At 43.4% G+C, this 288,358-nt stretch overlaps 1 protein-coding gene and 2 long non-coding RNA genes across 5 annotated transcripts; 1 reads left to right on the forward strand and 2 right to left on the reverse strand.

Moving 5' to 3' along the window:
* Nucleotides 1-38,329: 38,329 nt before the first annotated feature.
* tsnare1 (T-SNARE Domain Containing 1) lies at nucleotides 38,330-163,251 on the reverse strand. 2 transcript variants are annotated; one of them, XM_056434464.1, is made up of 9 exons: nucleotides 163,151-163,251; nucleotides 161,031-161,121; nucleotides 160,844-160,918; nucleotides 160,639-160,695; nucleotides 154,354-154,509; nucleotides 114,964-115,036; nucleotides 104,927-105,009; nucleotides 81,584-81,693; nucleotides 38,330-39,129 (listed from the first exon to the last, which is right to left on the reverse strand). In XM_056434464.1, exons 2-8 carry the CDS (start codon nucleotides 161,112-161,114, stop codon nucleotides 81,598-81,600), a joined length of 624 nt encoding a protein of 207 aa, XP_056290439.1. In that variant the 5' UTR covers nucleotides 161,115-161,121; nucleotides 163,151-163,251; the 3' UTR covers nucleotides 38,330-39,129; nucleotides 81,584-81,597. The 2 variants fall into 2 exon arrangements, with proteins under 2 accessions (XP_056290439.1, XP_056290437.1); XM_056434462.1 differs by lacking the exon at nucleotides 163,151-163,251 and adding an exon at nucleotides 161,541-161,835.
* Nucleotides 146,136-146,364, forward strand: LOC130206468 (uncharacterized). Its single transcript, XR_008834109.1, has 2 exons — nucleotides 146,136-146,198; nucleotides 146,322-146,364. It is a non-coding gene; the product is annotated as an uncharacterized LOC130206468 (long non-coding RNA).
* Nucleotides 163,252-177,138: 13,887 nt separating the features above from the next.
* LOC130206466 (uncharacterized) lies at nucleotides 177,139-226,980 on the reverse strand. 2 transcript variants are annotated; one of them, XR_008834106.1, is made up of 3 exons: nucleotides 226,930-226,980; nucleotides 196,203-196,324; nucleotides 177,139-177,226 (listed from the first exon to the last, which is right to left on the reverse strand). It is a non-coding gene; the product is annotated as an uncharacterized LOC130206466 (long non-coding RNA). The 2 variants fall into 2 exon arrangements; XR_008834107.1 differs by lacking the exon at nucleotides 226,930-226,980 and adding an exon at nucleotides 198,887-198,993.
* Between the last annotated feature and the right edge of the window lie 61,378 nt (nucleotides 226,981-288,358).

The following is a 288,358-nucleotide window of genomic DNA, read 5'->3' on the forward strand; positions in this document are numbered from 1 at the left end:
TCTATGTGAGGATTGTGGATCTTCAGCCAAGAAACCCCAAAATAATCGGGTGCTGAGTCGACTCAAAATATGAAATTGCATGGTCTCGGTATGGTCCTTATTTATAGTAATCCGTATGGGCTCAGTGCAATGGGTAACTGTGAACAACAAGCGGCCGTCTAAGGCACTGGCACTAACAGGATGAGATAGCGGGACAGTTTTATTTTAGCTGTTTGACTAGGCCCCAGTCTATAAGGCTTTCGTCAGCCCCTGAGTCTATTAACACACCCTGGTCAATGGTCTGATTGTTAATACAAATGTCTACCTGAGTAACAGGTCGAGGAGGGAAGTCTGCGGAAACTTGCTCACCAGCGCCCTCCTTTTGACTGGTGAGCACGATCTTTTCCGGGCATGAAGCGAGTTGATGACCCGGCTGGCCGCAGTAGAAACAGCAACCCTCCCGTGACGGCGCTGCCTCTCCTCCAGAGAAAGCCTGGTTCTTCCAAGCTGCATGGGTTCACGAGTCATTCGGAAGTGTAGTCCTCTGATGGTCCGGTAACATGAGCTGGAAATCCTCCGCTGGCGGCGCGACCCTCCGAGGCGAATTCTGGAAGCTGGGAATAACATCTCGGTTGCGTCGCGCTCCCTCTCTCTTTCGAAGGCGGTTATCGATCCGGATGGCCACAGCGATGAGGATTCCAGATCCCGGGTGTCTCCAGTGGAGCCAGCTGGTCCTTTATCGGTTCGAAAGTCCTGTCATGAAGGCGTCACGAAGAGCGGAACATTCCATCCGCTGTCCGCTGCTGCTGTACGAAACTCGATGGCATAATCAACCACCTGACGGTTGAGCTGGCGTATTTGAAACAGTCTTCTGCTGGCCTCCGTAGCAGGCGATGAGTGGTCAAAATGCGCCTCATAGTCTCTATGAAATCGGCCAATGAGTAACATAGTTCGGTGTCTCTAGACCATTCTGCAGTAGCCCAGGCTGCAGCTCTTCCCGTTAAATGAGACACAATAAACGCCACTTTACCATGCTCAGATAAGAAGGCTGCTGGGTTGTGTTGAAAATGCAGATCACACTGTACCAGAAAGGCTCTGCAATTCGAAGAGTCTCCGGAAAATCTCTCCGGAAGAGCCAGCCGTAGCGGGGAGGAAACAGCCTGACGTGGGTCGTCAGCTGGAGTATTGACAGGCAAATTCTCAGCTGTGGATGACGTCACGGAGGAGCAGTCTGTTGATGAGTGAAAAATTATTCATTTGGGCAACCAGTTGTTGCATCTGTGTAGATAATTCTTCCTGAACCCCGGCCTGGCGTCCTCTCAGCTTTTGTATTTCCCGGCTGACTTTGTCCAGTTTTTCCTCGTGATGAAAAATCATCACGCCCTGTACCGACAGAGCGGCGTGAAGCGTTCTTGGGTCGGCTGGGTCCATAATGTGGTCAGTTCGTTCTGTTACGAGCTCAGACACTTAGGAAGTAGGACCCAATTGCACGACCCGGGAGACAGAGATAAAGTATTTGTAAGTACTTTATTTTTCGGTTCTGCAGTGAACAAAATGAAAGCGCTCACGTAGTGAGGGATCAAAAACTTTTCAAGAGCACAACATAACCCGACCTGATCATGGCAAAAGACCAGACGAACTGACAAGGAACACTGGGAGACAGGGGAATTTAAGCACATGGTAACAAGACACAGGTGGGACCAATCAGGGGCGGGGCTGACACTGATGAGCATAGGAGACAGGTGTGATGACAGGTGAAAACAATCAGGAAGCCTGGAATGAGAGAAAGCGAACATAAATGACATGAACCTCTCTAGCATATCTGTCGGTGCACAACAAAATCAACTGAAATATTGCAAGCCTTTTATTCTGATTTATTGCTGATGTCGGAGCATGTGGATCAGAGTTGCATTTCAATGTCGGCCATAAAACCAAAGTGTTACGTTTCAATCAGTTCAGGCTGAAGGCCTCTTGCAGCACACATGCATTCATATCAGCATACAAGGCCATTAAACAATTTTGCAATAGATAGAAGTAATTGAAGCCTAAACCTTGTGAACATCCTGAATCAAACAGCAAAATGTGCAGCTCTTCGTTAAATTCACTTATAATGTGACTAGTACCTTTTTTAATGTACCTTGTAATGCCATCAATCATTTCATTCAACCACACTTCCCAATCACACACACACACAACGTCACCGCTTTCAGGGATTCACTGAGGCAAACAGCACATGTTATCTGATATAAACGCCTACATTTGAGTTGTGGAGTATACTGTATCTTGCCACCCTTTTTAATCCGACAGAAATATGTATGATGCACTGCATAGATTATTGCAAACAGTATCAGTGATGCAGTCATCTTCAACTTTTGTTATTTCATTTTTTACATTTAACCTTTATTTAGAGTATTTAGAAGCTCTTTTCCAAGGACAACGTTGCCCAGACCGGCAGCAGCACAGACATCACATAGTTACAAAAACAAAACATTGACATCTTAAAGAATCTGTCAACTAAATCTTAATTTGGGGGATTTTAACACATTTAAGAAATTAAAAACATTCATCACATCAGCTCTTTCTGCATCAAATTCTGTGCTGAGGGCGGCACATATCCGTTTGATGAGGATGCTAAGGGAGTTGAACAAGAATGTTCTCATAAATATGTACATAAATCAAAGGTGTACCAATGACACCCGATGAGTAAACAGGTGGCCAGAGCAGCCCCGTCCTACATGACAGTATAACTCAGGTGAGTCAGGGATTTACAATTGTATCCGCCCACCGAAATTCAACACGGGCTTAAAAGAAAGTGATTTTTCATTAATTTTAAAAAACAAACCCATCTTTTAGGCCTGAGCTTTAAAATTGCATACCCAAACAAAGTGGATCTCTGCAACCACAAGGACTATTTTAATAACGTTGGTCTTATTATAACAGTAGATATCAGAATATATTTTACTGGTTAAGGAAGAACACACAGCACAAATCAAAAAGTTTCAGGTTCGTCTGAAAACATATTTTGGAATTATGCAGCAGCCTTTGTGCTATTTGCGAGTCTCTCTGCAATAAAGTAAAGCAGAATTTCTTTTTTTGTATTTAGTACAGAGAATTCAGGACCGATTTTGTTAATTTTCATCTATAACATTTTTATTTGACTTTGGTTGTTGGATTGTGTCTTTGGAGTATGTAGAAATGAATGACTTATTCTTGTACACCGGAGTTTGCTGTTTAATTTGATAGATGGCATCATTATATTTCTTCTTGACTCATGAACGTGACCACATGGACGATTGGTTTAGACGTTTAAATCGTCAGGCAGAAAAATGTAGTCATGAAATAAACTGCATTCAATCCAGACTATATGGGGCCATCTAAACAAAATGAAATAACATCTGTATGAAGTCCATGTACCATGGGCATTTCAGTACACATCTCCATGTATGTCCTCACTGTAACCTACTGTTCATATTTAAGAACAAATTCTCCATAAAGTAATGCCACTGCCACACATTCATTCACAAGTTACCAAAATAAATCCCCTGCCAAAACTTTCATTGTGAAATACTTCCATGACGTTTATTCAGTCTTGCTGTTGTTTTACATTATGATGATCAGCATTGGATCTTTATAGTGTATCTCCTTTTCTTTTAGCATATCATCACTGAGCTCATTTTCCTGATAAGCATCATCACACTCCGAGCTCAGTCATTTCATCAGTTCATAGGCCCACAGGGCACGCCGCTCAGTCAGGAAAAACAAAGAGACGCAGAATCAAACCATTTTCATCTATAATCTCTTCGGTTGAGACGGATCGGTGTAAGAGCAAGAGCAGGTTCTCTCTTCTGTGGGGCCAGCTGCCCAGAAACAGGGTCAGATTACACCCGATTGTTGTGATAGCATTCTAATTTCCGATAAAGTGTAAATCCCTGAACTAACATGGCTTTCCTTGTAAAAGGAAAAGTCTGCTGAACGCAGCGGTAACTTTGTGCGACGGCGTGGAGGAGATGGAGAGAAACGAAGCCAGCTGCTGCAACTTCCCCTCCCGGCAGGGCAACAAAGAGAACCTACAATCCTGCATTAAGCTAATTAAGTCGCGCTAGCATTTTTATTGTTATGGAAATTAATTCATTAGGCAAGAGATCTATTGCCATGCCTTTTTACATACGTGTCCGTCAAATAAATTGTGCATCTTTACGTCGTGCAAAAGGTCAGAATGCTTAACGGAGAATTGCATTTGCTAATTTGGTCTCTCCATTGTTTTTGAGATTGTTAGCGATGCTGGTGTTGTCTCTTCTCGTCGACCGGAGAATATTGATGAAATGATGATGAAGAAGAAAAGTTCGAGCGACTCGGCACTTGAAAGAATACAAAGTTTATTCTACAAGATACAGGTCAAAAACAGACGCCTAGAATGACTGGAGACTTTCAGGAGCCGAATTGAGAAAATCTAAGGATATGACATTCTGCGACAGGTTCTATACGAGAGAAGGAAGAGGTGTTTATGTTAAAATCTATAGGCCGGCCACCTCATTTGGGAGGGCTTCGAGTGGGCTTCCAGCCCCCACCCCACATGATCACATTCCACACAAAAGGCCCCTCACCACAGAAACCTTGTGAACCTCAGGGCTCAACTCTTCCTTCGACCTACAGATTTTGATACCTGACATCTTGTGCAATGGAAAATACACGACACTAGCTCTATGGATGGCAACACAGGCTGGTCAGGTGATCCACTACCATGGACTCTCAATAACTATTTTAATTGATTTCCTTGACGTTTGGGTAATTCATAGTGCCCAGATAACAAAGCGTACGGTCTTTGGACATGTTTTGACTTTTCTTTTAATGCCGTCGCAAGGTTGATGTTTTTGGGGGGAATTGTGGACTGATTGCGGTGTAGTTTGGTACAGACATGTAAGGTACTCAGAGGATGATTCACAATGACCTTATTGATTCTGAACCTTTTATCTCGATCCAGAAAAATGTGAAAAATATATCCTAGGCAGTGGAACATCTCAGCATCTAGTAGGTGGATTGAATTTAGGTTCCTTATGCTTATGACTTTTGTAATCCTCCAGGATCCACTGAGCAGCTATCTCCTCTTCTCTCTCTACACATGAATTTACATCTCTCCATCGCACATTACTAACTATTGTAAATCCCTCTGAGGCAAATTCTGAATTTGTGATATTGGTCTGTATAAAATAAACTGAATTGAATCCGTTGACTTTAACCATCAGCAGGTTAAAATGTGTGTTTCAGAGATAAATGTCCTGAGCACAGTTGGTGGATAGAGTTATCAATAGAGTTTCATGATCCCCAGACTTTTCATTTCATGGTTCAGGTCAACGTTTTAATTTGTCCTACATTCATTTTATAATGAGCATTATTAACAATAATTAATTCCACAGTAGGGAAATTCTTCTCTGCACTTGACCCATCCTTAGTTATTAAGGAGCAGTGAGCTGAAGCGCCCGGGAGCGCCTGGTGGGTTCGGTGTCTTGCTCAAGAGCAAGGGTCAAACCGGCTACCTTGCGAATTACGGGATGACCACTCATCCCCATGAGCCACAGTCGCCCAAATAAGATTATAGCTTCACAGCACCGTTGGCGTGTCTTCAGACTTTACACGAGTTCCAGTAGCTTCACTGTAAGCCTGCATTCCCTCTCAAGGCACAACACATTACTTCCTAAACATCATTCAATGCGTTTACCTCAATAATCACCTTGGGTTAAGTAACTGGGTTCTTTCATGGTTCCTACCTTTTTGACATATTTTTTATGAGTTCTCCGTTTCTTCCACAAAATGAACCCGAGGTGTAGCGAAAGGGTTGATCTGCAACATTTAAGTTATTGCCCCTCCACTAGCAAAGACCACACCACGACCACGCTGTTCTATAAAGGTTTTTGTCCAATGTGACAATTTGAATATGACAAAGGGGATGAACTTGTGGGCGGACCAATCTTCTCAAAAACAAAGACTCCTAATGAGAAAGGTATGCATGAAACAGAGGGAAAGTGCAGCTGGTATGTGGCGTGATCTTCAGAGAGAATCTTGTCGTGTTGGGCAAATATCCATATCTGAGCTTTAATTGCATGATGGCTGAATAATGAGATCAACCTTTTGAGCAAAATTAATGGATATGGACTTCTTTGACCATTTTGGCTTCTAATGAACGGCAGTAATGATGACGGGGGTACTGTTTATAGAGTGCAGGTGAAGAAGAGAGGGGCCCTGAATCGTTTGTGGTTTGTTGAACAGTACATTTATAATATTCATTTTTCTTAAGGACCCTAAATGAGTGTCTTTTTTGCGCCTCCATGTTCCTTCCAACTGAACTATCCAGTAGTTTCAATTAAAAAAACTTTTTTTCAAAAGTAAACTTGATGATGGCAATAGGGGACAATTGAGGAGATACATCTGGAGGCCTCATCTTGATTTTAAAAAATTCAATTTTAAATAACTGCAATGCCATCTATGAATGCCACTAGCACAACACTAATCATCGTTATATAATAATTATGTTAATATTATTTATATTGTATTTAGAAAACTACTATGCAAATAAAGTTGATATTACAATGCATCACTTCAGCTTATTCGGCTGCTAAATTCAATTAAGTTCGGTCTCTTCGGCTGTGAGAGACAATAAATGTCGTTGCTCTGTGATGCACTGAAGTGATTGGTATGCATGCAGGGTTACACACTTCCTCATAAGCTACTCCTCAGACATTTCCTCAGACAAAGATTCATAAAAGGAGTTCCACAAACAGCTGCGTTCATCCTCAGTGTTGGAACAACATGAAAGTGTGCAGAGAAATCAGGGTTTGAGTCCCAAGGGATGAAAAAATGTGTAAAACACTGTAAGCCTATTTTCTGTCCCCACCTGTTCTCTGTAAACACTGATTCAATACAGCCGAGCCGGCACGTTTATTATTATTATTTGTCCTGTTTCGGGGATTTTAGTGATTTGATCACGGTGTGGCATCACAAGGGGACAGGTAGTGGAGGGACGCTATCTTCCCACTCAGTTACAGCTGCCACACCACAAAATGGCCACTCTGGCTAAAACTACATCTCCCAGACTCACCACTCACCCAGCTGCAGGTGCTTATGGCATCTAATTGAGGCAGGGCTGGGAAGCTTGATGACAGGGGAGGGAAGGAGCTGGACAAGCCACGTGTGAAAGGTCAGCCAGGACGAAGACAAGACCCCAGCCGAATACAAACAGGAGGACTTTGTAACATGGGCCTTGATACGATACGTTTATTGTTTCAGGAACCTTTTTCTCCCCCGGGATGCTTTTTGTTGGATAATGGACTTTTTTAATTTGTTTGAATGAATAAACATTCCCCATCATTTTTATACCTTTAAATGTTGCCTGTTTTTACTCCTCCATTGCACTGCCCCACCCTGGCCGGCGCTCGGGACAGCCCGTGACGTGACCACGGATTCATAATGCTCCCGTCAATACTGTAATCATCCCGGTTATAAGTCAGTTGCTTAGTCAACAATGCTGCAGGTGGGTCATAAACGAATACTAATTACGCAACAGTGTCAGCCGCAGAGGAGTACTGGAGAACCTGCATTACTCGACGCCTGAGAACATTCTGGTCGAATTTTGACAAAGAGGGTCAGAGTTTAAGAAATTTGGTTTTAGCAATTGCAGAGAATTGATCTGATTTGTCAAAAAAGGCCACACCCAGTGCACTCACACCTGATGGGGATTCCATCATATCCCACCACAGGCGTAAGGACAAACAGTCGCGTCAGGCCTTCAGTCAAGGCCAGTTCCAGACATGAGTACCGCTCCGTCTGCCCCAACAATGCCAATTATGTGTTTAAGAAATATTTATTTAGTACTCACATTAACGTCACACCGACTAAATGTTTCGCTAATATCCAGTTGGCGGGTTTAATAATAGAGACGCAGTGAGAGAGTCGTCCAACCTTTCGGAACACCGAGTGATATTTGCTTAAATACCAGAGCAGACCTTTGACCTTTAAGTTTTGACTTGTTTCACAGATGATGGAACCATTTTTTTAATGTCAGGTTTAAATACATGATGCAATTATTGCTGACCACAAGATCAAATGTCAAACAGACTTTATAGAGGACTGATGTGTTGACCACTGTAAAGAATGTTGGCGTTATTTTTGATCGGGACCTTTGACTTCCACGTGAAGCAAATCTCAAGGACTCATCTACGTAACATTTTAAAAAATTCAGGCACATCCTCTTTTAAAGCGATGCAGAAAAAGTGGTTCAAGTGTTTGTTACTTCGAGACTAGATACCTGCAAGTCCTTATTATCAGGCTGCTGTAATAAGTCTCTCAAGTCTGAAGCTGGTCCTGGGTCCTGACCCCTTGCCCCTGCATCCAGCCCCTGGCCTCCTTCCCAATGGCCCTGGACACATTGGGCCTGCCTCCATGGCCCTGCCCCCTGACATGGCCCTCCTGATGTTTGATGTTTGTTCCATGCAGTTCTGCAATAGCTGGCCCTCAGAGTTTGCTCCAATCCTACGGTCAGGGCTCGTATTAAACACATTGTGTACTATTGGGATCACATTTGATATGTATGATGTGTAGATATGTCTTACTGACCATGACAATGCCACATGGCCTATAGGTGGTGCTGTAGCAGCATCATCCAACTGTGAAGGAAGGGATCTCTGTCTGTGTGTGCATGTATGAGATTTCCCTTCACATATCTCAAATGTCCATCCAATCAACTTCACCGCAGACCGTGGTACACTCTGCAACACTTGTTGCAATTGAGCATTAAACTAGTAATAACTAATAAGACAATATTAGGCCAGGACATTCAGAAAATCTGCTGGTCTACTGTATGTGAAGACACAATCCCACTGAAAGCCACACCATGCAACTAAGTTTGAACTAGTAGTCTGGCAGCCTGGTGCTAATGGCTAATTGGTTTACTCTGAGCTTTGGGTCAGAGTAATTGACCTCACACCCAAGTCGCTCTCACAAAGCAGTGGTTTCTGGCTTCATTACTTCTTTCTTTGAAGCACAAAGAGGACAAATTCCATGACCCCTTGAGGAATTGGCTGCTTGATTCATACAAATTGACGTTTGGCTCGCCGTCTTGTTTCGTGGCCCTCACTGGCTCGCAGCGCTTTGATCATTTTTCAAAGCAATAGGCTGCACGGAGACAAGGGTGAAAGCTTTTACACAGTCTCTGGGATTCGGTAAAGGGGGAACGCTCCGAGAACACCCAGAGGAGACGGTGGCAGTCAAAGGCCTGTGACTACCTGTTCGGTGCGACAATATTGCACTCATCAAAGGACAGATGCTAGCTATAGTGCAGGGAGCATGAATATCTGACCAGACATTCTGTGTGATAGATGGTATGTATTATGGCAGTGGAGTTGTATTCATACATGTAATAACTCACACTTCTTTCTGTTTCACATAGATTCACAACACTAACCTTGTATACTTCCAAAGCCACCATTCACCTGCAAAGCACAGCATCAGAACCCACTTGTTATCTGTCATTCAATTCTGGACTCGACCCAGCTTAAGATGTGCTTTTCTGATGGCTTCAGAGTTTATACATTAAGACCATTTGTGACCAGCAGCAGACCGGCATGTAGTTTTGGTTCAGAAACATTTTTCAACGTATCTGTGGTGTGCAGAGACAATACCAACGTTTTATTCGAGCAAATGTTTTGCTTTTGGAGTCTTGCTAGTCATTGTGACCGTTGCCACGTCATGAAGTTGTTGGAGGACAATGGTTTTTACAAAACATTATAAAAAGAATATGCGAAAATATGTCTGAAAATTGCAGTGCATATATATATAGCTGGGAAGATTGTCCCGTGACCGTAGCGCTGCCGACAGAATGTGCATCGGTTAGGAATGAAGAAAACATGGCCAAGAGTTTTAAAATGTTGAGGCTGGGAAATTAATGTCGGACACAAAAGAACAAAAAAATAAAAGGTAAGAAAGGGAAAAGGAAGACCAAAGATAGGAGCTCTTCCATTGTGGTTTTACTAGTCAGGGGTTAAACCTTGAGTTGTCATGAAACGCAGCAGTCATGGAAAAAGAGTTGTTGACGAACATATTTCATCATGTGGTAATTAGCACACTGTTCCACTATGATGCATAACTTCAATAACTTGGAAATGCAAAGCAAGCTTTCTTATTCTGAGATCACACTTTCCCCCAATCAAACCTATTGGCTTTAAAAAGGAATAATAGCTGACAACCTTCCTTCCAGTTCCTTACAATACATCTTTTCAAAAACCTGCTGTGACTAACACTGCTGACACTTTACATGCCTGTCAGCCAATCAGAGAGAGACGTTTTCTACAGCATTATGTTCGAAAATCACTTTGACTTCTCTTTAGAGTGGAACTTAATGTAACCCAGCGCCCTCAAATGCATCCAAGGGGGAAATGGGCGCTATCGTCGAATCAGTGTTTGCTTTATCCCTTCGGGGTTTTTATAAGAGTGTGAAAATGTTGATGACAAATCCACTTTCTTTTGTGTGGAGGTAAGAAAGGCCTGCTCTTTGCAATCGCACCGCTGCAGTTAGTGTGGGGTGGGGGGTGGCCTGGGAAGAGGTGCTCGCCTCAAGGATTTACAGTTTAAGAAAAGACAGCCTGCTTCAAAAGCGAAGCAGTGCCATTGTCAGAGTAAATTCATTTCATGAATAAGCGCTTGACTGCTTACGGTGACCGCCTCGTCCTCATCCTGCGTGCCCTGGCTCCCCTCCAAACAGACCCAAATGACAGAATGTCATCCCTGCTTTCCAACAGGCGTAGACCGGGAGGATGTGGGGCGGCTCATATGCCACAACCAAAAGCTGTGCCGACGGTTGTTCAAAAACAAAATGTAACAGAGAAAAGTACGGCGCAGGTTCGGGTTCGCCTCCTCTCGGTGGGACACATTTTGACGTTGGCTCGGTACATCCGTGGATGGGAGATTTGTCCAGGTGAATATCGTCACTGTTGTTAAAAAAAAAAAAAGGCATGCAGCAGAAAACAAAGCGCAACAGCTCAGTTAATGCCAGTATTCTGCCTAATACCTCCCGACTATGTATTCACTGGACAGAGAATGAACCGTGAGAGAACCACCAATGGGCCAAGTGTCTATAATGAAGTAGTGGAAAGTAACATTTACTTTAACTTTGTCCATTTCAGAGGTAAAGATGGCATATATTAATCAGCCGTTCAGTTACTTTGCAGATATGGGCTTTACATACAAAATATGTCCTGATAGATCCACTAGAGGGCACTAGCACGAGTTTCGGAGCCCCTGTTAAACCCCTCCCCGACGACTTAAAACAGGCCATCACTCTGAAGTTATATCAATAACCCTCTCACACACAAATATCCCCTGCTGCCATGATCGGTTAATATTTCGTTCAGTTTTTATTCCAAATGTTGTCATTTCTCCATTAAATATCATCAGTCTCCGTCAATATAAATCCTTCATGCCACAGTAGACATTGCTACGTGTACACACTATACATACTCATATATCCATTCAGTATTTATAAAGAAAGCCGTCCCTCTAACGACACATTTGCCGATGAACACAGACATGTGTGATTCCGATGGACCTCTTAGATCTCGCCCAATGAAGATCTGACACTCTTCATGCTTCAGTGCCATTTGCGATTCATGCCCTCGACAGGTTAAACCCATCTCAATCCGGTTTTCACTTTGGGCCGTAAAATAGTCATTAGTAATTTATGCTACTTAAACTTTAAAAGAAACAATTTAATTCAACTCATATTTTCTCATTTCCTTTAATGTATTTGTTCTGTCTATATACGTTTGCAATGTTTGTATTGGATATCTGTCACGTTTCTATTTGATCATGCCCTGTACAATGTGTGCATGCTTCATGCCGGGGCTTCCACTGCTTTGAGGAAACGGGATGCGAGTGTACCTACTCCCTCTATTTTCTAGTTTAATGTAGAACGCTCTCATTAGGTCATGGACTTTGGTGACATCACACATCTCTCAGCACATCGCTAAGAAACAGAAACCTCAACTAGATATTTAAATAGCCAGAATATTTTTTTTAAATAATAATTTTAAGATATCTGAGCTATGTTGTAAAATTGTTTTAACCCTCCTATTACCTTTGGGGTCAATTTGACCCCATTTAATGTTTAACGTCTCTAAAAGAATGATTAACATTATTTGTTTTGGTTCCTATTTCATGACTTTTCCTAATTTATTTGGGACAATGGGGAAAACATAAAATTCACATGATGATTTATTTTCAATGTCCTGTACACAACTCAATTTGACCCCAGGCTGTTATTTACTGTGTAAAACATATAAGGAATATCAACTTTTTTATTTATTTAAAGGTCTATTTAGGTAGTCAACAAACAAACAAAAAGTACCTGACACTTAAACTTGGGAAACAATATTAATTTTTTGGAGGTTTTAATTGCTGTGGTCAAAAAGGGTAAAAGATGTTCGTAAATTTGAAGGTAACAGGAGGGTTAAAGAATCAGGTTCCATTCCAAAAACATACAGACACCTATGACGTAGTGTTAGTTTTTATGGGAGGGTGTGTCAAGATACACTCATTACATGCAAAAAAACATCAGTCCTCACAGGAAAGTAGGCAACATATCTACTGAGTTATGTTTCAGAAAAGATGGTGGTTGCGGTTAACTTGACGACCAACTCATCGACTTACCAGCAACTCGTATTAATTTCCCAGAACAATGATATTGACTTATGTGAGACATTATTTAAATGGTTATTTGGGAGTTTTTCCTGATCCAATGTGAGGTTTTGGGACAGGGATGTCTATGTGTACAGATTGTAAAGCACTCCAAGACTAATTTGTAATTTGTGAAATTGGGCGATACAAATAAACTGAATTGAATTGAATTAACTTTCACACGGGACATGAATGGCGGTTCTCTGGGTGAAAGTCCTGCGTTTGTTTGAACCATCCTAATCTGACTGTCGCTCTTTTTATTAAGCGAGTTGCTCTGAGCATTCGCTTAATGATGATAATGAATCTCTGAAAGTCTGCTGCATCTCAAACAGGGCGCCGGGGAAAGATCAAGCTGCCATATTTAAAGAGATGGGCGTGTGAACTGGTTGGAAATCACCAATATGATTATCACAAACTCGGCATCAGTGTTTGACTTTTATAATACAACATCTGACAATGCCAAGTTTTACAATGATAGAGATCGCTAACAACCAGAATAGAGAATTAAGTTGATTTCACACATGATGATTATTTTACCCCGAATCATACCTGTTTAAAAAGCAACATTCAACGACTCTAAATCGTTTTTACCACCAAGGAACACTGGAAAAACTGACGTATGTATACTTTGAGCAAAGCTGCATTAGTGACCATGATTAGCCTCGCCATTGTCCAAACATATTAAACAGAGTAATTTCTCCCAGACTGTCCCTATAGAGGCCAAGTGGCACGGCGTGATGATGAAAACAGATGTGGCGAAGGCTGAGTGGGATGCCGTGTAATACGGTTTAGGGCTTGGTCTAACCAGGAGTGACGAGTCATGCTGCTTCACTCTGAACTGTGTACCACTATTACTGCTCTACCACGGACACACAACACATCTCGCCCTTAGTCCCTCCGCTGTGCTGCTAATGTGCGTACAGTTATATTGGGATATACATTTAAATGAACAAGCCGTAGCATGTTTGAATATAAATCAAAAAAGATTTACTCAGGCTGCAATTATCTAAAACTCATATTGTAATAATCTTTACGCGTAGAAATGCTTGTGAAAGGAATGCAGCAGGAGTGAGTAATTACGTTTTACGGAAATGAATGATGAGATAGAAAGATGTGAAAAGATGAACAAGCACACAAGCCACCCCAGTGTAAACGTGAGGGTGTAATCACTAGTGATTAGTAAATGTCAAGTTCAAGTTTAATGGACAAAGAGAAACATCTCCCTGACTCTTTATTCATTATTTCATTGTGTTCCTTTTTAATTAATGTTTGTTCTATTTAAACGGTTTGGATATTTTGAACCAACACTTCAGGCCCACGAACTTTGCAACTTTGTTTTGTCCATTCAGATTAACAAATCATGTCGTTTTTAAACTTAATATGGCCAACACACCCAGCAAACACTGTCCAGAATGAACATTATCAGGCGATTGCATGGGCGTAATTACCGGTTATTACAACCATTCCAATCCTTAGGCGGCCCAAGCTTCAATGAACACAGAGAAAGTGAAACTTAACCTTGGTAATTCAAACAATAGATCTTCAGGTTTTGGAGAATTTCACGGTTGGGTTCAAATAAGTACCTGAACAAAAGTTTGGTAACATAAGCCAACACTTGCTTTTGGTTTCACACAAACGGTAGTCTTCTGGGTGAAAGTCATGACCCACCCATCCAACCCAACCTCGACTCTTTCTTGACTTTGACAATCTTCAGACCACGGTAACCTGACGTCCTCCTTTGGTCCTGTCGTAATTACAACGGCCACTAGAAGTCAGGTTCTTGTATTCATATCAATAAATACTCTCGGGAATAGATGAATTTAGGAAAAGGAATAGGAAGACCCTCGTGACCCTATAAGGCTGGTACAGATGCATGTCTTTAGTTCAATATGCACTCTCCTTTTAGCTTTGGTTTGGTCTCTACCAACTATTGTAGCAAGAGTGGAACTGCCGAGTCCCGGGATGAACATAAAATAACAATGCAGAGTCTTTCACATACAAGTTGTCATTAAATCCATTGTTAATATGACAAAAAGCAGTTTTATGTCACGAAGGAGGACTTTATAAATAAATGAAAACATCCTGGTTGACTGGGATTTGTGTTTCATGGCTCAGGACTTGATTGTTTAACTTATTTCTCACGACTTAATACTTTAGTGATATTCGCCTGCAATGGTTAGTGACCTGATATTAAATTTGACTAATAACTGAAAAGTTTAACCTGGATTATTAAATTCAGTTTGGCATTGAGGCCTAATGGCTTAATTTTTCGAATAACTCCAGAGTCTCAACTCTTGTTTCTTCTGACTTGAGAAATACTCTGGGATTTTCTCTTTTAAAAGACTTGAAATTGTATTCGTAGCTGTTCAACTGACTCCAGAATTCTTCCACTTGTCTCTTACAATTTGAGAGCTAACACATACATGATCCTTGGATGGTTCTAAAGCTCAGAGGTTAACTAAATCTTGTGTTTAATCACTAAAGACACTCCCACTCATTTCTAGTAAGTCAAGACACTCTGATTTCACCTCAACATGTTGACCTGGACTTTTAAGATTCAAGAAATGATTTCGACATGAAGCTTGACTCTGACTCTGATCGCTTAAGAATCAGACTCATACTTCTTCGTAATGAGTCGAGACTTATCTTGGACTATTTTCTTTGTAATGTGTTCAATGACTCACGACTTGACCACTTGTTTTTAATGACTGAACACCTCAATAAAACTCTGTTGCCTCAATACGTGTCTTGGATTTGTCTTGACGCCTCAATGACTAAACACCTAACTCGGATGCGTCTCAACCCATGATGCGGCTTTGTCGAAACACCCCATTTATAAATATATGCATCTTTTTCCCATGACCCCTAAATTAGCAGTTTAACTCAACCTCAGTAATGTAGTGAGCGAATCACATTGGAACTCTTTTTCTAAAGAGCTTTCAAATATTTAGACACATATCTGAGCTCTGTCTAAGTGTTAAGAATGTCAGAGGCTGACAAAGAGCAGCTACGTCACAATTATCATTTGACATGTCCTGGTAACCAGCAATTAGGCGTGTCACGGCTTCTTCTTCCTGGTGTGGCTCTCCAAGACAGCAATTCAAAGCTAATCAAGTGCGATGGCCTCTCATTCGTCACACCGTCCTCCCGCTGCTACCCATGCTCTTATTTAGCAGCAAAGGGAGGCACTACCCAGCAGCACTTCATGCATCCTGGGAGAAGCCAGAGCATCAATGGACAGGGTGACAACATGACGGAGTGTCGGGGCTCTAAAATGTGTCTATTGCCAGTTAGATAATGGGTTATTTTGGGCATCGAGATGAATCTTCCACATCATTAAGTTGTGTGATGGGGGTTTCTGCAGAGTGGCTAGCAGGGGGGAGGCACCGAAGCTGAAATGAGGAATGTGACGAGAGCCCAAGCTGTGACATTTCTGTATGGAGTGCAAAATGGGACCCCTGAAAAAATAAATCTTTTTTTGTATAGGTATGCTGGTAGCTGTTAGGGTTATTCTGTTACAAATGCAGCGCTATGGGATTACATTAGTGTTTGACACTGTTTTCATGTCCTCGAAGGGAGGGGTAGGAAGAACGTTTGACTCCCTGCCTTTTAATTAATTAACATCTCCAAGGTCACCCATTGCGTTCTAATTTGATTTCATAGCACTAAACTATACATAGATAATGCAGCCAAAAAACAGAATATCAAAACATACATCCACCACACACCAGGGCGCTCCATTTAAAAGGCTCCATGTGGTTCACAGTTCTTTACTACAGGGGGATCCCTTTATTTAGCAGTCGGAAGCATCTGGCTAAAACACAACAATTTGTAAACTCATGCCTAATTGATAAAAAAAAGTATGTAAAGAAATGATTCATGTTTTCATTTACTCCTAAATGAGATTGATCATGTAATATTATCCAGACATGCACACTCAGCAGTGGTTCTCAAATTGGCTTACGTGTGCCCCTGGGAGTACACAAAGGCACTCCATGGAGTCTGTGAGATTTTAAAAAAAATATTTAAAATTAGTATCCCTAAAAAATGTATTTAATTACATTCATAAACATGATTGTATATATTCTAAATCACACACTAATGGCACAGCTATATTACATATGTTTTTCAACCAAAAATACTTTGTGCTGGTTATTTCACAGGGGTTGCATCACTGAAAAAAGGTTGAGAGCTACTGCTTGAAAAGGCCACTAGATGCAAAACTAAAATCAGGTTGGGGTTCCATTGTTCTCTGCAAGAAAAATTGAGTGATTTTGAGATGCAAATGAAGCCTTCTGGAGCATTTGAGAATATTCACAGGGCGACTGTGGGCCAGTGGTTTGCAGGTCGATGTGTCCTTGAGCAAGACACTTAATGACACACAAAGTCAATGCAAAGAGATGAAAAATTGCAGCTGGGTAAAGTTTTGTGAATGACGCAATGCAAACATGTGGAATTACATAATTCCCGTAATTTTAAATATTCTCCATGGAGCTCTAAACCGTATATATTCTTCCTGATTTAAATCAGATTTTTTTGTATCCCTGCTTGAAGTAAGGAACCATTTAATCACCTGCTAAACTGTGTCAACATAAATGTCAACATTCTGAAATGATTAAGATCCATAAGACCATAGCTCTAAATTTCGACTGCTTTATGATTACAATTGGGATTATACTTTATCTGATGTGCTGCTGAATGTCCATAAACCTCGTATATATTCCAGTTGCTGATCGTTTAAACATTTATACACATGCCCAGCAGCTAAATACTGGATCCCATTGATATTATATAATGATTGGAAATTTACTTAAATTCTTAATGAGACTTTTTAGTCCTCTGATCACTCAAAGCTTTACTCTTGTCAACATCGACATTCACCCATAATCAATTGAGTTAATTTTGTATATCACAAAATCACAAATTTGCCTCACATTGGCGAATCAGGAGGCAGACCCACCAGCCATGAGGAATCGCGGAAGAGGCCATACCAATGAGGCCAGGCCTTTTAAGGCAGGAGGCACAGAGAAGGTCGGGCCATTAGGAAGGAGGCAGGGCCATTAGGGAGGAGGCCAGGTCTAGGCCAGTGGCTGGATGCAGGAGGCAGGGGCGAGGACCCAGGACCAACTTCAGACACAGCCACGTCCAATGGACCCTATGAAACGTGATGTTACAAAGACTTGGGGCAGGAAATAGAGTTAGTAATGTGTAATGTAGAGATGTAAATTCATCCTTAAGGAGTGAGAAAAGAGGAGATCGGAGCTCACTGTATCCTAAGACGTCCCCCAGCAGCCTATAAACCTATAATAGCATATCTAGGGGCTGGACCAGGTGAACCTGATTCAGCCCTAACTATAAGCGCTATGGAGGTGCCAATTAAAAGCAAAACATTCTTAAGCAGCCTCGTCGAGGTGGGGTCTAAGAGACAGGTAGACGGTTCAGAAGTAGAAACCGATGAAGACAATTAGTCAAGGTTGATGGGAGAAAAGCCATCCCAATATACATCAGGGTATAAAAACGTTTTCAAGGCCACTCCACTTGAAAACAGATCGGCACTGGTTGAGGGCAAGAGATCATCAATCTTGCTTCTAATAGTTAGAATATGTTCATTGAAGAAGTCACTGAGGTATCTTGGAATACACGGCTCCATAGAGGTGTGACTCCGTCAGCCTGGCTACAGTGCTAAAGAGAAACATGGGGTTGTTCTTATTTTTCTCTATTCCTGATGAGTAATAGGCTGCTCTGGCTTCATGGAGAGCCTTCTTATATGTTCATACACTGATGGCCGAGGCTTGTCTAAGTTAATGCCCATGCACACACCAATAGCACAGCCTTTGGGAGACATTTAGGGTTCAATATTTTGCTCAAAGACGCTTTGACATGCCGAATGGATGAGCCCAGGAACCAACTGCTGATTATCTGATGAGAGGATGACTCGCTCTACCTCTGAGCCACAGGCGCCGATGATCTGAAATATGCCATACTTAACATCTCCATTAACATGCGAGCAGAGCCTTTACTCCGGCAGCGCTGCATCCGACAGAGCTCAGGAGTGCAGCCTGGCTAATCAAACACCTGACACGCCAAATCTCATCCCAACACAGAGGGGGCCGCCTCCTTATTGACGATCCCCTGAGCGCTGACGGCATTGATCGCCCGTGTGAAGTGTCTCCATGCTGTTGACGGGGATGTGTGTGAGTTACGCTGACAAGATGCCTCTTGTCGTCGACATCTGGATAAATGCCTCTCAGAGCTCCTCAACCCCTCTCAGACTGCATTCCCTTGCTCCCCTCAGCCCAGACTCAGCATCCTAAAGAGCATCAAAATGTCACATATCCAAACACACAAACACAGATTTATGGGCTCAACAATCATAGCTGACTAGAAGCTGTTGAGCCAAATGACCATGTACTACCTTGAGCGTTATGAGAGCGGGCAACATGTCTTCTTTTAATGCTGCAGCAATGTCATACATGTGTGTTTGTGGGTGCTTAAATGCACCCATTAACAAGGTTTTAATAAACATATTAAAATGGTGACTGCAGAGCTTGAAAGTTGTTGGCATAACCAGAGGTGGGCCGGAACGCAAAAATAATGTTCTAATTAAAGGGAGTTACGAGAGAATGATTGACTGAGCCACGAGACAGTTTTGCCGTGGGTCAGGTTTGATATACTTGTTTCTTTGCAGATTCAGAATAAAACTAACAACTAATATTACCATATTAATAAAAGCTTTTTTGGCCTCAAGTAGAAATTTCACAAGATACCCAGCGGTATGTGCAGTATTATATAACATATTTATGAATTTAAATAAGCTCTTACTTTTTAACAGCTGAAAGAATAAGGTGATGATGCATGAATTCAATATAATACATGAATATAATTGATATAAAATATAACGGTTGGACGTTTATACTTTGGTAGCCAGTGTTAGTGGACAACAAACAATTTGATGTTAAAATACTTAACAGATGTGTTACGATCTCAGACACTTAGGAAGTAGGACCCAATTGCACGACCCGGGAGACAGAGATAAAGTATTTGTAAGTACTTTATTTTTTTTTCGGTTCTGAACAAACAAAAAGCGAAGCCTCCGTGAGATCAATCAAACACTTCAAGCACCAACATAACCTGATCATGGCAAAAGGGCAGAGACAGGACACCACACAGACTGACAGAGACAGAATTAAGCACAACAAGACACACAAGACACAGGTGGGACAATCAGCGGAGGCTGCTGACTGATGCATAGGGTGTGATGGTGTGATGACAGAGAACAACACAAGGAAGAAGAGAGAAAGAACATACAACATAAATGTCATGAACCTCTCTAGCTCTGTCGGTGCACAACAGTACCCCCCCCTACTCCTCCAGCTCTGATGATAGCCCAGCCAGATTCAAGTCTGGATGGAAGAGTCTTGTCTCTGTCTGATGCAGAAGCAAGTATCTTCTCCCTTCCAGACCCCCCTTCAGCCACCGGGGGTTTACGGACCCTCCCTACCCTACGGAGGTCCTACGGACCTTGTGGCGTCACCCCTTCAAAGGTGGGGAAGTGGAGGGGCGTGGAGCAGAAACACATGCGTCACACACTCTCTTGGTTTTTTCTTTTGAAATGTTGGGTGTCAAGGGAGGTCAGTTGGAGCAACTGGAAGCGTGTTGAGTTGACTGGGTTGGACACTACGGACCTGGAAACGGACCCACAAAGGTCGCCAGTTTTTCTTTGTGAGGTGGGTGGGCCAGGTTTGGTTGTAGAGAACCTTTTTGCTGCCCTGCTGCGGAGGGAGCGATACAGCCTTCCGCCGAGCTGAACTTCCGAGAAGGAGAAGAAGCACTGGCAGAGACTGCGCCAACGCAGCCCTAGCTCGTCTGATGATGGCATGACCTCTTTACCGTTGTCCTGGACACCAGGGAAAGTGGAGGCTGAAAACACAATGACAATGGAATGTGAGAGTGATGGCCGTGGGAGAGAAGGGTGTTGCAACCTCGGGGGTATGATGTGGGGTCCTCAGGTCCATGTGTGGTGGTCACAGCAGGTGGTCTTCGGCGTAGTCTCTTTCTTACCGTCTCCATTTGGCTGATCCATTTGACTGAGGCGATATCCTGACTGAGGTGATATCCTGATGACAGGCTGGCGGTGGCACCTATGAAATGGCGAAATTGTTCTCATTATGGACCCTCCTAATGTCATTCCAGGAAATCCGGAAACAATGTCATTAGATTCATCATGACCCTCTGGGTGACTTTGGCAGAGGAAGCTTGGTCAATGGATGGATAAGGGCGCCATCACAATCGATCAAAGTGAGCCATCTGAAAAGTAGTCTTGCTCTGGGATGAGGAAATCCTGTAAAATCATCATCGGAGAAGGGGTGTCCTGGGTGACGGGGAATGCGAAAGCTGGAGCAAGCCCATAACTCTTGATACAGTATTATTTACCGCACAGACGAGGAAGCCATTACACATCGGCCATTTTCTTCACAAGAGACATAGCCCCAATTGTTGGTTGTTTCTTCCGTTTGTTTGGCGTTGCCCCTCCCGGAAAAGCATACGTGAGAAGTGAGAGAGGACAGAGAGCGAGTGTGAGGAGCCGGAACAAACAGCAGATTGTGACAGGACACTCCGGCATTGGATTGGGCAACATTGCTAAGGCTTCTGAAAACTCCACTTGGAAGGATAGTCCGAGATCCGGTTAAGTGGAAGGTGGGAAGCTCTATGGCACTGGAAGTTGGTGGGTAGCATACGTACATGATTCAAAACATCGGGTTTTGATTCTAGAAACCGGGGAAATTTTGAGAGCTGTGAAGAAACCAAAAAAAAAGGGAAGTGTGAATCTCTGGTTGTTTCTAGTCTCTCCCTTTCTTGCTTATCCAGACAGATTCTTAACTGATTTTCTGCAAACGTGATTGCTGTCCTCTGCAGTGATGTCTCCATTCCTCGAGGGCTCCCAATCATTCTTTTCACCTCGACCATCCGCAACTCCGCTTCAACTTGCATGACAGTGTCTTCAGGTATGCATTCGGATGCATCTTGTTGTCTTCTGCCAGACGTTGAGACAGATACTCCTCATCACTCATTGGAAGAAGCATCTCGCTGGGAAGATCTGGGGTGATCTGAGAAGTTTGAAAAAAGATCCGGCCTGGGGGTCCACTTGAGAGAACCTTAGGAGAAGACTATGTATCCTAAGAAAGACACCTCTTGTGGAACTCGCACTTCTCTCTTTATAGATCCAGTAGTTTCTGCAAAACTTGCGGACATGGTTAACATTGAGATTTAGGGCGTGGAAAAGAATATCTTGGCCGCTTGAAGCAAGTTCAAAAGCAGACATAGTGAGTGGCAGAGGATTCACCGTCTTGTCCGTAATGTCATTTAGTGGAAAAGGTCATCAAGGTCTCAGAGACCCCGTCTTTCTTCCCCACAAAAGGTCCCGGTCGGCTGGAGGACTTGATAGACTTGATATCCTGGAGGAGATGTATTCATCCATTGCTGTTCTCTCAGGTCTAGAAAGTGGTCAAAGTTCACCCCTCAGGGGGGCTCCCGTGGTAAGAGATCAATGGACAGGTCAAATCTCGGGAGGGAGGCGCTGGGCAAGAATTGTAAACGCTGCTGGAGGCGAACAAGAGGCCGGATAGAAGGTAGGAGAGTGGAAGAGGATAGTAAGGTCTATCTATTCTCTGTAGTCTAATGAATCTGTTGCGGTTTTACATGGAATGAGGAAACCCTCACCCCTAGATCCCCCCCCCTGATCTTTTCTTTTCCCTGTGTCTTCAGATTGGGGATGTTAAATCTTCAGCCACAAAAACCCAAAAATAGTCGGTTGCTGAGTCGACTCAAAAATAGTCAAGGTCGGTCCTTATTTATGTATGTGAATTGGTTGAATTGCATTAACGGTACAATCTAAAATTTGCGGCACCTAAGGCACTGGCACTAACAGGACTTTTTCTGTTTGACTAGGCCCCAGTCTATAAGGCTTTCGTCAGCCCCCTGTCTCTACACACACCCGGTAACAGGTCGAGGAGGAAAGTTCGGAAAAACTTGCTCACCAGCGCCTTTTTTTGACTGGTGAGCACTTTTTTTCCGGGCATTGAGCGAGTTGATGACGCTGGCCTGGCCAGAAACAACAACCTCCCGTGAGCGGGCGCTCTCCTCCCTCAGAAAGGATGGTCCGGTAACATGAGCTGGAAAACCTCCGCCTGGGGCGCGACCCGAGGCCGAATTCTCTGGGCTGAACAACATCATTCGGCCGACGCCCTTCTCTCTCTTCGGTTATCCAATCATCGATCCGATCAGATGCGATGGGGATTGATCCCGGGTGTCCAGTGTGGCCAGCTGGGTCCTTTTTATCTTCCCGAGTCCTGTCATGAAGGCGTCACGAAGGCGGACATTCCATCCCCGCTGTCCGCTGCTGCTGAACGAGCTTCGATGGCATAATCCACCACCTGGAGGTTGAGCTGACGTGTTGGTTGAAAATGCAGATCACTGTACCAGAAAAGGCTCTGCATGAAGAGTCTCCGGAAAATCTCTCCCGGAAGAGCCAGCCGTAACGGGAGGAAACAGCCTGACCTGGGGTCGCTATGATGACATTGACAGGCAAAGCTGTGACTGTACGCAGGAGAGCAGTCTGTTGATGATTTCCGGCTGACTTTGTCAGTTTTCCTCGTGATGAAAAATCGTCACCCTGTACCCCGACAGAGGCGGAAGCGCGTTCTTGGGTTCGTCTGGGTCCCATAATGGTCAGTTTTATTCTTACGATAGATGTTTACTTCAACCCGATTACAAGCATTATAAAAACCATATATGGTTAATATTTGCCCTTTACTTTTGTTAGATAACATTTATGAATTAATATATGTTTTATAAAAATGCAAAAAAAATGAAAATCCATTATAATCAATCAGAATCAGAATTTTATTTATTGCCAAGTAGGTTTTCACCTACCTGGAATTTGTTCTGGTGTATAGGTGCATACAGTGAACATAAAACATACAAACATAAAAACACAATAAGTACTACTAAAAATACAAAAAGCAGGGCAGGAGTGCAAAAAGTGCATGTGCAATGATTAGTGTGCAAAGTAGTGTGTGCATAACACAGGCTTGAGGTGTGGGGGAGGGGTAAGTGACCACGTCAGGTGGGGGTCCGGGCCTTGTTCATGAGGCCAACCGCAGCCGGGAAGAAGCTGGTTTTGTGGCGTGAGGTTTTGGTCCTGATGGACCGCAGCCTCCTGCCGGAGGGAAGGACCTCAAAGAGTATGTGACCCGGGTGGGAGGGGTCGGCCACAATCTGACCCGCCCGCCTCAGGGTCCTAGAGGCGAACAGGTCCTGTAGAGATGGCAGACTGCAGCCAATCACCTTCTCGGCAGAACGGATGACACGCTGCAGTCTGCCTTTGTCACTGGCAGTGGCAGCAGCGTACCAGATGGTGATGCAGGAGGAGAGGATGGACTCAATGATGCAGGTGTAGAAGTGCACCATTATTGTCTTTGGCAGGTTGAACTTCTTCAGCTGCCGCAGAAAGTACATCCTCTGTTGAGCTCTTTTGGTGAGGGAGCTGATGTTCAGCTCCCACTTGAGGTCCTGGGAGATGATGGTGCCCAGGAAGCGGAAGGACTCTGCAGTGTCGACTGGGGAGTCACTCAGGGTGATGGGGGTGGGTGGGGCTGGGTTCCTTCTGAAGTCTACGACCATATCCACTGTCTTCAGAGCATTTAGCTCCAGGTTGTTCTGCCCACACCAGGTCACCAGATGACCAATCTCCCACCTGGAAGCGGATTCGTCCCCCCCAGAGATGAGCCCAATGAGGGTGGTGTCGTCCGCGAACTTCAGGAGCTTGACGGACTGCTATGAGTGATGCTCCTGGTAACACGTTTTCCCATCTATGTGGAGTGTACTCATGAGGACCACATTCTTGCCTTTCTTTGGTAGAATTGACGGGCCTGTTCTGTGTAGTTAGCAGTTGGGGAAGGAGCTCTGACTGCTTTTTCCGTATCGTTCCCATCATGGTAGGTAAGGCCCTCTGAGCAGAGCATCTTTTGACCATCTTGATCAGTTGTGATGAAGAACCACACGGGGGAAAGTTATCTTTGTGTCCCGACTCCAATTAGCACCGGGGATGGAGTATGAGTAAATAAAGATTGGTTCCCGCAAGACAGAGAGTAAAATGTGCGGGAATGTGAGAGCAGACCGGTGTCGGTGCTTGAATTTATCAACAATGTTGAAATGACAGGAGCATCAAAACAAAACACACTTTGCTATTTTTTCATCAAAGGAAAAATTATACAATTATTTTTTTCAGACTCATTGGACTTGGCTCATTTTCTTTAAAGAAAATCTATCAGAACACATTTCAATGACCACACACTGTACACCTCCTGCTAGACATGTATAATATATACAGGATATTCGTGTGTGTGTGTGTGTGTGTGGTCCGAACTGGTCTACTCAACTCAACAGTTGTAGCATCAAACCATCAAAGGTAGGCGTTGGGCTCCAGACAGGAGAATACGTTAATATATTAACCTTTAACCTGTCAATTTAAACAAACGCTACCGGACCGGTTGGAAGGTGAACCTGGCTAGCCTGCTAATTCCTCTGCTACTAAAGGCTCACGTTTCATAAAAACAAACAAACCAAAATACATGTTTATGTGTTTACCGTCTTCTCGGTTTTAAATACAACTGGAAAAATCAAAAGACAAACTCTGGAATAGACTCCATACGGTCTTCAGCCAACTGTCCATGAACAAAAAGAGAAACTCAAATAGAGTCCTTAAATTCAATGAATAAGGTAACTAAATACAATGTAGGCTCCAGAGAACAACTAATTAAGTGTGGGAGTCAGATGTGTGTGTGAATGGGTTGCAAAGGGCTTGTAGGTCTGTTCAATCCGACTGAGCTTAATTCCATGAGTGTTTTAGGACTTGATCACACCAGACGCGACTCTCAAAAAATGCATCTCTAGCAAAACCATTGTTTTCCTATGGTACTACCATTGTTTTCCTCTGGCGCGTTTTTGCCAAGGCGTTTTTGAAGCGACTGCGCTTTTGCAAGTCGCGTCTGGTGTGATGGAGCCTTTAGGATAGTTCCGAAAAATCCAGTTCAGTGTATGGTGGGTGTGTTTCTTTGGGGAATTCAGAAGGCAAGCCTGGAGGGTAGGGTTTGTAGGGACTTATCTTGAGGATCCAATGTAGGGAAGGAGATCCACTTTGGCATCGAAGCAGGGTCCGGTCTTTACTTTCCAAGTTGCTCCTCAAAAGCCCGCTACCTGGATCCATACCCCTCCCTCAGGGTATCCATGACGTGGTCCAACTCAGCCGAGTTGCTCCCCGTTTTGTTTTTTTCACTCCCAACTATTTCAAGCTTTTTCAAAAAGGTGTAAAGAGACCGAATCCTACATGTACTTCTGTTCCTTCTCCTTCAGCCACTCTCGCTCCTCTTTCTGAATCTCCATGCTGGTTTTGTTACTTGATTGTTTTCCCCCCACCACACCATGTGACAGTCTTTAAAAAAAACAAACACTTTTAAACACCCCACATTCCCATCACTCGTCTTTGCAAATTCTCCGATTCATAATTTTAGCATTTCACCAGGCTACTGCAGAATCATTAGCCACCACTTGTGTCTGGACTCTATTGGGATAATTGTCATGCTGCTGTTGCTGGGCAGACGCCCCTCGATTACAAATTTTCCTGTAGAGTCTTAAGTGCCAAAGACATTATCGGTCATGACATTTTTTTGGGTTTTCAGTTTTCTTTGTTAAGGTTTCTCTCCTGCTAAAAAGCATTTCATACTTAAATTGCAGATATAATTCTAGCCTCTATTTTGATGACCAAATAAAACCTTTCAGCCATTTTTCTTTAAACTCTGGTTCATTTCAAACTTTTTCTTTCATGCTTTTATTTGTTCTCTTAATTACTGGAGTGCCCGGTAGCCATGATTCCTTCAATCACATTCCATTGGTCCAAAACGCTGCAGCAGGGATTATCACCAGAACTAGCTTGAGGTGCGTTCACACCAAAAGCGAAACAATTTTTTCGCGCAACCGAATCCCATGAAAAGTCAACGTACAGACGCGTGTGGCTGCGTAAGATGCAACATTTTCCCGGGCGGCGTTTCGGGCGTTTCGGGCGACGCGTTTACAGCGGCGGGTTATCAGCGGCACTATTTTTGGCCCGAGTTTAAATATTTCAACTTTGAGGCGGTCATCTCGCAACTCGGGCCAATCGGCTCTTGTGTTCCGCTCTCGTAGCGCTGGAAGCGGAAGTCTTTCAGACGTAACAATAACTTCATCGGTGAAAGTGACCGAGCTGAGTGAGCCTACAGGTGATGTCATGAACCCAAACACGAGGGCGTTAGTGTGTGGGACGTCCACGACAAATATAAAGCAGAACTAGTGGTTAGTTATTCTGGTGGATGAAGGAAATGATAACGATCTTTACGGAGACGAGACACGGAGATAAGCCCCGCCCCTCGCGGAGCGTCTCGACGCTTATGGCGAGAACACGGCGAATGGTCGAGCGAGTAAACTCATGCGTTTTGGGCGACGCGAAAAATCGCTTCACTTTTGGTGTGAACGCACCTTTAGAGTTTCTCAGCTGTATAAACCAAAATGGCGATGACCAATGGCCATACTTCAGAATTTTAGACCATTAACAAATGGATGAAGTCACCATGCCACCTGGCACATCTTTATAAAGTCTATGACTGCAACATTGCTGTTCCGGATTCGATCTGGTTTGGTACCTGGTGATTGTGCGCTGTGAAATCTAGACAAAAACACTCCTGCACATCTCATGCTTTAGTGTGCAGCACTGGCTTCAAGCCCATCCTGCAATTTGGGACCCAAGCGAAAATCTGTAATAGTATTATTAGAATTAATTAAATAGACATTTCACCCCAAATTGCTCCCAACGTTTGTAACTTCAATGTATATGTGGTGTAAATGGTTGGTCAGTCCTGATAGCACCTTGCATTGTAGCCCCTGCCATCAGTGTATGAATGTGTACAAGTGCTCTTAATGGTCAGAAGACTAAAAAAAGGCGCTATACAAATTCAAGACCATTTACCATACAGGTCATCCAGTGTATATTCATTTATCACACCATTGCCAGCAATATTTCATACATAATTCCTATAAGTCAGCTAATTTCTCATATATTGCGTAAAGCTAATTGCCTCATATCCATCATATTCAATTAAGTATTACTTATTCATGTTGTGGAATATTCAGCAATCAGGTGTGTATGAGAGCTATGCTGATTAGCAGGTATCAGCTGTCATGAGCTCAGCCGTCGTCAACCACTCATCCAGCCCAGATCTTGATCGTTCTCTTCACCTCTTCCAGTGTTTAGAATTTCCTATTTCACTCAGGGCTTCATCGTCCCCTTTAAATATTTCCAATATATTATATCGATATTTCCAATTTATATTTGACTTGCGCACACATCAATTAAAAAATGTGTTCACTCACAGTGAAAACAGATGAGATACATCTGTGGCACAGCACTAGAGCCACACAGAGGGTCTGATAGAAATAGAACCACAAAGCAGATGGAAATAATTCCAAATGAGGACCAGCACAGAGGGTAATTCCCCCCTTTTAAAGAAAGGAGAGCCCTCTAAGTATGACATGGAACTGGAAGCGTCCATCTTTGATGTTGTGAGTAACAGTCATCTTTGTTCGGCACTAATTCCATTCCCTTTTTGAAAGTCTGACCCCGGCGCTCGGTAACTGCGAGCTCTTTCGTAATGATGTAGCTTTGTGTGGAGCAACCTGATGGAGGAAAAGGGGACAGCCTATTAATGCTGACCGCTGGACCACGGAGACCTTTTGATGTGCTGTCGCCAACTATCTGCACAGCTTTGTCTTGCCAGCAGTTTCTCTGGAAAGATATCCCTCTCATTTGTAAAGCAGATAAATGTGCAATGATAAGGGTGGAATGAAGTGACGATCCATCATGTGTTTGAAGATGTCGACGGCCCTCTGATTGTTGTAATTTCATTCTTAAATTGGACTTTAGATGGAACTGTTTTCTTTTCTTGTCGCTGATCATGCTGTGTACTCACTTTTTATTCTCATCTCAAACTAATAGACAATGGATAATTTCCCTCACAGAGCAGTATCGTTTTTTGTTAGAAAAGGATTAATTTTGTTTGCCGCCAAGTGCATTTGCAAAATGTTGAATGCTGTTTTGTGTAGTCTCAATGACTGAAAACCAATCAACTCAAGGGAATTGTGAAATAACCGCCTGCTACAAAATGAATAATTTTATAAATAACAAGTAGTGGGTCACAAACTATTTGGATTAAAAGCAAAGCATTTGTTGAAAGCAAATTGAAGAAATTAAAAAGGCATGACTTATATTGGGACAATGTAGACTTCAAGGTTTTTAATTAGTTTCGCTTTCAAGACATCCAGCATTTTTCCAAAATGAGAAATGTTAATTAGCCAGTTAGCAACACCTGTTAAAATCTACCTGTCAAAGGTCACCAGCCAGAAATGAGAAGGCTGTTTGTGTCTTCCTATGAAAATACATGTTGCATTATTTCAAGTAATAATTCTGCAAATGGTCGGTGCTAGATTGGAAAGTTTGACAGTTGAAGCAACATTACTGAATGATGCCGTGAGTTCCCCGTCATATTAGTTGTTTTCATTCTGTTTGCTGATTATTGAACTCTCATGTCGTTTCAGACCCGACTGTTCACACCTGATCATCATTCATTCCCTTCACCTGTTTCTCACGCCCATCTCACCTGCAGCCCATCCCTTCGTTTGTGTGTCAGTATTTAGTTTCCCTCACTTGCTCTTGTCCTCTGCCAGATTGTCTTGTGTTTTCGTGCCAAGTTCTCCAGCGTTATTAGTGTATATTCCTGACCTGCCTGCTCTGACCTCTGATTCTCTGCCCCCCCCCCCCCCCGTTTTGGACTAGTTTGCTTCTTGGACTGATCTCCCAGTTTTGACCCAGCCTGTTTTCAACTAAAGACATTCAACTTTTGTTACTCCTGTCTGAGTTGTGCTTTTGGGTTCCAGTTTGTTGCTCCTTGACAGTCATTGCTTCATTTCAGGCGCTTAATATAAAAAACAAGACCAAAGAAATAATACTGAACTTCAGGAAGAATCCTCCCCCTCTACAGCCTCATCTTCAAAGGGACTGAGGTGGAGGGCTGACGGATACAGATTCCTGGGAATGCAGGTGACATCTGACCTGAGCTGGACTCTTAACACCACAGCCATCGTGAAAAAGGCCCAGAAAAGGCTTTATTTCATCAGGCTGCTCAGGAAAGCTTGTGTTGTATTTTATCGTCGACCGGAGGTGGTGTGAAGAAATTGATGAAGAATCTGTACTTTGCAAGAATATTCAGTTTATTCTTAAAGGTGAATGTCAAAAACAGGCGCCCGGGACGTCTGGAGAACTTCAGGTGGCGAATTGAGAAGTCTGCCAATAATGCATTTTACCATAATCTTTATACAAAACAAACGAGGGAGGGGTTCATTATTCCCGGACTTTGTGGTCCAATCACATGCAGGCATAATTACCTCATTCTGGGACTGATCTACGAGGTTCAACACAGAGACGTGGACCCCCTAAGTTCAAACCTGAATCGAGGCCTGTTCCATATGTTCTTATCTACACCCATGGACGCGGAGCTCCGAAGACTAGGCACGTCACATAGAGGGTAGTGGACTTCGGAGGGCTTCACCTAAATCGAGGCACGTCACCCAGATTCTCGAACCTTGAGCTCTGACTTGCATGTTTTAGATAATCTGACACAAAGTAGATGAATTTACACGACACTGGTCTGAGTCGTCGCCCTCTCACCCAGGCCTACAGAGGACTGATAGAGAGCATCCTCACCGCAGGCATCACTGTGTTGTATGGGAACACCACACGGGCAGAGAGGAAGGCTCTGCAAAGAGTCATAAGGACTGCGGAGAGGATCATCGTGGACTCCATGTATGTGCAGCGCTGTCGGAAAAGAGCAGAGGGAATCATTGGAGACTCCCTTCCTCCAGCTCCCTCTCTGCTCGGACACAAACACTGCACATACAACCTGAGACGCAGCAGAGCGGACAGCATCGTCACCCACAGGACGCGCTTCTTCAACAGCTTCTTCCCTGCCACAGTCAGACTGATGGCAAAACAGAACTATTGAGAAATGTGCACTCTGTAGGGGGCTCCGAGACGACTTCATTGAAAGAGCGACGGATATAAACCGTAAACGAATGAAAATAATGTAGAAAGCATTTTGGAAATATGCCATTTATGTTTGTTGCATGTATTCATTTGAGAGTTAGTCTACTCCTCCATTTTTAAAGTCCCGTGTCCCGTATCTCTGACCAATAACAGAGGACTTTCACCGAGCAGACCACTGTTAATGTCACATCTGAAACCAAATATAAACACTGATTTATTTAAATTGACATCTGATATAAATCACGAAACAAACATTTATTTACAATTACGATGTTTTACACAACCTAACCAAGTAGCTTTGTTGCATTTTTGTTTCGTTACCCGCAGGTTTAAAACTGAACGGGACATAGTTGTGGTTCAGCCTCTATTACATGCAACCTAATTAAAAGGTCTCCAAGTTGGTCCCCTGCAATTTTAGATAATTGATTATTTTTATTCTATGTCTTTATTGTATATTCTGTCTCAGTCTTAATGCGATTTATTCTAATTAGGTCTTACTGTGTATGACAAATGTCCCCCTTATTGGGTAGTAAAGTTGATATGAATCTCTTCAGTTGTCTGGTTATTACTATACTTGTTTACAACAGTGTAATCTATAACTATGATACCAATTATCATTCATGGTATCATTTGTCAACCCTTTCATTGACCACTCATTTGAACCTTAACTGTAGTATCTGAGACAGCAGCAGTTGGATTATGATGGAACTTGGAAAGATGATAGATGTTACTGTTCAAGAGTGCATCTATTGTCCAGCAATAGTTCAAAAATAAAGTTATATACAATATTTATATGAATATTAAATGTCTTCGTGGTATATTCTCTGCTAACTTTACATTTGCGTGTGCGTGGCTCAGTGAAGCATCCCAGAAATCCAGCTTCTGTTTGTCCATATGAGGATGTAGGGCGACTCCATTGTGCTCTCATACAGTAATATGTTTTAGCCGTGTAGCCCATTAGGGAGCCTTTAATTTCTCACTGCAGAGCTCAGTCTGATCCACGGAGCCCCTAGGAGCTATAAAATGTTGATTTATTTCCCTCTCCAACAGCTCTGCACATGGAGCCCAGAGAGGAGCTAATGATGAACTACTGCAGCTATTTAAACCACTGTTTGAACACTGGTTTAAATATGGAAAGGGAAGAAAATACCGTCACTTTTTTCCACTGTGATGCCGGCCTTGTCCCAGAAACACTGACTTGCACATTCAAGTCTTATCATGGAGCAAAAAGAGAGTCTGCACACAAAGAGAGAAGTTTTCTGTTGCAGAAACCATTCATTAAAACTAATGATTATGAGTAAAACATGTGAGAAAGAACATCCTAAAGTTTATCAGTTTAAGAAAGAGAAGGAGGGTTTTAGCTTTACAAATAGGTGCAGTTTACTTGGATGTTCATATTAACATGAAGAATTGTCTTAATTGCATCATACCCTAAATTGTTAGAGAACCGCTGTTTGGTATATACTCACAAGACACCACTTTCATTTAGTGCAATGTGGACAAAAGCGTCTTGCTGCCGGTCTGAACTCAACAGCGCGACCTGAATTAAGATTCATGAGGTTTGTAAAAGGGGGAACACACCATCTTCACGACTGAATAATGCTGCTTTGCTGAAGAGAAAAAAATGCCGCACAAGATGAGGCGTGTGGTGGATAAAGTGTTTTGAAATGTGTGCTGCCACAACAGGAAAGTATGTTATACTTGTGCATAGTTTTATAATTGGCTTAAATTACAACTGCAAAGATCACTTAGAGGGCACACACATCTCTCTCCCAATTCAATTCAGTTTATTTGTATAGCTCATTTTCACAAATTACACATTAGTCTCAGAGTGCTTTGCAATCTGTACACATAGACATCCCTGACCCAGAACCTCCCATCGGATCAGTAAAAACTCACTAAAACTAAGAAAAGAGATCACATTACTCCTGTATTAGCTGCTCTGCACTGGCCTCCTGCAAAATCAAGAATCACTTTGAGAATTCTTCTCTTAAACTACAAAGCCTTGATTGGTGATGCTCCATCATATCTTAAGGAGCTTGTCGTACCATATTGCCCCACTAGAGAGCTGCGCTCACTAAATGCGGGACTACTTGTAGTTCCTAGAGTCTTAAAAAGTAGGATGGGAGCCAGAGCCTTTAGTTCTCAAGCTCCTCTTTTATGGAACCAGCTTTCACCTTCAGTCCGGGAGGCAGACACAGTCACCTCATTAAAGAGTAGACTTAAGACCTTCCTCTTTGACAGAGCTTATAGTTAGGGCTGAATCAGGTTCACCTGGTCCAGCCCCTAGAGATGCTGCTATAGGCTGCTGGGGGACGTTTAGAATACACTGAGCACCTCTCTCCTCTTCTCTCTCTACTTATGGATGAATTTTCATCTCTCTATTGCACATTACTAACTCTGCTTCCTCCCCGGAGTCCTTTTGACTTCACGTCTCATAGGGTCCATTGGACCCGGCTGGGTCTGATGCCATGGCCCTGTTGAGACTCCGCCTACTCTTCCTCTCTACCTCCATCTGCCTGATGGATCGTGGAGGTCTCGATCATGGAATATGCCTACTACCAACTATTCATACACTCTGTCATATTTATTGATTGTGTTGTTACTGTGTTTTAATTTGTGTATAATGATTCCTTCTGTACACATGGCACCACTGAGACAAGTTAAAAGAACGCCAGACATAGATAGACAGAGCAACCTTGTGGTGTTCCAGTATTAACCGGTAGAAAGGAGTAGAGCAAGGGCCGGTATGCTCGGACCAAATAACGATTAGAGTGACGAGGGGGGAGGGGGTACGTCAGCAAGAATATCCACATTCCTCAAAGTATGATTTTCCCTGTGAAAGGTTTTTGTCTATTTCTTGGGTGTTTTTCCTGATCCGATGTGAGGTCAAAGGTCAGGGATGTTGTTTGTGTTCTGATTGTAAAGCCCTCTGAGGCCAATTTGTGATGTTAAACTGAATTGAATATGCAATAAGTTCTCCAGTAGTGAAGACAAGTTTACATGATATGGGGCATAAAAACAGGCCCAAAAGGCTGCAACGCTCTTTCTAGGAAGGGTCAATAGAAGATCTGGCATTGGTCAATGGGCAGGTATTTATGCTATGTGGCTAACTGGGGATGAGTAACAGCTGCGCCGTCAATGGTGGAACCACAAAGTCATCATAACCTGCTCTGGACCAGGCACGGTGTGCAGCATAAGTTTCCATGAACGTGACCTCATTTACCACAAATCCCGCTGACTCTGAAATGCCGTGGAAAGCTCTGGAAAAAGTAAGATAGTGGAATTGTAATTAGATATGAGCTCTCGGTGATGGTTTTCCACAAAGGAGTCAGAAAATGGGTTATGAAACTGTGTGGATATAATTTACAAACTGACCTTTCTACGGCAACATAGAGACGAGCCCTTTCTCACATTCTACCTCTGGCTTGTTCTCCTGAAATAAACCTTCGTTAGCATTCCAGACATTGAGCAGAGGCGATAACCGCTCCTGCCATTGAAATTCCCCTCAGCCCACATTTCCTGGGAGGTTTATCCCCTTGTTCGTGTTGTATTTACAGAGGCACTAAACCACTGTGAGCAATCAAGACGACGGTTAAGTCTGTCCAACAACCTGCAAGTAATTCACTCGAGTTTCAGGACCCTCAAGTTCAGGAAAACTCAACGTTGATTGCTTTTTTTCAAACGTTTGAAAAGCTTTGGGAACTGCTATTTTTCTTATTATTATAAAAAAACACAGTTAGTGGATTGAGAAATGCAGCACACTATAAGTTCATGAAAACACTTTTCTCTGGCCTTTCTCTAGAATAACAAGAGAATGAATTTGCCATTTTATTTCTACATTATGCTTGAGACAAAAGGGCTCCCCCCTTTTTGTTTCATGTCTTTGTTTCCTCTCTTTGTCGATCAAAAAAAAACTCTATTAAAAATGAAAAAGCTCCAGGCGCCGGTGAGTCGGTATGTTTTGAGGAAAATATTACTGATTGAAGTTCGCTTGCACTTTTCAGTCTCTAATAATTCTGAAAAACGTCAGCGATATACGGACCAATCTCGGAGAAAAGCTCACATTCACAGCACCACTGGAGGAAATGTGAAAGATGATGGGTTTGCGGGATTTGACCCCCGCGGCTGCACGGCATGACATCACACTTATCTCTGTCGAGCCTTGGGAAACAACATACAGCCCGGAGAAACCAACACACAACCCATAATCACCCCTCTGACGGATCAAATTAAGCCTATTACTATCTCGGAACGAGAACCCCCTGCTAGAAATATGAAGCAATGAGAAAAACTGTCCGCTGCTGATTAACTCGTGCTGCAGGCCAAAAAACCTGAAACGTGTGAGTCACGTGTTCCCAGCTTTTGGCCAGTGTGAATTTCTGTGTGTGCATTTCTGTGGGCGTGTGTCGAATGGGGCTTCTCCACGGCCAGGAAGGTTCTCGTTGTATTTTGACTGCACTCCCGAGGGGAGTCCCTCAACCTAAAATTGCAGCTGTGGCAGGTGGTATTTAATCCCAGTTCCATGGTTTAGATACAGTACTATGCTGTTGCATTACAACCTGGAATTATAATTGCTTTTTTGTGTGTGTTTTTAATGTAATGGACAAAAACATAATTGAAGTGAATTCAAAATGTAAATAACTGAAATTTCAAAAGGATTTACAATAAATTAAGACTCACAAATGCACACAGAGCGAACCACGAATGCATTCCAATGCACACGTAAATAAACTACGATTTATATAAATGTAAAATAAAAATCACAAATATATTTCTGCATTTCTACGTGAATTTGGATGTATTTGTTTGTCGATCGTACTTTTTGAGACTTCCCTGCCGTGGCTCGATTTGCAAATGTGTTCTTTTCAAGCGAGAGCCTCTTTCTCTTCCTCGCCTCCTTCCATTGGGTGGGACTACAAGTCCGGGGAGGAAAGGATCAGATGATGTACAAACAGGGGGAAAGGCCCAGAGTCTCTGTGTGCTTTTTCGATAATGCATGCTTCCTCGAATTCTCTCCGCCCGCACCTGACCCCCCCCCCCCCCCCCCCCACTGCCATCATGGAGGATCTTTCAATCCATCAAATGCACCTCGAGGAGAGAGGAGGCTGCGGGAACTGTCTATCGATTGGTCCCCGACACATAAAAGAGGCATTAAACACAGCTGGAATAATCTCAAACCATTTTGGGACTTTATAATTGTAACAGTTTCTTTTTTGTATTCTTAAATTGTAGTTCTTTCAGCTGATGCCTCATGAGGCTCTGGTCCAATCCTATTCCTCCGTGACATTAATCTATATATGTCTTTTAATATTGAATGAAGGAAAATACTTCAGCTGCTAAAATCCTGACGTGAGGTTTACAAGTGCAAACAGCTGCCGACTTCAAATTATTATCAATGAGTAACATTCATATCTTTATTTCCTGTCATGTATATAGACGGGACTGTGTTTGTGTCTTTTCTATAAATAATCTATCGATAGATTTTAATTGTATGCATGCATATATAAAATGAAAGACATACGGACATTCTTGTGATATTATGCCACGTTAAAATCTAATGTATAAGCTGTTGTCATTGGCAGATATAAAATACAGAGATATAACAAACAGTTGATTCATCTGTGACATGTGTCATATTTAATTGAAGTAACAGCTCTGAGGCAACGATGTCCTCATCCGTCGAACGCCTGCTGCCTCGGCTCCTGTCTCCTCGGTGTGTCTTCCTCGCCTCCTTTGCTCGCACCTCTCGTGGCCGGGACCGAGACGTGAGGAGAGGAGGCGAGGAAAGGAACCCAGGACACGTGTTGGCATATTGAAAAGCAGAGTGCTTCTGAGAAGGAGGAAGCGACCGAGCTGTCGGTTCAACTTGTTTCATGTTGTCAACCATCTCCACTGGTATCAGGATCTGGCAGTAGAACAAAAAAAACCCATGGCTGACCACTCGCAGTTCTTTGTTGTGTCCACCTAGTGTCTTAAGAACCACTGTTACATTTTGAGTAGGCACTGGTCTGGTACGCTGCAGCTGGCCAGCAGCCCTACTCTCAACCTACGGTTTTAGACGTTACCTTCCGATCTCTTCTTAGCGAAAACATCAGCATAACGTTGTCCAGCTAAAAAAAAAAATTCCAGCAAATGTATTGAAAATAGCTTACTGTGGCAGCTGTGGAGGTGTGGTTCGGGGAACGGTGTCTGATTGGCTTCAGTGGCTGGCTGATCAGCCAGCAGCCGATTTCTATATGGCTAAAAGGGCTGCCAATCTCATTTGGAACGCTGTAGAAGGCTCCCATAGGCTGTACGAATTAATAAGGAGGTGTCTTAGACTGAAATTGGACTTTATTGATGATGATTTGAGGGCACAAAAGCATTATGTGTTTGTTACCCAGAGCAACAGGACTTGTGAGATAATAGAAAAACATCCCAGAGCTCACTGCACAATTCAGGTTTGAAAATATTGATCTCCTCCTAACTCCAGTTTTGATGGCCACATCAGCTCAATATTGCATCTTCTCATGAATGTTTGGCCCAAATTATTGGCCTCCTTGATTCAAACCACATCAGGGGCCTGCACTCGCTGCTCCAGGGCTTGCCATGTGGAGAGAAAAAAAAGAAGAAGCAATGAAAGAGGGTTTGTGCTTTTGAATTTAAGGCTTCTGAAGAAGGTTAACACTCCCAGAACATGAAGGAGAAAATGCCCACACAAAACTTCAAGAGGCTGTAAAACAGGGACCAAACATGAAAAGGGCGACATAGAAGTGAACATTTTGAGTCAAAGGACCGTCGGCGGCAAAATTCACCCAGCGTGTGACTCTGGGAGCTTAAAACAGCGCATCGGGAGAAACTGTTTTTGAAGCTTCTCAGGCGTGAACGGGAGACCTATAGGTGTCTTTCTCAAAAACTATTACCTCCACTACTCCACCCTCTCCCTACCCACCTCCACTCGTGTGCGTTCCTATGGAGGCTCCCGAGCCAATTGGAAGAGAGTTACGTAACCCTCCAACAGCAGTTGCACATGGATGCCGACTCACTCAAAACAGTGTTTTGTGTTCATCATGCATACAAATGTTAGTTCTGTGTCGTGTTTTGTTTTGGCTGTATACGGCATAATTCTTGGGAATTATTCTGTATTTTAAGACTGTGAACCTTTGCACATCCCATTACATATAGCACAATTCTGCCAAGCTCTTTCCTATTAAACTGTGAATATTGTTAAAATAGAGGGATAATTTTTTAATGTTATTGTTTCTATTTTCATATCAACATATATATACAGTATATTTGTGTGTCTACATATATATGTGTGTTTGTATATATGTATATATGTGTGTATATATATATATATATATTGCTAGCATTGCTCTTTGATGGAGCCGTAAACACTGAAACATCAATATTTCTACAATTCTATTTAGTGTTGGCAAAACACAAACACGGGCAGAACAGTCTGTTTGTTGTAGAACTTTATTTGGGAAGATGTATTCGGTCAAACAATATTTACTAATATCAACAAACGCTACAGTATAGTCCTGAATAAATGACACTACGATAAATAAGAAGTCTGTTCTAAAAATTTTTTAAAGCATAAAATAATCGGAGCTCACAGCTGGCTCATCAAGTCCGATCTCACAGAAATACGTGAACATGATTAGGTGGCATGGAATGTGTAAAAAGGGACTTTCAACCAGTGCGTTGAGTTATTGTAAAGTTACATGTATGTTCATATTATACCCCTCATAACCTTTAGATGTGGAGCCCAAAGCAAACCTTTTTTTGAACACATGACGCCACCACTTAATGCTCATTGAAGAGTTCCTGTATATTTTAGTTTCTGTGAGATGACGTTGGCCTCGTCGCACCTTGAATCTCCTGTTTCACCTTCATCTGCTCTTCTGATGAAAGTTATATACAACAGCAACCCTCAGCAGGACACACAGCCGAGACATGAAACAGCCCAGCTCGCGAATTCCTGAATTCACATGTTTGACTTTAACTCTTTGAGTCACAGACCAAAAAAAAACAAAAAAGCACAATGATGATTACATCTGACTCTGGCTCACTGGTAACAATCTGTAACCTGAGAAAGGCCTCCGTCTCCGGCCTGATGCACACGTAAACAGAGGCAGGGATGATGGACTAGACATGTTGTTGCAGCAAAGATCCCTCCTACTGGAAAACCAGCTGCTCAGGTCAGGGATCGGACTGGGCAGAGAGCGCCACGGCAACACGGTAATGACAGCGGCTACCTGTAAAACACAAGCAAAGCAGACAACGGCCATCAATCACCCAGCAGACACCTTGCGCCTCCACACTTTGCAGTCCATCAGGACGATGCTGAGCTCCGAAAAGAGCAGCTGCCCCGGGCGCGTTATTCCCTTTTCATTTGTGAATTATAAATTGGTAGGAAAACCAATTTGTTCTTTTTATTCCAAAAGTGTCATAAGGTTGCAGGAAGTAAGTTATGATTGGTGGTCAACGGCGGAGTTTTAATTAAGTCCAGGCCAGAGTTCAGTGCTGGATATGGAAGAGGTTCATTAATCACCGACGAGTAGACTAGGCCGGAGCATGAAAGGCCTAAGCGCATCACTTTTATATCTGAATTACAATTAATAGTCGGCCGACAGGAAAACACGCAAGTGAATAGAGCCCTGCCAAGAAAAAGGGATGATGAGGATCATGTCGGCGATGGATCTAAATCTGATACATCTCAAAACAATTCAGGGGCTTTCAAATATGTGTATTCCTTCATATGTCATCAACAATCCTATGTACAACAAGTATAACCATCTACTTCATGCTCAATACACAGCACAAACTAGCTGAGGGGCTGGTATTTGCATTGTACTGCAGGCTAGAGCTGGATCTCCAATATTACACTATTATATGTCTATGAGGTACGTCTGCAAGCGCACACACACAAAGGGATGAGGAGACGAGACGCTGGGCACAGACTGAGCACTTGTGAAGTCATCGTGACACGGATTGTATGAAATAAAAGGGACTGGAGGAGCACAGACTCCTCCGCCGGTTAAAATGCATCCTAAATAGACAAACAAGACTTCGATAAGAGTAACTTAAATGGGAAAGTAGAAAGATGGAATCTGTCCTCGAGGCCTGTGTTCGACCGCCGCAAAAACAACTAGCTAACGCACGGTCTAAACACCAATGTGCTGCGTGGCCTTATGACCCATAGTTCATTCAAACTTCTAAAACAAGCAGCGATGTATGCAGGCGATCTGCTCAAAGTCCTCGTTTCAGACATTTCATTGAATTCTGCAACAAAACAAACAAAGGCTTGTCTGCCCATGAAGCAGCTAGTCGGCAACCTCCGAGGCGGAGGTGACAAGCCGATGACGGAAGGCGTCTCCGGGCGAGTAGCGACCGGCGTTCGGCGATGCGCTCAGCTGTGTTATGCTCCCCTATTGAGTGAGGATTCAGCAGTATGAAACCTGTAAGTGTGACAAACGGCAACCTCGACAGGCCCTTGAGCATTGAAATTGTCATAAAAAGCAATATTTTTGTTAACCGCAATAAACACCCAAAAATACAGGAATTGGCCTAGGCTTTGTCTGCCTAGTTTGTGCTTGAGTGTCCCATTATGTGGCATGACAGTGAATCTAAAGGTTGTTACAGGAAACGGTAAACATCATTTTGTATCTTCAAACTGCCAAATGGAGCTCTATGAAGTTAGGTGATATATTCAAAATGAAGGTATCATGTTGTGGCGTTATTAAGGATGCCAGTCAGAGTCTACGTCTGAAAATCAGTTAATGTCAAATAAAATAAATACAATGATGCTGCAATAAGCAAACATCACAATATTGATGTTCAATGCATTTGGATGTCCATCTATACCAGGTCAGGAACCTTTTTGACTGGGAGAGCCATAAAAGCCAAATATTTCCAAATATATTTCATTGAGAGCCATATAGTATTTTTAACGTATAATTTTAATGCGACTTCTGGTGCTGCATGATGCTACGGGGGGGGGGGGGGGGAGCCGAGAAGTGTTAACGCAACACGTAGAGACAGAAGTGACATGCTGCTGGTTAGATACGATCAATAACAGACGGCTGTTTAGTTTAATAAAAGAACAAAGACGTCTTTAAGAAAAGGGACTTTAAATTACTTCTGTTGTAATCGGGAAAATTACAGGGTGGCGGGTGGAGATTTTTTTTTTCTCAACTCAAAATTGTCTGGGAGCCATATGCCGTCACTGGAAGAGCCATATATGGCTCGCGAGCCATAGGTTCCCGACCCCTGATCTATACGATAGTACAGATCAATTCAATTCAGTTTATTTTGTATAGCCCAATATCCCAAATTTTCCTCAGAGGGCTTTACAATCTGTACACATACAACATCCCTGTCCCAGGACCTCACATCGGATCAGGAAAAACTCCAAGGAAATAGAAAAAAACTTTCTTGGGGAAAAAAGGGAAAAACCTTCAGGAGAGCAACAGAGGAGGATCCCTCTCCAGGATGGACAGAAGCAATAGATGTCATGTGTCCAGAGTGAACAGAGTTACATAAACACATTCAATGAGTATGATGGATTGTATGAACACTTCGTAGTAGACATGGACCACGATCCAGACCTCCTCAGATTGTTTGAAAGGTTGTAATTGGATGAGATCATGAGCTCAGTGGTAGATCAGGGTCGTGCTTCAATCAGAGGATCGGCAGTTCGATCCCTGGCTTTGCTCGTCCACGTCGATGTGTCCTTGGGCAAGACACGAACACTTCATTTTTGACTTGATAGCATTTACTACACATATTTGTTTCAAAATCTTACCATTCATTACCAAGAGAGAACTTATAACAAATTATGACCACATAAAATACACGGAGACCTTGAGGAACACCGTAGTAGAAGAACCCTCAATGTGACCTGATATTCATGACTTGACATTTGGAGATTTCTGTGAGAATTCCTTGGAACGCCGTACATAATGACCACAGCATGAGGAAATATTCAAATAGATCACAAACTGCTTGGTTTCTAAAAAGTACCTTCTACTATCATGTAACAGGCGTATCTGTAAATCACATTTATATTCACACATTATGAGGTGAGGGGTCAGGGAGCCATTTCAATATCATCATGGTAGTTTTTTCTTCGCTAAAAATGTACCCTAAATTAAAAGCGTCATTTAGCCCCCTTTTCCGACAAGCTAGCTATACATGGTTGATACCAGTTGACTCCTTGGTTCTATTAGTTTTATGTTGGATCAACGTTCTTCTAGCCATCTAGCTGAGAAGCAAAGAAACTGGTCCAAAAGACATGTCTGCCGGGTCCACCAGCGGGATGGATGATGGATGATAACGTAGCGACAAAGGCCATCACTGAACAGATACGGCCGACTGTATCATCCAATCAGCTTTTGACTTTGTGTCATACTTTTTAGACATTTCTTCAATCAGTCACTGCCTAATAATTATTAAATGAGCCGACTGCAGCACCGTCTCATCTTTTATACCTCTCCTGCTGAGGGCTGCAACTGACTGACCATACACACACACACACACACACACACAAGCTCTAGAGAGAATTATAAAGAGAGAGATAGCAGGGGAGGTGCAGCGTAATCAAGACACTCAGACACAAGAAAACCTTTGATTTCTTTTCATATATTTTGTTTTGCTTCATGTAGCGGCGATTTCCATTTTTATTACATATTATATAGAATACTCAGTGGCAATACAAGCAAAGAAGATCAAATTGAATGGCACTAAGTGAAGAAATAAGATAAACGTCTGTCTCTGAAAGTTTTCTGATGCACTCAAAGGGCTCCCCAACCATTTTGTGATCAAGAAAATATTCAAAATGTATCAGACGGAGCAGAACCGGAGTTCAAATTGTAGCTCACTTTGCATATTTCTACAAAAAAAGGAAGAAAAAATGTCAAGAAACAAGTTTGAGTATGCTACTGCCTTAAGAACCCCCCCCCCCCCCCCACCCCATCTCCCGTCAGATCGAGATCACTTGAGTGACGCAGGAAAGTCGGCCACAAGGAGAACGGAGCGAGATGGAGAGAATAGGGAGAGAGGGCCGTAGGTAGGGAGGGGGGGGAGAGTGATGAGAGGACGATGAAGCTTGACAGGTGGATGAACATGACTACACTGCAGAGCCCGACCGCGAAGAGGCCCGAGGCGTCCGTCAGATCGCCGATTCAGTGCCCATCTGCGCAATGTTCCGATCCCGACCGACTGGAAGGACGCCAGTTTAGGAGGAGAGCGAGGTGGACGGAGCCGATTCATGTCGGGGGAAGAGCTGTGTGTGTGTGTGTCTCTGTGTGTGTGTGTGTATAGATACATAAGAGAGAGAGAGGTAGAGATTTAAAGATAGCTCTTTGTAAAGATCAGAGGCCGGGAGCGACTGTGTGTTCTTGGCTCAACAGACACTGAGCGCCTTTGCCACATCAAAGCGCTGCCGGCCACCGCAGAGGACCCCCCCCCCCCCTCCCTTTTTTGCTTCCGGGCGACGCACACAGACACAGCCACACATTTGTATGACTTCATTCATTCGTCAGCCCCTTTAATCCTGCTGTCAACCTTCACCACAACGTGCTCTTTGTCTTGACCTTTACGGCAGCCTTGAATACTAAACCTGCATGGTATATTCAACTTTACCTGAATGGATTTTAAGGGTTCATGTTTGTCAGTCGTGATACTCGACACAGTAGCTGCTGGTGTTGTTCAGTTTTCACATCAATTCTATTCGGCGCGTCTTCCACGGTGTTGAAAGTTGCATGCGTCGAGGCTGCAAAGAGACAACATAATCGTCCCCCCTTCCGTCCTGAAGAAAAATAGCCGAGCATAACTGCACGCGTGTGAAGGTATGAATGTGCCGTACACTTCAGGGTCCCAGTTTGGCGGTGTCAAAACATGGCCACCCTGGCTAGACTTGAAGAAACCCGAGCAGTCGCGCACGCGTTAGCTGGCAACTTTTGGCTTATTTGAACTGCACCGTACATATACCTCTAACTTTAGACCCCCGGTTACTTTGGTATCTTTCCAATGACGATGGGTCAGGGCTGTAACGTTTACTCCCTCGACCGTTCACCGTGTTCTCGCCATGAGCGTCGAGACCCTCCGTGAGGGGCGGGGCTTAACTCCGTGTCTCGTCTCCGTAAAGACCGTTATCATTTCCTTCATCCACCAGAATAACAAACCACTAGTTCTGCTTCATACTTGTTGTGGACGTCCCACACACTAACGCCCTCGTGTTTGGGTTCATGACATCACCCGTAGGCTCACTCAGCTCGGTCACTTTCACCGCTGAAGTTACTGTTACGTCTGAAAGACTTCCGCTTCCAGCACTACGAGAGCGGAACTCAAGAGCCGATTGGCCCGAGTTGCGAGATGACCGCCTCAAAGTTGAAATATTTCAACTCGGGGCGAAAATTGCGCCGCTGTAAACGCATCGCCCACATCTCGTCGCCCCAAACGCGCCGCCCGTGAAAATATCGCGTCTATCGCAGCCACAAGCGTCTGTACGTTGACTTTTCATGGGATTCGGTCGCGCGAAATTTTTTTTTGCTTTTGGTGTGAACGCACCTTAAATCCTCAATGCACAAGTGTTTCTTTTGGATTTAGTATTTTCAATTTCGTAGCATAATTGTAGAGCCTATTGTGACCTGTGGCCTTTCGTGAAAGTGTCATACTGATGTGTTTAAAATGAATGAAAATACTTCTGTTGCCAGTGGGTACTTCAGTCCCCGTTAGGATTGTCGGCCTTTGACACGCTGCTGTCTGTTGAAAACAAATGAAACCAACAATTGATACAGCTCTGATTGTAAGTCATTATTGATTATTTAAGTTCTAAGCGGCTACGTTGCTCTGTATTAAATGCCAATGTGAAAACAGTGTGACTGACAGGTATTGCTCGTAATGATGGACCGACAGATTATCAATGCTCCCCTCAGCTTCAGAGCTTTATAGTGAGGACACACAGCTCTCATAGTGTTGAGTGTGGTTGATGCAGGCAACTGTTTATTAAAGAAGCAACTGTACACCAACTGGCTCATCTGCGGAGCATTTAGCAGCTTAAGAGACGGACATGAATGCAAAGATAATGAAAATGTTTACTTGGTCTTGCATCCATCACGTGGAACCCAAAATGACGCCAAATTTATCATCATAGCTTTGTAGCTCCAGTAGAATTATGCTGTGCCCAATTAGCCGATTTATCTGCATACTGAAAGGATGGAGTGGGAGTATTTTGCTGATGACTAGTGAATAAATCAATGTGTCATACGTTAGTTTGCAATAATTCCTTTTTATAATCTGAATACGACCATAACATTTAATTTGGATGTATTATTGAATCTTAATCGTAAGTCTTAATATTTTTTTAAAGAGGACACTTGTCTTTTTCCTAGTGCAATTTTCTTCCTACTGTAGCCTCCTGTGAATGTCACTGTACAAAGGTACAACTGAAAGTGAATTGTGGGTATTTGTTGACTACAAGGCATCAGCCCTTTTTGGTGGTGGGAACTCCCCCAACTCTCCTGTTTCTAATGGTACGTACACACCAAAACACGTGAGTTTACTCGTGCGATCATTGACCGTGTCCACACCATAAGCGTTTACGACGCACCGCGAGGGGCGGGGCTTATCTCTGTCTCCTGAAATGCCCAAACGCGCAGCATCTATCGTAGCCACGCGCGTCTGTACGTTGACTTTTCATGGGATTCGGTCGCGTAAAAAAATCGCGTCGCTTTTGTTGTGAACGTACCATAAGGAGCCACCTGCTGTCTCAACAGACCCTCTGGAGATGGACTTCCGGTGAAGCTTCCTGAGACACATGAGGCACTTGTTTCTGCTCTGATCCCTCTTTTAAGTCTTTCTTCTTTCTCTTCGCAGGTGAAAATGAAAGCTTGTATCCTTACTTCCTGGAGGACTTGATGCTTATATGGGCCTTGCTTGAATCATGGCTGGTCATGCAAACCTTGAGGATGTGTCCAATGCACATAACTGTAATTGCTCAAGAGCACTGCAGTGCTGGCAGTAGACTCCTATGCTGTAGAAATACTGCTTGGGTCCTGGTGGGATGAACGGGTGTGAAGCTGAGCCAGAAGCTATTGGATTCAGACGAGCTGGACTTGTCTTCAGACATCTATTGGTCACACACCTTGTGAAGGAGGTTGGATGAGGATAAGGTTTCCCATTGAGGCTGATGTACCTAGTTAGTAACCAGCTAGTGATACCTTTGCTATGCATTCAAGGATCACGGGCTACTGAAGATGGTTATGCAAACACATTTGGCAAGTAGTGGCTCATCTGGCTGCTTCGCTTCGTCTAAAGCAGCCGTTTGTCTGGAGAACTGAGGCCAGCAGGCCTTTGAATACGTTGAAGCTCTTCTGTTGAGAGTTCTCGCTTGCTGCGGGTCTTTGGAGTTGAGGTGGATGCAAGTGCCGTGAGAGCTGGAGCGGTCTTCTTCCATTAAGATGCACAGAGAGATATGTTGTTGTTGTGAGGTTGAGGAAGGAAACTGGGATTTCATGGTTAGCCTCAGTTAATCAATTAATTGATCTTAACTACCTTTAACTAATTGCCAGCAGGCCCCAAAGGGGAGCGATGCCAATTATGTTGCTTTCCCTTCCTCCCGTTTCTCTTTTAAAAGGGAGGAAGGTTTAGAATTGTGTCTTTTATTTTGTGGTATTTTATTTATTATTTTGATTGTATTTCTACTCGGGAATGGTTGGTGAGTTACTTCGTCCAGGGCTCTCCTTGATGTTACAATGCAGCTTCTGTTTAACTAAGATTTGGTCTTACTACAGAATAATAGTCAGTCAAAAATATTATTCAGATTTATTTTATGAGACGATGCGAGATGAACGTGCACGGCCGGCCCAGCGATGCCGATTAAGCAAGGAGAAGCTCTGACAATGACTCGGAGATGGAGAACGACTTACTCCACACTTACATAATAGTTGTTTGATGCAAAATTACATTTCCAAAATGGTAAATATGGCCCCTGTAACTATGATTTGTCTTTTATTGAATTTAGAGCTGGCTCTGACTGATACAACATATTTCATTAACTAATGATTAAATCTTCATTTCACAACTCTCTCTTTTCCATTGATGAATTATAATGAGCAACTGCCAGCCACCGGTGTGTGACATCCCACCATCAACACACATACTGGATCCCCACTGAGAGGAACGTCATCAAATGCAATAAATAAATAAATAAAACAATCAAAGACATGTGACTGACTATTTATGAATATTTGTGGCTTCTGGAAAAACATTCACACAGGACTGCATTTTTAGCTGCGAGATAACGTTCTGCTTCTGAAAACAAACAAAAAACGCAACATGGTAGATGTTCTGAGGCGGTAATAATTCTCAGAATTCCTCAAACTAAACACAACAATGTTAAATACAAAATGTGTTCAAAACTGAACGGCAACGATAAAGGAAGCCATTCTGGGATCATGTTTTTAAAAAAAAGGTTTTTGGCGAATTGGCGCAAGATCATAGTTGGACTGAAACTGATTTGTCGGTACATCCGCTTCAATATTTAACCAAGACCAGAATCTTTATGTTTGAACAATAAACCATAAAATCATGTTAATCATGTTTGAGTTATCAAGTGTGGATATAAAAAAAGATAACAGGATCACTGTGGCTCGCTCAGTGGTGGGGCAGGGTCGTCCTTCAATCAGGGGATTGGGGGTTCGATCTCCGGCTCCGCTGGTCCATATCAACACTAAATTTGTGAATGATGACACTTCATGTTAAAGCACTTTGAGTCCCTGGAAGACTAGAAAAATGCTATATAAGTACATTGAATTGTAATTTATTTAGTTTGAACGAGTATTTCAACTTGGGAGTTTTTCTGATCCGATGTGAGGTCCTGGGACAGGGATGTCGTATGTGTACAGATGGTGAAGCCCTCTGAGGCAAATTCTTAATTTGAGATAGTGGGCAATATAAAATAAACTGAATTGAACTTCTATTCCCTTGACTCTACTAAGAGTGAAATTGTATAATGTAAACGTAATTACATGTCATAGTTATGACCACTAGTCGGCACTGATCAGGCGTCTGCAGATGTGAAGGTGAAGGAGAGAAGAAGGGAACTTGGCGGTGCAGTTGGAATGTGGAGTTGAACTAAAGTTATGAGTAAAACCCAAGAAACGTCTTGGACTGACTATTTCCCGCTCATATGTTGCACCCTTAACACAAACTCTTCAATAAAACTTTGTTCTTCTTTTTAGCAACATTTATTATACAAATTCACGGTTAAAGCAAGCATACACTGTTTTCTTCATCCGGCTTCCCGCACCTGCTTGACACACGCCCCCTTCTTAAAGAGACAGCGCTCTTTTCCAATGAGCGCTTTCCTCCCTTCACAGTTAGTATGTGTACAAAACATGAAATACCTTAAACACAAACTATAAGAAACGGACGCCGGTTGAATTACATCATTCAGAGATACTAAATGACATTTCAGGGTGCTACACATACACCAACGTGGCTTACAATATTACCAAACAAGACTCCTGGTTCTGCTCCATTGGTGTGAAAAGAGTAAAAAGAATGTCAAAGTGATGTGAGAGAATTATCCGAACTGTTGTTGAACTGAATTGAAGTCGGCCTATGTGATAATTAAATCCTAAAATTGCTTTAACCAAACATGGTTTTGAACCTCTGCGTGAACTGGCAAGCCAAGATAATTAACTGCATTATCATCAATAGAGATAGGTTGACCATCTATATTCCTCTAACAGATCTGGAGTTTAGTTTGTATCTCACTTGCTGAATGCCATGAGGTCCAATTTGTCTTTTAAAATAAACTAAACGCATTTAGCACCCAGATGCAAAACACTACACCTCGTTATATTGTTGTTCACAATCATAATTCCTGTGAAGTGTTGAGTCACATCACGCAAAGAGTGCCCTCGTTTCACCAGGTTCAAATACGTTCTCGAGAACTATGAAAAGCAACAAACCACAACAAGTCCAATACGAAACAACATCGTGATCTATATCTGAGTGAGCTACTTATAGTGTTTGACCAGAGTGGTTGGAGATTTAAAGGTTTCAACCTAGTCTCGATCAATACAGACTCATTGGGTGGGTCGCCGCTTTTCTGCCCCAATTCCAGATGCAGGAAGCTAATAGCTCAAATCAATCACAACCAAAACCGGTCCATGGCACATTGAATGTCAGTCAGAAGCAGGATGAATGACGTCTCTATAATGTTGGTCTATATGTCCAGATGTCCTCACAGGATAGAATGCTTTGTTGGTGAATCCTCAATCACTCACATTGAGTATATTAAAGAATATTGTAAGGTGTCGACAAAAAGTAAAAGCAGCAACTTTAAATTTTAAGTGACATTATCATAAGTACACAGGTCGCACTATCGTGGCTTTATTTATTTGATAATATTTTTTACGACGAAAATTACTCAGTGGTGGTGGAATGAGCTCCCCACTGACATCGGGAAGTCTCTACATCTTCCGCCGAAAAACTAAAAACACATCTTTTCCGACTATCTGGATTAAAAAACAGATTAGCACTTCAGTGCCACTGAAATGGCTCTTATGTAGCTCGACTTTCTTGAAGAAATGTTACTTTCTGGATTCTTGTTGTCCTAAGTTTGTACTCTTGGTTGAATGCACTTATTGAAAGTCGCTTTGGATGAAAGCGTTATCTAAATGATGTAATGTAATGACACTTTACTGACATAAAGTTGAAGTATTCTCTCATGTCTGTCATTGTTATTCTCATATTAGAGGTTTGGCTCTAGGATTGCCAACACGTTGTTCCACCACTTTGGTCCAGACTAGAATATGCTCACACTCTCTTTTTGAACTATTTTTTGTAAAATGTAATACACACGCCCATTTAGCACTCCCTATGTGTTGCAATAACGTTGGTCCTTAAATACCTACAATATCACTAACATTGTGAGCTATACTTTGTGTTTACTGTTATTTATACCTTCTTGACATTAGCTTGTTGACAGGCACGTGCACAGATAGAGCCCTAGTGGTGCTCAAGCTCCTCCCCTTTTTCCCTGGATGAGACAAGTGCCCTTTCTGTTGGAGCCACATTTTTTCTTCATTCATAAGTATTTAAGAATAACAATGACTCTCTGTCATCAATTCCCCCCAAATGTGTTTTGATATCCGACGGGGCATTTATTTGAGTTCTTGGGATAATTTCGCCCCGACATGCTCCGCACCCGACTCCAGGCTACCGACACCTCTGGCAAACAGTCGTAGGTTAACTCTGCACCTTCGGCTGCAAGATGCTTTCTTCAACACGCATTTACGTGAGCCCTCTGCTCGGCACAGAGGGAAGAGGCAACTTGAAGGTTGAAAGAGTTTGCGCTCCTGGAAAAGATTGTCCATATGAATATTCATTTATTACCTTTTGATTGTTTTGCTTTTAGGTTCCATGACCAACCCTGAACAATATAACTGTTGCGTTCCAATCTGTAGAAGCCATTCGTCCCTCTTTTGTCTTGTTTTTCCCTTGTAAATTAACCATATACTCTCTGGTATCTTTTTTTGCAAAGTCTTCTGCCAAGCATATTTCCAAAATGTCTTCTGATCATCGAATCATTGACACTCCTTCAACGTTGGGCTTGTTTGGACGTCATTAAAATATAAGAATCTCGCAATACTAGTAGGCATCTTACAGTCTCTTCCCACCTTCACTTTTCAGTGTATTACCAAGAACTCACACAAGCACTCAATGTTGCGCCACAATTTAAAACTGATACGGTCAAACCTCCTTCCTTTTCCGACTCGTCCAGGTCAGATTTGTATTGATATCCCCTATCATATCACAGCTAGTTCTTCTCTGAGTCACTTCAAGCACACATATAAACAGAAAGAAGGACTGAACTGTCATCACTAACTGTCATCATTTTCAGCACCTGCCACCCACAGGCCACATCTTAGCCACCATGTCACCATGTCTGCTTGTTTCCTTGTTTCCATATTCATAATGGCTGATCTCATTTTGTATTATTTTGTCTTAGTCACTTGTTTTATTATCCATCTGTGATGAACACTGCCATGGTTAATCACACTAATATAATCAGAGCTGTGCCCTCTCTCGTTGCACCAATAGCATGTCCACAGGAAGCGGCGCCCCCCGTGGTGTAAAACTCATTAGTGGAGCTTTAAGCCACCTTCACCCCTGGCCTGTCCAAACCAAACTAAAGCCTGCGGGCATGGGTTCTCAGAGAGGAAATACCCGGGCCACCACCAGTGTGAAAATATTTTGGGTCATGAAACTGTGGAACACGGCCTCGGGGGAGTCAGACAAAATTGCCTTGCTACTTGCTACCTTCAGCTCTGCTGTGGCAACCCTTTATTCAAGCAGGAGGCGGGGTGAAGCTTCGAGGATGTGCCGACGGTTTAAAATGTCGATGGAATGATGAGATTGTAGTCATCAGGCTCTTTCTAATACTTTTCTTTTTCAATATTTAGAAGAATGTTTTACGGTTTCACAAGGTTTCTACCTTACGCCGACATCATTTAAATTAACTTGATCTCTCAAGTGAAGATGAGAATATTGATCAAAATAGAAAACTATCGTGTAGAAATGCAAAAAGTGAAGCCGACGGGGAAGTGCATTAAAGTTGCATTTTCGCATATGGCCAGCAGGGGGGGGTGAGTCCCCCTGGTTGCAAGAAAAATTCAGACGTCATACGAGTCAAATTGAAGAAGAACATGACATCTCTCTTGATGGTGATCCCCTGCCTTTCGAGATTCTCCTTCCAAGAACGATGACATCATCAGTTGTTTTCAGCGAGTGGCCACAGCGATATCTCCCGAGTCAAATCCTATAACGTCGTATCGGTAAAGGAGTAGAGGAGGAAGTCAGGTGGTGTTGGTCTGTGTAGAGACTGCTGCGCTTATCCTGCTTACAACCTTCAGTCAACATTGGTTCACAGCCAAGATACTTAAGAAGCCTTAAACCAGTGTTTTAAAAAACTAAACATAATAAAGATGTTCCTCAGAGTTCAGATGAGGAAGCAGAAGCACAGTTGTTGTCTTATAACTTAGTCTGCACTTCCATCCGAGCAGTAACCCGCCTATAACTCTCTAGAGACACGGCCACTTACATCAATGAAATCAAAAGTAACCAGAAGAGGAGTCATACAAAATAACCTCATAAAGGTCAACGCCACTAATTCAGCAGTGCAACAAAACACAACTATTAAATGTGGACTTCTAAATATTAGATCTGTCATCTAAAGCCGTATTAGTAAATGATATAATATCAGATGATCACATTGATTTATGTTGTCTTACTGAAACCTGAGTCATGAAGAATATGTCTGCCTAAATGAATCGACTCCTCCAAGTCATATTGATACTCACATTCCTCGAGGCACCGGTCGAGGAGGTGGAGTAGCAGCCATCTTTAATAAATCCTAAAGCTAAATTAAACTACAACTCATTTGAACGCCTTGTTCTTTGTCTTTCACATCCAACCTGGAAAACACTACAGCCAATTCTATTTGTCATACTGGCCACCAGGTCCATATTCAGAATTTCTATCAGAATTTTCACAGATTCTATCAAGTTTAGAAAGTTATTATTGTAGGAGATTTTAATATTCATGTGGATGTTGATAAGGATTGCCTTAATGCTGCATTCATCTCATTGTTGGACTTGCTTGGCTTCTGTCAGAGTTCAGACACCTACTCACTGCTTTGGCCACATCCTCGACATTGTTCATTGCATTTGACAGTTTCCAGTGGTGGCTGCACAGCGTTGTTTCCTCCTTGTGTAATTTAATTATTTGTACTAACTTTAGAGCGTTAACTTTTCTGAAAACATATTAATCTCATGAAATATTCTCCATTAGATAATATTTATTGGCATAAGCATTCAAAAAATATGTTCAGCGTGGTCAAAAATCCTTCTCGCAAGACACAAAAGGTAGGCACGCAGGGTCAAGGGTCAAGGAGCAGGTGCGAGTCGGAGATTGTGCCACAAACGTTTGTTTCTTGTGTTTTGCAGGACAGTGTTAAGAATAGCACTGCCAAGCTACATACCAGAATAGAGTTTAAATTATATTGTAGAGTATTAACAGGATTCTATTAATGACCACATACTCACACATACTTCCTCTCTACCATAAATCCAATTACATTTATAAACTAGAACGGGCACTCGGTAGAGCGCATACCTTCGGATATCACAAGATTGGGCATTGAATTATCAACATTTCGGCATTAGAATAGAATATACACTTTTATTAATCCCCAAGGGGAAATTAGTTGCATGCCAATTGCATACAAATTGACCACACTATGGTAAAAAGAAGATTTTGACCTTTTCATGAGCTTTACCTTCGACCCGATCGATCCCAAAATCGAATCAAATGGTCCCCGTATAATAACCAATCATCCCACCAAATTTCATGTGATTCGGTGTAATACTTTTTTAGTTATGCGAATAACACGCACGCACGCATACAAATAAATACACAGTGATTAAAACATTACCTTCCGCATTTTCAATGCGAAGGTAATAAATATAATGACTCATTCTGGCTATAAGGAAAGGCAAACTATGAGGAAAGGAGGTCACGCAGTGTGGCCTGAGAAACTATGCGGGCTCAGTTCATGTCGGGCGAGACATTTTGGGTTATTAGCTCTAGTCCCCGTCCAATGGCAGTTCTCATATGACATGATCCAGCGTTAAGACCTCCACTCGAAGATGACACTCATTTCACCTGTCAAGGTAATCAGTCACAGTCTTAGGTAACCTAAGATCTTCCGGAAAAGCTTTGAGCAGTGCATGCTGGGAGCTGAGCACACAGGCAGTGGAGTGTTTGCTTATGTTTTGCAATCGAGAGAAAGGGTAGCATTTTCATTTGATTGAGGATTAAAGGTCACGAAGAAGTATTTAACACTCCCGCTCAACTTTTGGCGCTAATCACTCCTCAACAGCTGCGAGCTGGAGGAGTCGGCGTGGCGCTCCGATCACCGTTGTCACAGTCGTGTCGTCTCCCACTTTGCGGTGACGGAGCCTTACACACCCAGTAATCCCTTGCAGCAAAGTTTGGAGTAAGCTGACGGCATGGAAAAAGATAAATAAGGATTTTCGTTTCTCACCATGTCAGGAAAAAATGCAGAGCACTTTTTCTCCTCGCTACATTGATCTCAAATGCAGTTTTACTTATTCCCAAACTGTCATGTATCACAATGCGTGAAAAAAAACTTTCCACCTTGGGTTTCTACAGGCCCAAGAACTGAAACCTATTGAACATAGTGATGTCTTACTTCCCGACTAAGCATGCAGACGTTAACATCTACTAAGCTTCTCGGCTTTTCCTGCCAGTACCAGGCGGAGGAAGTAACACATCTGCACACGCTGGAAACTTCACCCACTTAGAGACGAGAGATCGAGGACGTCGGTGACAAATGTCTTGCATTAACTTTGTTGTTTATTTTTTCCCCCAGAAGATGCAAAATAACCGTATTAAATCAGGTAGTCACATGGCCATTAATCTCAATGCAGCTGACTAGTCGCTCAAAGCTAATGGGGTTTAGAATTTGCATGAGGCGAGTTTACCCACAAAGCTTTGCCAAAGAGGATTGCTGTTCAGACAGAGAGCTTATTGTCACACTTGTTCATAGACATGGATTAACGATACCGGGCCCAAAGAACTCCACTAACTGTGGCAGCAAGTCACAAGTTCCCCTCCACTGACTCAGCCGGACGGAGACTCAGACCATCTCCAGCGTGAGCTGCAAAATGCTTCACATTTGTTTAATTTACACAAATGCCAGTCCAGTGTCAGACTGTGAAGCATCAATCAGAAGCAGACAGTATCACGTTTGTTACCTTCGCATTGAAAATGCAGAAGGTTATGTTTTGATCGCCGTGTATTTATTTATATATTTATTTGTATGCGTGTTACTCGCATAACTCAAAAAGTATTAAACCGAATCGCATGAAATTTGGTGGGATGATTGGTTATTATCCGGGGACCATTTGATTAGATTTTGGGATCGATCAGGTCAAAGGTCAAGATCATGAAAAGGTCAAACTTCTTTTTACCATAGAGCGGTCAATTGTTATCCAATTGGCATGCAACTAATGCCAAAATGTTCATAATTCAATGCCCAATCTTGTGATATGCGAAGGTATGCGCTCTACCGAGTGCCCGTTCTAGTTTAAGTTATAAAAAGACAAAGAAGAAACTAAACATGATAATTGAAATATGAAATGAGTCACGCTTACCTTTCTTTTTTCCTAAATATCAGTCTCTCTTTCAATATTCATCCTTTGTCATATCATCGCAGCACTTTTGATTTCCCGCTTTGTGTTGTCAACTTAGCATTTTACATCATTTGAATAAGCCTCTTTCAGTGCGAGCGTGTGCACTGTGTTTCATAGAAAGGACGTAAAGCAGCTTTGGAGTCTAAATATATAACGTGTAACCACAGCATTCGTTCTTTCATATTTATCCGCAGGAAAAAAGGTGTTTGAAATGTGGCTTGTATCTGTGTTTAAAATTCAGTCGTAAAACAGCAAAAAGAAACCGCACACAAGTTGTGTTTAAGTTCTGACACTGATCAACACACACACACACATCACCTCAACCGCTAATCAAAAAGACAGAGCAATGCAAACAGAGTTCTTTGAACGGCACTAACTCATTACAGATTCCTTTGTGCTCCATCACATCCATCCACTCCTGATACTCGCTGATTTACTTTCAGGGTCACAAGGGGACTGGAGTTAATACAAAGATAGCCGTATGAGTGGCATTGACATTGAACATTTGTGGAGGTCTTTCCACAGAACATTCTTCTGTCAGAGCATTACCTCACAACTGTAGTGAGTGTACACCGTTAGTCCAAAGTTTCTACACCAGATGACAATGCTTAGCTAAATTCAAACAAGCGATTCCTTCTGCACGTAATTCAATACCATGTCTCAATCGGGCTCCTGGTCTAACTTTGCATGTAATTCAACCATTAGAGGCAAGATTGATGATCTCTTGCCCTCAACCAGTGCCGATCTGTCCTCAGGTGGAGTGGCCTTGGAAACGTCTTTATACCCTGGTGTATATTTGGATGGCTTTTCTCCCATCAACTTTGAACAATTGTCTTCAGGCTGCTATTCTCTCTCTCTCTCTCTCTCTCTCTCTCTCTCATTTAACGTGGTTGGCAAACACATATAATGTCAAATAAATTCTTAAGGACTGGGCTGAGACGAGCCTGGAGAGAGAGAGATACACCTTCAAAGTTTACTGCTAGCAAAGAGTTGAACAAAATAATAAAAATAATATTGTATGCTGTAGCATTAAGATATTCTGAAGGACTTTTGGCCATGTTTTGTCACTTCATAAGTGACATTAGACCGATGAGAATGTTCGTTGGGCTGGATAACGGATTAAATGAATGAGGGTAACTATTGAGTAAGAATGATGCTCATCCTTCAAGTAGAGTTATGATATATATGATATGATATTCCTTTATTCATCTCACAGTGGGGACATTTCCAAAATCACAGCAGCGGTGCACATCAGAGCATCAATGAAAATAAATATAAAACACAAAACTAAATACTAAAAAACACACACACACTGATATAGTCTGTCAAGAAGCACTGAAGCTGTTCTGGACACTGACACTGGGACAATACCATTGTCATGCTCGATGTTTAAGAAGTTTGATATTGATATCAATGCTGGCACATTTTGATGTTGACGACAAAAAAGCAGATTGCCATGAAATTAAGTGAGCACATTTGTGCTATCTGAGTGTATGTTTTTCTTCAAGCACTACTCAGACCCGGCGTCACATTGTTATGCAAACACATTTGTTGGTTTTCATTCTTGCTGTTCCGTATTATGGTCTGAAATATAATTATTAGATTCTCTTGGGGCCACGAATGGTGCTTTAGAGTTTTGTTTTGTTGCTAGATTCATGTATCATCGAATTAATTGTGATATCTTTGTATATTTACTGTTAAGCACACAAGGCCTGTAGAAACAGTAATCACATGCCAATGGTATTTCAGTGCTTGTGCTACTCCAAATTAAGACCACACATGAGATGTAATCTTTAGTCTTATGCTGTTTTAATAATATGTACTTTTTTTCATTAAGAAAAGGAGACTAATGAGTTGATTTTCTTAAATGAAGTCATTGGTAAAGAAGAATATGCTGGGACATAAAAAAACCTTTTGCACTCCAGCATTGTCTGTCATGCTAATTTGCAGCGTATGGCAGCCAACCGCTGTCATAATAAGATAGGAAAAACATGATATTGGCAGACTAAGTATTTCCAAGGCCTTACATCTGTTCCTTTGTTTAGCAATTGCTTTCCAAACATATGGAGGATCCCATCGCAGTCAATCACAGCCTCAAAAGAAATCTTGACCGACTTTGCAAGTGCAGCAGACACAATGCATCAGACCTTGATACGGCTAAACTTAACATTACCTGTGAGGAAGTGTCCAATAAGGTCCATGATATACAGGCAGGCAGATGGAGACTGCCAGGCTCTATGAGCTATCCACAGATGTGTCTCAGCAAGCTGAAGAGAATGGCAGACAGCTTGTTGGTGTGATACGGCTGCCTCGTGGCCTGGAACACAGGCACGTGCACAGACATTTTGGGGGGCAGGTGCTCAAACCAAAAAAAAGGGCACCCAATGCCAAAAAATAAATGTGACAGAGTTGAAGCATAAGCAGCATTACACTGATGATGCAATACATCCTCGACCTGCATTTCCTCTGGCAGCATCAGACCGCTAGCTTACATTTTCTTTATGAATAAAGATGAATTATTATATAGCAACAACAGTACAAGCGTTCTGATTGGCTAATGGGTCGTCATGCCAGCCACGTATCGCCCTCCTGGTCTGACACGGATCCGTATTGCCCTCTTACGTCATTTTCAAAATGAGCGATATTGATAGACATCAACAGCCAAGAGCAGTGGTCCTCAAACTAAGGCCCGCGGGCCGAATACGGCCCGCCTCCACATTTGGCCCGGCCCTCTGAACAAGAGAGGCCGTATGATTGTTTTTTCAGTCTGGCCACGCAAATCCTAGACTAGCCCGTTAAATAGAACGGAATAAGAATTGTCTCTCTCTCTCTCTCTCTTCTCTATCCTCTTTCTCTCTCCTCTCTTCTCTCCTCTCTCCCTCTCTCTATTCTCTAAACATAACTAACATCAGTAAACAGCTGGACGAGGCTTTGAAATCACAAAGTTGTTTGTTTATTTGTTTAGGAAACGTCGGACCAGTTGTGAGGTCATGTTTTCAGCAGCGCTAATGTTGTGGTTGATTTATCACAAAACAACGTCAGGGGACGAACACGTCATGATCTGTTTGTCTGGTGCTTCGGCTCAGAGGAGAAGGAGGTGCACCCGTTTGGTGGCGCGAGGAGACCTGCGCGAGCACTAAGTGGAGGAGGAGGGGGGGGGGGCTCGTGAGCACCGCGGAGCATGTCGGGGCGAAATTCACACAAGAACTCAAATAAATGCCCCGTCGGATATTAAATCACATTTTGGGGGACTTGATGAGAGAAAGAGTAACTTTTAGCCTATTCTTAAATACGGATTAATTAAAAAAATGTCTCCAGCAAAAAGGGCACTTTTCTCATCCAGGGCAAAGGGGCTGGTGCTTGAGCACCACTAGGGCTCTATCTGTGCACGTGCCTGCTGGAACACCCAAAGCTCTCACCCGTGGACTTGAAAACAATATCACATTAATGGTTGGCAGACAAAGTTGACCACTTTTTCCATCTTAGTTAGCGCGAAAGCATGCTTCTATTACTAAATCAGAACCGAATGCAAAGTATGTCTGAGGCTTATGGACAGAACATGAATGAAGACATTTCACATTTGAACAAAACATGTCAACCTGGGTTAACCAAAACTACATTTTGACTGTTTGTGGCCGGGATTCAATATCATACCACTAGAACAGGGGTCGCGAGCCAAATATGGCTCTTCCGGTGACGGCATATGGCTCGCAGACAATTTTGAGTTTGAAAAAAAAAAAATCTCCGCCCGCCCCCTGTAATTTTCTCTATCGCGCCAGATTACAGCAGAAGTAATGTCAGGTCCTTTTCTTAAAGACGTCTTTGTTCTTTCATTAAACTAAACGTCTGTTATTGATCGTATTGTAGAGTTAGGAAACAGCGAGGCAGTAGACGTAGTTGCAGTCGAGGTAGTTTACTCCAACTCCACATAACATGTACAATACTTGTGCATCAAGATAGCAGCGTGACAACAACAACCTCCTTCCGGAAACGGAAGCCCTAGACTAAATAACCCGCCACTCTTAAAGGCACAGTAGCTCTTAGGTGAATGTCTCTCACCCCTGTATGTGGGTCACCACACAGGCCCCCCCAGAATTCACCAAACCAAAAGTGCAATAGACAAAAGTCAGTGAACAGAGTGACTCAAAAAGGCAAAGTCAACCAAACCAAAAGTGCAATAGACAAAAGTCAGTGAACAGAGTCTGACTCAAAAAGGCAAAGTCAACGTGGCGGGGGGCGGACCAAACGGCCGAAACGGCTGCGCTTCGCAGCAGGGAACTCAAGTGGGGCCGGGGCCGGGACAGAGGTCGGGGCAGGGGGCGGGGCTGAAACAGGGGGGCGCCCCCGATGTGGGGGCAGGGCCAACTGGACGGGCTCATCAATGTCTAAATGAGCAGGCTTGAGACGGTCGATAGCGACTCTCTCTGGCCTGCCCCCCATGTCCACAACAAAGTTCTTAGCGCCCGCTTCCAGGACCCGCCGTCGTAGGGGGGCTGCAGCGGAGACCGATGGCTGTCATGTCGAATGAAGACATACCTCGCCGCTGGCAGGTCCCTGGGGACATAGGACTGGGGGAGGCAGTGGCGAGTCGTCGGGACCGGAACGAAGGCATCGGCGACGCCCCGGGACACAGTCCGGTGAGAGGAGGCGGACCAGGGAGCAGTCGCGTCCGGCAGAAACTCCCCCGGGACCCGCAGGGGCTGGCCGTATACCAGCTCGGCGGACGAGGCCTGGAGGTCTTCCTTGGGGGCAGAGCGGAGACCGAGCATGACCCACGGGAGGCGGTCAATCCAGTCGGCGCCCGTAAGGCCGGCACGCAGAGCAGCCTTCATGTCACGATGGAACCTCTCACAAAGTCCATTAGCCTGCGGATTGTACGCCGTAGTACGGTGAATCTTCACCCCCAGGTGCTCAGCAACTGTAGTCCAGAGCTCCGAGGTGAACTGGGGGCCCCGGTCGCTCGTGATGTCACCCGGCGTGCCAAAGCGGGCCACCCAGCACCCGATGAATGCCCGGGCGACCTCCGCTGCTGTAGTGGAGGACAGGGGGACAGCTTCCGGCCACCTGGTGGTCCTGTCCACCATGGTGAGAAGGTAAGTATATCCGCGGGAGGGGGGCAGGGGGCCCACCAGGTCCACATTTACGTGGTCGAAGCGCCTCTCCGGCACCACAAACGGTGCCAAAGGGGCCTTTGTATGGCGGTGCACCTTAACGCGCTGGCACGCAACGCAAGAGCCAGCCCAGGCTCTAACGTCCTTCTGGAGACCAGGCCAAACAAACCTGACGCCCACCAGCTTAGTCGAGGCCTTCACACCAGGGTGGGAAAGGCCGTGGATGGTGTTGAAAACCCGCCGCCGCCAGGCAGCAGGCACCAGCGGGCGCGGTTGACCGGTAGAGGTGTCGCAGAGGAGGGTGGCGTCGGCTGTGTCGAACACCACGTCCTCCAGCTGTAGTGCCGTAGGAGCCGACCGGAAGGCTTGAATGTCTGAGTCCGTGGCTTGGTCCGCCGCCATAGCGGCGTAGTCGAGCCCCAAGTGGACGGACCCGACGACCATCCGAGAGAGGCAGTCGGCGACCAAGTTGTCCTTGCCCGACACGTGCTGGATGTCCGTGGTGAACTCGGAAATCGCCGAGAGCTGACGCTGCTGACGCCCCGACCACGGTTCCGCGGTCTTGGCCATGTAGAACGTCAGCGGCTTGTGATCCACGAACGCAGTGAAACGCCTGCCCTCCAACAAGAACCTAAAGTGTCTGGTGGCAAGGAAAAGTCCCAGCAGTTCCCTGTCAAAGGTGCTGTATTTGCGCTCGTTTTCACGGAGCTGTTTGCTGAAGAACGCCAGCGGCTGCCAGGCACCCCCCACCCACTGCTCGCACACCGCCCCCACCGCGTAGTCAGAGGCGTCCGTGGTGAGGGCGATGGGGGCAGCGGGAGACGGGTGCGCCAGCAGAGCAGCATCGGCCAGCGCGGCCTTGGCCCCAGTGAAGGCTATGTCCATCTCCGAGGACCAGTCCAACCCATCCTTGGGCAGCTTTCCCCGCAGGGCCTCGTACATAGGGCGCATGAGGTGGGCAGCATGGGGAAGGAAACGGTTGTAAAAGTTCACCATGCCCAGAAACTCCTGTAGAGACTGTACGGTGCGGGGGCGAGGGAAACCTGCGACGGCCTCCACCCTGGCGGGAAGGGGGACGGCTCCCAGCGGAGTGACGTGGTGGCCGAGGAAGGTGATGGACGACAGGCCAAACTGGCACTTAGCTGGGTTGACGATGAGGCCATGTCCACCGAGGCGCTCGAACAGCTGCTGGAGGTGAGTCATGTGATCCTCCATGGATGCACTGGCCACTAGAATGTCGTCTAAATAAACAAACAAAAAAGGCATGTCTCGAAGAACGGAGTCCATCAGGCGCTGAAACGTCTGCGCCGCCTTTGAGGCCAAACGGCATACGTAAAAACTCAAAAAGTCCAAAGGGCGTGATGACGGCCGTCTTTGGGACATCCTGTGGGTGGACTGGCACCTGGTGGTATCCCCGCACCAGGTCCACCTTGGAGAAGACGACGGCCCCTGCCAGGTGGGCAGAGAAGTCCTGTATGTGCGGGACGGGGTACCGGTCAGCAGCGGTGGCATTGTTAAGGCGACGGAAATCGCCGCACGGGCGCCAACCCCCGTCGGCCTTAGTAACCATGTGTAGGGGGGACGCCCATGGACTGTTTGATCGGCGCACAATGCCGAGGCGCTCCATGGTCGAGAACTCCCCCCTGGCGATCGCAAGCTTGGCTGAGTCAAGGCGGCGGGCCCGGGCGTAGACAGGGGAACCCACGGTGGTGATATGGTGCTCCACGCCATGCTTAGCCACTGCAGACGAGAACGTGGGTGTGGTGAGGTCGGGGAACTGGGCGAGTAGGCGCTGATACGGGTCCCCGGTGGCCAGCGTGTTTGACAGGCAGAGCGCCCCAGCCCCCCCCAGCGTACAGGGGTACGAGGCAAAAGAAAGGGCATCAATCAGGCGGCAGTTCTTTACGTCCACCAGCAGGCTGAAAGCACAGAGGAAATCTGCGCCCAGGAGAGGCGTGGATACCGCAGCCACAACAAAGTCCCAGCCGAAACGGCGCCCGCCAAAACACACCTCCACTTGCCTGGTGCCGTAGGTACGTATGGGCGTGCCGTTAGCAGCGTCCATCTGGGGGCCGTGTCCACCGGCCATGGTGTCCACGGGTTGAGCTGGCAGGATGCTGCGTTGTGCGCCCGAGTCGACCAGCAGCCGCCGGCCAGACAAGGAGTCAGCGATGAATAACAGCTTGCAGTCACGGCCGGCGCCCATAGCCGCTAACGAGCGCCGGCCCTGGCGTTTCCCTGTGGCTTGAAACTGCATGGCTTACGGCACTGCTTGGCCTTGGCCCCAAACCTGGCATGGTAGTAACAGAGCCCGTCGTCGGGTTGGCGGCGGCCGTCACCGCAGCCGCAGTGTCTGTATAGTCCTCCATGGGCGGGGGCGGGGTGCCCTGGTGGGGCAGCAGGGCATGGACAAACTGCTGCCGGTTGGCCAGGAAAACCCTGTCTGCTTCAGCAGCCAGAGCGCGATAGTCCTTGGACGAGGCGAGGGGGGAACTGGCCAGTGCCGTGCGTACAGGCACTGGGAGCTGCCTCAGGAAAATGTGCGTAAAAAGGAAAGAGGGATCAGCCGATCCTAGCACGGCTAGCATTTTTTCCATCATCTCCGACGGCCTGCTGTCGCCGAGGCCGTTGAGGGAGAGCAGGCGGTCCGCCTTCTCCAGTTCAGACAGTTCGAAAAGTTTCAGAAGGAATGTCTTTAGTGCTTCGTACTTGCCGGCAGCCGGTGGAGCTTCCAGCAGCATCATCGCTCGTGCTGTCGTCGAAGCATCCAAAGCGGCCACAACGTGGAAGTACTTCGTGACATCCTGCTTTATTCCTCTGAGCTGGAATTGGGCTTCTATGTGCTGAAACCACGGCCGTGGGTTATGCTGCCAAAAGTCTGGCAACTTGACGGTAGCGGCGTAGACGTTAGCCATGTCGTTAGCCCCGGCGTTCGGTACGGGCGGTGCGGCGGGAACGTTAACCACGGCGACGTCGTTTTCGTTGTCGGACATGTCGTATTCACTCACGGGGTCACCAGTGTAGAGTTAGGAAACAGCGAGGCAGTAGACGTAGTTGCAGTCGAGGTAGTTTACTCCAACTCCACATAACATGTACAATACTTGTGCATCAAGATAGCAGCGTGACAACAACAACCTCCTTCCGGAAACGGAAGCCCTAGACTAAATAACCCGCCACTCTTAAAGGCACAGTAGCTCTTAGGTGAATGTCTCTCACCCCTGTATGTGGGTCACCACAGTATCTACACAACAGCATGTCACTCTGTCTCTACGTGTCGCGTTCACTCTTCTCGGCCCGCCGTCTCGCGCGCCGCAGAGATCCGATGCCGGCATGTGCGCGCATCGGAGCGGAGCAAAGAAAAAGTCACCTGCACCCCCCCCCCCCCCGTGGCATCATGCAGCAGCAGAAGTCGCATTAAAAGCAAGACATATTTAATTTATTATCCGTTAAAAATACTATATGGCTCTCAATGAAATATATTTGGCTTTTATGGCTCTCCCAGTCAAAAAGGTTCCTGACCCCTGCACTAGAAGGATGACCGCTTCAAAATAGACCATTCGAGTTTGTAATATTTAGTATGGGCAAGTATAAGTTACTCAACACTACCTCCTATACGAGCATATACAGACTTATTGTCATTATAATAATACATTTATTTTATAAGGCGCCTTTCATGGCACTCAAGGTTGCCGTACGACACATTAAAAACACAGTTCAAGGATGGACACAATTAAAAAAGCAGAACAGTCTGCAGCGGGGCAACCATCACGGGGAACAAGTTATGCATAGGCCTGCCTGAAAAGGTGAGTTTGAGGTGAGTTTTGAATAAAATGATTGTCATAATGTTACCAACAATAACAGTAACCGCATATTGCTACATGCAGCCCCTCTGTGAATCAGTTAGCTTGACATTTCCTAAAGTAGATTGTTATTGACAGAGCTAAGCTACATTTTAGTAGGCATTACATAGTGTTTTCCACGGTGTGTAGAAATGATGTTGTGGTGGCTGGGTGCAGTTAGGATCAGCCGTGGAGGTGTGTGGGGGAGTGGCTCAGGGAACAGGTGCCGGGAATAGGCCTAATTGGCCTCAGCTGCAGGATATCAGCTCATCAGTGTCTCTACCCTATGTGAGGAGGCATAGGGATAGAGGCACGAGAGAGGGGATCAGAGGCACAGTCTGCAGCCGAGTAAAGGAGATTACTGGCTATAAACGTCCTTGGTGCTTGCGATCGAATGTCCCATTAGCTAGCTTAAATTAACCCGATGATTGAAGTCGGGCTATCTCTGTTAATCAAAGGCTGATTTGCGCTTAAACAATCTGGTTAATTCAAACCAGACTTCAGTAATCAGGCGTCCCCATCCTACTTCAAAAGGGGGAAGCGTTGATCACCGAAAACATGCCTAACGGCACCATGGCAAATAAATTCAATGTTTTTTCCGTTGACTAATAGGAGATGATCATGAACGCATATAAGAACTTCAGACCATGATCATGGCAAAATCTAACAGAGCCACCGCTGTGAGGCAAGAATCATGGCAACATATCTGTTTGGAAAATGTATCAACACAATCTATTGGATCATATTTCTCTAAATGCTGCTGGCAGTCGGCTTAATGGATTGCATCATCCAATGATATCTTGCTAGCAAAGATAATTCTCTCAACTCTTTCAGAATTATTTGATTAAAAAAAGTCCAAAGAGTATCTAATTGATAAAAATGAATAGATACTTGTAAGGATATATGTACTGAATGCGCTCATGTATCATGTATGTATGCATGTGTAGATTACCATATGAAACCAAGAGTTTGAATATATGTGTGGGCGAATTAGTATGTTTATATGTCTGATTCATAATCAGACATTCAATCAATTGAAACAGTGAAAAGAAATTGTGTGTGATTCTCTCTATTCTTATCAAGAGTCCACCTTAATCATTTTCTACAATAATGATATGCTTTGGTGCATGAATAACACTGTCATGTAATTATGAGTGCCATGTCGTTGCAACCCAGCCTTGAAGAGGACGTGGGAGCAAATATAAACTAAGCACAAAAACATTATTCAGAATGGTGAGTCAATACAATATGTGTTCAAACAGCTTGTACGTGTCATATCCTTCATATTTTAGCAAAAAATAAAACGATAAGAAGGCTGATATGGTCAAGACGAGGGGAGGACCTAATACTCCAGATTGTACTCCTGCTGAGGAGCTGGCACTCCAGCCCAATAGGGCATAATGATAAGCTTCGTAATGAATAGTAATAGGAATGCTTGTTCATTAAATGGTGAAATATTGAATAATTCAATTACCTGCAATTCCATAGAAGCCCTCTTTAATTGCATTTCCTCGGACATATCCCGGAAATGTAATGAACACATCCATAAGTTCCTTAAGCGCCAAATAAGTAAATAAAATAAACTGCTCGACATGCATCGGCTTTTCCGATGTTCTGCATCGCCGACACTCGACAACAATGTACCACAAGGCTCTGCTCACAGTCTGTGAGACTGACAATGACCGGCTGGGGCGTGTGGTGTTCAATGTATGGCTCGAGAAGGTCTCTAAATAAATGATTCCTTGTGGGCAGAATGGATAGCGCTCGTATAGGAAGTCATCATGACGTGATAACGGATCTTGGCGATCTGGAAGAACTCTCTCTATACAACTCTAATCTAGCTAATATAACTCCTTCATTAATAGGTTCCCTGAGGAAGGGAGCTACCATTTCGTACATGGGGGAGTGGCCAGCTTATCCAGATAACTCAAGTTAGCCTGCGCTGGAGCACGTTTAAGTTTATGGATGTGTTAATATGGTGGTTTTGCCAAATTTGCTTTGTGGAACCGAAAAGACTGATTTATGTAATCTTATCCTGATAATTATGCAGCTAACTCCGTTAGCCAGGTACAAGGAACGGGGCCCGGGAGTGGACGTAGTCAAAACTCGTACCCCGTCTGCTTGTGGACTTCAGTTTCAAAGCCTTGAGTTTGTCATTTGGGCCGTCGCTGTCTTTACTTTTTGATATTAGTAGCGACAAAAGAGGATGGAGCTAAGTATAACCGACAGCTGGATAAGATATTTTTGGCGAACCAAAATGGGTTAAAATAAAAAACAGAAACACAGGGACAACAACTAACCTGGGCAACACAATGGTGGCAACCTGCCAATCACCTTGAAACCCCGCCCTAGAGCATACCACTGTTTATCATCTTGTTTTACTCGAAATGGGACCGTAACTTACGAAATGAACATCATACTGGATTGAAGAAAACTTAAAAATAGAGATAAAGACCATAAACTCATGTTTTCAATGTTTACTGAGGAAATAAATCAAGTGAAAATTGGGCTTTGGGTAAATAAAAGTCGTTGTAGCAACGACAATGTTTGCTTGTAACAGCCAGTCTCATCAAATCAGTCAAACGATCACAACAGTACAACTGGAAGACCGTCACCGTCTTCTCCACATTGACGAGAATTTCCCTCCTGTCAGAGTTGCACGGTACCCCTCGCCGCTTAGATATCAACAGAGCAACATGTGGGAGCAACTTTGAACCACTACTTGTTGCAGCAAAGGCTATGATTGCTTTAACATGTCTGTTTTGTGTAATAACAGATCCCCTCTGCCGCAGAGTGGGACTGGGATGACACAAAAGGTACCCGAGGGTCGAAACGGGGACGGGACAACCACTCTCCCCAGCCACAGCTGAGCCCATAATATCTAATGGAGAGGTGCCAATTAAAAGAAGAACGTCTCTAAGCAGAACTCGTCGTGATGGGTTCCAAGAGACAGGTAGACAGTTTAGAAGTAGAAACTGTTGAAGGCAGGTCACGGTTGATGGGAGAGAAGCCATCCAAATATACATCAGGGTATGGAGATGTTTCCAAGGCCACTCCACTTGAGGACAGATCGGCACTGGTTGAGGGCAAGAGATCGTCAATCTCGCCTTTTAATAGTTAGAATATTTTAATTAAAGATGAATTGGTGATGAAAATTACTTAAGTGAATAGAAGTAGCCCAATTCAAATGCACTTGTTGTCAACTGTGATGGGTCATTGTAGCCGTACAGTGTAATCTTTCGTTACTCTTTTTGCCGTGGCGTGTAGAGAACAGGTAAACCCGCGGCCCCGACCCAATGGAGGTTGAGCACATGGCGCTGACGTTCACATTGAGAAATCTCACTCCCCAAATGACTTTGTAAACAAGATGTGATGGCAGTGCCAGTAACATCATTCCTATAAAGGAAGGAATAAGTGTCAGGAAGCAGTTATTGCATTATTTACAGTGTCATAAAGAGGCTCGGCTATTGATTCGAGAGCAGAAGCGGCTCAGCAGTTATTTATGTCATCGTCACCCTCATTAAACTGATGTATGACACTTGCTGTTCTCCTTTCTGCCCCTCCTGCTTCTCTTCGCGTCACTTTTTTAATGCACTTGGTTTGGCAGGATGTCTGTTCAGGAAAATAAATTTTGAAGAACACACTAGTTGCCAATGACAGCCATTTAAATTGTGTGTTTTGGATATTTGGAGCACCACCTTTGACGATAACGGTTATCCCTTTACACTTTGAAACAAGTGGTATCCAGTATAGTTACTGAAAGTGTTGAACAGCTCACTGTTGGTCACACGTTGTGAAATCACAGGACTCAAGAGTCCGCCATGTTAGCAGCACTGCAAGGTTCAGTGCATATATTTTTTAATTAATGCTAAAAGCTGCTTTTATAATGTATCCTGAGGTGTTATGCAGGTATGTATGTAGTTCCACTTCCCACCTGTGTGTTACATGCATAAGGATGTTTCTCAAGTGTGAATCAGGCTGAGGAGGACTGACCGTGTTACCTGGAGACGGCTCATTTTATCACAAATTAATTCAATCATTAACCTCTAATAACTGCCTTTGCACTCACTGCAGCTGATCATTTCACCATGCAGGAAAGTGGATACAGTGAGAGGTCAGTCCCTCTCTCTCTCTTTCTCTCTGAAACCAGCTGGAGATTGGCCAGCCTTTTGTGGATCAACGTTCTTTCTTCATCCTATTAAAAGATGAGGCGAGTTCATCTCAGTCTGAATGCACCATACATCACTCATAGTGTTGGCCATTTGGAGGCAGTGGCAACCAGTGACTGAAATATACAAAACAATTTAAGTATATATGATGAACTTGATAGCAACATATTGTTTTTTACACATCCAGGTGAAGGAGCATTATCATTTATATGGAGTCATGGTTCTGACCCTTGGCATCACTTAGGGTTCAGGAACAACACGGCTGGGTTAGGTTAAGTACATGATTGTCGTTTGGGTTAAAATAAGTTTATTACATCTATTTAGTCATGGAGTCTACTCTACTACGTATGTGGCGTAAGTTAAGCACTTTTCATAAAGTCATGAACTCAAATTCAGTTGACTTTTTCCACACGAGACCCAGACAGCGTTCTCCTGGATGAAAGTCCAGAGTTTGTACCCTTCATAGGCTTTCTTGTTCTTTGAGGTCAGTTGCTCTGAGCTAATACTGCCTCTCAACAGGAGGTTGAAGGATACGTTGATATAAGACCTTGACCAAAGACAGCTGTTTGACACCCTGAAAATAAGCCCCGGCCACCTGAAGAAATGTTAAGTTCAATAGTTATTGTATTTTACATGTGAATCTTTAGCTGATAAACGCTGCACTATATTCACCAGCTGCACCACTATAAAGCGTTCTTCAACTCAGGGGGGATGCATGTTCAGGTGATACCTCTCTGTATTGTTCCGTTAGTTGATCATTGTCATGTCATTCATTGTTACTATACAGAATAAAGATTATAATCACGTTCATGGACCGTGTAAAGCCAGTTCTTTAGCTACACAGAGGCGGCATCCACTGCACCACAGACAGCTGGCAGGATCGACCGACAGCTTGACTTTAACTTCCTTGCAGCAATGAACATTCGGTGCACGTGTCATAGATAAAGATGGCGCGGCTGTGTCCAGACGCCGTCGAGATAGCTCCGCGGAGATTGTGCGCTCTTTTAGTTTTAGTTTTTATTTTTAATGTTTTCTTTGCCACAAACACATCGGCACTAACAGCATACGACCACAGCACACTTTTGGACATAAACTTTTGCGCAAAACAAGGGTTTTTGTCCACTTTTTCCATCGATCCAGCGTGGCCGGCAGAGATCGTACGAGCGAACCACATCAACAACAGTGGAGCCGCTACTACGGGAAGACGACGCTCAACATCGAGGGAAACGGAGCGGAATTCGGAACAGACTGAGAGTTCAAGCCCACCGTCCACCTCTGCCCAGCATCCTTCTTGCTAACGTCCAGTCTCTGGAAAATAAGCTGGATGATGTTAGGGCAAGGATCAGATTCCAACGGGACATGAGGGACTGTAACATCTTTTGTCTGACGGAAACATGGCTGACCCCGCTGGTGCCGGATCGAGTCATATGCCCAACCGAGTCCTTCTCTGTTTTCCGTGCAGACAGAACGGAAGAGTCTGGTAAATCTAAGGGTGGAGGGGTTTGCTTCATGACTAACAACATGTGGTGCGACCCCAAGAACATTAAGACTCTTTCTCGTTCCTGCTCGCCGAACCTGGAACATCTGACGATCTCATGCCGTCCATTCTACCTTCCCCGGAGTTCAGCTCGGTCATCACCACAGCCGTCTACATACCACCACAAGCGGACACCGACGTAGCACTATCGGACCTACATGATGTGTTATGTCGGCATCAGAACAAGTATCCCGACGCGCTGTGGTGGTGGCTGGGGACTTTAACAGGGCAAACCTAAAAAGTCATGCCGAACTTTCACCAGCACATTACGTGTGCTACCAGAGGAAAGAACGTTGGACCACTGCTATACGCCATTCAAGAGAGGCTACAAGGCTGTCTCTCTCCTCCGTTCGCAAATCAGACCATGCCGCCATTTTTCTGCTTCCGGAGTACCGACAAAAGATCGCGGGAAGCGGTAGTGACGAGGAACGAACGCGGTGGTCTGACCAATCAGAGGCTGAGCTACAGGACGCTCTGCGTGTCGCCGACTGGGACATGATCCAATCCAGTTCCAGTGACGCCAGCGAGTTTCGGAAGTAGCAATGAGCCTCATAGCAACGCTTAGCGGACACCATCGCCCCACGGTAAAAGTTAGGGTCTTTCCTAACCAAAAGCCGTGGGTTGATAGATCCATCCGTGAAGCTGTGAACGCCCGTATTGCTGCCTATAACTCCGGTCTTGTATCCGCAACATGGACGAGTACAAGGCAGCGGTCTATGGACTGAGGAGGGCGGTGAAGGAAGCCAAGAGGAGGTACCGAGACAGAGTGGAATCACAGATGGAGCAGCGCGACACCAGGCGCCTATGGCAGGGGCTACGGACTATCACAGACTACCAGAGCAGACCCCGCTATGGTGAGTGCCGACGCATCCCTAGCGGACGACCTGAACTCATTTTATGCACGGTTTGAGGCTAGCAACAACAGCGCTAGCTCGCCGGCTAACAACAACACCGTTAGCGAAGCCGAGGTGAGTTCTACCGCTGGGGATGAACACACACTCTCTGTGACCGAGCACAGTGTGAGGAGGGCTCTGTTGAGGGTGAACACCAGGAAAGCTGCAGGTCCAGATGGCATATCTGGGCGAGTACTGAAGACCTGTGCTAATCAGCTAGCTCCAGTGTTCACCACAATATTCAACCTCTGCGTGGCTGAGTCCGTGGTCCCCGCCTGCTTCAAGAGATCCACTATTGTCCCTGTGCCCAAGAATGCTTCTCCAGCATGTATGAATGACTACCGACCGGTGGCCCTCACCTCGGTGGTCATGAAATGCTTTGAGAGGCTGATAAAGGACTACATCTGCGCCTTCCTCCCTTCCTCCATGGACCCGCTGCAGTTTGCTTATCGCCCAAACAGATCCACAGATGATGCTGTCTCCCAGGTACTGCACACCACACTCTCTCATCTGGACAGCCAGAGGGGGCTATGTGAGACTGCTGTTCATTGATTATAGTTCAGCTTTCAACACCATAGTCCCTCCAGACTGGCCGGCAAGCTGATTGAGCTGGGACTGAACACCCCTGTGTGCTTGGATCCTGGACTTCCTGACCGCCAGGCCACAGGTGGTCAGGGTGGGCAGACACACCTCCAAATCCCTCACCCTGAACACAGGATCCCCAGGGTTGCGTCCTCAGCCCCCTACTGTACTCCCTGTACACACATGACTGTGTGGCCAGGTTCAGCTCCAACACCATCATCAAGTTTGCGGATGACACAGTGGTGGTGGGCCTGATCTCCGACAACGACGAGAAGGCCTACCTGGAGGAAGTTGCTGATCTGTCACTCTGGTGCCAGGACAACAGCCTCATCATGAATGTCACCAAAACTAAGGAGCTGATTGTGGACTTTAGGAGGGTACAACAACAGAGGACGTACTCACCACTGGGGATTAACGGGACTACTGTGGAGAGGGTGAGCGGGTATAAATACCTGGGAGTCCACATCACCGAGGATCTGACATGGTCAACGAACACAGACACTCTGGTGAGAAAGGCAAGGCAGCGCCTCTACCACCTCAGGCAGCTGAGGAAATTTAAAGTTTCCCAGAGGATCCTTCAGTCCTTCTACTCTGGAGCTGTAGAGAGCGTCCTGACAGGAAGCATCACAGCCTGGTTTGGCAACTGCTCCGCTCAGGACAGGAAGGCTCTGCAGAGAGTAGTGCGTTCGGCTGAGCGCACTATTGGAACTACACTCCCCACCCTGCAGGACTTGTACACCAGGAGGTGCAGAACCAGAGCTGGCAGGATCATGAAGGATCCTCACCACCCCAACAACAGACTGTTTCAGCTGCTGCGGTCAGGCAGGCGCCTCCGTAGTCACGCTGCAAGAACAGAGAGACTGAGACGGAGTTTCTTTCCTCAGGCCATCAGAATTGTGAACTCCGACCTCACCAGGACCCCCACATAGACCCACACAACTGCCCCTCTTAGGCACACACACACACACACACACACACACACACACACACACACTTACTGTAAATATTGTGTTGTTTTTTATTGTAAATAGTGTGTACTTGTTGCCCTTGCACATTCCTGCTGAGCATTGCCACTTTCATTTCACTGCACACCCTGTGTGTGTATGTGACAAATAAAACATCTTGAATCTTGAATCTTGAGATTGTAAATCCCCAACTGTCTGCACCTGTCTGTGGTATTAAAGATGGAGTCCTCAAAGTTCACCTACATCCACCAAAGGAAAGTTTGCTGCTTTCTCCACAGATGTTACATCTCAGTGTATGTTGGGTAATGCAGTTCAGGTTAGCACGGTGAATATTTGTCATGTCTTCCTTGGCTTCGAATTTATTTTGCTTCTTAGTGCTTTTTATGTGTACATCCTGTTCTTACTTTGTTTTCTTCTGTGATTGATGGGCAATACTTCCGTCAACTCCTCTGAGTTTTGCAAATAATAGAGAACTATGCGTCTAAATGAACACGGCCTTGTGTCACTTTGCTATATTGCCTTTTTAAAAAGCCTTGAGTACGCTGTGTCAGAATATAGAAGGTTATGTTTTGTACTTTATATTCATTAACATTCTAACCTTTTTTATGGCTATATTGACATAAACATTTATTGTTTGCTTTCAGTCGACTCCCTCTCAAGGTTTGTTTCAATTTATTGATTTATATTATTATTGATTTGCATTCTGCTCCTCTTCAGTTGCCACGTGTGAGCGTGGGTACAAATACACTCAAACAAACTCAAAATGAACCTGGAAATTGAATGGAAGAGAAGTTGTTAAATCATACCTCTTCTCCAAGGATTCTGTGAGTGTTGCACGGCCTCTGTGTTTACCTCTCGGGTCGAATATTTATTGTTCTTATCGGACTCTTTGATTTTCTTTAATCCTGTTTTTATTCTCCACCTTTTTTGAAGCGTCACCGGTAAAACTTATTTTGCTGTGAGAGTACCGTTATCAAGAACTGATATTGATATAGAAGCCTACATGAAAAGGTTGAGGGGCTTAGAGCATTTAGCTTTAAAGTGGTCCGTCAGTCAATGTCACAGATTCTCTTCCTGGGTTATTGATGCCACGATGACATCCATCCGAGACAGGACATCGGGTCAATCATTTCAACTAGCAGCCAATAAAGGGATGTCTGCATAAAGACCCGCCCGGCAGGCCTGCCAACTGAACTTTAAAGACTCTTGTCAGGTTCAGAGTGAATCACAGTGATTTAACCCTTGTGTTGCCTTAGGGTCATTTTGACCCGAATCAATATTACACCCTCCCCCCGCCTTAGGATTAATTTGACCCCATTCAATGTTTAATGTCGGTGTTCTTTCGGTCGTCAACAAACAAACAAAGTGCCTCACACTTAAACTTGGAAAACTATATTAATTCTAATAATTTTCTGGAGGTTTTAATTGCTGGCGTCAAATTGAACCCAAAGGGTAAAATATGTTAGTAAATATAAAGGTAACAGGAGGGTGAAACATTGAATCGGGTCAAAATGACCCAAAGGTGGGGGGAGGGTGTAATATTGATTCGGGTCAAAATGACCCTAAGGCAACACAAGGGTTAAACAGACGGAAAATCCCAGACAGTTTTGGTGACTTTAGTTTTTCCCGAGTTCCGCACTTGTATCCAACGAGGATTTACATTCTACAAATGAAAGAATGAGGAAACGAAACACCGTAAGAGGGAGGAGACTCAGGGTTTGTTTAGGAAAAGCTACGAGCGAGCAGGTTTGGTTGTCATAAAATATGATAAATATTGAAAACTTCGTTCTCGGAAGCTTGGAATACCAAAAGAAAACATTCCGTCCAGACTAATTTACCATGTTGGTAAATCTGGAATAATTATACCAAGGTGCAAATGCTTTGCATGAAATCAATTGAGTGGATAAATTGTGGAATTATCGGAGAGTCAAAAGCCCATCTTGACAAAAGTTGCCTGGCGTCTACTGCATACGTGTTTATAAAAACATGCTGCTGGTATGTGTTCATAAAAACATTTCCCAAGTACACTTACTGTAAATATATTGTGATATCTCAAACATATGGTGCATGCCGGGAGGCCTAAGTCTATTTCTGAATTCGCAGATCGACGGGTATCTGGCAAATATTTTGGGAGTCTGCAATTTCTGCCATAAATGCTGTTACTGTTACAGACGCTCAAAATTCCATCGCATGTACTGGTGTATTTATCTTTTTGTCCAATCTGTTTAGAAAATAACTGTGGGCTGAAATTTGAATAACTACAGTGTTCACAGTTGTTTCTTGCAGTGTGTCGATTTATCTCAAGACCACAAATGTTCTATCCCAAGGACAATTCTGACTTGTGATCATTCATTTTCATCTTTTTTTTTTATCCATGAAGGTCTGTCACAAAAAGAGAATAAAAAGAGAAGTCCTGGCCTATCGTTTTCTGTGGTTACTAAATCACGGTAAAAAGCCAAACACTTAAAATGTAGCTCCTCTTATTAAAATAAAGCAAACTGTCACTAGACTTTGTTTACTGCGTGGCGTATGTGATCTTTCCTGTTTAGTTTCTCTCCATCTGTCCATTGACAAGGACACTGACAGTTTTTCACTGTTAAAAGGCGAAAGGCTTTGAAATACTTGATGCATTTATCTGTGCCAACTTTGATGTATTATTGGTTTGAAAACCCCATAAATAATCATACAATGGCAGGCAAGTTATTTCACTAAAATGTAATCATTTATACACACACTAAAATGTTTAATGGAGCGGAAGCCAAATGTGTTTATCTGGATATTTAGTCCAATAACGTGTGTAGTAGAATAACATGATTTCTCTCCAGTGGGATAGTTGTGACAATAGCTATTCTCTCTCACTCACACACACACAGGTAAGTAATCCAGCCTCATGTGCCAACAAATATTGTTAATTTTCCATAAACATGAAGAGCTACAAATGTGAGATCTGAGTAGATAAAAATAAGTATGTATGTGTAAACTGTACACTTTTATGCCAGATACAAATCTACAACAAAATATTAACTTTTAAAACCCTTTGATGTTTCTTCTTCAATAAAATGCTGAATTACATCAGGTTAGTACAACGTGGAGAGATTGATAACTACAAACAGATATGCAGCCATGCATTGTGTGATAACCAACATATCCAAGTCAAAGGCCGTTGGCTAAAGTCATGCTAGTAGCAGTGTTGGGTGCATTAGCATGCTACCATTTGATCCCGAGGTAAACATGTGTATGGGCCTTTGTCCCCGAACTTTGTTCAGAAAACACCATCAATTGTAAATCTTTATGGTTTGATGCCTGGAATAAGATCGTTGGTTAACCCTCTTGTGAATTTAGATTTTTACTTTAAAAAAGGTGGCTAAATGAGACTACAGCTTCCAGGGTTGGTTGACAAAAGATGTCAACTCTGCAGCTGTCGCTTGCTGCCAATGTACAAAGCATCTGTCTGAGTGTGGCTCTGTCACAGGTGCCATTCCACAGCTGCTGAGAGCTCGGCTTCCAGAAGTCCTCACGCAGAGCTCTTTTCTTTTCTTCGCTCCCCGATCTTCACGCGCTCGTCTCTTTCTAAGCGAAGCAGTTCACGTCTTTGTGGGGATTAAATTCACTTCTAAAAGTATTAAAGTATCTGCACATATTAGCACTTTGACTTCAAAATATAGTTGTTCTCTGTTTCTGTGTCTAACAGAATGAATTAAAAAAATGTGACGATGGCAGTTTTACCAGATATGGCTGCTAGGCTGCAGATAAAATCCGTATTTTATTTTCAGCTGTACTGACATTTACAATGACTGACAGAGAAAGATAAGAGAATCAAAAGGTTACCATATTCAGGACCAGCCCCCCCCCAAAAAAGCATGTGCCTATCAAAATGACATGCAAAAGTGTATTTTTGTTTGTAATACACAGAAAATGTCAGCAAAATAACCATCTGACCTGAAGATGACAGAACAGTCAAGGGATTCATCAGGACCAGGATGTGTTGGTATGAAATCCCATTGGGTTTCATCAAATATGTCATATTTCAATCGGGACCAAAGCGATTGACGGATTAGAATTATACGGCTAAAAGATGAAGAAAATAGCACTGGGATAATGTTTTTAAATTGTAGTCCATGTTGAACCCTGCCTTCACCCCTTGGCTCCAGTACCCCCAGAACCCTATTCAGGATAAGCGGTTTAAAGATAGTAGACGGATGAATTAAATGAGTGGGAATGCTACATTGGAATATGAATCTTCCGATGGAAAAAAGAAGGCAAAAGTTTGCCAAGAGCAGGGGTCCCCAAACTTTTTCCAGTGAGGGCCACATATATTTTCCCTTCTCTGATGATGGCGGGGTCAGTTTTGAACAGAAAAAGTGTGACGATCGCAGGGGTGCCTAAATGTAAACATGTATTGTTTTCCAGAAAGCCACACACAACCAAATATTAATAACCCTTTTCGGGATCTTCACGGAAAAAAAAGTCAGGATATAAATAACACTATTTATGGAATAAATAATAACCAAATACCCCTCTCTGGGTTCTTCACAGAAAAAAGTCTAGGATTTGCGTGGCCAGACTGAAAATAAATAAATCATAGTGCGTCTCTGGTATTGTTCAGGGGGCCAGGCCAAATGCGGAGGCGGGCCGTATTGGGCCCACGGGCCTTAGTTTGGGGACCACTGGCCAAGAGTATGAACATCGATAAAGCTTTGTTTGAACATGTGTAAACAGCCATTGGTGGACTTCACAATGGCCCCGTGTCTTTTTTTAGCACCGAGACTATCTCGCTGTGCTAACCGGTGGTGTCTAGCCACTTGAGCGTGGACCGGTAAACGCTGCGCCTCGACATGGACCGGTCCCCACGGGAGCATCGATTCAGCCCGTATGAATGAATGCTTTGTTCCACAGCGTTTCCACTTCCATCGTCCCGGAGGAAAAATATGTGACTAACAATAAGCGAGCTCGTATTGAACGTCGAATAAGAGCAGGGAAAAAAAGCTGTTCGTCGAGAGAGCTTTTCAAGCCACGAGTAACAAGAGGCTGACGTTGCAGGAACATAGAGGGAGGCAAACTCTGCGAATTAAAATGGAATGAATCCACCTTCTTTCGTTGTTTGTGCACAAGAGAAATATAATGTCTCTAAGTTCAAGCTTTTTACTGTGAAGTAAGTGTTGATTGCGCCACGCGATGGCTGTAGAATAGTGACAGCATCGGCTTTTCGATTGGTTCCCTTTGAGCATCGTTTTCGCGACGCAATTACGTCTGCCTCTGGGTCTCGGTCTCACAGGGAAATGCGGGCTCCACTTACGGCACAAAGGAAGTGCATAGCACTCGAGTTGCACCTATACTTATGGAGGTATTAATAATAGCACAGAGGTTCTGAAACTCTTCACATGCCTCCGACATTGTCAACGGCGGGACATAAAAGCAACAGGAACAACTGCAGTGATGGAGGAGACAAAGAATATGAAGTTACCCGTATTTAAACAAGTGTGTACCGATATCATCTAGTTTATATCTTTTGTGCCACGGTGATCATCGTCTCCATTTTGCTCTTTATTACCTTCGCATTGAAAATGCGGAAGGTTATGTTTTGATCGCCGTGTATTTATTTATTTATTTGTATGCGTATTACTCGCATAACTTTAAAAGTATTAAACCGAATCGCATGAAATTTGGTGGGATGATTGGTTATTATCCGGGGATCATTTGATTAGATGTTGGGATCGATCGGGTCAAAGGTCAAGGTCATGAAAAGGTCCAAATCTTCTTTTTACCATGGCGCGGTCAATTTTTATCCAATTGGCATGCAACTATTGCCAACATGTTCATAATTCAATACACAATCTTGTGATATGCGAAGGTATGCGCTCTACCGAGTGCCCGTTCTAGTTTGGAAACCATGTTTTTGGTAGCTCTGCAAAAAACTGAAAGCTTTATGGAAATACTAGGAGGCCACTGAAGATATCAAATGTATCACTTTTTAGAATAAAGTCAAGCTATTTTATAAACAATTACGGCCAGAGGGTTGGTAATGTAGATGTTTTTCTTTTCCATCAGCAACATCGTATAGTAGATGGAGATATGAAGTAACAGGTTATTGAATAATGAAAGGAAAACATGAATGTACCATGTATGATATCACTAACACAAATATGAGAACATTTTGAAACTTTGTTACTCGACCGAGAAAAGTCAAGTTGGTAGTCGGAAATGTTGCCAACCGGTTCACTGTCATATATTGAAATAACAGTCAATCAAGCAAATGGAAACCAAAAATACTAACAATTTAAGTACATATGTACCTCCACAGATGGTTCTGAATATGGTGTGTGTATATATATATATACATATATATACATATATACATTTATATATACACATATATATATTTACGTGTATGTGTATATATATATATTTATGTATATGTATATATATACGTGTATATATATATATATATGTGAATAATATATTTATGTATGTGTATACATATGTATGTATATATATGTATATAATAGAACCCATTTAAATGTTTGACAACAACGATGTGATTGGCTTAGAGAAACTGTGCATAATCGTATTAGTTAATTCAACGTACACGCCCCCCAATAGAGACCGAGATTATGAATGAACCAGAGCGTAAAGAGTGTCTACCTTATTGAACTTCTGCTTGAGCTTCCTTTAATGGGTCAGAAGGAAACTGTGTGTCTTTAAAAAAATATGTATTCACATTGGATTCTCAGCTCAGCGATGCGGTGGTCCACTTATATCCACTTTATTGTGACGTGTGTTCATTTTGAGTGTTCACTCATTAGACCGAGTGTCCATACAGCGTTGTCTTTTTTATTTCTGGCAGGGAGCACTTCATCCGCAGTCACAACACCAGCGGCTTTCTGCAAAGGTTGTCGCACTCTGAAGAAAAATAGATTATCACGGACCGCTGTGCTATTTAAGGAATCGTGCTTTAGCAGAAGTCACATTTTTTTGTGTCTCTCTAAAATCCGCTAGGGTCAATCATGCATGTGTCACAGCACTGAATATGAAGGTTCTATCAAAAGAAAAAGAAGATATCTTGAAAAAAAATCACAAAAGGAAATGTTTGACACGCCGTTCTACAGCATTTCCATAACACCAGTGAACATTTGCAGAAAGCTGAGCTCCTGAGCGACTGTTGTTGGTTCTCACAGCTGTCAGCGAGCCGCCGGTGGAAGAGTGCACGCTGGCAGGTAAAATGAAAGGATTCAACCTGAATGAAATGATTGGACGGGTTAATTACAGTCCTGTCTCAGAGACAGATATCTGTTCCTTTTCTTCTTCTTGTCGGCGCATTTGATTAAATGATTACTGCCATGTTTTTGTATTTTTACCTTTTATTTAACTAGAAAAAAAAATCCAGTTCTCATTCACAATGACGACCGGGTCAAAAATGCAGCTCAGAAACCCAAAAATTCTAATAAATATAGTTTGTACCTCATCAGCAACACCATTACTCACAATTCAATCAGTTTTTAGTGGAATGAAGTTATTCACCGCTCCATAGATCAGAGTATAACTCGCATAACTGACTAGTTTTAATTAAACATACATGTTCAAACTATTTTGGAGGTACATTGGATCAAATCTAGATATAAATTACATTAATCTACCGTAACATTTCTCTGAAATTGTATTTGCATTTTTAAACTTTTTTCCATGGGTTGATGTAGATAAATAAAGATGAGACACCTGTGCTGTTCAGGGTCATATCGGCATCTCACTCAAAATCAAGCCAAATGAGTCATACGGATTTGTAATGAAAGTAAACTTTAGTTATGTTTATTTATAGTGTTAAGATACATCAATTACACAACAAAAGACGACCAACGGCCAGGGCGGAGCCATTCTCTTGGTGCAGTCTTGTGTATCTGCAAAGTGTAGAGTTGTTCGTACTTCTCAGCAACCATTTTGTACGTTTGGCTCCTCCCCTAACAAGTGTGGGGGGAGTTTTACAGTGGCGGGCCGTCAGGGCCAGCAAGGCCTTCTCTGCTGGCCTAAACATCATCAGAATATATATTTTTTTCTAAATATATTTCCCCACAAATATGTATTCAATTATTTCCCAGAGTAAGAGTTATTCTCTTAATTTCATAGCGTTCCTCTTGGTTGCGCTGCTGCCAGCGCCAGGTTGAGATTTGGAGGGCTGGTCTTTATGTTAGATCTTTTATCCAATCATATTCAGCCATCGTGTGTTGCCAGGGGGCTAACATCTGCCCTTAGGCCTTCAGAATCAACATTGAAGGCGCTGGTAGCTTCAAGTGAATGGGAATGACGATGTTGTGTCAACCAATCAGCTTTAGAGTTGGCTCCTGTAGGCCTTCTCGAAGGCCCCGGAAGCGGCACAGGAGCCAGCTAGCAGGCGGAGTGCTGCACGTCTTTTGATTGGATTACCAATATTGAGAGGCGGGTCCTATGGGCAGGTAGATGCAAAACCTCAGAACTAGGAAACTGAATTTGATAAAGGAATTAATTCGCGGACTACAAAGCTGTTTTTTCAACCCACAATGGCGGAAGGAGGAGAAGATGTCGATTTGGTCGAGCATATACTTGAAACTGCTTTGGGTGCGACAATGCCCTGTTTAGTGAACAAACTAGTGCAAGTGACTTTTTTCTTCTTCTTTTTCTCCGTCCCGATGCGCGCATTCTGCAGCGCGAGACGGAGAGCCGAGAGAAATGACATGCTGTTGTGTAGATACGATCAACATCAGACGGCTGTTTAGTTTAATAAATGAACAAAGACGTGCTATAGAGAAAATGACAGGGGCGGGCCAATTTTTTTTAATGTCATGCGATCTACCAATACTACGCCGTGATCGACGTATTGAGCCCTGGTCAAGAGCCATGGCATCATAATGATAGTAATAAGAGGTGGATTAATTCGGGTGGGACTGTGTAGGACCTCACTGAAGGCCCAGGCCCCAGGCCCACGGCCCGCCACTGGAGTTTTACCACGGTGAAAAATAAAGGCCATAGTAAACCGACTATTGGTAGAATACTAATAAAAATACAAAATAAGACATTTTGACACCTCACCTCAGGCACTGAGCATTTTTTTTTTCAATACGAAATGAGTTGTAGATGAATTGCCAATAAAAATACTCACGAGTTGCAGTCCTACACACAATGTATTATTTTACTGACAACACCCAGACGTTCAGACCCAGATTGGACTCGACCCGGTCATCACTTCCAAACCATATTTTTGATCGGGGGCTGTGTCATCCATCTGAAAACTACTGGATTGGTCGAATTTTAGCGCTGGCTAATTACTAATAAGCAGCTGTGTCGTGGATTCTTACCTCAGTGGCCAGTCTCATTTTCTTGCTGAAACAGCAATTATGATGATGAGGATGGTGAGGGCGATGGCTCCTGCCACCAGGAGGTAGCACTTCCTCTTCCTCAGCTGCCTCTGTGGGGAGAAAGGATTCGGTGAGGTGGGTGGGTGGGTGGAGTTCCAGCATTAGACGGCAGCCTATTGGACACTGCACACTCATGCTGTGCGAGGTAAGCCAATAACGATGCAGCTCCCCCCCCCCCCTCCCCCTCAAACGCTCCCTGCTGGCAGCGCAGCAGTGATTTCACCAGGGATTCATCAGTCCATGAGAGCTGAACACATACAGCTCCAAACCAACATGTTTGCATGTAGCGCATTTCCTGTCCTGCAAATATCAAGTTCCAGGTTTAATTACCACAGAGCCACAAGCTGCCCTATTTTGTAGTTTCTGAGTTAATTTAACGCAACCCTACGGCACACTTTACCAGCATGAACAACAAGAACAAAAATATCAACGATCTTTTAAAAGGAAACGGGAAAGAAGGAGGAAAGTGGCATTTTTGGGCCGGATAAGATGAACACATTTGTGGAGGACCTGGAAGATTCAAGGTCACACTGACACATACAGATACAATGCAGGAAGCACTGAATGGGGATGGCTGTCCGGGGGTGGCCGACACTTCCCGCCGTCAAAATGCTGTGCAGTTATCCCCGTGATGTCTCTGCTGCCACATTATTCGTGTCTGTGTGAGGGCAGCCTTGCTGTCTGAGAGGAGGACAAAGAGGAGGGAGGAAAAAAGACTGAAAATACTATTCCCCCGCCTGGTGAATTCACACGGCCCATGTAAAGGTGTCAATCAACAAGCTCGGTGAGTCCGTCGGTCATTGCGACTTCAAAAGTTAGAGTTTTGAAAAACGGTAAAAGAAAAACTGCGACGCAATGTTGACTTGGTGAAGTGGATTCATCACCTCGAAGACTTCAAAAGAACAAAAATAAAGACATTTTACATGTTCTGCTTCTCTTTTAGAGGGAATTGTAATGAAGTTCATTCACGTCTTACGTCATTCGTTGCATACTTTACAGGATTTTCAATTTTCTGTACAGGATGTTCATTTCACATGTACAATTCAGTACATTCATTGGAACGATAGACGTATTCCTCCAGGAAAGTTTATCATGAGGAAAATATACTGAACCATGAACCCAAAACAAAGGTGCATATTTTGGATTGTTTTCACGATCCAATATGTACGCTTATTATACCAAATTTGTAAATTGTTTCCATATTTTTTTGATATTTATTGCGCACCTTCTAAAAGTGGTGCTATATACCTCAACACACGTTTCCCCATGAACACAATAAAATGTTTCTTTATACATTTATCTGCAGATTGTTAAGCACGCTGAGACAAATTTGTGAAAATGGGCTACACAAATAAACTGAATTGAATTTGTTTGGTTACTGTTTGCAGTACATTACACACTTGTCTGAATATGTACTAATTGTTTAATTATTTTTAAAAAGCAAGTATTCACTGATCTGTTCTTTTTTTTTTGACCTGGTAACTTCTACTTTTATATCCAACTTTGTTGTGAACTAACTTTTCACCTTTTCAATGAAGTGTCAGTCATGCAGTCAGTCTGCACAGGGATGCAGCGAACATCCAAATGTACTTCATGGAGAAAGAAACACACGATTTCAGTCACTTGCATGCCATGAGTTATTCTCATTTTGAAGTGCTTGCGGCTATTGAACAGATTTCCGCACTGTGTATACTTGTTTCATTTTCTAATACCGCCCGTGGTCAAATTCTTATTTAAAATGCTTCAAACATTTCCTTCCACGCAGCACATGAGCTTTATTCATCCATGTCAATGACTTGCCTCCACGCCGGAAAGAAAGAGGAAAATGTTCACTGTGGAAAGCAAAAATATGAAAGTAAATAAAGTGGAGAGTAGGGGGTTAGGGAATATTTATATTTGCTTGTCTCCTCAGGCAGTGACGCTGTGTTTGAGTACAGAATCTATGTTGTTTTGAAAGGCTTTTTTTCTCCCATTTATTAAAAAATAAATAAAAAATGTTCCCAGCCTGTTTGCTGCTACAAAGGTAGCGAGAGCAGCGGCGTCAGACCAGAGTCGAGGCTGGAGTCTTTAAATCCCGACGCGCTTCAAAGCACGCAGAGAGCAATTCATCTTCTTGTCTGAGACTAAAAAAAAACAGGCTTTCTGTGTGGAAGAGAGAGAGAGAGAGAGAGGGAGGGGGAAAAAAAGAAAAAATGCTGTCGAGTAATTTTCCGTTTAAACGTTCCACTCCACAACAATTTGCATAAGCAGCCCTGCGTCTGTGATAAGAAGATTGGTAATTTTCAAAGGCTCTGTGGGGATTGAGAATTAAAAGCCTTTCTGCGCTATCTCCCCTCTTGCAGCTGGCCACCGCAGATTCCCCAGCTTCTCTCGCGCGTTTCCTCCTAAACTATGCCGTATAAACTTTCTCTTGCCATCCTCTCTGCTCGCTCTGACAGTGCTGAGTCGCTCCCTCTCTGTGTACTGTATCCCTCCCTCTCCTCCGAAACGCTCTTTCCTTTCCCCCTTCTTCTCTTCCTCCCGCTCGCTCATCGCGGGCACTGCTGTTATTTTGGGGGGAGAACAAGAAAATAAATAAGGTAGATGTAACAAAGAAAGTATTGCAGTATTTTTCAACCAGAATTTTCCAGATGTTCAGGGCAGGCTGAAGGCGGGACAGAGAGACGGAGGAGAGGATGCTCTTATCGCCTGTGACTTAATCTGGCAGAGAACGGTTTCCTGCAAGCCCTTAGGGGGTAGACGGCACTTGTTTTATTCACTCTTTATGTCTAATGCGAGGGCGACATGGGAAAATATTTTATTTTATTTTATTTATTTGTTAATTAAGACAAGTGTTAAAAAGTAGACTTAGCCATGAAGGTATGAACGTTATATTAAATCAATTGAATTTAGTTTATTTTGTAAAGCCCCAAAATCACAAATAATGCTCAGAGGGCTTTACAATCTGTTCACATACTGTTACAGCCAGACCCTCTGGGTAGTTCTGTGTTCACTGTCTGTTTCTGTTGTGTTTGTCACTCACCATGTCTCTCGTTTCAGACTCCTCCCTCCTTGTGTGCCGCCCTCCTGTGATTGCAGACCCCGCCCTCATTGTTTCCACCTGTGCCTCATTCCCCTGTGTATTTAGTCTGTGTCGACCTCTTGTCTGTGTCGGTTCGTCTCAAAGGCCACGTTTACACATAGCCGGGTATTTACAGAAATGAAGATTTCTGCCCCTCCGTTTTCGAAAATAACGTCGTACACACAAGGTCGTTTTCAAAAAAGTTTCTGTTTATATGAACCCGCATAAATACGCCCCCGGGCGCCGTCATAACTATGCCAAACCTGTAGTCGGCAGTGTAACGAGAAGGATAAAGACATGCAAACCAATCAGAATTCTCAAGACTCGAGACATCCGAGGAGTATCCTCATGTCAAGGAGGAAATAACTCGGGCGCACCTGACAACGAAAATGAAGGCAGTCGACACTGGACGTAGGAGCCAGTGTTGCCAGGTCCGCGGTTTTCCCGCGGAATTGGGCTACTTTTGAAGTGTTGCCGCGGTTGAATTTGTTGTCCGCTGGTTTGGGTAGACCTATTTTGCATGCAAATTACATGAATATCTTTAAATAAAAATCCATATTTTAAATGAAATAATTTATTTATACACAAATCCTACCAAACTGACTCCAGATCAGCACGTACACACATGGACATTGGACACGTCCACATACACATACTTTAAAAGCAGTGTATATGGTTTGGCACGGGCATATTTTGAGTTCTGATATTGGGCTGGTACACACAGACCTGGCAACCCTGGTAGGAGCGGCCAAACTAACTGTAAACATAGGACGCTCACATGACGTGAAGTATTTTTAGTCGCATACTGTGACGTTTGACAACCTAAAACTCCGTTTGACCTAGTTCACACGCAAACACAAAAACGGAGTTTTCAGAAATCTCCACTTTGGCCGGAGTTTTTAGAAATGATCGTTTTCCGTGATAAAACCTCCGTTTTTGTGTAAATGAAAGGCCAAAACGCATGAAAATATATGCGTTTTCCCATCGTGTAAACGGGGCCTAAGTGTTGCCCAGTAAAAGATGTTACTTTTTCCTGAATTCTGACTTCCTCATTTCCGCAATTGAGTCCTACGTTCCGTGGCGCCCCGTCAAGTCGTGATACATACGACATCTGTCCCAGGACCTCACATCGGATCAGGAAAAACTCCCAAGAAATAGATTAAACATTTTTTTTAGGGAGAACAAAAGGGAAGAAACCTTCAGGAGTGCAACAGAGGAGGATCCTTCTCCAAGATGAACAGATGCAATAGATGTCATGTGACCAGAATAAACAGTGTTACAGAGTTATAACACATTTAATTAAGATGAGAGAAATGTATGAATAATGAGTAGTAGGCATTAGCCACTCTCATGATGTTGATGGCAAACGAAAACAAAATATATCTACATTCGGAGTTGAAAGAGTCCTCAAGAGAGAAATGTGCCACCTTAAGTGGATGTCCAATCAGTGTTGCTGGTAAATGGAAGCAATCGAAGTTGCTTAGAAATTACATTACATTTCGTTGAGCTGACAATTTTTTTCAAAGTGACTTACAACCCAAGCACACACCGTAGTCACGGCACACAGGAGCTATTTTGGAGTTAAGTGCCTTGCTCAAGGATACATTGACATGGGCTAGCAGAGCCAGGGATCGAACCGCCGATCCTCTGACATGGCGAGAAGGTCTGTTTTTTAATCAATGTCATTAACTGACACGTGACAACTGCCTCGTTGGAAAGCACCCGCAGTAACACACACCTGTTACAGTGAAGTGGAAACAGACCATACCTTTGAGAAGACAAGACATAAAAGATGACAAGAGGCAACCTTGGCAAAGTCCAGCACCCACTAAAGATGATCTAGAGAGAATGCCACTTTTGCACTCGGCCCTTTACACAAGCCACGGAGGACCTCTGGAGGCACAGTCGTAAGCCGTCTCCAAATCTTCCAGGACACCCATGAGCCTCTCGGTATTGTGTGAATGTAAGGAGCAGATCCACTGCTCAGGACAGACTCCACAGTGCACTAACTGAATCTGTCCTGCAGCTATGGCACCTCGACATTTTTTCAAGAGAAGATCCTTCAGTTAAATGGAACAACCAGACCTTTCCTTCTGGCCCTGAGCCCTGTTCCTAACTTAAGAGGGAGACAACAGAAACATGTTAGCCACAACAGATTCATTATATTAATAATTCTGAACCATCAGCAGCTTCGGGGAATAACTCTTCCACCTTGGGAAGCTTGCCTCTGTGGAGCTTTTTAACCGTATGGGTGAACGTTGATATGGAGATAGAAAGTATTCCCTCGGGTCTTCTATCACAACCAAACAGTGTGGTAGTCAAGACCACCGAAACAGAGACCAGGTCATGACCGAGGCCACCGTCTCAAAGATCCCCATTAAACAGCCACAGAAAATACTAGAGATTCGTCTTTATTTGGCTCCTTAATTGCCATAAAGACTGAACATCGATGTTTTTAAACGTTTTCGTAATATCCCTGCAGTTGTGGTCTCGAAAGAAAATCCAGATACAATTTTTTACTGATAACTTTTTAAAAAGTGGCAATTTCCCCAAGTTTTAGCATCACTATTTAAAGCTGGACGAGGCAGCTAGTTATCTATGGTTAGCAGGAATGTACAACACCAACACACTGTTTTGAACATTCGGGACTTCAATACCAGGAAATATTTGAATTCATAGCAGAAATTGCCAAAGCCCCATTCAGTCGGATAATTATGTAAAAGGAGGATAAAAGAAAAAAGGGCTTTGGGAAATAGCTTGGCCATTGTTGTTCTTGAACACTTGAGCTTCACTTTCTTATTATTTCCTGAGTGTTGTGCACCGACAGATATGCTAGAGAGGTTCATGTCATTTATGTTCGCTTTCTCTCATTCCAGGCTTCCTGATTGTTTTCACCTGTCATCACACCTGTCTCCTATGCTCATCAGTGTCAGCCCCGCCCCTGATTGGTCCCACCTGTGTCTTGTTACCATGTGCTTAAATTCCCCTGTCTCCCAGTGTTCCTTGTCAGTTCGTCTGGTCTTTTGCCATGATCAGGTCGGGTTATGTTGTGCTCTTGAAAAGTTTTGATCCCTCACTACGTGAGCGCTTTCATTTTGTTCACTGCAGAACCGAAGAATAAAGTACTTACAAATACTTTATCTCTGTCTCCCGGGTCGTGCAATTGGGTCCTACTTCCTAAGTGTCTGAGTTCGTAACAGAACGAACTGACCACATTATGGACCCAGCCGACCCAAGAACGCTTCACGCCGCTCTGTCGGTACAGGGCGTGACGATTTTTCATCACGAGGAAAGACTGGACAAAGTCAGCCGGGAAATACAAGAGCTGAGAGGACGCCAGGCCGGGTTCAGGAAGAATTATCTACACAGATGCAACAACTGGTTGCCCAAATGAATAATTTTTCACTCATCAACAGACTGCTCCTCCGGTGACGTCATCCACAGCTGAGAATTTGCCTGTCAATACTCCAGCTGACGACCCAGGTCAGGCTGTTTCCTCCCCGTTACGGCTGGCTCTTCCGGAGAGATTTTCCGGAGACTCTTCGAATTGCAGAGCCTTTCTGGTACAGTGTGATCTGCATTTTCAACACAACCCAGCAGCTTTTTTATCTGAGCATGGTAAAGTGGCGTTTATTGTGTCTCATTTAACGGGAAGAGCTGCAGCCTGGGCTACTGCAGAATGGTCTAGAGACACCGAACTATGTTACTCATTGGCCGATTTCATAGAGACTATGAGGCGCATTTTGACCACTCATCGCCTGCTACGGAGGCCAGCAGAAGACTGTTTCAAATACGTCAGCTCAACCGTCAGGTGGTTGATTATGCCATCGAGTTTCGTACAGCAGCAGCGGACAGCGGATGGAATGTTCCGGCTCTTCGTGACGCCTTCATGACAGGACTTTCGGAACCGATAAAGGACCAGCTGGCTCCACTGGAGACACCCCGGGATCTGGAATCCTCATCGCTGTGGCCATCCGGATCGATAACCGTCTTCGAAAGAGAGGGAGCGCCGACGCAACCGAGATGTTATTCCCAGCTTCCAGAATTCGCCTCGGAGGGTCGCGCCGCCAGCGGAGGATTTCCAGCTCATGTTACCGGACCATCAGAGGACTACACTTCCGAATGACTCCGGTGAACCCATGCAGCTTGGAAGAACCAGGCTTTCTCTGGAGGAGAGGCAGCGCCGTCACGGAGGGTTGCTGTTTCTACTGCGGCCAGCCGGGTCATCAACTCGCTTCATGCCGGGAAAAGATCGTGCTCACCAGTCAAAAGGAGGGCGCTGGTGAGCAAGTTTTCCGCAGACTTCCCTCCTCGACCTGTTACTCAGGTAGACATTTGTATTAACAATCAGACCATTGACCAGGGTGTGTTAATAGACTCAGGGGCTGACGAAAGCCTTATAGACTGGGGCCTAGTCAAACAGCTAAAAATAAAAACTGTCCCGCTATCTCATCCTGTTAGTGCCAGTGCCTTAGACGGCCGCTTGTTGTTCACAGTTACCCATTGCACTGAGCCCATACGGATTACTATAAATAAGGACCATACCGAGAGCATGCAATTTCATATTTTTGAGTCGACTCAGCACCCGATTATTTTGGGGTTTCCTTGGCTGAAGATCCACAATCCTCACATAGACTGGCCTTCAGGAAAGTTAAGGAATGGGGAGAGGATTGTAAGGGCAGGTGTAAACTTTGCAACCTGTTAATGCACCAACAGACTCTAGTAGGATCATTATAGATCACCCTGACTATCCTGATCTACACAAGGTACCTTCCTGTTACCATGATTTAAAGAAGCGTTTAACAAGTCTAAAGCCTTGTCGCTACCTCCTCACCGAGATTTTGACTGTCCCATTGATCTCTTACCGGAGCCCCCATTCCCAAGGGAGACTTTACTCGATTTCGAGACCTGAGAGAACAGCAATGGATGAATACATCTCCTCTTCACTCAAATCAGGGATTATCCGTCCTTCATCGTCTCCAGCCGGAGCGGGATTCTTTGTGGGAAAGAAAGACGGGTCTCTGAGACCTTGCATAGACTACAGTCCACTAAATGACATTACGGTGAAGAACCGCTATCCTCTGCCACTCATGTCATCTGCTTTTGAACTGCTTCAAACGGCCAAGATATTCACCAAGTTGGATTTAAGAAATGCATATCACTTGGTTAGAATAAAACAAGGGATGAGTGGAAGACTGGATTCAACACTCAGAATGGTCACTATGAGTACTTGGTAATGCCTTTTGGACTGTGCAATGCACCGCTGTTTTCAAGCTTTTGTGAATGAGGTTTTGCGGAATTCTTGAATATTTCAGTGTTTGTGTATCTGGATGACATACTGATTTTCTCCCCAGACGCTAAATCTCATGTTAACCATGTCCGCCAAGTTTTGCAGAAACTACTGGATAATCAGCTATATGTCAAGGCAGAGAAGTGCGAGTTCCACACAGAAGAGGTGTCTTTCTTAGGATACATAGTCTCACCTAATCATATCCAAATGGATCCTCGAAAGTCAGTGCAGTATCCCAGTGGCCCACACCAGACTCCAGGAAAAGGTTCAGCAGTTCCTAGGATTTGCTAACTTCTATAGGAAGTTTATTAGGAATTTCAGTTCTGTTGCTGCTCCTCTGCATGTTCTGACTTCTCCTAAGGTTCCTTCAAGTGGACCCCAGGCGGATCTTGCTTTCAAACTTCTCAGAGATAGATTCACATCAGCTCCCATACTCACCATTCCAGATCCCCAGCGCCAGTTTATGGTCGAGGTGGATGCTTCCAATGAGGGAATTGGAGGAGTACTGTCTCAACGTTCTGCAGAAGACAACAAGATGCATCCATGTGCTTACCTGTCGCGAAGTTGACAACGGCAGAGCGGAATTATGACGTGGGAAACAAGGAATTGTTAGCTGTAAAAGCTGCCCTCGAGGAATGGAGACACTGGCTAGAGGGTGCAGAGCAACCGTTTTAGTCTGGACAGATCACAAGAATCTAGAATATATAAGAAAGGCTAAGCGTCTCAACTCCCGTCAGGCCAGGTGGACACTTTTCTTTAGTAGATTCAACTTCACACTCTCTTTTCGTCCCGGGTCTCAGAATCAACAACCCGATGCTTTGTCTCGTCTTTACGATCCCGAACCACTTGCGGTAGAGCCCAAGACCATGCTTCCACTTAACGTGGTGATCGGAGCCTTTTCCTGGCAAGTGGAGTCAGACGTTAAAGAGGCAAATGTCATGAATCCAGCGCCTAGCGAGTGTCCCAACAATCTGCTGTTTGTTCCGGAGGCTCTTCACCCAAGGTCATCCACTGGGCTCACTCATCTGTGCTTTCGTGCCATCCGGGAGTAGCAAGAACAATGTTCAGGATTCAACAACGTTTCTGGTGGCCATCCATGAAGAAAAATGTGGCCGAGTATGTAGCGGCTTGTCCGGTGTGTGCATGTAATAAGACCTCATCTCAAGTTAAGATGGGCTTGCTCCAGCCGCTGCCGATTCCCCATCGTCCTTGGTCACACATTTCGATGGATTTTGTGACAGGATTTCCTCATCCAGAGGCAAGACTACGGTTCTAACAGTGGTTGATCGATTTTCAAAGATGGCTCACTTCATCCCATTGACCAAGCATTCCTCTGCCAAAGCCACCGCAGAGGTCATGATGAATCACGTATTCAGGATCCATGGATTCCCTAATGACATTGTTTCCGACAGGGTCCACAATTCATTTCCGCCTTCTGGAAAGAGTTTTGTCGACTCATAGGTGCCACCGTCAGCCTGTCATCAGGATATCACCCTCAGTCAAATGGACAGTCGGAGCGTCTGAACCAAGAACTAGAGACTACGCCACGTTGTCTCGCCTCCCGAACCAGACCACCTGGAGTGACCACCTCACATGGGTCGAGGTTGCCCACAATACCCTTCCCACGGCGGCCACAGGTCTCTCTCCATTCCATTGTGTCAATGGTTTCCAGCCTCCACTTTTCCCTAACAACGAGGAAGAGGTGATGGTTCCATCGGCACATGCCATGATCAGACGTTGTCGCAGAGTTTGGGCTGGTGCTCGCCAGTCTCTTCTCCAGTTCAGCTCGGATGAAGGCTGTTGCGGACGTTCATCGCAGGGTCGCTCCTCCTACAGTCCAGGCCAAAAGGTTTGGCTCTCTACCAAAGACTTACCACCCATGTCGCCTCAAAGAAACTGGCTCCGAGATTTGTGGGTCCGTTTCCAGTATCCAGAGTCATCAACCCGGCGTCGGACGCTTGCAACTCCCAGGACCTTGAGAGTGCACCCAACGTTTCACGTTAGTAAAATCAAGCCGGTGTGTGAGAGCACACTTGTTCCCGCCTCCAAGCCCCCTCCACCGCCCCAGTTCTTTGAAGGGGGTGACGTTTACAAGGTCCGTAAGCTACTGGAGGTCCGTAATAGGGAGGGCAAGCAATTCCTGGTAGACTGGAAGGGTTACGGTCCTGAGGCTAGAAGCTGGATAGCTGCTTCATTTATCGTAGACAAGACTCTTATCCACGACTTTTACAATCAGCCTGGGCCATCAGGAGTTGGCCCTAGAGGGGGGGGTACTGTTGTGCACCGACAGATATGCTAGAGAGGTTCATGTCATTTATGTTCGCTTTCTCTCATTCCAGGCTTCCTGATTGTGTTCACCTGTCATCACACCTGTCTCCTATGCTCATCAGTGTCAGCCCCGCCCCCTGATTGGTCCCACCTGTGTCTTGTTACCATGTGCTTAAATTCCCCTGTCTCCCAGTGTTCCTTGTCAGTTCGTCTGGTCTTTTGCCATGATCAGGTCGGGTTATGTTGTGCTCTTGAAAGTTTTGATCCTCACTACGTGAGCGCTTTCATTTTGTTCACTGCAGAACCGAAGAATAAAGTACTTACAAATACTTTATCTCTGTCTCCCGGGTCGTGCAATTGGGTCCTACTTCCTAAGTGTCTGAGTTCGTAACACTGAGAGGAAAATAATTATACATAATGACCGTTCCAAAATGTTTGAGGGAACTCGGCTTCCAAATTTAAAAGCATAGCGTGATATTTTTTTTGTTCAGGGATAGTTAGTTTAATTTTGGACATAGAAGAAACTTTTAAATATATTTCACACATCCATATGAAGGTCAGCAGTGCTGGTCAAGAGCATGGACAGAGATAAGAGGAGGTAGAGAGGAGGAGAGCCGACATGAATTGTTTAATTTTTTGCTCTTTGAGACTTTTAAAAACAACAAATCATAAATACATGTATTTCTCAAAGGGAAAAGGCAGAACACTCCATTATTATCAAAGCTCATAGGACTGCAATACACACCCATATATCTCCTTTTACACGAAAGACACCATTGCTGTGTCTCTGGAAGAACAAACTGCATGCCCTATGTGACAAGAGAAATACCCACATAATACTACGATAATGCAATGATAATAGCCATAACATTATTGTGCCTTTATCGCATCTGGTCGGGAAAATTGGAAGTCCAAAAAATAAATAATATTTACAGAGGAACTGCCTCACTTGTAATCGGCTTATATGCAATTTACATAAAACTCGGAGTCCCATGCAGTCACCCTGATTATAATATTTAAGAGAAGCAGGAAGTAAATACAGACTTGACGGCCAAATCCGGCATCCTGGGACCCAGCCCTGTGACAAGCAGTCAACAATGGAACAGAAACTCTCACCAGCATCAGCATTTTATGGGCTATTAATACAGATTGAATGGCCTTTTGTTGAAGACAGTATGTCAGCCGGTCATGTTGCGTACCTCTGACCTGAGCAACATACACACAACTGGTCAAATCAAACTGAGCCGCCATGTCAGTCCCTGCGGACCTCCAAACCAAGCACGATCGGCCAAGATCTACACTTGCCATGATGCCTTCACAGACTTAGCAACACAAGTGAACAAAGTTGTTTAAAGCTTGTCATGACCAACAGATATTTGGCAGCACAGACCACAATCATCAACACAAATTCGTTCGATGACTGCAATATGGCTATAAAGGCAAATCAGTCAAAATCCAAGAGCGCAAATCAAACAGCCGCGCGTGTAATTTACGTCGACTGGCGCTTTTACATAACTCCGTGGGCAAAATACCCGCTTGCGAATTTGTAAGCTGCTCGCTCGCGAGTATTTTTTCTTTTTGACAGTAAGTGGGCGGTACCAGTCACCATTGTATCTCTACATATAATTGGTTACAATCCTCGTCTTTGGATTGGCCGGATCTCACACCCGACAGCCGTTTTACGGTCTTCTGATGGCGTGTAGTAAGATATATTACAACTACTTAGTTAACTTTAAAGCTAGGAACATTATAAACTATGTTACACCAATCACTTAAATAGGTTTTAGAAGATATATACAGTATATACACTTTACCTCTGTGGTCAGACATGCCTCATATACTGGCTCCCCCGTGTTACGTAATTATTGGCCGATCGCAAAATAGCTTTATACCGCCTCCTAGCAACTTTAGTCCAATTAGATGCAGATACAATGGTGACTAGTAACGCCCACTTACTGTCAAAAAGAAAAACTACTCGCGAGCGAGCAGGTTACAAATTTGCGGCCGACTTTTGAGGGACCTTTGAGTGATGTAAAAGCGGCGCTAGTCAAATTAAATCTGTTTGATTTGCGTGCGCGCGTGGCTCTGACATAATCACATAACGTAATTTTCAGTTGACACAGAAGCTGCAGCGGCAGTAGGAAGCTGTTGGTATGAGTAGTAAATGTGCAAATTAAGAGTAGCTATTTCTGTAATATGACTATAACAACCTCTTCAGCTGAAGCAATCTCATCCATAATTATCTAAACCCACCTTTTTAAAGCTGTGATTGGTCAAGTAGTACTCCAACCTGAGGAATAACACTCAAACTAATTGGATCATTGAACACATAGAAGATGTAAGCTACAATTCTGACATCTGGACTAGGCATTCCTGGGCATATTTGGTATATTACATATTTGCCCAGAATGCAAACAGTTTGTGGACAGCGTCACAAAAATATTGGATCTAAATGACAACATTGTTAATGACCTTTAATTAAAAGTTAGGGTTTGACCCATGGTACAATTGTGGTTATTGATGATAACCTTTTAAAAATATCAAGCGTCAATCAAATATCTTAAGGATGACAAGCTTTTACCAAAATGAAATGAGGTTGTAGAGTCACGTCAGCACTGCCTCACCTCTGACCAACTTCAAATCTCATGGAGACCGCAAAGTCATTGATTGTGATGTCATTCATTCAGTCAAGCTCTTAAAACCTACAATGAAGACAGAATGAAGCTTTTTCTGACTCACAAAGGCTTCATCATTGCTTCTATTGAGCGTTAACCTTGAGCAAGGGAGGTGAACTAATCTGTCCAGCGTGTACAATCGCAATGGATTCAATAGGGGAAAATCAAGAATCACATATAAAATCCTTCTCCTCGCTCTTCAGACTTGATTGGTGACCCACCATCATATATTGTGGTACCATATTGCCCCCCCAAGAGATCTGCGCTCACTGAATATTACTTGTGGTTCCGAGAGTCTAATGGTATGTACACACCAAAAGCGACACGATTTGCCCGACCATTTGCCGTGTTGACACCATAAGCGTTGCGAAGCTCCGTGAGGGCCGGGGCTTATCTCCGTTTCTCGTTTCCGTAAAGATCGTTATCATTTCCTTCATCCACCATGAATAACTAACCACTAGTTCTGCTTTATACTTGTTGAGGACATCCCACAAATGTCTGAACATCCAACGCCCTTGTGTTTGTGTTCATAACATTATTGTCCACCTTGTTCTGATTCAACAGCGGTGACGCTCGGAGCAACTCGAGAGCTGATTGGCCCGAGTTGCAAAATTCTCAAAAAAATTGGGGCGAAAATTGCGGCGCCAAAACGCCCAAACGCAGCCACACGCGTCTGTATGTTGACTTTTCATGGGATTCAGTCGGGCGAAAAAACCACGCCGCTTTTGGTGTGTACGAACATAGTAGGATGGGAGCCAGAGCCTTCAGGTATCAAGCTCCTCTTTTATGGAACCAGCTTCCACCTTCAGTCCGGGAGGCAGACACGGTCAACTCATTTAAGAGTATAATAAAGATGTTCCTCTTTAATAGAGCTTATAGTTAGGGCTGAATCAGGTTTGCCCTGGTCCAGCCTCTAGATATGCTGCTATCGGGCTAGACTAATGGGAGACTTTTTAGGATACACTGAGCTCCTATCTTCCCTTCTCTCTCTCCTTCTGGATAAATGTATGTCTCTTCAATGCACATTATTAACTCAACTTTTCCCCCAGAGTCTTTGTGTTTTCCCGCCTCACAGGTTTCCATGGATCGTGGCCGTGTCTGGAGCTGGTACTGCCATCTGGGCCTTTCCTCCTGGGTCCTGCCTCCTGCCATGGCCTTGCTAATGCCCCCTTTTCTCTATCTCCTGTCTACATGGATCACGGTTATCTGGATCGTGGTCCTGCATGACATCTTGCAATTATCATTATTATTATTAATTGTTTTCCTGATCCGATGTGAGTTCCCGGGACAGAGGATGTCGTATGTGTACAGATTGTAAAGCCCACTGAGGCTAATTTGTGATTTTGCGCGAAACTAAATAAACAGAATTGAACAGGCCTTTCACTGAGCTGTGTCTCTTGATTGACATACACTGAGAAATCAGACCCGACCAACCTAAATACTCCACTATACCTCCAGTCTAATCTTAATGTTGTCACCAAGGTTTTTAGGTTCATAGCTCCTAACAAATGTATGCATGTATAAATTGCCTACTAATGGTCAATTGGGGCCTGGAGGGTTGCAAATTGTCCTCTTTTTTTTATTTTGAAACGTCGTTCATTTTCTATCTTATTGTGGCAGCGGGGGGTGCGGAAGCACGGCTGCAGAGGGGGAGGAGGCGGGGGCGTGGCTCGAGGAACGGTGCCGGAGTGGCAAAGTGACCGCAGCTGCGCCGAATTACGGGGGTGTTTCTGTCCAATATAGGGACAGAGCGAGCGAGGGAGCGGGAGAACAGGACCTGGCAGCAGAGCGGCAGCGTCCTGGGAGCTGGAGCTTGATTAAAGAATTGTTCTTCCTGCCAAACCCTGTGGTGCGTGTCCCTTTTGTGCCCGGAACCTCACGATCTTTTACAAGTGGAGCCCAACTACGGAGGGCAGCATGGACACGCAAACTCAGCAGGCGGGGGCACCGGGCCAGCCGCTCATAGCATTAGGGCAGATGCTCGAAAGAATTACAGTGATGCAGCGCGAGGAGGCGGTAACAACCCGACAATTCCTGGGGGCACTGCACGATCAAGCCCAAATGCACGGGGCGGCCCTGGAGCGGATGCGAACCGACCAATCAGCGGCGGCTCCAGCACCAACGGGACCGTCAAGACTGGCAGGGGTAATCATGCAGAAAATGACGGCGGAGGACGATGTACAGGCGTACCTCGAGACCTTCGAGGCTACGGCGGAGGCGTGCGGATGGCCGGCGGACGAGTGGGCGGTCCGGCTCTTGCCGCTGCTGGTCGGAGAGGCGCAGACAGCAGCACTGGGGCTACCCCCGGCAGCCAGGCGGGTCTTTGCGGACATCCGCAAAGCGGTGGTGGACAGGCTCGGCCTGTCCCCAGAAGACCACCGAAGGAGGTTCCGGGAAGCCAAGCTGGGGCCTGAGGACCGACCGTTCGCTTTCGGCCAGCAGCTGAGGGATGCCGCAACCAGGTGGCTGCAACCCGGGGACTCCACACCGGCACAGGCAGTAGTGGAGCTGATTGTCCTGGAGCAGTTTGTCGGCGGGCTCCCGGCCCGCACATCGGCTTGGGTCCGTTGCCATCGGCCGGGGGGGATGGAGGCCGCCATCACCCTGGCGGAGGACCACCTGGCGGTCCATGGCCCAGGGAAAGGGGATGGCGATCGACCGCCGTCTACGGGCCGGCCGATGCCCGGCCAACGAAGGAGGCTGCCTCCGCAGCAACCGTCACGGCCGGTGCCGTGGCCGACAACCCGCCCTCGGATCCCCGAGCCGGGGTCCTCGACCGGTCCCGGTACTCTTCCTGACCCACAGGGGGTATTTCAAGCGCCAGGGCAGGAGTGCTGGAGATGCGGGCAGCCCGGGCACTTCCGGAGGGAGTGTCCGTTGATGGAGGTGGGCCAGGTGATCCGGGTTGCCGGCTCGCCAGCCTCTTCCCCAGGTCCGGGACCGACGTACCGCGTTCCGGTAAGAATCCAGGGGGGTATACACCAGGCAATGGTGGATTCGGGCTGTACGCAGTCTATGATCCACCAGAGCCTGGTTCGACCGGGGGCATTGGTGGAAGCGTCGTGGGTGAAGATACGGTGTGTGCATGGGGACATTCACGAGTATCCTATGGTGGCGGTGGAAATTAGATACGGGGGGAAAAAGCATAGCGTAAAGGTCGCGGTTAGCTCCCGCCTTACGCACCCTTTAATCTTGGGGATCGATTGGCCGGGGTTTAATAAATTAGTGGGGAAGGCAGCGGGGGTGCGTTCGCGGCAGACAGGGTCATGCGATGTGTGCGCCGTGCGCAGCGGTGACGCGAGGTTGTCCGACACTGCAGACGGGGAGGGGGAACCGGAGGAGCCTCCTATGGCGACTCCTCCGGCTCCCGAATTTCACTCCATGGAAGATTTTCCACTCGAGCAGTCTCGGGACGATACTCTACGCTCAGCCTTTGACCAAGTGATACGAATTGATGGTCAGCTGGTGCGCCCTGACGCAGCGCAGACATATCCGCACTTCATATTGATTAGGGACAGGCTGTACAGAGTGAGCCGTGACACTCACACAGGACAGGAAAGCACCCAGTTGCTGGTGCCAAAAAGCCGCCGGGAAATGGTGTTCCAGGCGGCTCACTATAACCCAATGGCTGGCCACATGGGATATGATAAAACTCTGGACCGGATAATGGCCCGATTTTATTGGCCGGGCATCCGGGCGGATGTGCGCCGGTGGTGTGCGTCCTGCCCGGAGTGTCAATTGGTAAACCCTCCGGCCATTCCGAGGGCACCGTTGCGGCCGCTGCCATTAATGGAGGTGCCATTCGAGCGTATCGCGATGGACCTCATCGGGCCATTTCACCGGAGTGCACGCGGATATCGCTTTGTGTTAGTCTTCGTGGATTACGCAACACGTTATCCGGAGGCGGTGCCATTGCGCAACATTTCCGCAAAGAGTGTCGCGCAGGCGCTGTTTCAGGTCATCTCCCGAGTGGGAATCCCGAAAGAGATTCTGACTGACCAGGGCACCCAGTTCATGTCAAGAACACTGAGAGAACTTTACGGGTTACTGGGCATCAAGTCTATTCGGACCAGTGTGTACCACCCCCAGACTGACGGTCTGGTGGAGCGTCTGAATAAAACTTTGAAATCCATGATCCGTAAATTTATTAATGATGATGAACGTAATTGGGATAAATGGCTTGACGTTGTTTGCAGTACGGGAGGTTCCCAGGACTCCACGGATTTTCTCCTTTGAACTGTTGTTCGGTAGGACTCCGCGGGGGGTGCTCGACCTCATTAAGGAAAACTGGGAGGAGGGGCCAAGCACCAGTAAAAACGAGATCCAACACGTCCTGGACCTGCGAGCAAAGCTCCACACCCTGGGTCAGCTGTCACGTGAGAATTTGCTCCAGGCCCAGGAGCGTCAGCAGCGGCTGTACAACAGAGGGGCCAGGCTGAGACAATTCACACCGGGAGAGAAGGTACTTGTATTGCTTCCTTCTTCCAGCTCTAAACTCCTCGCCAAGTGGCAAGGGCCCTTTGTGGTCACACGGCGAGTGGGGGATGTCGACTATGAGGTGGTGCGTTCTGACAGGGGCGGAGCTACACAGATTTACCACCTCAACCTCCTAAAGGCATGGAGGGAGGCGGAGTCGGTTTCTCTGGTGTCCTCGGTATTGGAGAGAGAGGAGCTGGGGCCCGAGGTCCCAAAATCCACTAATCCGGCCTCGCTCCTTTGTGAAGACCGTCTCTCCGGGACCCAGAAAACAGACATTGCCAGGTTGCAAAAGCAGTTTGCTGATGTGTTCTCTCTCCTTCCAGGACGCACCAACCTCATAGAGCACCAGATTGAGACGCCTCCAGGCGTGGCGGTGCGGTCGCGGCCCTACAGGTTACCTGAACACAAAAGAAAGGTGGTTCAGCGGGAATTAGCGGCCATGCGGAAAATGGGGGTAATAGAAGAGTCCCACAGTACCTGGTGTAGTCCCATTGTTCTTGTGGTCAAGAAGGATGGGTCTATTCGGTTCTGCGTGGACTATCGCAGGGTGAACGATGTGTCACGGTTCGATGCGTACCCAATGCCCCGGGTCGACGAACTCCTGGACCGACTGGGCACTGCATGTTTCTTTACGACACTGGATTTAACCAAGGGCTACTGGCAGATTCCTCTGTCGCCAGAGTCTAAGGAAAAAACGGCCTTCTCCACTCCGTTTGGGTTGTACCAATTCACCACGCTTCCCTTTGGGTTGTTCGGGGCCCCGGCCACCTTTCAACGCCTCATGGACCGGGTGCTGCGTCCACACGCAGCATATGCGGCCGCCTACCTGGATGATGTGATCATCCACAGCACCACCTGGGCGGAGCATATGCAGCGGGTCGGCGCGGTGCTGGAGTCCCTGAGGCAGGCGGGGCTTACGGCCAACCCGGGGAAGTGTGCAGTTGGACGGAGGGAGGTGCGGTATCTGGGGTACCACTTGGGCGCCGGGCAGGTGCGCCCTCAGGTGGACAAGACCGCCGCCATCGCAGCCTGTCCGCGGCCCAAGACTAAAAAAGAGGTAAGGCAGTTCTTGGGGCTGGCAGGCTATTACAGGCGGTTCATCCCGAACTTCGCAGAGCTGACCAGCCCCATGACTGACCTGACCCGGAAAGGTGCCTCAGATCCGGTCCAGTGGACGGAGCAGTGCCAGTTGGCGCTTGAAAAGGTGAAACAAGCTCTCTGTGGGGAGCCACTCCTCCACACGCCTAATTTCTCTCTCCCTTTTACTCTGCAGACGGATGCGTCGAACAGAGGGCTGGGGGCCGTTTTGTCCCAGCAGGTAGGGGGGTTTGACCGCCCCGTGCTGTACATCAGCCGCAAGCTGTCGGAGAGGGAGGGCAGGTACAGCACGGTGGAGAAGGAGTGCCTCGCCATCCGGTGGGCGGTCGACTCCCTGCGCTACTACCTCCTGGGACGCTCATTCACCCTCTGGTCGGACCACGCCCCGCTTCAATGGCTCCACCGCATGAAAGATACCAACGCCCGAATCACTCGGTGGTATCTGGCGTTACAGCCTTTTAATTTCAAAGTGATCCATAGGCCGGGGACACAGCTTGTCGTGGGAGGCTTCCTCTCGCGCTCTCATGGGGGAGGGAGTAGGTTCGGCCGGATGTTGCCCCGGCCTAAGTCGGGCGGTGGAGGTATGTGGCAGCGGGGGGTGCGGAAGCACGGCTGCAGAGGGGGAGGAGGCGGGGGCGTGGCTCGGGGAACGGTGCCGGAGTGGCAAAGTGACCGCAGCTGCGCCGAATTACGGGGGTGTTTCTGTCCAATATAGGGACAGAGCGAGCGAGGGAGCGGGAGAACAGGACCTGGCAGCAGAGCGGCAGCGTCCTGGGAGCTGGAGCTTGATTAAAGAATTGTTCTTCCTGCCAAACCCTGTGGTGCGTGTCCCTTTTGTGCCCGGAACCTCACGATCGTTTACACTTATATTGCAATTTTGTTTGTGTTGTTATTTTTGTGATAATTAAATAAAATAATGTATGTACTGTATATGATTGGATGTATTGAACTCGAGTTGTATAACACCTCTAATGTGTGCATGTTTTATTTCAAGTCCAGTTTTCCTCTTTCCTCTTTAACATGCTCAGGCCAGCTGTGGCTAACGGGGGGGTAGAGCCAGACTAGTCTCACTGACAACTTGGGTTCGTTCAAACATTGTTATTTCCACTCACATATCCTTCAAAGTAGCATCAAGAGTCTGGAGGGTCCAGGGGGAAGAGTGATAGAACAGTACGCCAGTTTCTCTGCAATCTGTCGGCATTAGCCCATCCCCCCTGTCCGAGTGCCGCGATCAGTCAGAGCTTTAACACTGTGATTAGGTTATTCGTTTTCATTATCTTACTTGTCAGAAGGGCAACAATTTGTTTGTGTCGCGTGTGAATGGGTCCATCTGTATACCCAATCATTTTCAAGCCATCTTCCTTCTTTTTTTCCTTTCTCTTCCTTTTCCTCCTGTCTCTGTTCCTTTTAGAACCATAATAGCCGGCACTCTATATTACCCGCTATTAAGCCGGAGAAAATCTGTGTTGCATCGATTTGGTTTTTTGAGACTCAGAAGGATGTAGTTGCTCACTAGGAGATCAATTTCAGCTCTGAAGATGGATGGGCTGAACAATGACATCAGCATGGAACCCCCCCACCCACCTCAAGGCAAATCAATAATGACTTCAGTAATGTCATAGTTTTGTTTTGCTACGTGTGAAATGTCCACAGCTTTTGTTCACTGAATTGCTAGAACATCTGTGTTTTATTGGTAATTAAAAACCATCTTGCGCAGCGATCAACAATCAGAGTTTGTGGTCCACTGAACACAGATGAGGTGATAAAACATCATTGCAACTAGAGAAAGTTGCAGCAGGGAGAGGAATCTGCCCCCCAGATAATGGATTATAGATTCAATTTATTTTTCGGTGTAATCTGAGTTGAAAAGGCGGTGCACAAGAAGAAAATGACATCCGCCTTTAATTGACCATTGGTGGAGATGTGCAGTGGTGCATGAAGACCAGCTTCAAGGAGGCTTCATCATGTGTTGCTTTGCTGCAGTGTTAAACTTTCTTTGCTGAGGGCAGATCCAACGCCCAAACAACAGTCTCCTGAGCGGACCTGAGCCAGATCCGGGTCCAAACTGCAGGCATATTTTAATTCCAGATTGGCCTGACTTAAAATCAGAAAAGCACTGAGGTCTGCATCATATTGTCTGGACATGACCGCATCACCAATTCTGCAACTCGGATCTAAGCACTGAAGGCTTTCTGAAGATAGAAAAAACAATTATGTTGTCCATATGCATCACTGCCACGATGAACCCAAAAAATAAAAACAAATTTTTTAACAGACAGACAACATATCTTGCTGAAATGCACTCAGCAATGGGGGGCATTGTTGGCTGTGTTAAAAATGATTGCTCAAACCCAAAGCATGTTCTAAATCTGGGTGACATGTCACCCAGATGTATCTTCAGGCGAATAATGGCTCTTTTGAAAATTGCACTTGTAAACAGGTTAAATGTTTTTATGTTAATGCATTGCTCATGTACCTGATGCACCGACCGGCTCAAAGTGTCAATTGGAGTGTAAGCATTGAAATGAGCTGAAGTGTGTTTCCTCCCGAGTCTTTGTGACGTCACGTCTCATAGGGTCCATTGGACCTGGCTGGGTCTGATGCCTCCTGCCATAGCTCTGTGAATGTCACGACTACGTCTGAATAGCTGTCTCTTCCAGCGCTACTAGAGCAGCAGCAGCCAGTTAGATTCAACAACGGCACAACGTCGGTGATGACGGGCGGAGCAGCTCAACGTTGATTGGCTTTCGCAACTCGCCGTTAGTTCGCCAAAGTTTCAATATTTAAACGTTTGCGCGTCAGACGCACAATTCGTGCTGCGCACTCCGCCTGGCGAAAATGTGCGTCAATCGCAACCATTCGCGTCTGTGCATTGACATTGCACGGGATCTATCCGCACGAAAAATTCGCAATGCTTTTGGTGCGAATGCATTATAACAATGGTATGAAAAAAGAGGGACCTTAGGTTTGGATGTCAGCATTGTACTTTGTGAATTCTGCATGTGATTTATCATGGTGTCCGTCTGTCTTTTGGTCTGTCTATCCGTCTGTCTGCCTGTCTCTCTGTCTTCTCCTTCATTGTTTTTTCTTTCTTTCTTTCAGCTGCTCTGCCTCTGCAAAGCCGGCGGCTGTCTGGATTGGCGGAGAGCTAAATTGCTCAGTGTGAGCTCGGTCACGGCTCAGCTCTCCTTGAGATAATGAAATGACAATTAATGAGAAAGCTGTTGCCATTCGTTCATTTGTTCGCTCACTAGTAGAGCAGCAGCACTGGGGGAGAGACAGAGACTACTGCAGTCATGAAAGACTCCAGAAACTGCCCGGCAATCGTTCTCATATTGAATCGCTACTAATATGGGGTTGAAACAGAAAAGATGAAGTTGAGTCTATGGCCAGAATCTGATTCAAGATCAGATTAAAATTGTCTTCAGAATTATTTACTGAAGGTCCAAAAGTCCAAAAACGCAACAAGATACATCCTGGACCATCAATGCACCCTGGACCATCGAAACATCCTGGACCATTGATAGATCCTTTACGATCGACACATCCTGGACCATCGATATATCCTGGACCATCGATGCATCCTGGACCATCGACACATCCTCGACCGTGGCTGAAGTGAAGAGTTCAGATGTCGCTCTGAAGCTACAGTATGCTACCCATGTTAAAAAAGGTATATCCTTTATCAACCCAGTGACACTAAAGTCAATACATTATTTACCATAGCCAGGGGCCTACACAGCACAGTGCCACTCTGAGCTCTGGCCTACTGAGATCCCCTGACAGAATGCAGAAGACACTTCTTTAAAATAAAGAGCTAAAGCCGACCCTTGGGCATCTCGTAAAGCATTTCTCCAATATGTGCTGTCGAATTTCGTCCTGCAGTTATTTTCCCATTAATGCATTTTCCTCTCTTAGTCAAACCACTTGTAGGAAAAAATTGCTAATTTATAACTTATCTCAGTAGAAGTGAGACTCACGGAATTGGGACTACAGATGAAAAATAGCCTCTTGGCTAACTCTGGCACATTTACTGCAATGTTTTTATCAATGTGCACTGTCCCTTATTAAATAAACCATTTAAATAAAATTGGAATTGTGGGTTTGTGTTTTTACAAGACTCCCGGCTACTATGTGAATTTATTTGGTCTCTATGACAATCAATTTAACTGAGGCAAAAGCTACTAAAGTATGACATGAAATTACATCACCTCTGTTATTATGCTAGTGGGGGATGTGATAATGCTGTGTAATCTTAGTTAGTAAATAAAGTCCCTGTTTGCATGGCTGATCAAGCTAAGCTTCTTGTTCATGCATTACAATCCAAAAGCTCAGTCAAGTACACTAAATTAAAACTAATCCAAGTAAATGCAAAGCATGGAGCACACTGTATTTGGGGCACTTCATTATACCTGGTACTGGTTGGCCTTTGCAAGCTCCTGATTGGCTGATTCCACGGTGGACGATGTCGTCTGGATGTAGTCTTCAATGCTGTCTGAGGAAAGAAAGAGAAGTGGAATAAATGCTTAAACTATGTCACCCATACATTGTTAAATTACACAAACTAACACAAAAGATGAAGTGTATGCAAGTGTATACATTTATTAAATTATCTATAATTTTTAATTGATTTATTGGTCGAATTAACATAAAAATTAACACAACCAATTTTGTCCAGTTAATTAGGTTATAATTTGATTACATTTTTGTAGCTGAGGTACAAATTTGATTGATTTTTCATGAGAAAAAATAAAAGCATTACACCTGTGATTAAGTACTGCAGGCAAAATAAAAGCATCAGAGGCCAAGCTTTCTTGACTTTAATCCCGATTAAAAACGCTCCAAAAACCTATACTTCCCATAATTCAATGCAACTCTTGCCAAATACCCCCCCACATCTTTCTAACTCAATGCATTGGAGGTGTGATTCAGGTTTTTTTGACAAATGTGTCGCCTTCAAGCCCAGCTAACTACTGTTACCATTCCCTTGAAAAACTACTCGCCCAGCCTCTGGCTATGGCGCAGTATGCCAGATAAGGTTGGTGAGCACAGGTGTCCTTTGTCTCGACACAATGCTAACAACAATTGCAGTCTCTATCACATAATCCAGCTGTTGTTTGACAATAAATTATTGTTCCAGCCTTCAAAATTGTCCTTTTTATATTTCTCTTTAAACATGCGTGTCGGAATTGAGAGCATTTCTAATGCCTCTACATAGCCTTTAATATGCTGAACCAGTGGCTAGAAGCTATCAGTGCTAATAGCTGACAGAGCTCACAGTGTTTCCCTGGGGGTGGATCCAGAGGGGCAATACACTTCCGTGACAACACGCCAGGACCAGGTTATAATCGATTACCGCCACATAAGCGCAGTGCAGAGCGGTGGCCATGAGATGCCCAGTGGGGCATAACGGAGAACCTCACATGCACGAAAAGAGGCACCCAAAACATCTTCTCATCTCACTCCAGGAAAAAAAAGGGTATCCCAAAATGTTGATATACAGGACTGTCTCAGAAAATTAGAATATTGTGATAAAGTTCTTTATTTTCTGTAATGCAATTAAAAAAACAAAAATGTCATGCATTCTGGATTCATTACAAATCAACTGAAATATTGCAAGCCCTTTATTCTTTTAATATTGCTGATTATGGCTTACAGCTTAAGAAAACTCTAAAATCCTATCTCATAAAATTTTAATATTTCCTCAGACCAAGTTAAAAAACAGATTTATAACAGCTGAGTGTTTGTCAAGGCTCAGGAAACCCTTGCAGGTGTTTGTAGTTAATTAGACAATTCAAGTGATTTGTTTAATACCCTACTAGTATACTTTTTCATGATATTCTAATATTTAGAGATAGGATATTTGAGTTTTCTTAAGCTGTAAGCCATAATCAGCAATAAATCAGAATAAAAGGCTTGCAATATTTCAGTTGATTTGTAATGAATCCAGAATGCATAACATTTTTGTTTTTTTAATTGCATTACAGAAAATAAAGAACTTCATCACAATATTCTAATTTTCTGAGACAGTCCTGTATATATTTATATATTTTTATGACAAGCCATGTTGTCTGATCACTATCGATAGCCTACTACTCATTATTCATCATTTGTCACTTTGGATAAAAGCATTAGCTCAATGTAATGTAATTTCTAAGGAACTTCAATTGCTTCCATTTAGAGGACGATTTTAACTCAGAATGAATATATATATATGTATATATATTATTTTTTTAACATCAACATCATGATCGTAGTCCATGCCTACTACTCATTATTCGTACATTTCTGTCATATTCATTGAATGTGTTGTAACTCTGTAACACTGTTCAGGGCGACGATGGGTCAGTGGTTAGCAGGTCCGTCTTTGAATCAGGGGGTTGGCGGTTCAATCCTGCCCTAGTTGATGTGTCCTTGAGCAAGACACTTAACCCTGAGTTGCTCCCTGTAGCTGTGTCTACGTTGTATGAATGATACATGATTGTAAGTCACTTTGGATAAAAGCTTCGGCCAGATGACATGTAATGTAATGATTCCTTCTGGTCACATGACATCTATTGCTCCGTCCATCCTGGAGGGGGATTCTCCTCTGTTGCTCTTCTGAAGATTTCTTCCCTTCTTTCCCTGTCAAGGGGTATTTTTAGTTTTGTTGGAGTTTTTCCTGATCCGATGTGAGTTCCTGGGATGTCATATGTGTACAGATTGTAAAATAAATTATATTTTTATAATTCTGGGCTATACAAAATAAACTAACTTGAATGATAGTTTAGTATAAGTCTGTTTTCAGAAAATGGTTTGGATTTCAATCTTACAGCCAAAATTGGGCTTCCATAACGTCTTGTCGAATGTTGATAATATATGTATTGACATAATACAGATATTAGGTATTCATTTTGAATGCATGTTTCAGTGGTGATATAGCCACATATAGCTTAAATAGTGATTTCATCTTCATCTGGTATGGCGCAACCCCATCACAGTACATGGTAAAAGTTTTTGAAGACTTCGACAGACAACTTTTATCATCAGTCAAAATGGAGTTTGTGTCGTATCATATTTTTAGCATCAGCATTCATCAACAGACTATTTCCATCTTAAAAATCTCTTGCTCTCCACATTCCAGTGGTACTTGATGTTTGCATCCGGAAATTAAGTGGAAAAAAAACACCAGACATATTAATCTCACACCTGCACACACTTTTTACAAGCTTGACATTACTACTTATGGTAATGTAGGTCAAGAAGCAACATGAAGAAGAGCAAGCAATTACCATGTCGGCAAAAATAGATATGCATCCCCGATGTTTGTAATGTAAGAGAAGGCGACACTTGTCATTTTTAAATTGTACAAAAGGAAGAAATAAAACACTAAACGCACTCTTTGATATTTGTGCAGCCCAACTTGCTAAAAAAATATTTTCAAAAGAGGGTCTGACGTGTGCTCGTATTTTAGCACACAAACTTGACATGAAAGCTCCACCAGCCCCCGGTGTTACCTGGCACTACCCGTCTAATAGTTTACTTTGTTAACAGCAGGGCTTCATGCCAATACACAGAGGTTAATGGGACGAGACAGAACATGTTTAATCAACCGGATGGTCTAAAATATTTGTTATCACCACATAATTACCCTCATATATTTGCAACTGGCTAATAACAGTGAGAGTGCTATTGACTGGTTTGGTGTTGTGAGAGTGAAAAAGGCTTCAGCCGGTTCAGAGATGTGGGTAAAGACTCCGTGTTTCATGTGGTGATTGCCTTTGATAATTACTGCACCACTTGAGCATGTAGAGAATTACCGTTGAAACTCTCAAGGAGCGGGAGGGTTAGGTGAGTGCATTCAGCTGATTGACTAAAGGCACCACATTTTGTGAGTTGAAGAAGGCAGAGGAACAAATGTTTACTCTGACCCGCTGAAGACCAGAATAAGGCTGAACCCTGGACTCATTCATTCCTTAATTTGTCAAAACTAGCACTTTAAACTCAAGTCTTTTTTTTCTGCAATAACAATTACAGCACTTTTTGATGACCAATGTGACCAAATATCCAGCTCCTTGTCATTACCAAGGTCTCAACTACGTCAGCTTTGCCACGCCCCTCCCCGTCGGACGCACTGCACCCTTTGGGGCCGTTCACATGTTGCGTCTAGAAAATGGGAGTTTTTCCCGATGTGAGGCGCTGGGACAGGGATGTTGTATGTGTATAGATTGTAAAGCCCTCTGAGGCAAATTCAGAATTTGCGATATTGGGCTACATAAAATATACTGAATTGAATTGAAACGCGCGGAAAACGCAAGCCGTGCCGCTTTCATCAATGTATCCAAGGTGCTTGGGAGTCTTACACTCCTGTCGCTTCTGTCGTTGCTAAGCAACTACAACTTTTCCGACGGAATGACAATAAAGTGTTAATTACGCAGTAAGCCTCACTGACTTAAACTAGACAAAGATATATGGACTTCAAAAACCATGAATCCCTCACGCTCGACTGCACGATTTGTCTGTGACAATTTGTCTGACCTTTCAACTGGCAAGGTCAAATATTCCGTGGGACGAAGAATAAAGCTCTGCGTGGTCCTGAACTCAGGTTCTAAACTTCTCCTCCATTCATTGACCTTCGAGAGTTTAAAAGAAATACAAGATGTCCACAGGCTCTGATTCCAAAAGTTGCACTATTTTATTTAGGGGCACAGACCTCAAGCCCAGAAAAATAGTCTCTTGGGAAATCAAGTCGAGCCAAACCATGATGTGTTTACTCCTCCTAACAAGTCAAGTGGTTAAATTGCCTGGAACATTATCCATGTGTTAAAAGTGTAATTCATCAATCTGGTGCACTTTGAGGTGAAAACTGAGATGCCAGATTTAGAAGAACGTTCCGCTCGAATATGGAAGGTCTTCATAAATACTTTGGTTAGATATGAACACCGATGACAATGATTTTAACTGCCACCTTCTGGGCAAATTATATTCAAACATTCCAAATACCGAAAAATCTCCTTAAAACACAAAACTGTAATACATCATGATATCAAATGGATACAAGCCCCCAACATGTCCATTCACAGAATAGTCTAATCACTCTCTAAAACCAATTTAATCCACTCCTTTGATGTCTACAAATGAATACGTTTTTTAAAAACCTCTTGTGTTGTGTGTGCTAGTTTGTGTCTGCCTGCTGAAGCAACCTAGTTGATTGCATATCTCGAATCAAAAGCTTTTATATAGTGTGTCCTCAGCCAGCATGAATGGGCAATAAAATCTAATCCCTCCTTTTTTGAGCCTTATCATTTCTTTTGTATTACCTGCTGCTTTTGCGACAAACGTCCCCCACAGCACAATCACACATTATTCATACACCACGATGCCAAGAGAGCCTTCAAAGTGGCCAACGGCAATTTCAGTGCATCTCTTTTTAATGGGGAGAGGTCCATTATTGCACGGCTCTGTAATGATCCGATTGGACTTCTGCTGTGGCATAATGTCTTGAACGCCGCAGTCCTCCACAGAGTCCTCCGCCATCTCTCCGTTCGCCCATTCCGGTCTGAGCACGCTGTGTTCCACTCCCTTCCATGTCCAAAATACCATATGAATGGTCTTTCATATGCAACAACGTATTATAGGATATTTAGCTCGGCTTCCTCTGAGCTCCCTTGATGCCGCTCAAAATCAGAACTCCATGGCCAGCTAGTCGCCAGCTAGTTACAAATGCCATCCCCCCCCAAAAAGACATTATTGACGAGAATGTTTTCAGTGTACATTTTACATTGTTTGGGTTTATTGGATAATCGGTCATATTTATTTAAAGCCAGTTCGAGGATATGGCCAGCAAGGACCCTCCAGAATCTGAGCTGCAGAGCAAACACCAACTGGTGGGGCCTCTTCTCATCGCCCTCCAAAGCAAACAAGAACGTAATCATTCGGTGTTTGTCGGACGACCCTCTGAGACCCCGTTTACACGATGGGAAAACGCATATATTTTCATGCGTTTTGGCCTTTCATTTACACAAAAACTGAAGTTTTATCACGGAAAACGATCATTTCTAAAAACGATCATTTCTAAAAACTCTGGCCAAAGTGGAGATTTCTGAAAACTCAGTTTTTGTGTTTGCGTGTGAACTAGGTCAAACAGAGTTTTAGGTTGTCAAACATCACAGTATTTGATTAAAAATGCTTCACGTCATGTGAGCGTCCTATGTTTACAGTTAGTTTGCTTAGGTGCGCCCGAGTTATTTCCTCCTTGACATGAGGATACTCCTCGGAGGTCTCGGACGGGTACTGTTCTAAGAACAATGCCAACATATCCCTATATTTAGTTTGGCATGATTCCCAATCCACATTATCGAGTGCTTTATTTGCCTTATAATCTAAGGTGACTCGAAGCAGCAGCTCCACTTCGCTGTCTGTCCATACAAATGAACCTCGCGCCATATTTACTCTCTAAAGGAAAAGGAAGTTGATCGTGTTTTTCGTAGTTGTTGTTGGTTTTGAGAATTCTGATTGGTTTGCATGTCTTTATCCTTCTCGTTACACTGCCGACTACAGGTTTGGCATAGTTATGATGGCGCCCGGGGGCGTATTTATGCGGGTTCATATGAACAGAAACTTTTTTGAAAACGACCTTGTGTGTACGACGTTATTTTTGAAAACGGAGGGGCAGAAATATTCGTTTCTGTAAATACTGGGCTATGTGTAAATGTGGCCTGAGAGCCAGTGTGTGCGTTAACATTCATGAAGGTTTTTCTCTTTCACTTGGACAGAGGTTTGTTTGAGAACCTTGTTCAGGATGCCAAAGATAAGAACGTTTGTAACAGTTTAGCTCCACACCTTCCTTTATTAGTTGTTCTGCCTGTTTCAACAACTATCATGTCATTCCAGATCCTGCTTCCCATCTCATCAGTCCAACTCCCTTCACCTGTTCTCTCACCTGCTTTTGATCACTCCCTATAGTCAATCCCTTGTTCCCTTCACTTGGTCCTCATGTCATCTCACCTGTTGCCCATTCCCTCATTAGTCCCCTCAATAATTTGTTTTTTTCCACTTGTCAAAAAAGTGTTATTTGACTATTTAATTTACAATTTTAATAGAAATGCGTTGTGATGGAAATAATCACTGGAGCATCAAATGTGTAACAATTGGCTGCTGAAAATAATCCTCGTCAAATTCAGTTTTTTCTCTTGTCATAGGAATGTTTGCGAGCAACTCCAGTGACCAGCTGTTTGAGGAATGTACCGAGTCTCCGGTGAATGGGCTGGGGAGCCAGAGACAGGGTTTGGGAGGTCCAGAGTGAATGAAGAGATGGATTATCATACTGGTTGATCAATGGACTGTAATTGTATAGCAACCACTTAAAGCTCTTTAACTATTTCTCATCATTCACCCATTCATACACTGATGGGAGAAGCTGTAATGTCATGGTATCATCAGAACTGAGTCTTACATCCACACCCATTCACTGCTTGCACGGCCTACGTGTCTTGCCCAAGGACACGTCGACAGGGGCTAGTGGAGCCCGGGATCGAACCACCTGTTTGAGTGAAGAATGGCCAGAAAATGGATGTAGACGATGCTGAATTCACAGCGGGTCGTAAAGGTAGCAGCTCTTGTGCTCTCTGCGGGTAACACTTTCAAACGGGTTGCATTTCTCAGTTATCAGCGAACTCACAGCAGACTCACTCTGCACGGAGGATGAAAAACACCTGCCGCAGTGTGACTTCATTGATTGGAGCGCGGCTTGAAGCGATACATACTTGAAAGCCCGCAAGTGGTGTAGCAGCAGTGTTTGCAGCCTTGGTTTTTCACTCGCTCGGGTTTACAATTTGCAAATAATGCATGTGACTCACCGGTGCTTAAGTGTGTGTTTCATGCTTTCATTCCGCATAAAAACATGGCTTACTACCACTCTTCATCTAATGTTACCAGAGCATCGACCTCCAGACTTTACTAATCGGATGTACAAAACGAGAAGCCGGTTGAGTGAAGGCAAAGACATTCAATGCTCTGAGATTCATAGTTTTTTCGTGAACAAATCATTTTCTATGTGTCAGTGTTGTGGTTCGAAAAAAGGGAAAAACAAAACAACTCTATTAAAACTTCTATCTTTTCGATTGTCTCTTGTGTTTTGTGCCCCGAATACTAATCTTTGATTGGAGACACACATACACACACACACACACCAGCCATTTTTAGTTTTAGTTTACATTCATAATACTGTAGATACGCCTTGCGTCAAAGCCAGCATAATCCTTGAAATGTTGGGAATCTACTTTATAAAGACTCAAACACAATTCTGGTTCAGATACCAAAATTCCCTCAGAAAGCAGTTTGGTTCAGAGATTAAATGGTCTGGGACAATGTCAAAGTGCACATAGCTCGAGAAAACAAGGAGGACAGAGGGGAGCAACATCTGAGGTCCAGCAGATGTCTCATCAGCTGATATAGAATTCAACTCCAGGGAGGATGAACCTCCAATTAATTCCTCTCTCCTCGGGAGAACCAATCAGGTGTGTACTGAAGCAACAAGGCCAAAAGTACATCTGGGGAAAGTCCTCCTTGAAACCCATAAGGGCCAGCTGGCTGATGTCCAAGAGACATAACAGTTGGCGTCATAAAAAAGACCTGATGCAGAGGGAGATTTGTGGACGTCCCATCATAACTTCTCTATATGCCTCAAGAAGAGGACCGTAAAGCCTGACCCTGAAGCACTGGTAGCCCCAATATTGACTTTTAACAAAGCTCAGTGTCAGAGATCTGCTCTATGTGCCTCAGTACTGCATGTAAATTATTACAGTAGTAGGAATTTGATTGTTTTACTCGCTCCAATATTGCCTCCAGTGTCTCCAATGAGTGTGATCATCTCGTATGGTCTGGGTGTCCCCATGTACTGGTCAGAAATGTAATTATTCTCTGAAGTACTCGCTCACCACTGGGTGGAACTTGGTACACAGCTCCATCAGACCTAGAAAGTTTGGTTTATGTAGCGTGGAATCGTGACCATGGAAACGAAGGTTCGATTCTGCAATTTCTTGGTACGGCTGTGAATGGCGCTGTGTTCTTAACCATCATTCAATCCATTATGGCATGGTGCATGTTTGACTTCTCATGGTCCTCAAGTGTGAGACACTCTCATTATTACATCTAAGACTCTGTCAAAGTAAGGTATAGTAGAAAAAGAGGAGACTATTTAGATGTGTGCTTACATATTCCGACTATCGTCACCGCTATGATGTGTGCATTTAATCTTCCTCTCACAAGTAAGGACATCTGAGATATGTGATAGGTCAAGTTCGGTGATCGCTGAACTTTTGGTTTCTTGGATGTCAGTTGATGGCCTTATGGGAAGACGGAGCCCGTTCCAATTGAAACCAGGCCGCTACTAGAGGGTAGAGAGCGATGTGCCGATTGGTAACTAATATATTCTACATTGCCTATTATAACTACACATATTTGGTTGTGCTGCTCTACGAGGAGGAGGAGGAGGAGGAGGAGGAGCTCACCCTCATGTGTTGTTTATGCCATCAGGAGACTGTTTCTACAAGATGGGTCGACTAACAACGGTTATTAATTCTTTATAATGAGGCACATTATACAATTATACAGAGTCAACTTCGGTTATTGTGACAAGTCGGTACCCAACTACATGAAATGCTTCAAAAAGATAAATTTGTATGACGGAATTTGCTGATTTGGCTAGTTTTTAAAATCTGAATTACAGCCCTTCATTTTCAAATGATCATTTTCTGGGATGTTGAAGATCCAACCTGCAGCTTGCTCTTTAAGGTTACATTATATTAGCCTCCAAATAATGTCATAGGCTATCTAAGCCCGAAAAAAAATTATAGATGTAAATGAGGTGACTCTCCTCCAGCCTCAGCTGAAAGTGTTTTGCAGCACCAGAGCGCCAATCTCCGGCTTCATCAGATCGTCTCACTTCGATTTAAATTGATCTACAACCCCATCACAGCAGCATTTTGCAGGTGTGTTACTTGGTCTGTTTGGTTGTCTGACATCAGTAAGTAACTGCTGATTCTCCAGTGAATGTTCGTGATGGGCCCAGACGTAGCCAGTGGCAGATTTGTGACCCAGTAGCAAAGCATATCTGGCCGATATCTGTGTGCTATGTGTCGTTGTTTTTTTGGACAGGCCTAAATCCCTGCAGGGTGTGTGGGCAGCCGTTTACAGATATCAGGGTGGCTAAATGGATTTTCTCCAACAGTCTGCTGTTTGAATAAACCCAGAGCATCTCGCTCCTCATCAAAGAATCTCCACGGCGTGGCAGCGAGGTCTAGGTTACAAAGTTTGTTTTTGCCCGGCAGCATTTTCAAGCTCACGTTATTAATCAAGCATGTCAAATTAAAAACGTGACAACAAAGGTTATCTTTACTAATTGAGTCGGGGGAAACGATGTAAACAACCCTCAACACACACACAGGCACACACACACAGAAGGTCTTACCGATGGTGTCGCCCTGTTCGTGGACCATGCTGGCCAGATCCTTCATGATTTGACTGATGTCCAGCATGTCTTTCTATGGAGTAAACACACAGTACATATTTATGTTATCCCACTCTTTATTTCAGTGTGTGTCTGACATCAGACACTGGCAGTGATTGGCTGAGAACACATTGTACATATAAGAAATTTCCAAATCCTGAATTGTTAATTGGAGTTGATGGTTTTGCCATCAACTAACTCAGCTACTAAAAACAGAACACGCCCGACTCAGCATTGCTCTGCTTTAACATTGGTGGAATCACATTGGATAATTAAAAAGAAGAAAAATCAAAGTCGGTGCCGCAGAACCAGAGAAATAAAAAAAATGTATTCCAATTTAACTTGAATGTTGACAGCGGCATTTGGTGTAAATCGCTGAGTTGAAAATGTATCCACTTGAGCAAAACGCATACATTTTCCCGATGATGAATCTATGCATCTAGTGTAATGGAGCGTAACTCACAGACAAACTAAAAGGACTGACATTAGAGGAAAATAACAAAGAACTGAAGTTCCTTCAGTTTTTGAGGTCAGTTAAAGCAAGTCCAAGTACTTTCTGAAAAGGTTCCCAATTAATCAAATGACAGCAGAAATAGGAGCAGCCTGAGATGTCTCGCTAATGTCTCGGCTACGACTAAAAGCTGACTGCCGCTTACTCACACCTTGACGTTCGCTTGTCTTTTCTGTTATCAGTTGTCCTTGCATTCTTATATTCATTGAGCACACAGCAACCACACTGGCTTCTCGTTTACTTCTGGGAAGAGATAGGAACCGTTCCATATTTCTTTGAAAAGCAAACGATCTGTTTCCGTTTCTTTTTCTCCTTTTTTGAAGAGTGTTTCTCCCACCGAGGGTTCCTGCCTGAATAGAAGCCTTCGCTGGATAGTGTCATGTCCCGGAGCCTGAACATAAGCACAAGGGATCTGTAATGTCCATTAAAGCGCCTCCAGCCACTCGTATTAGCACAACCCCCAGTGGTCAAATAGGAAAAGGCAGTGCATTTTATTGAAACTTTAGAATTAATGACTTAAATCTTTAAACTTTTAACAATGTTGTGGTAATTTCCCGTATTTGAGTGAACTCTTTGAATCAGTGCGTACCTTGCTAGTTACTAGTTATTATCAGGAAACACTCCATAAACTTTCATTGTTATGCAGATGACACTCAACTATATTTATCGATAAAACCAGAGGAGAGCAACCAACTCTGTAAAATTCAAGCATGTCTTAAAGACATAAAAACATGGATGACCTGCAACTTCTTGATGTTAAACTCAGACAAAACCGAAGTAATTTTAATCGGCCCTGAGCACCTCAGAGATCAATTATCTGGTGATGTGGATTCTGTAGACGGCATTGCCCTGGCATCCAACACCACTGTAAAGAATCTTGGCGTTATCTTTGATCAGGAGTTGTCCTTTAACTCCCACGTAAAGCAAATCTCAAGGACTGCATTCTTTCATCTACGTAATATTTCAAAAATCAGGCACATCTTGTCTCAAAAGATGCAGAAAAATTGGTTCACGTTCGTTACTTGAGACTGGATTACTGCAACTCCTTATTAGCAGGCTGCTCTAATAAATCTCTTAGGTCCCTCCAGTTGATCCAGAATGCTGCAGCTCGTGTTCTCACTAAAACTAAGAAAAGAGATCACATCACTCCTGCACTAGCTGCTCTGCACTGGCTCCCAGTAAAATCAAGAATCACTTTTAAAATTCTTCTCTTAACCTACAAAGCCTTGATTGGTGATGCTCCATCATATCTTAAGGAGCTTGTCGCACCATATTGCCCCACTAGAGAGCTACGCTCACTAAATGCGGGACTACTTGTAGTTCCTAGAGTCTTAAAAAGTAGAATGGGAGCCAGAGCCTTTAGTTATCAAGCTCCTCTTTATGGAACCAGCTTCCAATTTCAGTCCGGGAGGCAGACACAGTCACCTCGTTTAAGAGTAGACTTAAGACCTTCCTCTTTGACAGAGCTTATAGTTAGGGCTGAATCAGGTTTGCCCTGGTCCAGCCCCTTGATATGCTGCTATAGGCTTATAGCTGCCGGGGACGTTTTAGGATGCACTGAGTACCTATCTCCTCTTTTTCTCTCCTTAAGGATGAATTTTCATCTCTCAATCACACGTTACTAACTCTGCTTTCTCCCCGGAAGTCCTTTTGACTTTACGTCTCATGGGGTCATCGGACCCTATGAGACGGCATAGATCCTATCTGCCTGATGGATCGTCTGGGTCGTGGAATTCCTGCTCATGACTACGCCACTGTCCTGTTGAGACTCCGCCCACACCTCCTCCCCACCGCCATCTGCCTGATGGATCGTGGAGGTCTCCATCGTGGAATATGCCTACTATGAACTATTCATACACTCTGTCATATTCATTGAATGTATTTTAACTCTAAATCTGTCCTTCTGTACACATTACATCTATTGCATCTGTCCATCCTAGGAGAGGGATCCTCCTCTGTTGCTCTCCTCCAGGTTTCTTCCTTTTTCCCCTGAAGGGTTATTTGGGAGTTTTTCCTGGTCCGATGTGAGGTTTTGGGGCAGGGATGTCTATGTGTACAGATTGTAAAGCACTCCGAGACAAATTTGTAATTTGTGAAATTGGGCTATACAAATAAACTGAATTGAATTGAATTGAATTACCTTACAGCTAACACAGGTACAGGCATTAATGGGGAGAAGACACAGACTACAACAACAGCTCAGCATTTAAATGTGTTCAAATAAAACACTATTTGAATTTGCTTCACGATAATGTTGGAACACACCTGTAGAGTTGACTTGATGACGTCTTTGTAGAGTCGAACGTATATTTAGCTAGTGTCCATTAAAGCGCCTCCAGCTACGCGTATAAGCACAACCCCCAGTGGTCAAATAGGAAAAGGCAGTGCATTTTATTAAAGCGTGACAATTAATGACTTCAATCTCTAAACTTGGAACACTGTTGTGGTCATTTCCCGTATTTGAGTGAACTCTCTTTGAATCAGTGCGTACCTTGCTAGCTATCTTACAGCTAAAACAAATACAGGCCTTTATGGGGTGAAGACGCAGACTGCTCAGCATTAAAATGGATCCAAATGACAATTTTGAATTGAGTTGATGACGTCTTTGTAGTATTGAATTTATGTCTGCTCAATGTTGGTGCCAACTGATAGATTTCCCTGAGTCACATCAGATTAAACTTCAAAGCTTGTTGATTGATGTTTAATGTTTTGAGCAACTTCAGGTGCATTACCTCAAATGTGCAACTTCACATGCACGGATTTAAAAAGGAATATTCTAAATGAAATCCTCTTCCTGTCCGTGTCTAATTGACACATTTGGATTTGTGTTTAATCCTAAATATTGTGCGCATGGCTTGAATACGTTTGTTTCATTATTTCTGTCGGGGCAAACCAGTGCAGCTATGGCTGACCGCAGATAATTCCTCGCAGTGCCAACGCTTTGAATACACTCTCACTGTTTGAGCTCAAAGCAATATGAAAGCTTATAAAACCTCTGTCTATCTCCTGCTCACAGGTCTCCCCCCCCAGCCCACACCCTCTCCTCTATTATGGCTCCGTGCAATCACAGCTGCGTTTGTGTAGCCTAACCCACTGGGCCATCCATCACAGGTGGCAGAGATTGCCGTGGAAACTGGCAGGCCATCCTGCCACTTGGCAAAAATCATTTCAGGTCGGGCCAAAATAGCCCCTGGCAAACCTTGCGACGCTAGAGAGTTTATTTTTTATTTGTATATGTTTATCTTTTGGGCAACCCCGTCTATCATGTTGTAATAGAACAACACATTAATTTGACCCGGCAAAGCACTGGGCAATCAGGGCTCGTTTCATCATGACATGAACACTGTGCACCCAATTTAGAAAATAGTGAGTGGATGTGAATGAGCAGCAGGAGAGGCGCACACACACACACACACACACAGGGAGAAGACAGCGATGTGATGGGCTGGGACCCCCGCCCGAGGGCTGAGTGGGTGGCCAGACTTTGGGCCAACGCTGTGCCCTTTGCTATATTTGATGCGCTTTAAATTCCGCTCATCTAGCAGCCGCCGGATGCCGGCACTGGTCTAGGAACGCTGACCGGAGATGTTATATTCCCAACAACAGCTTTTACTACAGAATGCTTTCTTATCACCCAGGGCAAGTATGTGAGCACTGATCTGAGATGGTGTCTGTGTGGACCTGGTCAGGTGCAGGGAGGGTAGTCAAAGTCAAGGGTTGCTTTTTAGACCTTTTACTTTGGTTCACTGGGCTCGTCAGTTCAGTCTTCACATATGGCGCGTCCCACATCTACAGGATACTGTCCCGAAGCAAGGCACAAGTCGGTAGTTCACTTTGAAAAAGTGACTAAATGAAGAAAGTACTCAAGCCGTACAGTATGTGTACTGAAGACGTACATTATTGAGTGTGCTGTTGATGATGCCATTTTCCCATAATGCACAAAAGGGGCTCCTCGAAAAACAACAATAGATTGTGAAAACAAACACAATATTGTTTTGAAGCTTAGTTTTCAGTAACATTAGAACGTTTCAGTTTGATGGCGTTCTGTCATGTGTTTTGTATTACTTCCTGTAAGTATAGCAGTAAAAGCTACAATTCATAAACTTTGATAAAAAAAGACTTTATAATAAACTGTCACCATATCTGACAGATAATCTGCGAAAGAATTGAGAATCAAACTTCATTTTGTAATCAGGAGTCGCCCCCTGCTGGCAATTAGAAAGAATGCAAGATAGGTACAAGTAAGGTACCTCCTATATTAGCTTCAGTTTTCACATCCGGATGCTGCAGCCACCGTCACTTTCTACATCCGACGTGAACACAAACTCAATCTTTTCGGCTCATTTTGTCCACAGTTTGTCTGGTTTCACTTAAATGTAACGCATGATTACAAATATGTTACATCTTATGAAAACCAGCTGATTCCAGATTCATTGTAAAGGCTAGCAGCAGGAAAGCCATGTTGGAATAATAAATGAACCAAACTTCCCATGGTTCCAAATTCTTAAAGGACGGACTTTCTTCAACACTGCAGCAAACCTTTCCTCACATTCTGTTGAAACAAATTGTGTTTTTTCTTCAAAGTCAAGGAAACATAATAAGTGACTCTTTGTGATCAAACCACCTCTGCATCAACTCCAAGGGGCAGCACTTTTCAGCTGACCCTGACCTCGCCTCCCTGTGAGGGGCACAGACCAAAAGAAAAAAAGAACTTGATGTCCAGGGAACAATAATGTTTCACGGCACACAGTCAAACTCTACCTCGGTGCCAACCGCTTATCTCTGCCGGTGTGCTGTCAATCCCACCGCTGTTGTTATTGTGTGCGACTGATGAAAAGAACATGCTTGAAAGAAGAAAAAAAAGGAAAGGCTCCGAGGCTCTGTACATTTCCATGAGACTAAAATGTCAGACTGCGATTCAGACATCTGTTCCATCTGACACCGGAGCCTCTGCAGGGACTGCAACAAACACAATTAAAGTTGAGGACAAGATAACGGGAAAAAATACAGAAAATAAAAAGTCCCCAAAAAAACAGCCTGGAGGCAGCACCTGATTGAATCCTCAATCATCAGCGCTGCATGCCTCTTTTTTTTCTCTCCAGTCATAAGGATCTGTCTGATACTAACTGATCCGACGACTGCAGCTCGATCCAAAGCTTTGCAACCTGCAGATTGTCTGATAGAGGATGTACGACAACAAAAAAAGGACTCCAGTTCCCTGGTATTTTCATGCTCATGTTACATAGACTATTCTCATGTTACATAGACTATTCTATGTTACATAGACTATTCTATTCATCACATCTGCTGTGTCAATACGTTATTCCGCTTGTGTCTTCGAAAAGACAAATTAGCTGGGGACAGTTTGCCACTTTACAAGGTATCATCAGCACAATACAGACGAGATGCGATACATGACAGCGAGCAGCGGGTTGGGGGGGGGGGAGTAGAGAAAGTGCCGCATGCAGGCCGTATTTCTCGGAGCAAGAGTTTCATTCAGAGATTGCCGTTCCGTGCGGCCAGCATCTAAGATGTCCTGGAGTCGAGTCACAAACGGCCGGCGTGGAGGTCTCCTCTTGTGCCTGCAGAGGGAAGTGTGGTACAGCAGAGCCTCTCGCATAAAACCTCTTTGAGGTGAACCGGCTTCGCTCATAAGAGCTGATTTTAAGTACAGGACTGTCTCAGAAAATTAGAATATTGTTATGAAGTTCTTTATTTTCTGTAATGCAATTAAAAAAACAAAAATGTCATGCATTCTGGATTCATTACAAATCAACTGAAATATTGCAAGCCTTTTATTCTTTTAATATTGCTGATTATGGCTTACAGCTTAAGAAAACTCAAATATCCTATCTCTAAATATTAGAATATCATGAAAAAGTATACTAGTAGGGTATTAAACAAATCACTTGAATTGTCTAATTAACTCGAAACACCTGCAAGGGTTTCCTGAGCCTTGACAAACACTCAGCTGTTATAAATCTTGTTTTTTACTTGGTCTGAGGAAATATTAAAATTTTATGAGATAGGATTTTAGAGTTTTCTTAAGCTGTAAGCCATAATCAGCAATATTAAAAGAATAAAAGGCTTGCAATATTTCAGTTGATTTGTAATGAATCCAGAATGCATGACATTTTTGTTTTTTTAATTGCATTACAGAAAATAAAGAACTTTATCACAATATTCTAATTTTCTGAGACAGTCCTGTATGTGTGTCAGCCCACATGGAGTGGGGTAGGCGTTGATAGACGCGACCCCTGAAGAGGCGTCTGGGAGAATTACATTGTCCCTGCACCTTGTATTCACTCCGAGAAGTTTCTTCTTTCTCCACTCAGTTTGCTTCTTTTTGTCCAAATGAGAGCGCGGCAATCAGAGCGAGACCTCACCGAGAGAGAAGTCGCTCAGAACATTCTCCAAAACCAAATTGCCACCTCCTCTGGACTCCGAACGTGATCCGACTGTGTTCAAACTATGCCACCGCACGCTGTCTGTTCGTGGGACTGGGCCCAGTCACATTAAGTGAGAGTGATGGGAGCTGTGTGACAAATCTCTCACGGGGTTACTCAACCGACTCCTCGCCGTGACCCGGTTTCGTAGTCCCGGAAACTCAAATGAACTCATTACTTAGAGTCTCTTGTTCTTCTTTAGGCGTAAATTACAACAGTTCGCCACAACGCTTCATGTGTTATGCTTTGCATGTCAGGGAAAGTAGTGAAGTAAGATATAAGTAACATTTAATTTAAGTGAATTCAATGTAATTATGTTTTAATACACCAAGCAACTATAATTAGCACTATTTTAAATCTTCAACTCCATATGAAACGATCCAGTGAAGGAATTTCAACTCCATGGCTGTCTCAAAAATGTATTGTGCGTATAGCAAACCGGAACTTATTGTAATGTTTACTTAAGTCCGATGATGTAATCCTGACCGCAAGGAGGCAACAGAAGTTTCCTCATTCCACACCAGAAGCATCAACTCAGTTGAAAATGTATTTTCTATTAATAATCCTGTTGTCATGCAGCCGCACATATTCAGATTAAAGTAAACTGACGCCATGACGCATCCTCATCACCCGTACCAGTGAACCCCACGCCAACACCATTCTCGTCTGTTTGACGGGCCGATGTCCGAACACAAGGGTCAGCAACCTTTCCTATCCATCCTATTTTCCACCAAATAAAATGTGTCTTGAGCTGCCAAAGCAATTTGACATCACAGTTTATAAAGTTATATATATTTTAAAAAAAAGTATATATATATTTTGTTTTATATATACAAATGTATATAGTCATATTATATAAACAAAAACTAGAGTTTGTATATATATATACATATATATATACAAAAACTATAGTTTGTTTTTATGAAATTATTAAAGAAAAAAAAAGACAATTGTTGACATTATATTGATATTTTACCGGTTATAACAAAATCAAACTCTTATGAAGAGGAAAAAAAATAAAAATACACTGGCAAATTAATCAGACAGCTATGTAAGTCCTGATTTCCGTTGGTGGTGGACTCGTTAGACTGTGTGAACTCAGCTTCTCTCTTCCACCAACCACCTACTTGGTGTTGGGATACTCACATCCAAAAACCTGCTGATACAAGTCCCACGTAATTAATGATGTGGGTGTGTTTCTCCTTGCAACCAGGAAAGTGGGCTTTTCTTTTGGGCACGCATCTCTACTCCAGGTTTGCAAACGCCTGGTCGTAAACAGGAATAAGCCTGTGTACCGTACGCGTATCTTAAACGTTGCACACATGTTCCAAAAATGATACTAAAACCTGAATAATATCGGCCCATCAGAAAATGCTCCATACAGAATATGTTCTATTTAAGAATATCCAAACATAGAATGTTTCCATGAGCCATTTCAAACTCAGAATAGTGTCATGTTTGGATTAATAAAGGAATATCAGTGTGCTTTGTAAACGTAGGCATTGATGGGTTGCGACTAGTTTTGCCAGTTTTTTTCATGAAAGCTTGAGTTAAGCAATGTGAAAAACAAAATGTTATGTCAGGCAATATAAAGAAGGTCCACGACGCACAGCTGTAACCCCGCCCCTCGTGTTGACCGGCCAATGGTTAGTCCACACGGTGGTCCTCATTGGGCGAATACTTTTTAACCGAGGACTCGCCGTTTCGTGTCACGATACCAAGACGGATCTGTGAACTCGAACTCGGCGGAGTGGACCGATTCAAAGTTGTCGTCCAAGGCGGTGAGGGAAGAGGAATGCTATGTTTATTTATTTTTTGACGATCAATGATGGGGATTTCCTGGAATTCTTTTCAGATTTTGGTTCTTGTAAATCTTTTCCCAACCCCTATTGTAATTGCATTATTACTATGCTCCTCATCCGCCCACTCCTCCTCCCCACCGCCATCTGCCTGATGGATCGTGGAGGTCTCCATCGTGGAATATGCCTACTATGAACTATTCATACACTCTGTCATATTCATTGAATGTATTTTAACTCTAAATCTGTCCTTCTGTACACATTACATCTATTGCATCTGTCCATCCTAGGAGAGGGATCCTCCTCTGTTGCTCTCCTCCAGGTTTCTTCCCTTTTTTTCCCCCTGAAGGGTTATTTGGGAGTTTTTCCTGGTCCGATGTGAGGTTTTGGGGCAGGGATGTCTATGTGTACAGATTGTAAAGCACTCCGAGACAAATTTGTAATTTGTGAAATTGGGCTATACAAATAAACTGAATTGAATTGAATTGAATCCTATTACCCATCTGTTACCAAAGATATTGTCAATGTTATAACCCGCTACCCTTACACTTAGCATTATTTGCACAATTAGCACCCGTTTCCTCAAAATTACCCACCTTGCGACTTTAGCAATGTCGATAAAAGTGTGACCGTAATCTTTACGAAATAATTTCCGCCGTAGAAAAGTTCGCCCTTGTCACGCCAGTGCTGTGCAAGCGAGATGAGAACAGTGGCACATGTGCTGTTGTGTAGACTGGTTTAGGGAGTACATCAACCGACTCTGTCATGTCGATTGTGATTTGCATGCGCTCCGTGACGTATACCCACTCTCCCGAGGCACATTAGTCATCATTCGCTGTCAACGCTTGTCATTTCAAGTCCCTTCTGTTCCTGTCGCATACTGGCAAATACATAGCCCACAAGGGGGGGGGGGGGGGGAGACAATTTCTTTTTACTGTGTGCCGAGCAGCTCAGTGCAACGCTGTGTTCCCAATCAATCCTGAATATAGATCAGGCTGCAGCCTCGCACAAACTCGAGTTGAACAAAGCAAGATTTCCCAGACATGTTATCAGTTTAAATCACACAGTGGGGCTGCCACGGAGCCCGGAGTTCCAGCCATTAGATGGTGTAGTAGACACATGAGAGCACATTATACTTATAGTCAGATTGTTACCGACAAGAAATCCTCTCGACACGGGCGTCGAGTCAAAACAAAAAGACAGACTGTCTCCTTGGCGACGGCAAGTGAGCTCACCATCCTGAGAGAGATGCCCTCTTCTTCACCTCCACCACCATGAGATAGGAACAACCCCTCTGGGTCGGATGAAATCCCACCAACACAGTACACTTAAAGGTTCTATATACACCATTATTGTGTACATCTACACAACTATTTGCCATGTAAAGAAGCAGTAGAGTAATGGCGTCGAGCGTCCCTTTGTTCTGTGACGTGTTCTCATGCAGCTGATAACCTCGTCCCGACATCGTCATGGAAGCACACAACCTTTGGAGCTTTGTGCTCATCCAGGCCAGGAGCCCAGCTTGTCCTCTACGGCCCACCGGTCCCCAGTGGGAGCCGACAGCACGCCTATGGGGACCACGACCGTAAATGCTGGGCCTGCTGGAGGTTCCAGGATCCAGTACTGTGGCTGGCAGACTGCCGTACTGAGAGGTTTTCTAAAGGGAATCTGGTTATCGGAAAAATTCCCGCTTTTGGGACCACCAACTTAAATATTGAGTTTCTATCCCCCACTAGTTTGAAATATGATGGACCTGCATTGGAGCTTCTAGTCTCTCTGTGTATGCAATTGAAAATGTACTTAACCAATCTTTTGGAATCAGTGGTTATTAACTATTTGTGTTCATCGATATCTTTAAATACATGTTGTTGAGTGCTTACGTGTCGGTTAATGTTTCACTTTGTGCTCCGTCTCATTTACTGGTTTTAAATATGATGGACCTGCATTTGAGTTTATATTCTCTCTTTTTATGCATTTTAAGTGTACTTAATAACCACTGATTCCAAAAGATTTGTTAACTATTTGTGTTTTATAGATATCTTTAAATACATGTTGAGTGCTTACGTGTCAGTTAATGTTTCCCTTTATGTGTCTTTTTTTGCTACGTCTCTTTCTAATGACTAGTCTGGATAACATCCACGAAGAACCCATTTAGCCCAGCAGCTGGAGGCCAGACCAATCAGCAAACTGCGGGGGGGTTGGGGGGGGGGGGTTGGGGGGGCGACTGTTTGTTTGCTGCTGGATGTTCGAGAATAATTATTACTTCACTTCATATGTAATTACAATGAGATACAAATGCCTGTAAATGCTTTTATTTTCCCCTTCAATTCTTTTCAGAATTATTGAACAAAGTTAAAGGAATTGAGCAAATTAGAGTTTTAAGAACGCCTATTATTGTTCTAGCTTCAAAAAGTGGAAGACCGATGCCAGCCCAGTGTTGATGTCTGCGCATATGAATGATAACAAACCATTGTAACCATAGTACAGATTAGAAGAAACACTATTATGAAGATATGGATGATCAAAGTGTTTTTTTTTTAGATCAATAACTATCTGCTGTTCTCTATTATGCTCAGTCATGGCTCCGCCCCCCACATCCCGATCGCCGCACTCTCCTTGATAAGTGTGCTTAATGCTGATTTGAAATTCTCCCCACATCTCCCACCTGAGCCCAAAGGCATCGGGCGGCAGGACACGGCGTCGCTGCCACAGCAAGGGAAAAGAAGAAGGAACAAAACTGTTAAGCACATTTACTTGCAGGCTTACTGACGAGAAAAGGGGGAGTGGAGGAGGGAAAACGATGACATTTACCCCCACCGACTACGTGAGAGACATCTCTCTTTTTTTTCTTTCTTTCACTCGCTGAATAAACGGTTTATATATATATATAAATCCTGTTTCCTCACCGGCTGCAGCCCAAGGACCTCTGAATACCGCCAGCAGCGGGCCTGAGGGGGCCGAGCTGAAAAAATATTAGAGACAGTCTTCTCGGGCTCAACCTGCCTCCTCCTCTGTGATTTAAAAAATGACAAGGATCGAGTCGACGGATGACATTTACTTCTTTTACTATTAGCGAATAGCTTTCCGCACTTGTACTTCTTGCCACACACGTGGTCTGCCTCGGGGGCCCATGAGTCCGTCCGTCTGTCCCTCACCAACAAGTGCCCTGATCAGCCGGATGACATCATTTGTCTGTGCCTCCCAAATGTATTTCATATTACTGTCACATAATTAATGTGTTTCATGATAGGACAAGGGTTCAGAAACAAAGAAAAAAATACTGACGAGAATATTCATGGTTTGGGTTCAAAGGAGCATGTGGCAGCTGTCCCCAATCTGGCCTCGGCTGCTGGCTGGTTGACAATCAGTTAGTTGCTCTGACTGATTGGCAATCAGTCAGCAGCCGATGCTGCTCATATAAAAAGGGCAGCAAAGCTGGAGGTAGAGCAGAGCGTACAGAGGCGCAGGTTTGCGGTCTGCTGAGTGTTGTGTGCCGACAATTAAACATGTTATCGAACGGAACCTTGTCGTGGTCTGAGTATCCTTGGTGCTGGTGGGGGAAACCCACGGGTAACGGCCCGGAAGCTGTTACAGAGCACTTTTATTAGATCATTTTGGGGCTGCCCAGTTACTGGTTACCGGTGGCGTCCGCTTCAAAACATTGCTTATGCTTATGCTGCAAACAGATCGGGCCCTGTCTACATCCAGGATACGGTCAAGCCTTACACCCCAGTAGTTCACTACGCTCGGCAACAACTGATCGACTTGTGACTCCGTCACTCTGAGCTAATCACTCGACAAAATCAAGACTGGAAAACTAAAAACACAACTTTTCCGACTACCTTGAATAAAAACAGATTAGCGCTTTAGTGGTTCTTGAATGGCACTTACTTATTTATTTTTGTAGTTGGTCTTTCTTGAAGAAATGTAACTTTCTTGATTCTTATTGTTCTGAGTTTGTACTCATGGTTGAATACACTTATTGTAAGTCGCTTTGTATAAAAGCGTGAGCTAAACGACATGTAATATCTAATTTCACCGAGTCCTAACCACATTGTCCTTCCTGACCCCATGTACGTTTCTTAATGATGACGTTGCTACATATCTAAATATATATCCTTATAGTCAATGAATTACAGAGAAGCCAAAAGATATACGCTATCTACCGCTGCAGACGTCGGGGTACTTTAGATCCGAAAGTCACACATCCACAAAAAAAAAAAAAAAAATTACGATTTTGTCAAAGAAGTCCCGTGGCTTTAAAGAGGCCCTTAAGTACTGCAGTTCCCCGTCAGAAAGAGTTGTCTGATGGGGTGGTACAGCTGGGAAAATATATCATATGAAGCGTGTACATAAACTGATATTGACTACTTTTGAGGTGGCTAAAATTGCTTTCTCTGCCGCTCCCGTAGCCACTTAAACGCCATCAGACAGACCTTTCAAACGGGGGCACCGAGGCCTTTTATATCGCTCTCTTCAAAAAGCCACCAGGTAAAAGAGAAAAAGTCCCTTTCTTTGATTCTGTAATTCACTTTATTAAATGTTAATTAAAATTTAATTGAATCCTTCTTGTATAGCGCTTCTTTTTTTAAATGTTTATGTTGCATGTGAAATAAAAGGTAATAATGTTCTGGAATTAAAACCTCTGAATTATCTTTCATTAAACACAAATACTTTATGTACTCTTTGAACAGTCCCACTCATTAGTGGAACTCGTCTGTATTAATACACGGACGTGGATAATCAAGTCTTAGTGGAATATCAGCAGTTGCTCTCTAGCGGGAGCCAGTAAGCAGCACGTGATTTGCCATCATTCTATACGCATCCATGTGTAAAGAGAGGACAAAAATCTCTATGATTTTGATTGCCAGGGTAATAACACATGTTTTCGCTAATGAACCACTTTCTCCGATCCTTTCCGCTGAGTGTGTAAAAGATGTAGTGTCTGTCTACCGGGGTGATTTATACGTGGTGTTTCCCACTATACCTGTCTTTACTCAAGGGTAAACTCAGTGGATGGATTGTCTTGAGCACGCATTGGTAGGACAGACACGCTTTTGCTGTGGCCCTTTTTTTTCTCCTCTCTTTTTACTCGGCCAGGTGTTGTATTCAGATTCCCCTTGAAAGCCGCCCTCTGTTATGCGTTTCCTCTTTTTTTTAAAATTCTTTTATGAATTTGTTTTTGATGAAATGATCTCCTGTGCCAGAGCATATTAAGTGCAGCTGGAAGGTGACAGTCTCTAAGGGGCGATTGAGATGTGCAGAAAGTGCTGCCGTGATTGGATACTAATATTCGGAAAATTGAATTTCAAAATATTATAAATATGTATTTTTTGAGAATCATTTATTCATTTTCTTAATGATAGATGAAGTTATTATTCAATAGTTAATCCTGGTTGTGTTTTTTAATCAGTGGCATGAAGATGGCACACTTTTATTCAGTATATTTTTGTTAATTGGTCTGATACCAATCATTAACTTCAGCTTAATATGCATGTAGCCTACTTTGTTCTATATTGTCGGTCGCTGTTTCGTGGACCCCCAAAATCTTCGTCTGGTATTGCAATGATGCAATATGCGCTGTTCAGCTCACATTCGATCTGAAGGATGATAGAGTTGAATGTACTGGTCACACAGGGAGGTCCCTGTAGGTTCCTCAGGGAGGGTCCCTGATCAGCGCTTCACACGGTTTCTGCTATCCAAAAAAGGTTGACAAGCACTAAAGTAGCTTATGTCGACACATGTAATCAAAATATGATACTTGAGCATATGTTCAATTTGTTTGTCTTAAATCGCAAATTGGATCAACTTTTTAGTGTTAGCGTCTCTTTTTTCATACTTATTCACATTTAAGAGAACTGAGAAATCGAGTTCTCATTTCCAACTCGTTAAATACCTCCGCTTGGTCAGCGTCTGATACCGACGCCCTATGAGACGCAGCAGGCTTTCATCTTACTCTGATATAAACCCATTTATTAAACACTCCCAGTAACTGATGATGTATGAGGAGCGAGAAAGTCCGTCGTGGGCAGAAGGGAAGCTGGGTGTGATGGGTGGAGACAACACAGGACTTCCACCCAGGAGATACCTGTAGTCTTCCGTGACTTATCTCACCTTACTTTTGTGTTGCAACTTGCATGCATATACATATATATATATATATAGGGTCCATTGGACCTGGCTGGGTCTGATGCCATGGTGCTGCTGATGCCCTGCCCACTCCTCCTCTCTACCTCCATCTGCCTGATGGATCAAGTCAAGTCTTTTATTGTCAGATGCACAGAATGACACAGGATCAGACTGGGCACTGAAATTCTTGGGACAAGGCACCACAACTACCATAGCAAACATAATATAACATGACATACACTGTGTACAAGTACTCTGAACGTAATACTAACATATATACATGTAACATATACTTCACCTATAATAACCTATAATACACTAAACTACAGACAAATGAGAGTAGCAGATAGTGAAAGCAGGTAGTGCAATAAAAAGTGTAAGTACAAGCAGTGATCTGCAAGTGACAGTGTGTGTAAAGTGACAAGTGTAAAAGTGTCAAGTGCAAAAGTGACGATCGTGTGTCAGTGTCCATTTAGCAGCCTGATGGCTCTCGGCAAGAAACTGTTCTCCAGTCTCTGTGTGCGAGACTGGATACTACGGTACCGCCTTCCAGAAGGCAGCGGGGTGAACAGTCTGAAGGCTGGATGATGTCAGTCCTTTAGGATCCTGCCAGTCTTCCTGAGGCATCGTGTGCGGTATGTGTCCTGCAGGGCTGGGAGCTCCCTACCGATGATGAACTCCGCAGTCCTGACCACACTGCGTCGGGCCTTGCGGTCCTTGGCTGTGCAGCTCCCATACCACCCTGTGATGCACCCAGTCAGGATGCTTTCTATTGTGCATCTGTAGAAATTGGTGAGGATGACTGAATCCATGCCAAACTTCTTCAGTCTCCTCAGGAAGAAGAGGCGCTTCCGGGCCGCTTTGACCACCTCGTCTGTGTGAGCAGACCAGGTGAGGTCGTTGCTGATGTTGACCCCGAGGAACCTGAAGCAGCTGACCATTTCCACTGCAGAACCGTTGATATGCAGGGGTGCGTGCTCCTCCACCTGCCGTCTCCTAAAGTCCACAATCATCTCCTTTGTTTTGCTGATGTTGAGAGAGAGGCTATTATCCTGACACCATGTAGTCAGGGTAGCAACCTCCTCTCTGTAGGCTGACTCATCATTGCCAGTGATGAGGCCCACAATGGTTGTGTCATCAGCAAACTTGACAATGAGGTTAGAGCTGTGCGTAGCTACACAGTCATGTGTGAACAAGGAGAACAGGAGGGGGCTGAGCACACAGCCCTGGGGGGTGCCTGTGTTGGTGATGACTGTAGATGAGGTGCGGTCACCGATTCTCACCACCTGTGGCCTCCCCGTCAGGAAGTCGAAGACCCATTTGCATAGGGAGGTGCTGAGTCCCAGGTCTACGAGCTTCAAGACGAGTCTGGAGGGGATGATGGTATTGAATGCTGAACTGTAGTCAATGAACAGCATCCTCACATATGTATTCCCTTTGTCCAGGTGGGTGAGGGCGGTGTGCGTGGTCAGGGCTATGGCATCGTCTGTAGACCTGTTGGACCGGTATGCAAACTGCATCGGGTCCAGGGTGGGAGGCAGCAAGGAGCAGATGAATGATTTGACTAGCCACTCAAAGCACTTCATGATCACCGAGGTCAGTGCTACCGGGCGGTAGTCATTCAAGCAGGTGACCTTGGTGATCTTGGGCACAGGGACGATCATGGAGGTCTGGATCGTGGTCCATGCCTACTACCAACTATTCATACACGTGAAAGTGTTGTTTGGGAGTTTTTCCTGATCCGATGTGAGGTTCTGGGACAGGGATGTCTGTGTACAGATTGTAAAGCCCTCTGAGACAAATTTGTAATTTGTGAGAATGGGCTATACAAAATAAATTGAATACTGTAGCTAACTAATGGCAGTTACATAATAACCCCGTTTATTGTGACCCATACCAGAGCCTTCTCCGAAAACCTGACCGAGGAGTGTCGATAGCTGAACCTAAGCAAGTCAACCTGAAAACTACGTAAACCGTTGTGGGAATTTCAAGTTGAAAAGAGACTATGCACGTAATGAAAAACTGTACGTTTAATGTGAACACAACAGTTTATTTAGAAAAGACACTATGCACGTTACAAGCTCAAATGGACACCCCGACTCATCCACAACTGACTCTCGAGGGAAACCTTAGCATCATTTGAAGCTCAGGGTCACAAACCAAGCGTGGGTAGTTAAAGAGTTGGTAATGAAATATAGGATTGTTTAAAGTCCTCCATAAGCTAAACTCAAGTCACCCTTAGTCATGTACTAAGAACCAGGAGAGACAAATACAACAATGCTGTGGGAAGGCTAAACCCCGATGTTTTGTTACAATTGTTAAGCCAGCATGTTAATACGTTTTATTTTGAAAACAGGAAATGTCCCGTAACTTCCGGTAGCTTGTAATCAGGAAGTAAACAAGAGCATGGCTCAGAGACGCTGTCTTCATTAGTCTTGTAATCCAGTGGAATCTGCATACATCTTCTACCTTTTGATAGCATCGTTGGTACGTATTGATTTGTGTTGTTGTTACTCATGATTGCAGATGATTATTTTCGTGACTGTTTAGTTTTGAGAAGTTTTATGCACATCGAGTCATTGTATTCATTATGCTCTTTGTGTGTTTTAGTTTTACACTTTCCTATGTCAATAAACCTGTGGACAACGGACAAGGGTCTTCAGTCATGATGTCAGGAAGGAGTTCGTCTAACTGCCGAGGTGTATAACAGCACATATACTGAGGGCAGCACAGTAAAACAACGGCTTTCTAGCGGGCAAGATCCTTCATGATCCTGCTGCTCTGGTTCTGCACCTCCTGGTGTACCAAGTCCTGCAGGGTGGGGTCTGTAGTTCCAATAGTGCGTTCAGCCCGAACGCACTTTACTCTCTGCAGAGCCTTCCTGTCCTGGTAGCGGAGTAGTTGCCAAACCAGGCTGTGATGCTTCCTGTCAGAACGCCTCTACAGCTCCAGAGTAGAAGGACTGAAGGATCCTCCTGGGAAACTTTTAAATTTCCTCAGCTGCCTGAGGTGGTAGAAGCGCTGCCTTGCCTTTCTCACCAGTGTACTGTGTTGGGTGACCATGTCAGATCCTCGGTGATGTGGCCTCCCTGGTATCTATACCCGCTCCCCCTCTCCACAGTAGTCCCGGTTAATCCCCAGTGGTGAGTACGTCCTCTGTTGTTGTACTCCTCCTGAAGTCCACAATCAGCTCCTTGGTAATGGTGACGTCTATGATGAGGCTGTTGTCCCGGCACCAGAGTGACAGATCAGCAACTTCCTCCAGGTAGGTAGGCCTTCTCTGTCAAGTTGTCGGAGATCAGGCCCACCACCACTGTGTCATCCGCAAACTTGATGATGGTGGTGTTGAGCTGAACCTGGCCACACAGTCATGTGTGTGTACAGTGGTGAGGGGGCTGAGGGCGCACCCTGGGGGATCCTGTGTGGTTTGGAGGTAGTGTCTGCCCACCCTGACCACCTGTGGCCTGGCGGTCAGGAAGTCCAGGATCCAAGCACGGGGGTGTTGGTCCCAGCTCAATCAGCTTGCCGGCCAGTCTGGAGGGGACTATGGTGTTGAAAGCTGAACTATAATCAATGAACAGCAGTCTCACATAGCCCCCCCTCTGGCTGTCCAGATGAGAGAGTGGTTCGGACTGTACCTGGGAGACAGCATCATCCGTGGATCTGTTTGGGCGATACAGCAAATGAAGCTGCAAGCGGGTCCATGGAGGGAAGGGAGGAAAGGCACAGATGTAGTCCTTTATCAGCCTCTCAAAGCATTTCATGACCACGGTGAGGCAGGCCACCGGTCGGTAGCGTCATTCATACATGCTGGAGAAGCTTGTTCTTGGGCACAAGACAATAGTGCTGGATCTCTTAGCTAGGCTGGGGACCACCCGGACTCAGCCAGGGAGAGGGTTGAATATTGTGGTGAACATAGAGCTAGCTGGTTAGCACAGGTCTTCAGTACTCGCCCAGATATCCCATCTGGACCTGCAGCTTCCCTGGTGTTCACCCCCAACAGAGCCCACCTCACACACTGTGCTCGGTCACAGAGAGTGTGTGTTCATCCCCAGCGGTAGAACTCACCTCGGCTACTAACGGTGTTGTTGTTAGCCGGCGAGCTAGCGCTGTTGTTGCTAGCCTCAAACCGCATAAATAGAGTTCCAGGTGCGTCCGCTGGGATAAATAAGCTCTGCGGCACTCACCACGCGCCGGGTCTGCTCTGGTAGTCTGTGATAGTCCGTAGCCCTGCCAAGGCGCCTGGTGTCGCGCTGCTCCCATCTGTGATTCCACTCTGTCTCGGTGCACTCCTCTTGGCTTCCTTCACCGCCTCCTCAGTCCATAGACCGCTGCCTTGTACTCGTCCATGTTGCCGGATACAGGGACCGGAGTTATGAGGCAGCAATACGCAGGCGTTCACAGCTTCACGGATGGATCTATCAACCCACGGCTTTTGGTTAGGAAAGACCCTAACTTTTACCGTAAGGGGACGATGGTGTCCGCTAAGCGTTATGAGGAGCTCATTACTACTTCGCCCAACTCCGCTGACGTCACTGGAACTGGATTGGATCATGTCCCAGTCGGCGACACGCATGAAGCCGATCCTGTAGCTCAGCCTCTGATTGGTCAGACCACCGCTACGTTCCTCGTCACTACCGCTTTCCCATGGCGATCTTTTGCGGTACTCGGAAGCAAGAAAATGGCGGCATGGTCCGATTTGCGAGCGGAGGAGGAGAGAGACAGCCTTGTAGCCTCTCTTGAATGGTGTATAGCAGTGGTCCAACGTTCTTTCCCCTCTGGTAGCACACGTAATGTGCTGGTGAAAGTTCGGCATGACTTTTTAGGTTTGCCCTATTAAAGTCCCCAGCCACCACCACAGCCGCGTCGGGATAGCTTAGAGTCTGATGCCGACATAACACATCATGTAGGTCCGATAGTGCTACGTGGGGTGTCCGCTGTGGTGGTATGTGAGCCCGGCTGTGGTGATGACCGAGCGAACTCCCGGGAAGGTAGAATGGACTGGTATGAGATCGTCAGATGTTCCAGGTTCGTGCGAAAAGCAGGAACTTGTAGAAAGAGTCTTCTTAAAGTCTTGGGGTCGCACCACTTGTTGTTAGTCATGTAAACAAACCCCTCCACCCTTAGATTTACCAGACTCGCTTCGTTCTGTCTGCACGGAAAACGAGAAGGACTCCGGGGTTTGGGCATATGACCTGATCCGCACCATGCGGAAGTCAGCCATGTTTCCGTCAGACAAAAGATGTTACAGTCCTCATGTCCCGTTGGAATCTGATCTCTTGCCTAACATCATCCATCTTTTCCAGAGACTGGGCGTTAGCAAGAAGGATGCTGGGCCGAGGTGGACGGTGGGCGAACTCTCAGTCTGTTCCGGAATTCCGCTCCGTTTCCCTCGATGTTTTCGCTACGCCTCCCCGTGAGTGGCGGCTCCACTGTTGTTGTTGTGGTTAAGCTACGTCGATCTCCGCCGGCCACGCTGGATCGATGGAAAAAGTGGACAAAACCCCTTGTTTTGGCAAAAGAAAAAGTTTATGTCATAAAAGTGTGCTCGGTGGGTAACTGTCTGTTGGTGCCGATGTGTTTGTGGCGAAAATATTTAAAAAACACAAAAACTAAAAGAGCGCACAATCTCGCGGAGCCTACCTCGACTGACGATCTGGACTGACAGCTGGCGCCATCATGTGATATTCACTGTTTCTCTCGAGCAATTACAGTGTATATCTGTTTCATTGTAACTTGGTGTTTCTTTAGGACTCGAGCATAGTTGTTGTGCTGACAGAATTAACATTTTCAAATATATCATTATCAGCCAGCACTCTATCTTTAATCTCCCGCAGTTTTATTGCATTGTTGACAACAACCATGTCAACAATAGCATTTTCCTGCGCATCTGAAAATATTTTCTCTTCCCCTATGTTGGGGCAGCCTTTAAGGTACTGTTGTAAAAATATATTTTACAGTCAAATTTACTGTAATATATCTGTCTATATATTCTATAATTGCAATACAAAATAGATTCCTGTAATGTTTTCATTTACTGTAAGGATGTAACTCTCACCTGTTTGTATGATGGAAAATTCGCATTACAGATGCCACTGTAGATCTTTTGCAGATTGGGTTGCACCTCAACCCTGCCTCTCTCAATGAGAGACCATGGTTCACGACATGGTCTATAAGTATCATACTTATTTCATCTGGAATAACAGCTCTTGTCTTCCTCACGCATCCGCATCCGCCTTCTCGCACCACCGAACCCCGTCTTCTCCCTCCACGAACCCTGTCTTCCTTGTTGGTTCCATTTCCAAAATGAGTCTCTTTCTGACCTCTACCTACCTATATATATATAGTGTAATATATATATATATGTGTGTGTTCACTAACAAGTCTAAAACAAGACAGGCCTGCTTAGCCTTTCAGCACAGAAATTGCAATCAGCAGTGTTTGAAAGGCACCAGGCTAGAAAATGTATTCCGTTTGATGATGTGGTTCAGATGTTGACAGCACGGTGTTAGCATTTGAACAAAGTGCTGTAGATCCACAGTGTTGTGCAGGTTGTGGTTAAGTCCTTGGGATACGGTATTAAGTGTTAGAGTTTTGAAAACTGTGTTCAAGCAATGAAAAACAAACTAGAGTTTGGTCCACATGAGCTGCTGCTGTGCAGACTGTGGTTAGAGTTTTGAACATGTGACTCCAGTTGTGCCCACTGTCGCTTAGCAATCGAAAAAAACTGTAACTTCAGCTTAATATGCATGTAGCCTACTTTGTTCTATATTGTCGGTCGCTGTTTCGTGGACCCCCAAAATCTTCGTCTGGTATTGCAATGATGCAATATGCGCTGTTCAGCTCACATTCGATCTGAAGGATGATAGAGTTGAATGTACTGGTCACACAGGGAGGTCCCTGTAGGTTCCTCAGGGAGGGTCCCTGATCAGCGCTTCACACGGTTTCTGCTATCCAAAAAAGGTTGACAAGCACTAAAGTAGCTTATGTCGACATGTAATCAAAATATGATACTTGAGCATATGTTCAATTTGTTTGTCTTAAATCGCAAATTGGATCAACTTTTTAGTGTTAGCGTCTCTTTTTTCATACTTATTCACATTTAAGAGAACTGAGAAATCGAGTTCTCATTTCAACTCGTTAAATACCTCCTTGGTCAGCGTCTGATACCGGCGCCCTATGAGACGCAGGCTTTCATCTTACTCTGATATAAACCCATTTATTAAACACTCCCAGTAACTGATGATGTATGAGGAGCGAGAAAGTCCGTCGTGGGCAGAAGGGAAGCTGGGTGTGATGGGTGGAGACAACACAGGACTTCCACCCAGGAGATACCTGTAGTCTTCCGTGACTTATCTCACCTTACTTTTGTGTTGCAACTTGCATGCATATACATATATATATATATAGGGTCCATTGGACCTGGCTGGGTCTGATGCCATGGTGCTGCTGATGCCCCGCCCACTCCTCCTCTCTACCTCCATCTGCCTGATGGATCAAGTCAAGTCTTTTATTGTCAGATGCACAGAATGACACAGGATCAGACTGGGCACTGAAATTCTTGGGACAAGGCACCACAACTACCATAGCAAACATAATATAACATGACATACACTGTGTACAAGTACTCTGAACGTAATACTAACATATATACATGTAACATATACTTCACCTATAATAACCTATAATACACTAAACTACAGACAAATGAGAGTAGCAGATAGTGAAAGCAGGTAGTGCAATAAAAAGTGTAAGTACAAGCAGTGATCTGCAAGTGACAGTGTGTAAAGTGACAAGTGTAAAAGTGTCAAGTGCAAAAGTGACGATCGTGTGTCAGTGTCCATTTAGCAGCCTGATGGCTCTCGGCAAGAAACTGTTCTCCAGTCTCTGTGTGCGAGACTGGATACTGTACCGCCTTCCAGAAGGCAGGGGTGAACAGTCTGAAGGCTGGATGATGTCAGTCCTTTAGGATCCTGCCAGTCTTCCTGAGGCATCGTGTGCGGTATGTGTCCTGCAGGGCTGGGAGCTCCCTACCGATGATGAACTCCGCAGTCCTGACCACACTGCGTCGGGCCTTGCGGTCCTTGGCTGTGCAGCTCCCATACCACCCTGTGATGCACCCAGTCAGGATGCTTTCTATTGTGCATCTGTAGAAATTGGTGAGGATGACTGAATCCATGCCAAACTTCTTCAGTCTCCTCAGGAAGAAGAGGCGCTTCCGGGCCGCTTTGACCACCTCGTCTGTGTGAGCAGACCAGGTGAGGTCGTTGCTGATGTTGACCCGAGGAACCTGAAGCAGCTGACCATTTCCACTGCAGAACCGTTGATATGCAGGGGTGCGTGCTCCTCCACCTGCCGTCTCCTAAAGTCCACAATCATCTCCTTTGTTTTGCTGATGTTGAGAGAGAGGCTATTATCCTGACACCATGTAGTCAGGGTAGCAACCTCCTCTCTGTAGGCTGACTCATCATTGCCAGTGATGAGGCCCACAATGGTTGTGTCATCAGCAAACTTGACAATGAGGTTAGAGCTGTGCGTAGCTACACAGTCATGTGTGAACAAGGAGAACAGGAGGGGGCTGAGCACACAGCCCTGGGGGGTGCCTGTGTTGGTGATGACTGTAGATGAGGTGCGGTCACCGATTCTCACCACCTGTGGCCTCCCCGTCAGGAAGTCGAAGACCCATTTGCATAGGGAGGTGCTGAGTCCCAGGTCTACGAGCTTCAAGACGAGTCTGGAGGGGATGATGGTATTGAATGCTGAACTGTAGTCAATGAACAGCATCCTCACATATGTATTCCCTTTGTCCAGGTGGGTGAGGGCGGTGTGCGTGGTCAGGGCTATGGCATCGTCTGTAGACCTGTTGGACCGGTATGCAAACTGCATCGGGTCCAGGGTGGGAGGCAGCAAGGAGCAGATGAATGATTTGACTAGCCACTCAAAGCACTTCATGATCACGAGGTCAGTGCTACCGGGTAGTCATTCAAGCAGGTGACCTTGGTGATCTTGGGCACAGGGACGATTATGGAGGTCTGGATCGTGGTCCATGCCTACTACCAACTATTCATACACGTGAAAGTGTTGTTTGGGAGTTTTTCCTGATCCGATGTGAGGTTCTGGGACAGGGATGTCTGTGTACAGATTGTAAAGCCCTCTGAGACAAATTTGTAATTTGTGAGAATGGGCTATACAAAATAAATTGAATACTGTAGCTAACTAATGGCAGTTACATAATAACCCGTTTATTTGACCCATACCAGAGCCTTCTCCGAAAACCTGACCGAGGAGTGTCGATAGCTGAACCTAAGCAAGTCAACCTGAAAACTACGTAAACCGTTGTGGGAATTTCAAGTTGAAAAGAGACTATGCACGTAATGAAAAACTGTACGTTTAATGTGAACACAACAGTTTATTTAGAAAAGACACTATGCACGTTACAAGCTCAAATGGACACCCCGACTCATCCACAACTGACTCTCGAGGGAAACCTTAGCATCATTTGAAGCTCAGGGTCACAAACCAAGCGTGGGTAGTTAAAGAGTTGGTAATGAAATATAGGATTGTTTAAAGTCCTCCATAAGCTAAACTCAAGTCACCCTTAGTCATGTACTAAGAACCAGGAGAGACAAATACAACAATGCTGTGGGAAGGCTAAACCCCGATGTTTTGTTACAATTGTTAAGCCAGCATGTTAATACGTTTTATTTTGAAAACAGGAAATGTCCCGTAACTTCCGGTAGCTTGTAATCAGGAAGTAAACAAGAGCATGGCTCAGAGACGCTGTCTTCATTAGTCTTGTAATCCAGTGGAATCTGCATACATCTTCTACCTTTTGATAGCATCGTTGGTACGTATTGATTTGTGTTGTTGTTACTCATGATTGCAGATGATTATTTTCGTGACTGTTTAGTTTTGAGAAGTTTTATGCACATCGAGTCATTGTATTCATTATGCTCTTTGTGTGTTTTAGTTTTACACTTTCCTATGTCAATAAACCTGTGGACAACGGACAAGGGTCTTCAGAGTCATGATGTCAGGAAGGAGTTCGTCTAACTGCCGAGGTGTATAACAGCACATATACTGAGGGCAGCACAGTAAAACAACGGCTTTCTAGCGGGCAAGATAACGCAGCCAGCTGACACGCTACGAACAACGTCATCACACGCAGCCAGTGGATGACCATCACAGCGGTTTCTAAACAGAGGTACGTCACCAGACAACGCCATGGCCGAGAAAGCAAGTTCATTAAAGACGCAGTCCCGCGCTACATGTTCCGCTTCACACTCACGTGCATCATCAATGGGGTCTGCTGCAGCAAAGGCAAGAGCAAGAGCAGAGGCAGCAAAAGCACGCATGTCCTACGCCGAAGAGGAAATGAACCTAAAGCTAGGAAAAGCTAAGCTAGAAGCCTCAATAGAAAAGCTCAATTACAAGAAAGAGACAGCCGCAGCTGAGGCTGAAGTCCTTGAAGCTGCGGTAGATGCAAATAGCGAAAGACATTGCATGTTAAATTTGGACTCCAGTCCTTTGGAAGCTGCACAACGCACAGAACAATATGTGATTGACCAAGCCAAATCACAAAACACAGAAGCTCAGCTGTTTGATGATGGTGTTGTAACAGAAAGAGGCCCAAGCGCTAACTACGAAACTCCAGCTGCATCTATCAAATCTGAAGCCAACTCATTCCATCCAACCCAAGCCAATATAGCTTCCCATCATACGCATAGCGACAAAGCAGCTTTTCAACCAACTCGCCTCACCTCACAGCAGCCTTATATCTATGAAGAGGAAAATGTCGATAGGAAACGCAATGTTCGGTTTGACAACCACAATGCCACTCCTGAGCAGAGTCTTGGACCTCAAAACGGCAAAGGTCATCCTGCCCTTAAATCCTATGCTACATTTTCAAACACCAATAATGTCAATTCCAACATAAGCGACTTCGTGAGATACTTTGCTCGTCGTGAGCTTGTGGCAACAGGCCTACTCCATTTCAATGACAGACCTCAGAACTACAGAGCCTGGAAACGTTCTTTTCAGAACGCAATCAAAGGTTTAGACCTGACACCAAGCGAGGAAATGGATCTCCTGTTTAAGTGGCTCGGCAAAGAGTCAGCAGAACACGTCGAGCACATAAGAGCGATACACATCAATCGTCCAGCAGCGGGTTTGGCTATGATATGGGACAGACTTGAACAATCTTACGGCTCCGCAGAAGTTATAGAAGATGCTTTGTTCAAACGTATCGACGCCTTTCCAAAAATAACAAACCGAGATTATTCAAAACTAACAAAGCTGAGTGATCTTTTAATGGAACTAGAGTCAGCCAAAGCTGAAGGAGATCTACCGGGCCTCTCTTTCCTTGATACAGCGAGAGGCGTCAACCCAATTGTACAGAAGCTCCCCTTCAATCTGCAGGAAAAGTGGGCATCAGTTGGGGCATCCTACAAGCGGCAATATCACGTTTCATATCCCCCATTTGCCTGCTTCGTAAACTTTGTTAGCAATGAAGCTAGTGTAAAAAATGACCAAAGTTTCAGCTTTGTCTCTCACTCAGACATGTCTCCCAAGACAGAAAAAATAGCTTGGAAGCCAAACAGACAGCGAGAAGTTTATGTTAACAAAACAGAGATATTCCCAAAAGCCATCTCTGATTCTAGAGAGCCTCCAACGAAATTCGATGAATGTGACAAACTGTGTCCAATCCATAAAAAACCTCACCCTCTACGCAAATGCCGTACATTCAGAGAAAAGCATATCGAAGACCGAAAGACATTCTTAAAAGAGAATAACATCTGTTTCAAATGCTGTGCTTCATCATCACACATTGCAAGGAACTGCACATTTAATGTTCGATGTTATGAATGTAAAAGTGAAAGACACCACACAGCGCTTCACCCTGGACCTGCACCCTGGGTTGAAGGCACGGACTTGGCTCCAGAGCATGGCGGGGAGCAGGATAGCTCTCCACAACCCCATGTCACCATCAAATGTACAGATGTCTGTGGCGGAGACGTGACGGACCGATCCTGCTCTAAAGTATCCCTTGTGAAAGTGTATCCAGCCGGCCACGCTGACAAAGCAGTGAAGATGTACGTGATTCTGGACGAACAGAGCAACAGATCACTAGTTCGTTCACAGTTCTTCGAAGTCTTCAATGACCAAAGTCCAAGTGCTCCTTACTCATTGAAAACGTGTGCTGGAGTAAAGGAAGCGACAGGAAGAAGAGCCAGTGGTTACATTGTGGAATCTTTGGATAGGACCGTCAGCATCCCACTACCCAGCCTCATAGAATGTGATGACATTCCAAATAACAGAGATGAGATTCCAACTTCCAATGCAGCTTTTCATCACACGCACCTAAAGTCAGTTGCACACCTCATCCCAGATATCGACCCACAGGCCCCAATTATGCTTCTCTTAGGTCGGGATATTATCAGAGTCCATAAAGTCCGCAAACAGGTCAATGGCCCACACAACCTACCTTATGCTCAGAAGTTGGATCTGGGATGGGTCATCGTGGGTAATGTATGTTTAGGCCGCGTTCACAAACCACAGACAGTCAGCACCTTCTTCACGAACACCACGGAACGGGGACGCCCTACACTCTTTGACCCGTGTCCTAACGTGTTCAATGTAAAAGAAAAATACAGTGACACCCAGGTCACCAACCACCTCCAAACACATCCTGAGGAGATATCAAACTGTGAAGTTGATAGCCTAGGATATAACATATTCAAGCAGACCAAAGATGACGACAACATGGCTCCATCTATCCAGGACATCTCCTTCATGAAAATAATGGAAGAAGGGCTAAGAAAAGATGCAAACAACAGTTGGGTAGCTCCATTACCTTTTAAATGCCTACGTCAACGGCTCCCCAATAACAGGCCACAAGCTTTAAACCGTCTCAAGTCGCTCAGGCGCAACTTTGATAGGAAGCCTGAAATGAGAGACCACTTTCTCATTTTCATGGAAAAGATGTTCAAGAATGGTCACGCTGAGCTAGCCCCTTCCTGCAATGAGGATGAAGAACAGTGGTACTTGCCAATATTTGGTGTGTACCATCCAAGAAAACCAAACCAAATACGAGTGGTCTTCAATTCCAGCGCCCAGTACAACGGTGTGTCGCTCAACGACGTGCTGTTGACCGGGCCTGATCTGAACAACACACTGCTCGGTGTACTGATACGCTTTAGAAAGGAAGCAATTGCCTTTACAACGGACATAGAACAGATGTTCTATTGTTTTCAGTAAGGGAAGACGATAGGAACTTCCTCGTTTTCTATGGTTCCAAGATAACGACCCTCCAAAGACATTGTGGAGTATCGAATGACGGTCCACGTCTTTGAAATAGTCCTTCCCATAATAGCGATTCATGGACTGCACCAGTCTGTTCAGGGTAGTGAGCTCCACATCGACCCTGACGTCCAACGTTTTGTGATGCGCAACTTCTATGTCGACGACGGGTTGAAGTCTCTGCCCACAGTCGAAGCTGCCGTCAACCTGCTGAAAAAGACACAGAATGTTCTCTCCAAATCAAACTTAAGGCTGCACAAAATCGCAGCAAACAACAAGGAGGTCATGGAGGCCTTCCCAGCCGAAGATCGTGCAAAAGACCTTAAAGACTTGGACCTCAATGCAGATGCGCTGCCAATGCAGCGTAGTCTTGGAATCAATTGGGACCTCCAGGCCGACTGCTTCCACTTCAGCGTCTCTGATGAGATAAAACCCTACACTCGACGGGGTGTCTTGTCCACAATCAACAGCCTCTACGATCCTCTAGGGTTCGCAGCGCCAGTCACAATACAAGGCAAGGCTATTCTGAGAGAACTCACAACTGAGAACGGCGACTGGGACTCACCTTTACCCCAAGAAATGGAGGAAGCATGGACATCTTGGAGATCATCTTTGAAAGATCTGGCCCAGCTTTCTATTCCCAGAGCCTACACTACAACTTCACCCACAGCAGCTGTCAGACGGGAATTGTGCGTCTTTTCTGACGCATCCACGAAAGCTATCGCCGCTGTGGCATATCTAAAAGTAACTGACTCTGCTGGAAACAACCATGTGGGATTTGTAATGGGCAAAGCCAAGCTGACCCCTCGTCCTGAAGAAACAATTCCAAGACTGGAACTTTGCGCAGCAGTGCTCGGAGTGGAGTTAGCAGACTTAATCTCGTCAGAACTAGACCTTCAGCTCGATGCTACAACCTTCCACTCAGACAGCAAGGTAGTCCTTGGCTACATTTCTAATGAAATCAGGCGCTTTTATGTATATGTAAGTAACCGGGTATTACGTATCCGAAGATCCTCTCACCCAGATCAATGGCGCTACGTGTCAACAGAACAGAACCCTGCAGACCATGCTACACGTTCTGTTGCTGCAGGCCATTTGAACGACACAAACTGGCTGAGTGGACCCAAATCTCTGTACACACCGGAGACAAGTGCTGCAGAGAGCACCTACGAGCTTGTCGACCTGGGTTCAGACCCAGACATTCGCCCTCTGGTGTCCACTTTGAGTACTACAACAACATCCAAGCAGCTTGGTTCTCAACGATTCGCAAAGTTCTCATCCTGGAAGTCTCTAACTCGGGCCATTATTCGTCTCATACACATAGCCCGTCTTTTCAACATGACCTTGAAGAACAGCCCTTGTAAGGGCTGGCATCATTGCAAAACAGGATACACTGTTGAGGAGTCTGATCAAGCGTCGCACATCATCATTAAAGCAGTACAGGAGGAAGTCTACAGTCAAGAGATCAAATGTATCCAAAAACATGAGCAGATCCCTAAAAGTAGTCCTCTCAAAAATCTGGATCCTTTCATTGACACACTGCCTTCTGAGAGTCGGAGGCCGCCTCTACAATGCAAACCTTGATCAGAGTGAAAAGACTCCGGTGATTATTCCTGGTAAACATCAGGTTGCAACCTTACTCATCAAGCATCACCACGAACAAATCTATCACCAAGGCCGTCTCTTTACAGAAGGGGCTGTTCGTACAGCTGGCTTTTGGATAGTTGGTGGCAAAAGAAAAGTGAGCAGCATCATCCATCAGTGTGTAACCTGCAGAAGGCTTAGAGCCCCACTTACAATTCAAAAGATGGCCAGTCTTCCAGCGGATCGTCTCTCGACGGAACCGCCTTTTACAAATGTCGGGCTTGATGTGTTCGGCCCTTGGAATGTCTCTTCACGTAGAACAAGAGGAGGCCATTCCCACAGTAAACGATGGGCCGTGATCTTCACGTGTATGAGCGTACGAGCGGTTCATATTGAAGTCATAGAATCCTTGACACATCCAGCTTCATCAACGCTAAGGCGCTTTCTTGCTGTCTTGCGGTCCTGTCAAACACATCCGCTCAGACCGTGGCACCAACTTTGTTGGTGCTTGCAAGCAGTTGAAGATACCTTCAAACATTGACGACACAACGATAAAGACTTACCTGTCAGGCCAAGGTTGCTCTTGGACCTTTAACCCTCCGCACGCTTCCCATTTTGGCGGTGCATGGGAAAGAATGATTGGTCTTGCAAGGAGAATCTTGGACTCCATGTTCCTTCGTCTGAAGGACAAACTTACTCATGAGGTGCTAGTGACTTTCATGGCAGAAGTGACAGCCATTATAAATGGCAGGCCTCTTGTTCCAGTGACAACTGACGTTGATGACTCATTTATACTTACTCCAGCTGCTCTTCTCACTCAAAAAGTGAATGTCCTTTCTGCTCCTACTGGAGAGTTTGGAGTTTCAGACCTCTACAAACACCAGTGGCGGCAGGTCCAACACCTGTCCAACACCTTCTGGGACAGATGGCGAAAGCAATTCCTCCCGACACTACAGGCACGCAAGAAGTGGCAGTCCACTCATCCGAACATCAACCCAGGAAGTGTTGTTCTCCTCAAGGATAGCCAAGTACCAAGAAATGAATGGCCACTTGGACTGGTAACGCAGACCTTCCCCAGCGAAGACGGGAAGGTGCGAAAGGTCGAGATCAAGGTCACACGAACAGGAGTGACTAAACTTTTTCTTAGGCCTGTTTCTGAGATGGTGCTTCTTCTCCCCCCAGAGGCCCAGTGAAGAGAACTGTCTAGGATCTATTGAGTGGCGTGTATTCACGCCAGGCGGGGAGTGTTTTGTTACAATTGTTAAGCCAGCATGTTAATACGTTTTATTTTGAAAACAGGAAATGTCCCGTAACTTCCGGTAGCTTGTAATCAGGAAGTAAACAAGAGCATGGCTCAGACGCTGTCTTCATTAGTCTTGTAATCCAGTGGAATCTGCATACATCTTGTACCTTTTGATAGCATCGTTGGTACGTATTGATTTGTGTTGTTGTTACTCATGATTGCAGATGATTATTTTCGTGACTGTTTAGTTTTGAGAAGTTTTATGCACATCGAGTCATTGTATTCATTATGCTCTTTGTGTGTTTTAGTTTTACACTTTCCTATGTCAATAAACCTGTGGACAACGGACAAGGGTCTTCAGAGTCATGATGTCAGGAAGGAGTTCGTCTAACTGCCGAGGTGTATAACAGCACATATACTGAGGGCAGCACACCCGATTACAGTCGGCTCACCGTGACTAACCGGCTGCAGCCAAGAGTTCTCACTCTCTGAGGACGGCTAAATTAACCTGTGAACAAAACCCTTTCTTTCTTTTCTTTTTCTTTTTACCAGAGAGACAGGCGCCGATAACGATGACAGACGGTTGTCTTTCTCGGCCCTCTGGGAGGGAAGAAAGAACAAAACGTGTGAGGCGTGTCGGGACTCATGGCAAACACTGCTGATATAGTGGTATGAAGAGATGAGGATGGGAGGGAGCTTGGGGGGGGGGGGGGGTTGTTGCCGAGTGCCCGGGTGACAAGAACGGAGGCTGGTACGGAGGTGGAAAAAGCAACTTGTCAGATACCATCACTCTCCCCTCAGCACCTGCCCGAGTGCTGACGATGACATTTATCCACGCTGCTCTGACTAAAGCGCGGACCAGACGACCTCCGTCTGAACACCGGCCGTCTGACTGGCCGCGCTGAAATGAACCTGTCATTCCCCGCCGCCGCTCTTTCACTGCGTGTCACTCTCCAGGGAGAGATTGATGCTCTTCATTCTTCTTTCTTTCTTTCTTTTTTTCCCCTCTTCCGCTCCTATTCGGCCGCCGCGGTCGGGATTAGCCGATGTGAAACGTTGATGAAGTGCAGACGGCTCCGTCGGAGCGCGGGGATACATCTTCATTATGCTTTAAAAGGGCTGCTAAAAGATTATCATTAGTCCTCAAACCTCTCTGGACGAGAGAAGTTGGACCGCCGCGTACGAGTCCATCATTTTAAGAGCAGACTGCGGCGCCGTGTGTCTGGCTCCTATCCCTTTTGACTGAAGTTTTTACAATATGTATTCAAAAGTTTCGCCAGGGGATTGTGAACGATGAATAAACCCAACATCAGAAAGGCTGCAAAGACCAAAACCACTTAAGGAATGGAATCTTTGGAATCCAAAAGTTTCTTCCGAATAAAGGCTGAAGTGCCCTTAAAATAGCGTTGAGCATCGTAATGGTTCTTTAGCGTGGAGTCTTCCTCAAACAAAAATTTCAAATATGCATCTAAAATGTGAGAGTTTAACGAGCCGGCAGACTCCTCAACGCAAGGCAGTGTCGCACATTCCAGTTTTATTCTGCCAAGAACACCTGTTGTCTTGTTAATGTTTTTTGATACCTGGTTGGTTTAGGCAACAAAAGGCTGTGAGTCCGTGGTTAGCAGATCCCTCATTCAATCAGGGGGTTGCCGTTTACGATCCCAACCCTAGTTGATGTGTCCTTGAGCGAGACACTTAACCCTCCTTAACCCTCCACTTGTAGCTGTGTCTACGGTGGATGAATATAACATGTAAAATCAAGACTGGAAAACTATAAACACAGCTTTTCCGACTATACCTTGAATAATAACAGATTAGCACTGCAGTGGCACTTGGAACGGCCCTTACTTATGTCACTTACATTTTTTTATTTGTTTAGTAATATAAACATAAAACAATTACAAAAATGTCAGACATAAACAGAAACATATATATATACACAAATACATACACACACACATACATACATATACACACACACACATACCCCCCCCCCCCCCCAAAACAATAAAGACAAAAGACAATAACAAAAAGCAACCCCGGCACCCCTTAAATATCTTTTACTTGTAAGTGTGTATACACCACCCTGCATCTATATTTGCATTTCCCTCAAAACACAAATCTGACCCCTGAGTATTTGACCCCTCCTCTAATTTGTAATAAAAGCCATCAGGCTTTTCCAATGGCCCTTACTTATGTCATTTTTGTAGTTTGGCTATCTTGAAGAAATGCTAATTTCTTGATTCTTGTTGTTCTAAGTTTGTACTCTTGGTTGAATGAACTTATCGTCAATTGCTTCGGATAAAAGCGTTAGCTAAATGACATGTAATGTAAAAGGCTGCATTTTTGGATCAACGGTAATACTGTCTTCTGTTTCAAGTCACTTCTTACTTTTTCCCCCTATCAAACCACAACCATGATCCTTTTCTCATGCATTAATAATGCTTGAAAAAAATGGAGTTGAGGGAAGAGAAAGGATAAAAAAACAACACCAAAATGCGAAAATTCAAAAATAGCTTAAAAGAGCAATACCATTCAAGTTTACTTTAGATTGTAATGCCCGTGGCTTTACAGCAGCTAAAACATTTTCTTTTACAATAACAGTCTGAAATGACAATGTGGGTTGCCAGACTCAGCTTCCAGTTCCTTGTTTGGCTGTCCAGCCCACAACCTTTCCGTTTTGATTCACTCTCACAGCTCTCACCGTCTGGCGTTCTGCAGCAGCAGGTAGCCGGTTTCAAAGAAAAAGCTCAAACACACGACCGTTCTCGTCAGCAGTCCACTCGCTGGCGAACATAGTGGAGCATGCTGCAGCTAAAGAGACAGATATTTCTCTCAGGAGATGGTGGAGACCAAAAACAGCTGAAAGAGATTTACACAAACATGACTACTTTATGAATGATAATGTTGTACTCTAACTGCTGGATGTGTATATCAGCAACTGTTTGCTTTAAAATGCAGAAAACATGCATGTTATTGTGCAATTTAATGAGAAAAATAAAAAAATGTGGAACAGTCTGCTTATTCCTACCATTATAAGCACTTTTTCACAGCAGCTAAGCCTAATCAACAGATACAAAACGATGCTAAAATGTTATAGTTTCATTTACAGTCACTGTTTCTCAAAGGTTTGGCTTAAAATATAATATATATATATATATATATATATACAGGACTGTCTCAGAAAATTAGAATATTGTGATAAAGTTCTTTATTTTCTGTAATGCAATTAAAAAAACAAATGTCATGCATTCTGGATTCATTACAAATCAACTGAAATATTGCAAGCCTTTTATTCTTTTAATATTGCTGATTATGGCTTACAGCTTAAGAAAACTCTAAAATCCTATCTCATAAAATTGTAATATTTCCTCAGACCAAGTTAAAAAAAAGATTTATAACAGCTGAGTGTTTGTCAAGGCTCAGGAAACCCTTGCAGGTGTTTCGAGTTAATTAGACAATTCAAGTGATTTGTTTAATACCCTACTAGTATACTTTTTCATGATATTCTAATATTTAGAGATAGGATATTTGAGTTTTCTTAAGCTGTAAGCCATAATCAGCAATAAATCAGAATAAAAGGCTTGCAATATTTCAGTTGATTTGTAATGAATCCAGAATGCATGACATTTTTGTTTTTTTAATTGCATTACAGAAAATAAAGAACTTCATCACAATATTCTAATTTTCTGAGACAGTCCTGTATATATATAATAACTGATATCATAAGGCCCTTCTATGGCTGTGTCATTTTTACATTCGGTCTGATTGCCTTAGGACAATCAGCAATGAGAACAAGTGGCATTAGATTATGAGATTATAGTGAACAACCGTAAAATAATCCATGGGTATAATGAGTAAAATGAATGGGTAAGTACACTGTCGCTGGGTGGGAATGGTGGTGGTCAGAAAAAACAAACACGGGACCAACATTTTTTTAAACCTTGTCCAGGTAGTTTTGTTTCCTAAACCTAACTCATCATTTCACAATGTTAACCATGTGGCATTGTGCTTTTCTTAAAACGAAACACGGGGCTCAATGTAATTTACATTGTAGAAAAACATTCTGCCCGGCAACTGCGGTGCCTTGTGCCAATGTGGGTTTTCTCCGGGTCCTACAATGTCTTTCCCGTGGTCCAAAGACTACAGGTTGGAATGTGAGTGTGAATGTGTGTCTCTGTGTGTCAGCCCTGTGATTGGCTGGCAAAGCTGTCCAGGTTGTACCCCCGCCCCTCGTATAGTCAGCTGGGATCTGCTCCAGCCACCCACACTCCTTCTTATGCTGCCTTCACACCAAAATGCGTTGGGAATATTCGCAACGCTTTTTGGTGTGAACGCAGCATAAGGAGAACTGTTTAAAGATAATGGGTGGATTCATGTTTGGCATCCACCTCGTATATGTTCTTCCTGAGGCAGCTGAGGAAATTCAACCTGCCAGGGAAGATGATGGTACAGTTCTACACGGCCATCGTTGAGTCCATCATCTGCTCCTCCATCACCGTCTGGCACCCTGCAGCCACAGCCAAAGACAAGCGCAGGCTGCAGAGCATCATCCGCTCGGCCGAGAGGGTTATCGGCTGCAATCTGCCTTCCCTCCAGGTCCTGTTCACTTCCAGGTCACTGAAGCGGGCCAGAAAGATTGTCGCCGACCCTCCCACCCTGGACACTCCTGTTCGAGTCCCTCCTCGGGAGGAGGCTGCGTCCATCATGACCACGACCTCCCGCCACACCAATAGCTTTTTCCCGGCGGTCGGGCTCATCAATGGACCCCGGGACTGACTGACTGTCACCCCCAGGACTACCACCTCTTCTTCCACCTTCCTCTCTCCTCCTTCTTCCCGCTCCTTCCTCTCCCTCCTCCTCCCTCTTCCTCCCACTCCTCCTCCCTCCTTGCGTTGATTGTTGTTTGTCATGTCCAAATGTTGCACCTTCCACCAAAAAAAATTCCTCGTTTGTTTGTGAAAACATTCATTCTTTGGCAAAAAACCTGTTTCTGATTCTGATTCTGATTCTGATATTGACACATGATTTTCCAGTATTTAACAGAATTATGGGGCTTCAAAAGTTAAGTGTGGAAACATTATGATTCCATACACACAAATAAGTAAAAGGAACAAACAAGTCTCTATAAGCGCCTTAGTAATTGGGTCGAATTCAATATCCTGCAGCAGCATTGGTCCTGTGACAAAATACTAAAAAGCTTTTGGAGGTTGGCGAAGAAGAAGGAGCCGGACTGACTTTCTGGTTACTAACTTGGCATGTGGTGGCCTCCCAGGAGGCAATATTTGAAGAAAACTAATTTCTAGTTTTGGTTTCTCCTTTATTTCCCCTTACTTTTTGGAGAGGGGGCGTTGTAAATTCAAGTGTTTTAATTTTTGGATACCTGACCTGTTGTACAGGTAGATAGCTGGGGCCTCTTAGTTGTAGTGTATTAGACTGGAGGCCATGCAAGAGAAAACACAGGCTCTCATTTCTCATATGACACAAGGTGCAAGCAGCTTTGGGGCCTCTGGAGAATGTCGGTAAACAAGCTTATAATCACAAGGTTGTTGGTTTGGATTTTGTTGGCTGGCTTGGGAATAAATGAGTGCGAAAAGTGAACCGCGAGTGGTATTTCTGTTGGCTTCTGGGACAATGTGTGAAATGTTTTTCTGCCGCAGTTTAACATTTTACCGTAAGTGTCATCCAAGAAAAATTCAAAAAAATAAACAGAAAACAGGTGCAGGTGACTTTTTTGTTGTCTCCACACCACATGCACGTTGTTTGATGACACCTCAAAGCTTTTATAACTACAGTCTTTTGATTGTTCTGACTGCAAATCTAAATAATAATAATAAACATTTTAAGAAAAATAATAATTCAGTGATCGGACCCTAATAATAGTAATAACAACTTTACATTATCATTATATATAATATGGTTAGTCATTCATGAACCAACTTCCTTTTTTTTTTTTACTTGTGTGCCCTGCTAAGCTTTGAGCCTGTTCCATGATTCTGTTCCATGAACCTGTTCCATGAGTCTGTTCCTGTTCCATGATTCTGTTCCATAATTCTGTTCCTTCGACGTGTCCCATCAAAGATGTGTTATTGCGAAGAGCACAACATTGCATATTCTCCGTGTCTCACTCCAATCTCATAAACGCCGGCCGTCCAATTTACCCCCCCGCCCCCCCCTACCCAAAACAAAAACTCTTCGGATCTACACTATTCAACTATTCACGTGGATGACCTATTTTGATTTCAAAACGGCGAATTTCGCCGAAAGGTGACAAGTTTGCAGGTATGGTTACTGCTGATGGGCAGGTGGTACCTGGCATGGTAGCCACTCCCATCAGTGTTTGAATGGGTGTGAATGATGGCGAGTACTGTTAAAGAGCTTTAAATGGTCAGAAGACTAGAAAAGCGTGACGCATGTGTCGGGGGGAAAATGTGTTTTAGAAGTTCTCGCTCTCCTGGAATGTGTTAAACAGTTGTCTCTCCCAAATGTTCATGGGGGGGGGTAAACTGATGACCTGGGTGGGACCAACCGAAAAGATCACAAACCGATGACCTGGGTGGGACCAACCGAAAAGGTCACAAACCGATGACTGGAGGGGAAACAGATGGACTCTGGAATGTGTACATCTCGGCGAGGTGTATAAAGAGGAGGAGAATCAACCAAGAAGGCAGCAGTTATTTCTGACGGCCTTGAGAGAAGGCTCAGGGATTCTGCTCCATTCAGCTGAATGTTTTCATGACTTGTTGTTATTTAGTGCTTGGTTGATGACTTGTAAACTTGTTACTATAATAAAGTGTTATGGGTCAACCATGCTTAAACTACTTTTGATTTCTCACAAGGTAAAGGAACACTTATTTCCACCACAGCATGTACAGACCATTGACCATTGACCAACCAGTATGATAATCCATCTCTTGGACCTCTGATCTCCCAAACCCAGTCTCTGGTTCCCTCCCATTGATTCTGACTGAAGTACATTCCTAAAAACAGCTGGTCACAAACATTACTATGAGAAGAGGAACAAGTCCATTTATTGAGGGCTATTTTCAGCAGAAGAATTGATACACATGTAATGCTCGAGTGAGTATTTTACGTAGCACGACGGTGTATTTGAGTCAATAAACGACAATGTGTGTATTCATGGTGATGAAGTAACGTGTCACCCAGTGCTACAGTGTGGCTCATTGATGTGTTCATAATAGTTTCTGGACAATAATGGAGCTTTCACAGCTGATGTCATCGTTTTCTGGAGTTTATTGACAAAAAGACTGACAGAAATTTGAGGCCCTTTATGACCAAACCTTTATGGCAAAAAGGTTGCAGCTCAATTTAAAATGTATGTATATATATACTTACAAACAACTATTGTTTTTATTTTACTTGATAGCAGCAAAAAGGTTTTCTGACCAATCACGTTGTAGAGGAGTATTTTATATTTACATCTCTCCATCGCACATTATTAACTGCTTCCTCCCCGGAGTCTTTGTGACTTCACGTCTCTTAGGGTCCATTGGACCTGGCTGGGTCTGATGTCATGGCCCTGCTGATGCCCCACCCACTCCTCCTCTCTACCTCCATCTGCCTGATGGATCATGGAGGTCTGGATTGTGATCCATGCCTACTACCAACTATTCATACACTCTGTCATACTCATTGAATGTGTTGTAACTCTATAATGATTGCTTCTGTCCATCCTGGAGAGGGATCCTCCTCTGTTGCTCTCCTGAAGGTTTCTTCCCTTTTTTGGGCGTTTTTTCCTGATCCGATGTGAGGTCAAAGGTCAGGGATGTTGTATGTGTACAGATTGTAAAGCCCTCCGAGGCAAATTTGTAATTTGATATTGGGCTGTGCAAAATAAACTGAATTGAATATATTGAGCAATGAGCTGCACAGTGAGCCAAATGATTCCCCAACAACATTAACTCCACGAGGCAACACCACACACATACACAGCCAGTGGCCATTGGAAGAACTGCTGTGTTTGTCACTTCCGTGCGGTCTTCATTTCTCAGCCCAGGAGGTTGCTACTTGTTCTCTACTCGTCACTCAGGTAGGCGGGAGAGAAAGTGTAAGGTCTGACCGGCATCACGGGATTCCTTTTGTGGTTTCTTAGAACTTTGTGGTTGGTGGTTTTGACTGTTGTACATACTTGCTGGGACGTTTGCGAAAGCGAAAGATGACCGTTCTTCATCGTCAGCATGAACATCTAACATTCAAGTGTCTCTGCCTCGGAGGCCCTTGTCCCTCATCATGATCATTACAACCTGAGTCGAGCATAGACTGTGCAGACGGTGGCATGTATCGAGCTATAACGCCTGAAACGGGCGTCAGTGTTCTTACTTCGATCTGCAGCAAGGCCTCCTCTCTTTGGCGGAGCACCTCCACGTCCTCCTCGCTGATCTCGGACAGGAACGCCTGAGCCAGGTCCTCTGTGCCCACCGCCTCTCCAAACAGTGGATCCTCGTCCATCTGCTCAGTGAACGGGGTCTGCGGACTCTGTGGGGAAAAAAATTAAATCGGATGAAGTACTCGTCGTGGCCGGTTTGAATATTTTTAATGCAAAGTATTCACAGGCGTGAATTTTGAAATTTCGCGCATTACCATGCCCAGCTACAGGATTAATCTTTCGTGCAAAGGCCTGAGAGGGCGGTCATTGAAACATGGACCTGAGACCTGAACAGGACCATACTGGATGTAAAGACCCAGGGTTGGTCCCAGATGGGAACCAGGAAGACTCGTTCGGGCCTCTGTTAGCAATGCATTGGATTTTTGTAAATAAAAATAATGTTGTTATATATATATACACACACACAGGTATATATCCTGAGAGGCTAAATGATCATTTGAGGTGTTGATAAGGTTTTATTAAATTAGGATGGGGGTCCAGAGACTATGTTGGAGAAAAATCGTATAACTTAGTTTGAACTCCTTAGCCAGCACAAAACAAGTATGTAACGTGTTTTGATACTTGGTTGTGTGACAGATGTTTCCTTGAAATGGGGATGTTGGCAATAATAAAAGGAATAATAACTGCATCATAAACTTCCCACAAACGGGTTCTGATAAAGGTCATCTTGCCCCAACCGGAGTAAATCGTGAGCCAGGTTCTTTCGGTAAGAACAACATGTTTGGGAAGAAGGAACGGCTCTGGTCTCTGACTCCCAACTATTGATTTGATTGGTGAAAGACCTGATAGGAGGGCTGCATCTAAACTACAAATATATGCTAAATATTCCAGAAAGTTGTCGTTGAAACTTGTTGAATGTTGCCTTGTGCTCATTAAAACACTTCCCGCTGGCTTGCTCCACCAAATCAACGTCTCTCTGCTCGTCATCTTGGCACAACAGAGGTCAGTTTTCTTTTAACTTCAATATAATTTGGATCCTCTATCCTCAGAATATACTCATGATCAGCCAAATACATTAACTCACTCACGACTATAGTAGGCTACTGCTGCAGGATACCGTGAGCTACTTGACTTCAGTATTTCCATTTGCTGTTAAATATTTAAGTTAAATATTGTGTATTGGACAAATGTCGTTACTAGGTACTTGGCAGTTTAAGATGTTGCATACAAATCATTGTTGATGCATTCGCATGGACACAACTAAGCTATAGCATTTTAAATAAGAGAGACACTGCAAGCAAGGTGAGAGAGAAGAGACAGCTGTGAGACAGACAAATAGAAAATACGCTCTGCTTGTTTCAATGGTTACATTCTCAAGCAAAACCAGACAACCATCACATATTCAATAGACGGTTTATTGCGAGAGACAGATTCTATAGTTTCATCGTTCTCCTAGCTGCATTTCATTCATTCCGCAAGTGTTCAACAGGAAATATCGTGAAGCACTTCATGTCCTCGCCGGAGTGGGAAGAACCCAGATATCTTTCTATTAATCAACTTCCATGACAACTAGTCCCCGAGCAAAAGGACCGTGAACTCTGCGGTTCAGATGCGGCTCATGCTCTTAGAGTGCAGAAGTTCCTGTTCCTTTCAGTTCCAGACTCGGACTCGGCATTGACCGAGTGAGTACACACTTCCCCGCGGATCTCAATGCCGGTGGAACGTTGAATGTTTAACGTCGATTGAGTTTCGCCAGTTGCTGATATTTCCTCAGTGGATTTTGGCTTAATGGCAAAGAAATGTAGGTTATCTGAGACCTAAGACTGAGGGTGGTAATCCTGTACATGAATACTTCGTACATGCGCACTTGTTGCATGGTCAAAGCTATATTGTGACGTCTCATAGGGTCCATTGAACCTGGCTCTGTCTGATGCCTCCTGTCTGGTGGGCCGCCATCCTAACCACCCCCTCACCCCCCTCTCTGGATTGTGGAGGTCTGGATCTACTAATTAAATCATACATTCTGTCATTCATTGAATGTGTTTATGTAACTCTGTAATGATTCCTTCTGGTCACATGACATCTATTGCTTCTGTCCATCCTGGAGAGGGATCCTCCTCTGTTGCTCTCCTGAAGATTGTTTCCCTTATTTCCACCATGAAAGGTTTTCTATTACTTGAGAGTTTTGCCTGATCCGATGTGAGGATTGTAAAGCCCTCTGAGGCAAATTCATAATTTGTTACATTGGGTTATATAAAATAAACTGAGTAGAATAGCCAAAGAAAAGGCCCTGGTTGATTTTTGTTGTTGTTTTTTGTGTGTGTTGCATTGTTCCACCTTTGGATGGCTGACTGCGCAGCTTAATTCATGGTAGAGGGGTCGGTGTGGGTCACCGCCTTAGGACCGAGGCATGCTGAGTCACGGCGCTGTGTCCGCCGGCCACGATATGACTCACCGCTCCTCAAGAAACTCGGCAACGTCACGTTCACTTCCTCCGGCAAGCGCTCCAGATATTATTTTCGTGCATCACACCGATGTGGGTGGGAGAGTCTCAAGACGATCATTCCGACACCTTATTGCACAAGTTCACAGTGTCTCCAGTTCCCTGCTGTCGATCCCAGTCGACCCCGATGACGTGGACTCCGTGACGTGGGCGGGGAAATCGGTCGATAGCATTTGCATTGCTCTACAAAACGTTTGTCTAATGTGTGGAGGTCCGTCGAATGTCTGGATGCTTCTCAGCACTGGTTGTCCGTTTAGAGAGCGAGACGTCCGCTCTTTTCCCACGGCAGAAGACACCGACTCCTACTGCCACGGCTCCAACCGGATGGAGCAATTTGTTCTCCCACAATGTACTCACTGATTACTGAACTTACTGCGATGCATGGAGGGGAGTCCGATTTATACAACGCTCGCCGCCCCCGTACCCTTTTACCTCTCGCAATAAGAGACCTTGATAATATGCCTTCAGAGGGACATAAAACCTTGATAGATATATCTCTCTCTCGCCGTGATGAATTTTTAGAGGCTCTTTGAGGGCAAAGTGGTTCTTCGCAGACGTGTTACTGTCCTACCAGTTGAGGAGTTGAGGCTGTGAATCATCTTTTTTTTCTATTTAGCTGTAAGGTGGTGCATAAGATGGGTCCTTCAATCAAAACGGGTTAAAACCTGCGCCCCACTAAGGTACAGAGGACATGTTCGGTCTCAGAGCTTTTTTTAGCGGTAAAGGCGATTGCACTCGGTTCATGTGTCACTCTTCATAACATTAACAAGGTTGACTTTTTTGCGCAATAGAATTGGAAGATTGATATAAATCATGTCGGTACGCTAAATGTGAAGCTCCAGCCAGCAGCTGGCTAACTTAGCTTTGCATGAAGAGACTGGAAACAGGGGAGAGAGCCTGTCTGACGTTGCAAACCATGTATCACGGGGAGCCCTGATGCACTGTGGTCCAGTGGTTAGCGGGCCACTCTTTCAATCAGGGGGTTCAATCCCTGCCTTAGCCAATGTGCCTTCGAGCAAGACACTTAACCCTGAATCGCTCCCTGTAGCTGTTGAATGTAATGATCCGACTTCTTCAGTCCGGTTCACTGATCCGATTCCAGCGTTTCAATAATACGCTGTATGCCTCACTGTGTGGAAAGGACTAGAACCATTGTTTTATGTGTAAATCAGCATCAGGCCTGAATTAAAACTTTGTATTTATCTTCAAGGTTTTGTTTTGCAAAGATACACAAATTACATAATTTGTTTTCAGTAAAGTAAGAATTTCAAAATAATAAATTGTATGCTCGTGATTTAGTAGAACATCTCTACAATACTTGCAATGTATTTGTCGAGTGCTTTCTTCATTTGATTGGATATATTTATTCCATTGTGTTGCAGTGCGTAGGGCTTCCGTGATCATTGCTACTCTTTGATTTACGAAACAAATGTGCAGAAACAAATGCAAACACGAGAATGAATGATCGTTTATGAGCCGACGAAAATGTTAATTTCCGCGCGGGCTCCGAGTCACGCTGCTTTCTCACCCACACAGATCACTCAGTGGCCAAAGGGATCAGGGCTGCGATTAAATGCTAAGACTGGATGTTCTGCCTTCTGCATAATCATATGTGTCGAAATCTCTGGGTTTGGTCCCCCCGCCGTTTAATATGTCGCTGAGAGAGCAGTGGCTAATTTTAATCTGATTTCCATCAATCCATCTAAAATGCCTCTTGGATGCATTTCCACTTAAGTGCATCAAAAATACCGTTCCGACACATTAAATGACTAAATGTAAGCGGGCTCGTTTAGACGATTAGAAAAAGTCAACTGGGAGAAACTATTAACGCTGGAGAGTGGAACACAACTAGGGAGTGTAGCTTCTTTCCCTTAACCTAACTACTTTATTTATAAAAGACACGAAATAGAGTGTCAAAGTGCAACGTTTTAAGAGCGCTGACCAAGCTGTGAATGTGTTGGTGAGTTAACTTAGTTTAACTCAGTGGTTCACGCCACTCTAGTGGGGCGCAGTGGTACTGCAGGCAGAACGCAGGAGGAAATGCAGAAAGACCTTTGAGAACTTCACATATAACACAAGTTCAAAGTACACAGACATGAATCTAAGTCATTAATAAATACATGTTGAAATGCCTTGTACCTTCGTGTACTTGTTTACGTTACGCTGTTAACAGGTAACGCCTGCACATGCATGACGGCCAATATTAATGGTCACTCGCTGATTCTTGGCAGTTTGCCAAAAGCCGATCTCCGTGAGATCGGCTTTTCTGCGGTTGCCCTTCAAAACAAAAGCTCAACATTGAGCATGAATTGAGATCGGCTTTTCCGCTGTTTTCCTTCAAAACAAGCTCAACATTGAGCATGAATTGAGATCGGCTTTTCCGCTGTTTCCCTTAAAAATAAAAGCTCAACATTGAGCATGAATTGAGATCGGCTTTTCCGCTGTTTCCCTTAAAAATAAAAGCTCAACATTGAGCATGAATTGAGATCGGCTTTTCCGCTGTTTCCCTCCAAATAAAAGGTCAACATTGAGCATGAATTGAGATCGCCTTGTCCGCTGTTTCCCTTCAAAATAAAAGCTCAACATTGAGCATAAATTGAGAGTGGCCGTATCAAGCCCGTTTTAAAAAGATTTAAAGTGGAAAGCAGTCTCAATGCACCCACTAATACTAATAAAGCTTGACACACATATCTGCACTAATTTAGTTTTGCACAGGTTGCACGTTATTATTTTGAAAATCTATGCAGTGTAAAACTCTTTATTGCCAAATATTTCAACTTGTTGAGTTTTTCACGGGTTGTACTTTATTGTTCTGATCTTGAAAAGATATCTGGTGCAAAACAGGTTAATTTTAGCTCCAGTAAGCTATTTATTTGCCAGTGTGCTTTTTTGGACATATAACTATATTTGAATTGTTCGAACAAAGTGATTCCACATTTGCTTTACTTGGAAGTGATTGCAATTTTCTTTTTTTCTATTGTTTGAAAAAGCACAGATGGAGTCACAAAAAGCTATTTCAATAAAAAGTCAGCACAAGACCGAAAAAGTTTGAGAACCACCATTCTAAATCAAAACTTTTTCTTGTTCTAAAAACAAGTCTCGTAACATGACCGTAATATGGAATGCAGTATTGAAACATGAAAAGGCACCAAGAGCGCTCAAAATACTAAAACGTTTACATATATATTTTGTTTCCTCTGCATGTATATTAGTATTTAGTATTGTTATTGTGTTTTATTTTTATCTTTTATTTTTATCAAGGCTCTAATGTGCACCCCCTGCTGTGATCCTGAAATGTCCCCACTGTGGGACTAATAAAGGATTATCTTATCTTATCTTATATGCGCGTACAAGTCTTGAAACATATTTTGTGATCAGCTTATGGTTTGCAGACACGCAACAAAAAAACATTTAATTCTGCTGAGGGAGTTTGCAAGAATAACCTTCTACGCTAGTTCCTACGTCTAGTTTGCTGCGGTGACGGCATTACCGTTTCCTCGTCGTCTTTTCTTTCCTTTGAGAGGTAATCAATTTGTACTAAGCACGCACACGGCTACACAGCACCCACTTTAGATTGTGATGAAGAAAACAACAACAACAGAGCAGTTGGGCTGGATGTGATGAATGGAGTCCACTGTACTATCACAGAGTGGAAGAGACCAGACCGAGCTTCAAAAGAAGCTCTTGTGAGGACGCAAAAGAGAAGCGGCGCATCATCACGCTGCTCTTTTCTGAGTGAAAGTGAAACAAAAAGGCCGTGTTTTCCCGAGCTCACCTTCTTCTTGTCTTGCTGCGCCGGAGGGAGCAAGGCCCTTGAACGCTCCGCAATTTTCTGAAAGAGGAGCAGATGAAGAGACAACAAGAGTCTTTGGTTATTTCCTCATCAAGGAGATCCGACTGTGTTTATATGAACAACGTCGTGCCAGTGGAGCGGCTCCATCTATTTACCGCCTGTTCATGAGGATTTATTGAGTGGATACCTTCTGCAGATCCCCATAGCGCTGCACAGACTCGGAGAGTTCGGTCTTTAGCCTGGTCAGGTGCAGACGGTCTTGCTGTGCGACAAAACGAGAGGGGCCGCAATTAGCTCTAATGTTGTTTTAATCCACCGTTTATTTATTCAAAGTGACAGTGAGCGAGGGAGGAAAGGAGGGAGCATGAGAATACCCGTGAAGAGCCACTGATTATATCGGAGAGCTGTTTGATGAGTTGGCTTGTGCTGGTGATGACTCTGTTCGTTTGCTGCTGCATAGAGTGTCTGGGAGAGAGAGAATATATTTATTAAACATTTTAAAATGAGCAGTACACATATCCAGATCATAAAAAATTTACCAATTAAATACATACATATGATTTTTAAGAGTAGACACAACTGAACAAATAACAATACATGTAAAATGAACTTATTGTATATCACATACAGACAAACGTAATTATCTCAATAATGTATTTAACTTAATTTCTGCACTTTTCCATGAATATGTTCCACAAATTGAAATGCACAAGCCCTTACTTGCGGTACAAACATAATGTTTTATTTATTTATTTATTGAATTGGTCCTCTTAGGTTATAACCCACCCTCTCTGTCTGAGAAAATATGTGTCTATGTTGCCAGGAAGTAATTTGAGCCTAACAGGTGTGAAATTGCTAAACCCATTTGAAGCGTGTAGGAGCACCTATTGCTGACTGGATGAAGGCGACATCATAGAACACGGAGGAGTCTCTTCCCCCCGAGAGAGCTGCGCTCTCTTGTTTCCGGGGTGTTGACAGGTACTGACGTGTCATTCCATGTATTTGAGCCCAGGCTGCTTTTTCTCCCGCAGAGAGCCCCGTCACCCGATGATAGCAACAAGCAGTCGGTATATATGTTAATATGGCTCAGCTGTTCGCACGGCAGCAAATCATCTGTATTTCGGCATGCTGGGATGACGGCATGGCCAAGAGGTTCAGACCAGGAGCAGAATAAGCACCGGACTATATATATATATATACAGGAATATGTATATATATATACATACACACAGGTGTATATATATACACATATATATACACTACCGTTCAAAAGTATGGGGTCATCCAGACAATGTTGTGTCTTCCATGAAAACTCACTTTTATTTATCAAATGAATTGAAAATTGAATAGAAAATATAGTCAAGACATTGACAAGGTTAGAAATAATGATTAATATTTGAAGTATTACTTTTGTTCTTCAAACTTCAAGCTCAAAGGAAGGCCAGTTGTATAGCTTATATCACCAGCATAACTGTTTTCAGCTGTGCTAACATAATTGCACAAGGGTTTTCTAATCAGACATTAGTCTTCTAAGGCGATTAGCAAACACAATGTACCATTAGAACACTGGAGTGATAGTTGATGGAAATGGGCCTCTATACACCTCTAGAGATATTTCATTAGAAACCAGACGTTTCCACCTAGAATAGTCATTTACCACATTAACAATGTATAGTGTGTATTTTTGATTAATGTTATCTTTGTTGAAAAAACAGTGCTTTTCTTTGAAAAATAAAGAAATTTCTAAGTGACCCCAAACTTTTGAACGGTAGTGTGTATATATATATATATATATATATATATAATTTTTATATAGATCTATATTGCTTCATGACTACCAACTCAAATTGAGAATAGTGAGTTTACAGCATGAACAGTTTATATTGTAAACAGTGGACACTCTTTGAATCTTTGGAAAAGCAGCTGAAAAGAAATGTACACACAAAAAACAACAACAACAACCAGAAAGGAACAACCAATTGCGGGACTCTCCGAGCCAGCCTGCTCTCGGGTACATCAGTGGGGGTCGAGATTGCACTCAGCCCGCGGAGTGACAGAGCATTAACAGCCGTCTGATGGAGTCGAGCAGTTTGACACGGCCCCAAATCCTCCCCACTACAGTCAGGTTTTTTTTTTTACTGGGAAGCTTTTTCCGGGGTGGGAGGTCGCCATATTCACAACTCTCCACCACGTCCGCTGGAAGTCCGTGTGATGACAGTTATTACATATCTATGCCGGCAGGTCATCCTGCTTACAAACTTCCTCCCACTCGCCGGCCTCGCTTCCCCTCCCCCTCCCCCACCCACCCTAAAGGCCACCACCAATCCTCCAGCGTAGCCTCCTCCAATATTGATCTACGTGTAGCTGGTGGCCGGAGGAGCAGACGGGCCACAGTGCACTTGGGGCTGGAGGGGGAGGGGGGCATGTAACTATAATTCAGTGTTTGTTGTGAACAAAAAAAAAGCCAACGTGTCACGCTGGGTTAAAAACTAACCTGACAAACACCTCCCCATCACGGTCTGTTGCAGAGCCGGGTTAAAGAGTTGACGAGGCAGGGAAGTCGGCAGGCTAGAAGTTAATGTTGCTGCTCGAAAATCCAAATGTACTGTGAGGTCATAATTAAATTGGACCGCTGCCAGAGTCTCTGCTCAGCCAAAGTCATAACAGAGAGAGAGAGTGAAGTTTTACACTTATAATCTAATCAGGGTTTAAGGCTTTACGCCGCCAGAATGCCGACTTATATCGCGTCTGTAAAGAGATAATGAATCGCTCTATGCTTAAGATCAGTTGGTAGGATAATATAAATTATATATTCAACAGAATGGAGTACTGTCAGAGTAAATCGATGAACTAAAATTGGTCAATTATACTTGCATGTCTTGGGTTAAAGTACTTTTACATGCCACACTATGGATTTGTCTCAGTCTTTCTGGGGGATAGGCATTATGATGAGGAATTGTGTATAGAGACATCAGTCTCAGCCTGAACACACACACAGCATACAGATTAACAAGTGCTAAAACCTGAACCTCACATGAGTCACCGTTTAGTCGCCAAGCTAAACGGTGACTCATCACGTGTTTTCATAACGGATTATTTAGGAAATAGCACTCAGCTAATTCTCCATCACGTTAGCCACAGAAATTAGACAGCAGAGCACAGAGCGGGAGGCTGAGGGAGCTGGAGGAGTGACAAATAAAGCTCAGCGTGGAACATATGGCCGCTTTCCTTTTTCGGACCACATTTAATGCATCAAACTATCTTACCACATGACATTGACGTGATGCGAGTTGCCCTCGCCAATGACCCTTCGGTTATGAATATGTTGGCTCGCCACCGGGGCCGTCGTTAGACCTATTTTAACGGTCTCCAGTGAGCGAGAGTGTGAACGAGCGAATTCGAAATACAAGAAATAACTATCGACATCTCTCTATTTTTTGCCACAATGCATATGTGGTGGCTGGGTGCAGTTAGGATCAGCTGTGGGGGAGTGGCTCAGGGAACAGGTGCCGGGAATAGGCCTAATTGGCCTCAGCTGCTGGATATCAGCTCATCAGTGTCTCTACCCTATGTGAGGTGGCTTAGGGATGCAGAGGCACAGTCTGCAGCCGAGTAAAGGATATATTACCAACTATAAACTCAGTGTGCTCGTCCTTGAGGGGAGAGAAACCTACCGGTGACAGCCCAGAACCTGTTACAATATATTATTATTATATTTTTTTCCATTGAATGGTATATTTGACACTAAACTAGTTGATCTTTAACTCAGTGATAGTGTCCAAATGAGCATAAAATATCACTATGACCCTGAAATTCTATCTAACAATGGATATCCGGGGCCCAAAAAAATATCCGAGGCCCCCAAAAACCCAATATACGATCATATCGCTCCCTTTGGTGCTTAGCTCCCCCCTTTCTTTGAATCCTACAAATGCCCCTGCTCGCCACAAATATGAATTAATATTCTGCATACTGACCAGACTTGAAGGATTGCTTACAGAGTGACTTTTAACTGACTCAATCAATGGAAACATTCTGTAACAGATGGAAAGCTGTATTCAAGTCGAAGAAGAGGCAAGTAGAGCGGGTGTCCCTTCAAACTCGCTAAAAATACAACGTGAACTGTGCTCCGGTGCTGATGAACCCTAATGGATCATCCGTGAGTCAGAGGGAGGAAGCCCTCCCCGCCTCTGATACGCAGATACCAAACAATCAGAGCTCGCCCACCGCCGAAGACCCCCAAGAAGACCTCTGCGGTATAGATGCCACGGTGATACATCTGCTAGTCCCGCTCTTCCCCCGCAACGAGCTCGAAAAGCAAGGCGGCCAGAAACAGCATGCAAAAAGATTGGAATTGCTCACACTGTGAATTTCAATCAGTCACCTCTGTTGTGTGTTTCTCCTGCCTACTCGGCGTTTGATATTCCTTTGAGGTCTGACTGGCCCTCGGTGAAGGAGAACTGAGGAGTCTGGGAGCAGCTGTTTGCAGGGGGAGGTGTGAATAAGGGTGTGGGGGTGCTGTTATCTGACAGCAATCATAGTTTGAGGGCTTTACGGGCTAGAGCAGCACTTATACTGGGCTCTGTTTTATTTAGATTTAGCCCAGTTTGAAAGGAGTGTGTTGAGATGATGAGCGGGTTCAAATGACTGGAGTCTGGGGGCCCTGACGAGAGTTCATCGTATGTTGATGAATTCTCTGTTGATTTACTTCCACACCAGGAAATCCTTGCCTCCATACAGCCGGCCAATCACCGTTGAGAGGGAAATTTGGCTTGTAAATTTCAGAAAGTTACAGAAATGGGGTTCGTGCGATGGGAAAGGAACTTTAGTTTTGTTAGGTTGTAATAGATTATTTTGATTATGTAGTCTTGTGCTTTAAATTAATACATGAAGAAAGATATTATAATTGGAAATATTAGGGAGAATATTATTATTATGAATGTGTTATGACGCATAGGGGTACTGTTTACTCTATGCAAATGTTAAAATGTCAATGGCAAGAGGTACTGTTTATATGTATGTGCATGGAATGAATGTTAGTTAGTATTTCAGAATGGTCGAAGCCGGTTAAAGCCCGTGAAGTGACTTTAATGCGGACAATAACAGACGGGACTTTTATTCTGAAAATACTTTTAGTAACTTGACTGGAAGTGACGTTTTGACCCAGGGTTCATAACGTTTGACCCCTCCATTTTGATAGCGGACTTTTATCCAATAGGAAGGTGTTAAAGGCTGAACTATCCTTTGAGAGTAGGTGATTGGCTGATTAGCGACTAGACTAATACTCTTTTGTATTGGGGAAATATCGCTCTCTTTCGTCTTGACTCGGGTTAGACAGCAACACTTGCTTGTACCTGTGGAGCACTGATCACCACGGAATCCACGATCGTGAGCTTTTGGTTGTTTGTTTATACTTCTTGCCATTAAATATTGTAAAACTTAATTCGCGCGCATCTGGAGATTTCTATCATCTGCGAAGTGCCCAGTTTCTATAATATTATAGTTTGTATCTATGCGGCTAGTGGACTGAGATGTTTCGCTTGTCCTGAGATCTGGAGCTGTGAGGGTGGTTAGGTGGTTATTCCAGGAAATCCTTGCCTCCATAGAGCCGACTAATCTCGGTTCAGAAGTAAATTTGTGTTGTAAATGTCAGAAAGTTATAGAACTGGGCAGCCAGAGCTCCACCAATCAGGAAAGGTATGCTGGAGGGGGTTTATAACAGCTATCGCCTCTCCGAAAGACAAGAAATGTCAGGATGTCGTAGCCAGAGAGGACCCAAATGCCGACAACTCTTCCAAAGAAAGATTTCATTTCCCCGCTGCAGCACAGAGGCAACAGCGGGAACCCTCAAGGTCTTTGGCTCAAGGGCCCGGAGGGACTCCCACATGTTCTGGAGAAGAATGTCATCACCCTACGGCCAAGCGAAAGCCTTGTCGAGGGAATCGGAGTCCATCTGGTGTTTGAAGGCTGGGTCCATGACTGGTGGCTTCGTTCTGTCAGGATGTCGTAGAGAGAGAGAGAGAGGACCCAAATGCCGACAACTCTTCCAAAGAAAGATGTAATTCTTTACTAACAGGTTACACATGCAAACAGTACGACAAACACAAACTAAACGGTACGACGCCACACTGGGGGATGAGACGAACAGGGTTTAAATACACAGGGAGGTGGAGGTGATTGGAAATTGGGGAACGAGATAATGGTGGACACAATCTGAACCAGGGCAGATGACACAAGGACTTCAAAATAAGACACAGAAACTCCGGATCATGACAAGAAATGCACCACCGTTATTATTCCAATGCTGTATCTTATCTGCCAGCTAGCGGCGGGTATAGGTGAAAGGTGATCATGGAGGTTTGGTGTTGCCTCGAGGTTCCTTCAGAGAAGGAGCGCTGAGGAATACAATCTGTGGGTTTGAAGCATCAATCCGTATGCCGCCTGTGTAGGCAGCTATATCGAGGATGAGTCAAGCCCATCTGTTCCGTCAGCCACACCTGAGACTGACGACCGGAAATGCCAAAATCACACAAGCTCATATCGACTCCGATCATCTCACAAGACGACAACGTTGTTGAGTCGAATCCCAGCTTTAAAAACGCTCTGTGTCAAGAACACGTGACGCGGTTCACGGGAAGGCGGACGAACGCGGCGCCTTGACTTCCTGTCTGTGGTCCTCGTCACCGTCACGGGAGAGCATTGTGCCACTGCGGGTCAGCGGTTAGCAGGTCCATCTTTCATTAAGGGGATTGGACGTTCAATTCCCATCCCAGTCGATGTGTCCTAGTAGAAAAATACCAACAATCCAGCACTTTTCAAGATTATATACGAAATGACTATATTGGTGATATTGGTTCTTCAAGTGTGGGGCGAAGGTGGCTCAGTGGAAGAGTCTTCAATCACATAGTCTTAACCCTCCTGTTACCTTTCGGGTCAATTTGACCCCATTCAATGTTTAATGTTTAATGTTCTTCAATTTTTTGGACCCCAGGTTTTTTTTTCACTGTCAAATATATAAAGAATAACTTTTTTATTATTAAAGGCTATTTAGGTAGTCAACAAAACAAACAAAAGTAAAACACTTAAAACTTAAAAAAACAACAATATTAAACAATTTTTTGGAGAGGTTTTTAATTGCTGGGGCAAATTTACCCCCCAAGGGTAAAATATGTCAGTAAATAAGGTAACAGAGGAGGGAAGCATTGACATTGGTCAAAAAATTGACCCTAAGGTAACAGGAGGGTTAAATCAGGACTGATTGGTTTTATGAAGAAGGAAATGCCTTCAGCATCCTAATTGGACCTCAAGAATACATGTATTTAGAACGTTAACACGGAATACCTTTTAACATTTAGCACTTTATTTTAGTGACAACCAGTTAAGGGGTGCATCCTATCGATCAGTTTGATTATTTGCTTCCTCTCTTACCCCAGATTACCCGTCTCTCTCCTCTGTCACTGACAAAAAAATAATAAATTTTGAAAAAAGAAAAGTCCCAATGTGCCTGACGACACAAGCAAGCGGTGATCCAAAACACACTTGACATTTTCATATCTACATTATATTCGGATGCATTTCAGGTGCTCATCTAGAGCCTTCCACTCCACAAGGAAAGAGCACACACACTCTCTGGAACATTATATCCATATGGGCACACACACACACACACACACACAGCTGCAGTTATGAAATCCATCTGACATTTAAATGTGCATCTCCAATGGAATATACACCTACTGTCGGTTCACACGTACGTATGAAAAGTGGTGCTTTCACGTGGGTTTGAGAAGGAAGGAGTGATGCCGGCTCCGCTTATTGTGTAACAGTGGAGGAGGACGAGGTGGAAAGGTGCTTTCCACGCACTGATGATGATGCCAGATCTGAAAAAGATGGCTGTGACATTTCTCCCCCGTTTTGTGAGGAACATTAATTTCCTGGGAAACTCTTGAATAGTTGCCGTGTGATTACACTAAAGGGTAATTATCAGGTTGGGACTGCGAGGCCTCGAGTGTCGCGCCGGTCGGTAAACGCCGATTAGGACCCTCCTGCCGCCGTGCGTGTTCCTGCTCACCCGTGATATGGGCTGTGTTATCAATATGACAGCAGGTCGACCTATTTTAATGAGAACATATATTCGTCAGTGCCTTCCGGAATGACACATGTCAACGTTTTCTGTGTATTCTATTGACAGGGAGACGATATCGTTGCCTTCTGAAACCGTCGTGGTTCTTCAGTCGATGCTCTCCTCAGCGTGCTCGTTGGTTCCCATGGCGACGTCGCTGACACGCTGGCGTTTGTTTACCATTCCGACCATCTTGGCATCTTAGCAACATAAACTACAGCTGAGACGCGCGGGACTTCAATTCAATTGAAATCAGTTTATTTTGTACAGCCCAATTATAAATGTGCCTCGGACGGATTTACAATCTGTACACATACGACAATCCTGACCCTTGACCTCACATAGGATCAGGAAAAACTCCAAAGAAAATAGAAAACAAACTTTCACGGGGAAAAAAGGGAAGACACCTTCAGGAGAGCAACAGAGGAGGATCCCTCTCCAGGATGGACAGAACAATAGATGTCATGTGACCAGAAGGAATCATTACAGATGATTGTATGAATAGTTCGCAGTAGACATGGGCCACGATTCAGAGGGAGGGGGCCGTGACAGGAGGCCGGCCCAATGTCACGTGATGGCGCCATTCTGGATAGTGTAGCTCCCCTTGTCACTCGCTCTGTCCGTCCAACTAATCCATCTCCCTGGATGAATGAGGAAATCTATGCGCTCAGGCTACAACGGCGCAGAGCTGAGAGTCCATCGACTCTTCTATAAAGATCTCACAGCTGATTTTAACACTCTGGTAGAAACTACTAGGGCTGCTTACTTTAAAAACCTCATTATCTCCAGCAAAACAACCCCAAAGTGTTATTTAACACCATCAGCAAAATCGATGTAACACCTTCTTGTTGTCTTTTGTAAACAAGATTGCAGAACATCACCCCCCCTCCCCGGTCCCCAGTATCAATGAGCAACTTCTCACCTGTTGAGCTGGAGGAGGTGTTGGAGGTAGTAAATGCCATGAAGACCTCCTCTAGTCCCTAGACATCCTGCCCACCTAAGCTATCTCTTCTGTTGCCCCAGTCTGGTCAAAATTATAAACATGTCTCTGGTCCAACCTCTCCTCAAAAAGCCCAACCTGGACTCCTCTAAACTACAGGCCCATATCTAAGCTACCTTTTATTTCAAAGGTACTGGAGAAAGTTGTAGCTAACCAATTTAACCTCCACCTGGCCACACACAATATTGGTGACAAGTTTCAATAAACACTCCACCGAGTCTGCCCTTCTTGGAGTATCTAATGACATCATGATGGCCTCCGACTGTGGCAAAAGTTCTGTTCTGGTCCTGCTAGACCTGCACAGTCGACTATATATTCTCCTAGATAGGCTAAAGAACTGGGTTGGGGTGTCAGGTCTAACACTAAAATGGTTTGCCTCTTACCTCAGTGAGAGACATTTCTCAGTGTCAGCTGGTCCATATAAATCCGACTCCGCCCCTCTGCACTGCGGTACCACAAGGCTCGGTGCTGGGTTGGATGGCTAACAACCTCCTGCAATTAAATGCAACCAAGACCGGTGTTGGTCATCGCCTCCGATGGCACCAGAGCCAGGGTACTAGAACATCTGGGCCCTCTCAAACAATGTCCACCCAACCATCAAAAACCTTGCTGGATAAACACGTCAAGACTCTGAGTTTTCCACCCTCTGAGATGGAAATGGCTATACATGCCTTTGTATCCTCCAGACTGGATTATTGCAACTCACTTTTCACCTGTCTAAACCAGGCATCCATAAATTACTCACCAGGTCAAAGGTTACCAATCCAGTATAGGATCTTTACCTTTAAGTCCATTATACATGACCTCATCATGCTGACCAGGGCTCCTGGCAGTGCCGCGCGATTAAAAACGCGATCGGTCCTTTGCTGCAAACACATCTCTACAAACAGGCATTTCTGGGTTAGGTTTCTGTGTGTTATCGGTTTTCTGCTCTCTATGTTTAATTTATTGTTTGTTGGTTTCTTCTACTGCGTTTGTGACTGCTCAAAAGTCTTGTGTACTGGAGGTAATGCACCCGCAATTTGTGATGTAGCACTGGCTTCAGCACCTTGCTGCTTTGTTTAACATGATGATATTGATGATGTTGTACTGTTTTTACTGTTTTTATTGTTTTTATTGTAAAGCACTCTGTGTATTCGTACTGCGAAGGGCGCTATATAAATAAACTTTTACTTACTTACTTACTTACGTGTATACCATGTACCTGTTCATTACTCCTATGAATGAGAAAAGGTTGAAATAATCTATCTACAGTGGCTAATTATTTCACTTAAAACTAGAATGGGCACTCGGTAGAGCGCATACCTTCGCATATCACAAGATTGGGCATTGAATTATGAACATTTTGGCATTAGTTGCATGCCAATTGGATATAAATTGACCGTGCTATGGTAAAAAGAAGATTTTGACCTATCCATGAGCTTGACCTTTGACCTGATTGATCCCAAAATCTAATCAAATGGTCCCCGGATAGTAACCAATCATTCCACCACATTTCATGCGATTCACGAAGATGTTAACCTTTTCATGACCTTGACCTTTGACCCAATCGATCCCAAAATCTCATCAAATCGTCCCCGGATAATAACCAATCATCCCACCAAATTTCATGCGATTCGGTTTAAAACTTTTTTTGTTATGCGAATAACACGCATACAAATAAATACACGGCGATCAAAACATTACCTTCCGCATTTTCAATGCGAAGGTAAAAATAAAAAATGGAAATACTGGAGTAATGTTAATGTATTTAGGTACCTGTTAGGTATTTGTTTCTTTTCATGACTGGTAATACGTGAACAATTGATAATAAAGCCATTATCTTTCCGCAGCACGTGTTTCACTTCCTCTCGTTGTACTTCAGTCGGTGTCCTTCTTGCAAGTGGAGTCTTTGTGCTGTTCCAGTAACATGCTGCGTCTGCAGAGAGGCCATCAGTCAGTCGGGGGCGCTCTCCTCCAAAGAGCCCCGTGTCCTCTGGCTCGTGACAGCCCGGAACGCCGCTGAATGCCTAATGCACTAACAAAGACAATGACACTCAGGGGGTGTCGGCCATTAATCTACTTTGACTTTTGCTGTGTGCTTTTCCACGATTACAGGGGCGGGTGAAATTCTATTAACCGTGAGATTTTACTCTTTTTTTTTAAAATATATAATTTGTTTTTTCCTATAGTTTTAACCATAAGGCCACAAACAAGACGTGCTTTTTATTTCCTCCAGAGTAAATAACACCTGTGTGAGTGATATTGCTGTACTATGCCTGCAGATGGCACATTTGTTTTATCGTGAGACTGGACGGAGACCAGATACAGTGATAGTCCATATTCACTGCAGTTGATAGTGAATGGGACGAGGCACGGGGAGAGGGAGCAGAGTAGGAGGTGTCCGTGGATGGGCGGGGGTCACTATCTAGACCCCTGACCGCCGCTGCATGTGATGAGAGAATGATCTGTCGTGATTGATATCTCGTACACACTAATCTGAGGCGCATTCACTTCAAGCGGCTCACGTCAAAATCTCATGAGCAAACGGCGGTTGGGAAGGTTTTGCCCTCAGGTGGGTCTGGTCTCCGTCAGGAGAATTGGCAGACCCGAACCCCGACGTGGCCCCAATCTCTTCCTTCACCAACTACAGTCGGCTTATTCAATAGGAGGCCCGCGGGCTCCATCCAGACCCAGAAGTGACCCGGCGTACATAAGCCTGATGTATGACTAAAATACGTAAACTACATATAGCAGAGATAAGCGGGTCCCCTGTGAGTAACATTGCATGCATTGGTTCTGAAATAAAATACATTATTAAGATCATTATTTGTGTATATGTGACATGCAAAATGTACATTTTATATGTATTATTATTATGGAGTATAACCTTATTTGTTTAGTGTTGTCTACTCCTGAATGTGTGTGTGTGTGTGCATAATATGTATTTAATTGGTATATTTATAATTATCTGGATATGTTTACTGCTCAATTTTTTAAATGTAATAAATCAATTTGAAGTCTCTCTCTCTCTCTCTCTCTCTATTCACTTTTTTCAGTTTATTTTATATCGCCGGAGGGCGGTCTCTCTGTATTATTATTATTAGGGAGTATAAGCTTATTTTCTCAGTTGTGTCTGCTCCTGAAAAAACATAATATGTATGGATTTAATTAGTATATTTATAATGATCTGGATATGTTTACTGCTCATTTAAATGTTCTCTCTCTCTCTCCCTCTAATAAATAAAACGCTGTGGTTCTGCAGGCCGGGTTAGGTTTGCACGCTTGACTAAAATATGATTTTGTGTGTCGGGCGGTGCGTTGTGGTTCTCATGTGACCGTATTCAAAAACCCTGGAAGTCGCTCCCCGGCGCTTCCTCCTCAGTGCTGCCGAGCGCTGCACATGCGGTCGGACCACTCGGTAAGCTCTCCAAAACATCTGGCTACTGACAGTTAGGTAGGGAAGTGTGTACATATGTCAACACTGAAACGGAAAACTGACAAGAAGATGTGGGCGAGAGAGGGGGGAGGAAGGAGACGCTTGTAGAAAGAGTGTGATGTTCACGCCAGGACAATGTGTGTGTGTGTGTGTGTATGTACGGTGCTTAGCTGTGTCCGTCTTTGCATACCACCGTCGCAATGCAACACCGAACTGTTGTCTATTTGATACCGCCATTGGTTACCGGCAACCCGGCAGCAAGGGATCCCACAGCTGAGGGCATCGCCGCCTTTGAGCCGCCGCACAGCGAGGGGAAAGTGAGGGATGTGTCGCGTTAGGGGCCGATTACTGCCAGACGCGTTGCCAAAAAAACGCTCCTTGGGCAAAGCGAGTCGAGCAAAACGGCTGATGAGCGAGTTTCGCGGGAGTCGAATGTAAATAACCGATGCAGACATCGAGCTCTTGCTCTGCTGTTGATGGAGGAGGAGGAGGAAGAAGAGGGAAATTGTATTGTTCACCGTGATTAACTATCAATAATTTCAATGTCCGTTCCAACCACATCGACCGGCATCTAAACAGGAAGTCAGTTGCAAAGTCGTAAAGCCCGCCTCTCGCTTCTTTTAATTGGCCGCCTCGGTGGAGTGTGACATTTTGTCGTGAACGGACGTTGATATTATTGATAGTTAATCACGATGAACGATACCATTTCCCCTCCTCCGCAAAGTGCCAATTCTGGGTTGTATTTATGTGCATTTCTGAAAACCATGAGATACGCACACTTAATGTTGTGAAACAGTTGGTGAAGATGAGTAACATGATGAATCTTACATGAAATGATAATGTAAGATTGAGGCTTTACAACCGGAAAAACAACGTCAACACGATAAATAATTAGTGCACTTATTGCTGTAACATGCGCAACAACGTTACATAACAGGCATAACATCAGGGAGGTGTGGGTCGGATTATGGGTTTCACATGGGATGGGAACAGATGGCTCCTGGTGAAAGTCCTGTGTGTGTTTGAGCCCACTGCCCCGAGTGGACTTTTGCCCTTGTTATAATCGTAATAACACCAAATAATAATACGGGTAGCAGAAATAAAGCATTCTGATTGGTTGAGAGTGAGTCACGGGGATGTATTTTATTGAGCCATAATGTCCTTCACTCCCGTTTACATTTATCTGAGCGTTCCATATCAGTGTGCACTCAAAATAACAATAACAGGTAGATTTTGCGCCACCGTTAGTTGTCATTTTTAAGCTTGACAGTTACCAAACATGTTTCGTGTGAACTTTGATATTTTTCGTAGGCATTTTACAAGGCGTCCTTGAACGGGGCATTACTGACGATACAGCACTGCCTCTCGTACCTTATTGCTTAAATCATATCTGACGGAATGCAAAAAAAGAACGAAAGATAAAGAGTTGGGATTAAACGTATCTACGCTTTGCAGGAATGCCAAAAACATGTTGGGGCGACGGGGCTGTCCAGAAGAAGCATCTCCACTTACCATCGCTCCATCAATATTGTGTTACTACGGTTACAGAATATTGCCGCCATTCTGTGCCAATTTTCTCTGAAAATGAATACACTCACTCTCACCTGACAGTTGCTCGTTTTATTCAGTCAATAGACCCTCATAAAGAAACCTTGATGTGGTTTTTTTCCAGTCTGCATGGTGCCCTCTTTTTGGCACCAAGACAATAGAAAACTGTTGCAAAAGGTAAAGCTACTTTTGAAAATAAAAGCCTCTTCTTAATATACTCTAAAAGTCACCGATACATTCTTAAATCGGCCTCCTGACTGTTATCTGGAACCATCTTTTGCATCAGCCAGAGACTCTGGATGTGTTGTTTGCTTCCAGCATCAATACCGCTGAAGGAAAATGGGCAGTTAAATATAAACGCAGCCAAGCATTGTCAGTAAGTTTAAGGCGATCCCAAAAAAATAAAGTTCAATAGAACTGATGGCATGCCCGCCAACACAGTGGGATATAATGCATTTTAAACAGATGCAATCATCTCAGATTGGCCACTTTGTCATCAGCTTTGAATCTGGTAATTGCTGGCAGCTCAGCTAAAAAAAATATAAAAATAATCAATATGAGAGAGGGCGATGGAAAAAAAGAAGAGAAAATTGCACTTTTCTGTAGAGCAGAGATAAATATAACACATGCACTGAGCTTGACCGCTCACTATGTGCAATGCAAGTGTCGGGGTTGCGGAGAGGTAGACATAGAGAGGAAGAAGAAAAGGAGCCCATGGGAATTTATACAATGTGTCTGATAACATAGCCTGGCTCCTGTCCACAGCATAGACTATTTATGTATTTTTAAAAATCTTTTGAGAATATATGCACAAAGCTAAATCCCTACCCACTGTGTTGAAATGGCAATAAAGTATTAAATCTTGAATCATAACTCTTGACTACTTAACTAGACCAACAAGTGACACCAAAACATCCCTATTGCCCCCCTGGTGGCTGGCAGTGGGATAGGTTATAAAGCCCGCCCCCTCTATGTTATTGGATGGGACGTGGGCCCAATAGGAAAGTCAAAGTACGCGGCAAATGCATTTGTTCAGCTCCCACTTGAGGTCTTGAGTTATGGTGGAGCCCAGGAAACGGAAGGACTCCTCAGCGTCGACGGGGGAGTCCCACAGGGTGATGTGGGGTGGGTGGGGGGGGGCTGCGTTCTTCCCGAAATCCACAACCATCTCCACTGTCTTGAGATCTAAGTTATTCAGACTGCATCAAGTCGCCAGACGGTCACTCTCCCACCTGTAGGCGGACTCATCCCCAATCAGAGATGAATCCAACGAGGGTGGTGTCAGCCATACACTTCTGGAGCTGGACGGTCTGACTGGAGGTGCAGCTGTCGGTGGACAGGGAGAAGAGAAGGGGGGAAGAGAACGCAGCTGGGGCGGGGGGGGGGGGCGGTGCTGATGGACCGAAAACCTGAGACATGTTTTCCCAGCCTCACGCGCTGCTTCCTGTCAGACACTTGCAGGTGGATTCGGGCATGATTGTGTGTGTGTGTGTGTGTAGGTGTGTGTGTGTGTGTAGGAACAATACAAACATTGAGAGTGTTTACGGGAAACTTGAGTCTTAAACCCTTCCATTCATTCTGTCTCCTAACCATAAAACCAAATCAAGTCCCAATTAAACTCAAACCTTAATTAAAGATACACACTTTTATCTGGTTGCACTCAACACTTTGTGAAATCAGAAAAATAGAAGAGAAATAACGACCACAATGGCACACATACGATAAGAGATGAGTACTTATAGTAGAAATGATCTAAATCTCTCTCTCTCTCTCTCTCTCTCTCTCTCTCTCTCTCTCTCTCTCTCTCTCTCTCTCTCTCTCTCTCTCTCTCTCTCTCTCTCTCTCTCTCTCTCTCTCTCTCTCTCTCTCTCTCTCCCTCCACCTCTGAGCTGTGACCATTCTGTGGCATGGTGCCTAAGTGTAGGCTACCATTTGTATTTTTGGGTCATGCTTGTAGGGGTTCTCTGCCATTTTTGTTGTGCCTGTTTTCTCCTGTGTTGTCAGTCAGGGAGCTCAGTATTTTTATTTTCTTCTATGGTAGGTCAGTGGGATCTTTTGTTATCAAGTTAGCATTGGGGTTTAGTTGTGTTGGCCTTGGAGACCCTGACGCCTTTTTGTTTCTGTTTTAGTTTCGCTTTTGTTAAGCCTTATCTCCTCTAAATAAATATTCCTTATTTTGCTTAAATATTTCACTTTATTGTTCGCCTCCTTTGTTCTCCCCTTAGCTGTATCCCTCATTTGTATGTTACGGCCTGTGCATCCCTAGACAACCGAGAGGCCGTAACACCAGGTCTAAAATGCCCTCCATCATAAAGGTGTCAAAGTGTTTTTATTCCAGGACTGAAGCACAAGGACAAATGAAAGCACACACTCATTCAATTGTAGTGACGAGTTGTCGTTTTACCGTTGGCGTTGATCTGGAAGATGTTGGAGGAGGTCTCCTGAAACACATCTTGCAGTTCTGAGGAGCTGACCTGTGTGGCTTAGAAGAAAACAGGATATCAGCAAATGTGACACGGAGACAGACACAACTGACATTGTACTTTCTTTTTGATTATAGCAAAACTGTGGATTTACATTATTCCTACACATGGTAAAAAGTGCATCAATTGATATATTTAGGTTAACAATGGATCCCATAACTTTATGTAGAGGTCAAAAGGTTAGTCTAGAGTATTTCCTCCCCACTGTGCAGTTTCTCTTGAAGTTCCTCGTTGGGCTGTCTGGCAAGAAAACTTGTAAGCGGCAGAAATTCCCAATGAATGCAGTAATATATTAAAATATGATGTCCCTCAAAACTAATTTCAACCTTCCACAATACATATTCTAGCATATATGTACTAAAATATTACACGAATAATCTGCATTAGGTAGAACACATTTGCAAGATGAAAAAAAAAAAAAAGGCATAGCACAACATCTGAAAGTTGGTTGGATGCTGTCAACAAAAAATATTCTGCAGCAGTTATCAATACACAGTTGAAAGATTTATTGAGAATTCATGGGATATATATATAAGCTTCACGTTTCAATTCAATTACATTCTTGAGAAAAAATAAAGATTTCAAAGAACTCGCACACAAAAAAAAAGAGACATTTCCAGTGATTGCATCTCCTGTGTATTGTTATCATAATGAATACATGAAGAAGCTGAATGGCCATGAAATGCTGCGGGAACCCTCCAATGCAGAATGTAACCGCAGTGATGATCATATGGGGGGGGCATTGTACTAAGCCACAGTCTGGCAGCAGGATGGTGAGTCTACCGTGTAAATTATGTGGACACCGCCATTTTACCTTCTTTTTTTTTTGCCGTTAAAAGCACATGTCATTGCAAATGACCGGGAGGGTTAATGGCCCGGAGTCATTACAGCGTGGTTGAGATCAACTTCATGACCCACATAAAGCGGCACGTACAAGCATCTCACCCACCCTTTTGTCGAACACTGCACCCTGAAATTACTGCCATTACGTAATTTTCTTTCCTTCTTTCCTTCTTTTCTGACGCGGTTCAAGAGTGCAGGGGCGCAGACACAAATGCAGAGAGGTGGATCAAAAAGTGTTTTAGAGAACCCGTGAAGGCAGAAACAAAAGGAACAGACAGCCATAGGAAGATCTGTGAGATCTCGACTGTACATCTCGAGTCATTAACTCTACTCACTGAGCTCGGCTGACAGATCGTCCAGGTAATAACATGATTGCTCGCGGTCACTCGAGCAGCATTACAAGATTGTGATACATTTGGAAATGGGTCGTTTTTCAACTGAGGGACCTTTAGTGCAATTTGAATGTCATCTCGGCACACACACACACACACACACACACACACACTTTGTCCACCTTTCATTTAGCATGATGGATGGGTATCCAGTGTGCATGCTACAGTGAGGACCTAAATGTATTTCTGTGCATGTGTTCAGTACCAAGGTACTCACAGCACAATCGGATGGAAATGAAAAATGCATTGAACACATTACAACACCGGGACTGCCTTCACCATCGGCCCGGTTATTGGTACAGCGTGGTTATGTTTTATGAATATATTGCAATGATGCTGGACGCGGGTTAAGATTAGATTAGATTAGATAATCCTTTATTGGTCCCACAATGGGGACATTTCAGGATCACAGCAGCGGCTGCACATTAGAGCATTAATACAAATAAAACACTAACAATACTAAATAGTAATACTAAAATACAGAGGAAACAAAATATATACAAACTATATACACAAGGCAGCGACCAAAGTGAGTTTCCAGCAGGTTAAAGTTAGAAGGTTAAAAGGTTAACTGGCCATCCTGTAGCAACCTTGCCGTATGAATATGTTTCCTTACCGAGAAAAAAAAAAGTTATATGACGAGACAGGTGGCGGGACAGTGAGACAATTAAATGGAATTAAGTGGTTGGAGTGACGGTGGATTTATTGATTTACTGCACCTTCAAATTCGGCTCGTAAAACGGAATATATGTTTCTTTTTTCACAAGAAGCCGTCATACCCCTGACGACCGGCGCAATCTCATCGATGTCAGACAGTTTTTACATTTCTGTGTCCAAAAGGAATAACAACAGGGTCTGGCCTACAGCAAACGTAGACATTAAACTTTTTTTTCTCACAGTATTTTGACATCGTAACAGCAACATCTCTACAGCTTAGAGTACCTGTAGAACATGTCACAGACATTAAAAAGACTTCATATTTATTTTTCAATCTCTACTGTTTCACAAAATAAATGGGAATTAGGTTGTCTATATCTTAAGATTGCGCAGCTTCTATGTGTTGTGCTTGTTTCATAAAAGATGAATTGGAAAACTTTGTGCCCAATCCAATCTTTTTCGGGGGAGTAACAGGATAGTCACATTAACGCCCACGACAAAGAAATTCTACATTTATGATTTCATGCTACATCTACAGCCGTTGTGTTCCCTGGAAGGTTGAGTCATCCGCAGAGGGTTATTTCACAACCAGTCCAGGGTTTGGTAACAGGGTTGGATCATTTCCGCTGCTCTTTATCTGTTCACACTTGAAACTTTTCCCGTAACATGTGGACTCTTTAACATGCTCGTATCAGCAGGCCACTTCAAAGCCCGACTGATAGGCACTCCCTTCACAAAATCACTATCGGACAAATTCGGTCTCTGTGGTTTGAGCAGTGTGTTTGATACAGTCAAAACTTATATTTTGTCCTACATTATATCCCTGCTGAGGCATTTTGGAAATGTTTCTGAAGGATGTAAGAAATAGAAATTATATGATCAAATGTTAATAAGAATAAGAGTCTTGCAGCTCTTAGTACACGTACTGAGGAGGCGTTGCAGGACTTTGAGCCAAATACTGAATTAAAATGAAAATGTTAAAATGCTGCTGTTGAGCAGGTGTTCTGGTACAGACAGTAACACATCGGCATGAGGACTGTGTCTTCTCGAGAACAACCTCAGGAACTTCTCTCCAAACACATGCCAAGCTCGCAGGGGAAAACCCGTCTTCACTTGGGGCTACAAAAGAGATCAATCTGCACTTCACCTCGCTTAACCTGACTACAGGTCCTTGGTTTAGCTTTCTGACTGGAGGTGACATCACTTATACCCAGGACCCCTGCTGACAAATAATTCAGCTATGTCCATACAAGATGCCTGGTTCCAGTCCACATGTCAAAGTGTCCTTGGACAAGACACTGAACCCCAAGTTACTTTAGGGTCCTGATGGCCAGGTGGCACCTTGACTGGTTGCCATTACCGTATGAATGTTTGAGATACATGTGGGTGATAACCTTCCTGGGCATGAAGGAAGACCCTGTGGACTTCCCTGCCTCTATGGACAGTCGACAACTTGGTGTGCAATGAGATATCGCTCGCTGGTTCAGGAGGTTTCTTTGAGGAGGATCTCCCCGACAAAATGGACGGTACCTCTCCGTCCTCAATCAAGTAGTGCCGTCAAGAGCCTCAGGATGCCATGGCCGGCTAAACCTCCCTGTCAAAAGCAAAACTCGGCTTGACTCGTACAACAGACTCCAGTTTAGCAAGCGAGAGACCCGGTGATATCTAAAGTGCATCCATCCTTCGCCCAAGTATTAAGAGAGGAAATCCACTCTCTTCTGGGGAAACATGCTATAAGGTTTATCCCATTGCCTGAGGCACAATCTGGGTTTTAACACTCATTCAACAAAGCAAAAAAGCTCAGTGATTTTCAGTTTCAGTTTATTTTATACAGCCCAAATTACAAATTTGACTTATAGGGCTTTACAATCTTTACACATACGCCCTGTCCCAGGACCTCACATCGGATCCGGAAAAACTTCCAAGAGGGAAGAAGTCTTCAGGAGAGCAACAGGAGGATCCCTCTCTCCATGTTGGACCCTAAGACGCTAAACACAAACTGGGGGAGCAGCATCGAGCGACACACCCAGTCTTCTTAACAAACTGGGGAAGGCTGGCTCCATCATCGGCTGCCAGCTGGGAAACTGGTGTCCATATTGGACAACGGACCACCTCCTACAGGGACAGAGGTACTTTCTCTCCAGTCTCCTCTCCACGCTCCGCTGCCACAAGGAGAGAGACATTCCTGCACCCGGCGGCTATGAGCTCTCTACAACAGTTCACCTCTATATTTTGTGTTTTTTATTTTTATTTTTATTCTTGTGTGTTGCTGCTACTGACTGACAAAATTTTGGGATTAATAAAATGTATATCTATCTATCTATGAAGGTTCAAGATGCTGACTTTACGCCATGTACTGAAATCAACAAGGCCAAGAGATTGGTGGACGCCAGTGGACCAGAAGGACCCCGGTTTTTACTGAGCAGTACTACCAGGATAGGCAGGTTCTGTGCACAGCGGAAGAATTCCAGGTTCTGCTGTTTGGCTTTTCCATCAAGTGCCAAAAGGTAGCACTGGTGCCGATCAGAAACCAGGGACACCTCAACCACCTGGACTATGTGATACTGTAGCGATGTGAGATTATTAGGGTTTTCTGCCAAGGAGACTTGTTATGTTTTTGCTGCAAGATGATGGAAAGGTGTCGCAAAAATGCGTAGAAAGTGATACATTATGTTCTCAACAATTATGAAGCTTATTGTCTCTGAATATTGTTCCGCCACTCAGGACTGGCAGAAGCGTTCGACTTTCACCAACTTCTTTCCCATTCACAAAGCATTGTATAAAGATATATTACTGAAAGTGTTTTTGCTTTGATTACGTGTGTTATAAAGTGTTCCTTTAACTGAAATACATTTCACTCCTGAGAATATTGGGATATAAGGCCTGGTAAAATTGCTTACGGTAATTAAGTGTGTGATTTTCTCTTTTTTAATGTTTTTTTTCTTCATGTAGAGATGTTTATAATTGATATAAAAATAATTCCCTAGATGATTTCTCTTTCTTTAAATATTAATGTAAAGATGGAACAAATCAGTTGATTTATATATTTTTGTAATTTACTTTCCTTTCGACAACATGGGAATGCACAAAGTCAATATTTGGATTGGGAATGAGAGTTTTCAGGATTTTTTTTCTCGGGAAAACTACGAAGAAAGAAAGCTGTAGGGTAGGAACCGACCACCATTAGCTAATGATAAAACCCAAGCAAGCTGCTTATAGATGATATTCACTTTAGAAGGGGGGTTGAGATTCTTCTTCTCCTTTTTACCAAGTGCCCTGATTTCTTCAACTGTAATGAATGAGAGTCTTGAGCATGCCAGGGATGAATTGCCATCATGCCCTCATGGAGTAGTTTGTCGATAGCGCACATGTTCTATCTGCAACATGTTCAATTATACTCTCAAAGCAGAGAGGGATCTATCAAGAGCTCCCATCTCATTATGCTTGAAGTCAGTCAGTGGCTGGCTGTCCTCAGTGAGGAGGGACAGATTATACTCTTTCCAAAACTCTGTAATCTAGCCACTGAGCAGCTGACTGAGGGGACGAGAAGCTGGCCTGAATCCATCAGGTGGCCCTGCAGACGGAGCTGATGAGGTTTGATTTTAAGTCTCAGTAGGATTTGACCAATACACACAAACGATCTTTGACATAAACCGATCGAAGCGGACGCATCTGTAAACAAAACTCCTTTGTAGAAGATCAGACAATACTGATGACATATACTAAAACACAGAATCTCTTTCAGGCTTCTATAAAAAGGCATATATGATTTTCAATGACCCTACATATGACCTGTCTGTCTCATTTAAGCATAGCCCATAGGAATGTGTTTGAGTGGTATATAAAACTAATAGGTTTTATTCAAGAAGTAAATCGAAACTATTCCAGTTAGAGAATGCCCCCTGGCATTATTCATGTGTATTTATTAGTACCACAAAAAAAATGTTGGAAACATTCTTGCCTTAAACTTATTTTGAATTGATTTTAATGTCTCAGTGGGACATTTTGATTCATTTTGATTTATTATCTTCATTTTTAACACCGGACGTTCACCCAAGCTTTTGTTTATGTCCTTTTAGAAACTAATGTTGATTTTTTTTTATTTCTTGTTGCATGTTTTAAATTACAATTGTGGCCAGATTCTACACATAGCACCGGCAGGTTTTGGGGTTATTGCCCCCAAATCAATGGACAGCACATAGAAAGGCTGTCACACGGTGGATATGCTATAAGTATATCGAGCTCAAACTCAGGTCTGATTGTACATCAAGTTCCGAAATGATGCCACAGTAAACAAACTGTGAGGACACCATCACAGAAAAACAGGGCTATTTTTAAGCCTATGAGTGAATTAAGCTGGGAAGAACACAGGAGCGACATTAATTCATAAAAAATTCACCTTGAGGCGTACGTACACCCCTCCCCCACCACCAAACACGCATGTTATGTACAGCATCAACCCGACGTGCAGCCGTCTGTGCTGTTCTGCTCTGTTTAGTGTCCTACCGTGTCCCTATAGATGCCTGAAAAACATTAAGCATGCAGCGCTTTGTTCTGGTCTCACTGAACACTGTCGTGTTCATGAGCTGCGATTTGGTCGAATACTTTTATTTCTTGAAGAAAAGCGTTCTTGTAATTTCTGCCTCGCTCCTCTTCCCGGTGGGAGACGGACAACTTGCAAACAGCTTGAGAAACATGTGCATAGATAACACACAAATAAGCAAGTCATCAAATTGATTTCAACGATGATAAATATGAATTTCTTTTTCGTTCATGATATATAGAATTCATTCTTTCCAGCCATCGGAAATATTGTCCAGTTCAGATTTGATTTCCACAAAACAGTTTTACCTGTGAGTGAGTCTAATTTATTTTTGGCATTAAAAGGGATACAAATGTAGTTAATATCATGTATTCTTTCATGTTACATCAACTGCGGAAGCAGGAGAGCAACGAAGCCAACATGTCACGTGTCTCCAAATGTAATTGTTTGGTCTTTACTCATTCTCACAGCTTCTTACTGACTGTTCACTTTCCTGATGCTGAGCACAGCTCAATACATACTTTTCCTGGCAGAAACTAAAGAGAAGCATGAAGGCCAAATTTGAAATTAAATATAAACTGCTGATTATGATATGGAACAAGACCCCATCAAATTAGATTATATATGTCTTTATCCAATTTCGTCCTTTTTTATTCTTTCTAATATTGATCTGCCTCAATCCAATTACCTGTTCCTGTTTCATATATTTTCAAAAGTATTTGCCCTTAAAAAAAAGTAAGTAAATAAATGCATAACAATTCTGATTATTGATCAGAGCGTGGCAGTAGAGGTTAGAATAGGGGCTCTTTAAAAAGATTATAAATCAGTTTGGGCTCATGACTCACAGCAATGTGATTAGGAGGTGTCAGGATAGATTTACATGCTTTGAATGAAAATATATTGAGTCATCTCGAAGTTAGAAGAAGTCAGAGAATCTGTAGCGTTTGTACAGTGACGTGTTCCCTAGTTAAACAGAATATTTGAGTAGTGTACAGTCACAACTGGCTCCACATCTTCCTCACTTGTTGCTAACAGTTGCAGATTGATTGATGCATGGAAGTCAAGATATTACTGGTGGAGATGTAAAAAATAAATGTGCCACACAGTTCACAGCAACAATAATACTGTGTCCACAGACTACTGAATACAAAAAAAAGTTGAACTCAAAACTTCCTCCGTCCGTTTCAAAATAAAATCCCTGCAGCGTCTTTGTGTTATAGATTCCCTTCATATCTCAAAAAAACAGGATTTCATTGTGAAATATTTGAAAGGACACTTTTGTAAAACAAATCCAGTGACTAATAATTGTGAATTATTATTATTATTTATAAATGGGCTGACTTTTTTTTAACAATATAGATTCAATGAAATTAAATGAAAGAGGCTGGTCTCCAGCTGTATACAGTAAAGTGTTGCTGAAAAATAAGGAGAGAGTTTGAGGCTTGCTGTAATTCTTTATCACACATCTCTCTGTGCTTCCATGCTTTCTGTGATTCCTTGTGCCCTGAGCAGTTCGAGACGCAAGCCGTGTAGAAGAGCGCAATGCTTTCTAATCCAATAAGAGGACGGAACCTGTTAGTTGCAGGAGAATAATAAAAGGTGTTTTTCAGGTCTTCTCAAAGTTGCAAAAATGAATGGATTTCCAGGAATCCACACTTCCTTAAATGTAATCCCACTATAATAACAGATTGCTAGCTTATTACTGCCAGATAACGATTTAACAATTACAAAATGACCACGCAGATGAACAGAGTCTGCTGCCATCTAGTGGCATCAATAGTTCCAGAGCTCTTCAGAGGAGTTTCCGAGGGCCGAGTGAAGCCAATAAAAAGGGCTCATGTGAGGATGCCGGGTCACAGAAGGATGGAGTCGAGATCAATGGCCCTTTCCGCCCATTATTCCATGCGTGGCCGTCTCACAGATGACCCACTTTGGCCACTTACTGCCCCATCAGCAGCGCATGGAGCTGGAGGAGCAAGTGCTCATCACAACTCCGTCACACCCAGTCCACCATCGTCCTCGGGTCGAGCTTATTAACCCTCCTGATGCCTTCGGGTCAATTTGACCCGATTCAATGTTTAATGTCGGTGTTCTTTCGGTAGTCAACAAACAAACATAAAGTACCTCACACTTAAACTTGGAAAACAATATTAATTCTAATAATTTTCTGGAGATTTTAATAGCTGGGATCATATTGACCCCAAGCGTAAAATATGTCAGTAAATATATAGGTAACAGGAGGGTTAAACATTGAATCGGGTCAAATTGACCCGAAGGCAACAGGAGGGTTAAGCAGGTCTTCGTCTCTGGGGGGAGCTCATCACGGGGAACTAACAATGTGGACACATCCGTGGGTCAGGTCCAACACCCGGCGCTCTGCTGTCTGCTGCAGAGAACCAGGTGGAGGCTCTTTGAACGGTGATGAGAGGTAAGTCATTATGAGCTCGCAAGGAAGTATACAAAAACACATTTGAGTTATTCAAACAACTTAACTCGGTTGCATCATTTATTTTTTCCATTGAAAAGAATGCTCCGCGTTTCCAGATGACGGGACTGCTGCTTCTCTTCGTCGTCCCTGAACGTCTTTGGACTTTTGTTCAGATAAAACCAGACTGACGTCTCTGCGCCGCAAAGCTGTGCATCTTTCCACTGTTTTCAAAAATGTCATTGACTAGATAATTAATTGAATAATCTAGAACGCAAATGGCAGAATGATGTGTCGTTAGTTATAGCCAGTAGCTCAATCCCTCCTCGCCACACACTTTATATATTCATTATTACATTAAATTTAGCTGACACTTTTTTCCAAAGCACCTTACATTCATGTTACATTTATACACAGCGCAATTTAGGGTTAATTGTCTTGCTTAAAGGGTACCTGTAGTGCAAAACAATATGTAGCCAGATCAAAAGATAATGTGTTTCTAAAGGTTATTCATGCACTGACGGTCCAGTATTCAATAACAATACGTAGTTTAGGCTGTTCAAAGTCCTCAACTCCGACATGCGACATTGCACTGGAGCTTGAATATGTCGCGGGTGGTGTGACGTCAAATCGTTGAGAGATCGAAAGCCAGCCACAGCGGATGTGTTCAGAAACCAATGTAAACAACGTCGAGCGCTCGCAAACAAATGCTGAGAGATTGAGAATATGGACGATGAAAGATTGTCTGATTCAGCAACTGGATACTTGTTTGAACCTTTAAAAGCAGACTATCCCCATTTAGTGAATTGTGACAGCGATGATAGCGATGATTCAGATGAAGTTGATGCGAAGGACCGCCGGTCCAGATGCTTCACCGTGCGGACCGTGCACGCAAGTCGGCGGATGTTTGGTGCAGTTGTGGGAAATGTGTGCCACAAAAAACAGACAGAGTGCATTTGTTGTAAAGAACACGAACTTATGTCCGATGATATAGTGTCATTAGACCTCATCTGCTTCACACAAAAGAGTGAGCTTGATAGCTACATCGCGCATAAGCCAGCGCTGGAGATGTCTTTCATTGATGCAATGTTCGCCGACATGTTCGGGTGCTAGTGACTTTTCTTTGCTCCGTCCGTCCCGATGCGCGCAAACCGGTGTCGGGAGCTCCGCACACGAGACGGCGGGCAGAGGACTGTCAACGCAACACGTAGAGACAGAAATGACGTGCTTCTGCTGTAATGTGGCGCTATAGAGAAAGTGACAGGGGGGCGGCCAATTTTTTTATGTCATGCGATCTACCAATACTACGCCGCGATCGACTGGCAGGTCGCCGCGATCGACGTATTGAGCACCCCTGATATAGATTGTGTATTTCTTGAGGCCACCGATCTATCCCAAGAAGCAGCGTGTAGAAGTGGCTCCGGATGGGCTGAATTCCTTTCAACGACTCTACGTCATAGTTAGCTTTGAGCTGGAGTAAATAACTAGCAAAATGGCAGCGCCCACGGACTCGGAATGTTGACAAAGAAATGTAAATCCTCGGGCTATGCGTGACTTGTTGACAATAGCGGCGGGGTAAATATGATTTATTTGATGCGCCGAATGGATGTAGCACGTTGTTGTTTTGCACTACAGGTACCCTTTAAGGACACATCGACTAGGGCGGGGATTGAACTGCCAACCCCCACATTTCCGTTTAACTTACGAGGTAACGAAATACGACATCCGATTCTGTTTTTATTACCTTCGCATTGAAAATGCCGGAAGGTTATGTTTTGATCGCCGTGTATTTATTTATTTGTATGCGTGTTATTCGCAAAACTCAAAAAGTATTGAACCGAATCGCATGAAATTTGGTGGGATGATTGTTTATTATCCGGGGACCAGTTGATTAGATTTTGGGATCGATCGGGTCAAAGGTCAAAGTTCATGAACAGGTCAAAATCTTTCGCAGAACTCAAAAAGTATTGAACCGAATCGCATGAAATTTGGTGGGATGATTGTTTATTATCCGGGGACCAGTTGATTAGATTTTGGGATCGATTGGGTCAAAGGTCAAAGGTCATGAACAGGTCAAAATCTTTCGCAGAACTGAAAAAGTATTGAAACGAATCGCATGAAATTTGGTGGGATGATTGTTTATTATCCGCCGACCAATTGACTAGATTTTGGGATCGATCGGGTCAAAGGTCAAGGTCAAAGGTCATGAACAGGTCAAAATGTTCTTGAATCGCATGAAATTTGGTGGGATGATTGGTTATTATCTGGGGACCATTATCTGGGGTCAAAGGTCAAGGTCAAGGTCATGGAAAGGTCAAACTCTTTTTTTACCATAGCACGATACATTTTTGTCCAATTGGCATGCAACTAATGCCAAAATGTTCATAATTCAATGCCCAATCTTGTGATATGCGAAGGTATGCGCTCTACCGAGTGCCCATTCTAGTTTATTCTATGCATCAGTTAATTTCCCCCCATATGTATTAGTTATTTTTGAAACTTCTACATGAACTACTCTTCACCTCGGACAAATTGAAATCCACTAACTCACGAAAGCCGGTTGGCCTCTACTTGTTATATTTCCTTCCTCTAAATCAACAAAGACCTCCACGAGAAAATTTGAGTTATCATTCAAACTGAATTATGACTGGTGTGCTAAGTGTGTGCTAAATTACTAAGGGCACACAAGGCCAAATTGCCTCCTGAGTAACCGGATGACGGTCGCCGACAAACAACGCAGCATTTAAAAGGCTCTCACCGCCAGACAGTTGCTACACTGCGTCACCCTAGCTAACGTCACAGAGAACAACGCACCCTAGCAGGGATGGATTAACGAACGGGCCTACCAGGCCCAGGGGCCAATGAGCTCAGGGGGCCCCTAAACCAGAGCCTGCGAGTGACGTCGCTGTTATTACCTTCGCATTGAAAATGCGGAAGGTTATGTTTTGATCGCCGTGTATTTATTTATTTATTTGTATGCGTGTTATTCGCATAACAAAAAAAGTTTTAAACCGAATCGCATGAAATTTGGTGGGATGATTGGTTATTATCCGGGGACCATTTGATTAGATTTTGGGATCGATCGGGTCAAAGGTCAAGGTCATGAAAAGGTCAACATCTTCTTGAATCGCATGAAATTTGGTGGGATGATTGGTTATTATCCGGGGACCATTTGATTAGATTTTGGGATCAATTGGGTCAAAGGTCAAGGTCATGGATAGGTCAAAATCTTTTTACCATAGCACAGTCAATTGTTATCCAATTGGCATGCAACTAATGCCAACATTTTCATAATTCAATGCCCAATCTTGTGATATGCGAAGGTATGTGCTCTACCGAGTGCCCATTCTAGTTAACATTGTATTGATATGAATATGATGATATGACACGATGCGCCGTAGCCGGTATATGCTAGGCTTAAGTCATTCATGTAAGTAACAGGGCCCCAAAAGTCCTACTGAAAAACTAAAGAATAGCCTAAACATTCACTTTGAAGATGACACAAGAAAGAAACCATCATGATACCTTTCAAGTGAGTGTTTATCCCCTCAGTTTATCTATAGGACTTTAGAGGGGCTATGCAATATGGGCCCTTCAACTCTGTAGGGAGAAATCCAAAAAGCAAGTGCAAAACAATAGCATTAGAGCTCTGTCTAAGCACCCCCACCCCCAACACACACAAATTATTATTATTTATTCTTTTTGGGGGGGGGGGGCGGGGGGCCCTTGATACGTCCAGGCCCAGGGGCCCGTGATTTCTTAATCCGTCCATGCACCCTAGCTAATGTCACAGAGAACAACGAGGGTCTGTTTGAGCCGCATTAACGCTGAATATCGTCGTTTCACCACTGAGCCTGTGACGGTGACCTCGTCCGGTGGCGTTTGATCTGTATGCCCTGCTCGTCCCTGACTCTGGCTGTCCCGATGTAGAGATAGCAAGTTTATTGCGTTTGGGGGCGATTTTTTTTTATACAGGGGCATTTTGTGCGTTAAATAGTGAGACGGCTGAAAGAGACACACCTCTGCTTACTGATCACCTTCCAGTCTCTCAATGAAGAGTGAACAGCAACGCAATTACCGAGACACGAGTAAATATGAATTATGTCTTAGACCTCGTTACACAAAGTGCCTCTCTCGATAACTCACAAAATGTGCGGGGGGGGGGGGGGGGGGTTCTACAAAGGACCAAATATTCTAACATGTCAGAAATTTATCATATAAAGAAAGGTCACAAGTTTGAGAAACATCACAACTCTCGGTTTAGAATCTCAGCACAGTTTGGCTTCCTTGAATAAAAACAGATTAGCACTTCAGTGGCTCTTGATGGCACTTACTTATTTATTTTTGTAGTTTGGCTTGCTTGAAGAAATGTAACTTTCTTGATTCTTGTTATTCTGAGTGTGTACTCATGGTTGAATACACTTCTTATAAGTTGCTTTGGATAAAAGCATTAGCTAAATGACATGTAATGTAATGTAAAAATGTGTGATTTGTGCAATTGGGCTATTTCAATAAAATCGTCTTGACAAGCTCAGAGGGAAATTTTAACATTTAAACAATTTGGTGCTAAAAACAAAAAGGAGAGTATCTTTAAAAAGGCATTCAAGAGACGCTCACTGTCAAGCATAAACAGTGAGTGTTTTGCACCCTTTCTTTTTCAGTCCGGCATTTATTAAAAGTGGCATCAATATGTGTTAATGTCGAAAAGCTACGCTGGCTGTCATGCCGAATGAAACACTCCAGCTCTGCTGGAAGTGGCACGCCGCCTCTCCGAGTGGAGGGTTCAGAGTCTTTTCCCCGGCAGAGGGAGGAGAGAGATTAGCCTAAAAGACAGCTCTATTAGAGACTTAACCTGGGCTTTGATCAGTCCCTGAGCTCCCCTTCAGATCAGCCTGAGCAACAGACAGCAAATCTGACAGGCTCCTGCTCTACCCCCCATCACCACCACCACCCATATCCCTCATAATGTAGCCCGGCTTCGATGTGATCAAAGAGCCCCTTTCTGGTGACTGAGGGCTCCCATCTGTCTGCTTACAAAAGAGAAGACTTGGAATGAGAAAGTGAGACTGTCAGCCTGAGTGAAGGGGAAATATTTGGGGGCATATATGAGTACAGTAGAACTGCGATGTTTATTTTGTCTCTGACACAGCGTCCCGTCCTCCTTCACTGTGTCTCTGGATTGCAGCATAAAGACTTGTGCCAGCGACCGCCAGCCGTGATTGCTATAAATGCACAGTACAAAGCAGACAGATAAGAGCCTATTCATTTGGGAGCTGACTGGCCAAATAGGGAACATTGGACAAATAATACATATAATAAAACCTGAGGCCTTATTCATGAAACTCATCACTAACAGCAAAGGATTGCCCGATAGGCTCTGCTCTGTAATTTCAGCTTTTTCATGATTTGGCTGAGGTTGTGATTGCTATAAACACACTGCGACATGCATACTCTAGGCAATTACTTTGGTGACAAACAATACCAATCAGCATGTTAGTTAACAATGAATGTGTGTGGGTGAAAAGGGCAACATTTTACAATCTGGCTCAATCACCAGCGTCAGAAATCTTCAAACATTTCCGACACTTAACCCTCCATTCTAACACATTGAAGAGATTACAGCGATGCAAGCCGCTCCGTGAGCTCAACGTGAGGAAATGCTAACATAAGATGGTGAACACGACAAACATTACAGCTGCTGAATATCAATAACTAAGCGTGTTAGCATGTTAACATCTGCAGTGCAGCTGAGGATGATGGGAGTGTACAGTTTTGCGGGTATGAAGTGAGGAACCATAGTATTGGGCCAGTTGGAGATTCAACCTGATGCTGCTACTCAATTAAAAGTGACACGGTCAGCAAAGTGAACAGCATGCATCCTGACGGGAGATGAATGGCTGAATTATAAAACATCCAACATCCAACAGATTCTCACACTGACCGGCGGTTTGTCCGACCCCTTGGAGTCTCTTTCTAACCCACTGGTTATTCATGTTACACATGGTCAGGGTATACATTCAAACAGCACCTGCTTAGGGGTAGGCAACGGAACCACTTGATAAAGAGATAGATTGGGCTTAAAATAAGTATGGAAGATAAGTACACAATGTCATATACGAAAGTACAAAAAAAGGGTTAGGGTTACCATAACCTTTCATTTACGTGTCTCAAAATAGCTCATTTACACTTCGGGACACAGACAGACCAGAACACCGGTCTCCTGGTTGCAAGTCCTGTGTTGGTTTGACCCTCCCAACTTGGGTGGGTTTTACTATCTCTAGAAAATGGCATCACACTCCTGGAGGATTGTTTCTGTTCATTTGACGCCGATGGGTTTACATTGTAGTCACGTAAAGGCCTGTAGACAGAGGCTGACGGTGTCTGTATTTGACCTCCATGGTGCCACCAGAGGTAAAGTAAGGGGATTCGGATGACATTTCACGACAACACACAAAAACAACAAGACAATATAAACAAGACAATGATACAGGGTTGCCCGCAGATATTGAAATATTTCGAGTCTGGAACAAAGTGATGGACCAACCGACTGACTGCCATGTGATACCTTTGTACCTGTGTCAGCACAGAGACGTGCCGGAGGAGACAAATTAATCTCTTCATCACGTCGCACAGCATCTCTCCAGCGGGGTGTGTGAAGGCTCGTCAACATTACCTCGACGCGAGACGAAATTAGCTCGGAACCATTCGGTCTTCCAGAGCCACGGTTTCATTTTTTATACACTACTCAAAACTAATGAACAGCTAATGGGAAATACCACTCATCACCAAAGCTGTCGGCTCGAACTCACAGATCAACTCTCTCTGCACTGCGAGTCTGATCCGTGTCGGATTGAAATGTAATAATGAGAACCGATCACAAAGGGATTGGCTCTGCCTGCACCTGTTTGTTTTACACAGAACACATTAATTAATGTACACACAGCCATCTTAGAGAGTTACTCCCTCTCCTCCTTTCATGGACTGGGTGCATTGCCGCATCCCTCACTTCCTACTCACTTATTTTCGGTGCCCTTGCTCAGAACGCCCCGATTCTTGAACTCAGAACGCCCCGATTCTTGAACTTGGCAACGACACACCTGTGAGGTGTCCTGATTGCATCTTCTCACGGCTGTGACGTTTTTAAAAAAAATATTCAAAAGAAGAAAAGAGTTCACAGCCCTCGCCTCTGGAATGACCCGTCTGAGGAGATCTGGCCTCAAAGGCTCCATCCCCTCAGGTAATATGGACCTGGGAACACATTGCAGGGTTATATATGTATGTAGGGACAGTAGGATGCGTTGCTCCCATTCTTTTGCTTTGGATAATTGGCTCTGAAATGGATGAAATATTCCATTATGTTATCAGTAGACATGGTTGTGAATGCATTCGGTGGATGCCTTTGTGAGATTGGAGGAGAGGCGGTCCGCAGCTAATGACATCACAGCTTTGTGAATGCAAGGATTACGGCAGAATTCCTCGATTTCTCATTGATATTCTTGAGTTGTACCAATGGCTCTTTGTCCCGCCCACACCATAAAAAACATTTGTTCATTGTCCTTGCCATCTTTCATTGTTCATCTCTCGAACTGCATACACACGCGTCTCTCCCCATCTGTCAATCTTTCATTCTTTCAGACACACACACACACATACCTCGGGTTTGGCTGGGAACAGGTTTTGCCTCAAGGCCTCTGTCTTGCTCACGCCCCATCACGAGGCTAATGAAAGCAGTTTAAAAAAAAAAGCTTTTCACACTTGTTTAACCCTCGTGAAAACCTGCGCCCTCTTCTTGAGAGCAACTCACACATAGACACATACTGACAATTATATACAATGGTAAGAAATGAGAGTTTATAAACATGACAACGAACAAACAGAAAATGTTGGTTTGCACATCACATATTTACTTATCTTTCCACATAGTCAGTGCATTTTGTTTTTTATACGCTGATTGCTCGAGTAGTTCATGTCTTTATGAATAATAGATGTGTTGTGATGACTGTAACACCTTATTCTGATTACTTGCTTTTACGTAGGTAACGGGGTGACTTCTGAAAATCATGTTAGCTTTTATAAAAACAGTGTTGACATGCAACTGAAATTACAAATACTTGAACGCTGCTTTTGATTCTCCCGTTAACCTCAATGACATCAATACAAACGTTTCTTTTTTCTCTCTAGAATGTTGTCTTTTATTTCTTAACCCTGTGGGGTCCGGGATCATTTTCTCGATTTTACCCAATTTCTTAAATTCACCTTTTAAAGGCACTTGCATTTGACACTTAAAAAAATGCTGAACAATCTCATCCCTCGATGTAATTAGGCACAGTTATCCGAAGGCACAAGTGTAAAGAGATAATATTTTTATTTATTTAAAATAAATATGTATTATACATTAAACTTTTTTTTATTATACGCGCCGGCGCGTCGGTGGACCCCAGAGGGTTAACTGATCATCGTATTTGTCTTACTTACACTCTCCCTCCATCTTAATTTAGAGTCTCTGGCTTAACCCAACTTCATCAATGTGAAATCTGCACGCCACACAGTGTAAATAGATTCAGCGCACATACTGCCGCCCTCTGAGATGCCTCCCAAAAAGTATTACAATTAATTGATACAAAATGCTGTTATCAATTACGACGTGTCTGTTATTTATATTGTTATTTATCTAGCACATTGCACTGCACTTTTACTGCTTCTTTGCACTTCTCGTCAGATGCCAACACTTTTATTTTGTCGCTCTAGTACTGCAATGACATTAAAGTAGAATCTGAAGTATCGATAAAACATTTACACTCAGCGTCTCATTTGTTTCCCGGGAAAATATGCTCCAAGCAAAAAAACCATGAATAACGTGTTAAGAAAATGTCAACATATTCCTACTCGTCAGTCAGTTTTATGCGTAAATGACACAATGGGTCAACAACGGAGTGAGAGGTGTCTCATGGTGCAAACCGTTCAGTGGCCCTCGGCGTCCGACTCTTCATGGGGCGCACCGGGATTCAAACTAGCGCCGATGCAAAGACACCCACGTCCTTAGAGTGAGTGGAAGAACGAGAGAGTCCTGGCAGGGCCGGAGGGAGGGGTGGTGGATGGGTCAACAAGTTGCCGATGTGAGTCTTGTGTGTCACTCACAGGTCATGTTACTCGTTGGTGAAGAGAAACTCAACCACACTCTTTCCTCAAACCTCACTTACGTGTTTTTTTGTGGCCTGAACCTTACGCTTCCTGCGAAGGAGGAAGTTAAATGTAAATCCACCCACGTCATCATAAGTCCTCGCAAAGTGGACCAGAAGTTGGTTGTTTCAAACGAAAACGGGACTTTTACCCAGAAGGTCGCTGTTCTTGTTCACTTTTTTTATAACCTAGGTTTTTTTTTAAGTAACATTCTTACTCAAGTAACACCAGTTATATTGCAGTAAATCTATTTTTAAAGTTTATTTTGAAAAGAGATCACATCTGACAGAAACCAGTACACTGTACTGACAAAAATATCGTTTGCACTTATGATCTTGGGACCTGACATTGCCTTTATTTATATATGTCTTAACTTGTATATCTTCTCTTCTAATTATATATCTTCCCAAATACATTTAGATTTTATTAATTGCACTCGGTGATGTTGTTTATTGGTCAAATACGAGCTCTTTGGACTTCCCCAGTGTGATGATTTTGTCTCATTCTTGTAGTCAAACTACCTAAATCTATACGGGCACCGTAACCGACAGTCACAGTAATCACTGACAGGAAGTTAAAAGGTCATCTTGTAAAGCTCAATTACTTTTCAAACTTTTCATGCCCCCGACATTTACAAATTGTTGTAAGTCTGTTGTTTGCTTTCCGTCATTGACTCGAAACAAATGTTATTTGTTTTGCGCAGTTGCAGAAATAATCAAAGCCCCCAAACTGCCATGACATAAGTCTCCGTCACCAGTGTATGGAAACATTTGACTCCACCTCCCGATGCAGTGCATTCTGTTGGAAAGGAATATCATCTGGGTGTCTTTGGTTTCAGATGATGCCAGTGTCTTACATTTAAAGTGATAACCTTGTATTGTGTAAAAATGAATGACATTGTAAATTGCATAAAGACAACCAATGTGTATCCTTACCTACTGGCTGGTAGCCCTGACTCGTAGGACCTCCAAATGGGTTGCGACTGCCTAAGGACCCTCCATCAATGGACCCATATGACATTCTGCCTGATGGTTGGTGGCGTGTCCGCTACAGGCACCTAGGGAAGGAAACATAACCACATTTAACAACATAACACATTTTATTTCCACTTTGCACACGATTTGTACATTGTCTTTCTAGACATAAGGCCTGGAAAGGTGTTTTTTTAACACCAATATTTTGAAGCTTGAATTTCCAGCTATCACCTTTCGTGAGTTACCGCAGTCAGTAAATCCTAATTTAAAGGTATATTTCACACTAAGTGGCTCGCTTTTAAACAAAGTGGAATATTTTGCAGCTAAGGAGACTTATTTAAAAAAAAAAGATCCTTAGTCAGAAGGGAAAAGTATCAATACGTTACAATAAAGGTGTATTCAGTGTTGTCAGTAAATTTATCATACACCAGATTCATTTAAATTCAATGACTGATAAAGTGGTTCAATTATAGATATCAATATGGATCTTGAATCAAGAGCATTTAGTGGCTTTATTTCAGATGACATACTGTTGAAACACATTCAGACTTTAGCCTATTTAAAACACCACATTCTGCAGCTGAACAACAATGCACTCTAAAAATATGAACATATCTCCAATAGTATAGGAATTATGTTCCATCAAGGACAGCTGTCTATGTGCTCAGCTACAAAAAAACATGAAAACAAAAATGACCGCCTCGCAGTTGTGTTCCTCTGCCAATCAGTCATGTAGTGTACCATCCATAAATGTCCAAAAGGTCATCGCTTCATCGGTTTTTATCATATTCGACATTTTTGTAAACTTGTCCTAAAAAGCATAAAGTCACAGTGATCTTTGGCTCAGTGCAGGTGGATGTTTGTTCCATTTTTTAAAGAAATCCACTAAATGCAATTCCAATATCGCAATAATAGGATGACAGATGTCAGAAACACTGAAATATGAACTCCATAATCGAATCAATCCAGATGGACGATTGTGCCAAATCGAAAAAAATTCTGTTGAGATGTTCTTGAGAAATAGCATTCAGGAGGATGAACCGGACAGACCTCCCCCCGCCCAACTCCCTGCCCACTTGACCCTCTCCCCTCTCAGCCACTTCAGTCTTTTCTCGCCCACCTCAGCAAAATCTCTGATACTGCCAATCGGTTCTGCTGCTCCCTCAGTATGAAGCTCAGCTCCCGCTGTACACAGACATGGCGGTTTGCTGTCCATTGGAAAATCATTTGTTTAGACTGTATTACGGCTTCAAAAAACGAAACTCTAATGCTGCGTCCACACCAAAAGCGTTGCGAATAGATCCCATGCAAAGTCAATGCACAGGCGCGAATGGTTGCCATTGACGCAAATTTTTCCCCGGGCGGCGCGCGAATGATGCGAATTGAGCGAAGCGAAGAATTTCACTCATTTGCCTCAAGTTGAAATATTTCGACTTTGGCGAACAATTCGCCCGACGCTGGCTGCTGCTACTCTCGTAGGTGAAATTCAACGAGCTGTGAGCATACGGGTCATGTTATGAACCTAAACGCGAGGGCGTGAGATGTTCCGACGTTTGTGCGATGTCCACAAGAAGTATAAAGCAGAAATATTGGTTAGTTCTTCTGTGGTGGATGGCGGATATGATAACGGTTTAAACGGAGTAAAGCCACGGAGATAAGCCCCACCCCTCTAAGACGCGAATGACGCGATTAAACTACGAATGGTCAAGCGAGTAAACCAAAAAAGTTTCCTCACTTGACCACTTAAGGCAGCAGTACACAGATGGAGGTGCTCTGCTAACATGCTACGCACCCTGTGTTGATCAGGGGGCGACCTCTGGTTATGAACAGCGAAGGAAATGCTTTAAATGCCTTAAACCTGCATAATGTCCACCAGAAGTTTGATTGTAGTTTAGTTTATTATCTCAATTTCTAGTTTCAAGTCTTCTTCAATACAGCGTGATATTAATTCAGTAAATGATGGTCCATGGAGAAGGGCACGCTTAAGGTCGGGCTAAAAGGTGAGTGATCATCGTAAAACTTTAACCCTTTGTTTGTTTTCAGTTCATGAACATTAGTTGTAAAATCTTGGTTGGCTTAAAATCCTTTTTCACTGTCGGGTTGTACTTGGCTGCACCATAAGATGGCGATGGCCAAAATCCAAAATGGTGACAGAGAAATGTCTTCAAATCTGTAGTCCAACCAACGGTTGAAGTCTCTGTGACTACATCCACTTGTTATGTACAGTCGATGTTGTAGACATGATGTAACAGCGGCTACAAGTTTGACTAGTTTAGAATTAGAGATGTTGAATATACCATTTTAGTTATAACGTCTCAATCAAACGAGTGTATGGGTCTGTTGGAAGAAAGAAAATGAAACCGTTGGCAGCATTAAGCACGGACGGTAAGAGCTCGAGTAACCAGTGGATCAGCCTCTTTAGGATGTTAACCGACTTACACAGGACGAGGAGGACACCGAATCCTCATCTGAATACTGCTGGAAAGGTCAAATCCTCACGTGAACATGTGTTTCACCCGCGGCCACAGACGCACAGATGAAGCTCTAATCAACAACCCTCTCTCAGCGCCTCAGCATCTCTATCAAAGGTCATACGATACGATAGTGGTCAAGCGGACAACGCTCCCCCCCCCCCCCTCCCCTACCGTGAAAGACGAGCATTCAGACGAGCCGGACAATGCGATTACACTCCAGAGTCTTTTGTGCAGCCAATTGTCGCGGACTGGCATTGTGGGCACGCAGCGGGGACAGAGGGGAGGCCGCCCGTTGCAGGGAGACGGACTCACTGGGCCACGAGGATGTTTAATCCGATTAATTTTTTTCAAAGAAGGGAGATTAATTACTTTTGGCAGTCCGTAAACAATCTTCACTCCGCTTAGATTCAAGCCCGGTGACTGCGCCTCGCGTCCCCTCTGAAGTGTGGACACGCACGGCCTCTTATCTGCTTATAAGATGCACACCCAATGGATGCACACACACACACACACACACAAGTAGCCTTGCCCTTCACATCTGTGTAGAATTAGGAATCCCCTTGGTTCTGAAAGTGAAAATCTGGGCTTCCGAGGGGTGATTTAAAAATTAAATAAATAAGTATGCTGCTGACCCACGACTCGTGCATTCAGATGGCATCATCCGAGGTGATGTCATCAGAACTGGTTCCTCCGAATCCCAGCCCTCTGGCGAAGCATCACCCCCTCACTTGTGACGGATGGCTTGGGGGAGTGCCAGAGACGTAGTGGAAGCCTTGTCGTTCATCGCGGTTGACTTAATTTTAGTGTCCATCGGCATCTAAAGTTAGTGAGGCTGAATACACAGTAGCACCGTTATCCGCGGGTCGTTGTGTTGTGTTCACTGCCCCAGAAGGGAGAGTAACCAATGAAAAATCATCAGCCTTGGCTACTCCCATTCGTGAATACTTGCTACAAGGTTTTTTTGTGGAGCGGTAACTCGTTAAATCGTGGCAGGATTGGAATTGGAAAACGATTAATTTGTGTGAAAACTGTCACGGAAGTAATTTAATTTATATTGAGTGATGTACACACTCTTCTGAAATCTATATGCACAGAAACAAAGAGCCATGTGTCTTCTGTCAAAAGAAAAGCAAACTTTTCATTTCTTTGAACATTAAGAAACTGGTCTTCTGTAAACTGTATTCATGACATTTCTTTATGTATTTCTTTAATTCCTCATGATTAATGTGCCATAAAATGAGACTGAAAATTTAGATCTAATTAATTAATCAATTAATTAATGAAGACGTTTTTTATTGGCCAAATTCTGATTTTTATACAATTATTTGCAGGTAGGAAAGCAGTTAGCAGTGTAGTAAATGGTAAATTAAAACTACCTTGTAACTGCTAAGTACTTGTACTGTGCTTTAAAACATTCCTATTTTACACTGCCTAAACAACAAAAGCCTATAACACTCCAAATATCTAAAATAGCAATACATACTCCATACTGACAATGATGGATTGAGATGAGTTTAAGGCCTTTATCTCAACCCTAAAATATAAAAAAGATGCAGCAGTTCACCTGGTAACTGCTCTCCTCCCCTTAGACATATGTCTTTTAAAGCAATTTTTCCAGCACACACAAAAAACACACAGAACTATCTGTGAGGGGAAAGGTTCCTCCAGCACATGAAATGTCAATATGGCCGTCCTCACTTGAAGAGATGAACAAAAAAAGGCTGTTACGCTGATGTACAGAGCAGGAGTGAGGTAGAGTGGTGTGCACCCGTGTGACACTGCAGGACACATAATGATCGTGCATACAGGCCTGGCAGGGCACGGCTGGACCCACAGCTCACAGCTACTCCCCCCCCCCCCCGGTTTTCATTCAGTTCCCCCACTCTTTTCACAGTTGCCATTATCAGCAACACAAGGCTTAGCTTAGCCAGTGCAGGCAACTGAGCAGAAATAAGCCTACACCCTGGACACAAATGCAGCATTTATCACAAACAAGCAAGGGCCAACCTGTGGCGGGGCTCAGTGTGTGTGGGGGGGTCGGACTGATTGGTATTTTTTGAAGGTTGACTTATATTTCGAGAAAGAAGGAACCATTCATGTTATTGTTATTCACTACTTTTACATTCTACCATGTGGCTGAAACAAAGGAATGGGGGCTTTCCTCGAAGCCGGATTTGACTTGAAACACACCGAAACCAACTCGCTCACGTGTGAGATATGGGTGAAACTATATCGCTGGGGTCGCCGCGCAGTGAAGCTCAGGGTCCCGAATTGAAGACACAAATTTAAAGAAACACGCCTACCGCGGCGAAGTAATCTCAAAGTAAGAGGCTTGTGTCTGGGCAGAGGGAAGTCAGTGTTTGTGACCTGGTTGGTTTTGTAGGAAGTTTAACTGTCTTGTTAACTGTTGTCATTTTACTGACGCACGCATTGTGTATTCGTAGCATCAATATGAGCCCCATTACTTCGTTAAATAATCAGGGCCTCGCCGCCATTTTTGTAGTTTTGCGTAGCGTAATCGCATACAAGATTATTTCCGCTATTTTTATTTCTGTGATTACTTTGCACATGTGTGGTGTGATAATAGCTGGATATTGTGGCTGGTGTTAAAATGTAAACCTCCACTTTACACTCGCATGCTAATAATCGGATTGATAATTACAATGTTATTAATGTTAATAGTTTAGCTTTCATATTTGCTGATAACCAATACGCTCCAACAACCATGTTGTTGAAAAATCCAACTATGAGCCGTTTCCTTTGGTCCTGATTATGTGGGGAAGCTTTTAAAATATGTATGTATCTGTACTAGTAACGTACGGCCAGTAACGTATGGCCAGAAACGTATAATTATTATCGTAGAGCCAGTAACGTACAGCCAGTAACGTACAACCATGAACGTACAACCCATAACGAACATGTTTGTGGCCAGGGCAGAATATTACCAGCTGAAACACCGGGACGTATATTTTTTTGCAACTAAAAATGCTAAATATCGAAGCAGTTATCGTCCTCGGTCGAGAGACAACATGCCTTGTAGCCTTGTATCTTTCACATACATAAACTAATTGTCTCTTTCAAACATTCACCAGGTGGAACTTGGTAATCCTGACTTAATAACGTAACCACTGATTCCAACGAGATGTCTCTTTTCAATTCTGGTTTTATCAAACATCTCCAGTGAAAAATTCTGTGAATTCACTGCTTCACATGCGAGTATATGAAAACTGTTCTGTTGGTTCTCGCGGCCATCGACAGATCATGTACAGCGAACCACAGAGGACATCAAGTGGAGCCGTGTGTCTGAATATCTCGCTGTGACATTTTCTCATCGATGGAGAGGGAGAAAAAGAGGGAGGATGGTCTTCTCCACACTTTGGGGGTCTCAAGACACACAAGGTGTCAAAACACTGATGAAGAAGGCAGCAGGTGCTGTTCAATGATTTAATGACAGTCCAAAAACAGGCAACCCACTGGGGGAGTAACTGGAAACCGGCTGGACTTCTTCACACAAGGCGAGAAGACAAACTAACAATGACACCGAGAGGAAGCTCATCGACTAGGGGGTATTACAGGTGGCAACCTTCGGCATTGAAAAGTGAAGCCAATGGAGAAGTGCTTTAAAATCTGCATTCTTTCTAATGGCCACAAGGAGGTGATAGAGCATGATGTTTATATCGTGAATTACGATTCCATTTAGAGTAAAAATAGATGATGGACCAGGGTACACTTTAATAAATGGTGTCACTATGTTTCCCCTCTGCAGTCTAACAATGCTCACGGTCCTTCACACACACAAAAAAACAGATACCAACGGACAAAATCGAAGATACCGAAAAGAAATACCAAACTCAAATCCTTAAAAACGCTATCCACAAACCCATGGTTGGTCTCACAATGACTCCGCCTACTTCCTATATGTATAGTATATGCTGAATAGAGGGGAGTGGAGTAGGGTCATTACACAGTGTGGAAGACAATCGGGTGGGGCAAACACACAAGAGCAGGAAGTGACACCAGACATAGCAGATTAGAAGTATGTCAGTAAGTTTATCAAAAATAAAACGGGTTTCTGTTCCATAATGTTATCATGAATTTAAGATAACACAGTTCTAGTATTTATTTGTGTTGAACGTTTAGGTATACTGCATATTTCCTTTACTTATTAATTGCATAATGCTTTACATTATTAACGGCAATTCTCTCAAGCATACTGTACGATTTTGATCATTAGCATCTTTATTGGAAGCCGTTGGTTTCGACGCATTTCTTTACATTATGGTAATATCTTGAAATAATTTGTATTTATTTTTCAGGGGGATTCCCGCAGAGGTCTGAGAAGGCATGTTGGAAAAAAAGAACAATTGGCATGGTAAAAAAGTACCTCTGATATATTAGTTGAAACGAAATCCTTGAAATTATAGTTGCATAGAAAATGAATGAGGTCATGTTGTGTCAGGTTTATCCAATTAGGAGTTCATAATTTAGTAATTCTCTCAGGTGAATGATTGTAGGAATTAACTGCTATGGATGTAACCAACCTGACCTCTTCCACTTCATACAATGTGAAGTGTATTTTTTCTTCAAAACTTTCCCCCGTTTTCTCTTCTATGATGTGTCCACCATTATGGAACAGATAAATATCCTGCATACCCAAACAAACCAAAAATCGTAAGAAAAGTAAGGGCCCAGGACTGTAAAGCACAACCAAACGTTAGCGCTCAGCAGCTAATATCTCTGAAACTGCAGATGTTGACAAAGTTGTCAAAACAGTGTCTTCTTAAACATAACTGCGACAATAATATATGCAAACGTGTCAATGTTCAGTGTGATGGATTACCAATTTCAAGGAAATGTCATTGTGCTTCGAGTCAGAGAATAGAGCGGGGTGATGTGCAATCCATTAATTCCATAACACAATTGTCACTCACCACAGTAATGACAAATTTAGTTAAATCTATTTGAATACACCGGTACATAAGTGTCTCCATTTTTGCAGTAGACCTCTGAATTGTGTACAAATGTACGATGTGCTCTGTTTCACATCTGTCACGAAATTCCCCGTCACATTAGTTGTTTTCCTCCCATCTGCCTGGTTATGTCATTTCCGATCCAGCCCGTCACACCCGATCATCCCTCTTTCCCTTCAACTGGTCCTCACGCCCATTTCAACCGTTTCCCATTTCCTCATTAGTCCCTCTTAGGTCCCTTCACTTGCCCTCTGCCAGATTGTCTTGTGTGTTAGTGCCAAACTCTCCAGCATATCTTTGGCCCACGCCTGCTCCACCTGTTCTGACCCCGTTCTGTCTGCCCCTTCTCCGATTTGTTTGCCTGTTTTGACTGACCTCCCGGTTTTGACCCTGCCTGAAATGAAGTAAAGTAGTTTCGCTTGTCCATCTGAGTCGTGCTTGTGAGTTCCAGTACCTTAAAATATCTCTAGCAATTATCAAAATAAGTAAATTATAAACATACAAGAGCTATCGGAGGTTCTTAACATTGGAAACTGTCGCTGAATAAACAATCATTCAGTAGCTGTTTTCAAGCGTTGGAGCGTGTCACGTGATCTTCAGCAGAAGCTTGAGGTCCCGTGTCACGTGATCTTCTGCAGAAGCTGGAGGTCGCGTGTCACGTGATCTTCTGCAGAAGCTGGAGGTCGCGTGTCACGTGATCTTCAGCAGAAGCTGGAGGTCCCGTGTCACGTGATCTTCAGCAGAAGCTGGAGATGGATACATATGTGATATTTGAACATATTTGCCTTCAATGATTGAATCCATAGGTGGTACGTTTTAGATGTTATATGGCAGTGTGTATAAGAAGTGGATTTATTCACTGTGATGTCTCCCATTGGTTTGTGGATTTTCATTTTGAAGCCTCGTCTTGGCCGCTGCCATCGGTTTTTCTTGGAACCAGAAGTGCCGAGAGGGCGGAGCCAAGTACAACTAAATGCTGAATAAGATATTTTTACAATTAACTTTTCGGATTGAAAATGCACTTTGAAGGGGTTAAAGAAGACAGAAAACACTCTCTTCTTCTAGACTAGACATAAATGTGCTGGCAACCTCTCAATCACCAGGTAGCCATACCCTCAGGCATACCCATACCCCAGCATGCTGTATTGTAGAAGACATTAAACGTGAGATTGAGACCATTAACTCCTGTTTACAATGTTTACTGAGGTGATAAATCAAGAGGGAAGGAGACATTTTCTCACAGACTTTACAATGGAACAAGAAGAAAAGTCTCTCGCATGTTTCATTTGGGAGAACCTCCATCACGTGTAGCCTTACCATATTCACTGGTCTTATATATTTGATGAATAGGGATAACAAGTATAGACATAATTGTGGAGCACAATGTAGAACAACATGACCACTGTGGCAATGCTTAAAACACATAATATGAGATTTCAAAACCAGGGCCAAGGATTTTTACACCGTCAAGTTCAAATAGTTAATTATGGTGAAAGCTGCATGAACACCATGTTAGGCTTTGCGACGGAAATGCCAGTCCTCTCATTCATTTAATTGTAAAAGCAAAAAGATTCAAACACAACAAACTTTTTTTAGGATTGCTACCTGAGGTCAACCGGCGACCCGGCCATGAAGGAGCAGAAGATGTAAATCCTTGTGCAGTTACTTGGCATTTAATGGGGTTTTTTCTACAACCCTCAGTCAATAGCCTCAACATCTGATTGGACATGTTTCATGTCAGCATTTCACTTTTACCATAGCTAACATGCATCCTTCCTCAACCATAACACAGAGGATCTTACCAGAAATTACAGAAAAACACGAGATGTATATGATGTTTGGTACGAATAATTATTGTTCTTTAACAAACTAAATATGTTGCCAGTCAATGTTTTTTTAAGATTCAATTCAGTTTATTTTGTAGAGCCCATTATCCAAAATTAAGAATTTGCCTCAAAGGGCTTTACAAGCTGTACACGTACGACATCCCTGACCTTTGACCTCACATCGGATCAGAAAAAACGCCCCTAAAAAAGAGAAAAAAAACCTTTCACGGGGAAAAAAGGGAAGAAACCTTCATGAGAGCAACAGAGGAGGATCCCTCTCTCCGGATGGACGGATGCAATAAGATCAATTCAGTATGAACAACTTTGGAGATGCATTCATGAACAAAGTGTCCTTATTATGCTGGTGATAAATGTCATTAGATTTCTCTCAAATTTGCAAATTTTAAGTATGAATTTGATTTTTAGAGTAGAAGTGGTTGTGTCATTTCAAAGCCGCTGCTATTTTCCCGACTGTATTTACTTTAAGGTTTTTCTTAATCTGTGCAGAGACTCAAGGTAAAGCGTGACCGGTTGGGAATCATCTGCACCTTTGCCCCGAGCTGCACATTCATTTTACTTGGTATTCTCCATCCAATGTTAACTCCACATGTATCTTCATTGCCAAGCCGCATTATAAAGCATATTGATTTGAACTTAAATTAATAGTTTCTTGGAAGGTAGGACATCAATCTGAACATGCAGATTACCAGTTCCTTTTAAATAAAACCATCGCAAAGGGACCCTGGGATGTATTGCTGCCTTTACATGAGTGGACTATGATGGTCACTATGTGACATTTAATGAAGAGATATGGCAGGCTCGTATATCAGTGAATGCCTAATGTGTGTGTAACATGTATATGTACACTGACTGCTCGTTGAAATTAGATTTTCAAATCAAAGAGTGCCCGGAAGTCAGTGTGGCGTGACCTTTTACGCTGCACTGTTTCTTTAAGACAGGACTGACACTAATCAGCTGAGCCCCTTTTGACCAATCTCCACATTCCGATATCCAAGTCCATGCTTTAATTATCTCACACACACACACTTCAATTGACTGACTCGATCAGGTTAATGGATGTATACATGCCTTAGATATGATTCATTTGCCAAGCTAGACGAATGTCCGTAGGGAATTGTTCCATATTCCACAGTGTGCCGTAATGGTTCTCATTTAATCCTAATGCGAATCTGTAGCCTGGGGGCCGGTCGGACAACTCTGTAATAGTGGTGTGGAGAAACGGAAATAGCCAAGAAGTTTGTGCAGGCATTCACAGTTCATATTAAATGAATAGTAAGGACTTTGGACCTCATAGAGGTTGGACAGTTTTTGGATGGATTGCCATGAAGTGTGTTTCGGACATTCAATTGTAATAACTTCACTAAAAATCTCCCGAGCTGGTTTTTATCCTCCTTCAGCGTCACAATGGCTTCTACTCATCGGATAGACGAGTAGACCATTAGGCCACTTACTTACTCGACCGATGCTGCAGAGATCGGGGACCAAAACCCATTCATTGACACCTTGTTAACATTTACAACTGCATACTCGACAGGTATTGAACAGACCTTCGTTCAGAACCTCACATTGAGGATATAAATGTGGACATGATGGCGTTTTAGAAAGTGAAAACAAATGGATTTGTCCCAACATGTAAACCCAACATTTGTGTATGGCTTCCATCTCATCCTTAAAATGTAAGTACATGGTATTAACCAGTAAGAAAGTAATTGCTTCAAATGACAAACCTTTTACAAATAATGCTGTAGAATTTGGCTCCAAGACTTTGATTGAACGTATAAACTAAAGCTAACATATATTCTCCCTTACTTTAGGTCACTTAAGGAATGTACTGAATACATTCTCAAACATTATAGCCAGCTTTCCATCCGAATGTAGCTCGAATTTAAAGGGAATTTAGAGAAATTATGCAAATGGTAATTATTAGCAGTTGGTTCATCCAGAAATAGGTGCCTGTCAAGCTTCAACAATGTAGAAAAAGTTGGGTATTAGGGCATTTATGTTTGTCTCATGGATTAAGGTTTCCTAATCGATCCTGCTGCAATTCTTTGTCTCTTCAATAGTCACGTGTAAAAAAAGAATTAAGAGATTTTCCCTGGTCTTTTTGGTTGATTTTCCTAATTTACACTCCTTTCATGTGTATTTTCAATTTGTGCATTAATAAAAGTGGATGAAATCTCAACTTGTGTCATAATGTCTAGCACCTGTTTTCTGGTTTCAGTGTGAAAATACAACCTGAAATATATAAAAAAAATTAAATGCTAATCATTTGCATTCAATCGATTGCCCATTTATTTTTTTTATCGCCCAAAATCACAAATTAGAAATGTGCAATCGCTACAAATCCAATTGTAAAGCCCTCTGTTTTCTCAGTGCCCATTAAAACATGTTCTTAGGTGTACTCCAACTGTATCATTTGCTATGTCCGTATAAATAACAGCAACACCTCCGAGCAGCTCTCTGTAACACTGATTCTAAACCCATGTTATATAGAAGCCACATGCCTGCTTGTACTTTGACATTTAAATGAAAGGATGTTTTGCAGACGCCACAAAGAGGACCAAGTCACTGCCGGCTTGATTGAAAGCGTTTTGATGTGAACACTACAGATACAGATGCACAGCCACATGGCAGATTTACGTGACAGTGGATCAAAGGGAAGGGAGAGAATCAAAAGGCAGCGTGTCGTTGAGGCTCAACCCTCGACGGCAACCTCTTCACGAAAGCAAAGAAAGATGAACTCAGAACCGGTGTCGTTTCTCTCCAGCGCTGCATCCCCTCGCTCTTTATTGCCACCTCTTAAGCTGACACAGCCAAACTTAAGGATCGCTCATGTGTGCGTTTACGAAAGCCTCCTCCGCCGGTTTGATCTCGGCCCATTCCATCAGCACCGCTTCCCTTTGAAAACAACATTCAGTCCGCGAAGGAAAGAGAGAGAGAGACAAAAATAACACCCCTGGGCAGTGAAATTGCCTTGTCACACAAAAAAGGAGTCATTATTGAGATAAATCACCCCATTCTATTCCATAACTAAACTCTGCCGTCCCGTGGCACCTGCCATCCAGACTGAGCTATCGCATGTGCTCTGCCGACTGGAGCTCTGTCTGCTGGGAGGGTCCAGTAGTGCCTGTGGTAGCTTTGGTCTGGCAGTGTGCCACACGGGGCCAGGTGGGGCCAAGAGCTGAAACAGTGACTGCTTTGAAACATGTGAAATACGCCGCAGATGTCACGACACAGAGCCGGCTCCAACTATTCATTCTGTGATCCGCTCTGTTTGCCGTCGTGGTTGCAGAGACAGCCACGACCTCCTGCCCGGCAGTACTACTTTTTCCATTTCTTCCAACGCCTGACCCTCCCCACTCACCTGCTTCACATTTCCTTCATCTGTAACACCCTGATAATTGTGTGTACGGCTCCCCAGTGATTGGTCATTCCCTGCACCTGCCCTCAGCCTCTCCTGATTGTTTCATTTCCGTCACCTGCCCCAGCCACTCCCGTCTCCCTGATCCCCGATGTCCCACACCTGTGTTTCCCCCCCTTATTTATTCTCCCAGTCTTTGCCTTGTCCCCTGCCAGATTGTTGTGTGTTTTGTCCCTCGTGTCGATTCACTCTTGACCAGTCTGTTTTGAAGTAAAAACATTTGATTCTCAAATCTGGAGTCGGACAGTTCTTCTGCACCTGAGCTTACCCGTGTGATCCTGTGATATAATCAGCCTATAGTGATGGATACACTGGCTCATCTCCACTTATTCCCTGCTACTAAATTGCATCCATCCATGGTTTCTAGACATGCGCTCATCCACGGATTGATAATTCCATGCCTAACCCCAATTTGGAATGGAATAGTTAGCCTTTTCTGAAAGATAACCTGGTTTCACCTGCAGTACCACTTTTTCCATCTCTTACAACAGCGGTCCCCAACCTTTTTTGAGCCACGGACCGGTTCCGTGTCAGAAATTATTTTCACAGACCGGCAATATAAATGACGTAATAAATATGCCGTCATACAATTATACGAATGGCATAAAGTGCCAAAACTACAACTCATCATTACGCCGAATTAGTGTGAGCCGTGCGCTTGTTTACCTGCAACGAGCCGCTGATGGAGACGGCGACACAGACGTGTGTTTGGTCCGCTGCTCCTAACCGAGTTCTGGTCGCTGTCATTAGAATACCGGCAGAGTTGTTGTGTGAAATGTCCCTTAAGGCCACCGTCATTTGCATGTCGAACACATGTTCTTCTAGCTCGGACGGGCTCGATTCACCGGGTGGGTTTGTTTACTAATGGGTTGCAGGTCTATTCTTTTGCAGTCGGGTCTTTTGTGGTTGGAGTACCGCTCAAACTCTTTTAAAAGCCTCTTCCACCCGGTCAACGTCTGAAACGTAGAATATTCCGCTGTTCACTCGCCCACACAGCAGCGACTATCGGCCAACTTGAAATCAGTTGTCATTTCCCTGAAGTGACAGAATTCATTGAGCAGGTTGAATCTGTTTGAAGATTCTTTGTCACTGAAATGTGCCGCCAGCAGAGGGTTCGGCGCGTGAGACTCGCCTGCAGCGATTAACCCGAACTTTAAAACTCCTGAACGCGGCTCAGACGTACACACGGGTGTATCCGGTCCTTTTTCAAAATAATATATTTTTCCGACTGATTTAAAAAATAAAAAATAAATTACAACTTTTTTTATTCACTTTTTCCACGGCCCGGTTCCAACCAAGCCGTGGACCGGTACCGGGCCGCGGCCCGGGGGTTGGGGACCCCTGTCTTACAACGACAGACCCTCACCACTCACCTGCTTCCCATTTCCTTAATCAGCCTATAGCGATGGATACACTGGTTCATCTTCACTTATTCCCTGCTAATAATTTGCATCCATCCATGGTTTCTAGACACGCGCTCATGCACGGATTGATAATTCCATGACTAACCCCAATTTGGAATGGAAAAGTTAGCCTTTTCTGAAAGATAACCTAATTTCAACTCCTGTCTGCCTTTTTGATTCAAATATACATCCACTTTGATCTAAACCTGTCGGTTTGTGAGTGATGCACCGAGGTTCAAGCTTCAGCCATAACCATGGGATGTGGATGTGATTTAGGTTCACTTCCATCAACTGGTTAAGAGCAAATAAAATCAACTAAGGTGTAGTTTGGTGCCACTTTGGAACCCGGACAGAGAACAAGTTGGCTTGCTCAATTTACCCATAAAAAAAAATGGAGAGTGGTATTCAGGGATTTAAGTTACATGTTCACCACGTGCTTCCATATTCCATTTCGTGCATCAACTGTTTTCAACCGAGGCAATAAAAAAACCTTGAGCGAGTCAAATCTTTTTTGCTCAATTAAGTGTTTGATGCAACTTTTTACTTCTCATACAACTTTTCTAGTGTGTTACTGTAAAATGCACATACAAATATAAAAGAAACACGGTTAGTGTTTGAATGTTATGTTCCCAAGATGCTCATTACATATATTTGTTCACGCACGAAAGGTTGAATATATTAATAAGATTGTGAAATGTTTTTTTCTTTTAGAAATATCAGTCAATCATTGTGAAAAATGTGTTCACACCCACATTCTTAAGCTGGCATGAACATAGTGTTATTTCCCTCTCACAGCAACATTTATGGGAGCCCTTAAAGCTCAATGCATTGCAACACAAAGGCAAATGAAGATAACAGCTTCATCAGTTTCACGACAGACACATTTACAGTATATAACAAAATGCTTGAGTAATTCCTAAAAAAGGAAAAGTGTGCAGAAAACACAAGCAGATTCAAACATGCGGCAACTTCAAGTTCAAAGGAAACTTGGAATAAGTCTTTATGCTGTATGTGACCAACAAACTCAAAAAGAAAATCTTAAATTAATGGTACAGTATCCCTGAAACCGTGTCCATTTTGAAATATTTTGCTCCTCATGATGCCAACGTTCATTACACATGCAACTTTTTATTTATTGATTTTATTCAGTTTCACTGAACAAAGAAGAACGCAACAAAACATTGTAAACTGTCAGGGTGGTGGATGGGATACCTGTCACAAGATTGGGCATTGAATTATGAACATTTTAGCATAGTTGGATGCCAATTGGAAAAAAAAATCCTCATGGTTAAATTTTAAAGATGTTGACCTTTATGACCTTGACTTTTACCTTCAGTTACCCAAAATCTAATCAAATGGGCATAACCAATCATCCCACTAAATTCCATTGTGATTCAAGAATATTTGACCTGTTCAAAACCTTTGACCTTTGACCCGATGATGTAATGACAAAAAAAAATATATATACTGTATATATATATATAAACCATTCACGGGACAATTTAGAGTCCAATTCACCTGAGCTGTATGTCTTTGGACTGTGGGAGGAAACTAGAGAACCCAGAGGGAACCCACGCTGACACGGGGGAGAACATGGAACTCTGCATAGAAGGACCGTTCAGACCGGGATCCGAACCCAGGCTCCTCTTACTGTAAAGCCACTACTACCACATTTGCGTAGGTCGTGCAGGGTGCCACCAGCTAGAGAGGCAACAAACATTAGAAATAATGCTGATATTATTTGTTTTATACATTTTATTTACAGATTAAAGTCTCTATCGATCACACAGTTAAGGGAAATGTAGAGCTGATGACGTAACATTGTTTGGCTCCCTTCTTATGAGAGCCAAGTCAGACTCTCTGACATCGAATCGCTGCTATCAACAAATGTGCGGCTAATGTTGCGTCGGTGCTTAATGCCTCCGAGATGCCAAAGCACACCAATATGTTATCCGAGTGATTACAAATGCGACGCCATAAACTATAGCTAATGGCAGCACACAGTGATAATGTGGAGCAGTTAGCGGCCTAACACTTTATCTTTATCTTCCTCGCCCTTCAGAGCACTTTGTGTCATCCCACAAACAAGATGGTGCGATCTACAGTACGACGGCCCTTTCTCGTCTTGGTGTGTGTGTGTATGTGTGTGTGTGGATTGGCAGGGGCAAAGTCAACAGTTAGATTGTGGGGGAGGGGGGTGTTATCTGTGTTTGTTCTGTCGGCAGCTTTGGCCTCAGAAAGGTAAACACTGGAGAGCGGTCTGGCTCGATACGTAACATTGAGTGATGAGAGAGGTGGAACACACTCTGCTCTGCTTTCATTCGCTCACACATGTTGATGGGAGATTCTGCAATGATTTGTTGGTTGCTTGCGTATGGATTTCAGTGTTAGTGAATGAATCCGTGTACATTATGATTCCATCACTGCCACGATAAAACCCCCATAAACCCATTTGTCACATAAGCCGACGCGAGCGGCTTCGCCAACGTGTGGGCAGGCCGATGGCGAGCTCATCCAGCAGCCTCTGCTGTTTAAAAGGACTGTCGAGACGAGACTGTGAGGAATTAAGAAGACAAAAAGTGCAGCGCTCTTGACGGTTTAGGGGTAGGAAGGTCGGTTGCCAGACGACCGGCTGAGGCCGTGGTCTTCATGCTCTTACCTATCACACCTGAGCTCGCTGCGCTCTCTAATTGGAACATCCTCTTTTAATTGGGTTTTGGAAACCACGGAGACGGCCGCTCTCCGCCTGAGAGATGATGAGCTTAAAGAGACACCTTCAACAGAGAAGATGAGGCTGAGTGAAGAGGCCTCGGCTCTGCAGGGGCTGAGATTTATGGTCCCCGGCGAGAAAGAGCCGAGGCAGATGTGAGCGACGTGGTTAGTGTCGCATCGAGCTACGCACACACACACACACACACACATTCCTGCGCTCCAGATGGGGAATATCATACGTTGGAAGAAAATTTGACAGCGAGCAAGATATATTAGTACAGGAGTCGAAAACAGATTTCAGACAACTGCTTGTACTGTGGGCGGGTGGATTATTATCAATTCAGGTCCCATTAACAAAGCAGCTTCAAGTGATGGTTGTTCAAGGCTTTCAATGTACTTATTTTATGGTATCAAGCAACCTGGAATGTGGAGTTTGCAACTTTAAAATACATTCTGAAACACCTAAAGTATATACCCTGAAATAATTGTTAACTAAAACCAAGCGTTGAAAGTCATCATTCAGAGCATGATCACTGCAAAGCTTCGCCATGACAACGTTCTCGGCTTTTTGTAGTTTTATCTTTTTAATTTGCGATATCCACACATTTTGCTGATTGTTTTTGAGGGATATAAACATTTCGTCCTTCCAGAACACCTTCTATCCATGGTATTTGTTAAAACACCTTTCAGACAGAGTGGGCGGTATTTTCTTCATGAGGCTATCTAATGCTACCAGTGGTACGAATGTAGAAGGAAAGTATGTGGATATGCTTTGATTGACAGATGACAAGCGGAATCGGTCGTGGTCCTTATCTCTCACGGATTGTGCTGCTACATCACCCGAAAAAGACAGCGGCGAGCTACAGATCTAAACTCCAGGCTTTAAAACATCCATTCAAAGGATGTTTTTATACACTCTTTGTTTGGCAATCTAAATGACACAGCAAGCTGCTCTTTGCCTTCACTCTCTCTTGCACTCAGCCATCAAAAGGATTTCTATTTCAATGGCAGAGTTGCTTGCTATAAATGTTTGCAGAACTAAAACTCCACAGGCAAACACTTAAAAGAATAACTGAAGTCTACACAGAAGGGAGAAAAAAAGATCAACGCCACATCCACAGAAGTGCATCACCTATCTCTCAGCCTGCTGGTTGCCACATAATTGAACCCAGCACCAGACAGCATCCATGCCTCTTGCGTCTGCTGGAACTCGATCGAAAATAAAACCTCTCCAAAGAATTGCCTTCGCTGTGGCTCAAACCAAAATTGTTTTCTTTTCAAGAAATCTCGAAAAGTGATGATGAAGCAAAAGAGGCAGTGAGAGATTAAAGAAATATCAATTGAAAGAATTCAGAGTCAAAATGTATCAACTTACTCCTTCGTCGTGTGTGGAAGGAAGAGCACTGGAACTTTCTCTCACTGTATCTTCAGATGTGATTACAGAAAACCAAACTCTGGGACAATTGGGTGCAGAGATAAAGTCAATTCAGTTTATTTTATATAGCCCAACATCACAAACTACAAATTTGCCTCAAATGGCTTTAGAATCTGAACACATACGACTTCCCTGACCCAGGACCTCACATCGGATCAGGAAAAACTCCCAAGAAATAGAAAAAAAAACTTTAAATGGGGAAAAAAGAGAAGAAACATACCAAGAAATGCCAACGTCTGCTCGTAGTTTGTTATGTATTCTGATCACTGGGATCTAGGAGCAATGGGTGCTTCAAACCAAATATGGCTTTTAAAAAAAAGAAAGAAAATATGTGCAGTGCTATGACACAGATGTTCGTCAAATTAAAAAGTTATTTTAGTCAGAAACAATGCTGAAATACACTCTGGTTCATAGGAAAAAACAACAGGGGCAGACGTTACCATAAGCCCCCCGACTACAAGGGCCCCAAACAGCTCTAGATTTATTACGTCAAGATTTTAAAGCCACCAACAGGTGCCCTAGGTGCCCTCCTAAAAGGCAGTTATCCATTTCAGATACAGTCTTTTATGTGTTTATTATGTACGACAACCATTTGCGTTAGCTACTACGAGCAACCACTGACGCATTTAGTTGAAAATGTTCGGATGTAACGGTCACTCCTTCGGCTGAAACAAGGACATTGTTTCAGGAATTCTGTGTCGGCTTTTTAGAATTTTTCTTTTTTTTACTCGAGTGTCAATTCAATGTTTTAAGCTTGCTAACCCTTATGAATGGCTGGGAGGGGGAAAGCTGCCTTACTTATTTTTAGCAATGCTGTCACGCTCTCAGATCGCAGTAAGTAAACTTGGTGACTACCATTAAGAGGTAGGAAAAGATCCTTTAAACGTTCGGTCAGGTCATTCATAAAAAATGAAAGGAACCGGCTGTATCTTTTATTCGTGAGGCAGGTGTGCGGACACAACACCTGCAGGTCAGCCAGACCGTTATCAATAACGCTGATAGAGACGGCGAGCCTACATGTCCCACAGGGAGACAGGAAGGCTCTCGTGAAAGGTGACCTTGAGTCGACGAGCTAAAGTGTCACCTACGCTGCTTTTCATTTGTTTGAAAGAACCAAAAAGGTTGTCCTCTGCACTTATTTGATTGGATCGTCAATGGCGGGATGTGTTTTTTGCCGCGCGCCGCAAACCTTGCATGCATACGAATGCGTCGGTGGAGCAGGTGACGGTCCTAAGGGGAGACTGTTCATTATTCCACAAACTCCTCTCACTAATCTGTGCATAAGAACTGCTCCGCTCTCTCGCTCTCAATCTAGTTTGTGGCCTTTCTTTAAAGGACAGCGGAGCGTGCCGCAGATATATCTGGCCTTTTTCTTCCAACTGACCTTTGAAAAGAAAATAGCCATTTTGTTTCCTTAGGGGTTTTGTAACACGCACCCACATTCCCACAGTCATATCTCAAGTCTGAGTATTCAACAGCTACCTCAGCTGATTGTATTTTTAGAATGGCGGCCCTTGAAAGAGGAAAAGCAAATGACAAAATAACCAGAAGGCACATGTTGGATTAAGGTTCAGGCTGAAGCATAATAACACAAGCATATATTATGTTTTTGGCACGACAAAAGCACAAAGATGTGAAGGCATATCTCAACACATTTTGCTTCTTTTGAAGTTCATTTAGACATAATTCCTCTGTCAGTCTCTTGCTGTCTTATCTGACTATCGCAGCTCCTTTAGTGAGAACTTCCAATCTTTGCCACATTATTCCAGAGCCAATCATATTATTGCAGGCCAAAATATGTTCTGATCGCATCCAGGATCCAGGGTTCCATCATCAGAGAACCTGCTACCCATCACATCCATCCAGATCTGTATGTCAACTCTTCACCACCAGCAGTGAATATTCCTGTACTAATCATGTCTATACCCTAAAAACGTTTTACTTTACTCGTACAAATGACCATTTTCAGACTCGTGCCACTACAACTTTTTTTTTAAACTGAAAATTAGTTGTCCACAATGAATACAGGTTATTATTTTAAAGGAGTTCTGAGCACATCAATTGCCTCCAAACCGCTCTCAATAGAAGTAGCGGCTAGCTGCTGGGACCTTTCGAGTAGTGCATACAACGGCAACATGACGACCGAGCTAACGGTGTTGGGAACCAGTGGGTGGGTGCTACACTATGGCAAGGACGCCATCGGTGGAGACGGTGTTATCAATTGTAATCGACGTATGAGAGCAGTGCAGAGTGATTACCGTGAGCTAACCAGTGGGGTGGGTTCACATGGTAAGGGACCTGTCATGCCCACAAAGCAAGGAGAACCTCTAAACATAGAGAGAAAGAGACATTCTCTGGTTAGATAATCACTGTTTGCTGCCATATTAATGGTCTGAATGTTGAAGAGAGAAATGTTAAAGATTTGGGCAAATTGCATTTTTCTGTCTCAATGTCTGCTCGTCGATGATGTCATCAGCAAATTTGCAACTGCATCTACAGCCTTCACTTCCCGAATGACATTATAAAGTTATTTCAAAGTGGCAGAACTATAAACATTACATGCAATTGTACTTCTTGCAATGATGCACATTTGGTCTATTCACAGAATACACCAAATATAACTAAATTGGCTCTTGCCATACGTCAAAATGTTGGCCAGTAAAAGCATTTTTTCCTTCAGAAAAGAAGGTATCTATGACGGTAACTATCTATCCGCATAACCTTCAAATACTACGACACAAACACACATTTTAAGAAGAGAACCACCGCACCGTCGCATCAGAGGTGTGCTGTCATGTGAAACCATGGGAAACGACCATTTACAGGAAAATAAAAACACACGGAACTATTGTCCCAAAGGTATTTGGGGATATTTTTTTTCATTCATCCTCGACCCTCTAAACTGAAACCAAACCTCTGTCACTAAATAGAAATCTGAGCATTTTATACGATTTTTTTAGATATAGCGGCAGTAGGCTACAGATGTTTTCCCAAACCAGCGGTGGAATGCCAACAGGTCTCCACAGGCCGAGTGGTCAGGCCTCCAGTGAGAAGGCTGGTAATGGGCTCTCCGTTTGGACCGGCCCGAAGACTTGGCCCGGGATAAGGAAGAGTAATGATCTTTGGCCGATGAGTGAGCCGTGCTGCGACCGCTTCCACTCTAGCAGTCCCACGCTGCCCACAAACAAATGCCCTGCAGAGAGTCATCGCTCCAGTCGGGGATGTTTTCTGGCAGTCCCATCGAGAGTGTCTGAAGCCCAGTGTCTGGAAGCTCCGGGGGGGGGGGGGGAGACAAGCGCTGTCCCGTGCCCTGGCATTTGAAAATGCCATCCTTTGTGTGGTTTCTGTGGAGGGGTGTGGGGGTCTTCCTGGCCCTGGCGGCAGGACCTCAACAGATGGCCAAATGGACATCCACGACGCAGCCTTCTGGTGCCATCCTCATGCCACATATGCTTCATCCCGCGGCTATGACTTCCTGGAGATTGCTTTCTCAGAGTCCTTCACAGCCGTCACCATGGCTACACAATACCAGTTGTTAAGAACAGACTTCCGCACACAAACCAGCATTGGAACCTTCTAGAAGCCCTACATCCCCACATGTGGAGCACTCCAAAGCCGCGGTTGGATATCATTGTATCGGCCTAACTCATGCTGGTAGTGCCGGAGAATCACTTTCTTAGTTCACATGGTCATAAAAGCTCAATTATTGGTACTTGACAATAAGATGTGTCCCAGTCAAGCCTCGACAAAAGCTGACTCTTGAGTGAATGGTTTCCACTCCCCGGGTATGGCAAGATAATCGGAGGCATTTCCAAAGCCAGTGGCGAGCTGTCATCTGGTCATGCTCTGGGAAACAATCGGGCCGCTTTGCTTTGGCTGACTGATAAATGCAGTCTAATCTCTGGAAACATGACTGATTATGTTGCAATCACATTGACTCCGCAGAGCGTGGTAGATGAGGTACACAGGCAGGTGGGGGAAATGGTGTAAAGCACTCATAAAAGAGCACTTTAAAGAAATTCAATCAGAGTGACAAAGGCAGCCATGCAGACCGGTTGTATTGGGCTTTACGCTAATTAGCAGTATATGTGAGCTTCAAAGGAACAGGCCAGCATTGTGTGAAAATGGGTTTTCTGATCTGATGATGTAACAGCAGGACGACATCATTTGACTGAGTGTTCTTCTGGTGGCCTGAGATCCAATTCACACTATTGAAGAGTAGATTTAATTGGCATTGTTGGAGATTCAAATGTAGTATATTTCTCAGCTAAGCATTCAGTATTTGAACTCTACTCCCACATAACAAGAATAGTTTTTAAAGAATATTAAGGCAGTTAACTGATATCCCAATACCTTGTACCCTACCTACTGTATGTTTTTTTTAAATTGAAAAGTATTCAGTCCTTCGGCTAGTGACGAGAGACTGATGATGGATGGGTCAAACCATGTGCGTTGTTAGGTCTATTTTAGGGGGGCTTCAGCCGGACATCTCTCTATTGTTTGCATTAATATATATTATTATAATATATTTTTTGCATTTAATGGTGTATTTGACACTGAATTAGTTCATCTTTATCTCAGTGACAGTGTCCAAATGAGCATAACATATCACTAGAATCACTTTCTGATTGAACCAATCTATGAACTGTCCCTAACAATGGATACCCCCCCCCCCCCCCAAAAAAACATACCCTGTCATACCACTCCCCTTGGGGCTTAGCCCCCCTCTTTGAATCCTACAAACGCCCCTGGGTCAAACAAACAGGACTTTCAACCAGGAAACCAGTGTTCCCGTCCAAAAGTGTTATTGAGTTATTCGTGTAGTTACATTCCTGATATGTTGACATATTTGGCTTATTTTAAGTTAAACCATGATCTTCGCTAAGTTTTTAAAAAACCTTTTCTGTCTGAATTCACACAGGTAACACAATATTGACTGCAACTGTGAACTATGATACCCAGATAGTGTATTTTATGACATCACACATATGAGATGCAGCAGTTCGGCAAGGCAGCCATCCAGGGTATATCACCTTTCAATATTATTGTTTATATTTTGCTCAGATGCTGCATATTTAAAAAGGTTGCATGCCAGAGAAAATAAACTGAATAGAGTCAAACAGCCATCACCCCCAGAAGGTTAATCTGGCTATGGGTAAGACAGCCCACGCATCCATGCTCCATAATATCACATATGATTAAAGACAACTTTTGAAACGCTAATTTGGTGAGAAAAATAATATTTGATCAGGACACAGAATCTGTCAAATAGCTCACCAATATTGGTGGATAACACAAACTATGGCAAGCAGAAGTTTTCTTGTCCTCATCTTAATATTTTAGTCAGACACACGAGTAATTACAAAGAGACAACACAGGCCCAGCAGCTCATTATCAGCATTCTGATGTTCCATCACTCCATTCTCTGGGGAGAGTAAACCATGGTATCTCTGTGCCCTTGCCAATACTTTGTGGAACAAACAAAGTTGTGAGGCAGAACCAGGAACTAATTTCATTAGCGGCTGCCATTTGTGACTGATTACAGGCTGTTCTCAGTGGCTGGCAAACAGGACCAGAGTTCTGGGAGGTTAATAACCAGTAACAATCAATTACTTAACCAATCTGATGTGATCAATGGGGGTTTCCAATCCGGCGGACAGCGAGATGAGTAGCGGAATACGATAAAACCTCAAACATGCTGAATGGTCTTCACCAACAATGAGTTGCAGCCAAATAGTTTGACATCAGCTGGAAGGAGAAACCTATAAAGAAAAAAAATCTGTCAACGTTTCTCAAGCGGAACCGTCAAACTGAGCAGAGCGCAATGCATAAAAGGAGGTTTAATGAATAAAAATCTAAAAATGAATGAAGACTAATTGGCATGTTAGACGGAAACAAGGAGCAGATGCGTACTGAAACAAATCTCCTGAGCAGAAGTTGGATCAGAGCATGTCTGCGTTGTCAAAAAAAATAGAAAAGTGCACCAGTAGCATCTTAATTAGTGTACTATCAACCATCAGCAGGCCTCCCCCTGCATTACCGTGCATCTCCGGCCACATCGGGGCTGATTATTCTAATGATGTCTAAACCTCTGTCCGGACATTATTCACACATCACGGAGCTTGGCTTTGTTATCTCCAACCGCAAAGCCTCTTGTCTCCCCGAATCCACAAATTAAATCCGGAAAAAAAAGGACTCGCTTAAAGGGTTCTCTGTTGTCATGCCGCATTCAAGTCACCTACTCACGCTATTAGGTGAGCTGCAATGTTCGTTTTCCGATAGGCAGAGAAGAAAACGTTGAATAAAAATGCGTTCCCCTTTTGTTGTCTCCGAGCAAGAATTAGGGTTTAAAGCCCTGCTGGAGGCTATATGTTTATTAAACCCAGCGACATTAGTGTCGTACATAACAACCAGCATGCCGGTGCCACGGGCAAGGCCATGGGAGAAGGGTTTATCTTAAAGCTGACACAAATTTGCTTTTGCGTTTCCATGGCAATCTTTCTTTGAGATATTTTGGATTTGGAAGAAAGCTCATGGACTGTCTCAAATAGGTCTCTGCTCCCCGTAAACTGTGCTTTGTGAATTAATTCAGTTCATAAATCACGACAACTCATTACATTTTGATGTTGTGTAAAAATATCAAATAGAGAATCTCCCTCATACTCAATTTATCCTATTCCCATCTTCATCCAGGCGCTCCCATGTACCCTTTATGTAAATATAAATACCTCCTCACTACGATAACTTTCTCGCTCTTTTTATACGTCAGCTGACTTCCTTAAAAGGCATCCCTGAACCTCCTGGCATGAGTTATTCACCAGTTAACATGTATTAATATCTGTCGGTGTAAATATGAGAAGTGCACTGAAATATGCTAATAATACTCCTATTATGTTAAACAAATATATATCAAGTGTCAAAGGGAGAGATTGTTCAAATACAAACAGGATAGTCAAACAAGGTAATACATCAGCAGGAGGCAGATGTAATAATAATAATAATATGACGTCAAAAACAAGTTTTACATTATACAACCAGGACGTCTCACTTCCAACTCGTCCTTTCAGAAGCCAGGTCAGCGACCCTGAGTGTGTGATGCACCCTTCAGCGTCTTCGTGAGATGCACCCGGCTTCCAACTAACACAGCTGTGTCATAATTATACAGCCAGAGTAAAAATAAAAATATATCATAATAGTTCCCAGTGCTTAAAACATTTAAATTATTTAATTTTGAACAAAACTAGTGATAAAACTAGAACTGGCACTCGGTAGAGCGCATACCTTCGCATATCACAAGATCGGGCATTGAATGATGAATATTTTGTCATTAGTTGCATGCCAATTGGATACAAATTTGACCTTTGACCCTATCGATCCCAAAATCGAATCAAATGGTCCCCGGATAATAACTTATCATCCCACCAAATTTCATGCGATTCAAAGAATATTTTGACCCTTTCATGACCTTGACCCCGATCGATCCCAAAATCTAATCAAATGGTCCCCGGATAATACCAAATCATCCCACCAAATTTCATGTGATTCGGTTTAATACTTTTTGACTTATGCGAATAACACGCACGCACGCATACAAATACACGGCGATCAAAACGTAACCTTCCGCATTTTCAATGTGAAGGTAATAACAAAGAAGTCGGGTGTTCCTCTTCCATACGATGCTTTAGATATTCTCGCAAGTTACAGACCGGAGCGATGTGACGTGTTGATATAGAATCGTACACATTGTAGTGAAATATACATTTACAGTAAGAGAATGTTGACTGTTGCCTGTACGCTGGCTGCAGGACGGTTGCGTTGTTCTTAGTGTTATTGCCGCGAGAATAATCTCACAATACCAAGCACAAGCAAACTATCAACACCAGAGTGTGTCTGTGACTGTGTGCCAAAGGATGAGCGTGCGCTTTGCACAAACAGCGCAGCAGATGACTGTTCTGAACGAGAGCCATACGTAAACATTCCTCGCGAACGCGATGGAGTCTGTGGGTCTCGTGTCACGCCGACGCAGCCGAGTGTCTCCGTGGAGATCGCAGTAACGCGCACTTTAAACCAGACCCGCTGTATCAACTGTCGGCTCCAATGTTCTGTCTACAAACTGAAGTATCACTAATGAATGGTTCCATAATAACTGTGTTTCGGAGAATTTGTGGAACCCTAAAGAGGTGATTGTGGGTCAGTGGTTAGCAGGTCCGTCTTTCAATCAGGGGGTTGGCGGTTCAATCCCCACCCTAGTCGATGTGTCTTTCAGCAAGACACTTAACTCTGAATTGCTCCCTGTAGCACGGTGTATGTCAGTGTATGAATGTAACATGATTGTAAAGGTGCGTTCACACGAAAAGCGATGCGATTTTTTGCGTCGCCCAAAACGCGTGAGTTTACTCGCTCGACCATTTGCCGTGTTCTCGCCATCAGCGTTGAGACGCTCTGCGAGGGGCGGGGCTTATCTCCGTGTCTCGTCTCCGTAAAGACCGTTATCATCTCCTTCATCCACCAGAATAACTAACCACTAGTTCTGCTTTATACTTGTTGTGGACGTCCCACACACTGACGCCCTCGTGTTTGGGTTCATGACATCATCCGTAGGCTCACTCAGCTCGGTCACTTTCACCGATGAAGTTACCGTTACGTCTGAAAGACTTCCGCTTCCAGCGCTACGAGAGCGGAACATCTAAACGCGGCTTATTGTGTTTATAACATTATTATCCTTCTCGTTCTGATTCAACAGCGGCGGGACAGCGATGACGCGCGGCGCAACTCGAGAGCTGATTGGCCCGAGTTGCGAAATTACCGCCTCAAAACTTGAAATATGTCAACTCGGGCGAAAATTGCACCGCTGTAAACGCGTCGGCCACATCGCGTCGCCCCAAATGCGCCGCCCGGAAAAATATCGCGTCTATCGCAGCCACACGCGATTGTATGTTGACTTGTCATGGGATTATGTCGCCCGAAAAAATCGCTTCGCTTTGGGTATGATCGCACCTTAAATCGCTTTGGATAAAAGCGTCAGCTAAATGTGTCACAGTTCAGCTCCACACCTTTCCTTTTATGAGTTGTTTTCATCCTGTCTGCCTGTTTCACCAACTATCATGTCTTTCCAGATCCTGCTTCCCATCTCGTTAGTCCAACTCTCTTCACCTGTTCTCTCACCTGTCTTTGCTCTCCCACCTTGTTAACCCCTCATTCCCTTCACCTGGTCCTCATGCCCGTCTCACCTGTTGCCCATTCCCTCATTAGTCCCTGTTTATTTCGGTCCCCTCACTTGTCCTCTGCCAGATTGTCTTGTGTTTTCCAGCCCAAGCGTGTTACATATAGTGTCTATATATGTCTATATATGTCTTAGTGTTCTGTTCTTGAGTTTTCTCTGAATAAAGGATCATTATTTGCAGTTCTGTCTCCTGAGTCATGCTATTGGGTTCATGTAACTAGAGGTCAGAGGTCACGGACGGTTGACAAACACTACGATACTGCCTGCTATCGAGGTTTTAGTGTTATTACGTGGTTTAAGCAAAGCAACAAAAACTAACACAATGCAAAAGGCATTTCCAGGTTTGTACTTTAAATTGTATGACATGATACTGAGGTTCCTTAGTGACACCCACCAGGGTGCACAGGTCTGCAGCTTTTCAGTTATACCCCTTTTCCACCAACATTAGCACATTCATGTGAATATAAAAATAAAATGGAATACCTGCGAAAAATAGGCAATGTACTTCTTTCCCATCGCCAGAAGACATCATTTGACATCACGGATGCCCCGGAAAAGTATTAATAACTACGGACTGTTGCATGCATTATGCATTCAACTGGGAAAAGTACTTATACATAACAATGTTGACCCTCTTCCTCATAAATCTGCTGCTCAAAAGGTTTCAAACAGCCAGAAAAAGCAACAGGATGCAGTCGGACATCTTGGTATTTCTGGCATACTGCATTAAACAAAAGATATTGGGACATACTAAATGTTTTTCCCGGATGCAACATATTGTGGTCGTATAGTTAATGTCAGTAACTCTGTCAAACTTCAATGGCGACTGATTTGGCATGTTGGATGGGGAGGGAGGATATTAGCCGATATTATATGTAACCGCTTACATGTGTCACTGATTTTTAAATGGCATCTTCATTATACGTATTAAATTAACACTGTGGGGACAGAAAAAGTGTGACCCTCCTACACCAGGTTCCACCCCTCCAAAAACCAGCGTTGGTCTCGTATACAAATGTGTACAAACGGCAGATAATCAAACCGTAATTACAATAGCAAATAGGCAGAGAAAAAGAAAGAAAAGTGGGCTGTCCAGATCCACTAGATGAGCAATGAGTCATGCAGAGAGAACACCCACCATTCAGCATCCTGTTACATATCCCCTGGCTGACACGCCACAGAGGAAGAATTAATCTCAGACATGCCACAACATATACAGAGCCCAGATTATATTAATAAACTTAAGCAAACACTCATCCGCTTTTCTAACTTTCAGAAGTTATGTAATATGCAATTTAATCATGTGATACGGTGAATCATATCTGCAACTCCACGATACACCTACACACACACACACTCCCTACAGGGCCTTCTTAGTTCATATTCAGAAAACCATAACTTATTCCATTTCCTCTCTTGTTGTTGTTGTTTATTGGTCTTGCTGTGCTTTGCTGTGTTCTGGTAATTTAATATCATTATTTCCTTATGGGCTTTCACAAAGTGAATCTAATCCATTTGAACATAGTATGCGAACCAGCTAACGCAGCGAGCCTTCCTGTCTTGTAATACCACTTGTACCTGGAGGGGCGGTAGTGAGTCCCTGCAGCATCCAGTGTGTACAACACGAGAGGAAGAAGAGACACAGAGCTCTGACTAGCAGCTCTACTCCACTGAGCGGGGTCAGACAGTCTCCCCGGTGTCATAACCTTCGCATTGAAAATGCGGAAGGTTATGTTTTGATCGCCATGTATTTATTTATATATTTGTATGCGTTTATATATTACTAGCATAACTCAAAAAGTATTAAACCGAATCGCATGGAATTTGGTGGGATGATTGGATATTATCCGGGGACCATTTGATTAGATTTTGGGATCAATCGGGTCAAATGTCAAGGTCATAAAAAGGTCAATATCTTCTTTTTACCATATGTCTTTTTACCATGTCAATTTTTATCCAATTGGCATGCAACTAATGTCAAATTGTTCATAATTCAATTCCCAATCTTGTGATATGCGAAGGTATGCGCTCTACCGAGTGCCCGTTCTAGTTTCATTATGAATGTGTACAGCTAGGGTTATTTGCTGAACATAGTTGTACTTGAGTAACAGAGAAATGGATAATAATATATCCTTCTTGGGGCAACAAATATTGGTCTCCTTAAAAGAAAAAAACGTCTGAGCTAAACATCAGATTTTATGGTTATTGCAGAAGCCATTGTACTGATTTGTGTTTATCTCGATACCATATTCCATCCAAGTGGGTACAACATAATCATGCTCCTGCCGATGGATCAAATGATGCTGATCATAATGAAATAAACTGTTGATCTTGTTGACATGTTGCTGAAATTATGATGATTACGATGATGTAGTAATGATGTCAGGGGTCGGTAACTCTATATGTAGACTTCATCTTGACTCCAGCCAGGTGTGTTTGGCAAGAGAGCGGAAGGTCAAACTATTTGTCAACCGTCTTTAAAGAAAGGCGAGGTGTTTCTGTTTAAGATTAATTTCATTTATGTTTCTGTTGCTGTTGGAAGTATCGTAGTGACACTACGAGAGAATGCGCGTTGATTTACCGACCGCTCCCACAGTTATTATTATAATGCATCAACCAGATGGGCTGCCAATAAAAAGCCTCCCCATCCTCACTTCACTGGCATGTTTGCACCAATTAGTCGGCCTGCTTGATTTTTATAGGACGACAGAATGTACAATGAGTGATGATGACGAAGGTCACAAAAATTCTCTAAATACCCAATTTCCTAAAGGAAATGGAAAAGAGAGCAGAAAACAAGAATCAGACATTCCCCACGTGGCTTCCAGTCAGAAGAACAGACAGCTCTTGTGTTGAAAAAAGGAGCTGGTGGCTACAGCCTCACACAGCCATGCCTCCTCTCTGTTATATTACTGTCACAATGTGGACTCCTTCCAGAGACACACAGTCCTCACGCACAACCTCAGGGCACAACGTGTTTACAGCAGATAGATTTACACACACATCTGTGCTTCCTTGTTGACGAGAAAGCACAGACGGAAAGAGGCATCCCCGATGGCCTCCCATCCCCCTCTGCCTCCCATCTCTTCCCCCTTCCCCTCTCCTTCTTCTTCCTCTCCCGTGTCTCTGTGTAAGGCTGCAGCATCCGTCACGAAAGGCAGAAAAACACAGCGAGAAAATGGAGGGATTGCTCCAGCGTTTACCTTTGAGTGTAGGGAGAGATGTGGGCTTTGATTCAGAGCTCAGATGCTGCTGCTCCTCAGCCTCGGCTAACAACATCACATGACCAGACCACCTGCTCATGCTGCCCGGTCATATGACCGGATTAGTCCCCGGCAAGGATCTCTGGGATTTGTAGTTGAGCGGGAATGGGATTATATATTCTAAATAGGATCCTGTGTGGTTAAAAATTATAACTGAAAGTATAAGTGCAAGGTGTGAATTCACTTGTTAGATCGGAGATGAATATTTTTTAAATATGTTGATTACATTTCATTTTAATGTATTTGAACAAGCGGAGCAAAGACGATATAAATTGTCCATTACATTTTATTTTACATATGGGGACTGTAAATTGTGTGATTATGTTTAATAATGCAGTAAATGGTAACATGAGGGCGAGAAGAAACATAAAAATGTCCACTTATTCATTATAATTAAAAATGTTTTGAAGATATACTTGATCATAATAGGATGACATTGTAATATGAATGATGATGATGCATAATGATAATCCCCATAGCACAAATGTAATTAAATGTGTTTGAACAAGTGGAGAAAAGTCAATATATAAATTGTCCATTACATTTTATTTTAGATATGGAGACTGTAAATTGTATTATTATGTTTAATAATGCAGTAAATGGTAACATGAGGGCGAAAAGAAACGTGCAAAAATGTCCACTTATTTATTATAACTATAATTTGTTTGTGTATATATATATACTTGATAATTATAGGATGACATTGTAACATGAATGATGATGACGAATAAAATGATAATTCCCCACAGCACAATATCTCAATGACAAAGCTCTTTTGATCCGACAGCCATATTAGTCATAATCATGTGAGGACGCTGAAAGACAATGAGCATTGATCAAGATTCCCGGAAACGTGCCAGTGTGAGCCAGCTGGCTTGTGTTCAGCTGGACAGCGATACCCACAGGATACTCTGAAGTGACGAGGATAAAAGATCAATAATCAGGAGACAATAAAGATGGCAGAAAAAGACCAAACAAGAACAGCAAGATCAACATTATTAGAAGCAGTGATGCTATGACATAATGACGTCCAAGGGTTAGTTACCATGCAAAGAAATATGAAACTATACACATTTAACAAACCATACTTGTACCAAGCAGCTTTAATCGAGCACACTGTTAATACATGGTATGCGCTCTAGAAGTCAATGGGTTCTTTGATGGGTCTTTGGTTAGTTGCCTGAATAAGGTCTGTGGTGAACGCAAGCTTTTAATAGTTTCAGATTTTGTTCATTAATATAAAATGTCAGTAAATACCCTACTCATCATTTTGAAGCTGTTAGGTGTCATAATAAAAGGTTGCTAAGTGGCTTAATTAACAAAATTCCTGTTTTATTTTGAAGTCCCTGTCTCTCGTGTCGTCTGTTTCCCTGCATTTCCTGTCCCTGTGATTGTCTACCCTGGTCCTGATTGTTTCCTCCTGTGTGATTGCTAGCCCCGCCCTCGTTGTGTCCACCTGTGTCTCGTTCCCCAGTGTCCAATCACCTCCACCTGCCTGTGTATTTAAACCCTGTTTGTCACCTTCCCCAGTGTGGTGTCGTACGGTTTAATTTGTCCAACTGGTTAGTTCATGTCTGTGCGTAACCTGTTTTCTGTAAAGAATTAAAGGACCCATATTATGCCCATTTTTCCACAAGTTGATATGGTTCCTTGGGGTCTTAATGAAATGTTTGTGACATATTTTGGTCAAAATACCACAAGAATCATTTCAAACAGCACCCTTTTTACTAGTGATGGTGAGATGAAGCCTCATGAGGCATCGAACCACTTCAGCCAATTGGTTCGAGAAAGGGTTCATTTCTCGAAGCTTCATGTGCTCACGAAACCACCTACTGGCCAAGTGCATAATCACAGGCAGCTGTATCTGAACCACATAATGTGATGCATTGAATTTTGTTGTCTGTTATGGCTGTTGGGAATGACTGAATGCTGATGGAAATGTCACGCTTGCCTATCTTCAAAACTTGAGAGCCCTGTGTTATGTCACTTTAGGAAAATGGCATGGGCTTAAGCAGGCAGAGGACAGTGAACGTGTGTGTGTAACTAGGAAGAGGGGACTGAATATGCTTGTGTAACTTGGACAGTGATGTACAGGACAAGGGATATTTTATTCAGAAATAACAGTTTCTCAACAGTTCCATCTTATCACCTCTCCTAACTCTCCAAACTATCTCTCTCTCTAAACTCTCCAAACTCTCAACCAACAACCCACATGTTGAATGGAGCCTGAGGGGTTTATATTGCTGTCAAACCTCCCGGCAATATCTGAACCACTTCCCGAAGCAGTCACGTGGTATAGCCGGGCAGCGAGGCTTCGGACGTCATCATTTTTGGCCTCCCCAATGAAGCAAGCCTCGACGCGCGAGGCCCCCGCCCTTACTCCACACACACACGTCGGCAGCCGGCACATCTCGTAACAACACTACTTTTTACCCTGTCAAAAACACCTCCCCACAGATTAATCTGTTTTGAGTGCCTGTTCCTTTAAATGCTAATGAGCCAGCTCCCCCTCCCCCTCCCCTCCTCCACGAGATGCGCTCGCCTAGCTGCTGCCTGCCCAGCTAGCCATTACCTTTGTAGAAATATGGCTACTGCAGATGAAGATAGCGTCGTGCAACCATATCGTTTTGAACCAGAGTCAGACCCTGAACAAGAAGAGGCTCCCGAACAAGTTCGAGAAGTTAGGGCTCAACAGGACGTTTCTGAATGTCACTTCTACATTTCTTTGTACATTGGCTAAGGTCTCAGTCTTGTTAGCGGTTTTGAGAGCATAGTGGTGCTAGAGATTCGAGGACGTGAATAGTGTGTGCATGTATGAGTATGTAGCAAATACAGTGTGTTTATGTAAGTGACTGTTTGTGAAAGTGTTTGTGTAAATGCAAGTAACGGGAACACCATAAAGATATAAATGCTACATGAGTTCCATCTGTAAACGAAAGTGACCAAGCAGGGGCGGAGGTAACGTTTTTACCTCCATTAATTAGCGTTTAAACCTTGTTTACTTATTAAATCATTGTATTTGATGACTTATGGCTTATTTGATGACTCATGTCTGTAATATGAACACAACTTTCAAATAAACTTTACCTGCAAAGTTGTGGTGGGGGGCGGTCCAAGGCCATGGAGCAAGACTCCCTACATGGGCGTGCTTCAAAATCTACGTAGACGTTGGTGGTGATCCCATTTGACGCACTCAAGCAAATCGTTTCTGATATAGAGGAACCACAACAAGCCGCATGAGGTTTTTTTTTCCGGCGTTTTTGTGTTGGGAGACATGCCAGATACCCAAATTAACGTATAGAAGCACTAAAAAAGTGGAATTTTCATAATATGTCCCCTTTAAATCTTCTATGTAAATGTTGGCTTTTGGGTCCAATCTCTCTGGCTATGCCATCCTGACAGCCAACGCAATGGTAACTTCCTGGTTGGGTTACACAAATATGTATTAAATCTTACGGACACAATGCGTAGGATTTCACGCTCCAAGTTTAAGACATGTGAGGGATGGTGTGTCCATATTTGCTCATAACATGGAGTGTCTTTTCAAAATAAACTTCCATCTTCACATGAAGTTAGCTGAAGGTATGAACATCTGGGGCACCTGTGGCTGTGCCTACGGTGTGTGAATGTTAATTACCGCTGATGTCCAGGTGGAATCTTAGCTCCTCCCATCAGTCCCCTCCAGACTGGCCGGCAAGCTGATTGAGCTGGGACTGAACACCCCCCTGTGTGCTTGGATCCTGGACTTCCTGACCGCCAGGCCACAGGTGGTCAGGGTGGGCAGACACACCTCCAAACCCCTCACCCTGAACACAGGATCCCCCCAGGGTTGCGTCCTCAGCCCCCTACTGTACTCCCTGTACACACATGACTGTGTGGCCAGGTTCAGCTCCAACACCATCATCAAGTTTGCGGATGACACAGTGGTGGTGGGCCTGATCTCCGACAACGACGAGAAGGCCTACCTGGAGGAAGTTGCTGATCTGTCACTCTGGTGCCAGGACAACAGCCTCATCATGAATGTCACCAAAACTAAGGAGCTGATTGTGGACTTCAGGAGGGTACAACAACAGAGGACGTACTCACCACTGGGGATTAACGGGACTACTGTGGAGAGGGTGAGCGGGTATAAATACCTGGGAGTCCACATCACCGAGGATCTGACATGGTCAACAACACAGACACTCTGGTGAGAAAGGCAAGGCAGCGGCTCTACCACCTCAGGCAGCTGAGGAAATTTAAAGTTTCCCAGAGGATCCTTCAGTCCTTCTACTCTGGAGCTGTAGAGAGCGTCCTGACAGGAAGCATCACAGCCTGGTTTGGCAACTGCTCCGCTCAGGACAGGAAGGCTCTGCAGAGAGTAGTGCGTTCGGCTGAGCGCACTATTGGAACTACACTCCCCACCCTGCAGGACTTGTACACCAGGAGGTGCAGAACCAGAGCCGGCAGGATCATGAAGGATCCTCACCACCCCAACAACAGACTGTTTCAGCTGCTGCGGTCAGGCAGGCGCCTCCGTAGTCACGCTGCAAGAACAGAGAGACTGAGACGGAGTTTCTTTCCTCAGGCCATCAGGATTGTGAACTCCGACCTCACCAGGACCCCCACATAGACCCACACAACTGCCCCTCTTAGGCACACACACACACACACACACACTTACTGTAAATATTGTGGTGTTTTTTATTGTAAATAGTGTGTACTTGTTGCCCTTGTACATTCCTGCTGAGCATTGCCACTTTCATTTCACTGCACACCCTGTGTGTGTATGTGACAAATAAAACATCTTGAATCTTGAATCTTGAATGTCATGTCGTGTTACAGTCCTTTTGAGTATTCGGAAGTATAGAAAAGCGCGATACAAGTACAGGTCCATCTGTCTGCTGTGTTGTAGTTGTAGTGGTCAATTCTTCATATCAATCCCTGAGACGGTCGTGCTAAACAAGATGTACATCCTAGACAATGTTGTATAACACCCATAATATATTCTACTCAATGAGGGACATCTTTGAGATCTCATTATATTTAATGTCTCCATATTTCTGAGGTCGCAGTGACTGATGTTTCAGATCATTACTGTGTTTTCTCTAAATTACCATCTCCACTGACGCCAGAATTCAAACCGCTACATCCACAAAAACCTTTTGGACGTTATTTGCCGAAGCTTTTTACTCCCACGCCGGCTTTGACTCCCGTTTCTGTAAATTATTTTGTGAGCATCTTTAATACTTCGACTCTGAATGCTATTGATGAAACGAGACAGTCCAGGTTCATTATGCTATCTTAATTTCGTTGATATCAAACCATTTGTACCTTGTTTCCATGAAATGATCATGTAGCTTTATATATGTATATATATATTGAATTTTCTATTCAGCTTTCCTCATGTGATTTTATTTAAATGTCCATACAAATATGTGAATTGAACCACGTCTGTTGAAAACCTTCTCGGCATGAGTCACTTCTGAGCTGTTATCCATCAAGACATGCAGTTTCTTTTAGATACAATTCTTCAGAAAAGAAAAGAAAACTGTCAAATGACCATGACTTGTGTGCAACCACTAAAGACTCCTCTGGTTCAGGTGGCACATTTCTAGCAATGTGCTGAATTGAGTCCAATTGAATTGCCAGGACGGGGACTACTTTGTGTCAAATTAGTCATTATAAATTTGAGCGAATAGAACTCGAACGTGAAGTTCCTCAAGGGTCCATTTTCGGGCCTCTTCTGTTCGATATGTACATGTCCTCCCATCCTCAGATTATACCATCTCCTGCCATATGCAGATGACACAACTCTACATAACAATGTTTTTGCTTTTTATTGTTCATACTATTCGTACCTTGTTTCCTGTCATTTTCCTTGTTTCCATTAAATGATCATGTAATGTTCCACTGAACAGAGTAGAAGGAGTTGAGTTGGCAAACAAGTTGGCGTGGTCATCGAACCATCGATGGGAGAAGACCGGAGAGAGGTCTTCAGGACTTGGTTTCAAGTAGTTCACTAAGTTTGAGATGTTCTCTCGAGTAAGCTAGTAATAGACATGCTTCATACTGTCTGGAGCGGAAACAATCATCCACCTTAAAGGAGGACGGCGGCAGCAGAAATGGCGAAATGTTTGCCATGTCAGAATATATATATATAATTTTCTATTCAGCTTTCCTCATGTGATTTATAAAAAATATCCATAGAAATATATGAATTGAACCACGTCTGTTGAAAGCCTTCTCGGCATGAGTCACTCCTGAGCTGTTATCCATCGAGACATGCATTTTTTTTTTAGATACAATTCTTCAGAAAAGAAAAGAAAACCAAATGACCATGACTTGTGTGCAACCACTAAAGACTCCTCCGGTTCAGGTGGCACATTTCTAGCAATGTGCTGAATGGACTCCAATTGAATTGCCAGGACGGGGACTACTTTGTGTCAAATTAGTCATACAAAATTTGAGCGAATAGAACTATGATGTGGAGTTCCTCAAGGGTCCATTTTCGGGCCTCTTTTGTTCGATATCTACATGTTCTCCCATCCTCAGATTATTGAAATTATACCATCTCCTGCCATATGCAGATGACAATACTCTACATAACGTTGTTTTTGCTTTTCATTGTCTATTAAATATAAATTAAAATCTGATATCTTTTCCCGGTGCTGGGAGGCACTTTGGATTGCCTTGTATCTGAGTAGTTCTATAAATGAAATTGCTGTGCCTTACATAGCTATAAGGTCACAACTCCGACACTTGTTGCTCTCTCACGCCTCCTTTCAAACTCCCTTTAACAGACAGGAAAAGTACAGAAAATAATAGCTATGTAAGATTAATATTGAGGAGTGTATTGTGTGCTCTGAGTGTATGACTTTTCAAACACCAGGTTTTAATATTCTACGTGTATGTGGGTGCATTTGTGTATTTCATGCAGTGAGCTATCCAAAGTTTGAGGAGGTTGAACAGAGATGTAAGATTGATTAAATGGACCTACAGAACCAGTTTATGCTTCACATGATCATTTTAACAGTGTGTGCTCGTACTCAGTCAGGCCTCTGAGTACTTTCTGTCCTTGTAGTAGACACGTGAAGGTGCTGCCGGAGCAAATGGTCCAATGTGTTTTGTCTTAATAGTCCTATCGACTGGAATAAAAGAAACAAAAGAAATGGAGAAGGCTGTCCGGTCCATCAGCCAACCTCGACTGACAGTGGACTCAGTAACTGAAGCCAGGAGTACGTCTGCATGTATTTGATTAGATTCTGATTCTGCATTTTTAACCTAGTTGCAATAGAGAGCATGAGACGTCTGTGCTGAACAGAAAATGCATAGCTATCGCTAATTTGCAACCATGGTCCCCCCCATTGGGATTTCACAGACGGGTAAATCCTACAAGCCAGTTGCTCTCCATGGCTCATGTAAACAGAAAAAGGATTGGCCCAGATTTGGGATGAGAATGCTCAGATTTGGCTCAGACTGGCTGTCCAGCTGGGTTCACCGTCACTCTTTAGCTTGGGCATCTGTGACGAGGTGGTGTGGTCTTTTGTTGTCTGCATGTAACGAGAAGATACTAATCATTAATGAGCTGCTACAGGGTGTTCGGCGAAGACAAATGAAACCATTAAATGCATGTAAAAGTATCAAATATTCATAATGTACATGGTTAACAATTTACACGCGATGTGCGCACACGAGGCCGATGCATGGAATATGTGGTCTCGTGAAATCACTGCCCTCACGTTGAAGATTACAAATGATGTCGCTTCCCCACTGAGTGCTTTTATAAAGCAGGAACAGATCCAGAGGAGGCTGAATAATCCCTCCTTTAAGTACAACGGAGGTGAAATTTCAAGATAAGCGAGACATTATTATGGAACATATAACATTACTGACTCTTAAACCAATAAAAATTCTCCAGGAAAGATTAATTGATTCCAATAATAGTTCAAAGAGAAGCTTTTTTTAAACCGGCAAGTTTATGTTAATGTCTATATGAGCATCCTGCATGATGCAGACCAAATGTTATGTAACGTCACACATTATCGTGATAAGAATTCAGAAAAACTGTTGGCGTTGTATGTTTCCGCAAAACACGGGATAGGTTGAAAGTTGAAGTTTATGAACCTAAAATAAGATTAGATAATCCATTATTAGTCCCACAGTGGGGACATTTCAGGATTACAGCAGCGGGTGCACATTAGAGCATTAATACAAATAAAAGATCAAAACACAATCACAATACTAAATATACAGAGGAAACTAAATATATACACAAGGCAGTGACCAAAGTGAATTTCCAGCAGGTTAAATGTGTTTTTATGGAGCTAAAAAGGGGGATGGATTGGAAATGTACCTCCTATCCAAAACATTAGCACAAACCAACCGGAATTAATTCACCATTAATCATCAGAATAGCAATCATCATTTTGTCTTGGGACTACAAACTCATAACCTGTTTGGTTTTCATTTCCTCAAACACCGGAGGTTTTTCTGTTTTGAGGCATCGTGTTTGCTTAACTCCGGTATTAAAATTCCCCTCAGCTCCGTGCTGCGCTTTGTCGTGCGGTTGAACCCTGCTCTGCTCCAACTGCTGCAGCTTTTAGAACCACAAACTGGGATTTTTTTTTTCAGGGTCAGTGTGTCGACAGAGACATCTGCCTCACTGACACCCAAAGTGACCTTCACACCCTCCGGCTGTCTGATCTGTACGGTGCATATGGCAAGAAAAAACTGCAGAGATCGTGGCCAGCTGTCCCGTCCACAGTGAGACTGATATATCTAGTAATCGAGCTGTTAACGACATCTTCTGGAGCTCAGCCAGCAGCCAGTGTTTTATGGGACGTGTGTGTGTGTGTGTGTGATGATGGACGATTCGCCGCTCTTTACTCCATCTTCATGCTGTCAGTTGTGTGAAACAAGCTGCCCCGCTCCGCCCTAAAAACCCTTTTGGTGTGTGACAGTGAGGTTTGACACAGGCTCTCATCGTGTACCGCCCCTTTAAGGCTGAAGCGCCTTGGAGAAGTGCTTTTATTTTATTTTTATTTTTTTATTGAAAGTAGGGATCAATTAGACATTTACAGACGTCTTTCAGACAATTGAAATTGCAGATTTTAGATGATGCTCATTTTAGTTATACATATTTATGGCAAGAAGTGTAAAACATAGGATGAATAACAAGAGACAAAAAATTTCAAAATAATGTATAACTCGGAGAAGTTGGAGAAGTGCTTGTTATGAAAACTTAACGTAGACTTTTAATTTCTGAGCTGAAATGTGGTGAAACTGGTAAATACAGAAGCAGCCTCATGTCTCTCTCTCTACTGTCAGCTGTCCATTAACCCTGACATACTGTTCATATTTAAGGCCTTCATATTATGGTCTGGGTTGATTTTGACCCAGACCAAGAATTCCGTCATAAGTGTCTTTACCAATTTTTAAACTACATATCTCTTGAGATTGTCTAAATAGCCTATGTCTCATTAATACATGTCTGATTAATCCTTAATAAATGCCTCCTAACATGCATTGTGTCTTTTAAAAATAAATATCTTTCTTCACAGGAAACTCAATGCACGCATAAAGTCTCTTTACTTACTGAATGTCACTGTTCACAGTTAATGTACAGTTGACACATGTTGCATGGATATTGTTTCTTTTTCAAAATAAACTTCCAACATAGGTTAAGTTAGGTGTTTGGTTAGATTATGGCAACAACGTGGACTCGATTAGGTTTTTACGCATGTGTCTATTAGCTAATTACCTTCGCATTCGAGAATGCGGAAGGTTATGTTTTGATATCTGTGTAATTATTTGTATGTGTGTTATTCGCATAACTCAAAAAGTATTAAACCGAATCGTGTGAAATTTGGTGGGATGATGGGTTATTATCCGAGGACCATTTGAATAGATTTTGGGATCGAACGGGTCAAAGTCATGAAAAGGTATGTGCTCTACCGAGTGCCCGTTCTAGTTACTCCATTTCATTGTGAAATAACTTATTATTCTGATTTTTTATTTTCAATCATAAATCTGTGTGTGTTTGATCCAATTATCCACACCAACATCCTCCCCAAGGGACTTTCTCTTTATAATATGTCACTTTGTCTCTGGATTGTTTTGCATTGGAGTTTAAAGTCTCTTACAGGCGTTGTTTATGAGGCAAGTGTTTCTTTAAAAACTACAAGTGTAGTCTCCTAAAGAGGTTAACGCATGTGGTACCATGACATCAGTTACGCCTTCCCTTTTTCAAACGATATCCAATGGCGGCTTCTCAGATTGTTTCTGTTTCACAAACCATCTGGAGGGTGAGGTTACCCAACAATTGTTTCAGACATCTTCTCATGAGTTGGTGGAGACTAAAACAGAGTTTATTTTGGACATTCAGGTTCACAGAAAGGCAACTCATGGATCGCAGTGATAAAGGTTCTCAATAAGCCTTGAGGATAATAAAAACAGTTTTATATCCGAGAAAAGAACACAATATTGGTTCTCGCAGCACTAAAACATTTAATTTGAATGCATGTACTCTGAAAACTGTTTTGCGTTAATGGAGAAAGATGAGGAGAAAGCATTATTGATGCACTGTTTTATTGTGATTGTCATTAGGAGTGCATTCATGCAGCATGGGGTGCTTCTATAGATCCAGAAGCAATCGAAAACTTACCTTGCAAAGGGAAAACGTGGAAAGGAATTCATACAGCAAATAAAAACATTGACATTCTAATTGGTATGAGGCAATTATAAAAACGACAACTGAGGGTTGCAATAATTGTCAAGAGATATTTAGCACGGCAATGTAATAAGGCAGCGTGGAGAGTCGAGGCATGAGCGGGAAGGAGCAGACGGCAACAGACGGACATTTAACTGGACAGATGCTTCCAACATCACCACATCAACAACGTCCAAGGAGGAATGAAGGAAGCAACTGTCCAAGTACTAATTCAGCACAGCTGAAATGATGTTTTACACAAACAGTCGGTCTATATTCATATATTTGTATGTATTCATAAATTTGTTATTTTATTTTGGGAAGCCTGTAAGGAATAGAGGAACAGAATTAGTACTAAACTAACTAAATTGAAAATTACTTATGTCTATTTTTCCAGTCGAAATCGTCTTTATATATTACTGCATGAGATGATGACTTCCAAATGTAAAGCATAAACCGACCACACACAACCATATTCTGCTTTTAAATGCAGAATCTGGATGCAACATAAAAGCATTTAGCTGTTGTCCGTGCCCCGTCCTAAAGCGTTAGCTATTCGTCTATTTGATTATAAATGGATCGTAATTTATTCAATGAACATCACGCTGTATTGAAGAAGAATTTAAACTAGAGATTGAGATAATAAACTCATGTTTACAGAGGGAATACATCAAGAGAGAAGTAGAATCATTTTCTCATAGACTTCTATATAATCAGAGGAGTCGCCCCCTGATGGACATTAGAGAGAATGCACATTAACGCACATCCCCATTGACTTTTTGAAATCAGAGGTTCACGACTGACACTCGTGTTTTATTTTTTGAATGCATATTCTCATCTTTAGTTGAGAGATGAAGTTAATTGTAATACTTCATATATACTGTATCCATTGACTCTGACCTGACGTGAAACATGTGCTCCCCTTACGCTACGTTCACACCAAAAGCATCGCACATTTGCTTTTAGTTTGAGCGCAGCATTAGTTCCCAAGATTCAATGTATTCGAGCAGAAATGTATTCCCAAGAGACGGTGGAAACCTTATATCTCCATGAATAATTAGGCAATGAAAAGTAATAAAAAGAGCTTGTGAATAAATATCCCTATTCCATTGGATATTCAAACTCTCAGCTTTCACCCCGCCGCCGCCTCCTTGAATAAAATGTCGCCACAGCAGAGCTGAAGGTAACCCGGCTCGTCAATAAAGATGGAAGTTCCTGCTTGAACCTGACCTTTTGGGGGCTGTTGGTGAGTGTTACGTGTCAGTGTTGTGTGTTCTCCCCTCCCCCATTGTTTTCTCTTCAGGTGGCATCAATTACGACCTGTACAGGCCAATCCGACTGCATCTGGGTGCCGGAAGGCGAGCTGGCCAATCGGCTGAGTGGGCCCGGTTTAAAAGGGAAGAGGACCGAAGAGTTCAGGGGTGCACATTATTTGTGATGGGGAAACATCCAACTGGACTCTGTGAGCACTGCCAGGCACCAGAAACAGTACATCATGCTGTTACCACATGCACTAGATACAGTTCAGAAAGGAAGGAATGGAGAGACTAGGGATGAAGGTGTTGTGTATTTTGCATTACAGCTATTAAAGGTACAGCATAAATATAGATATGAGCCCAGAGGCTCGCAAGGTTTCTGTGGTGAGGAGCCTTCGTGTAGAATGAGATCATGTGGGGTGGGGGCTATAAGCCCGCTCGTAACCATAGCTAGCCTGTAGATTCTAGCATGAACGCCTCTTTTCTTTGTCTATATAACCCGTATCAAAGTGCTAGATCATTGGACTTTCTCAATTCGATTCCTGAAAGTCTCCAGTCGTTCTAGGCGTCTGTCTTTGACCTGTATCTTGGAGAATAAACTTTGTATTCTTATCAAGTGCTGCGTCGCTCGAACTTTCTTCTCCATCATCATCTCATCACTATTTGCTGATCAACAAAGAAGATACAACAAACTGAAGAGAGCTAGGAAGTATATTGGAGTGGGGGTCTAGTGGTCTGGGAAGAGGGTGCTTCATGCAATTTTTGCGAGCAACAGAACTGATGGGGAAAGTGTAGTAGTTGAGAACCGGAAGATGGCAGTAGTGCAACTAAAAGGATGCAAGCTGCCGTAAAACACAACAGAAGAAGAAGAGTTTGGAGGTGGTTTTTTGGATTGTGTAACGTGTCCACTGACACTGCAAGAGGCTCAGGTTTGTGGTGAGAGGTTGAGGACAGTAGGTATGTTTGGGGTACCCTGTACATGTGTGCGCTCATGTAGGTATTGTGTGTCTAGAAACACTAGGCTATTGGTTGGTGCTGCCTCTGTATTGTTTTGACAATAACTTTGTTAAGGAAGCAAGTGAAGCCATTTTGTTTGTTTCTTTTAATAGAGGTAGATAGCCAGGCCTAGTTTTGTTATCTTGATTTCATTTGTTTGGCACAACCACAACTGTCCCAATCTCTCCCACTTCATTGAACCAAGGTCTTTTGTGTTAAGAATAAATATAATTTGAGCCCGTTACTCCTACTTTTGATATTTTTCACTTATTCTTTGACTGTCACGTGTTCGTTACCCCCACTTATCCCCTAGACCAGGGGTCCCCAACCCCCGGGCCACGGAAAAAAAGTGAATACAAAAAGTTGTAATTTTTTTTGTAATCAGTCGGAAAAATATATTATTTTGAAAAAGGACCGGATACACCCGTGTGTACGTCTGAGCCGCGTTCAGGAGTCTTAAAGTTCGGGTTTATCGCTGCAGGAGAGTCTCACGCGCCGAACCCTCTGCTGGCGGCACATTGCAGTGACAAAGAATCTTAAAACATATTCAACCTGCTGAATGAATTCTGTCACTTCAGGGAAATGACAACTGTTTTCAAGTTGGCCGATAGTCGCTGCTGTGTGGGCGAGTGAACAGCGGAATATTCTACATGTTTCAGACGTTGACCGGGTGGAAGAGGATTTTAAAAGAGTTTGAGCGGTACTCCAACCACAAAAGACCCGACTGCAAAAGAATAGACCTGCAACCCATTTGTAAACAAACCCACCCGGTGAATCGAGCCCGTCCGAGCTAGAAGAAAATGTGTTGGAGATGCAAATGACGATGGCCTTAAGGGACATTTCACACAACAACTCTACCGGTGTTCTAATGACAGTGACCAGAACTCGGTTAGGAGCAGTGGACCAAACACACGTCTGTGTCGCCGTCTCCATCAGCGGCTCGTTGCAGGTAAACAAGCGCACGGCTCACACTAATTCGGCGTCATGATGAGTTGTAGTTTTGGCACTTTGTGCCCTTCGTATAATTGTATGACGTCATATTTATTACGTCATTTATATTGCCGGTCCGTGAAAATAATTTCTGACACGGAACCGGTCCGTGGCTCAAAAAAGGTTGGGGACCGCTGCCCTAGACCACAAAGGGGACGTAACAGTGAGGGAGTACATAATCCCGTTTCAGAGGGAAGTGCTGATGCCTCGAGTGAATCTGGGGATCATGAATGCTGAACTGAATTTGATCAACATTCTTGATTGTAGCGCCGTGGAGATGCCTTCGTCGTAATGCTGGTTTGTAATTGGAGGGTTGCCCGTGTTTGTAGAAGGCAGACTGCTGGGCCGGCGAGGGAAGACGCCGTGTAACCTGTGTTTCCCCCTCGGTAGCCAAGTCCTGCTTTGTCTGTCTTTGGGAACAGTGATGAGACAGGAAAAGAAACAGCATGAAACTGCCTCCAGATTGAATAATGCATGCCTCCATCTGCTGACAGAAGACAAGTCTGTCAAGCCTCCTCAGTATCACCACACACACACACACACACACACACACACACACAGATATATATACAGCTCACTTTACTCACGCTGATCTATAGCTCATCAGCCCACTGTCGATAACAAACAAATCCCTCAGGTTAACTATGCCATTCTCTTTAGTCTGCTGCACTGTTATTCCTCCTCGTGAAATTGAAGCACACATTAGTATTCCTGAATATCCACATCCAGCGCAATGCCACTTTTATGCCACTCTTGAACAAATGAGATATTCTAAAGCTGACTGTGACTGATACTTGCTTTGTGCTTTTTCATTTTTCTTTGAGCAGCGATCGTAAAGCAGGCTGGCGACTTGACGGATGCTGATTCGGCTCCTGGAATGATGAACATCCCCCATTAACATATATCCGAAAAACAAGAATACAGGTTTGGATGTATAGTATTGGCAAAGCACCTAAAAAAAAGAGGGCACACCGTGAACATGAAAAGAATATATATTTAAAGTTAATAACAAATGTATACACAAATGTACATTTGTAAACAGTCTTTAAAAGATTTAACCATGAATGTCATAATTTAGATAAGATATTCCTTTAAATTTCAGGATCACAGCAGTGGGTGCACATTAAAGCATTAATAAAAGATAAAACACAATAACAATACTAATACTAAATATACAGAGGAAACTAAATATATACACAAGGCAGTGACCAAAGGGAATTTCCAATAGGTTAAAGAGTCCAGAAAATTAAAGTGCTGAGTGTGCCAAGATTTTCAGCGATCTACTGCAGCTTGTGGTGCAGCCTATAATGTTACAATAAAATATTGGTATTCCAAAAAAATATTAGAAGCTTGCATCTCAGTGCTGTGCAACCTGCCCATCGGAGCAACTTATAGGGTTCAGAGCCTTGTCCAAGGACACGTCCACTCGCCATCTGGCAGACTGGATACTTTCCCGGTCAGCCAACTTGCCTTTAGAGGCTATTTTATTTTATTTTCTGACCGTCCTCAAAGTTTAAAACGGCCCATTTGTTTGGCCGGCCAAATCGCATCTTTAAACACGGCTGTGCTTAAAATAACTAGTAAGTAAATACGTAAAAAGAAAACAACGTGAGGACCGAAAGCACAACTTCACAAACAACAAGCAGGAGCACGGGTCTCCTGGCTGAAAGTTATACTTTAAAAATGGGATAGGCCCACTCATTAGTATAGACAATGTTTGTGATAAGTGTATATGATGAAATACTTTAATTATACCCAACTTTGGCTTTTATGGCCAAAAGCTTTTCCCCCCACTGCTTTGCTCCTCATACCCTTGTGGAAAGTCCTGTTCATTAGAGTTGAATAGCCTGTACAATTTAGCAATTGCCACTTTGGGAAGTCATTCATCATGTTTCCTCTCGCTCTTAATCATCGTTGGTTCACTCTTACTCATTACACGGCTTCAATGTGTTCAGGGAGTGGTGCTGATGGTGGGTCTTCACACAAGGGAGGGCAGAAATGGAGGGTGTGTGATAAATTGCAGTGGGGGGGTAGGGGGGGGGGCAAAACAATGCCAGGGCCAATCACCTTGTCCCAGTCCCTCTCTGGACACTTCAGGATGTGATCAATGCCTCAACACACTCTTTTGAGTGAAATGAGTATACATCCATTGTAATGTTACAGCTTAACCAAGTTATCATATTTTTTATTTATTTTAAAAGGTCATTTAAAAACGAGTTACGCAAGAAGACGGCGAATCGAAATAAATGTGATCAAATCATGGCTTCGCGGGTCCTTTGCACACGACTCGCTTTGAAAAAACAAACAAACTGAGAGTGTGCCGTGTAAAAGATGATGGTATGAAAACACTGTATTTTATTTTAAATGTATTTAACCAGGAAATGCCTCGTCTTTACAAGAGTGACCTGGCCAAGACAGCAGCAGTAGCACATTACACAAAGTTTCAGACAATACAACGTAAAACAGTGACAGACGATATAAAAAATATAAAAAAAGATCACAGCATGAAAAAAACCAAAAGCTAAGACTCGAGTCATCATAACCCAGTTTACACAGGTGCACCTACCTCAGTCTAAGAAAACATCTACAAACAGATCAACCTACCTCCAACTATTATTACCTTTGCATTGAAAATACGGAAGGTTGTTTTGATCGCCGTGTTTTTATTTATTTATTTGTATGCGTGTTACTCGCATAACTCAAAAAGTATTAAACCGATTCGCATGAAATTTGGTGGGATGATTGGTTATTATCCGGGGACCATTTGATTAGATTTTGGGATTGATCGGGTCAAAGTCATGAAAAGGTCAAAATCGTCTTTTTACCATAGCGCGGTCAATTTCTATCCAATTGGCATGCAACCAAAATGTTCATAATTCAATGCCCAATCTTGTGATATGCGAAGGTATGCGCTCTACCGAGTGCCCAATCTAGTTATTATTATTATAGTATTTAACATGCTCCGGGTTATCTCTGGTGTGTGTGGCTCACAGCTGCTCTCCATGTCGGCGATATAGGCGTTCACGCACACATTGTGCGCGGCAGACGGCCGGGGCGGCGGCGGGATGGCTGTGCACTCCGGTCCCTCCTACCCAGATGGCAGCGAGTGGAGAAATCACTCACACGGTAATCATACCAACACCTGGAGAACCAGAGCAAGAGCCGAAGACAGGAAATGTAAACCGAGCTCTAAGTGAACCACTCAGTCAGCCTAATAAGGACCCAAATGATTGCGCGAATGAAGGGCACCCTCGCCGTCCCTCCCACTCTCCGGAATGAAGGCTATAAAGTAACAAGGTTCCACAATGTTGATTATGGAACCGCGGCAAAGTCATTTGATGGACCACACACATGTTCTACTCTATTTAATGATAGCTATCTGGTGCTGCCCACGTTTTAATATAAATACAGGCTCAGTCAATTTGGATCCATCATTGCATTCAATGTGAACCGCACACGTGCTCACATATGGACACAGTCGGAATGGAACTCTTCAAATAACTAATCTCCCTGATGTCGGGCGGGTACATTGTTAAGTCTGTTCTGAGATGCTATTCGCAGCTCTGGGAATGTGCACGATAAAGCTTTATTAGAACAAATCTATTATTGTCTATCATGTGTTTCAGAATATATTTGGCCTAAACATCACAGGGGCTCATGTTACGTAACATTCATAGGAAAATGTACAAAATTAACAATCACTTTTTTTGTTAAAATGTCATACAAATGTATGAAGCAGAGATCTGGGTTATTGTTAATAAACAATAACTCCAACATAATTATTGTTGACACGGTGGCTCTAGATTAAAAGTTAGGGAACCTTGAAAGTGGTCACAATTCATCTTGAGATGGACATTTGTGTCTATTGACTTTCAAGGCAATACATCTAATAATTCTTCTCATAAACCTCACGAAGGCACGAAAAGGAAGACGATAATAAAAATAAAAAAACGTGTCAAAGAAATCATCAGCTGGCAACATTGATGGAGTCTACCAGATTTCAAATCCTTAGAATTTATATGTTTATATGACACTTTACACACAACACTGTTGATCCTAAGTTAACTTTTTCAAAGTCAAACTTTGCAGGGAGAATCTTCACATATTTTAATATGATTTGTGAGAGTTTTAAACCTTTCAAATGCCTCATTCCAAAAATATAATTAGCCTGAAAGTGCTTTTTTTCAATTCTGACCTGACATTTTCACATGTTTTCCGTGTAGCCATCTTCATTTACTCTTACCCAGTAACATATGTTACTGGGTAAGAGTAAATGAAGCTGGCTAGACTGATATGTACACATCTGAACAAATGTAAAAAAATTACAATAATTAAAATAGCCCTAGTGGTTGCAGAGATAGTCTTTTTAGTCAGGGTATGCAACTTTCAGAGCAGAGGCCTATAAATAGCTTGGTGCTTAAAAGGTTAAAGCACATACACTGGGGTCAACCCAAAAAAGAGTGTAAATATACACGTATGACAATAAAAGTAAACGCACATGGTCCACGGTGACAACACAGACTGGAGACATCGGGGGCATCAAGGAGGAAAGTATTTACTAAAATGGCTCTTGAAGGACTCAATAGTGGGGGACGAATCGGATGGTGGGCGGGAGATAATTCAACAGCAGTAATAGAGACGGCCCTCTCTCGACAATCCATCCACTAGTTTTAGAGAGTCCATCTGGATCAAAGTGGTGGAGCATGCATCGCTGTCTCCCGTGATGGAGGGTTGCAGTGATGGTTGTCCTTCTGCGACTCCCATCTTCACAGGATCACTGGAGCTCCGACCGTGACCAGTCACGTCTTCTTGTTCCCGACGTCTTCCATTTGAAAGTTCTGGAGGTCACATTTCTCTACGGAACCTTCAATGGAGCAGAATGTGTTCTGTAACTTTCCTATTGACTGTATAAGAAGAGGACAAAGTCACAGTGTCGTAGCCTGGAGTTTGGGCTTGGGGCCGCCGCCATGTGTTTTTTTAAACCAGAAATGAGGGTAGAACCAAGTACAAGCGTACATGAGTTTGAGTTATATATTTAGTTTTGATTACAAATAATGTTATTTGCTTTATTTGTATGATCCAAAGATGTTTCTTAGCCATATGTATTGATTGTATTCCATATAATGCTTTTCTTTGGGAATTATGTACACTACCGTTCAAAAGTTTGGGGTCACTGAGAAATGTCTTTATTTTTCAAAGAAAAGCACTGTTTTTTTAATAAAGATAACATTAAATTAATCAAAAATACACTCTATACATTGTTAATGTGGTAAATTAATATTCAAGGTGGAAGTGTCTGGTTTCTAATGAAATATCTCCATAGGTGTATAGAGGCCCATTTCCATCAACGATCACTCCAGTGTTCTAATGGTACATTGGGTTTGCTAATCGCCTTAGAAGACTAATGTCTGATTAGAAAACCCGTGCAATTATGCTAGCACAGCTGAAAACAGTTATGATGGTGATATAAGCTATACAACTGGCCTTCCTTTGAGCTTGAAGTTTGTAGAACAAACTTAATACTTCAAATATTAATCATTATTTCTAACCTTGTCAATGTCTTGACGATATGTTCTATGAAATGTTCAATTCATTTGATAAATAAAAGTGAGTTTTCATGGAAGACACAAAATTGTCTGGGTGACCCCGAACTTTTGAACGGTAGTGTATATTAGCATTTTGTTAAGTTTGATAAAAAATAAATTGACAAAATGATGAAAATGGAATCAACATCTTACCGAGTTATTATTCGATCCTTTTAAACTACGAGGCACGAAAGACTGCCGACGAGCTGGAATAACCGCTTGATCTTCATGAATGAAGGAAAGAGTAAATAAACTCATTGAATGGATGAGACGAGTAAAGATTATAAGGATGATCGATGAAACTGACGTGGATATGTTTGGACGCTTGTCAAATTATAAGGAAATGGAAAAGAGATAATCAATGAACTGTTATCCTGAGACTGAGCGATGGCTGAAGAGAGTGCTGAAATAGAAAATGAATTAAACACTCAGTGCAAAGCGCAGACCGAAAGTCAGAACATTGCTTGGTGGTGGAATTACTTAAAGGGTGTTAAGTTCTGTGGAGCAAGTTAAGATGACACTCAATTAATTTAAAATGCTCATGTTGCTGAAATAAAGGGAAATGAGAGAATGGACTGGTATGAGCCCAAAATGGAGACATTTAGGAATTTATTATTGGAAGTGGTTCCGCCAGGAGGAGTTTGCAGGAAGAGATGGCATGAAGGAATACTTGGGCATATGCAAGATGGCTCTGTGGATGCATTTGAATCCCACGCTGTTACATACACAGAATTGGAAGCCATACCTCTTCAGAGATTGAGGGCATCGTGCACCTAAAGTGGCCAATGCTGGAAGACCCCGAGAGCAGAATCACATCGGCCCAAGTCGTGATAGCTCTGAGGAAACAGACTCTAGTTGTCACAATAGTGACTAAGTTTTCAAACATCCAGAATGAATCATTCGGACCCCAAACTAAATCGTTTGCATTCATCAAATGCTCTGAAAACAATGTTGATTATAGTAGTTTGTACTCACCCACTTATTATAAGCAGCTTTAGATGAAAGCGTCTGCTAAGACTGGAAGCTGTGGAGTGTTACACCAAACAAAGGCTATGAAAAAAGACATCCAGATTTCAATACGAAGCGCGATAGCCACTGGAGACGATCGAAACACTCGGAAAACAATCAAATCAGCTCTTTCAATCCCGGACCCCAATTGTTACATTCCCTGGTTAAGTTCTAAGGGATGACGGGAGTACAAAATAAATAAGAAAAAGAATCATTGGCAACGGAAGAATGAACCAAATAGTAATTTATTTACAGGACTAAGAAAAAGAGAGAAATATAAATATATGTACTTTTATTGATCGCCGTGGGGAAATTCGTCTTTGCATTTGACACATCCGTAGTATAAGAGTATCTGAAACTGGGCACTTCGCAGATGATGGAAATCCGGATGCACGTGAATTAAGTTTAACAACATTTAATGGCAAGAAGAATAAAACAATCAAGGCTCAGGATCGTGGGTTTCGTGGTGATCCAGCGCGCCACGGGAACAAGCTCGAAGCACCCGGGTCAAGACGAAAGAGAGCGATTGTCGCAGCGGGGGGTCTTTCGGCTCGGCTGCAGAGTGGGTGGAGCGGGGGGGTGGTTCAGGGAACGGTGTCTGATTGTCATCAGCTGGACTAATTGGTAATCAGATTGGTAATCCGTCCAGCTGATGACGATCTGTGTTTGTGTGTCTGAGTCTGTCTCCATAAAGGAGCTGGACAGATGGAAGATCGGGAGCGTGGAGAGCAGAGACACAGTCTGCGGGCCAAAGACAATAAAAGTTATTCTGGAACATCACTCTGAAGGCTAGAAACCTGTCACAGCGATATTTCCCCAGTTCAGAGTATTAGTCGCAAACTCAGCCAATCACCTACTCTCAAAGGATAATTCAGCCTTTAACAGCTTCCTGTTGGCTCAAAGTCCCGCTATCAAAATGGAGGAGTCAAACATCATGAACCGTGGGTCAAAATGTTACACATTGTGTTTCACTACATTTTAAGTCACTTTTTATAGTGTAAGAGTAAAAAGGCAACTATGTTGTTAAGTAACAAAACTACGTCATTGGGTTAATCAACGTAACATCAGATTTAGGCAACAAAACTACTTTGTCAGGTTTGGTTTATGCAACAAAAATATGTTGTTGGGTTCAACAATTCAAGCTTACAAAGTAGGTTCTTAGGTTAAGTTTAGGCAACACATCTACTTGGTTCAGTTTAGGTAAGATTGTGGTGTTGGATGAAATAACTACACTTGTTATCTAATTTCTTCCACAGCCGATCAAAGTTAAAAACAGTGTGTTTGTTCTTGTGAAATCCAGCTGGGGTAAAGCTTGTGTAACCTGGGCATAGGCAAAGAAGGGAACTACCACTTAATCGATCACCGACCTGATGCATCCCCCACGGAGCATGCTTATTGAAATCAAAAGCATACACAATGTTGTGTGACCAACAGAAGCATGCTGGGTCGGGCTAAAATGCTCAAGATTGATCCTCCAGAAGTAGTTTCTGAATCCACTGAGGTGTGCACAACCTTCCTGCTGTTTTTTGACCGTCACAGTTGAGACTGCAGAGACACATTGAGCTCAAAATAATTGAAAGCTTTGAGGTGCTGTGTGGAACAATAGAGGCGAAGTAGACTGGATATATTGAAAAGTAAAAGGAGAATGAACGAGCAAAGAGGTTGAATAACGGCTGTGACGTTGACGGCTTCTCTATCCGCAACTCGAGCAACGTCTTAATATTTACCCATAACTCCTCCTAAACGGGAAATCATCGTTGAAGCAGCAGAGAATGGATAACCCTCTAAAAACATTCCATAATGGATTTACTATAATGCAACTCGATAGCCAAGACGGGAAGAAGACTTTGTCTTGAGATTCTCTAGTAACGGGTAAATGGGTAGGAAGTGGTGTGTTGAATTCCAAGTTAAGCTCAGTAAAGTTCTGCATGATGACGATGTGTAATATGAGATGTCATGTGACACAGTTACACTCATTAATAACCAGATATTTTGCATGTACTTTTTGTTTTTGGCAACCACAAACAGTCCGTTGTTTGCGGGTGTGATAAAGTTCCGTCTTGCTCGAGCACTGCGATTGGCTGCTCCAAGTCGGGTTTTATTTTTGTCCACTCAAGTCCACAGTCATCGGATTCATTGACCGTGGCTCGGGGCAGGAACAAAATCCGAAAGGCGAAATGTCAACGTTCACTTTCAGTTTCACAAGAATGCTGATCTCCTGGTTGAAAGTCTTGTGACTCATCCACTTCCTGTGTGGACCATCTCCCTCTTCATACTGTAGCGGTAATGACTGGTGGCTTCGGGTGCTATGTCGGTGTCTTGCAATATTTACTTCAGGGTGAGATTTCCTTATTTGTCATTTTAGTCCATTGCACACAGGGCTCAAGTTTAGAGTATAATAATCCTCAACACACTCATATTGAACCCTCCAAGGTACATTCTCAAAAGCACATTGTTTTGCATCGGCAACTAAACACCACAACAGAAATGGCTCCAGGTGAATACATTTGTTTTTAACAAGTCATGGGCAAGCACAACAATACGCATAGTGAAATCGCAAACAATTCCCCAAAGTCCATTCCGCAATGTCCTTTTCACTCAATCACAAAACCAAATCATCGTCTTTCTGGTGCTGTTCAGTTTAGTTCAATTCAAGAAGGTAAAACAAAGCCGAGCGGCGGTATTTCACGGATATGTGAGCGAGAACGTTGAGTAAAAATGAGGCTTGCAAGCAGGGTGGTTATTTACGAGCATTACGATGAAAAAAATGCATTCACTGGGTGGAAATGTGTAAAGCAGGAAAGTGGAACCACATCCCACGAGAGTGCGAGTTGTGCCTTTCAGCTTTTGAATAGCATACGGCGGACGCTGAGACACAGGTTTACTTGTAGCGATTTTATATTTCTGTTCTTCCAAACCAGCATGTATCCCCACTCCAAACTCTACCTCCACATTTTCTCTGATGTCGGTACAATGTTGTCGTCTTCCTTACGGAAGGTGACAACAACCTCTACTTTTCATCTGGCTCCTCTCTCTCCCGGCCTTTAAGTTTGAATAAAAGTAATCGTGTTGATATTTCTTCTCACTTCATTTGAATATCCGGTAGAGACGTAATCCATTCGGAAAGGAAAATAATGAAGATACGCTTATTGGATATTGCATTTTACCAGGTGATTAGGTATGGTATCCAAATGCTTTTTTTTTAATCAACCCTCTGAACTTTGGTCCCCAGTGACGAATCCAGAAACCTGATGTCACTTGTCATTTTGAGCAGAAAGTTCCTCCCCATCCAGGGCCTTCTTCTTCCTGGTGGGGTCCTGAAGGGTGGGGAGCAGAGAGCTAAGAACACTTAGTTACCGGCCCTCCCCTCCTGTCAAGGTCTCCTCCGATCCGGAGCATACCGGCAGGCAGCAAAATCAATACACAAAACACAGGGATCCTTGCAAAAGATGTATGGACTGCAAACAAGGACGTTAAGTAGGAAATGGATTTTTAAGTCAACCGGCGAAGCATTTTCAAAGTGGCTTTTAAAACAGGAGGACAAAAAGTACGAGAGAAGCTCCAGCTGGTAGATGTCCTGGATGTCTGGTGTCGCGTCATGAGAGCCTGGAGTTTCACCTGCAGCGCTGGACCCGATGAAGCACTTCCACGAGGAGACCTGCTGAACTGAAAAATTCAGTTCGGAAATTCAACATTTTCCTGTAAGATGTTCAGTAGCTCGATGACATTTTTACTTATTGGTTACATTGCAGCCATGGCTTCACAGACGTCAATCAGCAAAACACGAGATTAGACCCAACAACCCGACAACAACATGCTCGCTGTTGGAAATCTGTCCAGAATATAAGGAAACACAAGTGACACAGAAACAGAAATAAATGAATACCATGATAAATACAAAGTCAACACATATTGGGTATGATATTTACTTTTCCCTATTCTTTTTCTTCATGTCTGTATTTCTGTATTACCACATTTTTGATTTTTCTTCTTTTTCTGGTTGGTTTAATTTCTTTTTAAAATGCTTATTTCTACATTTGTTTCCATTCATTCATTTAGTGCAATCATTTGTTTGCATTTTCACGTACATGTAATGAGTTGGTAGACGGCTCTGTCCAAGCCTTAAAGAATAAGTGCAGTAACATTCAGTGCCACGTTACACAAATGACAAAACGTGACATTTAAATGCATGTTTCGTATTCTTTTTAAAAAGACAATCTTCTTTCCATAGCCGACTTTATTTGGAATGTGACATTTTCTGATTAAGACATTTGGGATATACTCATATTCAGTTTTTCGGAGCGTCGTGGGTTGTGTTTATGTCAAACCGAGGACGCGCGACATGAAAACAGGAATATTATTGGAATATTTTTAAATAACCACATTGGCAGCTTGCCAGGAATATTGTCTTTTTCGAGAAAAATGCCGAAAAACTGAATACTTTTTACGTTTAAATGACAATAATAGGGTTGCCCAACATGCACCTCTCATCTTGGCCTCCGCTGGCTCTCATTGGCTGATCGACATTAGGCTTGTGATGCACAGTAATGGCAGAGTACATGCAGAGGCAACTACTGGTTAGTTATTCATGATGGATAAAGGAGATGATAACGGTCTTTACGGAGACGAGACACGGCGATAAGCCCCGCCTCTCGCGGAGCGTCTCGACGCTTATGGCGAGAACACGGCGAATGGTCGAGCGGGTCAACGCACGCGTTTTGGGCGACGTGAAAAATCGCTTTTGGTGTGAACGCACCTTTAGATTGTTGCTAATGTTCTGATCATGTGTCATCAGAACTCCACCCGTGTGTCCACACTTGATGCGTTAATGCAACCTTCCTGATCAGATAGTAATCAGATATATCTCGTGGTCAAAGGAGTGGCTTTAAAACAATTAACACAATTAATTTTCTATAAATTCTTCACAATAAAAGCCCCCCGTTATCGAGTTATTCTAAAGCTTTTATTTTAGAGCAGCAACATTGGGACGTCTTGGGTTTCCATCAGCAGGTGATTCCCTGCGCTCTCCTGAGGAGAGGAACGCCCATGTGGGTGAAGATGATGGAGCCCTACGTTGGATAAATTCTCTGGACACTTCACTGAGATCTAAACTCAAAGTGGTCTGGCTGATCAGTGATCTGATTCTGACTCTTTATGCCAATAATAAGTTTAAACTTGTCCGCATGTCACTTTATTTGGTGATGGGACCGCCATAACCCTCTCTGGGGTTCTGTGTGATTTCACTTTAATTGTGAGTTTTTAATCAACCAATCAATCATTCGAACCAACGGGTGTGTTCTGGGAAATAAAAGCTTTTGGGTTTGTTTTTGCTCATTTGCTTTACATTTTTGGGCTATTTGGAAGAACTTATGTTGTTGCCTTTGAACACATCCCTCAGACTTCAGAGCAACATTGATATGAATTAATTTGAGCATTCAGTTCCGTTGGCATCTGCCTGACACACATCTACAATCACCACTCTGTCTAGCTCTTTATGAACTCCCGAGGAAAATATCCGTCTCTAGAGTTGGGAAGAGTTCCACGATGTTCACCAGCTGGATTCAATTTATTTTCTATAGCCCAATATCACAAATTACAAATTTGCCTCAGTCAGGAGGCATCAGACCCAGCCAGGTCCAATGGACCCTATGAGACGTGAAGTCACAAAGACTCCGTGGAGGAAGCAGAGTTAGTAATGTGCGATGGAGAGATGAAAATTCATCCAGAAGGAGAGAGAGAAGAGGAGAGAGGTGCTCAGTGTATCCTAAAACGTCCCCCAGCAGCAAATAAGCCTAAAGCAGCATCTCTAGGGGCTGGACCAGGGCAACTGTTATCTTTGTCTTTTTGGTAATAGTTACTATGTAGACAGCGTACTCTGGGTTCATTATAAGCAACTCTTCTTTGCCTTAAATTAGTTTTACCATCGTAAATTGTCAAATATGAATGCAGCTTTCTGGAAATGGTGAGTACTTTATACAAAAATCTAGTTTTGGGCGGACAGAAAAATCAGAAATCCAGTGAAAATCCTGGAGTCCTCACTTCTTCAAGACATTGGAGGAAGAGAAAAGGCTCGACGTGACAGTCAGCTTCACTTTGTTGAACTCAGAAGAGTCTTCAGCGGGCAAAATGACGTCTGCATTTAACTTATTTATTATTAGCGAGCTCTTGCGTGGAACACATACATTTTTCATTTCACTCCATTTGACAAAAGCAGGAAAACAAAGAGCTTGTTAATTATTGATGGAGACAAAGTTTCCTATTTAAAATGATTCAGAGCCAGCAGCTCAGACTAAAGCACTTAAACACCCAGGAGTGCGCACGTTCACCTTCTACGCTACATCTCCCACACACACACACACACACACACACACACACTCTCCAGCTTTTCCCTGGACCTCATCTATCTTCACACACCTACAAGACCACAGTTAGTAGTGCTCTAATTCTGGCTCTGTCTGCTCCAAGCTATCACGGGCACACACACACACACACACACACATCCCTTTAGTTGTACAATCGGGTAAATCACACTGCTGGCACCCCTACCACTGCGGACTAAAACCTTTGCATTATAACAAAATATATATATATTCTATTTTATTTGTTAATTAATGTCATCTAATTTCTTCCTGTCCAGTGTCTTAATGGTGTCAGCATTCTTAAAAGAAATTACAAAGCACGAGCCCAGTCTGAACATTCTGCCAGACACAATTTTTGTCCACCAACCAAAGTTCAGTGCCAGGGGAGGAAGAATAGCTTTTAAGGTAATGTAAAGTTGTCGAGGTTGGTGGGAACCGTAGTTTTACTTTGTTGTAAGTGATCCGTGTCTCAATGACAAATCAAGAGTGTTTAAAAAAAAAAAATTCCAGAATCTTTTCTTAATTTAAACCAGATTTAAGTTGCACTAAATAATTTTTAAAAGCCAAAGAGCACTATCTAAAAGGGAACTTTCAACGCAACTTTCATTGCTAGTTTCAGACGGACGTACTTGTTCGTGTTGTTCCTGGCGATGTTTTAATCTAACTGCTTTCTTGAGGCGACAGAAAGTGAAACCTGATCTTTAGTTAGTGGCACAGTATGTTCCTGCTATAAAGGGCAGTATGATCATCGTACATACCTGCAAACTTGTCACCTTTCGGTGAAATTCACAGATTTGAAATCAAAATAGGTCATCCACGCGAATCGTGTAGATCCGAAGAGTTTTTTTGGGGGGCGGGGGGTAAACTGGCCCACTGCCGGTGAGATTGCAGTGAGAGGCGGAGAAAATGTGATCTGGGACGTGTCGAGGCTTGGCCAATCAGCGTTAAGATGTAGACAGCGTTTGGTGGTTTAGGTTAGCGTGAATGTTAGCCCTCTACATCTACTGCTGTCGTACTGCACGACGTATCGATGCTAACAAGGTATCCGTACGTTAACTGTATCATTTAGCATATTTTTTGTATCAGTACTTCATTAAAAGAGCGATCAGAGCGCACGCGCTGCTCCGTGTCAAGCTGTCTGAAGTGGCGGAGCTTTTGAGACCATCTTCGGCGTAAAAAAAAAGGTGAGATGTTGAAGTTCTTTGTCTCCAGTCTGTAAAGTTCTGTAACTCTACAGCTGCTCATACTGAAGTAACTCTGTATCATCTGGTCAGATACAGATAACAGGCCTCATAGTGTATATTCAATGCTATGATGGCACCATGTAGTTTCATTCATATCTTGCTGTATTAATATTATTATTACTGCCATTTGTTAAGTTTTGAAAAAGTGAACCATACAGATATTCTATTTATTATTATTATTATAGATAAATATACCAGTCTCGTATTTATGGTATCATATTGTTTTTATGGTATTGTATCGGGTATCATGACATTTATGGCAGGTATGGTATAGAAGTTATGATATTAGTATCGTGACAACCAGGTAGAGGCAGAACAGACTTAATTAATATTGTTTTTATGTTTGTTTGTTGACAAGGTTAAAAACTCCTTGAGGACTATTCAGGCCCAACAAAAAAATGTATTTGGTTCACGAATGACATTAACCATATTATATATAATGACAATGTATATTTGTTATTACTATCATTATAGGGCTTAGTCAGAGCGGAGGACCTTTTTTCTTGAACTGTTTATTATCATTTTTAGATTTGTGGTCAGAACAATAAAATGACCGTAGTTGTGGTTCTAAAAGCTTTGAGGCTTCATCAAACAACGTGGATGTGGTGTGGAGACAACAACAAAAATGTCACCTATGTTATCTGAACCTCCAAGCAACTACCCAATAAGCACCTATGTTATCTGAACCTCCAAGCAACTACCCAATAAGCACCTATGTTATTTGAAACTCCAAGCAATACCCTTTAGGCACCTATGTTATTTGAAACTCCAAGCAACTACCCAATAAGCACCTATGTTATTTGAAACTCCAAGCAATACCCTTTAGGCACCTATGTTATTTGAAACTCCAAGCAACTACCCAATAAGCACCTATGTTATTTGAAACTCCAAGCAACTACCCAATAAGCACCTATGTTACCTGAAACTCCAAGCAACTTCTCAATGGCCACCTATGTTATCTGAAACTCCAAGCCACTACTCCAGATGGTGTACTGTATCATGTGCAGGTGTATCGTGCTAAAGTTTACATTTCAGCTTCCACACATTTTCTGCAGAAAACAAATTGTCTAGTATTGTTAGTGATATCTTATTTGTAGAATCACTAGCTGCATAGGATTGTTTTCATTTATTTAAAATTTTGAAACATTTTGAATAGCTCCAGAGAATTGTAATGTCCACATGTTTATTCAAACACAATATCCAGCTTTAATACATTAAAATTACTCAAGACCACTTACATTTCATATTTTGTTTGTCATATTATATATTGTTACATACATGAATGAAATGTGTTCTCATGTTCACATTTAACCCATCCTGAGGAGCAGTGGGCTGCTGTGAAGCACCTAGGGAGCAACTGGGGGTTTAGGGTCTTGCTCAAGGACACTTCTACATCCAACCATGGGGATCGAACCGGCTTCCTCTACCCATGAGCTACAGCCGCCCCTAAAACTGAAATACAACTGTGTGTTATTCCCAAAACACACACCCATGATTTAAGAGACTAAAAAGAGCCCCTAGTTCATTTATGTTTTCATTTCCTTCATTTATATTTTAATTTCCTTCATTTGTGTTTTCATTTCCTTCATTTATGTTTTCATTACCTTCATTTATGTTTTCCCTTTAATTGTTTCACACCCGTAGAGCTTTTGCATCCTTGAGGATGTAAATGCTTATGTACAAAAATGCTTTTCTGGAATTTGTGGAGTTGCACAAAAAATCTGCGACAGTGAAACGCAACAAAGTGCAACAGAAAGCGATTCAGCACATTAACCATGAGGAACATGAAGCATGTGACTTAAACATCACTGAAGCCTCCCTCTGCTCCACTGATGATGGATTACAGCAGATGAAAACATCAGGTCTGCGTAATGCGATGAGGAGACTCACCTTCCTCACAGTCATTCATTCAACAAACATAAATGTCTTATTACCGATTGTATCGGTATCGTCCTGTTGGCTGTGTTTTCCTCCTGTGTTTCAGGATGTTGGGAGAGTGGAGCTGAGACTTGTTAGAGATGCTGTAGAGTCGGCTCGACTCAGGAGTCTGTATTTCAGTTTCCTCCCTTGGACTGCCATCTCACGTTGTTTGGTATGCCAATATTATCTAATTAGCACTGAAAGAACAGCTGGGGCTTAACAAGGCCACTAGTTAAATCACAGGGTTCTGCCTCAATAGATCTTTTCACAGGAAACCTTTAAGATGTATTGTCCAGGCACCATGGACATTCAAAAACATGATTGGAAAAGGAAATATTTAAAAAATTCTAAATTCCTTCAAATTACATTGCAGCCCATGAAGTAGCCGGACGGTTCCAGACCTCGGGATCGTCGCCCACAGGTGAGGCGTTTGCTCATTGGTGCCTATTTTATTTTTAGTTGGAGAAACAATGATCAAATCAGAGCTTTTGTGGACAGGATTAAATCCCTGAGAAACCCAGACAGGTGTTTTCACGTCTGTTTTTTCGGATTGTGGGCATGTACCACCTGTGTTTGATTGACTTCTGTTTCGGAAGTCCAAAACTCAAGAGTAAATTCATCTCGGTGCATCTACAGAGGACCTTCATCATCAGTTATAACAGCATCAGTAGCGAAGAGGCGTGAAGTAACTCTTTCCCAACAACCAGAATCCTGTTGGGAAATGTCTCTGAACATCTCATTTGAAACTTTTTTTTAAATCCACTGGAACCCAGAAGAAGCACAAGTCAACTGTGACAGCGTTGTGTCAGAACACGACATTAAAAAGGAAAAGTAAAAAATGATTACATTAAAAAGTAAAAGTAAAAAATTTCAAAGGTGCATCACCACGTTGTGTGTTTACGTTGACACACTCGGTCTGGATAAATCTTGCCCATGTTTCCTTTGAATTTCATCTTGCATTACCACTCAATTTTTCTTTCTTTCATTCATTTCATTTAAAGTTTTTACAAGTTACACATGGTTCATACGGTCATGGAAAACCTGGGAAAGTCATGGAATAAAAAAATGGTTATTTCCAGGCCTGGAAAAGACCTGAGAAAAATAAAATGCCATTGAAATTGGTATTATTTATATAATAATATTACAATGTGTTTGTAAGGCAATCTTCATTCAAAAATACGAGAGTGCCACAGAGCCAGTACATAGTTAAAAGTAAGTAAAATAAAATAAAAGATATGTTCATTTACGCTGATTTTGAAATAATTCATATGCTTTTAAAAGAGAGACGCTGTGTAGCTTTTACTTTATTTGGCTACATATGGAAAAGTACTCATTGTCAGTTTAAATACGCCGTTTTCTCACTTTTTCATGTATACATGATTTCACAAAATGAAAAAATATGAAATTGTGTTTAAAGTCATGGAAAAATCATAGAAAAGTCATGATAATCCATTGGTCTAAATGTGTATGAACCCTGTTACACATGACCTCACATTACTAGACAACAAAAAACAGCAAATAAATACAAATTACATAACAACCAACTATATGAATAATCGGACAAGAACAAAAATACACAAAAAATACACGGACAGAAATCAAACATAAATCATCATCATCCTACTATAACAATTGTTTCTCTATTTTTTGCGCTACGAGTGCGATGTACTGCAGGATAATCCGCCGACGTCGTATGGATGGACCCATCGATTCCCTGGTATCAATAATTCCATATTTAAAGGCTTCTCAATTAGTCTTGATTCCTTTGAAATAAAATACCGATGATAAAATGAAGTTAATCAAACATCAGTTCTGAACGTGTTCCCTACTTTTGTATAATCTTGACATATAATTAGCTGTCCCGCGTCACATGACTGTGGAAACCAATGTGACGTCAGAAAGTAGCGCACACATCGGTACACTTCCACATCAAACATGTGAGAGAAATGCTACTCTTCACCTGTAGATCAAGAAAAACACAGCATTTTTTCTGTGTGTGACAATAAAATGCAAAACAGATGTAGAAGATGACAAATAGATACAAAATCCTAGAGCGCAGCCACAGGATGCGCTCATGAATGCCTTCTGTAGGCCACTTCACCCTGTGGGAGTCATTTCATAACAGCACTGGCAACGGGGGTTACACAAATGCATGTTGGATGACACCGCTGAGAAAAAATGTCTCACCCTCCAAATAACTGTCAAGCTGGTTCACGTAGTGAGCGCTGACAGAATCGGACAATACATGAGGAGGTGAGACGAAGCTGGACTGAGGGTGCATATGAAACGCTCGCTGGAGAGCTCGGATGAGATCTCAACACTTACATCTATTGCACCTGTCCATCCTGGAGAGGGATCCTCCTCTGTTGCTCTCCTGAAGGTTTCTTCCCTTTTTTTCCCCCTGAAGGGTTATTTGGGAGTTTTTCCTGATCCGATGCGAGGTTTTGGGGCAGGGATCTCTATGTGTACAGATTGTAAAGCACTCCGAGATAAATTTGTAATTTGTGAAATTGGGCTATTACACCAACATTATTCAAATAGCATGTGTGGTCGCAGAAATACACTCTTTTTAGTTTGGGTATGTCATTTTGAGCAGAAACCTCAAAAATTGTGCGGTTGTTAAAAGTTTAATTTAAGGTAAAAATGAAGATGAATATGCTCTCGCGTACCACCAAAAATGTAAGTAAGTTTTCTGCCTGTCAAATAGTTCTACCAACATAACCCTGCATTCAATAATTTGTTGGGGGTCTCTTTGAGACGTTGTGAATGTTATGTTTATATTTTCTCTTTTAGCTCTGCTTTTGGTCTCTACTACTCTTGAGGATATCATCTCATTTTAGCTGAAAAATCACTATATTGTAGTTTCTAGCTTTGACTTTTGGGTACAACAGTCAGGTCTCTGAATTAATACACTCCCATAGGGTGGGTGGGTTCAAGATTCAAGATTCAAGATTCAAGATGTTTTATTTGTCACATACACACACAGGGTGTGCAGTGAAATGAAAGTGGCAATGCTCAGCAGGAATGTGCAAGGGCAACAAGTACACACTATTTACAAATAAAAAACAACACAATATTTACAGTAAGTGTGTGTGTGTGTGTGTGTGTGTGTGCCTAAGAGGGGCAGTTGTGTGGGTCTATGTGGGGGTCCTGGTGAGGTCGGAGTTCACAATCCTGATGGCCTGAGGAAAGAAACTCCGTCTCAGTCTCTCTGTTCTTGCAGCGTGACTACGGAGGCGCCTGCCTGACCGCAGCAGCTGAAACAGTCTGTTGTTGGGGTGGTGAGGATCCTTCATGATCCTGCCGGCTCTGGTTCTGCACCTCCTGGTGTACAAGTCCTGCAGGGTGGGAGTGTAGTTCCAATAGTGCGCTCAGCCGAACGCACTACTCTCTGCAGAGCCTTCCTGTCCTGAGCGGAGCAGTTGCCAAACCAGGCTGTGATGCTTCCTGTCAGGACGCCTCTACAGCTCCAGAGTAGAAGGACTGAAGGATCCTCTGGGAAACTTTAAATTTCCTCAGCTGCCTGAGGTGGTAGAGGCGCTGCCTTGCCTTTCTCACCAGAGTGTCTGTGTTTGTTGACCATGTCAGATCCTCGGTGATGTGTACTCAGGTATTTATACCGCTCACCCTCTCCACAGTAGTCCCGTTAATCCCCAGTGGTGAGTACGTCCTCTGTTGTTGTACCCTCCTAAAGTCCACAATCAGCTCCTTAGTTTTGGTGACATTCATGAGGAGGCTGTTGTCCTGGCACCAGAGTGACAGATCAGCAACTTCCTCCAGGTAGGCCTTCTGCGTTGTCGGAGATCAGGCCCACCACCACTGTGTCATCCGCAAACTTGATGATGGTGTTGAGCTGAACCTGGCCACACAGTCATGTGTGTACAGGGAGTACAGTAGGGGCTGAGGACGCAACCCTGGGGGATCCTGTGTTCAGGGTGAGGGATTTGAGGTGTGTCTGCCCACCCTGACCACCTGTGGCCTGGCGGTCAGGAAGTCCAGGATCCAAGCACACAGGGGTGTTCAGTCCCAGCTCAATCAGCTTGCCGCCAGTCTGGAGGGGACTATGGTGTTGAAAGCTGAACTATAATCAATGAACAGCAGTCTCACATAATCCCCCCTCTGGCTGTCCAGATGTGAGGGTGTGGTGTGCAGTACCTGGGAGACAGCATCATCCGTGGATCTGTTTGGGCGATAAGCAAACTGCAGCGGGTCCATGGAGGAAGGGAGGAAGGCGCAGATGTAGTCCTTTATCAGCCTCTCAAGCATTTCATGACCACCGAGGTGAGGGCCACCGGTCGGTAGTCATTCATACATGCTGGAGAAGCATTCTTGGGCACAGGGACAATAGTGGATCTCTTGAAGCAGGCGGGGACCACGGACTCAGCCAGGGAGAGGTTGAATATTGTGGTGAACACTGGAGCTAGCTGGTTAGCACAGGTCTTCAGTACTCGCCCAGATATGCCATCTGGACCTGCAGCTTTCCTGGTGTTCACCCTCAACAGAGCCCTCCTCACACTGTGCTCGGTCACAGAGAGTGTGTTCATCCCAGCGGTAGAACTCACCTCGGCTACGCTTAACGGTGTTGTTGTTAGGCGAGCTAGCGCTGTTGTTGCTAGCCTCAAACCGTGCATAAAATGAGTTCAGGTCGTCCGCTAGGGATGCGTCGGCACTCACCATAGCGGGGTCTGCTCTGGTAGTCTGTGATAGTCCGTAGCCCCTGCCATAGGCGCCTGGTGTCGCGCTGCTCCATCTGTGATTCCACTCTGTCTCGGTACCTTCTTTTGGCGTCCTTCACCGCCCTCCTCAGTCCATAGACCGCTGCCTTGTACTCGTCCATGTTGCCGGATACAAGACCGGAGTTATAGGCAGCAGTACGGGCGTTCACAGCTTCACGGATGGATCTATCAACCCACGGCTTTTGGTTAGGAAAGATCCTAACTTTTACCGTGGGGACGATGGTGTCCGCTAGCGTTGCTATGAGGCTCATTGCTACTTCCAAAACTCGCTGACGTCACTGGAACTGGATTGGATCATGTCCCAGTCGACGATACGTAGAGCGTCCTGTAGCTCAGCCTCTGATTGGTCAGACCACCGCATTACGTTCCTCGTCACTACCGCTTCCCGCGCGATCCTTTGTTTATACTCCGGAAGCAGAAAAATGGCGGCATGGTCTGATTTCCCTAACGGAGGGAGAGACAGCCTTGTAGCCTCTCTTGAATGGCGTATAGCAGTGGTCCAACGTTCTTTCCTCTGGTAGCACACGTAATGTGCTGGTGAAAGTTCGCATGACTTTTTAGGTTTGCCTTGTTAAAGTCCCAGCCACCACCACAGCCGCGGGATACTTGTTCTGATGCCGACATAACACATCATGTAGGTCCGATAGTGCTCGTCGGTGTCCGCTTGTGGTGGAATGTAGCGGCTGTGGTGATGACCGAGCTGAACTCCCGGGAAGGTAGAATGGACGGCATGAGATCGCCAGATGTTCCAGGTTCAGAGCAGGAACGAGAAAGAGTCTTAATGTTCTTGGGGTCACACCACATGTTGTTTGTCATGAAGCAAACCCTCCACCCTTAGATTTACCAGACTCTTCCGTTCTGTCTGCACGGAAAACAGAGAAGGACTCGGTTGGGCATATGACTCGATCCGCACCAGCGGGTCAGCCAAGTTTCCGTCAGACAAAAGATGTTACAATCCGCATGTCCCGTTGGAATCTGATCCTTGCCCTAAATCATCCATCTTATTTTCCAGAGACTGGACGTTAGCAAGAAGGATGCTGGGCAAAGGTGGACGGTGGGCTTGAACTCTCAGTCTGTTCCGAATTCCGCCCGTTTCCCTCGATGTTTTCGCTCTCCCGTAGTAGCGGCTCCACTGTTGTTGTTTTGGTTCGCTCGACAATCTCTGCCGCCACGCTGGATCGATGGAAAAGTGGACAAAAACCCTTGTTTTGCGATGTCCAAAAGTGTGCTGCGGTCGTATGTTGTTAGTGCCGATGTGTTTGTGGCAAAGAAAATATTAAAAATAAACACAAAAACTAAAAGAGCGCACAATCTCCGCGGAGCTGCCGCGACGGCGACTGGACACAGCCGCGCCATCCTCCTGAAAGTAAAACAGGTCTTTCAGCCCCTAGAGATGCTGCTATAGGCTTATAGCTGCTGGGGGACGTTTCCTCCTTGGACTGCCATCTCACGTTGTTTGGTATGCCAATATTATCTAATTAGCACTGAAAGAACAGCTGTTAAATCACAGGGTTCTGCCTCAATAGATCTTTTCACAGGAAACCTTTAAGATGTATTGTCCAGGCACCATGGACATTCAAAAACATGATTGAAAAGGAAATATTTTAAATTCCTTCAAATTACATTGCAGCCCATGAAGTAGCCGGACGGTTCCAGACCTCCCACAGGTGAGGCGTTTGCGCATTGGCCTATTTTATTTTTGGTTGGAGAAACAATGATCAAATCAGAGCTTTTGTGGACAGGATTAAATCCCTGAGAAACCCAGACAGGTGTTTTCACGTCTGTTTTTTCGGATTGTGGGCATGTACCACCTGTGTTTGATTGACTTCTGTTTCGGAAGTCCAAAACTCAAGAGTAAATTCATCTCGGTGCATCTACAGAGGACCTTCATCATCAGTTATAACAGCATCAGTAGCGAGGTGAAGTAACTCTTTCCCAACAACCAGAATCCTGTTGGGAAATGTCTCTGAACATCTCATTTGAAACTTTTAAATCCACTGGAACCCAGAAGAAGCAGTCACTGTGTTGACAGCGTGTGTCAGAACACGACATTAAAAAGGAAAAGTAAAATGACACTACATTAAAAAGTAAAAAGTAAATGTGCATCACCACGTTGTGTGTTTACGTTGACACACTCGGTCTGGATAAATCTTGCCCATGTTTCCTTTGAATTTCATCTTGCATTACCACTCAATTTTTCTTTCTTTCATTCATTTCATTTAAAGTTTTTACAAGTTACACATGGTTCATACGGTCATGGAAAACCTGGGAAAGTCATGGAATAAAAAAATGGTTATTTCCAGGCCTGGAAAAGACCTGAGAAAAATAAAATGCCATTGAAATTGGTATTATTTATATAATAATATTACAATGTGTTTGTAAGGCAATCTTCATTCAAAAATACGAGAGTGCCACAGAGCCAGTACATAGTTAAAAGTAAGTAAAATAAAATAAAAGATATGTTCATTTACGCTGATTTTGAAATAATTCATATGCTTTTAAAAGAGAGACGCTGTGTAGCTTTTACCTTACTTGGCTACATATGGAAAAGTACTCATTGTCAGTTTAAATACGCGGTTTTCTCACTTTTTCCATGTATACATGATTTCACAAAATGAAAAAATATGAAATTGTGTTTAAAGTCATGGAAAAATCATAGAAAAGTCATGATAATCCATTGGTCTAAATGTGTATGAACCCTGTTACACATGACCTCACATTACTAGACAACAAAAAACAGCAAATAAATACAAATTACATAACAACCAACTATATGAATAATCGGACAAGAACAAAAAGACACAAAAAATACACGGACAGAAATCAAACATAAATCATCATCATCCTACTATAACAATTGTTTCTCTATTTTTTACCACGAAGATTGTACTGCAGGATAATCCGCCGATGTCGTATGGATGGACCCATCGATTCCCTAGTATCAATAATTCCATATTTAAAGGCTTCTCAATTAGTCTTGATTCCTTTGAAATAAAATACCGATGATAAAATGAAGTTAATCAAACATCAGTTCTGAACGTGTTCCCTACTTTTGTATAATCTTGACATATAATTAGCTGTCCCGCGTCACATGACTGGAAACCAATGTGACGTCAGAAAGTAGCGCACACATCGGTACACTTCCACATCAAACATGTGAGAGAAATGCTACTCTTCACCTGTAGATCAAGAAAAACACAGCATTTTTTCTGTGTGTGACAATAAAATGCAAAACAGATGTAGAAGATGATAAATAGATACAAAATCCTAGAGCGCAGCCACAGGATGTGCTAATGAACGCCTTCTGCAGCCACGTCACCCTGTGGGAGTCATTTCATAACAGCACTGGCAACGGGGGTTACACAAATGCATGTTGGATGACACCGCTGAGAAAAAATGTCTCACCCTCCAAATAACTGTCAAGCTGGTTCAGGTGGTGAGCGCTGACAGAATCGGACAATACATTAGGAGGTGAGACGAAGCTGTACTGAGGGTGCATATGAAACGCTCGCTGGAGAGCTCGGAGGAGATCTCAACACTTAAAAAGATTCATTGGAGCGACCTCAGGCGAGCAACACGAGTCTTCACTCTTAAAACTCCGTATGAAACTGTGGTAAATCCTGACTGAGTACTCATGCATTTATAACATTTCACTGTAAAAAATAATCATTCAAGTTTAATGGAGTCATATTTTATTGATATGTGTTTTCCATCAGATGAAGCTGAACAAACCTGTTGATTGCAGCTTGTATTGAACACCATAAGTAATATACAAGTGAAATATATGGTCTGGTATGTGAGATAAGTCAAATGGCACAGATGGTGCTCAAATGTGCCCAAATGCACATTTTAGAGACATCGCCTAAATACACTTTACTTAAAAACTCTAACTATTCTTCTGCTTCACTTTTTCCAAGTCAAACTTTGCAGGCAGACCGTTCTCATAGTGTGTTATTCTCTGGATGTGGTTTAGACCTTTGCTCTGAAACCTTCCAAGAGATATTCATCCTGAAAGTGATTTTTTCCCCAGGCGAACCTGAAACTTCTATTTTTGCTGTGTTTCATCTTTATTTATTCTTAACCCTCCTGTTACCTTTCGGGTCAATTTGACCCCATTCAATGTTTAATGTCGGTGTTCCTTGGGATCAATTTGTCCCCAGGCTGTTTTTCACTGTGTCAAACATATAAGAAATATCAACTTTTTTATATATTTAAAGGGTTATTTAGGTAGTCAACAAACAAACATAAAGTACCTCACACTTAAACTTGGGAAACAATATTAATTCTAATAATTTTCTGAAGGTTTTAATTGCTGGGGTCAAATTGACCCCGAGGGTAAAATATGTTAGTAAATGTAAAGGTAACAGGAGGGTTAACCAGTAACATACAGTATATACTAATATTTACACATCTGAACAAAAGCTCATATGTGTTGTCTTTATTATTACACCAACATTATTCAAATAGCATGTGTGGTCACAGAAAGCCTATCACAGCGTCGTTGGTAACACTTTAAAGTTGTGTTCTCTGCTGCTGTCAGTTGTCGTTTCAGCTCGCGTCAGTTCGTCCCTCCTCCACCCCAGGCTCCTCCAATCGGCATTACGGCGACGCTTCGTAGACACCACCACCACCACCAGTGTCTGGACTCCATGGGCGGGATTCTGCCTGCGCAGATATCAGCATCTCTACCCCTGGTTTATCCTACTTCAGGATGGAGTCCAATCGCCAAAAAGACTGCACTATTGCAATATACTATTGTAATAAATGATTGTTAAACTCTAAATACCCGTCTCTCCTGATTGAAATGGCATTGGACATCGGAAAAAGTTGCTGGTCTGTGATATCTACCATCATTTCTAGGAACTTCATGAAACAGAACAATATCGACGGCTATAGGATGTGTTAGAAAACCGGTGATCCAAGTGTCAATTAATCCATTTTCAATCAGGAGTTGTTAAGTTTTCGTCTCTCTTCTATATATAAACTAAATTGACTGTACTTCTCTTGAATTTACATTTAATCTTTTAGCATTTCACAACATATTATACGCATGTCCATACATTTATTTGTCGTCTATCGTGTGTGTGTGTGTGTGTGTGTGTGTGTGTGTGTGTGTGTGTGTGTGTGTGTGTGTGTGTGTGTGTGTGTGTGTGTGTGTGTGTGTGTGTGTGTGTGTGTGTGTGTGTGTGTGTGTGTGTGTGTGTGTGTGTGCTGCTCTGGAGGCCAGTATTGAGCACCAGCTCAGCTCCTCTATGGCCTCAATGAAGTATAAAGCGGGAGTGTTTTCCCAGAATCAGCATGCTGGTAATTGCATGGGACATAAATGGATTTCCCGTCACTCCTAGGCTCTATGAAGAGGGCTGAGCTACTCTTTTTCTCACAACATGCGTTTTGATTCCCGGTCGACACTTTTATCGTCCGTCAACTCTTTCATGACAGAATCGATCAAAGTGCCCCAAAACAAGATGCTCCGTGAGGGGGAATTCAGCCTCCGACGCTCGTTTTGTTTTGAGTTGGCGTGTTTTCCACACGGTTAGCCAGCTGTAGTAAGCTCAGACGTACGAATCGACCAGAAAAGAATCTCGCCCACCGTAATGTATTCCCATTTAAGTAATCAAAATGGAATAACTCGCTGATTTGATGGCTGCTCGACTTGGCATTCGAATCTGATGAGAGAAGCGTTCATAGAAAAGCATTAAAGTTTATGCATCAGTCCGGTTCCGTCAGGTCAATTTTTCATTTTCTAAGTCATAAAACATCTTGTATTCCAGCTTTAATTCGCACGTTTGTAAAGACAAAGAGGGGAATGAAACGGAAAACTTTGAAGGGACGAGAATGTTCGAGTCACCTCTGCTTCGCCTACCGGTATTCTTCCAGCTAACTTATTTCATGCTGTTCACACACCTCCTCCTCCGGGTCAGTCGGTGAACCGTGACTTATCGGTCCGAACAGAGCAGCTGGGCTGGCTTGGATTGGTTTCAGGGTGGAAGCTCCGGAGCTGCTAGTTTTCAGCAGCTGATATCATTTTTTAAATACATATACTAATGCAAATAGCAGATCATTTGAATTTGGAGTACAACACCCTGTAACTATTCCCAAACACCCCCTCCCCCCCCATTCAACAACCCTCATAAAGCAATGACCCCAGAGCATAAATCACAAAGATGAAAGAAATATTCAAGTGAGAATGGGAGGTTGTGCATGCGTATGATGTGACTGATGTATTAGCAAATGATCGCCTTTGATGATTGCCTCCCTGAGTCGAGTTCCTCACGTCTCTTCAGGAGATCTAAATGTCTCAGCTCACCATTTTGAAGCTTTACATTCAGGATTTGATTTTAGAAAGTCAGAGAAAATCCATTCATTGACACCGTCTCTCTGGACAATCTTAGAGCGACACACATTAATGGAAACATTCTGTTGTGTTTGACCCAAGCATACCCCGCTTTATGAAGTATTCTTATCCCAAACTAGTTGACTTTACTATAAAGTGGTGTGGAAACCTTTTGCCTCGAACCATTTAGGTTTATACACATGGAGGAACTAAACAGGTCAAGTTGTGTTCACATTGAACCTTCAATGGATTAAATTGACATATTTAAATTCCATGTTAGTAATCTCAAAATCATTTCTTTACTTTAAATGTTTTTTATTTCATCTAAGTTTCATGAAATAACCATTTTAACTTCAACATGTATAACAAACCCCAACTAGAACATCCTTTATTGCTACTTTAGATAATAAGTGTATGGTAATGGTGGTTTATTGGAAACCCCACCAACAAAATATGCTCACAGGGTTCATCAAATAATGGGGACAGTTCTAAATATACGACAGATTAGAAAACTTTATTAATCCCTCTGACCCTGAATCCTCATCAGTTGATTCTTCATCATGATGCTCAGCATTGTCCTCCCGGTCATTATTGTCCACGACATAATTCAAAATGAGCTCACGAGCCTCCTGTGCAGTAGTTACGCCCGGCTTAGGGGAGCCTGAGCAGAACGTAGGGACGAGTGTCCCCACCTCCCAAATTAGGACCAATGCTGCAGTTGATGATTAACAATGGTTGTTTCTTGTGCACTCTGTCAGACATTCTTCAGGGTGAGTCTGGCCCAAAATAACTAACAAAACAATCTGTGCAAGTCATCTAACTTCCCGAGGCTGTGGGGAAAGAGCAACAAGCACAACAACAATCTGACATGTTAAGACCTTGTAAACTAAAGTTTATATAGTCACGAATCAAATAGACAAGAACAATTACTGATTGTCATCTAGTCAAATATTCATGAATCTCTTTTATAGGCCGTTGTCCAGCTCGAGGAAAAAAAAAAGAGAGATTGGAGGTTATTTGTTTTTAATTTAAGAGACAAAATTTGACAATTTCACTTCTCCAGTAATTTAATGTCACATGATTTAATAGTCCTGTTCCATTTTTATTAATGTCCTAAACTTGTCTTTTCGATCATTTAAAAACCCAATGCATCCTACTTAAAAAATATGAAGACTGAAAGGCAGGTTTCATAGCTGTTTTCACGGTTTTACGTTTAATTCAACTGGTAATTCATCCTTCACATCTCAACAGAAAAAAAAATTAATGTAAACTGTACAAACTGGCTGCCTTAAAATGATGCAAGTCTTTTGGAAGGAAACCACTCACACACACATTCTGTCAATGCACCGCGTGTCAGTGTGTGTGTGGATGGATACGTCACGTTGCATTGACTTGATGTCTGATTCCCAGCACTGCCTTAAGCTATCAGAACTATTTGCCACGCGGCTGAGCATAAACTCCACTTGACTCAGGTGTGACCCTAAATTGAAGCGGGACTGGATGTGCCTCAGTGAATGCGACGGCTCTGGAAAAAACGGCCTTTTAATATCGCTGCAGCATTACAGCGACGGTAAAAGGGAATGTTTGAAGCGTGGCAGCTTTCTCCTGCCAGCCTCATTAAGAAGGGGAACATCAACCACTCCACTGGGAGATAATCCAAGCCAGTTTCCAGCACTCAAGCTTTTCAGAAATACAGGTAGATGCAGAATAAATTCATCCTGCAGATGAGTGTGAGTGCATACAAATGAAAGAAGATTAATGGGAACAGAAGGAGGAAGAAAAACACTTTTCTGAACACGCTCGATCAGAAAAACAAACACACTGTGGACCCGAGAGGGGAAAGGTTTCTTGCTGTTCCACCAGTGCCTCCTTTGAAGTCGCTGCCCAGATCAATACCACACTAATCCATATCTCAATACTCTACTCATTCGGTATCAGGACCTATTCAAAAGTATTTATTACATAATGTGTAATGCAGTCACAAAGATCTGGCAAAGGCACCGCCTGCATGTAAACGGCTCTGTGTGTGTGTTATCGGACCCCCAGTGACACAAGAATCCCACTAGCCTCCTCCTTCAGGCAGCCTCGGTAATCACAGGCATATACATCACATAATATAAGATTATGTTCATCAGTCAAAGCAACCACCTCATCAATTAGAATGAAAAACCAAACCATAACCAAGTGAAATCGATTAACCTCAAACTGAAAAAATCCGACTGACGACTAGTTAAATTCAGATTGTATCCTTGTTGTTTTTCTATTTTCTTACCTTCTTTTAGATTTTGAATTGAATATTTCTCTCTTGCCTTCTGGGTATCCTTTTTCTTTAACACAGTAATCTTAATAAATGCACGAAAGTTGAGCGTTTATAGTCCATTACAGTAGTTCTCAACCTTTTTTCAGTGATGTACCCCCTGTGAAATATTTTTTCAGCCAAGTACCCCCTAACTAGAAATGTTGGTTGAATACTCTGTGCCATCAGTGTCTGATTTAGTGAAATTACACTTATATTCGATTTTGAAATAATTTTCTTTAGGGATGCTAATTTTGTATTTTTTTTTTACAAATCTCACGTACCCCCATTTGAGAACCACTGTTCTATAACATAAAGATAATTAAAATATATATTTTTGAAAGAGACCTGTTGAGCCGCTTTAGGCTGTAAGCCATTTGGAGAAGTGTTAGAAACGAGGTGAGTGAGTTGTTGTAATCCTTGCTCCAGCCAGCGGTACTCGCTCAGCTCTAGCTCCACACTTTGCTAAAATACCAATAAAAATCACCAGAGGGCTGTAGACAAGATTTGAGTTTATTTTTAGCACAATCAAAAGGTCCCCTGTTGATACATGTATTATAATGCCTATATCCACAGTTGGATAGGAAGGTAACCACTGTTAGGTTGTGGTGGATTTTATGTACACTTGCACATGTAAATAAGGAAGTCTTATGTTTTAAATAATGCATATAGAAAGATAATTGACATGGTGGATATTCCGATTAATGTATTAAGAAGCATAGACAAGTGTGATTCACTCAGCACCTCATTTTGACAGAAAAAAAAACAGAAATGTAGAATTTCTTCAAAATTATTAAAAAAGAAAAACTGAAACATCACATGGTCATAAGTATTTAGACTCTTTGCTCAGTTTTGAGTAGAAGCACCTTTTGCGCTAGTACAGCCATGAGTCTTCTTGGGAATGATGCAACAAGTTTTTGGGGATCCTCTCCAGTTCCGTCAGGTTGGATGGTGACCGTTGGTGGACAGCCATTTCCAGGTCTCTCCAGGGATGCTCCATTAGGTTTGGGTCAGGGCTCTGGATGGGCCAGTCAAGAATGGTCACAGAGTTGTTCCGAAGCCACTCCTTTGTTATTTTACCCACTGTACATTTTGTATTGTAGACTTCATAGCTCAAACAGTTTATCGATGATTCAACATAGTTCAACAACTTTACTGATTATCTGTCAGTGAACGGTGGATCTACTGACGTTGTCGGTGCTGTTCACTGTCAGTCATTTCTACGGTTGCTACCGGTGTCCTGTTTCTGCTTTATTCTATCAGAAACTTACACATTCTTGAACAAGCCTGGTTGCTAACAAGTGTTCAGATCAGCTCACTTTGCAACAGTTTGAAAGGTTACGTCACTCTTGATCCAAATGATATCTGGCGGACTGTTCACTGAATGTAACATCACACACTCCAGTGTGAACAATATGGTTGAAACCCATTGGACTGTTGGACATCATATGGTTGTATAAATGACGTTCATTGTACGTTTGTGACGTGTTTTCCGATTACGTTGTTTCCCAAACGTTATTGTACTTTTAAGCACAACCATGTTTTTTTTTTCCTAAACCCTACGTTTTTGTTGTTGTTGTTGCTTACACCCATACTGCTATCGCCGTAGTTTTGTAGCCTTTTAAATAACTGCATTCTTTTCAAGTAATGAATTGGCATTAAATGCCAAAATCACATTAGCATAGGACTCTCAAAGGTAAGTGTACATTTAAAATCCATCACCATCAGAACACAATTAAGTGGATTCTACTAATGGAGGTGAGAGTTTAGTTAGGATGCACGCAGCATTCTTATAGTCTCATTATGATCATCATTCTGCTTAATTACATACGCAAAACATGGAAAGAGAGATATGCGTAATGACGTGCTGGCATTGCGTCGAACAAATTCCGGAAGGAGGACGGATGACAACAGATGGAACGATGATGAGCGATATTTACTGCACTACATTCTTGTTTACGACAACTTAGCTCTCACTCAATACATTAGAGATGTTTAAATTATTGGAATAACATGAGCTTCAAGCCAAAATGTCAGAACATTTGTGAAGAGTTTAATGCGATTACAGTTTTTTATTCTTTTTTTTATCACGGGATGTTTACGATGGAATCGAAATGTGTGGTGTGCTTGGCAAGCCGCCAAGTGAACGTGTTGATCATTTGTGGTCTCTTGATAATTTGAATTCATGTCTTGTCAATGACGCTGGGCAAAAGCACACACAGCAACGAGACACTCTTTACCTGCGTTTAATGTCCGTGCTGTATGTGTATGCTGTTTTTTAAATGATTAATTAAAGTCTAGATCACTGCATGTGGAGAGACTCAGGTGTGTACATGACTCCGGACCACACGGAGTGAACCAGGTTCATGCGTACTCTGATTAGAAGCTTTGAACAATTATGGTACAGCAAAGTCCGTCGGATAGTCAGGAGTATTTACTTAATCCGGGTGGGATGGAATGATTAGTTTCCAAATGTGCTCACTGATCTCCAGCCAAACAAACTAATACTCCACTCAGCGGGGATCTGAAAGCAAGACGTACACTTGGATGAGACTACTTCAGCTCTGGGTGTCTAACGTCTGCAGAGACTCATCAATGTTGCTGTAAGTCAGACATACAGGGTAGTAAAAGTCAAACTAAAATGGTTAGATTATATATCCATCAGTATAGGGACCCACACGCTTCACTCATTGCTCACACGTAAATACAATTGTCCCATTAGAATGGGTTGTATTGGCAATGTCGGGGACTTTCCCATGATGCATTGCTGGTATGGTGAGGTGAAAAAGCCATAGGCCCAGCAGGAGTGTAAAGGTGTTAACTCTTGATTGTGAGATTTAGGAAGCAAGCACAACAATTTAAATTGGACTTGTTATGTCTTCTGACCACTCAAAGCGCTTGAACACTACATGACATCATTCACACCCATATTCATACCCTGATGGGAGGGGCTAAGGCTCCACTTGCACATCAGAAGTAACTAACTTTCATTCATATTTACAGCAAAGGGAGACATTTTAGGGTTACGTGTTTTGCCCAAGGACAAATGGGCTCGCGGAGCCGGGGATCGAACCGCCAATCGTCTGATTGAAGGACAAATGGTTGCCGTCACACCCCGGCAACCAATTGGCCCTCAGTGGCAAGTGAGCCCAGGAAGTTGCAACCAAAATAGAAGTAGGTTTTTAGAGAGAATTATTTAAAATTATCAATCACCTTCTCCAAAAATGGGTTTGTTTTAGGTGATACGAAACGCTTTTTATTAAATAGACAAGACCATAGTATAATACGATTGAATTGCTCTGTACCTTTTCTTGATACCTACAATCTGTCAGGCTGAAAGTGAGATCCAGAAGCCCAGAGAGGAAAAGGCTGAGAAGAGCCTCCATCAAGAAGTATTTCACCGGCGAGTCCTAAAGGTACACTATGAGATGATGATCATCCCTGGAGAGGGTAACGCACCAGGATCGAGGTCCAGAGGGGCAAAGGAAGAGGCTGTGAGCTGATATGGCAGAAAGGGAGAGCAGGTGCCGGCGAGCCGAAGGAGGCAGCTCTGTCTACAAGCTAAGTGGTTGTGCGAGAGTCTCCCAAATGATCACAGGATTAGCTGAACAGTTGGCTTGCGCTTCAGCAGCTCTCCGTTGTTGACATGATTGAACTGTTTTGTCTGATTGCTTTAATATCTCCCCTCGTCTCTTTGGCAGTGCCTCTGGCATACCGCCATCTTCTTTTCTGAGGAATCTCAGGTCGTTTCAAATAAGCAGGCCTCTACTACATGGGTTTTTCTTCACGGTTGTCTGTTGGCGTTGGCGGCATTACAGCCGTGGACAGGGACAGTATCATTACGTGGTTCAGGAGGGTAGGATCTATCATTGGCCTTCCTCATCAGAGAAGCTAAAGGAAGCTTTAGAGAGTTCTGGAATGGGACGGACGTCCTCACAGCAACCGGGTCCTATCGCCAACAAGCTCCACCAATAGGGTCTGCATGTCTTTTGCTCCTGCAGTGAGGCATGGCAATGAATACTGTTGATACAATTGTAACGGATGTGAAACGGGCATAGAAGAACTTGACTCCGATGGTGGATTTTCCCAGCATTTATTTATGCTGCAGAAGACAATGAAACACACTTATTGCCTTCTGGTCCGTCTTTGCACTTCCGTCAGCAATACCAGACCATTGTGTGGGAGACAGGACCACACTCAACACAAATAACAATTTATCAAAAACATGTAACATACAAGAGGAAAACAGCGACCCCCAATGGACAAAACAAATAACTGCATGAGCTAAAGTAATTTAAACAGAACCAACGAAAATTCCAAAAGGGAAACACATACCTGCAGAAGACAATGAAACACACTTATTGCCTTCTGGTCCGTCTTTGCACTTCCTATACAAACAAAACAACATTTATTCAGGGAAAACAGACGTCGGGGCGACCGGATGTGGCCAGACAAACGGCGCCAAAGTGGCTCAATGAGACCGTCACAAAACGTTCACTTTGACCGTTCAAATCACACAACAGCTGGACACCGTGATCGTATCAGCGACCGTTAACGTGTGTAACATAACTGGTCACTTTTCATTAAAGAACAGAGCCAAAACAGTGCGACAATTTTCCACTCGACTCACCGTCAGCAATACCAGACCATTGTGAGGGAGAGACGGACTCAGGAACAGGAAGTGCAATAGATGGAAAGCAATTTCCGCAAGTAACAGAATTTTAAAAATACCGCTAAATTAAATAAAAATGGCTCATTAAAATAAAATTCACAAACACTCAACAATATTGTTGAACAACAAACAAAAATAAAATACAACACATTGAAAACAAGAAATAACAGAATGTATTTCTAACTCCGTTACACAATGACATTTACACTCCACTCACTCATCGTATGCAGCAGTTAGTTTAGTTTGGCTTTTGTTGTCTGGACAACCAGTTTCCCTTGGACGATAGGATAACGTGGACTTTATTAATCCCTCTGAGGTCTGTATGGATAATGTTCTACCCAGAGCAGGCTTTTCTTTCTCAAGTGCAAATTAACCCCCAATGTAAAGAGCAGCCAGCCTCCATAACTCAGTGTGGCTGATTATCTCAGTTCATTTCTGTCTGGTATCTACGTCCGTGTGTTGGCATCCTGTCTGCTTCTCCGGTTCTGTTTGCCTGTTTGCACTGCCCCTATGTAGCAGTCTGTGAGTCTGTGTTTGCCTACAGTTAACTTCCTGCCAAGTCTCTGCTAAGTCAGTGTCTGATTTAGACTCTGTTTACCTGAACTGTGACAGGTCTGGGAGCGCTCACTTTGCACAGACTAGATGCAGGGGGAAATATCTATTCTAGCACTGGCAATGGGGACTTCTGCCTGCCAGCAATCGTTTCCTGCTTATTTAACATTAGCCGGAAAGAAAACAAGACACCGGTTTTACAAACATATTCATGGCGTGAAGCTATTTATTTACCGACATAGTTTGTAGAAACATGCTGTATATCTTGTTAGTGCTCGACGGTTTTCTTAAGTACCTCAAAAAGATATTGTGTTTGAGTAAGGGCTGTCATTATTTGGGGGCCATAATTAAGTCTGGCTACAAGTTTTCCACGTCCGCCCTTAACAAACTAACTGCTAACCGAGACAAAACACATTCCAGACATGAACAGGGGGAATGATTACTGTAACAATGACCTCTCTTAACAAACACATTGCAAGTGAATATTGTTTTAAGATAGCCAAAATGATTTAAAAGACATCTAGGAATAGACAAATATTCTTTTTTTCAAAATACTTCACTTCATTCTGAGTGTGTGTGTGTGAACTGGAGGCTTTAAATATCCAAATCACACAGTTTTTGTGCAGACAAGAATTGGCGTTCAAACTCGTTGTGATCACTGTGTGTAGGACTCAGGAAGAACGTTGCCCCCTCAGCAGATTATTAATGTGAAACCAGCCTTTTGGCTTCAAACTCTGCTCAGTAAAGCTCAGAGTCAAGCAAGGGACAACATTGAGTTGATTGAGTGGAGGCACCCATTTAAAATCGGCCAATTTGAACTGGTATCAGGAACAATATAATGCTTGGTCACTTGGTTTCAAATGAGTAGGTTAGTTACAGAAGAAAAGTATGTTTTTGCTTTTTTTTTTTACACAGGACGCTAAGAGTGGATACACGGGTGAAAGTCATGATCCATCCCGGCCTGAAATAACATATTTCATCAATCGTCAAACATTTCCTGACCAAGATGTTATCTCTAGGTATCCTGACTTGAACATATAAAGTGCATGTTTGGTTTCCAAGGCCTTGACCCCCACTGATGGGAAGTGATTTGAAGTCTATCAATGTTTCAGTCCTTTGATCTGTGGAACATAGTACATCTGCAGGGAGGGAAATATGAAATGGGGCACATCTATAGGAGTCAGCCAGCTGACTAACTCAGAACATGAAAGGGGAGTTGGGATGTAACTCTGCGGTTAACTCTGACCGCTGATCACTCTCTATCCCCTCCAGATAAATGTAAAAAAGGTTCTCTACAGCTCACCCAATACTTACTCGATTCACCTTCAGCTGCCTGCCGCTGAGATGGAGCATTTACAGCAAAAGTAACATTTAAAATGTGTAAAACCACCTGAGAGGTCACAGAAATATTTGAATATAATAAATCAAGTCCAGGAACAATCAATTGGATTCCCCATCGCCAATCACTCAAACATCCATCCATTGGGGGGAGTCTTGAAATGTGTATACAGGTTGGAACTCAGCCTATGGTAACCATATGTGTGTATGGCTTGCACATATAAGTATTTGACCGAACGTTGGGGGGAAATTGTGATCTCAAAGTTGTGGACAACACTGTCTGAACCATTCCAGATGTCAAATCAAAAGGTTAATTGGAGGATGTCGACATATCTTTAACTTGTCAGCCCCTCTGTGCAGAGACCGTTGTGTAACATGCACAGTGTGTGTGCACAGTTCTAATACACAGAAGTGACTCAGAGGCATGCACAAGCAGGACCATGCATATAATCTGAGGTGTTGTGGCAGAGAGCAGACACCTTGAAATGAGAGCGAATTACTTTCCATTCCAGGAGACCTTCAAAGCACCTTGGAAAATTCTGACTCATTCAAAAGTTGTGTCGCAGTATCCAGACTTCAAGCAGACACTGATGGGGGAAAAAAAAAAGTGTAGCGGTGATAATCAGAAGAGACATAGCACTCAAAGACATAAACAGACCACCTAATGTGACCCAGCAGGCACGGTGGTGCAAAGCAGAGTCCGTGAACCGGACAATGTCACGGTGCCAGGAGCAGCCCAAACTATTATTCTACTTTCTAATTACCTTTTTAAAACTTCCCTGACCACAGGACAGAACTGGGGCCATGTGATAATAATAATAAATCAAATTTCTATTGCGCTTTTCAAAATACTCAAAGACGCTTTACAACACATAATTTAAAAATTCCTAAAAGCTATGCATTAAAAACAAACGATAAAAGCAAATAAGAACGTTCAGAGCACACAATCACACATTAAAAGCAGTTTTGATTAGTGATTTAAACGATGAAAGTTCGGTGCAGTCACGAATTATTTTGGGGAGAGAGTTCCAGAGGGAGGGGGCAGAAATGGAGAAGGCTCTGTCACCCCATGTCCGGTGCTTGGTCCTGTGAGGAATGGAGAGGAGGCATCAGAGGAGCGGAGCCGACGGGATGGAGTGTGATGGTGAAGCAGATCGGTCAGGGAGCAGGGGGCCTGGTTATGGAGGGCTTTGTAAGTGAGGAGAAGGATTTTGTACTGGATACGTTCTGGGACGGGGAGCCAGTGGAGGGTCTGGAGAACAGGGGTGATGTGATCGCGGGAGCGGGTGAGCAGGCGAGCAGCAGAGTTCTGAATATACTGGAGTTCATTTAGAATTTTTGATGTTGTGCCATAAAGAATGCTGTTGCAATAGTCTATTCTGGAGGTGATGAAGGCGTGGATCAGTGTTTCAGCAGCAGATGTGGAGAGTGATGGGTGGAGACGGGCGATGTTTTTTAGGTGAAAGAAGGCAGTTGGAGTGGTTTGTTTGACGTGGTGTTCAAAGGACAGGTTGCTGTCAAACATGACTCCGAGGTTGCGGATGTGTAGGGATGGAGACAGAGTGCAGTTATCCATGGCGAGGCAGAAGGTATGACAGGTTTTGGTGAGAGATTTGGGACCGATGATGAGCATGTCAGATTTATCACAGTTAAGTTTGAGAAAGTTGGTGTTCATCCAGGATTTGATGTCAGTGAGGCAGTTGGTTAGAGTAGAGTGAGTGGCAGTGGTGATGGCCTTTGTGGAGATGTAGAGCTGGACATCATCGGCATAACAGTGGAACATGAGACCGTGTTGGCGTATGATATTTCCAAGGGGGAGTAGGTAAAGAATAAATAGAAGTGGACCAAGCACTGAACCTTGAGGGACGCCCTGAGACAGAGGAGCAGTGGAGGAGGTGCAGTTGTTGATGCTGATGAATTGTTGTCTGTTTGTCAGAAATGTGTGAATGATGTCATGTAGTGTTCAAGAGCTTTAAGTGGTTCAAAGACTAGAAAAGCCCTTTACAGGTACAGGTCCATTTACCATTTACCAATCCATTCTGCTTCTAGTTCTGGTCCTGCCGGGCCTCCCTCCCCTCCAGCGGGCCCAGCGATACGGCCTGGGTCGACAGCAGCGTGGCACCAATGTCAAGCATTAATAATAACTAGATAGAGAAAGTGTTCTTGCTGAGGTTCCCAATTATTTGTGTTGGTCAGTATTTAATTGAGACTGTAATAGTCCCTCATAGTAACTAACAAGAATCTTTATATTGTACCATCGTATGGACACTTCATATTTCCCCACTTGTAATGCTCTCAAAATATCAACATGCTTCCATTTTTGGTATATAATGATAATTGTGACATCTATAGTGAACACTTGGACTTTAGACTTTCACTCATGTAAGTGTATTCGGTAAAGAGTCGTTTATGCCAGACGTCTCGCGCTCGATGGAAATCGGGACTGGAAAGCGATGGATCAAGTTTTACAATATTTTGTGGCTAGAAGTTTAACAAACAATCAAAGCTCACGATCGTGGGTTCGTAGTGATCCGGGCTCCCCCCGGTATGAGCTAAAGCGAGTGTTGCTGGCTAACGGAGGTCAAGACAAAAGAGATTTCTCCCAGAACAAAGAGTATTAGTCGTCATCAACTACTCTCAAAAGTTATTCCTTTGTCATGCAGTCATGCAACACCTTCTTGTTGGCTAAAGGTCTGCTATCAAAATGGAGGTCAAACTTCACGACCCCGGGTCAAAACGTCACGTCCGGTCAAACTACTAAAAAAGTCCCTTCACAATAAAAGTCCAGTATGTTATTTTCCGGATTAAAATAACATCACGGGCTTCAACCGGCTTTGACATTTCTGAAATACTAACTAACATTCAACCCGATGCAACATACATATAAACAGTACCTCTTGCCATTCACATTTTATCATCACATACAGTAAACACAGTATATTTCCCTAATGCCCTACAACACAGGTGTCAAACACAAGGCCCGCGGGCCAAATCCGGCCCGCCACTTCATTTTATATGGCCCCTAACAACCTGAAAGACATTTTCATTACCTTTTCTTTAAAAAATGTAAGAAAAAAAATCCTGTGCTTTTATTTTGAAGGTTTCAAATGAAATGGATTTATGTTATAATGTTAGAGAAGATTTCTTATGTACAATATTTCTACACTCAAATAAACAATAATCAAATGCAAAGCGAGTTATTTAACACTATGTCGGGGAGTAGTTTATACGTTTATATGTCAGTTACAACCCTTTGAGGGTAGCTGTGGTGAAAATTTGTTTGACATCCCTGCTCTAAGATAAATCCATAATACAGTCATAATAATATCCTCCCTAATATTTCCTATTGTAATATCTTTCTATATGTATTAATTTAAAGCATAAGACTTCCTCTATGTACATGTGCAGAATACAAATGACCTGGAAGCCTAAATATCAGACCACATAATGTAGAATGAAGCGGTCCATTTTTTCCCATTTCACACCCAAACTTTAAATGGCTTTCATATCGCTGGATGCTATCATGTTGATGGAATTATTAACCTTTATAGGAATGGCAGCACCAAGAGGTGACATTCTCGCACTTGTATCTATGTATAGGGCCGCCCTCATTCAGTGCATGAGTGCAGCAACGTGGCAACGCGGCCTTTTCGCACACACACACACACACACACACACTGGTACGATCACATTCTTCAGTGTATGCTCCATAAGCTGACACATATTCACATCTCTGGCATCCGTTTTTTCCTCTCTCAGCAGAAACATGGCTGGGGGGCATGAGACGTGAGCGCCGATGATTTCTCTGGCTCGGCTTGGTCGCAGCCTCCCCCGCACAGTTAACACCCTCGTCCCAGTGGATCGGGAGCCAGATCCCCAGCTCAGCACACTGGGCCTCGACAAGGACCCCGAATGTATCCGGGCACCGGAGATCAATGCATCACTTTAAATCAGCCTTGTGCAAAAAAACACACGTCCTTTTTGTGATTAAAGACACAGGGAATGTAGCTGCATCCAAACGTAAAAGGTTATTAGGCTTGTGTTGGTGTACCGTTTGGACAATTTGGCATATATTAGGCCGGGACAAAAGCTATTTTATGAATAGCTCCTGAGCAGACTCATGAGGAAATCTCCACAATGAGAAAGGCCGCCTTCTCCCCGAGTCCTTTAGATTAAAAAAAAAAAGCAGCTAAAAAGGTCAGTCAAATTGGGGGTTTAACTTCCCTGACAGTGTTCTCCAGCACGAGCTGTAGAAATTCAAATGACACGGAGCTGCATCCACAGATTAGATGGCGACAAGAGTTCACACGAAAACAAACAATCGAGGCCAACGAGGCAAATCAGGACGATTACATGTGTACACGGAGGATGATGAAGCCGGCGTGGTTCACATTGTGGCATTCATCTGTGTAAAGTGGAAGGTTCTGTTCTGTGTGTACTCTGTGTCTTCTCTGTCTCCTTGATTGTGTCATTCCCTGCACCTGCCCTCAGCCACTCTCGTCTCGTTAGTCTCATGTCATACACCTGTTTCCATGTCGTACACCTGTTTTCCCCCCTATATATTGTGCCACTCTTTCCCTCGTCTTTTGCTGGATTGTTGTCTTTTTTCCGTCGTCCTGTGTTTCGAGAGTTTACCTGATCCTGCCTGTTTCGACCCTGCCTGCCTGCCCTGAACCCCGATTCTCTGCCTGTCCCTTTTTGGACTTTGTTGTGTTTTTTGTTGTAACCTGTTTTTTTCCTCATTAAAGAGCGCCTTTTTGTTATTGAAGTTTCGATCCGGCTTGTTTCTCTGCGCATGAGCTCCTGCACCTCGCTACCTGTGACGTCGGCGTGACATAAAGTGTGCAGGCATTTTGTTAAATTCCCACAGGACATGTAACCAGAGGGGGGAAAATCTCGAAAAGATGACGAGAGCGAACTGCGAGAGCTGTACAATGTGTTCAGGGACAGTCGGTGGCCGCCAGCTTCCACTGCTTTTCGCCATTAATGCTGCTCAGAAATGGCCAGAGAAGAGGTGTTAAATATTTAATTTCACATTTCGAGTCTTTTGGCCACGTGCTGAATTAGTCATGTCTGATAATGGTGTGCGGTGCAGACGACGGGCCCCGGCGGCCTCCAGAGGCCCCACACGGCGCAACCTGCTCGGCCACGCTACCAAAGAGAAAAGATCAATTCAACGCTGTATGTATTTTATTTTTATTTGAATGTGTTGTGCTATCTGGACCTTGAGTCTGACATAAAAGTTTGATTGATTGAATGTGATTGGTTCTTTTAATTTGTTTAAAAAAAAAGTTTTTAACCCTCCTGTTACCTTCAAATTTACTAACATCTTTTACCTTTTGTAAGGTTCTGTTCTGTATGTACTGTGTCTTCTCTGTGACTACTGTGTCTCCTCTGTCTCCTTGATTGTGTCATTCCCTGCACCTGCCCTCAGCCACTCTCGTCTCGTTAGTGTCTCATGTCATACACCTGTTTTCCCCCCTATATATTGTGCCACTCTTTCCCTTGTCTGTTGCTGGATTGTTGACTCATTAAAGAGCATCTTTGTGTTAATCTACACTAAGTCCTCAATTCCTCTGCGCATGAGCTCCTGCACCTCACTACCTGTGATGTAGCCCTGACACCTTTGGGGTCAATTTGACATCCAGCAAATAAAACCTCCAGAAAATTACTAAAATTCATATTTTTTCCCAAGTTTAAGTGTCAGGTACTTTGTTTGTTTGTTGACTACCTAAATGGCCCATTAAATAAAAATAAATTAACCCCCCCCGATACATCCAGAATACCTGTTCACGACTATGGCGAAATATGCAGAGCACCATTAAAATCTTACTGGTTGACCTTCAATTAGAAAGATATATCTTTTTGTTGTTTGAAAAGACCAGAATGGAACATGAAAGCTTGAAATGCGATTCCAAACCACATTTGAAAGGAAATCTGCTAGTTTGCTGTAATACCTGGTCATAAAATCAATATAAATGCCATCTGTGTGTGCGGAGATAGCTCCAGGATGTGTATAGCCTGTTGGAGCCACGGAGAACTGCTCGTCTTGCTCGGTCAGAAGCTAATAACGGGCCTCTTGAAAGAACATTCTGTTGTTCTTTTACCTTTCTCTTATACTTTGTGTTTGTCCCGTCTTCAGGCCAACTGTGTAAATGAGCAGTCGAACTGTGATGGATGTCTCTAAAGGAACGCTTGTTTCACGAGAATTGTAAATAAGAATAATTAACGCTCCGGTAATACTAAATAATGGCTAAGCATCCTGAACCCATATGTCCTATTTCGAAGTGCTGCTTTCAGAAATCCATAAAGGAAAAGCTATAAGCACCAAGCTATTTTTAGGCTTCTTCTCCAAAGATTGCAAACCTGTATTTAAAAAGGCTGTATCTCTGCAACCACTCGGGCTATTTTGATAAGTTTTACATTTTTACATCAATATTTGTTATTTTGTTCAGATGTGGACATATCAGTCTATATGTTAAAGGTTAAGAGTAAATGAAGATGGCACACAGAAAAAATATGAACATTTCAGGTCCGAATTTAAAAAAAGCACTTCAGGATGATTATATTTTTGGAATGAGGCATTTGAAAGGTTTAAAACTCTCTCAAATCATATTAAAATTCTCTGCAAAGTTTGACTTTGAAAAAGTGAAGCAGAACAAAGTTAGAGAGGTTTTAGTCCAGAGCCAAAATGGACATTTTGGCACATTTTAGATTTGAATTTTCTCATGTAACAACCCATATATTTAACTTCTATGTTTGACTCTAAATTGACCATTTAATAAATGAACATCACGCTGTAGAAGAAGACTTAAACGTAGAAATTTATGTTTACAATATTTACCAAGGGAATAAATCGAGAGAAGTAGAGTCCTTTTTATATAGACTTCGAAACAACCAGAAGAGTTGCCCCCTGGTGGTCAGTAGAGATAATGCAGCTTAAACACGCGAAGCATTTACTTCTATACAACCAGAGGAGTTGCCCCCTGGTGGTCAGTAGAGATAATGCAGCTTAAACACACAAAGCATAGACTTATATACAACCAGAGGAGTTGCCCCCTGGTGGGCAAAAGAGAGAATGCAGGTTAAACACATGACAAATTTACTTCTATACAACCAGAGGAGTCTCCCCCTGGTGGGCAATAGAGAGAATGCAGCTTAAACACATGAAGCATTTACTTCTATACAACCAGAGGAGTCGCCCCCACATGGTCCGTAGAATGACTTCAGGTTTAATACACATCTGTATTTTCTTCAATCAAACCAGAGGTAGTAACAGGAAACTATTCTATGTTCTCATAGACTTCTATACAATCTGGCTTCACTTTTCAGAACCGGAGGTTACCGCCTGATCGGGATTAACAAAACACAGAAGCAAATAAAACCAATGTGCAAACACTACAGCCTCTAAAAAGTGGGCCCACATCCATCCACTGGAGCAAAACAATGTGTCACCCCAACGAGGTCATAAACCCATGTCACGACATGAGGCAGACAATGTACCCACAATTACAACCATATTTTCTCTGCAAGAAAATGGAAAAGACAGGCATGATTTACAGCCCTGCTATTGCGCTCCCCTTAAATGACGGCGAGCAGCAATACTCATTCATGCCGAGCGTTAATGAATTCCGAAGAAACGCAGCGATCGTTACTTCCTCTGCGTCACCGTGAGGCATTAGGGGTCGGGGGGGCGTTTCCGTTTACAATGCTCCGGTATTAATTCAGCTGCCAACACAGCTGCTTTCCCCTCACGCTCATCCCCTACTCGCTCTACCCTGCATGCGCTCTCTCGGACTCCGGCTCAACATAATTCCAACACAAAGAGCTGGAAGAAAGAGAAGAAGAAGAAAAAAGCACCCCTCAGCCTCCTGTAGGTGCAATTCATGACGAGGCTGCGTACGACTGTGATTGTGCCAGGAAGTTGATTGCTTTATGAAAAGAGAGAGATGGGGGGGGGGGGGGGGTGTTGGCAAGCGTTTCGGGAAGCCTTGAAAAAAGGAGATATGTTTGCAAACACGATCAGACGTCGCAATTCTAAAGAAGAAAAAAAAAGGGGGTTTGGAAGGCACCGACGCTTCAACCCCGAACATGAAATATTCATACGTCAAACAGCTTGCTCATACGTACCCCCCCCCCTCCCCCCTGACAACACTGTTTGCTAAGTGGCCTCAAGATGGATTTTTTTCTTCTTCTTTTTTGTACGCGCGTACTCGCGTGCGCTCGAAAACACCGGCTCCCGTCGGATTGAAGTGGAGACGAAGACAGTCGAGGAGGGAAGACGTCTTCAGTTTGTCTTGTCGCCCTCTAGAAAGCCCCTCGGATCGCTCTCTGGCTCGCACATCAGAAGGGTTTCCCGGCTGTGTGGCCCGTGCCCAGTGGCAAAGCGAAAAGTGTCTTTATATGCCTGTGTGTGTGTGTGTGTGTTTGTGTGTGTGTGGAGGTAAGGCGATGCCTGAATTCATATCATCTGCCGCTTGAAGGGAGTCTGAGGCTTTTGAGATGGATGTTGAGTCTCGCTGCGTTTGGTCCAGGAGGATTCAAGGTGCGTTCACACCAAAAGCGAAGCGATTTTTCGCGTCGCCCAAAACGCGTGAGTTTACTCGCTCGACCATTCGCCGTGTTCTCACCATGAGCGTCGAGACGCTCCGCGAGGGGCGGGGCTTATCGCCGTGTCTCGTCTCCATAAAGACCGTTATCATCTCCGTCATCCACCAGAATAACTAACCACTAGTTCTGCTTTATACTTGTTGTGGACGTCCCACACACTAACGCCCTCGTGTTTGGGTTCATGACATCACCCGTAGGCTCACTCAGCTCGGTCACTTTCACCGATGAAGTTACTGTCACGTCTGAAAGACTTCCGCTTCCAGCGCTACGAGAGCGGAACTCGAGAGCCGATTGGCCCAAGTTGCGAGATGACGCATCAAAGTTGATTGAATATTTCAACTCCGGGTGAAAATTGTAAACGCGTCGGCCACATCGCGTCGCCCCAAACGCGCCGCCCGGGAAAATATCGCGTCTATCGCAGCCACAAGCGTCTGTACGTTGACTTTTCATGGGATTCGGTCGCGGGAAAAAATAGTTTCGCTTTTGGTGTAAATGCACCTTAACTCCTGACCCTTTGTTGCACAGAAAATATGTTTTTAATGTTGGGTACATTGGCTTTAATTGACAATATGCCTCATGTGTAGCACTTCAGTGGCTCTTGACTGGCACTTACTTATGGTATTTTTTGTAGTTTGGCTTTCTTGAAGAAATGTTACTTTCTTGTTGTTGTTGTTCCGAGTTTGTACTCGTGGTTGAATGCACTTATTGCGAGTCGCTTTGGATAAAAGCGTCTGCTAAATGACATGTGATGTAATAGTGCGACCGACAGCCAGAGCCGTGAACGCATCGCCACGCAGCTAAAAACTCTGCTCACTGAGCAATTTGAAGATTCTCCGCTTCTTTGGCTCGGCTTCTGAGAGAACGCTGCTTTGTCTTTAGACAGTGAGCTCAGTGAGCCATATAATCTGCTTTAGGTATTCATGATCCCCAAAAGATCATTAGGAATAATGTTGGTAACCCATTGGGCCACATGCAGAGAGTGATATAAGAACTAATTTCCTCTTATTTTTGTGTGGATATTGTAGCCTTTGATTTATGGGATTCCCCAATGTTTTTGTTGATTATTTTCTTAAGCTCTCCTCATAGGTAAGAACTTTTTGTTCTCTATTTTTGGGACATAAACACTGCATTCGTATCATAGAATTAAATTCAGATTATTATATGTTTTGTGGAGTTCTCTTCAAGTGTTGAGTATTTCCACATGATTATTATTAGTATTTAACACAACGCTTATATAGTGTTTAGGGGCGTTACCTATGCTAAAATAAACAATCAGCCACAAACCTAAAATACATATCAAGTGGTATTCATCATTCAGCTCACCTGGTAACAGCATATTTAGATGGCTAAGATATTTGGGTGCATCTGGAGTTGAAAATTCAGAGATAATGTGACTAGAAATATAATGTTCCTGCATGCAACTCTACCACCTTTAGTCATGAGGTCACCAATCAGGTCACAGGTTCTCCTAGCAACACTTTTGTACTTTGACTACTTTATATCAATGAGACTGAGAGGCGACCAACACACGATGGCACGCTCACATCTTCACCATGATCATGTTCAGCGTCTTAGTTTATAATGAAAGCATGCTAACGTGTAATAATTAGCAGCAAATACAAAGTTCAGCTGGGTCTAGACTTTGGTTTTCAAACTTTTTCCAGGTATTTGGTTGTCAATAATAAGAGAATTCATCCTGTCGGGAACACAAATGCATTAAAAAGATGCATCCAATAGTTGTCGAGGCATTTTCGCATGAGCCTAAAGGTGCGTTCACACCAAAAGCGATGCCATTTTTCGCGTCGCCCAAAACGCGTGACTATTCGCTGTGTTCACGCCGTAAGTGTCGAGATGCTCCGCGAGGGGCGGGGCTTATCTCTGTGTCTCGTCTCCGTAGAGACAGTTATCATCTCCTTCATCCACCAGAATAACTAACCACTAGTTCTTCTTTATATTTGTTGTGGACGTCCCACACACCAACGCCCTCGTGTTTGACAACATGACATGCCGTTCTGTTGGCATTCCACTTCCTGGTTAATTGATAATAGTTCCATTGGGCTATTGATTTCACAACTTTCCCGCTGCCACTTGAATTTTTGTTCTTTCTTTTAAATGTTTTTAAGAAGGACTTGCAGTCATAACACTTCCTTTCATTAAAACATAACTCTTCAAAGTTGTTTTTATGCTCAACCCTGAAGTGTTGCCCATCAGAAAGCATTCTGGAAATAATCGGATGCATTTAAAAATTAAAGACCCCCGGCACCCACACAGATAATTTGAATGAAACTTATTCTGCCTGATCAGACGTCACTCGGGTTGAAGTTGGGCAGAAGGCGTAAGTGAGTTTCAATAATAATGCTAAAGGTGTTAGTTCTCTCGCCCACAGCAAGTCAGTGAGGAAAACAGGTCTAATCAGACAACACAAGTGGAAGCGGCTCTGTGGGAGGACCGTGGGTGTGTGGGGCCTTAAGATGATCCTCTTAAGAGAAAAGAAGGCATCACAAAGCCTCTTTTCTCCAAAGTGCCAAATCATCCAACTGTTTTGAACACGGAGAAATGGAGAATAAAACCAAAACATTTCTCAGAGCAGAGAGTAGCACGGTCTCTGCGTCACTCGGGCCGGCTCAACCGTTGAGCATCCGATTTCATTCTTCACCTCGGAAATAGCAGTTTGACAAAAGACAGTGACGGCTGAACTAAATCTCACCGGCCGGGGAAGAAAAGTGGAATCTGGTTAAAGTCTCTGGAGAAACTGTTTTTGTCAGGCTACAATGTCCCGGTTC

The sequence above is a fragment of the Pseudoliparis swirei genome, chromosome 16 (assembly GCF_029220125.1).
Source record: "Pseudoliparis swirei isolate HS2019 ecotype Mariana Trench chromosome 16, NWPU_hadal_v1, whole genome shotgun sequence".
Classification (NCBI taxonomy): Eukaryota; Metazoa; Chordata; class Actinopteri; order Perciformes; family Liparidae; genus Pseudoliparis; species Pseudoliparis swirei.

Excerpts from the sequence above, each read along its gene's own strand:
- tsnare1 (XM_056434464.1), bottom strand. The coding sequence starts at position 161,114 with ATGCAGCAGCAAACGAACAGAGTCATCACCAGCACAAGCCAACTCATC. Across the intron at positions 115,037-154,353 it reads AGGCCTTGCTGCAGATCGAA|AAAGACATGCTGGACATCAG; the intron begins GTAAGAACACTG and ends TTTACTCCATAG. Across the intron at positions 81,694-104,926 it reads CAAAGGCCAACCAGTACCAG|AGGCAGCTGAGGAAGAGGAA; the intron begins GTATAATGAAGT and ends TTCTCCCCACAG.